The 288,358-nt window shown below is 38.5% G+C and overlaps 3 protein-coding genes, 1 non-coding gene and 1 pseudogene across 21 annotated transcripts; 2 read left to right on the top strand and 3 right to left on the bottom strand.

The window, feature by feature from the left end:
- Positions 1–15,855: 15,855 nt before the first annotated feature.
- LOC113632234 (histone-lysine N-methyltransferase SETD2 pseudogene) lies at positions 15,856–22,490 on the bottom strand (annotated as a pseudogene).
- A 125,000-nt stretch (positions 22,491–147,490) lies between these two features.
- On the bottom strand, positions 147,491–218,675 carry IPO8 (importin 8). 3 transcript variants are annotated; one of them, XM_027129322.1, is made up of 25 exons: positions 218,245–218,675; positions 212,453–212,534; positions 207,243–207,399; positions 204,119–204,277; positions 202,971–203,127; positions 197,903–197,992; positions 196,309–196,403; positions 195,782–195,866; positions 193,339–193,473; positions 191,375–191,474; positions 189,005–189,081; positions 188,597–188,713; positions 187,338–187,427; positions 185,859–186,024; positions 184,649–184,809; positions 183,702–183,827; positions 181,700–181,766; positions 178,362–178,487; positions 177,661–177,758; positions 172,727–172,822; positions 162,488–162,708; positions 159,965–160,170; positions 153,346–153,549; positions 150,583–150,699; positions 147,491–149,488 (listed from the first exon to the last, which is right to left on the bottom strand). In XM_027129322.1, the coding sequence occupies exons 1-25, from the start codon at positions 218,326–218,328 to the stop codon at positions 149,391–149,393; spliced, it is 3,114 nt and encodes a 1,037-aa protein (XP_026985123.1). In that variant the 5' UTR covers positions 218,329–218,675; the 3' UTR covers positions 147,491–149,390. The 3 variants fall into 3 exon arrangements, with proteins under 3 accessions (XP_026985123.1, XP_026985124.1, XP_026985125.1); XM_027129323.1 differs by having other exon boundaries at positions 212,453–212,505; positions 218,245–218,551; XM_027129324.1 differs by lacking the exon at positions 204,119–204,277 and having other exon boundaries at positions 218,245–218,506.
- Positions 218,676–227,791: 9,116 nt separating this feature from the next.
- Positions 227,792–269,704, bottom strand: CAPRIN2 (caprin family member 2). Of its 16 annotated transcripts, none has more exons than XM_027129311.1 (20): positions 269,532–269,699; positions 268,152–268,417; positions 266,104–266,166; positions 258,776–258,862; positions 255,167–255,241; positions 253,627–253,865; positions 252,289–252,371; positions 250,089–250,256; positions 249,029–249,072; positions 247,449–248,126; positions 244,830–244,952; positions 243,345–243,426; positions 242,242–242,297; positions 239,139–239,243; positions 237,697–237,843; positions 234,093–234,261; positions 232,549–232,731; positions 231,741–231,841; positions 229,860–229,923; positions 227,793–228,717 (listed from the first exon to the last, which is right to left on the bottom strand). In XM_027129311.1, exons 2-20 carry the CDS (start codon positions 268,401–268,403, stop codon positions 228,149–228,151), a joined length of 3,288 nt encoding a protein of 1,095 aa, XP_026985112.1. In that variant the 5' UTR covers positions 268,404–268,417; positions 269,532–269,699; the 3' UTR covers positions 227,793–228,148. The 16 variants fall into 16 exon arrangements, with proteins under 16 accessions (XP_026985107.1, XP_026985120.1, XP_026985112.1 ...); XM_027129305.1 differs by having other exon boundaries at positions 232,549–232,728; positions 269,532–269,661; XM_027129313.1 differs by having other exon boundaries at positions 228,565–228,761; positions 269,532–269,662.
- LOC113632442 (U6 spliceosomal RNA) lies at positions 240,923–241,029 on the top strand. The gene has a single exon (XR_003437811.1). It is a non-coding gene; the product is annotated as a U6 spliceosomal RNA (small nuclear RNA).
- Positions 269,705–284,082: 14,378 nt separating the features above from the next.
- LOC113632258 (40S ribosomal protein S26-like) lies at positions 284,083–284,531 on the top strand. Its single transcript, XM_027129237.1, has one exon. It carries the CDS (start codon positions 284,105–284,107, stop codon positions 284,387–284,389), a length of 285 nt encoding a protein of 94 aa, XP_026985038.1. The 5' UTR covers positions 284,083–284,104; the 3' UTR covers positions 284,390–284,531.
- Positions 284,532–288,358: the final 3,827 nt, after the last annotated feature.

Below are 288,358 nucleotides of genomic sequence, written 5' to 3'. Positions count from 1 at the left end.
AATGATTGTAATTAACTTCTTCCTATCTTCTCCCTTCTTTCTTTCCCTCATCCTTTTTTATTTAATTTAAAAATGGGAAATATACTGAGAGTAAATTTCAGGGGTACGCATCACACACAAAAATGATAACTATGTAAGGAGATATGTTAATTGGCTTGACTATAAAATCCACTTCACTATGTATATGTGTATTGAAGCATCATGTTGTACACCTTGAATTACACAATTTTTATTTTAAAATATATAAATAAATGAAATTTTTATTAATTAAAATAAAATTACAATGGGAACAGTCTCAAGAAATCTGTTCTTGAAAAAAATTGGTTTAAAAAATATAAAGGCATTCAAACATGTGAGATTACATAATGCCAATTGGCTCTGAATATTTAAACTGTACTAGAGCCTGTCTCATCTCTTGTCTTAAATGTCAGCATTCCAAGGCCACATTTCCTTTTGGATACCTGGAAATGACCCTGAATCAAGGAATAGAGTATTTGTTCCACCTATTTTCAGTCACTTGTCCTGGAGAGAGACACAAAGCTTCTTTGGGCCAGGTTTTCTCATTTGACTAAATGATCTCTGGATTTGATTAAACAGTCTCTGAAATTATGCCATTTTAGAAATGATATATAAGAATAATCATTTTCTGAAAGTCAATTATCAGTAGCCAAAGTATCAAGAAATTATTTTTTATGATTTTGAGCTAGCAATAAAACTGATCAAAATCATACATTTTTATTAGAAATGGATTTCAAAATTGTCAAGCCATTAAGAACCAAGTACTTGGTAGCTTTCTTGAGATGTCTCAAAATATTGTTTTCAGTTGACTAAAGGAGCAGTCGAGCCCATTATTTGCTTTCTAAGGCTCCAGAACAATTTGAGAAACAGTTCATTATTGCTCAGTAAAAACTATTTGGTAGTATTCTTTATTTTATAAGATAAAAATTAGTCAATAATTCTAGATATTCTATATGTGCCATCTGTTTTCCTTCCACCCTTAACTCAAAGGTGCCCCAATACTACCCTCCTCTCTGTTGCACTCTGAAATCTGGATAAAGAGAATGGGAATTGTTACTTATCATTGACCACCTACTTAGCACTGTATAGTTTTAGGGTCAGAATTTCATCATTAAAATATATGGGAATAATCTTTTATTTTGATGACAAATGCCAGTTTTATGAGTGTCCTTTCTGACTAGGCAAACATATTTATGGCTTAAATTGATCTACTACAAATTTTTTGTCCTCTTATTTTTATCTAGAATGATACATATAATTTCATGACTCTTTTTTCCATGTTCCAGTCAAATTTCAAATGACTAGAATTTCTTACAATTGAAGAAGTTGGACTAGTTGATGAGAGATATCAGAATAAGTAATAGATTCTGATCATTCACATGCCAGAAAATGATAATTTATTCACTTTAGTACTAAAGAGAAAATCCTAAACTAATAGAAAACATGAATGGATTGGAATGGGGGAAAAGTAGACAGAATTAGCAATGGTAGAAATAATATGTTGGATAGAAATTATTAGACTAACTGAGAATACAGAGAAATTGGATAGTCAGAGAAAGAAAGGAAAAATTTTAAGTGACTGTAAACTTAAAAAGAGATGCTCTCTATAAACTTATAGATGCTTGAGACATGAGGAATTTAAAGAGGGATCTTCTGTTATTTTCTATTATGAGTAAAAATTTTAAATCCTATCTATTAATATGAAATTAAAATTTTAATCAAATAAGAATCTCAATAAAAATGAAGTTCCATATTTATTTCTTGAGGAATGTTACATACAATATGTGGGATCCATTCTGATTTGTTATCTGTGAGTGTGAATCTCTCATGCTTCAGAGTCACTGGGGAAGAGAGATGGCTAACTGATCCTGAATCTAATAGTTGCTGATGTTACCATTGACAGGGAAGGCATTTATGTTATCAGAAACCTAATCTAGCAAAGTAGTAAGAAGAACATTGAAATAGCTGATAACCTTGGAAAATCATTGAAATTCGCCACATGACCACTTTCTGATCTATAAAATGAGAAGGTTGGCTTCCCTCAATGACTTCCAAATAGAGTTGGAGGAACACTGTGGACTGCTGGTCCATGACAGTTTTTACTGACCTATGGCTACATGGAAAATAAAGGAAGATAGTATAATGTTTTTCATAAAACTAAAGCTAAGTAGTTTTAAATTATGTAGGTTCTATTTTGTTGCTGTTAGGATGTCCTTTCTTTTATGAAATGATAATAAAGGCAGATGGTAATTTTATTTATTAATATTTTACTTCACAAAATTAAAGGTTCTTAATAATTATTAATAACTTTACTAGACAACCCCCTGACATTCTCCCACAGTGTTTCTTAAAATCCTAAAATTCTGGTGCCACTAAATAGGCAGTGCTGCCTTTTTTTTTTAATCTACATTTGAAAAATTTTAATAGATCTTTAAATGAGAGTTTTGATTCAGTTAACTAAAATATACGCAAGCATAATTTAGTAATCTAATATGAAGATCCATCAGAAAGGAAGGGCATTTTGAGAAATGTCAAGAAAGTGTGACTTTATTCATAATATATACACCATGAAACAGATATTTTCCATTATTTTGTTTACTTCAAAATTTAAATTCTACTTGTTTTTCAATTAATTTTTTTCATGACAGATGCTGAGTATTGACCTGTTTTTTTTTTCCTGACAATATTAATAGGCTGCCCGACTACATGATACAACTGTTTTTTGCATTTAATTTAAAAGACTTTGGCTCAGCATTTAAAAAATCAGGTTACGTGATTTCTAAGATTTCAACTACCTCTAAATTTCCATTGTTTTGTGAGTCAAACTAATGTCATAGAAAATATGTGCAAGGTTCCCAAAAAGCATTTATGCAAAAGTTTTCATGTTTTGGAGCATGACTGCCTAGGTCTGCTAAGTCAGAAGGATGGGCCCAGTAAGGAGAAGCAGATGCATCCCAGGAGTTGAGTGGGTGGGGCTGGGAAGGGAGGCAGTGCATCTGCCATGAGGACAAGCTCTCTCATGAGGGTGACAGAAAGTGGTCAGTAGGCATGGGTATGTGGCCTCCTCTGTGAGGTATGGAGGTGTCCTCATAAGCAACAGGAACATGAGAAGCTTAGGAGTTCACATGGGCAAACAACAACAAGGAATGTGGGTCAGGAGGAAATGGGGCCCTGGTCACAGGGAAGGTGACAAGACCCTCCTCATTAAGAGGTGATGGAACAGGCAGCTTACCATGAGAGTTTGCAGTCCATGAGAACAGGAGAAATCAGCTAATATTTTAATGAATATTTAGCATCTATATACCCTCCCCAGTTCTTTGCCTGGTTGTTGGGAAAGAAGAGACAGCTGAGAAACATCAACTGAAGATATTCCATGTGGAGTAGGAGAGCTGGCAGAAACTCCTTCCCTCCTCCAGGCACTCCAGACTTTCAGATGGCAGGGACTGAAAGTCAGGCAGGACAGCCAAGTACAACACCTCACAAGCATTTCCAGAAGAATGAGATCTTCCTGGGCACAGAAAACCTAGGGCAGGCCTGAAGATCAAAGCAAACTCCCCAGGTATATAGAGAGCTGACACCTAGGCTCCAAAGCTGGGAGGCATTTCCTACAGTTCGGAAAGCTGGCTGTTTAGATGTAAAGCACAAGGATAATACTGGAATTTCATGAGAGCTTACATCCAGAGTCTGCAAGAGAAAAGTCCTGAACCTATTTCAAAATCTTCCAACAAACAAAAGCCCAGGACCAGATGGCTTCACAGGCTAATTCTATCAAACTTTTAGAGAAGAGCTAACACCTATCCTTCTCAAACTCTTCCAAAATATAGCAGAGGGAGGACCACTCCCAAACTCCTTCTACGAGGCCACCATCACCTTGATACCAAAACCAGACAAGGATGTCACAAAGAAAGAAAACTACAGGCCAATATCACTGATGAACATAGATGCAAAAATCCTCAACAAAATCCTAGCAAAGAGAATCCAACAGAACATTAAAAGGATCATACACCATGATCAAGTGGGGTTTGTTCCAGGAATGCAAGGATTCTTCAATATACACAAATCAATCAATGTGATAAACCATATTAACAAATTGAAGGAGAAAAACCATATGATCATCTCAATAGATGCAGAGAAAGCTTTTGACAAAATTCAACACCCATTTATGATAAAAACGCTGCAGAAAGTAGGCATAGAGGGAACTTTCCTCAACATAATAAAGGCCATATGTGACAAACCCACAGTCAACATCATCCTCAATGGGGAAAAACTGAAAGCATTTCCACTAAGATCAGGAAGAAGACAAGGTTGCCCACTCTCACCACTCTTACTCAACATAGTTTTGAAAGTTTTAGCCACAGCAATCAGAGAAGAAAAGGAAATAAAAGGATTCCAAATCAGAAAGGAAGAAGTAAAGCTGTCACTGATGGCAGATGACAGGATACTATACATAGAGGATCCTAAAGATGCTACCAGAAAACTACTAGACGTAATCAATGAATTTGGTAAAGTAGCAGGATACAAAATTAATGCACAGAAATCTCTTGCATTCCTATACACTAATGATGAAAAATCTGAAAGTGAAATTAAGAAACACTCCCATTTACCATTGCAAGAAAAAGAATAAAATATCTAGGAATAAACCTACCTAAGGAGACAAAATACCTGTATGCAGAAAATTATAAGACATTGATGAAAGAAATTAAAGATGATACAAATAGATGGAGAGATATACTATGTTCTTAGATTGGAAGAATCAACATTGTGAAAATGACTCTACTACCCAAAGCAATCTACAGATTCAATGCAATCAAACTACCACTGGCATTTCTCACAGAACTAAAACAAAAAAATTCACAATTTGTATGGAAACACAAAAGACCCTGAATAGCCAAAGCAATCTTGAGAATGAAAAACAGAGCTGGTGGAATCAGGCTCCCTGACTTCTGACTATAATACAAAGCTACAGTAATCAAGACAGTATGGTACTGGCACAAAAACAGAAATATAGATCAATGGAACAGGATAGAAAGCCCAGAGATAGACCCACACACATATGGATACCTTATCTTTGATAAAGGAGGCAGGAATCTACAGTGGAGAAGGGACAGCCTCTTCAATAAGTGGTGCTGGGAAAACTGGACAGGTACATGTAAAAGTATGAGATTAGATCACTCCCTAACACCATACACAAAAATAAGCTCAAAATGGATTAAAGACCTAAATGTAAGGCCAGAAACTATCAAACTCTTAGAGGAAAACATAGGCAGAACACTCTATGACATAAATCACAGCAAGATCCTTTTTGACCCAGCTCCTAGAGAAATGGAACTAAAAACAAAAATAAACAAATGGGACCTAATGAAACTTCAAAGCTTTGCACAGCAAAGGAAACCATAAACAAGACCAAAAGACAATCCTCAGAATGGGAGATAATATTTGCAAATGAAGCAACTGACAAAGGATTAATCTCCAAAATTTATAAGCAGCTCATGCAGCTCAATAACAAAAAAACAAACATCCCAATCCAAAAATGGGCAGAAGACCTAAATAGACATTTTTCCAAAGAAGATATACAGACTGCCAACAAACACATGAAAGAATGCTCAACATCATTAATCATTAGAGAAATGCAAGTCAAAACTACAATGAGATATCATCTCAAACCAGTCAGAATGGCCATCATCAAAAAATCTAGAAACAATAAATGCTGGAGAGGGTGTGGAGAAAAGGGAACACTCTTGCACTGCTGGTGGGAATGTGAATTGGTACAGCCACTATGGAGAACAGTACGGAGGTTCCTTAAAAACTACAAATAGAACTACCATATGACCCAGCAATCCCACTACTGGGCATTATACCCATAATTCAAAAGGAGTCATGTACCAAAATGTTCATTGCAGCTCTATTTACAATAGCCAGGAGATGGTAACAACCTAAGTGTCCATCAACAGATGAATGGATAAAGAAGATGTGGCACATATATACAATGGAATATTATGCAGCCATAAAAAGAAATGAAATTGAGCTATTTGTAATGAGGTGGATAGACCTAGAGTCTGTCATACAGAGTGAAGTAAGTCAGAAAGAGAAAGACAAATACCGTATGCTAACACATATATATGGAATTTAAGAAAAAAAATGTCATGAAGAACCTAGGGGTAAGACAGGAATAAAGACACAGACCTACTAGAGAATGGACTTGAGGATATGGGGAGGGGGAAGGGTAAGCTGTGACAAAGCGAGAGAGAGGCATGGACGTATATACACTACCAAATGTAAGGTAGATAGCTAGTGGGAAGCAGCCGCATAGCACAGGGAGATCAGCTCGGTGCTTTGTGACTGCCTGGAGGGATGGGATAGGGAGGGTGTGAGGGAGGGAGACGCAAGAGGGAGGAGATATGGGAACATATGTATATGTATAACTGATTCACTTTGTTATAAAGCAGAAACTAACACACCATTGTAAAGCAATTATACTCTAATAAAGATGTAATAAAAAAACAAAAAACCTGGATCTGATTTAGCCTCCAGATACAACCGTTAAATTTTAGGCAATACAGGGGATAGAAGAATATGTTAATTGACATATCAGGATTATAATCAGCAAATCAGGACTATGGGAAACTTGAAAGACAATTGGGTTTCTTCAACAAAAGTACTGCAACAAAAGAGAAAAAGGAAAACATGGATTAATCGATTTAATAGATATTAACTCTTTTCAGTGTTTGGATACTTGAGGTAGTTCAGGACATTTAAACATTGATAGATATTTGAAATAAAATGATTTGGGGTTTTGGTGTGTAGTATTGTGGTTATTTTAAAATAGCACTTATATTTTAGAGATACAGAAATATTCAAGATAAAGTGATATGATGTCTGGAATTTGCTTCAGAATAACCTGGAAAGGAAAAGTGGGTGAGAGGGGGTCTAGATGAAATAATGTTGAAGATAGGTAGAAGTTAACCAAGATGGGTAAAAATTGTGACAGATGGGGACTGGAATGAAGGACATATTGAGTGGAGACCAGAACATTAGTTAAGACCTCTTTGAATTGGCACAAACTGTGAAGGTATTTGTGTCCCATGTGAATGCCCACCAAAGGCCATCAACTGCACAAGAGGCTCTTAATGATGAGGTGGACAAAACTTGCTATGGCTGTGAGTCAGCTTCTTTCCCCAGCACTCCAGTGCTAGTTCAATAGACCCCTAAGCAAAGAGGCTGAGGTGGCAAGGATGGAGGTTATGTATGGATTCGACAACGTGTCATTTCCCTTACTAAGGCTGGCCCGGCTAGTGCTTCTGCTGAGTGCCTAATGGGCCAACAGAGAGTCCAGCCTGGAGTCTCTAATATGGCATCATTCCCAGGGGGACAAGCCAGTCACCTAGTGGAAGGCTGATTACACTGGACTTCTATCATGGAGGGGCAGAGATCTGTTCTCATGGAAATAGACATATATTCTGCATACAGATTTGTCTTCCCTGCCCTTAATGCTTCTGCTAGCCCTACCATTCATGGACTCACAAGAATGCCTTATCCACCACCTTACATTCTAAACAGGACTGTTTCTTTTATATATATATATATATATATATATATATATAGTTTTGGTTTTTTTGGCTGTGCTGTTTCTTATTTGCAGCATGTGGGATCTTCATTGCTGCGTGCGGGATCTTTAGTTGTGACATGCAGGATCTAGTTCCCTGACCAGGGATTGAACCCAGGTCCCCCTGCATTGGGATCACGGAGTCTTAACTGTTGGACTACCAGGTAAGTCTCTAAACAGCATTGTTTCTGATGAAGAAACTTCATGTCACAGCGAAGAAGTGCAGCGATAGGGCTTGTCCTATGGAATTAACTCGTCTTTCCACATCCTCCATCACCTGGAAGTGACTGGCCTAAATGAGAGGGGAAATGGCTTACTGAGGACTCATTGATGGTACCAGTTGGTAGAAAACATCCTGAAAGAATGGGGTTCTGTCTTACAGGTGCAGTATATGCTTTGGATCAGAAAGCATTACATGGTGTTCTCGCTCCTATAGCCAGAATACAAGTGGCAGAAGTGGAAGTGGCTTCTCTCACATCTTATAACCCATTTGCAGATTTTTGCTTCCTGTCCTGACAACTTTGAGCTCTGCTGGTTTGGATATGTAAGTATCCAATAAGGGAATGCTTCTGCCAGGGGATGCAACAATGTTTCCACTGAATTGGAAGATGAGACTATGTGTTTAAAATAACAGAAATGTCTTTATCCCCTGGTTTCTGTGGGTCAAGGATCTAGGAGCAGGTTAGCTGAGTCCTCTGCTCAGGGTGTCACCGTGCTGAAATCAAAGTGTTGGCTGAGGCTGCAATCTCATCTGGGGCTCAGGGTCCTCTGCACAGGTCATGTGGTCGTTAGCAGAACTCGGTGCCTTGCAGCTGCATGATTAACGTCCCTGTTCTCTTGCTGTCAGCTGGGGATGGCTCTCAGCACCTGGAGGTCGTTCTCAGGGCCTTGCCTCGCGGCCCCTCCTATCTCAACATGGCTGTTTTGCTTCCAGACTAGCAAGAGAACTCTTCTGCTTTTTTATTGTTCTGAAACATGTTTTTATCTTTCATTTAACATTAAGAACATCTTTTTTGTTGTTGTTGCTGTTTTGGTGGGATTTTTTTTGTTTTCTTGTTTTGGGGGGGTTTTCTTGGCCGCTAGTGCAGCATGCAGGATCTTAGTTCCCCGACCAGGGATTGAACCCGTTACCCCCTGCAGTGGAAGCAGAGTCTTAACCACTGGATCACCAGGGAAGTCCAAGAATGTCTTTTCATGTAGACAAATGTATGTTTACCTCATCCTCATAAACAGCTGCACAGCATTCCATTGTAGTAATAGATCATCATTTATTTAGCCAGACCCTAGTGACTGACTGACTGTTAACATTGCTTTCTATTCCCGCTGTTTCAAACAATGCTGCAGTGAAATTTCCTTGCACACACAGTATGTCCTGGGGCATTTCTGCAAGAGTGCCTGTGGGGCACATTATCCCTGGGTCCAAGAGGAAGCATGTTTCAAATTTTGATATATTACTGACTTACCCTCAATTATTATGACAATTTTCACTCCTGCCAATAGTGTTGGAGAATTTCGGTTCTCCCTACCCTAGCCAGCATGGGATATTATGAAACTTTTTTTCCTTCCAGTTTCCTTGAGATATAACTGACATACAGCACTGTATAAGTTTAAGGTGCATGGCATAATGATTTGGCTTAAGTACATCTTGAAATGATTATCACAATAAGTTTAGTGAACCTCCATCATCTCATATAGATACGAAATAAAAGAAAGAGAAAGAACATTTTTTCTCCTTCTGATGAGAACTTAGAATTTACTTTCTTAACAGCCTTCACAGATAACATATAGCAGTGTTAATTACATTGATCATGTACATTACATCCCTAGTACTTATTTCTATAACTGGAAGTTTGTACCTTTTGACTATTTTCATCCACTTCCCCCTCCCCTCAATCCCCACCTCTAGTAACCACAAATCTGATCTCTTTTTCGGTAAGTTTGTCTGTTTCTTTTTGAAACCTAATTGACCTACAACACTATGTTAGTTCCTTTTGTACAATATAGTGATTCGATATTGCTATACATTTCAAAATAATCACCATGATAAGTCTGGTTGGCAACCAGCTGTTTGTTTTCTGAATCTATGACTCTGTTTCTGTTTTGTTGTGCTTGTTCATTTGTTTTGTTTTTTAGATTCCACATATAAGTGAAACCAAACAATATTTGTCTTTGTAAATATCTTCTTTCATTCAGTAGGTGGCCTTTGGTTTTTTTTCATGGATAGATGTTGAATTTTGTCAAAAGATTTTTCTTCATCTATTGAGCTGATCATATGATTTCTATTCTTCAGTTTGTTAATGTGGTGTGTCACACTGATTGGTTGGTAGATATTGAATCTCTTTCATCCCTGGAATAAATCCCACTTGATCATTGTGTATGATCCTCTTAATGTGTTGTTGAATTCAGTTTGCTAATATTTTGTTGAGGATTCTTGCAGCTGTGTTCATCAGTGATATTGGCCTGTAATTTTGTTTTCTTGTGTTCTTTTTGTCTAGTTTTGGTATCAGGGTGATGCTGGCCTCATAGAATAAGTTCAGATGAGTTCCTTCCTCTGCAATTTTTTGAACTAGTTTGAGAAGGACAGATGTTAACTCTTCTTTAAATGTTTGGTAGAATTCACCTGTGAAGCCATCTGGTCTGGGATTTTTTGTTTGTTGGGAGATTTTTTACTACAGACTCAATTTCATTCCTGGTCATTCATCTGTTCATACTTTCTACTTCTTCCTGATTCAGTCAGGCGATTGTACCTTTACTGGAATTTGTCCTATTCTTCTAGTTTGTCCACTTTATTGACATATAGTTGTTCATTGTAATCTCTTATGATCCTTTGTACTTCTGTAGTGTTTGTTGTAATTGCCCCTTTTTGTTTATGATTTTATTTGGGGGGGCCTTCTCTTTTTTTCTTGATGAGTCTGGCTAAAGGTTTATCGATTTTGTTTATCTTTTCAAAGAACCAGGTCTTAATTTCATTGATCTTTTCTATTTTTTTTTTAGTCACTATTTCATTTATTTCTGCCCTGATCTTGATATCTTTCTTTAACTAACTTTGGGTATTGTTTGTTGTTCTTTAGATGTAAGGTTAGATTGTTGATTTGATTTTTTTCTTGCTTTCTGAGGTAGACTTGTATCACTATAAAATTCTCTCTTAGAACAGCTTTTGCTGCATTCCATAGATTTTGGATTGTGTTTTCATTTTCATTTGTCTCCAGGTATTTTCTTATTTCCTCTTTGATGTCTTCAATGGCCGATTGGTTGTTTAGTAGCATATCGTTTAGCTTCCACGTGTTTGTGTTTTGGGTAGTTTTTTCCTTGTAGTTGATTTCTAGTCTCATAGCACTGTGGTCAGAAAAGATGCTTGCTATGATGTATGGTCAGGCCCTCAAGATGGCTGTTCTCTTGCTCTCTGTACCTTCCCTGATCAACCAGTCCCTGCTTTACTCACATGACTCTCTAATCCTCTTAATTATAGGGCTTAATTAGTAACTGCCTACCTACTTGCCCCCTGCCCCAGCTGCTGGTTTCCCTGGTAATTGATGAGCTAATCTGGCATCAATTCACCCTATAAATGGTAGCTGCCTTCTCCCCAGAGTGGTGAAGACTGCTGCCATGTCCTGCCTGCTGTCTGCCACGCACAGTGAGGTGTTGCTCCAGGACCTTGCTTCATGTGTAAGTTTCTCTTGTCCAATAAATCTTTGATGTCTCTGTTGCTGTCTCTGAGTGAGAAAACTCCTGGGAGCTGAGATATCAGAACATAAGGATGGGAAACAGAAAGTTGTGGAGGTGATCGGGAGGAGGCCGTCTACTAACATGTGGGGCCTTGTGGTAGCTGTGTACCATGAGAGATGTCTTTTTCTTCCATTATGTTGATGATATCCTGTTAACCTCAGTCTTTTCCCGGTTAAAAGTAGCAGCCCAGTGCTCCTCATTCATCTGACTGCACGGGGGTGGCTGGTGAATAGAGACAAAACTCAAGGACCTGGATTATCTACAAAATACAAGCATATCCCTGACCTACCACCCCTAAACAATTAGAGACACAGGCTTTAGGGATATGAATTCAGAGGCAGACTTGTGAATTAACATGGCCCATTACCCAGGAGTGTTTGGTTGAGGTCTGTGGCAACAGCAAAATAATAAGAGTGCCCTTGGGCTTCTGGTCCCAACTATGGAAGGGGGCAGAGCAATGATAGGGTGTGATGGAACAACAGCTATATGCAGGCTATGATACATTACAACAGGTGGAAGACATTACAAAAAACCTACCCAATTCTTTGAGCATGCAAAAAACCACTATTCATTTGTATGCAACATATAGGATCCCCGTGGACATCGATAGTGACCAAGGAATCTACTTCATTGGCCATGAAGTTCAGGAATGGGCCAATACAAAGGACATACAGGGGCATTTCCACCTGCCTTACAACCCCACTGCTACCGGGCTATGAAGAGACTACTTAAACAGCAGTTGAGGTGGGAAACTCACTCTTAACACGTGGACACATCCCAGGAGCAGTTATCCCAGTGCCAACGCCATGTTAACCTGGAGGTAACTAGTCAACACCGTTCAAGTTCAACTGTTGACCACCGAAGGACTGTTGCCAACTACAGGTCAGGACAGCAACTCATTTTTGGGCTTCACAGGATCTATCCCCAAGGGAACATATTATAAATAGCCCTTAGGACTGGCAGGTAAGTCCTCAGTGGTTTGGGTTTGCTGTCCCATTGGGGAATAGGATCAGAAAGGGATTTACAGATTTCACCTGTCTTCTACCCAGCCCCACCTCAGATTACTAAGGTAATGAATCCAGGCCTCTACTGTAGAAAGGCACCATTATACTAACCCTGTGTACTGTTACACCACCTCTCCAGTATTCGGCACTGGCTATGGAGACTGAGGGTGGGCAGGTGGTATGGTATTGCAGGCCAGGACAAAACGCGTAAACAGGGGTGGCATTACCTCAGAATGATGTTACTGCTTGTATTTTGCTTAATGGTCATGATCTTCCCTATACTGTGCCTGTTAGACATCTTGCAGCTTGTCCTACTCTGAGTGAAGGGAATCTGTTTGCAGACTGGGTGACAATGGTGGCCTCACTGAGAAAATGAGTTTGATTACAGCGAAATGCCATTGTCAACCTCTGAGAGTTCATGAAGAATTGACTTGATAAGCTCCTGGTTCCAAAGCTTGCCCACCTGTTGGACTGTCTGTATCGCATTTGTGGTATTTGGTTGCAGCTGCACTTCTACCTACCTGCCCTCGGGGATACAGCAGAAGAAATATGGGCCAAGATTATAGAGGTCATACAGGGTATGTAAGGGTGGAGTGTTTGACCATGCCATTCAAGACGACTGTCCTCTTGCTCTGTATATCCCCTGTTCAGCCAGTACCTGCTTCACTCACATGACTATCCAATCTCTTAATTATAGGGCTTAATTAGTAACTGCCTATGTGCTTGCTTCCTGCCCCAGCTTCTGGTCTCTCTGGTGATTTGTGAGCCAAACTGACCATTAATTCCCCCTATAAATGGTAGCCTCCTCCTCCCCTGGGTAGCAAAGACTGCCGCCATGTCCTGCTTGCTGCCTGCCACAAACAGTGAGGTGTTGCTCCAGGACCTTGCTTCAGGTGTGTAAGATCCCTTGTCCAATAAGTCACTGATGTCTCTGTTGCTGTCTCTAGGCTCTTTCTTCAGTCTTGAGGCTGGCAACTACAAGCCTTGCAGGCCTGTGGGGTGCAGCCCAACATATGATTTTAGTCTTCAATTTACTGCGACTTGTCTTGTGGCCTAGCATGTGATCTATCCTGGAGAATAGAACTTTTGCTTTTAAAAGACTTGCCTGATTAGATAGGTTGAACCCACCCAGGATAATCTCCCTTTGAATTATAGTCAACTGATTAGGGACCCTAATTCCATCTGCAAAATTCCTTTTGCCATATTGTTGTATAATCATGAAGGTGATATCCAATTGTATTTACAGGTCCGTACAATGCTCAAAGGAAATTACACTGGTGTTTACCCCAGGGGGCAGGAATTGTGGGATCCATCTTAGAATTCTGCCTACCACAGACTGCTCCCTGGCCACCTTACGCTCCTTATACCACTGAACCAGCAGGTGAAAAAGGTTAATCTACTGGTGTTATGATCTCAGTTACTGCAGGAAATTGTTTGCCTTTTTAATGGAAGCAAGGAGGATTTTTTCTGGAACCCAGGGGGTTTTCTGAGGTTCCCTTCAATACTTCCATGCCAACAGTAAAGATCAATGGAAAGCTACAGGAACTGGAAAAAGGCAGGACAATTGAGGATTCAGACCATTCAGAAGGGAAGGATTGAATCATTCTACCAGTAAAGAATCTGGATGGAGCTGTGGGTTCTGGCTGTGGGCAAGGAAAACAGGGAATAAGTGGGTGAAGTTGGAAGCTATAGACGTCAACTCTGACCTCGTGAATAACTACAGAAACCAGGACTGATAGCTTTGCATATTTTCTGTTATATGTATGTGTTTATTCTAACTTCTCCTTCCCATTTTAATTTTATATAACACTAGGTGGAGGTCAACTTTACAATGTAGTCTTTAGTGGGACCTAAGACTGAAATTGAGGCCTAATTAATATAGGCAGCAACGGATTCAATGATCATTGGGGCTTTGTGTTTTACCTGGGGGAAGGGCAAGAACTTCACTTATCAGAGGGTTAGCTGTTTCTTGCTAAAATGTAGTTTCTTTGCTGGGCAGGCGTTGAAATGTGTGTAGAATGGTGCATATGAAAGCTGAGAAGTCAAAGGGGTCGACTGAGCTGCTTATGAACTTATTGCTTCCCAGCTCCAAATTCATTCTCCAATTGCACACCCAGAGTGCTCAGTCCTTTGACTACCTTGTAGCCCCAGCCCAGAAGCCTTGGTGTTCACCTTGCTGCTGTCTTAAGAGGCACACCGCATGCTTCTGGCTTCATGCTGTAGCAACCCACAGCCCTCACCACGCACACTCCCAAGCATGACCAGGCCTGACTTTCCTGCCCCCTGCAGGGATGTTCCTGAGACCTTTCCAAGGTGGGCAATGTCCGCTCTGGCTTGGTACCTGCAGAAACATCCCAGCTTCCTCAGCAACCTGCTTACATGCCTTAGCTTTTCTGTGCCCTAGGTGATTGTTTCCTGTTTATCAGATGACCCTAACCCAGCAAACTTTCTCACCAGCCAGTGGTTGTCTGCAACCGCACCTTCTCCAAAATTCAATTAACCATCAAGTTAAGAAAAAGGGAATTCGGTTGGAGCCAAACTTAGTATTATAACCTGGGAAGCAGATTCTCAGAAAGCACTGAGAACTCTTCCACCTGTTAGAAGGTGAAGGCATAGACTTATCCTTTTTTTTCTTTAATTGATTCTATTTTTTACATAAAAAGTTCAGCAAAAATTGGATAAAGTAAAGTGATTTTTTTTTTTTTTCGGTACACGGGCCTCTCACTGTTGTGGCCTCTCCCGTTGCGGAGCACAGGCTCTGGATGCGCAGGTTCAGCGGCCATGGCTCACGGGCCCAGCCGCTCCGCGCCATGTGGGATCCTCCCGGACTGGGGCACGAACCTGCGTCCCCTGCATTGGCAGGTGGACTCTCAACCACTGCGCCACCAGGGAAGCCCAAGTAAAGTGATTTTAAGCAGTAAATCAATCTTATCAACATAGCACAAGGCTGGCCGAAACCACAAGGCAGCCTGCTCTGGAATATTTACATGATAACACATTAAACCTTGCAGGAGAACTTAAACCATCCTTACAAAGTCTTCTGTGATCCTAGCACGCAGAGGCTTAAAAGAAAAACAAAAGCCAAAAACCAGCAAAGACAAATTATTTTCAATATAGTCACATATACATTAAAATATAATACAGATCGTCAGGGTAAGGGGTCGTGGGTGGGGATGCGCATGAGTCTGTGCGCTGACAGCACCGCCAAGGAGGAGACCCAGCCTTAAGAGTGGGGTCAGGCCTAGCCGAGGTCTCAGAAGGTAAGGTCTCAAGGGCCTAAACCCTTGCCTCAGATGGCCTCTACCAACAGCTCACAACCAGGGACCGTTTGTTGTAGATGGAGCTAATTTTTGTGAGCTCATTCTGAAGGTTTGAATTCCCCAGGGTGATGTGTCATCAGTAGCACAGCCCTGACAGTGGGGTGGGGAGAGAGGGCCCACGGGATTTATTCTCCCCAGAGTCTGTCCTACCAGCTTGCCCGTCCTCCCACCCTGGCCCTGAAGGTCACTCTAATTCAGTGTCCCATTTGGGTTTGTAAACAGCCCCAAACTTCTGCATGTACTTCTTAATGTACTCCTTGGTTTTGTGTCTCACATTCTCATTGCACTCCAGGTCCTCAGGGTTCTTACAGTACTTCAGCTCCTTATTCATAACGCCGTGAGTCAGCTTGCGAGCTAGGTGTTTGAAATCTTCAGTTGTGGTAATTCTTCCCACTTTGCAGTCAGGTTTCCAGTAAGGGTTCAGGCACTGGACAATGAACTGGGACATCTCTTTTCTGAATACTTCTTTGCTTTCCTTAGCCAGCTCACTGGAGGCATCTGCTTTTGCTGTCTTAGACTTTTTTGAGGTCTTCATGGGATTTTCATCATATGTTGGGGTTCCCAGGTCCATCTCAGCTTCATGCTCAAGGCTGGCATCATCTCCTGTGCTTTCTCAAGTAGGAGGATCCCACTGAGTCTGCCTTGTGATCACATGGTAGTAGTAAATCTTCCCTTCTGGGTCTCGGGCTGTCTTCCAGTTGGGAGGTAAGACAATGGTTTTTGGGTTGGGAGGAGATGGGGGTGGTAAATCCAAGAGGTTATTTGTCACAACTATTTCAGGTGGCTGTAAGGGCTGAGGCTGCCCTGGTGCAACTATTGTAGTCACAGCTGTGGCTGGCTGTACCACCACTCCTTGTGGGTGAGCTGTGAAAATCTGTTGTCCCTGGATGTACTGAAGACTTGGCTGGGCATAACTCTGTACAATTGGTGGAGTTGTCTGTGAATAGGGTGACGTCACACCATAGACAGTTGGACCAGCCTGTCCTTGATAATATATGGTTGCTTGAGACTGTGCAGGAGAGTACTGCTGCTGTACACTCACGGACTGTTGGTTTGAATCCCAAACACCATAATTCTGTCCCTGGACTGGGCCTGGGGCTGGCACTGGCAGGACGGTGACACTGGAGTCTTGGTGTACCACACCATCACTTTGGGCCACATACTGTGAACTGGAAACTTCCACAGGGGCTGCCACATGTGGCACCACTGGCACAGGTGGAGGGGCAGCAAGAGGTTCTGTAGAGTGTCCCACCAAGGGCTGAGAATAATCATAAGGAGAAGGAGAACACACAGGATCCATGCTGGGTGTGGGGAGGAGCACCTTTCCAGCATTAGGATTGCTGGGATCCACATAGGCCTGCATGGGGTAACCTGGTGGGTAGCCAGCAAAGGGGTGACGAGGGGCATGGTAGCCAAGAGAGTCATAGGGCAGTGGAGACGTCATTCACAGGTTCTGCATCTGCTGCTGTTTTTTTTGAGCCTCCCGCTGAGCTACCTCCTGCTCAAACAACTTTCAGCGCGCCTCTGTAGAAAGTTGATTGCGATCTTTAATTCGTACTTTCTTTTTAGAAGTTGGTGTATCATATCTGCCACCTGGCCTTTTTGTTCCCCACTCATAGGCAGAAGAAGGTGGTGAGAGGGAGCCCCTTCGTTTCCTTTTCTCTTTATTTTGAGTTTGTTTGTCTGGGTCTCTTTCTCTTGACCTGTTAGGAGTCTTTGGGGGCAACTGTTTGATCTCTGAAGCCAACAGCATCCCTTCCTCATTCGGTTATTGTGCTCTCCTTTTCAGTTTACCTTTTCTTTGGAATTCGATATACCTCCTTAAGTCTTTCCAACTGTCCAGGAGCTTGGTGGCCAAATCACTTATATCTACTGTTTTATGTGGCTATTCCTGGCTCCTCTCACTCTCTACATCAGATACACCCTCCTCTTCATCTTGAGATGGTGTTTCCTCAGCAATAGGTTTGTCTAGTTTTGTGCCATTGCTCTCTTTAGGCTCTATTTCAGTGTCAGCCTCTGGTTCAGATGTGGGTAGCTTAATGGCCTCCACAGCAATTTCACTATCAACTTTAGATTCAGGCAGCTGTTGTGTGAGTAGCTGTTGTGACTGTGACTCTTCCTCTTCTTCTAGAGGGACGTTTTCTAACTGGTCAAGGTCCTTTTTGCCATCCTTGCCTTCTAGCTCGCTGGTAGCATCAGAGATCACACTGTCCATGCCATTGTCACTTATAATTTTAAGTCTGCGAAACATTAGCTCCTTGGGGGTTTCTGTGTCAGCTTCTATGCTCAGCTTGGTGGAAGGATCAGGTGTGTTGAGCAGTGTGTAAGCACGTGATGTATTCTCGCTAGAATACCCATCTCCTTCGCTCAGCTGAGGGACAGCAGTCTTGGTTTGAGACCAACGTTAAATAATAGGAAGTAATTTGCTTTCCTCCAACATATTTTTAGTAGGAATGGGTAAATGTTCCAAAGTCTTTATAATCTCTTCCTGAAGCTTCTGGTTACTTTCCTGGCCATCACGTAGTTCTGCCATCCAGATCCACAACAAAGGCAGCCCATGACGTTCCAGAAAGGACTTCAGGCAAGACTGTGAATGTGTGTTCTGTATGAGCTTGAGACAGGTAAGTTTCTGTTCCAAAGTTTCAATTCCAACCATTAGCCAGGATAAGCTGAGCACCTGGTTTTTATCAGAGAGACACTCACCATTCTCCAACAGAGCTTCTAGCTCTCCATCCACCAAATCCTTCTTCCGAGATCGTTCTTTCTTCATTTTCCCTCCTGCTGCTCTGATGCTGACTCTGTTCTCTCCTCCCAGGTAACCCCGGCAATTAGCCGACCCACAGAAACATTTCTGTCCTTCCTTCCCATATCTTTGGAACTGATAGTCAAATGTTAACTCTGAGCCTGAAGGAACCAGTTTGGTGGTAAAAATCCCAACTCTCAGTTGTCCATTCACAGTCTATTTGAGTCTCACAGTTTGGTTCACAGCTGTGATTCATGAACCGGGAGCAATTTCCTTTCTGAGTGGCATCTATTATCTCATCATTCTTCAGGGCTATGAAATAGTAGGGGATGTTTTTGTTTCATGCATACTCCTTTACCTGGGCTTTAAACTCTTTATGATCAAGTACCTCTCCACAATATTCCAGGACAAAGGTGTTCGAAGGAAGGTCTTTAGCAGCTCTCAAGCCCCAGCCTTTCTTTTCTGTGAATATGACTTCCACATCTGCATGCTGTTTTCTTTGAAACCGTCTATTGGAACAATAATTCCCATTTGGACAACGAGAAGAACATTCAATCATGAGGAGACGATTAAGACAATCTTCCCCACATGCTATTTCACCTTGAGCTCTTTCATCTTTAGAAACAGATGTACACTCACACTGCATTCGCTTAATATCCCGATGGGATTTATTCTTCTTTCTTTCTGTTAAATAAACATTTTCTTCAATCAGATCAAAGTAACAAGGCATCTTCCCTTGTTTGGCACATTCCTTCTACCGCTGTGGGTCCCTGAAGTCCTCCATGACACACAAAGGCCCAACCAATGCTGAGCCTAGAGGCACTGCTGTCTCTCCCTGCTCTACCTCCACTCTAACTTTCTTTCTGTCCTGAAGCTCACCATCACTTTCAGAATCACTCTCCAATTCCTGTCTCCTTTTTTAGAGAGGCCCTCTATCTTTCATATCATTTTTTTCTAAGTTTTTTGAAAGATCTTTCTCTTCATTCACAGCTAAAGAGTCCTTAATGGAATTGCTGCTTATTTCAGGTGTTTGCACTGACCCCTTGTCCTTCTGAAGGGACAGAAAAAAATTATTGGACTGGCCTGAAAAGTGAGATCCTCCACGTTGATCCTAATTCTCCTCTTCTTCACGGTCATCTGTTAAGGAATCTGGTACCTGCCCTTGAATTCGATCATACACAACCCCAGTTCCAGGCGGTCTACCTGCTGACCTTGGATCCCAGTAGCCATTGCCTTGCCAGTAATTACATGTCCCACTATACTGTTCTGCACTTTGCTGATACTTGTGTCCACCACAGGCTCCATAGCTGCTGTCAGGTTGCTGATATGTGGTAGTAGGCTTTTCTTGTTGAGAGAAGTCCCACCCTAGATTTCTGAGCTCTTCTGATGATGAACAGAAACCATCCACTCGGGAGATCTTACAAGAAGAAAAATTTGACTCTGTTTTATCCAGTCTACTATCTGGCCTGTTAGGGAAAGTGGTCTGTTGCCAAGACTTACTTGAGACATCTTCAAAATCATCAGAAGAATAAACTGGCAGCTCTTCTTGCTGCCTAGAAGTTATTTTGGCTTTCACTGTTTCCTCAGAATTTGGATGACCTAGAGGGTCAGATTTTATGTCTGTATGACTTGTACTATCAACCCCATCACTCTGAGGATGAGCAATTTCAGACAAGTGATTATCTATCTGTTTTTGGATGGGCTGTATAAAAGAGATTTCTGAATTCTTCTCTGTTGCTTTATGAAAGAAGAACTTCTCAGTTTGAGGACAGGCTTTACTTACTATACTCTCAAATTTTTCCTCATATGAATGCCTCCTTGGCTCCAATCGCTCATCTTCCCAGTGGTCAGAATAGTGTCTGTAACTTTGACTGCTCCAAGGACTTATTTCTTCCATGGGCAAAGTAGAATTCTTTGGCACAACCACAACAGACTGAAGACGGTTTCTTGGAATACTGCTATCATCAGAATCTGTATCTTCTGAATCTCTTTCAACACTTGAACTTTCAGAAGAACCAGAAAAATCTTCATGGACAGTGGATACAATCTCTGAGGCATGACCACTATTGTCACATTTTAAGGTATATGTTACACCATCACTCTCCTCCATGATTAAATTCAAATCACAAGAAGAAAATACAACTTCTGAGTCATCAGAAGTATGTGTATGTCCTCTTCTACCTTCTTCATCTAAAGAGATTTCTGGTCTTCCTCTTCTATCAGGCAGTATGGAATTCCCTTCTTCTTGAGCCTCTTGCACACATTTCCCAGATAGTCCATTATTATGCCTGTTTTCCCAGGAAGCAAATCCTCTTCCTGAATCAGGAAGGCCACTAGCTACTTCTATTATTTCTTTCTCTGCATGCTTTAAAAACTCTGAGCTTTTACTCTTCAGCACAGCATCCAAAACTGGAGATGTATTCTCTCCACATTGCAAGAGAGTTAAACTGTCTACTTTTGTCCCTGGTGGAAGACTCTGAAGAGATGAAGCAATACATGAGCTCCCTGTAGGTGGATATAGATCATCAAAATGATTAACAGAAGCTGAACTAGTACTACCAACACTCTGCTTATATTCTCCACATGCAAATTTTGAGTGCTGATCTGTCAGACTTCCATTATCACATATAACTGTTTTTGATTTCAAATCCACATTCATAAAGCTATTTGAAGAAATCTTGAAGAAACGAGACTTGCTCCGCCTTCGCGTTCTCTCTGATCTAAAGCAAGGAGATATGTAACGAGTATCTCTTTCAAGTTTTGAGTAGCTAAAATATTTATCATCTCTCTCTGTTTTAGATCGTGAAGATTTGAAGAGCTCTGCTTAATGTGTAATGCAGATGCACACTGGACATTAGGGAGGGAGAAGGCCCAAACAGAATTCTGTGTTTAACTTTTTTTGTCCTGCCTTTAAATTTTATTCCATCAGAGGTATGAATGCCAGAGGGGGATCCTCTTCCAAGCTTGCCTTTCCTTGGGTACTCTCACTCTGCCGTAGGGTACTGTTAAGAGTTCTCAACATGCAATCATCTCTCAGCATGAGCAAGGAATTGGTTCTAAGCCTCCCCCTGCACCCCCAGTCCCCTGCGATTGCTGAAGTCTCTTATATAAAATGGAGTAGTACAGTCTGCCCTCAGTATCCTGGGGCTCCACATTGGAGGATTCTGCATCCGAGGATTCAATCTACTGCAATTCAATTTACGGTTGGTTGAATCCGGGGTGCAGAACCCGTGGATACAGAGGGGTAATTGTATTTATTTCACTCTATTATAGATTAACAATTCTGGTTAAATTTATCGTGTTCTGTCTCCTGATTGGACCTAGATTGGTAGAGGTGTGATGACTTGCTTGAGTTTGGGACAAAGATGTGAGCATAAGTAGCACTTTCTCCCCTCTCTTTGGGAATAAGCTGCTCACAGAAAGCATGCATTGGGCCCCATTTCTCCATAAGTCTTACAAGGGCAGGCGGCAAAATAGTCTGGGTCCAGTGCTGTCTGCGGCTGGATCGTATGTCTGTATCATTATGGGGCTCAGTGTAAGGAAGCCCTCTTTTACACAGATATAAGGTTGAAATTAGAGAATGAGTGTTATTAGTAATAAAGATAATACATCATGTTCCACATACCTCTTGTCTACTTATGAATTACTTTAGAACCTGGGTGGGGAAGAGGTTAACATTCTTCACTTAAGGGAAGAAGCTTATTACTATTTCTTTTGACAAGTTGAGTGTGAATTGGTTTTATCACTTTCTAGGCTTGTTCTATTCATAATTAACATATATTGAAACTTACATTAATATAAGCAAACGATCCTGCAATATTTGCTGTCAGAAAATAGATAAGGGACAACCTTCAAATCCAACTTTTGTGTAGTTGGGCCTTCAGCTATAAGCAGATTTTATTTATTTTTCTAAGTCTCTTATGCTTTTCATGGTGAATTGAATATCTTTATTATAAAAAAAAAGCTTCTCTGTAAAACTAAACATTTTAAAGAACTTATACAACATACATAAGGGTCCCAAAATGCTCACTTTTCATAAAAATGACATCTGTTTCCATAGACAAGTTCAGCAACATCCTGACAGCTGACAGAAAAGTGACACATAGGCTTTAGTGTCTAGATCACAGATTCTGTCACCTAGGAAGCTTTCAAGTACAGCAAGTAATAGAAAAACCCAACTGAGAATGGCTCACATAGAGTGAACCAATTAACTTCCTTTGAAACTACAGAGATACATGTTGCTAGGAGTGAGACTAGAAGCTCACATAATGTGACTTAGAACCTAGTTTCTTTCAGTTTTTAACTGTCACTTCCCTGGTGTTGACTGTTTTTGGACAAACTTACTCCCTCCCCCCACACCCCAGTTCATAATCCTAAACTGACTTTGAGAAACTCTAAGAATTACATGAATCCTTTTTGTGAAACAAAGAGAATCTATATCATATATTCAGCAAAAGTATTTAAGAGTCACTGATTGGACCAGCTTAGGTAATCGTGCCAATTCCAAAACATTCAGAGATGGCACATTCAGATTGCCTCTGAATCAGGGCCTTTCTCTGGGGCAGGTGAGGCCCATTTTCCATGTAAATCACAACGGTGAGAATGGAGGGACTGGGTAGGTACTGAAAAGAAATTCAGGCTATTACTCTAAGAAGGAAGAAAAATAGATACTGGGCAGCCATAGAACAGGTATTCATTATAGGTACTTCCAGAGTCTATTTCCTATTTACTCAAAGAAATTTAAGACTTTAGGTAACCCCAAAATTCACATATTTTCTTCATGTTACCTAACACACTTTTAGAAAATAAAAAGGTAAAATAATGTGAAATGATTTAATTTCTATAAGTGATCTTATAATCAAAGAGACCTGGCTACAAAAGTGAAACTTTATCTAGAGGATTTTATATTCAGTAAAGTGCTCACATTCAAGAGCAAATTCTCATTCTGATGATTCATGAAGTCACTTGTGATATTCTTTCTTTAGTGTGGTGTTTATATAAAAACATGAGTCTCTAAAATTGCCATGGCAAAAACATATATTGAAGCTTGATAGCCTTCTTTTCACAAAGCATGGTTTCCATCATTGTCTTGGATCACGCTGTACTTTATGTTCATTCTCTGGTACAGAGCTCCAGAGGTTTTTTTTTTTTCTTTTTCTCTTGCCCTGCATCTTAATCTTCAAACATTCTCCTATAGTCATGTTCTGGTTTTCCCTTTGTCAGCCTCCGCCACTTCCACTCCCTCCTAGACTCCTAGCACCTTTTTCAAGCTAAAGTTCTTTACCTTTATCTGCTGAAATCCAAGAGCCTGTTGTGAAATGAAGACTTGCAGTTTTCCCCACCTGCTTAGTTGCTTGCAATCTGTCTTCAGCCGCTACAATTTGAATCTTCCTCAAGTTATCAGTGGCATTAATCTTCATCCTACCAAAATATTTACATGGTTGGTAACCCCTTTTTCTTTGATCCTCTTATCTGATTGGTCTTCCTCTGTCACTCCTAAGACATAGCCATGTCTTTCTGTTCTATTAATTTCTCTCACTGCTCTTTTATGCATCAAATGAGCAGGTTAAGTAAGGCTCTGAAAGTACTCATCTTTCTGGTCTCAATCTTTCAACTTCCTCTTCCATTTCTTGTTCCATTACCACATTGACTATTCACTGCTCAAGACATGTCATCTGTGCTTTTTTCCAAGGTTCCCTTGGAAATATCTTCCTTCAAGGCTCAGCTTAAATATTTTCCCTCCATGAACACTGCTCTAGTTTCCTCCAAATTTGAACTACCTCAAACTCCGTTAACCAGGTCCATGCTCTATCACCAGTTCTTGACCGAATATTTGCGAAAGCTCTCTAGCTAGTATCCCTGCTTCTTGCTTGTCTTCTACTTGATTCTCCATACTACCACTAGAACTGTCTCTCATACAATCTTAAGCCCTCATCATGGCCTATAAGATCTGGCTCCTGCTAATGTCTATTGGCCCAGGAACTGTGCTAAGAACTTTACTTGAATTAATCCATTTAATCCTATGAGCTACATACTTTTTTTAAGTTTTACATCTTATTGGAGTATAATGGCTTTACAATGTTGCTTTAGTTTCTGCTGTATAATAAAGTGAACCAGCTATATGTATACATATATCCCCATATCTCTTCCCTCTTGAGCTTCCCTCCCCTCCCTATCCCACCCCTCTAGGTTGTCACAAAGCACCGAGCTGATCTCCCTGTGCTATGTGGCTTCTTCCCACTAGCTATCTATTTAAAGTTTGGTAGGGTATATATGTCCATGCCACTCTCTCACTTTGTCACAGTTTACCCTTCCCTCTCCCCATATCCTCAAGTCCATTCTCTAGTAGGTCTGTGTCTTTATTCCAGTCTTACCCCTAGGTTCTTCATGACATTTTTCCCCCCTAGGTTCCATATATATGTGTTAGCGTTCGGTATTTGTTTTTCTCGTTCTGACTTACTTCACTCTGTATGACAGACTCTAGGTCCATCCACCTCACTACAAATAACTCAATTTCATTTCTTTTTATGGCTGTGTAATATTCCATTGTATATATGTGCCACATCTTCTTTATCCATTCATCTGTTGATGGACACTTAGGTTGCTTCCATGTCCTGGCTATTGTAAATAGAGATGCAATGAACCTTTTGGTACATGACTCTTTTTGAATTATGGTTTTCTCAGGGTATATGCCCAGTAGTGGGATTGCTGGGTCATATGGAAGTTCTATTTGTAGTTTTTTTAAGGAACCTCCATTCTGTTCTCCATAGTGGCTGTATCAATTTACATTTCCAAAAGAAGTGCAAGAGTGTTCCCTTTTCTCCACACCCTCTCCAGCATTTATTGTTTGTAGATTTTTTGATGATGGCTCTGGTGACTGGTGTGAGGTGATACCACATTGTCGTTTTGATTTGCATTTCTCTAATGATTAGTGATGTTGAGCATCCTTTCATGTGTTTGTTGGCAATCTGTATAACTTCTTCGGAGAAATGTGTATTTAGATCTTCCACCCATTTTTGGGTTGGGATGTTTGTTTTTTTGATATTGAGCTGCATGAGCTGCTTATAAATTTTGGAGATTAATCCTTTGTCAGTTGCTTCATTTGCAAATATTTTCTCCCATTCTGAGGGTTGTCTTTTGGTCTTGTTTATGGATTCCTTTGCTGTGCAAAAGCTTTTAAGTTTCATTAGGTCCCATTTGTTTATTTTTGTGTTTATTTCCATTTCTCTAGGAGGTGGGTCAAAAAGGATCTTGCTGTGATTTATGTCATAGAGTGTTCTGCCTATGTTTTCCTCTAAGAGTTTGATAGTTTCTGGCCTTACATTTAGGTCTTTCATCCATTTTCACCTTATTTTTAGGGAGAGTTCTAATCTCATACTTTTACATGTAACTGTCCAGTTTATCCAGCACCACTTATTGAAGAGGCTGTCCTGTCTCCACTGTATATTCCTGCCTCCTTTAACAAAGATAAGGTGACAATATGTGTGTGGGCTTATCTCTGGGCTTTCTATCCTGTTCCATTGATCTATATTTCTGTTTTTGTGCCAGTACCATACTCTCTTGATTACTGTAGCTTTGTAGTATAGTCTGAAGTCAGGCAGCCTGATTCCTCCAGCTCCGTTTTTCTTTCTCAAGATTGCTTTGGCTATTCGGGGTCTTTTGTGTTTTGATACAAATTGTGAAAATTTTTGTTCTAGTTCTGTGAAAAATGCCAGTGGTAGTTTGATAGGGATTGCATTGAATCTGTAGATTGCTTTGGGTAGTAGAGTCATTTTCACAATGTTGATTCTTCCAACCCAAGAACATGATATATCTCTCCATCTATTTGTATCAACTTTAATTTATTTCATCAGTGTCTTATAATTTTATGCATACAGGTATTTTTTCTCCTTAGGTAGGTTTATTCCTGGTATTTTATTCTTTTTGTTGCAATGGTAAATGGGAGTATTTCTTAATTTCACTTCCAGATTTTTCATCATTAGTGTATAGGAATGCAAGAAATTTCTGTGCATTAATTTTGTATCCTGCTATTTTACCAAAATCATTGATTAGCTCTACTAGTTTTCTGGTAGCATCTTTAGGATTCTCTATGTATAGTACCATATCATCTGCAAACAGTGACAGCTTTACTTCTTCTTTTCCGATTTGGATTCCTTTTATTTCCTTTTCTTCTCTGATTGCTGTAGCTAAAACTTCCAAAACTATGTTGAATAAGAGTGGTGAGAGTGGGCAACGTTGTCTTGTTCCTGATCTTAGTGGAAATGGTTTCAGTTTTTCACCATTGAGGACGATGTTGGCTGGGGGTTTGTCATATATGCCCTTTATTATGTTCAGGAAAGTTCCCTCTATGCCTACTTTCTGCAGGGTTTTTATCATAAATGGGTGTTGAATTTTGTCAAAAGCTTTCTCTGCATCTATTGAGATGATCATATGGTTTTTCTCCTTCAATTTGTTAATATGGTGTATCATGTTGATTGATTTGCATATTTTGAAGAATCCTTGCATTCCTGGAATAAACACCACTTGATCATGGTGTATGATCCTTTTAATGTGCTGTTGGATTCTGTTTGCTAGTATTTTGTTGAGGATTTTTGCATCTATGTTCACCAGTGATATTGTCCTTTTGTTTTCTTTCTTTGTGACATCCTTGTCTGGTTTTGGTATCAAGGTGATGGTGGCCTCCTAGAATGAATTTGGGAGTGTTCTTCCTTCTGCTATATTTTGGAAGAGTTTGAGAAGGATAGGTGTTAGCTCTTCTCTAAATGTTTGATAGATTCGCCTGTGAAGCCATCTGGTCCTGGGCTTTTGTTTTTTGGAAGATTTTTAATCGCAGTTTCAATTTCAGTGCTTGTGATTGGTCTGTTCATATTTTCTATTTCTTCCTGATTCAGTCTTGGCAGGTTGTGCATTTCTAAGAATTTGTCCATTTCTTGCAGGTTGTCCATTGTATTGGCATAGAGTTGCTTGTAGTAATCTCTCATGATCTCTTCTATTTCTGCAGTGTCAGTTGTTACCTCTCCTTTTTCATTTCTAATTCTATTGATTTGAGTCTTCTCTCTTTTTTTCTTGATGAGTCTGGCTAATGGTTTTTCAATTTTGATTATATTCTAAAAGAACCAGCTTTTAGTTTTATTGATCTTTGCAATCGTTTCCTTCATTTCTTTTTCATTTATTTCTGATCTGATTTTTATGATTTCTTTCCTTCTGCTAACTTTGGGGTTTTTTTGTTCTTGTTTCTCTAGTTGCTTTAGGTGCAAGGTTAGGTTGTTTATTCGAGATGTTTCCTGTTTCTTAAGGTGGGCTTGTATTGCTATAAACTTCCCTCTTAGAACTGCTTTTTCTGCATCCCATTGGTTTTGGGTCGTCGTGTCTACATTGTCATTTGTTTCTAGGTATTTGGTGGTGCTGAACTCTCTCAGGTTTTCCTTGTCTGTAAAGGTTTTAATTTCTCCTTCCAATCTGAATGAGATCCTTACTGGTTAGAGTAATCTTGGTTGTAGGTTTTTCTCCTTCACCACTTTAAATATGTCCTGCAACTCCCTTCTGGCTTGCAGAGTTTCTGCTGAAAGATCAGCTGTTAACCTTATGAGGATTCCCTTGCGTGTTATTTGTTGTTTTTCCCTTGCTGCTTTTAATATATTTTCTTTGTATTTAATTTTTGATAGTTTGATTAACATGTGTCTTGGCATGTTTCTCCTTGGATTTATCCTGTATGGGACTCTCTGTGCTTCTTGGACTTGATTAACTATTTCCTTTCCCATATTAGGAAAGTTTTCAACTATAATCTCTTCAAACATCTTCTCAGTCCCTTTCTTTTTCTCTTCTTCTTCTGGAACCCCTATAATTCGAATGTTGGTGCATTTAATGTTGTCCCAGAGGTCTCTGAGACTGTCCTCTGTTCTTTTCATTCTTTTTTCTTTATTCTGCTCTGCAGTAGTTATTTCCACTATTTTATCTTCCAGGTCACTTATCCGTTCTTCTGCCTCAGTTATTCTGCTATTGATCCCTTCTAGAGTATTTTTAATTTCATTTATTGTGTTGTTCATCATTGCTTCTTTCCTCTTTAGTTCTCCTAGGTCCTTGTTAAATGTTTCTTGCATTTTGTCTATTCTATTTCCAAGATTTTGGATCATCTTTACTATCATTATTCTGAATTCTTTTTCAGGTAGACTGCCTATTTCCTCTTCATTTGTTTTGTCTGGTGGGTTTTTACCTTGCTCCTTCATCTGCTGTGTGTTTCTCTGTCTTCTAATTTTGCTTATCTTACTGTGTTTGGGGTCTCCTTTTTGCAAGCTGCTGGTTCGTAGTTCCCGTTGTTTTTGGTGTCTGTCCCCAGTGGCTAAAGTTGGTTCAGTGGGTTGTGTAGGCTTCCTGGTGGAGGGGACTAGTGCCTGTGTTCTGGTGGATGAGGCTGGATATTGTCTTTCTGGTGGGCAGGTCCTCATCTGGTGGTGTGTTTTGGGGTGTCTGTGGCCTTATTATGATTTTAGGCAGCCTCTCTGGTAATGTATGGGGCTGTGTTCTTGTCTTGCTAGTAGTCTGGCATAGGCTGTCCAGCACTGTAGCTTGCTGGTCGTTGAGTGAAGCTGGGTCTTGGTGTTGAGATGGAGATCTCTGGGAGATTTTCACCATTTGATATTATGTGGAGCTGGGAGGTCTCTTGTGTACCAGTGTCCTGAAGTTGGCTTTCCACCTCAGAGGCACAGCACTGACTCCTGGCTGCAGCACCAAGAGCCTTTCATCCACATGGCTCAGAATAAAAGGGAGAAAAATTGGAAAGAAGTAATTAGTAGAAGTAGAAAGGACAGTTATTAAAATAAAAAGTAAAAAATAATTATTAAAAATTAAAAAATAATAAAAAGTAATAAAAGAAAAAAGAAAGAAAGAAAGAAGAGAGCAACCAAACCAAAAAACAAATCCACCAAGAAGAAGTGCTAAAAACTATAGTAAAAAAAAAAAAAAAAAAGACAGATCCCTAGAACAGATGGTAAAAGCAAAGCTATAGAGACAAAATCACATACAGAAGCATACACATACACACTCACAAAAAGAGAAAAAGGAAAAATATATATATATCATTGCTCCCAAAGTCCACTGCCTCAATTTGTGATGATTTGTTGTCTATTCAGGTATTCCACAGATGCAGGGTACATCATGTTCATTATGGAGATTTAATCTGCTGCTCCTGAGGCTGCTGGGAGAGATTTCTCTTTCTCTTCTTTGTTCTCACAGCTCCCAGGGTTCAGCTTTGGATTTGGACCCGCTTCTGCATGTATGTTGCCTGAGGCCGTCTGTTCCTACTCAAGACAGGACGGGGTTAAAGAAACCGCTGATTCGGGGGCTCTGGCTCACTCAGGCCGGGGAGAGGGAGGGGCACGGATTCGGGGCGAGCCTGAAGCAGCAGAGGCCAGCGTGACGTTGTACCAGTCTGAGGCACGCTGTGTGTTCTCCTGGGGAAGTTGTCCCTGCATCCCGGGACCCTGACAGTGGCGGGCTGCACAGGCTCCCAGGTGGGGAGTTGGGGATAGTGACCTGTGCTCGCACACAGGCTTCTTGGTGGCGGCAGCAGCAGCCTTAGCGTCTCATGCTCATCTCTGGGGTCCGTGCTTTTAGCCGCGGCTCACACCCGTCTCTGGAGTTCCTTTAAGCAGTGCTCTTAATCCCCTCTCCTCGCGCACCAGGCAACAAAGAGGGAAGAAAAAGTCTCTTGCCTCTTCGGCAGGTCCAGACTTTTCCCTGGACTCCCTCTTGGCTAGCCGTGGTGCACTAACCCCCTGCAGGTTGTGTTCCCTCCGCCAACCCCAGTCCTCTCCCTGCGCTCCAACCAAAGCCCGAACCTCAGCTCCCAGCCCCCGCCCATCCTGGCGGGTCAGCAGACAAGCCTCTCTTGCTGGTGAGTGCTGGTCGGCACCGATCCTCTGTGCAGGCATCTCTCTGCTTTGCCCTCCACATCCATATTGCTGCGCTCTCCTCCGCGGCTGCGAAGCTCCCCCCACTCTGCCACCGCAGTCCCCACCCATGAAGGGGCTTCCTAGTGTGTGGAAACCTTTCCTCCTTCACAGCTCCCTCCCACTGGTGCAGGTCCCGTCACTATTCTTTTGTCTCTGTTTTTCTTTTTTCTTTTGCCCTACCCAGGTACGTGGGGAGTTTCTTGCCTTTTGGGAGGTCTGAGGTCTTCTGCCAGCCTTCAGTAGGTGTTCTGTAGGAGTTGTTCCACGTGTAGATGTATTTCTGGTGTATTTGTGGGGAGGAAGGTGATCTCCACATCTTACTCTTCCGCCATCTTGAAGGTCTCTGGGAGGTATAATTTATTTGATGTCTTACTTTAGTTTTTTCAAATGATATTATATGAAATCTAACGTGGGATGGTTCTAAAGTGAATTTATGAAGAGAGGGCTCATAGGAAAGTTTCTTGTCTATGAATTCAGATGGAAACTGTATAAATGATGAGCTGGGCTGTAAAAATCAACTGTAAACAAAATAAAACCGGTAAGCCTAATGTCATCGTTCAGTCAAGCAATTTTAGAATATTACAGGATATTAAATTGTGATCTGTAGTCTTATTGTTTCATAAGGAAGTGAAAAACTCTTTCATATCCTGATAGGCTTTTATGTGGTAGAATATAACAGTGTTATTTCATAGCCCAATACTTGTAGTAAAGTATAAACACTCTTTGGGGCCATTGCTCACCATGCTGTGTGAACAGGGGTTTCTGCTCCAGCAAGGACCCTCACCTGGCTTCTGTTTATATCTCAACACCATGTTTAAATGCCCCAACTCCAACAGACTGCCAGTCTATACTCTATTTCAGTTATTTATTCCTGCTAAATTAGCTGTCTGTCCTCAATTCTGTCAGCCTGTTTCTTCTTGCTCCCCTTCTTCAGCCAGCAGTTTGTCCTATTAGACATGCACCCATCATTCCATCTGTTACCCCTTACCTCCCTCCCTTGATTTCCCTTGTGCTTAATTTACTAATCCTCCACCTTGAAAAGAATCCTCTCCCCCTTCCTTAGGTACAGGCTGTGCCTAGTGACATCCTTCTAAAGAGAACTGTACAAGGGAAAAAAAGAGTAACTTTGCAATGGAGAAACCTGACAACGACTACCTCAGCCAGGTGAGCAAGGTCAGCATTGGTATTCATAAACCATCTGCTGATAGTGTGTACTCTCTATAACACTTTACCTTTGTGGTCTTCCTCCCAAAAACCCTTAACTCAAGTCCTATCAGGAGAAAAACATAATAATGGGGCATCCTACCAAAAAAAATCCTCTAATCTATGTTCCTTCTCCTGTTAAAAAACCACAAGTTTTGCTGGTAAATGTCTTTAAAATGGGCTGCTCCCCTACATGTGTTTTCTTTGTCCTCAGCTGTGCTGCAATGGAGATTTGCTCATCTCTGGTTGATGGCTCCAGATATGTCCTTATTTCCCAGCTCTTGTTGCAAAGTTGTTCCTCATTTCCCTTCACAGCACCTGTGGGTGACCTTCATTCCTCCCACAGTTTGGTTGTGAGCTTTAAATGAAATCAAAGTACGTGAGGTGTCTGAAGTCTGTGAGGAGAGTTCACAGGTGCACCTTCGCTCTGCTGAGAGGATGGGGTCCTGTGGAGTGACTGATCTCAGACGCTCTCTAGTTCACAAACTTTCTTTTCATCTTCCTCCTTCTTATTGTCTCAGAGGAAGAGTTGTGTCTATTATGAATGGTGTAAAATGTCAGTGGATGTTTCTGAAAAGGTAACTTTTATCATTCACACACATAAATGACAAAATTAATTCATAAGTGCAAATGCTGGAGAATAAAATTTTATCAGTAATTCCCATCACAGCATCTCATTAGCTCATCCTAATCATTCCAGCCTCAGCGTCTCTCTCACCAGCTGCTTCTGAGAGAAGATTTTGATTCAACAGCTTTGTGTGTGAATTACGTTAGTTTTTTTTCTTCCAGTTTTACTAAGAAATAATTGACATACAGCACAGTAGAAGTTTAATGATAATTAAGCACAATGATTTGACTTACATACATCATAAAGTGATTATCACAATGTTTAGTGAACATCCATCATCTCATGTAAGTAAAAAAATTAAAGAAATATTTTTTAAAAGCCTTTTTCCTTGTGATGAGAACTCTTAGGACTTACCCTCTTCACACTGTCACATGTAACATACAGCAGTGTTAATGTTGCACATTACATCCCCAGTGCTTATTTATCTTATAACTCGAAGTTTGTACCTTTTGACTGCAAGATTCAACAAATTTTAGACAAAAAAAAACAAAAAAGAAGTTCCTACAGAATGACCCTTTCTATGTCAAACTGCTCCACCATGTCAGGGTTTACATAATCCCATGGGAACGTCTGTCAGTCTGCTCGACACTGGGTGTGCATTAGCGAAAGAACAAAAAGTGACTTTAGGTAACTTAAATAAGAAGACTACACAGTGAGGGTAGGGGGAGCTCACAGAATTGAAAGGAATGTGGAGGAAGCTGGCTTTTAGTAAACAAGAAATGGGAGATGTTATGGGCTGAATTTGAAATTCAAATGTTGAAGCCCTAATCCCCAGTACCTCAGAATGTGACTGTATTTTGGCCTTTAAAGAGGTGATTAAGTTAAATAAGGCCATTGGCTGGGGGTGGGGGGGGGAGGTTGTCTAATCCAATTTGACCAGTCCTTATAAGAAGAAGAGATTAGGACACAGAGACACCAGGGATGCATTCACAGAGGAAAGAGCACGTGAAAACCCAAGGAGAAGGCAGCTGTCTGCAAGCCTGGGAGAGAGACCTCAGAGAAAACCAGACCTGCCAACACCTTGATCATGGACTTCTAGCTTCCAGAACTGTGAGAAAATACATTTCTGTTGTGTAAATCACCTAGTCTGTGGTATTTTTGTTATAGCAGCCTGAGCAAATTAATATGGGGTTTTGACAGTAAGATCTGAGAATCGTCACTGGAATAAATGATAAACTTCCACTGTTTTTGTCTCACTTAACATCAAAGTCCTCAGTAGAGAGAATCCTTTTAGTGGAGTTTAGATTCAGGTCATGTACCCTCATCCCCCCTAGGTTAGTGAGATGACTGGCTTGTCCAAAGTCATCAGAGGACTGATGCAGAGAGCAGTAAATTTTGAATCTCAACAAAATTGTACATGGCAGGTAGAGAGGGACTTTCCAGTAGGAAATCCAGGTGTGGCTAAGGGTAGATACTGGGATGCCCAAAAAGTGACAAATATTCTGCTTCTGATAAACCATTTTTAAATAAATTCATCTGATTTTGAAATGACCATTTTACTTTTTTGATAGAAAATAAAAATTCAGTTTTGCATGCATGCTTTCTATTTTTTAAATGTGAAAATTTTAAATATGAAATGAAATCAACCTTTGCTTTTGAGTTTCATTCCATCTCCATCAAACCAGTCTGCCTTCAGCATCATGACTGTTGCTGGAAACTCGGCCTCTGTGTACTGGTGCTGAATCCAGTCTCAGAGACAGAGTTTTGGGTGAAGTAGGAAAGAATTGCTTTATTGCTTTGCCAGGCAAAGGGAGACAGAGTGGGCTTGTGCCCTCAAAGACTGTGTGTCCCAACCTGGGCGGGGTGGGGTGGTTATGAGGAGTTTTGTAGTCAAGGGGCATGATTGCTGATAAGGATCAGTGTGTGTGCAGGGCCTGTATTTCTTCAATCTAGAGATCTTCTGGAGTCAGGTGGTCTTGTGATCTGTGGTTCTTGAGGTTATTGAACTGTGACTTTCTCTCTGGAACATCTTCCATTTGGTGGGAGTTTTAGTTCTGTAGAAGAGCGTAAAGATATCGTTATGTGTATCCCTTGAGGCAGAACCAGGACCCTGCCCCAAGGCTGCACTATTGTTTCTTGACTGCTCCTCCCTTGTCTCTGCATCCCCTCCCTTCCCTGATTAGCAACTGTTTGAACCTGCCCTTCAGAACGCAGGGAAGGAGGACATGGTTGGCTTCATTGTCACAGATCATGCTAGACCTGTTCTCTCTAACCATCCAGGGCCAAGTCTTTCTGTAAAAACAGACTTTAACATCCAGTAATGTAATGTCCTTTTTTAAGTCTTTTTTTTCTTCAAAATATTCTTTTCACATTTCAGTTGTCAGAACTTTTATAAAGAACTTCGAGTTCTGCCCTTTATTAAACCTTTGTCTGAACAGCAGCTGTGTCTTCATCTAAATGACCTTGGGTAGTGGATCTTTGGAAAGACAGCAGTTTATTTCAAGGATAACAAGCTGGGGTTCAAACCCTCACATGGAAACCAAGTGCCCCTGAAACTGAGTTCCTCTGCTGAGTGTATGATTAACCTCTCTATCCAAAACTTTATTACTTTTCTTGCCCCACACCTGTTCCCCCGAATATTAAGGAGTATGAAAGAAAAGGGGGGATTAAAACCAAGCAGTACCCTATGGGGCCCTCCTGTTGCAGGAAGGGGGACCCCTTCCAGGTCCCAAAAGTGGGCTCCTAACACTCAGAAATGAATTTTCTGAGGAGACACACGTGCTGACAAAGCAAGAGACTTTATTGGGAAGGGGCACCTGGGTGGAGAGCAGGAAGGTAATGGAACCCAGGAGGACTGCTCTGCCACATGGCTCACAGTCTCAGGTTTTATAGTGATGGGATTAGTTTCCAGGTTGTCTCTGGACAATCATTCTGACTCAGGGTCCTTCCTGGTGGCACACACATCACTCAGCCAAGATGGATTCCAGTGAGGAGGATTCTGGGATGTTGGTAGGACATATGGACTGGCATCTCCTTTTGATCTTTCCTGAATTCTTCTGGTTGGTATGACTTGTTTTTTGTGTTCCTTACCAGGACCTCCTGTCACAAAATAACTCATGCAAATGGTTACCTTGGTGCCTGGCCATGGTGAGCAGTTTCAGTCAGTGTTTCCCCTAACACTCTCAGGTACCAAAGTCCTTCCATGTCCCCTGTTTCTTGTTTTTATAAAAAGGCTTTAGTCTCCTAGGCCTTCCCTGAGTTCCAAAGATCAGGCACAGGCAGTTACTAATTAGAGAAGTGAGGGAATGAAGAAACAAAGGAAAAACAATTAAATAAAAAAGTAATGACAAAATCACTGGATAAAACAGAGTCCTAGTTCCTTCTCGATGGATATATATAAAAATCTTATATATTTGAGTTATTCTTCAGGAACTAAGACACTCACTGCCACCCGCCCCCCAGGTGGAGGATAGTGACTACATGGTGACCACAAACACATAGACCACAGACTAGTTGGAACCAGAAGGTTGATGATTGAGATTCCCAAAGCACCACCCTGTTACCTCACCACCAACCAATCAGAAGAAAATCATGAATCCTGCAGCCCTCACTCCAAATGTTGCCTTTAAAAATGCTCCCCTGAAAACCATCAAGGAGCTCAAGTCTTTTGAGCATGAGCTGTCCATACTCCTTGCTGGGCCCTGCAATAAATGATGTACTTTCCTTCACCACAATCCAGTGTCAGTAAGTTGGCTTTGCTTTGTGGTGGGTGAGTAGACCCTAGTTCGATACGATAACAACAGCAGATGGCAGTAATTCAAAGAAAGCTCCTTCACCTTGCATCTAGAAAGATGCTCTTCTTCTGAGAGAGTGTGTAGTAAGTCAAGATTCGATTATTGAAACACAACCATCACATCTGTGTGAAGGAAGACACTATGTAATCTGAGAGGCCAAGGGAGAGCATCTGAAAGAATTTTGTTCTATGCCAAGAAAAACTATCACTACTTTTAGAAACCATGAGATCATCTTTTTTATTCTTTATACTGAAATAACATTTAAGAATCTAAGACTTTAAGTTTATACTTATTTCCTCAAGTTCAGATGTGTTTATAAATTTGTCGATGCTGAATAATGTTTGGATGAGTTTAACAGTCACTGCTATGAGTCAGCACAGTGCTTTGGCTTATGTAGGATCTGCATAAAACCACACTTCTCCAGTCCTTCTCCTGCATTTACCATTTACTAAGCAGGTGACTTTGGACAAGTTACCTGTGATATTGTGATTTATGATAAGAAATACATATATTTGGTCTTCATCCCTGGTCCAGGCACAAAGCTCCTAAAACACTTGAAATTTCCTAAGTGTTGAGAAGGATAAAGCTGTCTTTTGTTGTCAATGAGGTGACTTTCAAAAAGCCCCTAGGTAACTTAAGAATGAGAGCTAGTTGCCAGGGGAACCAACCATGTGATAGAATAGTTGCAACTTTCACTTCTACCCACTCCCCACAACCTCCCAGGTAGGAAAAGGGGCTAGAGATTGAGTTCAATCACCAATGGCCAATGATTTAATCAATTGTGCCTGTGTAATGAAGCCTACATTAAAAAAAAAAAAAAGTTGGTGTTCAGAGAGCCTCCAGGTTGGTGAACACATGGAGATTCAGGGAGAATGCACCACTGCAGAAGGCATGGAAACTCTACACAATTTCCCCATACCCTGCACTATGCATCTTTCCATCTGGCTATTCCTAAGTTATACCCTTTTATATTAAACTGGTAATCTCATAAATAAAATGTTTCCCAAGTTCTGTGAGCCATCCTAGCAAATAAATAAAACCCAAGGAGAGGGTAGTGGGAACCTCCGATTTATAGTAGGTCAGAAGCACAGATAATAACCTGGACTTGCAATTGGCATCTGAAATGGGTGAGGGAGCAATATGGTAGAACTGAGCCCTTAACCTGTGGGATCTGATAGGACATTCAGCTGGTGTCAGAGAATTGCTTGGTGGTATCAGACACATGTTGAAGTTGTGTCAGAATTATATACCTAACCATTCTGGCTTCCATTTCCTCATCTGTAAATTGGGTATGAGGATGAAATAAGACAAAACATGCAGGCTGTTAGTATCGTTACTATGACCTAAGGACTGAGGTACAGAGACAGCGAGACTGGTCCTGCCCTAGAGGGGCTGCAGAAGGAGGTACAGACCCCTGAACCCAGTGATGTCTGCATAGGGACTGTACAGTCAGAGGACAAAGCTAGGCCTCCAAAGATGCTTTTCTTTTGGACCCACATCACGCTTCAAAAAAATAAGTAAGTCCCTAATTGTCCATAATGGGCAAAATCCAGCCACATGATCACAAGGGTACACAACTGATACACCTACAACTGATCTGTACCCAGACAACCATTCTGCTTTTCACTTCCAGTACAGTATTCCATAAATTACATGAGAGATTCAACACGTTGTTATAAAATAGGCTTTGTGTCAGATGATTTTGCCAATTGTAACCTAATGTAAGTATTCTGAGCACATGTAATTGTAAGCTATGATGTTCGGTGGGTTAGGTGTCTTAAATGCATTTTCAAAGTATGATATTTTCAACTAATAATGGCTCTATTGGGATGTAACCCCATGGTAAATCAAGGAAGATCTGCGCTAAGTCAGTGATTTCATTTACTTGCATGTCAAAGGCCTAACTGCCAATTTCATCATAATCTGCTTCAGCAAATTAGAAGAAATGTCAACAGTTTGGGTGACGATAATGTTTTGACAGAGACCCTGTCCTCAGTTTGACACTATAAACCTACTCGACCATTCCTAGGACATCTGGCTTCACTGAGGCCTAATTATATGGGGTGGTTTTGCTTGGCAGTACAAAAGCAGCCTTACATAATACCTTATATAGGCCTTTGTCTTGGAGAAAATTCAAATTCTGATCAAGTTCCAGCCTTTCTCAAAAGAGCTTCTTTGCTCTAAAGAGATCCCAGTGTCCAGTGCATTTCAGGATGACAGGTTCCCCCACAGTTTCCATTGGCAAAAACCTTACACACAAGAAGTACAAATACCCAGCACCATGTTTCACAATGCAGCTGATGAGGGCTTCCATTTATTGGGATGCTTTTGACAAATTTTATGGTTGACAAATTTTAACTCAGTCTTTATAATTCTGTTTTACACTGAGAAATTCGAGGCTCAGTGAGAGTGAGTAACCTGCACAAAATGACCCAGCTAGCAAGAAGGGAGCCAGGATTTGAGCACACATCTGATTTGAAAGCCAAAGAATACATAAACACTTGTTTTTGGGCTCCCAACACCTAAACTAGACCCAGTGTAAGCAAAGAGAAATATTCATAATCCTGCTACAAGGAATTTTCTTTAATTCCTATTAACAAGAAATCATCTGATGTCTAAACCTGGGGAGGGTAATGACTACACATCTTCACCTGGTTGTAGTTACAGCCCATGCTACTGTACTCTTATTTGGATTAAAACAAGAGTTTTAATTACAGTAAGTCCCCTACATATGAACCTTCAAGTTGCGAACTTTCAAAGATGTGAACGTGCCTTAGCATGACCAATCAAGTGTTAGTTCACGTGTCTGGCATACATTGTCACATGCGTGCATCCTCTAAAATGGTTGTGCTTTTGTGTACTTTACTGTACTGTACTGTATAGAGTAAAGCAGTACAGTGTCTTTATTTCAAGCCCAGGATGTCCAGAAGCAAGCATAAAAGCAGTGATGATGTAGCTGTACTGCTAAAGAAGCACCAAGCGATAACGATGGAAACAAAAGTGAAAATAATTGAGAGAGTGGAGTCAGGCGAAAAGATGGTAGACGTCACTTGTTCTTATAACATAAGCCATTCAACCACCGGCACAATTCTAAAGAATGAGGACAAGATCATAGAACATGTGACGTCTGCTATGCCGATGATGTCAACAATAATATTGAAGAAGCATGGAAAAGTGATGGAGGAAATGGAGAAACTTCTCAGTGTGTGGGTGCAGGATCAGCACCAGCATCGAGTCTCACTCAGCTTAATGCTGATTCAAGAGAAAGCTAAAAGCCTTTATGAAGACTTGAAGAAGGAACATGGCTAAGAATCAGAGGGTGCGTCTTTTAATGCCAGTCATGGCTGGTTTCATCGGTTCAAGGCTAGAGCCAGCCTTCACAATGTAAAAGTAAGTGGTGAGGGAGCGAGTACAGATGCGGTACCTGCCTGGGAATTTCCTGAAACACTTAGAGAAATTATTGATGAAGGCATGTATTTACCTGAGCAGGTTTTTAATGTGCATGAGACAGGACTCTACTGGAAGAGGATGCCAGACCAAAGTTACATCAGTAAGGAGCAAAAGTTGGTGCCAGGCTATAAAGCAGCAAAAGATAAGGTAACTCTGTTGTTTCATGGCAATGTTTCTGGCGATATGAAGCTGAAGCCTTTCTTAGTTTATCATTCAGAGAACCCAAGATGCCTCAAAAACCTAGCCACGGGCTCTCTTCCTGTTTGAAAGAATCTTTGCCCACAGTTTGTTCGAAATTTGCATGGATTTGAGAAAGTAAATGAGGAGTCCAAAGAGGTCTTCAGCAACTTAGAGACCCTCAGTGAGAAACTGGAGCTAGATCTGCAAGAGAACGACTTCATTGAACTCCTTGCTGTGCAACATGAGGAGCTTACTAATGAAGACCTGATGGAATTGGAGGCCCAGAGAAAGGATAAAGAGAGACAAGAGGAAGAAGAAGTAACTGAAGAACCGAAGAGATTCATGACACAGAAAATGGCAAGGGGATTTTCTTTATTTGAGGAGGCACTGTTAGTTTTTGAGGCACAGGACCTGAACGTAGGATGGTACACGAAGGCTACAGCAGCCGTTCAGAATGCAATCCAATGCTACCGTGTCATCTATGATGAGAAAAAAGAGCTACTACCCAGATATCACTGGATCATTTTTTTCAAGATGGTAAATGGAGTTGAATCCAGCAAGGAACCAGGCCCTGTGCCATTAATGTGAGTGAACTTGTAGTTTGCCCTCCATCTCCTATTGCTGACGATCCTTCAGCTCTACCATCTCCCATCTCCCATCCCTCCTCCAGTCAGTAACTATTCTTGCCTGTTCACTCACTACCTGCCCCTGTATGCCAGCTGTTGTACTGTGCTACTGTACTTTTCAAGGTACTGTATTATAAGATTAAAAATGTTTTCTTTATATTTGGGGGGGGGGTTTGTTTGTTTGTTGTTTTGTTTTTATTTTTTTCGGGTTTTTTTTGTGTGTGTGGTACGCGGGCCTCTCACTGTTGTGACCTCTCCCATTGCGGAGCACAAGCTCCAGACGCGCAGGCTCAGCGGCCATGGCTCACGGGCCCAGCCACTCCATGGCATGTGGTATCTTCCCAGACCGGGGCACGAACCCGTGTCCCCTGCCTCGGCAGGCGGGCTCTCAACCACTGCGCCACCAGGGAAGCCCTTGTTTGTTTTTTATGTAGTAGTTGTGTAAAAAGAATTATAAACCTATTACAGTACAGTACTATATAGCCGATTGTGTAAGTTGGGTACCTAGGCTAACTTTGTTGGACTTACCAACAAATAAGACTTATGAGCGCACTCTCAGAATGGAACTCATTCATATGTAGGGGACTTACTATACTGAAATAACTCAAACTGATCAAATTTTCCTCCACAGTCTTCAAAATACTAAGAAAGACATAAAATAAAATATCTTTTCTCTTATATCCAGTTTGTGGACTCTCTGAAACTTGCTTATGAGTGTCCATGGACCACAGGTTAAGAACCCATGGCCTCGATCAGGAGGAGAGACTAGGACTGGGGCCATGTCTCTGCCACATTGGAGGCCTGGTTATTTTTCGTTAGGAGAAAGTTGATGGGCTTCTGAGGTAGTTGATCTCACTATAGCTTAAGGGCAACAAATAGCACTTCAAACCAGGAGTTGGCAAACTACCATCTTTGGGTCAAATCCAGTCCTCCACCTACTTTTGTAAGTGAAGTTTTATGGGAACACACCCATGCCCCTTTGTTGATATTTTCTCTATGGCGGCTTTCATGCTATAATGGCTGAGTTGAGTGACAGAGATCATATGACCTGCAGAGCCAAAAACTTTTACTCTCTGGCCCTTTATATAAAGTTTTCCAATCCCTTGCTAAATTATCCTCTCCCTCTACAGGCAGCACACTCCTCTTTGCTGTTCTCTGAATTCCTGAGCCAGGGAGAGCAGCAGACCTACCACAGTGAATATAAGCCCTGCAGAGCGAAGTCCTAATCAGCTGGTTTCCCCGGGTGCTTCCTTCACATCACGCATTGGCTCAGAAACTCAAGACTGATTTTGCTCAAGTATAGGAGATAGTTAAATGTAATGTCTTAAAACCTTGAAGCTTTGTTCAAATTCCTACTCAGCTAGCTACTTCCTAGCTTTGTGACCTTGGGAAAAAAAAGCTTTACTTCTCTGTGCTTCAGATTCTTTATCTTTAAAATGAAGATAACAATGATAGCGCCCACTTGACAGGGTCATTGATAGAACTGAACAAGTGAATCCATGGAAAAGTTATGTTTAGCCCAGAGCTTGATGTATAATTAAGTACTGTCTAAGAACTAGCTCTTTTAAGTGTAGTCATTGTCAAAACTAGAAGTCAGGTCAAAGAGGGCCCAGATTTTAGCGAGAAACAAATTAATGCATTTCAGCCCCTAGCTGAACACTACTTTGCTTTAATTTAATTTTTTTTAATTTATGTTTACTTTCTCAGGGATGTCCTCCTGCTCCACTGTCCAGTAATGTTGAAAAAATAGCTTAATATTTTTAAAACTTGAAGATACAGTTGACAGAACTTGTCTTTCTGTCATCTTTACGGTTCTACAACAAAGTGTTGTAAGAAATATGGGAATGAAGATTCTAAGTTAAAAGGAAGGCTTTAACTGTAATCTTGACTTGCTGTAATTATAATAACAATTTTGGATCTACCAAAATAATTTATGATCTTTACATTTCCTTGTGGAAAAAATATGCCGATAACTGCACATTTCAATTAAAATACTTAGAAGTACTAACTTAGGGCATCAAGAAAACAAACACAGAAGCCTGACTCTGGAGAGAGAAGCAATCTTGGAAGCTGCAGTTATATGGAATGTTTTGCATTTATCTCATTTTTATATTCTTTTTGTTCATTGTAAAACTGAAGATGGGAAAAGGGTAGCAGAAAATGTTACAGAAGGAGCTTACAGTAGAATACGATGGAAAAGCAGTGTTCTTGGGGTTAACTCCACCCACCTTTACTTGGCTATTATAAATATCACTGCCTCTTGCCATCACAGACCAATGACCCGATCTTGTCACACTTCCACAGAACCATTTGTGTATTCCTCATTTGAAACATAAATCAGAGTCACTATGCTAAATGAATGAGAAGTAAAGGATCAATTCAATAAGAAGGTATCCATATCAGTGCAGTAACCGAAATGCTTAACACATTAAGAAGAAGATGGTCTTCTAGCCTATGCTGTCTTTTCAACCTACATCTTACCAAGCACTCTTTACATTTAGATAGATAGAATTTTTCTGGATAGAAAACAACAGAAATTTTTTTCTTTCATAGTTCTGGAGGCCAGGAGTCTGAAATCAAGCAGGAGCAGGTTTGATTCCTTCTGGAGGCTCTGAGGGACCATTCATTTCATACATTTCTACTACCTTCTGGTGGCTGCTGACAGTCCTTGGGGTTTTTTTTGTTTGCAGCTGTGTAACTGCAAATCGACCTTCATCTCCACGTGGCCTTCTCCTCTGTGTCTCCTCTTCTTGTAAGGACACTTCTAATTGAATTAGGACTCACTTGGATAATCCTGGGTGATCTCATTTCAAGATGACTTAATTACATCTACAAAGACTCTTTTTTCCAAATAAGGTCATATTCACAGTTTCTGGGTAGACTTATCTTTTGGGAGACCACCATTCAATCCACTACAAATATTAAGTGAAAACATGTTATCCTGGAGAAATTACAGCTGCCCAGAAACTAGACCATCATCAGTAATTTCTTCTTCTAGCCCTTTCCAGCTTCCTATTTGATCACTCATCTCCTATCTAATCAACAGGGGGTGCAGGCAATCTTATCCCAAACAGATCTCAGGCAATCTTTTTAAATATTTTCCCCATGGTCATTCCCATAGTTAAGTGGGGAAGCAGAGACTGAACCAAAGTACTTGGGTTGAAATCCCAGCTTTGCCACTTATCAGCTGTGTGACCTTGGGCAAGTTACTCAACCTCTCTGTTTATCAGTTTCCCGTGTGTAATTTGGGGGTAATAAGGTTATAAGGATTAAAAGAATTAATATATGTAAAGTGCTTAGAACAGCCTCTGACACATAGTAGCTATTCATGAGTGCTAGCTGCTATTCTTATTTTATTGTAAAGTCAAAAAATTTAATCTCTCTAAATGAAAAACCTAGTCCTAGTCATTTTTATTTTAAAGTCACTTTATATCAACTTTAAAACCCAAACCTAAGTTTAATAAGAAAGGAAGGAAGGAAACAAGGAAGGAGGGAAGGAGGGAGGGAGGAAAGGGAGGGAGGGAAGGAGGGAGGAAGGGGAGGGAGGAAGGAAGGAAGGAAGAAAGAAAGAAAGAAAAAGGGGAAAGGGGTAGGAGAGAGCTGAGTGAACATACAGGGTTTTTCTCTAAGGAATCATCTATCAGCAAATCTTGTCACTTCTGATTCCTGAATATTTCCTGAATCCTTCCACTTCTCTCTCTAGCCGCTGCTGTAGTTCTGGCCCCTAGCCTTCTCTCTCTACTCCTCTACTGAAACAACTCCCAGAGAAATCACTCTAAAATATTAAACTGTTGGTCTCACTTCTCTGTTTAAAACATTCTGTTACCGAGCCAAACTTTGGTCCACTCATCTGCGTTCAGTAAAGGCAACCTATTGACACTGGGTTGTGGTGAAGGAAAGTGCAGCATTTACTGCAGGTGCCAAACAAGGAATTCGGCCCTTTTGAGCATTAGCCACCAGAATTCCTTGTTTGGCACCTGCAGTAAACACTACACTTGCCTTCACCACAACCTGGTGTCAGTAGATTGGTTTTACTGCACATGGGTGAGCAGACACAAATTCCATTCAGCAACAATTCCACTGACCCCCACTGCTTCAAATAAAGCCTAAATGGGACCCCCAAAGCCCCTCAGGGTCTATGCACTCCCAGACTCAGCCCTCTAAGATCCAGCCACCCTGAATTCTTGTAGTCTGTCAGAAGCCCCACATTCTCTTTTCTCTAGATCCTCTGCTTAGGACATTCTGCCCCTTCCCAGATCTCCCTTCTGCTCTGGAAACTAATTGTTATACACTCTTAAATTCTCAGCTTAGTTATCACTGCCTCTGGGAACTTTTCCCTTGTCCCCACATCTGAGATAAGCCTCCTCTTCTGTGCTCCCATGCACCTTGATCACCACTGTAACAAGCTGTTTTGTAATTACACAGATTTCCTGACCTCCTGTAAGCTCATTGAGGATGGGAGCTCTGTTCCCAGCACCTAACACAGTTCTTGGCACATAGCAGGCCCCGCATATATAGTGAACTACTCAGATTTTCAAATGCTTGAAAATTAATTTGTCCAGGACCTTCTCACTTCTGAGATATCCCCCTGTTAATGATTCTGCTCTGGTCTGCACAGACCTCGACCTTTTCCTCTCCTTCCATTCACTCGGAACTGATTGCCTTGTTGGCCAGACCAGTCATATGATAATTCTCTCAAGCAAGTGGACTTTACTACCCACCATTGTGGAGTAATTCAGGAGCTTTCCAAGTCCCCATGCACACCCCTGGGTCTGGAATGTGTCTTTCTTCCAACAGGCACCTAAGAGAACTGTGCAGAGGAAGGAGGAAGCAGTGATTTTGCAGGCTGGAAGGGGATGGGAGAGAGTCTTAGACACAAGTCGGCTGCATGGTTTCCCACATTGAAGGAAATGAGACTGGTGGGAAAGACTAAAAGGAAGAGGCAGAGAATAAATGTGCACCACACAGTGTACTTCGTCTCACACTTTGTAGAGGAGGTTGTGGTTATGGGTTATTCTCCTTTTATGAAAATCACTAATCTCTTTCTTTGGTTCTTTATCAAGCTCACAAAGATCAACTTAGGCTATTTCATCAAATCTCTGTGATCAAAAAGCCTTCCCCTTGTAGATGGATAGACATGAAAGGAAGAAAGGGTTTACTTAATGCTGGCTCCCCTAGCAGGATGAGTGCCTGTCATTGTCCTCTGCAGCATGTAGCTTTGCAGGAGCCCCAGTGTCACCTCACCTCACCTTCTGCCCACCGCACCCTAAATTAGGAAAGCCAGACTGGCCTGATAATTCAGAGCTGTATGATTCCCTGGTTGTGTGATGTGCCCTCAGGATGCATGATGGGCCCTGCTGTGCTCCCAGAGATGCCTCAGGTGAGATGACAGAGCTGTGCTCGGGCTCCAGGTGTGTCTCTGGCACATACAAACCCTTAAGTACGTGCTAAGGGCATTTTGTTCATATGCAGGTAACATGTTTGTTCAAATACACACACCTGGGGCTTCCCTGGTGGCACAGTGGTTGAGAGTCTGTCTGCTAATTCAGGGGAAAGGGGTTCGAGTCCTGGTCTGGGAGGATCCCACATGCCGCGGAGCAACTAGGCCCGTGAACCACAACTACTGAGCCTGCACGTCTGGAGTCTATGCTCCGCAACAAGAGAGGCCACAATAGTGAGAGACCCGTGCACCACAATGAAGAGTGGTCCCCGCTTGCCAAAACTAGAGATAGCCCTCACACAGAAACAAAGACCCAACACAGCAAAAATAAATAAATAAATAAAATACGCACACCTGCCTTCTTCATCATTTTCCATATGTTTAGTATCTCATATAATTCACAAATCCTAACCATTAGATAGAGAAAAACCATAAACTGATAGAAGTCTAAGTTCAAGTACATTCCAAAAGATCTACATTTTCTACTCCCTTCTTCCACATTTTGTGATTTTGATGTCATATTTTACATCTTCATGTTTATCCCTTAACTGTTTATTGTAGTTACAGTTGATTTTACAATTTTTGTTTTTTAATCTTCATACTAGCTTATTTAAGTGGTTGATCCACAGCATTTACTATATATTTGCCTTTACTAGTGGGATTTTTCATTTCCTATAAATTCTTACTTCTCATTGCAGCCTTTTCTTTTCCACTTAGAGAAGACCCTTTAAACACTGCTTATAGGGTCGGTTCAGTTTGATTAACTCTTGTAGTTTTTGCTTGTCTGAGAAGTTCTTTACCTCTCCTTCCATTCTGAATGATAACCTTGTTGAGTAGAGTATCCTAGGTTGTGGGGGTCTCCTTTTCAGCACTTTAAATATATCATTACACTCCCTTCTGGCCTGCAAAGTTTCTGCAGAAAAATCAGCTGATAGCCTTATTTGGTTTCCCTTGTATGTGACTCTGTTTTTCTCTTGCTGCCTTTAGAATTCTTTCTTTATCTTTAACTTTTGCCATTTTAATTATGATATGTCTTGGTGTGGTTCTCTTTGTGTTCATTTTCTTTGGGACTTTTTTTGTACTTCCTGTAGCTGGAAATTTGTTTCCTTCTACAGGAACAGTAAGTTTTCAGCCATAATTTCATGAATACATTTCTGACCCCTTTCTCTCTGTCTTTTCCTTCTGAGACCTCTATAATGCAAATGTTAGTACTTTTGATGTTGTCCCAGAGGTCCCTTAAACTGTCATTTTTTTATTTGTTTTTATTTTCACTGTTCTGATTGGGTGATTTCCATTATTCCACCTTCCAGATCACATATGCGTTTTTCTGTATCACCTGGTCTACGATTAATTTCTTCTAGTGTTTTTTTCATTTCAGTTATTGTATTCTTCAGCCCTCATTAGTACTTTTTGTTGTTGTTTTTTTTGTTTTTGTTTTAGTTTTGCGGTACGCAGGCCTCTCACTGTTGAGCCTCTCCCGTTGCGAAGCACAGGCTCCGTACGCGCAAGCTCAGCGTCCATGGCTCACGGGCCCAGCCGCTCCGCGGCATGTGGGATCTTCCCAGACCGGGGCACGAACCCGTGTCCCCTGCATCGGCAGGTGGACTCTCAACCACTGTGCCACCAGGGAGGCCCAGTACTTTTTATATTTTCTAGTTCCTTGTTAAAATTCTCACTGTATTCCTCTATTATTTTCCCAAGTTCAATTAGCATTCTTTTTTTTAAATAGATCTTTATTGGAGTATAATTGCTTCACATACTGTGTTAGTTTCTGTTGCACAACAAAGAATATCAGTCATATGCATACACATGTCCCCATATCCCCTCCCTCTTGAGCCTCCCTCCCATCCTCCCTACCCCACCCCTCTAGGTCATTGAAAAGCCCCAAGCCGATCTCCCTGTGCTATGCTGCTGCTTCCCACCAGCCAACTATTTTATATTCCATAGTGTATATATGTCAAGGCTACTCTCTCATTGCCCCAGCTTCGCCCTTCCACCCCATGTCCTAAAGTCCATTTTCTATGTCTACCTCTTTATTCCTGCCCTGCAGCTAGGATCATCAGTACCATTTTTTTGTTTTAGATTCCATATATATGAGTTAGCATACAGTATTTGTTTTTCTCTTTCTGACTTACTTTATTCTGTATGACAGATTCTAGTCCATCCACCTCACTGCAAATAACTCAATTTTGTTTCTTTTTATGGCTGAGTAATATTCTATTGTATATATGCGCCACATCTTCTTTATCCATTCATCTGTCAATGGACATTTACATTCCTTCCATGTCCTGGCTATTGTAAATAGTGCTGCAATGAACACTGTGGTACATGACTCTTTTTGAATTATGGTTTTCTCAGGGTATATGCCCAGTAGTGGGATTGCTGGGTCATATGGTAGTTCTATTTTTAGATTTTTAAGGAAACTTCATACTGATTTCCATAGTGGTTGTATCAATTTACATTCCCACCAACACTGCAAGAGGGTTCCCTTTTCACTATACCCTTTCCAGCATTTGTTTCTAGATTTTTTGATAATAGCCATTCTGACCGGCAAGAGGTGATACCTCATTGTAGTTTTGATTTACATTTCTCTAATAATTCGTAATGTGATGTTAAGCATCTTTTCATGTGCCTCTTGGCCATCTGTATGTACTCCTTGGTGAAATGTCTGTTTAGGTCTTCCATCCATTTTTTAACTGGATTGTTTGCTTTTTTGATATTGAACTCCATGAGCTATTTGTATATATATTTTGGAGATTAATCCTTTGTCTGTTGTTTCATTTGCAAATATATTCTCCCATTCTGAGGATTGTCTTTTTGTCTTGTTTATGGTTTCCTTTGCTGTGCAAAAGCTTTTAAGTTTCATTAAGTCCCATTTGTTTATTTTTGTTTTTATTTCTGTTACTATAGAATGTGGGTCAAAAAAGATCTTGTTGTGGTTTATGTCAAAGAGTGTTTTTCCTATGTTTTCCTCTAAGAGTTTTATAGTGTCTAGTCTTAAACTAAATTCTTTAATCCATTTGGAGTTTTTTCTATATGGTGTTAGGTAGTGTTCTAATTTCACTCTTTTACATGTAGCTGTCCAGTTTTCCCAGCATCACTTGTTGAAGAGGCTCTCTTTTCTCCATTGTATGTTCTTGCCTCCTTTGTCATAAATTAGGTCCCCATATGAGTGTGGGTTTATCTCTGGGTATTCTATCTTGTACCATTGATCTATATTTCTGTTTTTGTGCCAGTACCATAATGTATTGATTACTTTAGCTTTGTGATATAGTTTGGAAGTCAGGGAGCCTGATTCCTCCAACTCCGTTTTTCTTTCTCCAGATTGCTTTGGCTATTCGGAGTCTTTTGTGTTCCCATATGAATTATAAGATTTTTTGTTTTAATTCTGTGAAAAATGCCATTGGTAGTTTGATAGGGATTGTACTGAATCTGTAGATTGCTTTGGGTAGTTTAGTCATTTTCACAATATTTGTTCTTCCAGTCCAAGAAAATGGTATATTTCTCCATCTGTTTATGCCATCTTTCATCAGTGTTTTATAGTTTTCTGAGTACAGGTCTTTTGCCTCCTTAGGTAGGTTTATTCCTAGGTATTTTATTCTTTTTGTTGCAGTGGTAAGTGGGAGTATTTCCTTAATTTCCCTTTCTGATCTTTCATTGTTGGTGTATAGGAATGCAAGAGATTTCTGTGCATTAATTTTGTAACCTGCAACCTTACCAAATTCATTGATTAGTTCTAATAGTTTTCTGGTGGCATCTTTAGGATTTTCTATGTATAGTGTCATGTCTTTGGCAAACAGTGACAATTTTACTTCTTCTTTTCCAATTTGTATTCCTTTTATTTCTTTTTCTTCTCTGGTTGCTGTGGCTTGGACTTCCAGTACTATGTTGATTAAGAGTGGTGAGAGTGGACGTCCTTGTCTTGTTCTGATCCTAGTGGAAATGCTTTCAGTTTTTCACCACTGAGTCTGAGGCTTGCTGTGGATTTGTCATATATGGCCTTTATTATGTTGAGGTAGGTTCCCTCTACGCCCATTTTCTGGAGAGTTTTTATCATAAATTTGTGTTTAATTTTGTCAAAAGCTTTTTCTGCATCTATTGAGATGATCATATGGTTTTTATTACTTAATTTGTTAATGTGGTGTATCACATTGATTGTATTGTGTATATTGAAGAATCCTTGCATCCCTGGGATACTCCCACTTGATCATGGTTTATGATCCTTTTAATGTGCTACTGGATTCTGTTTGCTAGTATTTTGTTCAGGATTTTTGCATCTATGTTCATCAGTGATATTAGTCTTTAATTTTATTTTCTTGTGATATATTTTTCTGGTTTTAGTATCAGGGTGATAGTGGCTTCGTAGAATAAATTTGGGAGTGTTTCTCCCTCTGCAATTTTTTGGAAGAGTTTGAGAAGGATCAGTGTTAGCTCTTCTCTAAATGTTTGATAGAATTCACCTGTGAAGCCATCTGGTCCCGGACTTTTGTTTGCTGGAAGATTTTTAATTATGGTTTCAATTTCAATATTTGTTATAGGTCTGTTTATATTTTCTAATTCTTCCTGGTTCAGTCTTGAAAAGTTGTACCTTTCCAAGAATTTGTCCATTTCTTCCAGGTTGTCCATTTTATTGGCATGTAATTGTTGGTAGTAGTCTCTTATAATCCTTTGTATTTCTGCAGTGTCAGTTGTGATTTCTCCTTTTTCATTTCTAATTTTATTGATTTGCATCCTCAACCTTTTTTTCTTAATGAATCTGGCTAAGGGTTTATCAATTTAGTTTATCTTGTCAAATAATCACCTTTTAGATTTATTGATCTTCGCTATCATTTTCTTCATTTCTATTTTATTTATTTCTGCTCTGATCTTTATTATTTCTTTCCTTCTACTGATTTTGGGTTTCCTTTGTTCTTCTTTCTCTAGTTGTTTTAAGTGTAGGGTTAGATTGTTTATTTGAGATTTTTCTTGTTTTTTGAGATGAGATTGTATTGCTATAAACTTCCCTCTTAGAACTGCTTTTGCTGTGTCCCATAGGTTTTGGGTAGTTGTGTTTTCGTTGTGATTTGTTTCTATGTATTTTTTTATTTCTTCTTTGATTTCTTCAGTGATATCTTGGTTATTTAATAGCATACTGTTTAGCCTCCATTCATTTCTGTTTTTTACAGGGTTTTTTTTTTCCTGTAACTGATTTCCAATCTCATAGCATTGTGGTCAGAAAAGATGCTTGGTATGATTTCAATTTTCTTAAATTTACCAAGCCTTGATTTGTGACCCAAGATGTGATCTATCCTGGAGAATGTTCCGTGTGCACTTGAGAAGAAAGTGTATTCTGCCAATTTTGGGTGGAATGTTCTATAAATATACGTTTAGATCTATCTGGTATCTTGTGTCATTTAAAGCTTGTGTTTCCTTATTTATTTTCTGTTTGGATGATCTGTTCATTGGTGTAAGTGGGGTGTTAAAGTCTCCTACTATTATTGTGTCACTGTCAATTTCTCCTTTTCTGGTTGTTAGCATTTACCTTATGTATTGAGGTGCTCCTATGTTGTGTGCATAAACATTTATAATTGTTATATCTTCTTCTTGGATTCATCCTTTGATCATTATGTAGTTTCCCTCCTTATCTCTTGTAACAGTCTTTATTTTAAAGTCTATTTTATCTGATAGAAGTATTGCTACTCCAGCTTTCTTTTGATTTCCATTTGCATGGAATATCTTTTTCTATCCTTTCATTTTCAGTCTGTATGTGGCCCTAGGTCTGAAGTGGGTCTCTTGTAGACAGCATATGTATATGTCTTGTTTTTGTATCCATTCAGACAGTCTATGTCTTTTGGCTGGGACATTTAATCCATTTACATTCAAGATTATAATCAATATGTATGTTCCTATTATCATTTTCTTAATTGTTTTGTTTGGGTTTCTTTTGTGGGTCTTTTTCTTCTCTTGTGTTTCCCACCTAGAGAAATTTCTTTAGCATTTCTTGTAAAGCTGGTTTGGTGGTGGTGAATTCTCTTAGTTTTTGCTTGTCTGAAAAGCTTTTGACTTCTCCATCAAATCTGAAGGAGATCCTTGCTGGGTAGGGTAATCTTGGTTGTAGGTTTTACTCTTTCATTACTTTATTCTGCCATTCCCTTCTGGCCTGCAGAATTTCTGCTGAAAAATCGGCTGATAACCTTATGGGGATTCCTTTGTATGTTACTTTTTGTTTTTCACTTGCTGCTTTTAATACTTTTTCTTTGAATTTAATTTTTGTGAGTTTGATTAATTTGTGTCTCAGTGTGTTTTTCCTAGGGTTTATCCTGTATGGGACTCTCTGTGCTTCCTTGACTTGTGTGAATATTTCCTTTCCCATGTTAGGGAAGTTTTCAATTATAATCTCCTCAAATATTTTCTCAGACCCTTTCTTTTTCTCTTCTTCTTCTGAGACCCTTATAATTTGAATGTTTGTGCATTTAGTGTTGTCCCAGAGGTCTCTGAGATTGTCTTCAATTCTTTTCATTCTTTTTTCTTTATTCCACTCCTTGGCAGTTATTTCCACCATTTTGTCTTCCAGATCACTTATTTGTTCTTCTGCCTCAGTTATTCTGTTATTGATTCCTTCTAGTGTATTTTTCATTTCAGTTATTGTGTTGTTCATCTCTGCTTGTTTGTTCTTTAGTTCTTCTAGATCTTAGTTAAACATTTCTTGTATTTTCTCAATCTGTGCTTCCATTCTATTTCCGAGATTCTGGATCATCTTTACTATCATTACTCTGAATTCTTTTTCAGGTAGATTGCCTATTTCCCCTTCATTTATTTGGTCTTGGAGGTTTTTTCCATGCTCCTTCATCTGTGAAAAAGGTTTTTGCTGTCTCTTTTTTTTTTTTTTTTTTAATGAGTGGGATTGTGTTCCTGTTTTACTAGTTGTTTGGCCTGAGTCTTCCAAAAGTGGAGTTTGTAGGCTATTGGGTAGAGCTGGGCCTTGGTACTGAGATGAGGAACTCTGTAAGACCTCACTCTGCTGAATATTCCCTGGGGTCTGAGGTTCTCTGTTAGTCCAGTGGTTCAGACTTGGAGTTCCCACCACAGGAGCTTCAGCCTGACCCTGGGCTTGTGAACCAAGATCCCACAAGCCACCTGAGGTGGCGAAAAATAAAATAATAAAGTAAAAATAAAATTAGACTAGGAAACTAACAGATATGTTAGGAAGAATATAAAAACAAAAATATAGATGAATCAACAACTGGAAGGTACATCAGTACCACAATAGCAAAAAGAGGAGGAGGGAAAAGAAAAGAAAAAAGGGGGGATAAGGCCTTGGCTGTGGAGAGAGGGTCCTAAGCAGGGGCAAAGTTTGGGCGGTGGACCAATGTCCAGGATCCACAGAGCTGGAAAAGGCTCTGGAGGCTGGGGAGGTGGGGCTTAGGCTCAAGGAACAGAAAGGGCCCAGGCGTGCCCCCCACCCCTGGTCTCAGAGGGCAGGGGACCTCACCTGGGGGCCCAGCAGGCTTCCTGGGCCCGAGTGGGCAGAGTAAACTCCCTCTTCTCCTCTTCTGCTCCTCCAGTCTGGGAGGGCCCCTACCACCCGCCTCTCCTGATCTCCCTGGTTTCCCTCCTATGCCTCCAAAGACCTACGTGGCCTGGAGGGGTCTTTGGAGGGCAGAGGACCAGCCTTGAGCTCAGCAAGCTCCCCATGCCTGAGTGGGTAGGGTAATAGCCCTCTGCTCCTCTCCCGCTCCTCCTGGATGGCCCCTCCTGCCTGCCTCTCCTGATCTCCCCAGCCTCCCTCCTATGCCCTCATGGACCCACACAGCCTGGAGGGGGCCTTGGAGGGCAGGGAATCAGCCTGGGATCTCAGCAGTCTCCCCAGGCCCGAGTGGGTGGGTCAATCACCCTCCATTCCTCTCCCGCTCTTCCTGGATGGCTCCTCCTGCATGCTTCTCCTGATCTCCCCAGCGTATCTCCTATGCCCTCAAGGACCCATGCAGCCTGGAGGGGGCCTTGGAAGGCAGGGGACTGGCCTGGGAGCTCAGCAGGCTCCCCGGCCCATTGGGCCAGGCGATCGCCCTCTGCCCCTCTCCCGCTCTTCCCAGAGAGTCCCTCCCTCCTGCCTCTCCTGATCTCCCGGCCTCAGGGCTGCAGATCCTGTCTGGTGTCTGCTTCTCCTCCCTCCTCAATCCCCCTACATCCTACCAGTTCACTTTGAGGTTCCTCCTGTCTCCTTGGGTGTCAGAGTCCCCCACCAGCGGCTGGCAGGCACCCTAGTTGTGGGGAGACAATAACTCTGCATCTTCCCACACCACCATCTTAACTCTGCTCCAATTAGCATTCTTATTACTAATGCTTTGAATTCTTTATCTGGTAAATTATTTACATCTCTTTCATTAAGCATTCTTCCAGGGAGGGGGTGTGGTTCTTGTTCGTTCATATGAAACATATTCCTCTGTCTTCTCTGTTTATCTTTCTCTCTATATATGAAATTAGGTGAAACACTTACCTATCCCAGTCTTGAAGGGGTGTCCTGTGTGGGAGCATCCCTATGAAGTCTTCATGTCCCCAGTGGCTTTGTTGGGATAGCTGGATCTGAAATAACTATGGGTCACATCTTCCCCTGGGGTGTGCTGGCATCTATCACGTTGGTGGGAGGTGGAGCTGGAGAGTCAGGGGCTAGAGCCAGAGCCAGATGTGAGCCAGAGCTTCTCCTATGGTCAGTGACCATCACCGCCCTGTCAGGGGTGTGGGTTGGTCCCAAGGTTCTGGAGCAGAAGCCCTGAGGGTTGAGTCCAAGTTGGTTTTATTTCCCCTAAGTGTGTGCTCTCCCCGTACCCACCAGAGTGGGTGCTGGTGCAGTCCTGGCACACCAGTCAGAGCTCAAGATAGCTCCCAACCCACCACCTCCATGAGTGCCAGCAGTGGCTGCCCTCGCCTTGTTCAAATGCAGTGCCAGGTCCAAGCAAGCTCCATCCCCCATAGTAGTATTCTCCTCAGCAACAGCCTTCCCCTTAGTGGGGAGTTGGAGCAGGAGGGGCCAGAGCAGGCACCCAGTGAGGGCCAGGGTGTGCACAGGGACTGTCAGGGGTAACCACCAGAGCCCCAGGCAGTTTCAGTCTGCTTCCTCCATGCAATTCCCAGAAGTGTGTGCACACTTCACAAGTGGAGTCTTGGTTTCTTCAGCCCTCTTGTTACTCCCACTGATTTTCAAACACCTAAGGGGACTCGTCTTCCCAGTATCAGACCCCAGGGCTGGGGTGCCCAACATGTGGTTCGAATCCCTCACTCCACAGGAGGATCTCCAAGCCCATGTAATCACCCTCCTCTTCTGTGTCCCCTCCTAGGGGTGCAGGTCCCAACCTGATCACTTCTCGTCCCTTCTTATCAACTCCTTGTGGATCTTTCTTTACAGCCTTGGTTATGGAAGAGAGTCTTTCTGCCAGTCTGCAGCTTGTTTTCAGTGAGAACTGCTCTACATGTAGATATAGTTTTGATGTGTCCATAGGGGGAGGGAGCTCAGCCTCCTCCTACTCCGCCATCTTCATCTCCTCCCCTGGGAAAACCATTTCAAATACAGTTCATGAAACTGTGAGTAAAACATGAAGGAAATTGACAACATTCCTGAACACTACTCTTTACTGCTTCTTAAAAAAATGTATCAGGGCTTCCCTGATGGTGCAGTGGTTGAGAGTCCGCCTGCCGATGCAGGGGACACGGGTTCGTGCCCTGGTCCGGGAAGATCCCACATGCCATGGAGCGGCTGGGCCCGTGAGCCATGGCCGCTGAGCCTGCGCATCCGGAGCCTGTGCTCCGCAACGGGAGAGGCCACAACAGTGAGAGGCCCACGTACCACAAAACAAAACAAAACAAAAAGTATCAGTTTTAGGTCTGGAGTTCAAACTCTGCCCCACAATGACTTAGGTTCACTACAATTGTCTTTGGTTGGATTATGTTGACATTTATACCCTTAAATTGTTGTACTTTAACAATCAGAAAGTATTATTTAAACTTTATGGGTATATTTTTCCTTGAACAATGAATTAACATTTAACAATTTTACATAGCATACTTGTGGGGAGAAAATGAGTGCTAAGTTTACCTGAAAAAATATAGGATAAAAGGAAATGTTTTAGTAAATACTTTTTATTATTAAAATCTATTTTCTGTCAGGCTCAAAAAGAAAACCAAAGCAGACATTAAGTCACTTGGGATAAGGATATAAAATGAGTGTGATTCACTGGTGGTTGATTTTAAAGGATTATAGTAAGTAGTCAGTTGGACACTTTGAGTTTATCTCCAGTGAAACAATAAAAATAAATGCTGTTTTATTAACTTTTTTGTGAGAAACATTTCTCTTGAGAGATGAAAAACCAAATAATTAAAGCTACAAATATACCCCATAGTGATTGATGAAATATTTTATCATCTCAGACGAGGCTAAAATATCTGGCTGGTTGGAAAGTACCCTCCTCACTGTCTAGAGGGCCCTGTTGTAAATATTCAAGCAGTGTTGGTGTCTTTTCAAATAAATCATCACTCTTTATCAGCATTAGAGAAAAAGGAAAAACTACCAGCTTATTCATTATTTTGGTGATTATTTACCATAGGCGATTGGAAAATTGCCTTTATTTCAATATTACTACTTCTACACAAAAGTTGCTAAGGGAGGGATTCCTCCCCCTTCCAAGTGCCTATCCCATCTCCCATTTCAATGTATCTAATTTTGTCCCATATCTGCACACAACAAGAGAGAGAATGAAGGGAAACGCAGGGTTAAAGTATCTGAAGTCAGTTCTAACAATCTTGATTCCAGCTGTAACAATGGTGTAGATTCCAAAAGCAAGAGTGAAGTTAGTCATTTGAATTGTATTTATTACCAGCCAATCACTTTTTGGCTGGCTTATATTTCTCAAACTACCCTAATAAACTAGGAATGATATACAACATGACTATTCCACTTCTTTTAAATTTTTATTTTATTTTTACAATATTGCATAATTACCTCTGCTGCTTCCCTCTGGGCATGGCCCATTTAAATATATTTGTATAGTGTGGGAAATCTTGCCCTGGAAAAATATTGCCTTTAAAGTTACAGTTTCTATTTAAAACCTGAATCATCAGGGAAAAAAGTCAAAACTCTTCCCTTAAATCTTCAGCAAACACGAACATTAGATTTTCTTTGCTGAAGGGCAACTCTCATGTTTATATTTATTCTGCATTCTAAAAAGTTTGGGATTATGTGTAATGGAGAATCAGAAGACCGTTGAGTTGCCCTGGGGAAGGTTTCTACAATTCCAGCTCTTGTGTTGGGAGTAGAAAATCCAGACCATCCAATATCTCAGCTCTTCTTGCACAAGCACTCCAATGAAATGCATCATCTGTTAAATCCAAAAGGAGCACAGTGACACTGTCTGGATAAAATGCAGAGGATGCCCATTAGTGAACTTTTAATGGCCAATAGTTGATTGATTAATTTAAAAATTTAGTTTAAAGCCAAGAATCATAAAGAAAATAATATTTAACCTCAAACATTTTATTTTAACCTAAAACATACAAATATACAGTCACCCATATTTTAAAGACAGGTCTAGGTCTTTTAATGAGAGCCTATCGATTAGAAAACTAAATCATCATTAGCACATCCAAAATGCATCACCTATGATTAGCATCAATTTTCATATATTTAAAGTGCAACAAAAATCTAAAGGTACTTGCAAGTACATTGAGTAAAGAATCCACTATTTTCAGGGGTTTTCCCCTCTAGTCTTTTACAATTGTCTCATTCATGCTTAGTTGAACAGAAGTTTTCTATTTGTTAGCAATTTCACTTTTTTAGACTTTCCAAAGCACACACTTGGTTTTCATAAAAATGACGACTCTTTCACACTCAAATCAAATGATTTTATCCACTTACAGGATGTTTTACTAAATTATGCAATTACAATAGAAAGTGCAACTGAATAAACTTGGGAATAAACATTAAGTGACTCTTAGCAAACAAAAAACTCAACCAAGTGGGAGCAGAGGTGCACAGGTGTATTAAAGAGCAGAGCACTTCCTCAAGTGTCTGTCAGGTCATAACTCAGTGTATTTCACAAAGGGAACAGAGAATGTCTGCTAACCTGGTGATTTTTTAAAGTAGAGACTATTTAAAAGAGTTTCTATTCAATATTATAGGAGAAATATATCTACTATAGATAAAATAGTAAAAAAAAAAGCACATAGTTTCTACTATTGTTCAGACTCACTGGATGAAATTATCTGTCATTTTCAGCTGGTCATCAAGAACCTCACATCTGGGAATGCCAGTGAGTTACACTGGTCTCTCCAATATCACCAGAATATTACCCCATGTTCCACGGAACATTTGTTCACCTAGATGTCCTTCCTACCACTCCATTCCTGTAATGCCCTTATGGTACCCAGTGCTCTAAGATTTGCTGCTGTGCCCCAGGTGTTTGGATATCAACGATGTGCAGGATTTAATCTTGATAAGAGGGTTGAGATCATCACTCACTCAGACATCCATTTTCTTCTTCACATGTATGACTTCAGCACAAAATAAAAAGTAAATTAACTAAGATTGATTTTCTCCTCTAATATTTTGGTCAAACAGGAGATATATTATCCTGCCCTATGGAGGACTTAAGTGTGTCTGGACAACTGTGGGACCCTTACAATGGCCATATATGCTCCTGATATGTCTTTTATCGATGTTTTAAGCAGAACCTCTGAAAGGAAAGAAAACTGCACAAATAGGATTGAAGTTCCTTGATCATGTTGTTTTCTATCTGAGTATAACTAAAAAGGAAGGACTATGCTTTTAATGATTCTGTACAAAAGAAACCCTATCTCACTTTGGTTAAAACATGGCAAAGGAAAGGTCTGACCTTATTTTTATTAAAATTCACTTAATGCATAGAGACTTGTTATGGTAATATTGCCATTAATATAATACCTAATCACTCTTCCTGTATGGGCAACTGGAACTCCTCAAGGTAATTTCATAAGACTTAGATGTATAGTTTTCAATAAGAAAAAAATTATTTTAAAAAAATGGTGACTAGTAAAGAAATGTTATTAGAGCTGTAAGGAAATATAACAAAAGCTAACTGAAGGTGTAAATTAGCCTACTTTTTTTGGTGCTATCCTAAGAGCATTCAATAAGATTATTATATTGTATTTCTTATGTAAAGTATGTTCAATGAAACGTGCAGTTTGAACATAGTAAAAACTAAGACCCACTGAATAGGAAAAACACCACATTTTTACACAGCTTATTTTTAATGAACTTTTAAAATAGCTCTCATAATTATGGATGGCCTCATACACCAACTGGCAGGTGCTTCTGGAAGGAATTAAAATTCCAACAACACTTGTTATCCAAGTTTAACACATGGAGAAATGTCCTCTGCTGGAATGAGTTTACTACTATATTGGTGTTCACATTTAGAGTCCTGCATACTGTGTTAATTTTACTTAAAATAATAAACTAGAATTGTTTTAACATCACCTAGTAGTCACATGTGTAGATACATTTTAAAATCAAAGCACTATTATTTTCATTCAAAACGATTTTTTTTCCAAGAAAATATTGCTATCATTTATGTCAAAGAGAGTTCCACCTATGTTCTCTTCTGGGAGTTTTACTTTTTCGTATCGTCATTTAGGTCTTTAAAACACTTTGAATATACTTTTCTGTACGGTGTGAGGGAATGTTCTAATGTCATTGTTTTACATGTGGCTGTCTATTTTCCCAGCACCACTTGTTGAGGAGATTGTCTTTTCTCCATTTTACATTCTTGCCTCATTTATCATAGATTAATTTACCAAAAGTACATCGGTTTATTTCTGGGATATTTTGTTCCATTGATCTATGTGTCTGTTTTTGTGCCAATACCATCCTAGTTTGATTATTGTAGCTTTGTAGTGTAGTCTGAAGTCTGGAGGGGTTATGCTTCCAGCTTTGTTCTTTTTCTCAGGATTGCTTTGCCTATTCTGAGTCTTTTGTGATTCCTTATAAATTTTAGGATTATTTGTTCTAGTTCTGCAAAAAATGTTATGAGTATTTTGATAGGGATTGCATTAAATCTGTAGATTGCTTTGAGTAGCATGGCCATTTTAATAATATTAATGCTTCCAATCCCAGAGTACAGGATATCTTTCCATTTTTTTGAATCTTCTTCAATTTCCTTCATCAGTGTTTCATCATTTTCAAAATATAGGTCTTTCACTTCCTTGGTTAAGTTTATTCCTAGGTCCTTTTTTATGTGACTTTAAACAGGATATTTTAAAAATTTCTCTTTCTATAGTTCATTGTTAGTGTATAGAAATGCAACAGATTTCTGTATATTAATATTGTATCCTGCAAATTGCAGAATTCATGTATTAGTTCTAATAGTTTTGGGGTGGAGACTTTAGGGTTTTGTATATAGAGTATCATGTCATCTGCAAATAGTGACATTTTTACCTCTTCTTTTCTAATTTGGTTACTTTGATTTCTTTTTCTTGTCTGATTGCTGTGGCCAGGACTTCCAATACTACGTTAAACAGAAGTGGTGAGAGTGGGCATACTTGTCTTTTTCATGAATTTAGCAAGAAGGCTTTCAGCTTTTCACCATTGAGAACAAACAACTATGTATAAAATAAATAAGCTACAATGATATATTGTACAGCATAGGGAATAAAGCCAATATTTTATAATGACTTTAAATGGAGTATAATCTCTAAAAATATTGAATCACTACGTTGTACAACTGTAACTACTATAGTATTGTAAATCAACTATACCTCAGTTTTGGTTTTTTTTTAACCTCAGTTTTTTAAAAGGAATATAATGTAAGCAAAAAAAAAAATTCTTTTCTGTGTAGCTCATGAAAATATTTGTCTCTGGGGCGTCCCTGGTGGCGCAGTGGCTGAGAGCCCGCCTGCCGATGCAGGGGACACGGGTTCATGCCCCGGTCCGGGAAGATCCCACATGCTGTGGAGCGGCTGGGCCCGTGAGCCATGGCCGCTGAGCCTGCGCATCCGGAGCCTGTGCTCCACAATGGGAGAGGCCACAACAGTGAGAGGCCCATGTACTGCAAAAAAAAAAAAAAAAAATTGTCTCTGTACTTATATTTGTGTTTTAAAATGAAACAATAAGGTTTATTACTTGAGCACACTACCTATGCTTTTATTTTAAAAATTTGTGATTCATCTTATAGGATGAAATAATTTTTTTTTAATGGTGAGACCAACTAAATGCAGTGGCTGTTCACCCCAGCACTAAAAAGTAGCAGTCTTTTCCAGTTCAGTGAAGTATTTGTTTTTTATACCAATGTGAGTCTGAATTTCTTTCAATAGGGTAAGGAATAACTATGAACAAAAACTTCTGTATAACTGTACCTGTAGAAGCAAGAGTCAAGTTTATTCTGGCAATTGATGTGGAAACACAGACATCTCTTGAACTCTACATCTTTTCAGTAGAAATAAATCCCACTTGATTTTTCCAAAGATATCATGCTCCAGTATAACTCAAACACACATTTAATTAAAGAGAAAAACATAAAGTAGGTTTTATCTTTGCAAGAGTCTTTGGTAAATAGGAGAAAAGTATGTGTTTTATAAAACTGAATTTGTAAAATATCAACAGTATTTTTACTTGGTTGTTGAAGAGTGTTTTTAATAAAATTCAGCTTTGTTTCATAAACAGTCGTGCTCATGTGTGGTTAGGTGAAGCCCACAGAAATTTTCACCAGATACCTAGAGAGAAAGAGAAGATATTCCTGCAAACCTTTGTCATTACAGAAATAAAAAATGTCATTATCCAGATGGAGGACTGAGCTTGGTATTAGCAATAGAATCATTAAATTACAGTAAATGCCAACAAGCGAATGTTAGTTTGGGGCTATTTGTTAAAAGAAAGTCTCTTCTCTGCTCAAAGAGCTCATATTTTTTTCCTTTCTCCTTGTTAATGTTTGTTTCTGGTTTTGAGAGCTCAGGGGTGAATTTATTTCCTGTTTCAGATCAAAAAGAAAAAAGTTCTGCAGTCAGTGAACATGACTCTTTAAAGAACAGTGGGACCGTGAGTGAGTATGAAGTCCTAGAAGGTGGGCTGAGAGCAGCAAGAGAGGGCAGCTGCGTGACCCAGGGGACGGACATCTTACAGACACCTCAGTGCATCAAGGAAGCTCTTCTTGAATTTGGTCTGACCCTCCCTCTAGTCAGTGCTTTCACCTCAGATGCTTATTTCTAGGGCCCCCAAACCCAGAGAAATAAGAAAAAGATCAAGTTTTAAGAAATTATCTTTTCTGTGATAAAAGGGGGGAAAATATGCCAGATATGCTTTCCATTACTGTTTGTCATCTAGGAAACAATGAGCTTAAGAACTGCCCTCACCGTGCTCACTGCACTCACCCAGAATCTATCAGAGATCACAGCGCTTTACCTAAATCAGTAAATCCTGGCTGAGATATGCTCTTTGTAATCGCTTCCAGGGAGTAACAAAGTAGTTCTCATGTCTAAACCAAGGACTTTTCATGGGCTTGGAACAGGAGTACTTTTTCAGCACAACAGTGTTTTTTGCCTCCTGCTACAATAGACTCTATCTCCTTTCAGAAATATTAGCAGAGAGCCGTGCTGGCCCTGTTACTGTTCCCAGTGTGCTTTGCGGCAGGGGAGGCCCTAGAACTGTCTGCCTATTAAAGGTACACCAAGCAGCATCAGGAAAGGCCCAGCTCCACATGTTTTTTCTGTCCAGCTGCCTCTAATAACATGTCTCTCCAAACAGCTTCCCAAGCTATTGTGTGGACCTTTTAAGCTATTGCGAAGTGTCTTCCTTGGCGTTTGCATAAGAACTCCTTCTCCAAAATTAAACTGATCTTCTTAGATAGGACAGAACAGGGAGCAAGTGGGGCATTTTGTTGTCAAAGGATTTGACAAGTGCAGATCCTGTTTTTATTCCTTGGACATTTTCTAGGCTTTTCTACATTAAAGACAGCTTCACAGTTTTGTTGTTTAGATGACAGAGATGGAGAGTACATATTAAATTGTCAAATATATCCACTCTAAATGTAGCAGAAACATCTGAATTATGTACCTGTGATCATTTGGCTTCTTTATCATTTAGGAAGAAAACAGATGCCCTTGCTTCCTACATCAGAATAAATTTCCTTTATTAATGTACATCCAGACCTCCTTTGCATTTGCACTTGAACCTTAGGATTGCTAGCCTTTTTTTTTTTTTTACATAATTGTGCATTATTTAAAATTTTATTTTTATGTATCTTGCCAGGATTTTCTACATCAGATGAGGTAAGATCTCGTGACAAAGAAGGGGGAAATGAGACAACTGATGAATCCAAAAGAAGAACCATTTTAGGGATATAATTTATTTTTATGTGCATACATTTTATGTAACTTTCCTTCTTTGGAAGGCTAGGTTTACTGATTCTCTGATCTAAAGACATTTATGTAAAGCCCTCATATACAAACCAAAGAATTCCCACCACCTTGTGTAAAAGGAGGGCACTATGGAGCAGGTTGCAGCAATCCCTCCAGACCAAAAACTCAGCCAGCATCTCATGAGAATTTTTTTTTTTTGGCTGCGTTGGGTCCTCATTGCTGCACGCGGGCTTTCTCTAGTTGTGGCAAGTGGGGCTACTCTTCGTTGTGGTGCACAGCCTTCTCATTGCGGTGCCTTCTCTTGTTGCGGAGCAGGGGCTCTAGGTGCTCAGGCTTCAGTAGTTGCAGCATGTGAGCTCAGTAGTTTTGGCTCGCAGGCTGTAGAGTGCAGGCTCAGTAGTTGTGGCACACAGGCTTAGTTGCCCTGCAGCATGTGGGATCTTCCCAGACCAGGGCTCTAACCCATGTGCCCTGCATTGGCAGGTGGATTCTTAACCACTGCACCACCAGGGAAGCCCTCATGAGAATTTTTTACCAAAAGAACTTGCAAGTAACTTTATAAGCCATGAAAGGTTGGAGTTTATTTAACCATGCTAGCTGTGTATGCTATTTCTAAATTGCATTACTTAGGGGTTATATTCACTACTATGTGTCAAATCTATGCTCTCCTGCCAAATTTGTATACCTCAAGAAAAAGTTTATAAACGACTTTATATTACTTTTTTCCTTTTACAAACTAGAAATTTATCAGAAAGATTGGCACAGTTGTACTGTTTCTGATGAGAAAGTAATGGAAGATTTCAGTGTTTTATTTTGGTCATGGAATACCTGGATTAGAAAATAATAATAATTAAATTTTTTTAATTAAAAAACAAACAAGCAAACTTTGCCAAACTTAGAGGAGTTTGACAATCGTGGCCTAGCATTTACACTATTTCAGGCTGTATCCACTTACGAAAGTGCCATGAACAGCCCTGAAACACTGACCAGAGACACGGAAGAGCCAAAGGTATACTATCAGAGGGCTCTTCAGCTACATCCACAGCACATTCGGGCTGTTTTAAATCTCAGGAATCTCCTTAAGCGTTGTCTACCATTGATCAAGCAGCCTTGTGATTCCCAGAAATCCTTTCCTCCTCATTTAGTTGTGGTTAGTGGCCTCTTCTGAGACCTTATCAGGGCTTTCAAGCTTTGAAAGGACGTAACATTCATCTGAATTGATTCTATCCCTTGTTAGTCAAGATAAGTATTTACCAGAGTGTCTTCCTGGAAATACAAGTTCTGAGGGATGTTCATAGCTACTCACACATTATGGGCAGGGGAGAGTCTAATGGTCAAATAGGAAATGCTGAGCTAAGATAAGTAGGTTCCTTTGTTATGAGAGTCACTCACTCACATTAACTCATCTTGTGAATCTTTAAAAAAGGAATATGGTATTCAGAATTTCCCAAGAAACTCTTTTTTTTGCTAAAATTTTCCCAAGACAGACATTACATGGTTGTACATTTGGGGAAAGACTAGTCTAGAAAGAGAAAAATGTACTTTAAAGTGTAACCAAAGTAGCATGACTACAACTTGTGACAATTTTTACTAGATACAGGAAACAAAATGAGATTTGCCTGCAGTTGGTAGTGATAAGCGTTGCCCTTATGAAAAACTCCCAGACCTAATCAATGGTGTTTGCTTTTCACTTACTGTTCTCTTAAGGGTTGATAATACAGTCAGAGTCATTGAAGACTGGGTGAAGAGTTCTGCAGCTTGTATTTCTACTACTGGTGGCAATGGCCATGGTGGAAGTGATTTGGGGGGAAGTAGTGGTGAGAATAGGAGTTGAACTTTTGAACTTAAAAGTCGTATTGAATATAATATAAAGGGCAGAACCAACATAAAATGGTTGGAATAAGGGAAAGTAGGGATAGGTTCATCTCTACTTGTTAGTATGTTAGCAGTTAACACACATACTGAAATGGTTTTCATTTTATAAACCTCTGAAGGGGAAGGTATATACTTGTCCATTTTATATATCTATAAGTATCTTCCATGGTTCCTTGTTTAAATAAATCAAAATAACTCAGCAGAAGTTTGATCATCCCACATTATACTATGGTAACATTTCATTTTATCTACAAAGATGAAAAACCTGAAACTAACATTAAACTTTTCTTTAAAAATAATTTAAAGGGTTTTCTTTTAAAACAAAATTTAAAAAGCTATTTTGAATATGGCAATAAAGAAGCTAGGTCGGCCTTTTCATGTATAAATGTTTATGTTCAATCTCAGTTAATAACTATTCTAGAGTTCCTAATTGCCTAAGGATACATAATTTTCTTAAGTGTGTACTTAAGCTTCTTTAGGAAGCTGTTTTTCTGGTTCAGTCCATTCCTGGGAAGGTCATGGTTGCCCAGATGAGCAGACATGTATACATTGGTTGACATGGTTGCCTCTGTTTCTGTCTTTCGAAGCCTGTCTTTCAAGGGCTCTACGTATGCCTATTACCTGCCCCTTTACCATCTCCTTTAAAATTGTTTGTGTATAGGACTTCCCTGGTGGTCCAGTGGTAAAGAATCCACCTTACAATACAGAGGATGTGGGTTTGATCCCTGGTCAGGGAACTAAGATCTCACATGCTGCAGGACAACTAAGCCGGCATGCCACAACAATTGAGCTTGCACGCCTCAGCTAGAGAGCCTGCATGCTGCAAACTACAGAGCCCATGCACTCTAGAACCCACGCACCAAAACTAGAGAGAGAACCCACATGCCACAACTAGGGAGAAGCCCACGTGCCACAGCAAATAGCCACGCGCCGCATTCAAAAATCCCACATGCCTCAAGGAAGATCTCGCGTGCCGCAACTAAGACCCGATGCAGCCAAAAATAAATAAAATAAATAAATAACAAATTTTTTAAATAAAATAAAATTGTTTGTGTAGCTTATGCTCTTTTTTCTTCACCATAATAGAATGACTTAATTACTTCAATACTTCAGTGGAATGTATCTTTTTCTCTTGCCTTTTTATTCACTTTTAGGGGCATATTCACACAGAGATTTTTCCCTTCTACTAATTTGTGTCCGTGTTTGTGTGTGCATGTTTATCTTCAGCCCCACACTAAGAGAAATACTGATTTATCATGGAATAATCTTAACATAGTACAAGGTGTTAGGTTTTATCACTTATGTTTAAGAATGGCTTCATCTATCTTGTGGTAACAAAAAACCCAAGGGATATTTAACACAAAATAGATGTCAACAAAATACTGTTTTTTAAGTGAAGGAAAAAATATAATTCAGTTCAAGCTAAGTAAGTTTGAAAATTAGATGATCTATTGCTATAATTTGGTAAAACTAAGCATGATAAAATTGAACAAAGAGGTTCATGGTCTGAAAGCTGTACTGTTTTGCACTAAGAAAGTCCCTAAGAATATAAAAGGGAATCAAAGAAAGGGAGAAAAAGTGTACTCAGGTATTTTTTTTTAACTTTATTGAAGCACAATTGATCAAAAAAAGTATAACTTGTTATTGTTATATCATTTAGGTTTAGGACCATGTGCTTATTATTTTACTCTGCTACTTTTAAGTTATTATGGCCACTTATTTACTTTTTAAAAATCACTGCCATATCTCAATATGTTCTGCTTAGGGACCAAATAACAGAAAAACTGGGAAAATTCCTTTCAAATGCTTTTTTGGGCCACTGGACCATACAGTACCATTAAAATCTTGTTTCAAGACTCATGTAGATGTGTGTGGTTTTGTGTGTGTGTTATGGGGGGACAGGGGTGGGCATTTGGGCAATTCTTTCTAAAGGAACCAGCTTTAATGACCTAGCTAAAAGTGCCATTTCGTTGTAATGGAAGATTTCCTTCCATTAATGGTTATAACTGTGTCAGATGTGGCTTCAAATGAAAACAATAGCAGAGATCTCTTAAATTTCATTTTGCAAGGTCCTGGGCAAGAGAATGATATTGTGACCTTTCCTTTTAAAGTCATGTTATCTTCAGGATGTATGAATAAAATTTAGGGAAGAATTGATTTTTTTGAGCATGGAAATGGTTACTTTTTACAATAAAGATTATTTATAAGTAAGCAATAAAGGGAAAATGTTTAATTTCCTCAGCTCCTGATGTTTAGCCAAACTAGTGACGGTGGCTTACTGTTGTGTTGTATTTTGTAGTTCTCTGAGTGATGGTCATTATTTCATTAGAACCTCACAACTAGTTTGTGAAACAAAAAGAGACAGAGAAGCAATGTAGCCCTGAAATTTCAATGACTTGTTCAGGATCACACAGAAAATTAGTGTCAAGTCTGGCATTGCCAACCTGCTTTACCATCTGCCCCTCTACATACAGATTTACATAATCTGTAGATAACTCAATCCAGGAGAGTAAAAGGTCCTACTGTAGAGCATAGGGAACTATATTCAATATCCTGTGATAAACCATAATGGAAAAGAATATGAAAAAGAATGTATATATATATATATGTGTGTGTGTGTGTGTGTGTGTGTGTGTGTGTGTGTGTATGTATAAATGAATCACTTTGCTGTACAGCAGAAATTAACACAGCATTGTAGATCAACTATGCTTCAATAAAATAATTTTTTTAAAAAAAAGAAAATACAATTTCCTCAAAATAAAAAACAATAACCCAAATGATTCTTAATAATAAAATACTGAAATACTATAGCACTGTTTCCTAAAAAGTAAATAACTAAGGATTTTTCCAGCCCAGAAGCTCTCAATAAGACGTTCTTTCAGAACACTCCATTCCCATGGAACCACATTGTAGCATTGGGAATAAATTTTATTTGGAACCTTGGAACCATATGGCCAGCCATGATGTGTCTTTTCACAGCACTGGACCACACTGAGTATTATCCATACTTTAGGCTTCTCCCACAACTATTTCCCTGAACCTTGAAATGAATCTATTAAGATCCAGTACAGCACAGTTCCAATGTGAGGGGTTGATATGGAACAGCTTTCCATGCTGGCATCCTTAATTTATATTAATATTAATTACTGCTGGTTATTCTTGGAAACTAAAATGTAAAACAGTATATGTCCTGAATGTGGACAAGATTAGCATAAATGTTTTACAGATGAGCAAAAGTCCCTCAAGGATCAGAACATTGTAATAGAATGTTTAAATCTGGGGCATTATAACAGTATTCTGTAAGTGCTTAGGTAAAACATTTGTTGATATTTACTACTGAAACTGAAGATAAAAAGAATTTCTTATGTATATCATATCTACCCCATCCCTAATACTACCGTCATTCACATTATAAATGGTGGTTAAACTCTATAAGCAATATTCATTGGACTATACACAAGATTACTTTGATAATAGCACATATTTCATGGGTTTTTTTACTATGATTCTTTAGAAAATTGAATTTCAATAAAATAAAGACGCAAAAAGACATGTAACCACTTTTTTTAGTAACAATTATTTTTGAACTACATTCAAGTAATGAGAATAAATATTTTTCTTATGGCCTTTAATCAGATACAGTGCCTTTCATTTCATTCCTGTAGTATTAAGACTGCAAGCAAACTTTTCCTACTGTCTACCTGAAGCTCCATAGACTCCATAATGGCAGGCTAAAGGGGAAAGAAAAAGCCTTTCAGAGAGCCCATCATATCATGTTGTCATGCCAGCATTCCAATTAGAACTCAGGGCTTGACAGGATCTACATTCTCATCTTCGAGTACAATTCAACGGCGCCTTCACAGACACACGTTGACACCCAGCATACCTCCAACCTTCCTGTTCTCTCATCTCACTGCCCCCAATATATCCTCCTCACCCTCAACTTTGTCCAGTGTATACTGCCCCCTTTCCCAGTTCCTCTGCCTCCTTCACTCCAGAGCCCTTAATTTCTACTCTTCCTCAGCACTCCCCAGCATGGGTACCACTGACCTCTTCATCACTGAGACCTTTACTTCCAATACCAGCATCCTGAAATGTTCCCCTTTGACCTTAACCTCTTGCCTCTGCCATTTCTCCCATTCTCCCACCATTTCATTCTTACTTGCCTTGAGGTTATGATTGACAGCTGAAGACTCTCAACTTTTCTCTATACTCACTTTCCTCTTCTCAGACCAAAACACTGCATTCCCTTCCTTTGACTTAAAGTGAGTATTTCTCCCCCCTTACTCCATCATTCCTACTGGCCCTGTTCTTTACCAGTGTTAGGGCTTCTGGTGTCTCTACTGCTTGCCACCTTCACAATCCCTAAGTCCATCTCTAACTCACTCTGCCATCTCAATAATAAGAATAATCAATTTAAAATATGTGTTACATAAAATATACAAATAAACATAAATAAATAATAAAATAAACAAGTAAAAGTGCTATCCTAGACTTTTTCATATCCTGATTGTCCTTGTAACTGCCCAGCCAGGCCTCAACCCTGAGTAACTCCACTGCCTGCTTCCAGATTTCTCTAGGCCTTCACCTAGATCCCAAAGGCTGAAGGAGAAAATGACAAATTTGAGTTGAATGGGAACATTTACAAAACTCTAAAGAAAACATAGGGCAAAAAATAGAATTCAGCTTGTGTGGATTTTCTCCTAAATACGTTCTTCTTTCCTAATCATGCCTCCTCCATTCTCTTCCTCTATGTCCATACACACCCAACAGCAGACGTCACTCAAAGCTTTTATTAGGAATATTGAGTTCATCTAAAGTGGACCCCTAAGGTTCTTCTCTCAGGCCTCAGCCATCTTGATTTCTCCAAAATGAAGAGTTTGACACTGTTGTCCTAAACCTCTTACTATTCCCATTCCTCCCATTCTCTCATCTTCTCACTCCTGCTGACCCTGACCCCCACATTTCTGAAAGCCTCTCATTCTTTGATCATGCGGTCCTTCATTATTTTGTTTCTTCTGCAGCTGATACCATGCTTTTCTCACTCTTCCTCTAAATTTACAAGGTCAGAGATATTCATTGCTTACCCACTGCCTGCACAGATATTGTCCAAACTTGTTAACATTCATGACTCTCCATAATCGAGTTACTTTTCACCCCTATCTTCTATCACTGTGCAACTATGTTGTGCAGCCCTCCAGATAAAATGATCAGTTGTCAATGAATGGGAAATACCACGGGAATTTCCATCAAAGTATGTTTTATGGTGCTGACAAATAGCTAATATTTTCATGTTCTGCACAGTCAGAGTTTCTTGATCAAAAAATTAATGGCAAACTGAGTTAAAGGATGACTGGCCAGTAACCATGCCTTGGAAGTTAGAAATAATGAATTAATTATTCCTGAGAGATATACAGTTTTCTCTCCCCATAGAGCCATTTACTTGTATTTCAAAGGGTAATAAAATCCTGAGCCATACATTTATATTCCAGAGAGCTGTAACATCTAGGGACCTTCTGCTTTTTGCTTCCAATATAGGGTTTGTTTACATTAAAAGATAAAGTTTCTCTCCTTCTCTCTGGAGAGGAGGGGGCACTTGTGCAGCAGTTCCTATATAAGCTCCGAGTTTCATAATTTCAGTGGTCCTTTCCTATATTATGGACTCCTTTGTACATGCAGATTACATCTGCTCTCTTCACTTCCCTAAAGGGGAGACTGGGGCATAAGAAACCAACACTAACATGTTCTGTAAGTAATCACCCTACCTCTGATCCAGAAACCTCATATTTGCTATCAGGAGAAAATAGATAAATCTAGATATTAAAAACTTATTAAATAGATATAAAGAAATTCATTTAAGGGTTTTTGGGAAAGTGAGAGCTCTTTCAGTTCATTTAGAATGTGCTTTCATTTGCATTTTTATTTACTTATACTCTGTTTTTTATATTAAACTAAGTTACTTGTAAAATGATGATTAAAATGCTTATCTATTCTCTCAAGATTTGGGAGTTATTTATGTAAACATTTCTAATTGTTAAAATGGTTTTTGTGAGTGTTCCTATAACTTCTCACCTCACCAAAATCTGTCCATTCAAATTGTGATTTCTATTGAACTTAGCATGAAAAAGGTGTTAAGAAATTCACCACATGAAATCTCCTGACTTACAAGGGAATATCTTTTTCACCATTCTTTGTTTTGCTGTGATGGTTGTAATAGACACTGTTGAGGCCAGAAGACAATTTTGCACTGGAAGCACGGTGGATGAGAGCGAAGCTGTGAGGAACCTCCTGCTTCTGTTTTCATTCTCTAAGAGAAACTGGAATGTCATTACTTTTTTCCCTTACCTAAATATTTCTGACAGAGACCAGACTACTTTTTTAGTGGTAAGAACTGTCAGTAGTCTCCCCTATCAGGGAAACTATTTTCCCAGCTCTTTAGGCTCAGAAACTTTCCTGAAAGCATTTGAAATCCAGTCCTTTTAAGCCTCTATCCTGAGTGATGACTTGAAAGAACTCATGAATCAGGATGTGCATTGAGGAAAGAATGATTCAATTAAAAGAATCAGAGAAGTGAGGCATATTCATTGGAAATCTCCTTTTTCACACATTATCTTACTTTAGGTTACCACGGTGAAACACCGTGCCTACCTCAACTTCCTTTATTTCCTCAACTTCCTATCTTAAACCAGTCAGGGATCAATTTTACCCTACCCTACAGACTGAGTTTTTGTAGCTAAGACTTTTGGTGTGATCAAAAGACTTTCCAATCTAAAAGTGTTCTGTGTAGGCCAGGAAGAGACATATGAGTAATTTTAGATTAACAGCCACGAGGAAAAACCACCAGGAAGTACAACACTCTGATGAGTTCCCTCTGGATCACACCTGCCCTTGGGGGAGCCGCTTGCCTATAAGCCTCCCTCCTTTTGTGATGGCTTCCCCACTTTTTCAGCAGCCATGGTGGGCGGGTCCTACCGACCACCTGTTTTCATCACCCTCAAACAGGGTCCAGCCTCCCCAGCCTGGGGCCTCTGCACGGTGCCAGCTACCTGCTGGGCAGTATCACAGAGCCCTCTGTCCCTCACCCTTCCTGCTACTCTCCTCCTCCAAGTGAAAAGAGCAACAGAAATTGACATTTGAAAATCAATTTACAAGGCACTTCCTCTTCTCTCATGAGCCAAACCACTCAGAGTGTTTGGTAGGACAGGGATCATCACTCGCCCTTCTCAGAAGGGAAACAGGCTGGAGAAAGTCATCCATGTCCTCCCACTTCAGCCTTGGATGATCAACAACCTGTTGGACACTCTGTTTTCACATTTGTAAAAAAAAGTTGTTAACTGGGAGCTCTTACGGACTGCTCTAGTTCTAAGAATCTGTGTTTGGAAATATGAGTCTAAGATTCTCAACTCTTAAACCCGAGTGTCAACTAAAAAAGCCCAGAGAAGAAACTACAGGTCCCTTTCCTCTTCAGAGGCAATATTTCTATTTTAAGAGTTTCTTCTGAAGACAATTCCCCCAACTTTGTAGGAATCTGTGATCTTTTAGATGAAATTTCAGGTAGGAAGCTGGCTGGTTAGTGGGGAAAGAGCAATGGTTTATTGTGTCTTCTCATGTGTAGACCTCCTGCCAAGCACAGTACCTTGTTAGCTTCTTGAACCTTCAGGATACTCGAAAGGTAGAGATTAACACTCATTTCACAGATTAGGGCCCTGCGGTTCCCAGAGGTAAGGCAGCTAATCCAAGCTAGGTAGCTGGTGAGTGGAAGACCCAGTTGGTCTCATCCTCTAATCAGTGACACAATGAAACTGTATGCTCAAAATTGACTTTTATCAGTAGGACTCAAGGCTTCCTAATTGGCTTCAGGCACAGCAGCATGGCTTTTATTTGTCTATCTATTAGGCTTTTGTGTATGGTTCCTTTGAAGAATGGGTTCCACAGCTGAAATATTTTTGATATCACTGGCCCACACCATTCAAGCTCACCTCTGCCCTTCCAAGCCCCCCCACAGGTTCAGGTGCAGGCTCTTCCCTGAGGCCCAATGAACCTTCCCCACCCTCAACCCCCTGCCCAGGACTTGTCCTCGTATAAATGCCAAGGGATGAGAAAATTTGAAAAGGACTTCTTGTCCTCAAAACCTAGATTAATTTCTATTGTCTTCCCAAATGGTTTCCACAAATTAAATCTAGAAAAAAAATAATAAAATTCACCATATCCTAGCATGTGAATATTACTTTTAAAAAGTTTTCCGGTGTGCTAAAAATCAAGGTGTGCCATGCTTTAAAAGGTCCTAATATACAAAATTCCAAACTGAGAAAGTGATCAATTAAGGATTGACTCTTCCTTTTTTAAAGGAAATCTCCTCTGATGCACTTGAAATAGTTTCAACTTTCCCATTTACATGCAGCTCTTCAGAAGTATATCTAATAGTTTATAAAATGATTATTTGTACAATTTTCCTTTCTCAGAAAAACTCCTAGGAGAAGGGGTTATAGATTTGTGTGTGTGTGCAAAATCATTCTGGCAAGTAGTTAGTGCCATTCTGATACACTGACCTCAGTTTACCCAAGAGCATGATTTAAAACAGGCTTCTTATCTGACTACACGGGGGGAAGAACAGGCTGGCCACACTCCTAAGGCCTGGCTCCCAAATGTGGACCTGAGGGCTAAGTGGCAGGAGGGAAGGTGGGGGCACTTCTTCTCTGTGGTGTTGTGATATGAACTGGGCATTTATAGCCATGTTTGTAAATTAGAAAGGACATCATGAATGAAAAGGAAAATAACCTGTTAGATTTTTCTAAAATAGAAACAAGAAAAGAAAAAAGACAGACTGTACTTTGTCAAAATTAAACACCTCTGTTCTGTGAAAGACAATATCAAGACAATGAGAAGACAAGCCACTGTTTGGGAGACAATACTTGCAAAAGATACACCTGATAAAGGACTGTTATCCAAAATATACAAAGAACTCTTAAAACTCAACAATAAGAAATAACTCATCAAAAGACCTTAACAGGTACCTCACCAAAGAAAATATACAGATGGCAAATAAGCCTATGGAAATATGCTCCACATCACATCATCAGAGAAATGCCAATTAAAACAACAAGGAGATACCACCACACACCTATTTGAATGGCCAAAATCTGGAACACGGATCACACCAAATGCTGGTGAGAATGTGGAGCAACAGGAATGCTCAGACACTGCTGGTGGGAATGCAAAATGACACAGCCACTTTGGAAGACAGTCTGGCGGTTTCTTACAAAAACTAAACATGCTCTTACCGTATCATCTGGCAATTGCACTCTTTGGTATTTATCCAAAGGAGCTGAAAACTTCTGTCCACACAAAACCTGCACATGGATGTTTATAGGAGTTTTATTCATAATTGCCAAACTTGGAAAAAACTAAATTTCTTTCAGTAGGTGAATGGGTAAATAAACGGTGGCACATGCATACAACAGAATATTACTCAGCACTAAAAAGAAATGAGCTATCAAACCATGAAAAGACATGGAGGAATCTTAAAGGCGTATTACTGAGTGAAAGAAGTCAGTCTGAAAAGACTACATACTGTCAGATTCCAACTATAGGACATTCTGGAAAAAACCATACCATGGATCCAGTAAAAAGATCTGTGATGCCTGGGGGAGGGGGGAAGGTGATGAATTGGCAGAGCACAGGGGATTTTTAGGACAGTGAAATATATGTATGATGCTGTAATGACAGATGCATATCATTATACATTTGTCCAAACCCAGAGACTGTACAACACCAAGAGTGAACCCTAAGGTAAACTGTGGACTTTGGGTGATAATGATGTGTCAATGTAGGTCATCCTCTGTTTTAAAAAAGATGTACCATTCTGGTGAATGATATTGATAATGGGGGAGGCTATTCATGTGGGGGCAAATGGTACATGGAAAATCTTTGTACATCTCAATTTTGTTTTAAACCTATAGTTGCTCTAAAAATATAGTCTTTTTAAAAATACAAAGGAAATTCATAAAAGGGTGTTCTAATTAATCTAAAGGAGTCAGTAACACCACCCACAATTCTTGTGGCGACTACCATAGAGCAGGTATTTTGAACGCAGGGTAGAAGTTCTTTTACACAATTAGGTTCTGGGTTTGAACACAAGCCTCAACTTTTTACTGGAAAATGATTATTTTCAACATTTTAAGGCCATTTCTAATGCAAAAGAATGACTTTAAATGTGAATAGGAAAATGAGATGTAAAGTTCATCCGTGTCTGCAATTCTGCCTACAAAAGCCTGAACAATTTTCATTCAGCTCACCTTATATGTACTAAACTGAGAAATACCCAACAGACTGATGAATGCATGACTTAGTAAAAACCAAATTAAGGGAGGTTGCTCACATAGAGAAGAGTAACACAGACACTTTATGAAAAAATGAAGGATGGTTAAAATAATAATAAATATATAATTAATAACATACAGTATTATATATAATAAATAATGAATACATGTAAAATAATAAATACAACACAGGTGTCTCAATACTCCTTTTTAAAACTTTGCATTCAGTAAAAAAAATAATAATAACATTTTCTGTTGGTGTGCAGTTCTGAGTTTTAGCACATGTGTAGATTTGTGAAACTACCACAATAATCAGGGTACAGAACAATTCTATCACTGGACAAAAGATTCCTTCATGCTGCCCTTTTGTAGTTAAATTCTGCCTCTACTCCTGACCCCTAGCAACCACTAATCTATTCGCTGTCTCTCTAGTTCTGGAGGGTTTTTTTTTTTGGCGGGGGAGGGGGGGGCGGGGAATGGGATTCTGTTCCTATTTTATTTATTATAGTTTATTTTTATTTTATTTTTCCTCTCCACCCCAAGGGCACTCCTAATATGTTTAAGTGTATTCTTAGATATGTACATATCCTTGAAAGTTACATAGTATAATTGTGCATATGTGACTTTTTTAGTTTATTTTTTAAGGGTACAATTTAGTGGGTTTTAATATATTCACAAAATTGTGTGACTATCATCAACATATAATTCTCGAATATTTTAATCATCCCCCCAAAAGAAACTGTACCCCTTAAAAGTCACTCCCCATTCTTCCTTCTACCCAGCCCCTGACATCCAATAATCTACTTTCATCTCTATGCACTGGTGTATTTTGAACATTTCCTTTAAATGGAATCATACAATATGTGTCTGGCTTCTTTCACTCAGCAGGATGTTTTCTAAATTCATCCATGTTGTAGCATGTACTCATTAATACTTCATTCTTTGTATGGACGAATAGGATTCCACTATATGGATATATCACATTTTTTTATCCATTCATCTGTTAATGGGCATTGGGATGTTTCTACTTTTTGGTTATTATGAATAATGATGCTATGAACATTCATGTGCAAGTTCTTGTGTGAACATGTTTTCATTTCTCTTGGGCAAATACCTAGGAATGGAATTTCTGGGTCATAAGGTAACTTTATATTTAACTTTTTGAGAAGTTACCAAACTGTCTTCCAAAGTGACTGCACCATTTTACATTTTCCCCAATACTATGTGAGAGTTGCAATCTGTCCTTATCCTCTTCAATACTTGTTTATTGTCCATCATTTTTATTAAAGCCATCTTAGTGGGATGAAATGTTTGTGGTTTCAGTTGGCATTTCCCTAGTAAGCAATGATGTTAGCCAACTTTTCATGTGCTTATTGGCCATCCATATTTCTTCTCTGGTGAAGTATCTATTCATATCCTTCACTCCCTTTTAATTGGTTTACCTGCCTTTTTATTGATGCATTGTAGGAGTTCTTTATGTGTTCTGGGTACAATACATAATCTGACATATGATTTGCAAATATTTTCTCCCACAGCAAATATTCTGTAGGTTTTCTTTTCACTTTCTTGATGGTGTCCTTTGAAGCATGAAAGTTTTAAATTTTGATGAAATTAAATTTTTCAAATTTTTCTTTTATGGATTGCACTGTTGGTATCATATCTAAGAATTATTCACGTAACCCCTAATCAGAAAGTTTTTCCATGTGTTTTCTTCTAAACTTTTTCTAGTTTATAGTATATTTTTATATCTCTGATCCATTTTTAGTTCATTTTTATCTAAGGGGTGAGGTTTAGGTTGACATTTTTAGTCTTTTGCAAATTGATGTCCAATTGTTTCAATACCATTTGTTGAAAAGATTATCCTTACTCCACTGAATTACTTTTTCGCTTTTGTCAAAAATCAGTTGGTCATATTTGTGTGAGTCTATCTGGACTCTGTTATGTTCATTGATTTAAATATTTATCTTCATATCAATACCATACTGTTGATTACTGTAGCTTATATTAAGTCTCAAAATCAAGCAGTTAAGTCTTTCAGGATTGTTTTGGTCTTTCTGTGTACTTTTCATTTCCATATATATTTTAGAGTCAATTTGTCAATTTCTACAAAAAGTCTCCTGAGATTTTGATTGGGACTTCATTGAATCTGTAGATCAATTTGGGGATAATGACATCTTAACAGTATGAGTTTTCCAACTCATGATATTGGTCTGTCTCTCTATTTATTTAGCACTTCTTTAATTTCTTTCAGTAATGTTTTGTAGTTTCAACATAGAGATGTTATATACTGTTGTTAATTTTCTCCTAAATAGTTTAATGCTTTTGTGATGCTACTGTAAATGCTATCTTTTAAATATCATTTTCTATTTCTGTACTGCTAGTATATAAGAAGACAATCTCTGTAATATTGACCTTTTATCTGTCAAGCTTACTAAATAAACTTACTAGTTTTAGTAAGTTTTATTATTTTTGGTACAGTACTTGGGATTTTCTACCTATAGAATCATGTCATCTGTGAATAAAGACCATTTACTTTTTCTTGTCCAATCTGTGTACCTTTACTTTCTTTTCTTGCCTTATTCTATTGACTAGGACCTCTAGTACAGTGTTGAGTTGGAGTAATAAGAATAGACGTCCTTTCATCATTCCCAATTTTAGCCTTTGACCATTAAGTATAATTTTAGTGGTATGTTTCCTGTTGATGTGTTTTCTGCTGATGAACATTGTTTTTAATTCTTTCTTTCCAATCATAGAATAGTTTAGCATAAATATTTGCATACATTTGAAATAATTTAGACTTGGAACTAACGTCCCACCATGACCATGTCAGGTCACTCTTAACAGAGAACTGGCGCCCCACATGTACTATCAAGCCCGTAAGGTGGCAAGCAATTGCCTGCTGAGGTTCAGAAACAGTTGCCTCAAAGAGCTAGTGAATACCAGGTATTTCAAAGGAACAAATAAGGAGAGGCTTGGAACTAATGTTACTGAGTCCCTACTCTCTGTCAGACCCTGTGTGAGGCCTCTTTTGTGAGTCAGCTCCAGTTCTGCTCTTCTTATCTACAGAGTCAGAACTTTTAAATACAGAAGGTCCCTGACTTAACAATGGTTCAACTTACAATTTTTCAACTTTACGATGGTGCAAAAGCAAAACACACTCAGTAGAAACTGTACTTTGAATTTTGATCTTTTCCCAGGCTAGTGATGTGTAGTATGATACTCTGTCATGGTGCTGGGCAGTGGCAGCCACAGCTCCCAGCCAGCCACTCAATCACAAGGGTAAATTACTGGTACAACCCCCCTGCACCCACATAACCATTCTGTTTTTCACTTTCATACAGTATTCAATAAGTTACATGAGATGTTCAACACTTTATTATAAAATAGACTTTGTGTTAGATGATTTTGTCCAACCATAGGCTAATGTAAGTGTTCTGACGATGTTTAAGGTAGACTAGGCTAAGCTACGATATTTGGTAGGTTAGGTGTATTAAATACATTTCGATTTAGGATTTTTTCAACTTACAATGTGTTTATCAAGACGTAAGCCCCATTATAAGTGGAGGAAGATCTGTCATTCTATTCCTCCAGTCTTCAGCAGGGGAGAGTGAAATGCCCTAAGGCAACCAAAGCTTTTCTAGTCACACTGTGCAGGATGGAATACCAGGCTACCTCTCACTGTTGCTGCAATGACACAAATACAATACTGAAGACTGATCATCCAAGCAAGGAAGAAACAAATGATTTCTTCTCTTTCTGTGATTTTTGACCTGAAAAAAGTTTCATTTGTTATAACTTATGTATAGCTTCCTTATATACAGTTTACTTATGTATTACTTACGCATAAATATTTATATAGCACTTATATACTTAAGTACGTATATACTTAAATATAGTTATTACCTGTATATAGTTCTTATATATGGCTTATACATAAAGTCTATTCAGAAGAATCCCCCAAAACTAAATACTAGATGTTATATTTCCATTGTATTTCCCAAGGATGCACTTGGAAAACTTAGCTATATACATTTCTTTTTTAAGACAGGAAAAAAAAGCTCCCACGATCTTTCTGCCCAACCTAATCACTTTCAGATGAGGAACTGGGAGTCAGGGAGTTTAACTGGCCTGCCCAGGCTGCTGCACAGCTAGTTGGTGACAAACTCCAGACTGAATCTGAGTATTCTAAAGACTTACATGACTATTATTTTCACCAGGACTAGCATAAGTACTAAATCCACTTGTAATAATTAACCAGTCTACTGAGGTTTTTCATTGACCCAACTCAAGTTTCTTGGTTCCAAATATGTTGACACCTAATCTGGTTACTCTAATTATTATTAAATTACTTTTTAGGCACACCCTTCTTCCCTTAAATGGATACAAGATGAAGAAGTTTCTGTGACAAATTCTGTGGAGAAAATGGAAAGGTATTCACGTAGAACAATAGATGTTTTGGGCAAGTTGTTGTGGCTTTTGAAAATATAGGATACACAGAATAGAATCCAATTATCCTTTCTCTGTACATAAGCATTTATTTAGAATTGATGTTGGAGCCATAGAAAAATCAGTACTCTAACAAGATTTTCTCATTCAGAATTTTTACAGTTTAACTCTCAATATTCAATACTTTTAGAAGAGGTCACAACGTCCAATCTTTATGTATAATTCAGTCTGTTAGGGGAAAAATAGAAGAAACCATACCTTTTTCATTTAAGAGAGACATTTGGGGGGATCAAAAATCATAATAAAGAAAAAAGGACTCCCACAAAGAAATAGAAATTAAGAAGCCCACCCAGCAGTTCCTGTTCATACTGTTGTTAACAGGGAGTTTACTGCCACCAAGTGGTTTGCTAACTCCACTTCTGTAACTGGTGTTTCTTAAATTCTCCCCAAATATCAATACTTTTTAGAGTATTTACTTTAAAATACTTTCATTTTAAAGTATTTGCTTTAAATGAAAATATCATGAAACCTCAGACAGAGAAAGCTGAAAAATTTTCCTATATTGACAAATGAGCAAGTCCTTAATTGCCAAAAGAAACTGTGATGAATCTATTTGCTTTTGCTAAACTTCTGTCATTGAAACAGCCAGGAAAGTGAGGTGATGCCACAGCTTTTATTCAACACAGGCGAGGGCCATGTCCCTGCTGATAACCACAGGGGAAATTCCCTGCAAGATGACAGATGCGTAATGAGAAAATCTGCATCCTTTGAATAAGATCTAATTTCTAGTAAATGTTGCTCTTACAAAACATATGATGAAGTCAGTACTGGTCCGATGCCTGTGCCCTGAACCCTCCAATTTTTGGAGATTCCTGGGGAATATTTACAGAGTGGGGCTTACAAAATAGTAGGAGATTTTGTTCATGTCGTGTTGCCTATTTGGATACCACAGGCACTAGCTCAAAAGTACACATTCAGAACAGAGCTCCTATGAAAGAAAACTGCCTCTTTCCATCGCCACACCCAGTGTCAACAAATAGCTGACTTTAAGGCCCAGTACCGAAGTGGGTGTGCATTTTGCAGAGAAAACGCTAAAGGAGAATATTTCGGTAAGACATAACGCCAGCCTCCTCATGTCACCTTGGCAACCCGAGGTATCTCACTTGCACAAGTCAGCCAACCACTGTGACCTTTGGCCTTGGCTCACATTGTCCTAGGGAGGCTTCTTTAATCTCTTCTTTAGCTGTTAGCATCTTGTTCAAGTTAGCCTGATATCAAGCTAATTGATGGGGCAAATCTCACGTGCTTACCAAGGCAGTTTTTCTCAATATGACATAAGACCGCCCACCTCAAAATCACCAGGGGTGCTTGCTTATTAAGAATGCTGATTCTAAGGCCCCACCCCAGGCCTAGTGAAACTCTTCGGGATTCTGCATTTTAGAAAGTAATCCAAGGTCATAGAGCAGTGGTTCCCAAAGTTTACTACACAATAGGATAATCTAGGAATTGCTTTAAAAATATTGATGCCTGGCCTCTACCCCCAGATACTCTGATTAACTGGTATGAGGGTGACCTGGTCATGAGGATTTTTTTAAAGCTCTCCAGGTGATTCTAATATGTAAGAAAATTTGGGGACCTGTCATAGAGGATGCTAGATCATCATCTGATGACTATTTAACAAATAAGGAAATAGAGAAGATGCCAAAAGGTAGTAATATTGCCTAATCCTGGAGCTATTTTTACCCTAAACTGCTTTTGTCATTCAACCACGAACCCATAATATTTCCATCAGTGTCAGACAGAAGTTTTGAGACTTCTAGTGTGTTGCCCTCAGTCTCACATGATTTCCAAAAAAGACCCAGGACATTCTTCTCTGTGACTCGCATGGGCTAAAGTGGACCTGGGCCTCATTGAACAGGGTGTGAACTGAGGTGATATTTACTTGTACAGCTTTTCACCCATTTTGATTAGCTAAATCAATTCAGGGTTTGCTCATTAAATAGAAAAACAACCTGTGGACTTGTTAACCTATATCACATGATTGTCGACTCAGAGAAGAATGTTATTTTACTAATATTTCCTCTTTCGAATTAGCCTGTCAACTCAGCCAAAGTGTTTACCAGAATTACCCTATACATATGGGATTTAGATCCATAACTGGCTTCTGGTTTCCCCAAATTACTTATTACACAGTCAAAATAAATACACTGTGGTGTTTTAACAGTGCCTCATGCCATCCCAGGGGTGATCTGTATTGTCAGAGTAGGCAGGCTGTTTGTATTGTTAAGAAATTGCATAATACTTATCTGAAATCTCCTTCACACCTTCCCCCTTTTAACATTCAACTCTGGAAAAACTACTTTTCCAGGAAGCTTACCTAGTCTCCCTAAAGTGGAGGTTTCAAATGGATCCTGTTATTTCTTCTCTAAATATTCACCTTTAGTATTCACTCTACAAAATGCATACCCACTCCTGTCCTGGGCGTTAATGTCAGCTGAGTGGACCCTCACCTTGGCACCTGTCTTTGATTGAGGCCTCAGGGGTAATGACTCTGTTACTGGTGTCATTTTACAATTAGTATAGTGTAGCACTATTATTATGAATGTTTAATGGTGATTATTATATTAAAAATCTACTGTGGTATCAGACATGAGGAAAACTCATTCTGTTGTCTAACCTAAATTTTTTGTAGAACAGTTTGAACTAAGGAAGAATATTACCTTTTCGGGTTCTCAAAACACATTATACTCTCCTTAAATTTGGAAAATAATTAAATAAAAGAAGAGACAAGTAATTTTAAATGGTGATTTTTTTAATTAAATGAGGTAATAATAGTCAAACAAAAATAGTGCTTTCTATATGCCCAGCACTTATCTAATCACTAAAAATCATTTAATTCTCACAATAGCTATTATATTATTATAGTAGGGTCAGACTAATAAAATCCATACTCTGCCCTCAATGCACTGATCACAGTCAAGTGCATAAAAATGTAAGAGTGGCTGGAGGGAGGGAGAGCTGAGGGGAGCTTGGTGGTGGGACTGACTAGCGTCACAGCTGCAATTTCAAACCCTGCAAACAGTCCTGTACTTGCTAAGTCAGCGCATGCAGTAGATAAGAGCACGGAATTGCAACCAGACACACCAGGATCCAACCCCTACCTGATGACTGAGGAGCTGGGTGACCATGGGCAGATTCTATGGCACCCCCAAGCCCTGGTTTTTTCTTTGTTTTTGCTTTTTATTGTTAAAAAGCAAAGCTAAAGACATTGTATTCATTTCCTAGGGCTGCCATGACAAAATACCATAGACTGGGTGGCTTACATAACCGAAATTTACCTTTTCACAGTTCAGGAGGCTAGAAGTCCAAGGTCGCGGTATTTTCTGAGTTGGTTTCTTCTGAGGCCTCTCTCCTTGCAGAGGCCACCTTTTCATTGTATCCTTATGTGGTCTTTCCTCTGTGGATGTGCATCCCTGTATCTCCCTATGTGTCCAATTTCCTTTTATTATAAAGACACCAGTCAAGTTGGATTAAGGGTCATCCACTTGGGTAGCTCTCACTTTAACTTAATTACTTCTGTAAAGGTCCTAGCTCCAAATATAGTAACATTCTGAGGTATTGGGGGGAAGGGCTACAACATACTGATATGGGGGAACACAATTCAGCCCATAAAAGCTTGTTTTATAATATTTAATGAGAATTAAAAGAAATAATGCAAGTAAGTCACTTAGCAAGGTACCTGGCAATAAATAAGGAAATTTCTTTGGATGATGGAAATGTTCTATATCTTCATTTTAGTGGTGTTACACTGGTCAAAACACATTGAATTGCACAGACATAGAAAACAAACTTATGGTTACCAAAGAGGAAACGGGGTGGGGGAAGGATAAATTAGGAGTTTGGGATTAGCAGGTACAAACTACTATATATAAAATAGATAAACAAAAAGGTCCTACTGTATAGCACAGGGAATGATATTCAATATCCTGTAATAAACCATAATGGGAAAGAATATGAAAAAGAATATCTATGGATATATGTATAACTGAATCATTTTGCTGTACACCAGAAACTAACACAAAATTGTAAGTCAACTATACTTCAATTTAAAAAAAGAAAAAGAAAAACACATTGAAATGTGCACTTAAAATGTACATTTGATTGTGTTTATATAATACCTCAATAAAGCTGATTTTAAAATATTAAATCGGGTTTCTCAGGTGGTGCAGTGGTTGAGAATCCACCTGCCAGTGCAGGGGACACGGGTTCGAGCCCTGGTTCGGGAAGATCCCACATGCCGCGGAGCAACTAAGCCCACGTGCCACAACTACTGAAGCCCACAAGTCTAGAGCCCGTGCTCCGCAACAAGAAAAGCCACTGCAATGAGAAGCCGGCACACAGCAAGGAAGAGTAGCCCCCGCTCGACACAATAGAGGAAGCCCGCGCACAGCAACAAAGACCCAATGCAGCCAAAAATAAATAAATAAATTTATTAAAAAATAATAATAAATAAAATATTAAATTACTGCTTATCAACTTCACCTCAATGACTTCATTTAAAAGCATTTTTAAACATTTTTCAAGGTATAATAAGCCTTAATCCTTGATAACTAATTATCCCCAAAAAATTCCCAAGCAGAAGTAGAATTATCCTACAGTGTGGAAATAAGTCTTATGCCTGAAGGCTGCATCTTTTAGTACTCCCATATAAAAGTAAATTACCCAGAGAGGTGTTTTTCCTGGGAGTATGTCATCCCCTCAAGGGATTTTCAGAACTGTTTTTAGAACTAGTTTCCCATAAAGGAGCAGAATTCCCAGCATGTAAATCTGATGTAGATGGAAGGCCCCAAGTATTTAAATTCTTACTCTACAAGAGTTGCTGTAGTCTTAAGAAGTTCCATTTGAAATGAAAATGAAAAATATTGAAAAAAAATTTCCTCTGAAGATTTTGAATAGCATCCAAGTTAAATTATAGAGACAACAACATGTCCTGAGAGACTTAATTTTCAGCATTGGTTTCCTAAGTCTACATCCGCCTTTGGGACATTGGGAGAATTTCCAAGTTCATGTTGATGAAGAGTTATGAAACCTCAGAGGGGGAGTTCTGCTAACCATAAAAGAGTAGTAAAATTAGCATGATTTTTTAAACTCTTCCTTTAAAAAATATGTTCCCACTAAGAATTGCTCCAGGATATAAGTTTTTATGGAAACACAACTACTCTGTATAAATATAATGGACTTCATCATATGTATAAATACAATGGACTTCATCAGTGAAAGGTGTTTGTTGTCTGAATAAATATGTTATTTGACTAAATGAATGACTCAACAAGAAAGCATCATTAAGAGAAGTACAGATGCAATTTTATTATAAACATTCAACTTTAAACGAGGAATTGGCTGAATTGCCGTAAGCTGGAAGTAGAGTGGACTGCTGTGTCCCATGGGAAATCACTAAGACCTGTACCTCCCTCAGTGCCTGGCAAATAACAGACAATAGCAAATACTTGCAAAACAGAATCATTAAATATAAGATCTGTGTGGGAAATTTTTTTTTTCATGTCTGTGATAGGAAACTGCCTTCCAGGTTAAATCGCCTTGTGATAAGCTGCTCTAGCACTAAAGAACTAAAATTTATGGAGTCAAAATTAGTTTTCCCTCTGCAGAACTTCATCCTGCAGACTGGAGCCAGAGGGGTTCTGTAGCAGGAGCTTGTCTCCGCTGGGTTGATGATTCCTGGGGCAGCTCTGCTGAGGTCTCAGTGCACAGACAGAGTTTCTTGTTAAAATGCAGGGTCTGAGTCAGTAGGTCTGGATGGGGCCCGGGACTCAGCATATCTAACAAGCTCCCAGGTGATGCTGTTATCAAACACAAGTTCGTATGCCTGACGCACAGTGAAGCCAAACAACATGAAACATCGGAGTTTGGAGCAGAGAAAGGTTTGTTGCAGGGCTAAGCAAGGAGGACAAGTGGCTCGTTCCCCAAAAAATCCGAACTCCCTGAAGGGTTTCACCAAAGCATTTTTAAAGGCAAGGTGAGGGAAGGGCATCCCAAGGTATGTGATCCGCTCGTGGATGATTTTCTGATTGGTTGACGGTGAGGTAACAGGGCTGTGTCACAGAGGTTCACATTATCAATCCCTAGGCGCCAGTCTGGAGGTTCTGTGCTCATGGTCATCAAATAGTTAAGTTCTCTCATTTGGTGGCGGTTTTAAGCATCTATAAAACAACTCAGGAAATGTGCATGAGATACTATTATCTAAGTACTTCCGAGAGGAGCTAAAGCATGGGATATTAAGGGGGGGGGGTCTGTCCCGGGAAGGCCCCATAGGGTCCTGCTTTGTTACAGTGCTGAGATGGGGTCCATGGGCCACACTGAGGTAGCAAAGTCATAGAAGAAAACGGGATTCCTGAATAGCTGGGCAGAGTGAACAGCTATGGGATGAAGGGAGGCACTGAACCTGGAGTCTGAAGCCTGGTTACATGACCCCAGAAGAATCACAGCTTCTCCGTTTCCCAACTGTCTCATGGGAAGAGGACATCATAATGGTAATGGGACGATAATACCCACCTCATGGGATTCTTGTGAGAACTGATGGGTAGCTTACTATAAACATGGGGGAGCACTCCGTACACAGCCAGTGCGCAGTAAATGCTTACTGACTGGATGGTAAACACAGTTTGTTTGCCATCTGTGGTTCTGAAGGCTCCACTTCTCACCCACCCTGTGTGCCCAGGACAGTTCCCAGCACCAAGCAGGTGCGCAGGCAGCGCTTGATCAGCTCAGGTAGTAGCAGAGCGACCAACCCCTGAAAGGACATTACTACCTGGACGATGGCTCCCTGTGGCACCCACAGGAGAGCTTCTTCACTGAGAAAGCAGTAACTTTGAGGTCTTGGCTAACTTCCAGGCCCCTCTGAGCCAACAGTGGGAGACAGAACCAGATTGTTCCAGTAAAAAATATGGTGCTAGAAGAGATGATCTTCCACATTCTTCAACATAATTCGTGTATAAAATTGCCTGCCTTTGATACATTCCTTTTTTAGATTCCATATATATGTGATGTCAGACAGTATTTATCTTTCTCTGTCTGGTTTATTTCACTTCACATAATGCCCTCAAGGTCCACCCCTGTTGTCACAAATGGCAGGATGACCTTCCTTTTCATGGCTGAATAATATCCCATTGTGTGTGGGTGTGTATTTTATATATATATATACACATAGTATACCTATTGTGCCACGTCTTCTTTAACCATTCATCTATTGATGGACACTAAGGTTGTTTCCATAGTTTGCCTATTGTGAATAATGCTGCAATAAACATGGGAATACAGATATCTCTTCAAGATCCTGATTTCATTTCTGGATGTATACCCAGAAGCAGGATTGCTAGATCATATGGTAGCTCTAGCAAACAGACATTTTGATGAGTTTTTCCACGGCTGTGATGAGTGAATTTAATGCAAGTTTAAATAAACAGTTAAACTAAAATAATTTTGGCCATGCTGAAGTAGGAGATAGATGGGCCCCTGGGCCAGACAGCTAGTGTTTGTCAAATGGAGCAAAGCTGAAGTTTTGTCCTCAGCCAGACAAAAACGATGCCTGTTTCCCTTCCTCCACTGATATGGAAGGAATAAACTAGCAGTGGGGAATTTCTTGCAGCAAAAATAGAAATGAGACTTTTCTGATAAACAAGGAAAAGAAGGAAACAATGAACAGGCTGGGGAAACAACATAAACAGGCCTAAAAGAGTTAAGCAATCTTGGTTATACTTTAGCTGTTACTACTAACAAACACTTGTAACTAGACTTGTCCTTCACAAAGCTGATTAGTCTCTAACTCCTTATGAATTACCCTTTGCACCTGGCATTTCTTCTCCCCCTACACTCCCTTGTAGCACTCTTCATTTCAGAAAGAATGTCACGGCGATATATTCAGGGACACCAGACCGGGTTGCTGCGCCGCCTGATGCCAGCTCTGGCCATGAATTTGCAAAAGAAAAGAAATACAAGACTTTAATTACTTTGAGCCTTATCACCTACCCCAGACCACGAGCCCTGGGCTATATAACCTTTCCCTATTCGCCAGGGAAGTGGGGCACAGTTCTTGAGGTGCTAGCCTACTGTGTTCCCCTCTTGCCTGGCAAAAGGAGTAAAGCTACTCTTTTCTATTTCTTCCAAACTCTGTCTCCGTTTTTCTCTTCATCATCGGTGGACAGGGAGCCAAAATTTGGCAACAATGCCTTATGATATATACTGTCAGCCCTCAACCATCCATTGTGTATTGAAGCAGAAACAGGTTTTCTAAGGAAAACATGGTCCCTAGTCATGCATATTCCTTAGCCCACCTGGCCCCAGCTCCCTAATTGTCACAAGAGGATCCTCACCTGCCTCACCAGGCAGGTTGTCACGCAGGTAGAACTCCCAATACCTTGCAATCAAGCACAGACCCCTACACGTACTCACCAGCTCTGTGATCTGGAATGCTCTGCTGCTTCATTCTCACACAAGGTCAGTCTTAAGTAATAAAGGATATGAAGAATATGTCATCCAGCATTGCTGCCCATGTTCTCAGCCTGACTCTTTTCTCATGATAGATCACTAGCGAGCTGCATATAGGCACCTTTCTGCTTTGGTCCTACACAGAACTGCTTTACTGGACTCTACCTTGTTTGGATTGTTACGCTTTCAGGCTTGTCTCCCAGCTAAGACTCTGTCTCTTTAAGAAAAGGGCCAGGTTTTCTTTGGCTACCCGGTCCTGCCCTGGCATAGCACAGCACATTGTACAAACCGGGTGCTCAATACAGCATCTCAATAACTCACTTTGCGTTTCAGTTCCCTGTGGTGTGATATAAAAGAGCACTTGACTGTGAACTGGGCAGACCCTGGTTCTAAACCTTGCCCTCTAACAACCAGCAGTGCAGGCTTGGGCTCTGTCCTCTCCTGGGTCTGTCTCCAAATCTAAAAAATGAACATTATGCTAAATGATTTACAACGTCTCTTTTAGCTTAATATTTTTGAGTATCTCCAACATCAACTAACCAATCAATACTTTAATCATTTAAATCTCTGTTGTAATTAGTATTATAATTTCTCTACAAATAACAATGTTAATTTTTGAAAAAAAGTTTTTCTTAATAATTCCATGAAGTTCTAATTGTATTTGTTTTATAGAGGACAGGGGTGAATGTTAGCCTTGAAAATGATCAGTGATTTAAAAATAATAAGCTGCAACTTCATGAAAAGTTACTATTTGAAAATGACTGAGATGTGGAAATTGATCATCTTGAAATTGATTTTAGTCTAGTTCTGCTGTGTTTCTACATTCATTCTTCCTCTTGACAATTTTTTATTGCTAGAGGAACTTCAAAATGGATGAAAAAATGCGTTTTTACCTCATTTATTTTTAAGAAATGGCAACTAGCAATCAATATTCAGATAAGTTTCATCTAAATAAAACACAAGGGGCGGAGGGGAAGATGGCGGAAGAGTAAGACGCGGAGATCACCTTCCTCCCCACAGATACACCAGAAATACAGCTACACGTGGAGCAACTCCTACAGAACACCTACTGAATGCTGGCAGAAGACCTCAGACCTCCCAAAAGGCAAGAAACTCCCCACATACCTGGGTAGGGCAAAAGAAAAAACAGAGACAAAAGAATAGGGACGGGACCTGCACCAGTGGGAGGGAGCTGTGAAGGAGGAAAGGTTTCCACACACTAGGAAGCCCCTTCGCGGGCGGAGACTGCTGGAGGCGGAGTGGGGAGCTTCGGAGCCACGGAGGCGAGCACAGCAACAGGGGTGCGGGGGGCAAAGCGGGGAGATTCCCGCACAGAGGATCAGGGCCGACCGGCACTCACCAGCCCGAGAAGCTTGTCTGCTCACCTGCTGGGGCAGGTGGGGCTGGGAGCTGAGGCTCAGCCTTCGGTCAGAGCGCAGGGAGAGGACTGGGTGTTGGCTGCGTGAACACAGCCTGCAGGGGGTTAGTGCGCCACGGCTAGCCGGGAGGGAGTCCGGGAAGAGGTTTGGAGCTGCCGAAGAGGCAAGAGACTGTTTCTTCCCTCTTTGTTTCCTGGTGCGCGAGGAGAGGGGTTTAAGAGTGCTGCTTAAAGGAGCTCCAGAGACGGGCGCGAGCCGCGGCTAAAAGCGCGGACCCCAGAGACGGGCATGACACGCTAAGGCTGCTGCTGCCGCCACCAAGGGGCCTGTGTGTGAGCACAGGTCACCATCCACACCTCTCTTCCAGGAGCCTGTGCAGCCCACCACCGCCAGGGTCCCGGGATCCAGGGACAACTTCCCCGGGAGAACGCACAGCGGGCCTCAGGCTGGTGCAACGTCACGCCGGCCTCTGCCGCCACAGGCCCGCCCCGCACTCCACGCCCCTCCCTCCCCCCGGCCTGAGTGAGCCAGAGCCCCCGAATCAGCGGCTCCTTTAACCTTGTCCTGTCTGAGCGGAAAAACAGACACCCTCCGGGGACCTACATGTAGAGGCGGGGCCAAATCCAAAGCTGAGTACCTGGGAGCTGTGAGAACAAAGAAGAGAAAGGGAAATCTCTCCCAGCAGCCTCAGAAGCAGCGGATTAAAGCTCGACAATCAACTTGATGTACCTGCATCTGTGGAATACATGAATAGACAACGAATCATCCCAAATTGAGAAGGTGGACTTTGAGAGCAAGATTTATGATTTTTTCCCCTTTTCCTCTTTTTGTGAGTGTGTATGTGTATGCTTCTGTGTGAGATTTTGTCTGTATAGCTTTGCTTCCACCATTTGTCCTAGGGTTCTAGCCATCCGTTTGTTTTCTTTTTCTTAATAATTAATTTTAATTTTAATAACCTTATTTTACTTTTCCTTCTTTCTTTCTTTCTTTCCTTCCTTCCTTCCTTCCTTCCCTCCTTTAGAAAACGAATCATCCCAAATTGAGAAGGTGGACTTTGAGAGCAAGAGTTATGATTTTTTCCCCTTTTCCTCTTTTTGTGAGGGTGTATGTGTATGCTTCTGTGTGAGATTTTCTCTGTATAGCTTTGCTTCCACCATTTGTCCTAAGATTCTATCCGTCCTTTCTTTTTTTCTAAATAATTATTTTTTTAATTTAATAACTTTATTATATTTTACTTTAATTTATTTTACTGTATCTTCTTTCTTTCTTTCTTTTTTCCTTCCTTCCCTCCTTCCTTCCTTCCTTCCCTCCCTCCTTTCTTTCTTTCTTTCCTTCTTTCCTTCTTTTCTTCTTTCTTTCTTTCTTTCTTTCTTCCTTCCTTCCTTCCTTCCCTCCTTTCTTTCTTTCCTTCTTTCTTTCTTTCCTTCTTTCTTTCTTCCTACTTCTACTAATTCTTTCTCTCTACTTTTTCTCCTTTTTATTCTTAGCTGTGTGGATGAAAGGCTCTTGGTGCTGCAGCCAGGAGTCAGTGCTGTGCCTCTGAGGTGGGAGAGCCAACTTCAGGACACTGGTCCACAAGAGACCTCCCAGCTCCACATAATATCAAACGGCTAAAATCTCGCAGAGATCTCCATCTCAACACCAGTACCCAGCTTCACTAAACAACCAGCAAACTACAGTGCTGGACACCCTATGCCAAACAACTAGCAAAACAGGAACACAACCCCACCCATTAGCAGAGAGGCTGCCTAAAATCATAATAAGTCCACAGACACCCCAAAACACACCACCAGACATGGACGTGCCCACCAGAGAGACAAGATCCAGCCTCATCCACCAGAACACAGGCACTAGTCCCCTCCACCAGGAAGCCTACACAACGCACTGAACCAACCTTAGCCACTGGGGACAGACATCAAAAACAATGGGAACTACAAACCTGCAGCCTGCAAAAAGGAGACCCCAAACACAGTAAGAAAAGCAAAATGAGAAGACAGAAAAATACACAGCAGATGAAGGAGCAAGATAAAATGCACCAGACCTAACAAATGAAGAGGAAATGGGCAGTCTACCTGAAAAAGAATTCAGAATAATGATAGTAAAGATGATCCAAAATCTTGGAAATAGAATAGACAAAATGCAAGAAACATTTAACAAGGACCTAGAAGAACTAAAGATGAAACAAACAATGATGAACAACACAATAAATGAAATGAAAAATACTCTAGATGGGATCAATAGCAGAAAAACTGAGGCAGAAGAATGGATAAGTGACCTGAAAGATAAAATAGTGGAAATAACTACTGCAGAGCAGAATAAAGAAAAAAGAATGAAAAGAATTGAGGACAGTCTCAGAGACCTCTGGGACAATATTAAATGCACCAACATTCGAATTATAGGGGTTCCAGAAGAAGAAGAGAAAAAGAAAGGGACTGAGAATATATTTGAAGAGATTATAGTAGAAAACTTCCCTAATATGGGAAAGGAAATAGTTAATCAAGTCCAGGAAGCACAGAGAGTCCCATACAAGATAAATCCAAGGAGAAATACGCCAAGACACATATTAATCAAACTGTCAAAAATTAAATACAAAGAAAGCATATTAAAAGCAGCAAGGGAAAAACAACAAATAACACACAAGGGAATCCCCATAAGGTTAACAGCTGATCTTTCAGCAGAAACCCTACAAGCCAGAAGGAAGTGGCAGGACATACTGAAAGTGATGAAGGAGAAAAACCTGCAACAAAGGTTACTCTACCCAGCAAGGATCTCATTCAGATTTGATGGAGAAATTAAAACCTTTACAGACAAGCAAAAGCTGAGAGAGTTCAGCACCACCAAACCAGCTTTACAACAAATGCTAAAGGAACTTCTCTAGGCAAGAAATACAAGAGAAGGAAAAGACCTATAATAACGAACCCAAAACAATTTAGAAAATGGGAATAGGAACATTCATATCGATAATTACCTTAAATGTAAATGGACTAAATGCTCCCACCAAAAGAAACAGATTGGCTGAATGGATACAAAAACAAGACCCATATATATGCTGTCTACAAGAGACCCACTTCAGACCTAGAGACACATACAGACTGAAAGTAAGGGGATGGAGAAAGATATTCCATGCAAATGGAAACCAAAAGAAAGCTAGAGTAGCAATTCTCATATCAGACAAAATAGACTTTAAAATAAAAACTATTAGAAGAGACAAAGAAGGACACTACATAATGATCAAGGGATCCATCCAAGAAGAAGATATAACAATTGTAAATATTTATGCACCCAACATAGGAGCACCTCAATACATAAGGCAAATACTAACAGCCGTAAAAGGGGAAATTGACAGTAACACATTCATAGTAGGAGACTTTAACACCCCACTTTCACCAATGGACAGATCATCCAAAATGAAAATAAGGAAACACAAGCTTTAAATGATACATTAAACAAGATGGACTTAATTGATATTTATAGGACACTCCATCCAAAAACAGCAGAATACACATTTTTCTCAAGTGCGCATGGAATATTCTCCAAGATAGATCATATCTTGGGTCACAAATCAAGCCTTGGTAAATTTAAGAAAACTGAAACTGTATCAAATATCTTTTCCGACCACAATGCCATGAGACTAGATATCAATTACAGGAAAAGATCTGTAAAAAATACAAATACATGGAGGCTAAACAATACACTACTTAATAACGAAGTGATCACTGAAGAAATCAAAGAGGAAATAAAAAATACCTAGAAACAAATGACAATGGAGACATGACAACTCAAAATCTATGGGATGCAGCAAAAGCAGTTCTAAGAGGGAAGTTTATAGCAATGAAATCCTACCATAAGAAACAGGAAACAATTCGAATAAACAACCTAACCTTGCACCTAAAGCAATTAGAGAAAGAAGAACAGAAAAACCCCAAAGTCAGCAGAAGGAAAGAAATCATAAAAATCAGATCAGAAATAAATGAAAAAGAAATGAAGGAAACAATAGCAAAGATCAATAAAACTAAAAGCTGGTTCTTTGAGAAGATAAACAAAATAGATAAACCATTAGCCAGACTCATCAAGAAAAAACGGGAGAAGACTCAAATCGATAGAATTAGAAATGAAAAAGGAGAAGTAACAACTGACACTGCAGAAATAAAAAAGATCATGAGAGATTACTACAAGCAACTCTATGCCAATAAAATGGACAATCTGTAAGAAATGGACAAATTCTTAGAAAGGTATAACCTGCCAAGACTGAATCAGTAAGAAATAGAAAATATGAACAGACCAATCACAAGCACTGAAATTGAAACTGTGATTAAAAATCTTCCAACAAACAAAAGCCCAGGACCTGATGGCTTCACAGGCGAATTCTATCAAACATTTAGAGAAGAGCTAACACCTATCCTTCTCAAACTCCTGCAAAATAGGGCAGAGGGATGAACACTACCAAACTCCTTCTACGAGGCCACCATCACCTTGATACCAAAACCAGACAAGGATGTCACAAAGAAAGAAAACTACAGGCCAATATCACTGATGAACATACATGCAAAAATCCTCAACAAAATCCTAGCAAACAGAATCCAACAGCACATTTAAAGGATCATACACCATGATCAAGTGGAGTTTATTCCAGGAATGCAAGGATTCTTCAATATACGCAAATCTATCAATGTGATAAACCATATTAACAAATTGAAGGAGAAAAACCATATGATCATCTCAATAGATGCAGAGAAAGCTTTTGACAAAATTCAACACCTATTTATGATAAAAACCCTGCAGAAAATAGGCATAGAGGGAACTTTCCTCAACATAATAAAGGCCATATATGACAAACCCCCAGCCAACATTGTCCTCAATGGTGAAAAACTGAAAGCATTTCCACTAAGATCAGGAACAAGACAAGGTTGCCCACTCTCACCACTCTTATTCAACATAGTTTTGAAAGTTTTAGCCACAACAATCAGAGAAGAAAAGGAAATAAAAGGAATCCAAATCGGAAAAGAAGTAAAGCTGTCACTGTTTGCAGGTGACATGATGCTATACATAGAGAATCCTAAAGATGCCACCAGAAAACTACTAGAGCTAATCAATGAATTTGGTAAAGTTGCAGCATACAAAATTAATGCACAGAAATCTCTTGCATTCCTATACACTAATGATGAAAAATCTGAAAGTGAAATCAAGAAAACACTCCTATTTACCATTGCAAGAAAAAGAATAAAATATCTAGGAATAAAACTACCTAAGGAGACAAAAGACCTGTATGCAGAAAATTATAAGACACTGATGAAAGAAATTAAAGATGATACAAATAGATGGAGAGATATACCATTTTCTTGGATTGGAAGAATCAACATTGTGAAAATGACTCTACTACCCAAAGCAATCTATAGGTTCAATGCAATCCCTATCAAACTACCACTGACATTTTTCACAGAACCAGGACAAAAAATTTCACAATTTGTATGGAAACACAAAAGACCCTGAATAGCCAAAGCAATCTGGAGAACGAAAAACGGAGCTGGAGGAATCAGGCTCCCTGACTTCAGACTTTACTACAAAGCTACAGTAATCAAGACAGTATGGTACTGGCACAAAAACAGAAATATAGATCCATGGAACAGGATAGAAAGCCCAGAGATAAACCCATGCACATATGGTCACCTTATCTTTGATAAAGGAGGCAGGAATGTACAGTGGAGAAAGGACAGCCTCTTCAATAAGTGGTGCTGGGAAAACTGGACAGGTATATATAATAGTATGAGATTAGATCACTCCCTAACAGGATACACAAAAATAAGCACACAATGGATTAAAGACCTAAATGTAAGGCCAGAAACTATCAAACTCTTAGAGGAAAACATAGACAGAACACTCTATGGCATAAATCACAGCAAGGTCCTTTTTGACCCACCTCCTAGAGAAATGGAAATAAAAAAAAAATAAACAAATGGGACTTAATGAAACTTCAAAGCTTTTGCACAGCAAAGGAAACCATAAACAAGACCAAAAGACAACCCTCAGAATGGGAGAAAATATTTGCAAATGAAGCAACTGACAAAGGATTAATTTCCAAAATTTACAAGCAGCTCATGCAGCTCAATAACAAAATAACAAGCAACCCAATCCAAAAATGGGCAGAAGACCTAAATAGACATTTCTCCAAAGAACTACCATATGACCCAGCAGTCCCACTACTGGGCATATACCCTGAGAAAACCAAAATTCAAAAAGAGTCATGTACCAAAATGTTCGTTGCAGCTCTATTTACAATAGCCCGGATATGGAAACAACCTAAGTGCCCATCATTGGATGAATGGATAAAGAAGATGTGGCACATATATACAATGGAATATTACTCAGCCATAAAAAGAAACAAAATTGAGCTGTTTGTAATGAGATGGATAGACCTAGAGTCTGTCATACAGAGTGAAGTAAGTCAGAAAGAGAAAGACAAATACCGTATGCTAACACATATATATGGAATTTAAGGGGAAAAAAATGTCATGAAGGACCTAGGGGTAAGACAGGAATTAAGACACAGACCTACTGGAGAACGGACTTGAGGATATGGGGAGGGGGAAGGGTGAGCTGTGACAAAGCGAGAGAGAGGCATGGACATATATACACTACCAAACGTAAGGTAGATAGCTAGTGGGAAGCAGCCACGTAGCACAGGGATATCAGCTCAGTGCTTTGTACCGCCTGGAGGGGTGGGATAGGGAGGGTGGGAGGGAGGGAGACGCAAGAGGGAAGACATATGGGAACATATGTATATGTATAACTGATTCACTTTGTTATAAAGCAGAAACTAACACACAATTGTAAAGCAGTTATACCCTAATAAAGATGTTAATCAATCAATAAATAAATAAAACACAAGGGTAAATTGATGAGAAGTTTTGCATTTCACACAGTTATATTGTGAGCAATTTTAAAGAAAAACAGTGTATTAATAAAACTAAACCTTTAATTAACTCGAAAGGTCACACATCTTTGCCAGTCTTTCATACCTTAAATGTGACTCTAAAATGCTCTGAGATTTCTGAATACAGCCGAACGAAAAGTTCTGACTGTACCTCCACAGACAATTTATTTTAACATCAAAGACACAGAACAGTCCCCCCACCTCCAACTTTCATTTTCTCATCCTCACGTGTTGACTTCCACAGAATGCTGCAGATGCACACGCCAGGCACAGAGAAGCCATTAAAGAAAAATTGATTTGACTCATTGTCTGGCAGCAAAGAAATTCATTTCATGGTGACACCACTCTATTCAGCATCCCAGCTTCTCAGGCCCCTCAGTACATTAAAGCCTTGTTTTCAAACCTTGGTCCCTCTGTGGGGCCTTACTTTCTATTTCACCTGAGAGTCAGTTATGTATCTGAGTAGAGTTGCCTTGGCACTTCTTGTATGATCTCTTGTAAGCTCAACACCCCATTTCTTTTTACCCCTTCCTCATTTGCCCTAATTTCCTTACATTTCTCTTTCTGCTCGCAGTGTTTCTATTACCTCTGAACTGTCAGCCTTCTCCCTTAAAATAGGGCACCCTAAATTAAACTATTTTTTCAGGTTCAGTAAATTCAGGGTAAAGTTAAAATATTTTCTTCCCTTGCTCTGGACCCTATATTGTTTTTCTACCCCAAAATGGCTTTTTTGTTTGTTCGTTTTGCCTCCATACAACTTTGGCTTACGTTGGGGATGAAATCAACTGAAACCTCTGGGGATTTGTATTCACGGGAACTTTCGTTAAATCAGGTCTCACCCATCTGGCAGTTGTGTAGCCAATTTCTTAAGCCTGAATTGAAGGATTCATACTTATCTGTACTTTATTTCATCTTCCTGACATTAGTCTGAAATTTTAGACTTTTGGGGACTTGTTTTTCCTTTTTTTTTTTTTTTTCTGACATTCATTGTATAAACAATACTCTCTAGCTATTTTAATTGAGCAAATTTGCTGTGAATATTTTCTGATTATTCATTAAGTCATTGATAAAAATCCTGAAGAGATCAGAACCAGACAGCTTAGTACCCTCTTTCCAAGTTGATCTCTATCTTGATCAAGATTCTTGGTATAGTTTTTCAACTTGCTATGACTTTACCCAAGTAATTATCCTCCAGCTCACATTTCTTAGGCTTGTCCACAAGGTTGTCAAAGATACTTTGTCAAATACTGTGATGAAAGCATTCCTCTGATCGAGGCTAATGAATTCTATCAAAATGAGTCTAGAATGCCCTGTTCTTATTGCTTCTACTGACTGCCATTTCTTGTCCTCAGTGACAACAAAACCATGGGTGTCATACACCTTCCTAGTATTTTTCTGTGACTGATATTATAGTCGCCTGTCTATTATTTCTAGATCCAATTTTTCAAACATTTTTTAAATTAGAAAAAAAATTAGCCATTAACTATAATACTCTAAAGATTAGGCTATACTCTAACAACATATTACCTAATATTTGTGTACTACATTTCAAATATTTTAACACAATTGGATCTCAATAGGATACTTAGAAAGTCCATGTTTGTAAGGATTGAGAATACATGGAGTAACATACCCCCAAATGTGGAGAAGGTAGATAATATGGACTTGAGAGTGAATTTTGAAGGAAAAAGCAAAAACATTGATGGGTACAAAATATGAAAGTGGAATTCAGAGAGCCTACTGGCCATAGTAGAGAATTTCAGATGGGGGTATATAAAAACAAAGTAAGAAGTTGAACAGAGACTGTATAGAAAAGGGTAGTAAGATCAACATTGGAGTCCAATTTTGGTATTGGTAGATAATAGGGAGCAAAAGTAGGTTTGCAAGGAGAGGAACTACGTAGGGTATTGGGGGCTGTTAAATACATTCTGGCTATAGTGGCTGAGAGCTTGGATTTGGGCAGAGGGTGGTAATGGACAAAATCTGTTGTTGAAGAAGATTCCACTGCACTTGGGGATAGTTTGAGTATGAGAGGTAAAAGGAGAAGAGAATTACAAAATTAAGAACTCCAGAGCAGAGCACCCAGAGGACTTGAGAAGATACTCATAGCTGTGGGGAAGCTGGGGAGAAGCAAATTTTAGGAAGAAAAGAAATAAGATCAACATTGATTTTTTTTCAATTACAAGAGTGGTAAAAAATATAATTGCAAGCTTGGAAAAAGAGAAAACAAAATAAAAATTCACATCTGATCTGCCATCTGAACACACAATTATTATCGTTTTGGTATATCTCCTGAAGGAACTTTGTAGATGGTTCAGTTCACATGTTGTTATATTAAATTACATTATATATAATATTACACACATTTTCAAAGTGGCTATAAGGAAGTAAACCATTTTAATAGTTTCTTTTAGTATTTATCAAGTTAATGTATCATAAGTTACTTAATTCCCTTTCTATTGGTTATTCAGATTCCTTTCAATTTGGAGAAGGGAGAGCAATGAACATACTTTCCAAAAATATATCTTGATTTCTTTTTTTTTTTTTTTTTTTGCAGTACGCGGGCCTCTCACTGTTGTGGTCTCTCCCGTTGTAGAGCATAGGCTCCGGACGCGCAGGCTCAGCGGCCATGGCTCACGGGCCCAGCTGCTCCGCGGCATGTGGGGTCTTCCCGGACCGGGGCACGAACCCGTGTCCCCTGCATCGGTAAGCGGACTCTCAACCACTGCGCCACCAGGGAAGCCCTTGATTTATTTCTTATTATGGATTCCTAGAATTAGAATTCCTGGGTTAGCATATATGAATATATTTCATGACTCTTAAGACATGTTATTAATTTGCTTCCAAAAGAGGAAGTTTCACTTCCACCAGCAGAGTTCAACACTGAAGTCTTGAATGCTAATGGGACATATATATTGTAATGGCATATGAACAACCGAGAGTGAGAGAAATTGAGTTTGTGAATATAGATTTAGGACTTTTTCATATACAAATAACAAATAAAATTAAACAGAAATTCTCCAAGGAAGTGAATAAAGGTGAAGAATAATTTTGGAAGATGAACTTTAAAGGAACATTTTGTAACTTCTCATTTTATAGATGAGGTGCACAGAATTAAATGGTTTGCTCAAGGTCATATAATAACAAGTAATGAGGCTGGTGGGGTGCGGGGAAGGGAAGAGAAAGGGAGGTCATAAAAGAGACTAATGAAAGAACATTGCCTTAGAAATTAGAGACTAAAGCTTTCCCAAACAGAAAGCACCACTGTGTCAAAAAGCAGCAAAGAAATCTAAAAAACTGAGAAAGGAAGATAAACTCTTGGATTTAGAAAAGGGGTGGCCCCCCGCCGACGGATTCTTCTCTGATCCTCCTTCAGCAATGAGAACCGGCTATTACCCAGCTTCACAGATAGACTTTTAAATATTTACAAGCCCACAAACATTATAAGCTGCCTAGCTCTGCCCCAGGTGATAGTCATCAGCAGTAAAAGAAAAAAAAATCAAAAATTTTTATGACTCTGACCACGTATAAATTACTAGCCTCAGGCATGTGAACTATTAAAAAAATAATAATAACCTAGGTTAATTAACTTAATAGTATATGCAATCAAATATTTTCCTTTCATGAATTTTGGTCTATGACCCAGCACAAAAATAAAATGAAATCTGGACCGATAAAATCTAAGTCCGCAGTATAGACCTAGACTGAAGTATCCAGGGTCAATTTCTCTTCTTCTGCAAGTACAACCCCTTGGGTATTTTCAGAGGATCGTGCTGCTCTCTGAGTGGGCAAGTCAAAATAAAGTGTGTTTGGCTTTATGAATTCCAGGAACAGAAAGAGGGTCAGTGTTCCTGGAAGTATAGAAAATGAAAGCAAACCTGTCTGAGTATGGGTCTGGAAAAATAGGAAGCTGCAATTACCTGTCACATGGTTTGTTTTTCTTTTTATTCTGCCCTTTCAACGGCTCCATTTCCATGGTTTCCTGAAAGGGCTATACCTCTGTGTCTGTGGCTCATGGCTCATGTCACACTTTTTTTTTAACTTTTACAATTCTTGGCATTTCCTCTTTAAAGTGATATTTCTCTTCTGCTTAAATTGTCACTGTGTTGTGTTGACCACACTCTGCTGGGTGCTGAGAAACACTCAGATTAGGAAAAAAACATTTGTTGGGTAGGTGGATGAGGAGAATGCCAGATTAAATTATTCATTTCAACTGTACATGAAAGATGAACTAGTGAGCAAATACCAAAAAGTATTTCTCGTAAAATGTCCATATTGGTGACAGATGAGTGGGAGAACTGTTTTGTAGAGAGCATAAAAGAAGAGGTATCTCTGCTTTATTGTTTCAATTGGTAGGACTTGAATGGCATGTTTCTTAGAAAAAATAATTAGCATAAACCTAAATTTCCTGGTCCTCAACTTCCTAGCATTGTGGTACTTTGAAAATCAGTTGGTTGTTGGGGGGGCCTGACTCAGGACTCTGGGCTCACATCAGGAACCAGAGTGGAAGGATTTCCAGAAGATGGTTCAGACACATGACCATGATGTGGGGACACGAGGAAAGTTTCCAGGGGTGGTGGCCCACAAGCCCATCTCCCCTTCATTAGCTTGGAATCCCACACCCTATTGCTTCTGTACTGTAGGCATACCTTATTATACACAATCCATTAAGTAAATGCCCATTTCTCCTCCAAGCTCTTGCTACTCGAATCACAAGGAAAGTTTTCCAACTGTATCAGTTATGCCAAGAAAGAAAATAATTTTCAAGAGTCCTTTACCTTCTTCAGAAGATCTACTTTTCACTTTTTCTTCCTCAAGATAAAACCATGGTAGAGTAGGTGATTACAACATAGGTCATGTGTCCTATGTTCTGTTCCCTCCCCATGGCTCACTTTCATCTTCACGCCACTGTGAAGGTTTCTGATCCCTGGAGAGGAGCCCACGGCAGAATGCTACTCCTGGACTTTCTACCCACAAGGCTAACTCGTGTGAAGCAGTGACAGGTCGGAGACCCTGGTGAACAGCAGACAGCATGCTGTCAGGACTGTTCTGGAGATCACATGTGTTTTTTTGCTTAAGTTTTTTTTTTCATCTTTTTTTAATTGAAGTATAGTCGATTTACAATGTTGTGCCGGTTTCTGCTGTTCAGCAAAGTGACTCAGTTATACATATATATATACATTTTTAATTCAAGATGTCCCAGATGTACTTTCTTTTCCTCCTGAACTCAAAATGTCGATAGAGAACACAAATGGGCAGGCTTGGTACACAACCTTCTAACTTTATGAATTAAACGGAAGATGAACTGCTTGAAATTGACTACTTAAATATTTCTAGACTATTCAAAAAGGCTTAAAAACTAGACACTTAGACTATTAAAAATAATGCATTGCCTTCCCAGAGAATACAAAAATAAACTATAAGATGCATATCAGGTACTTTCCTTCTACAGTGGCTCCCATTCATATAGTTTATAAGTAGAGCTTTAATCACTCCTTGAAATTTAGGATCATGAAAGAAAAAGAAAGCAGGCTACGGAAAACACTTTCCGTTGAACCAGAATTTTGAGACTAAAGAGATTATTTGCTCTTGTTATGAATGATCATTTGGGATCCCTTGTTACCTTTCAGGACTTCAAAATTGGAATCCAGCTCAGAAATCCAGAAAAGAAGCAAAACATTTTAGGTGAAAAATGTGAGCTTTTTGCCTATTTAATCAGCAAAAAAAAAGTGGGGGAAAGGAAAATTAAAGCCTGAAATTGTCCTTGGAAACTGTTGTTTACTGTTATATTTACTGTTACAGTGTGAGGGAATTGATTTTAATGTAGCTTTTCAGGAAACAGAATTTGGCCTAATGATGCTTTTGAAATCTAAGGTTTCCATGGAATTTTTTTAAGTACATCTTACATTACGTGTGTTGCTAGGGTTAGTGATAACAGGTGTAGTAAGATGGGATGACATTTGGATCATCACAGAGCTTGATGCCAATTTCTAACACATTTTTATTCACAAGCTAAAGGTGTTATGTCTGTGAAATTGTTAATTTAATTATCACTCTGCTTTCCCTTTTCATTTTTCTTGTTGAATATTCAGTAGTAGCAAGTTGGCATCAAGTTATAGACAATGTCCATACTCAGAGCATCTTAAAGAAAATATTGCCTTGGGCTTTATGCTGGGTCACCAGCTTACCTGCCCTTCAGAGTTGTGCTATGAAGTCATGAAATTGTTTCATCATGGTTGAACCTCAGTAGTTTTAGTTAATTCAATTAATTAAATTCCATTAATTCAGCTCTCATGTACAGGTGAAAAAATCTGATGACATGATCTTAGTTGTGAAAAATGAGTAGTTTGAAATCTAAAAGCTTATACAGTAAGGGTTCTTATAATATATTTAACCAGTGGATATGGGTGAGGCATGGTCCATGTGAGAAGCTGCACCTCATCCACACAGGGCATAGTTTTCTTTGAAGAAAAACTAATGTAGACCTCTTCAGGACACCTGGTTCCACCCTGACCTGGGTTGCAGGTATGTGGTGTAAGTGTAAGAGGTGGTGGTCTTGAGTGGCCCCAGGACATTCATGGAGCTGTGGCTTACTGGCCCTGGTCTGTCGCCTGCACCTGACACTGTCCTGCCACAGTGAGGCTACAAGAGCAGAGCTGTGTGCATGAGATTGCCAAGCACTTGGTTAAATCAGGATTATTTAAAATGCCTCACTTTAATGGACTCAAAACTTCCCCACAAAAGTGAATGAATGAACAGAGGGAAACCCAGAGGATGTGGTTAAAAATGACTGTGAAAGTTAATAGGCTGCTGTTCATCCCAGCAGGACTGTGACTGAAACGAATTAGCAGCAGGGGACACATCCTCTGATGTGTGAGGGTCTACACAAATTGATTGAATGAGGAGGGAAAGAGATTTAGCATTGACAAATGTTTATTCAGGCTGTTCAAAAGCCCTACACCAAGGGGTAGGTACTGGAAGTGAACATGGAGCCTTGGGAAAGGAGAAGATGAGCTTGCTTTGTTGCTTGCCTAGTCCATTCAACAATGGGGTTGGGGTACCTTGTGCAAAGCTGCCTGAACAAGGACTAATGCAATCTAACACCCGCAGGCAGGTGCTTTAAGTTAAATGAAGGGCATATGCCTCATTGCTAAGTGTGTCTATTAAAGGGATGGGAATTTTGAGATGTCAGATCTTCCAGTTTTTCAAGAATAATCAAAAGGCTAGAATTTTGTGTAAAATTTCTCAATTTTTGTGACTAATGTTAAAATGTCCATTCATTCTGTGGCCCAAACCAAACATGCTATATTTATAGTTGTGTGCACTCCCTGGTCTAGGAGGTGTGGGGCATGATTCTCTCCTGGTAGAGAGAACATCAATACCTGTTATTCCGGCTATCCCCAACATTTTTTGGCACCAGGGACCAGTTTCATGGAAGACAGTTTTTCCACGGACGGGGGCAGGGATGGTTTTGGGATGATTCAAGAGTATTACATTTATTGTGCACTTTATTTCTATTATTATTACATTGTAATATATAATGAAATAATTATACACCTCACCATGATGCAGAATCAGTGGGAGCCCTGAGCCTGTCTTCCTGCAACTAGATGGTCCCATCTGGGGGTGATGGGAGACAGTGACACCCAAGTGTGTTGCTTATGTTCAATCTACTCTGTAATCTCGTTTTGGTCACCGTCACTGCAGAAAACCCTGCTTCAGAAAGACAGGATGTTGGAAATAGAAGCAGGCTTTGCAGTGCTTTTGTGGCAATCTCAGGATATTCCACTTTGACTTCAATCCAGAACGTATGGAGATTTGAAGTCTCACACATACTTTTAAGGCCACCGTCATTTGCGATCTCAAGTAGTTGATCCTCTTCTAGCATGGACAAAGTCGATTATTCACAAATGGGTCGCGGATCCATTCCTTCCCAGTTCGGGTGTCTTTTGCAGTTAAGATGTAATGCTCAAACTCTTTTGAAAGCTGAGACAGGTGATCATGCCCCAGCTGGGAGAAAGAAGGCCCTGGCTCAGTCTCTTTCAAAATCTCTGCTAATGTTTGAAACATGTCAAAAATCCTAATGTTCACTTGTCGCCCCCATAATTCCAGTTTGGCTTTGAATGCAGCCACTTTATCTGCCGACTTGAACACAGTTGTCATTTTCCCCTGAAGTGACAGATTGAGTTCGTTGAGCAGGTTGAATATGTCACACAAGTAAGCAAGTTTTGCGACCCATTCTGTGCGCAAACAGACGAGAGCTAAGGGTGTGTGGTTTAATATGGTTGATAATTTTAATCACATCCTGCAAAATGTTGTTAACTTCAGGTGACATTTTTCGGCTAGCCAGCATTTCCCTATGGATGACACAGTGTGTAGACTTACATTCAGAAGTGACCTCTTTGACCTGAGTAAGCCAGAAACCAGAAAGCCATCCAGTCATGGCAGCCGCTCTGTCTGTGCATGTACCGACACAAAATGACCAATTCAGTTTTCCTGATATGAATCATTCAAAGACTTGAATAGTTCTGCTGCTGTGGTGTTGGCTGGCAACAGAAGTGCACATAACATATCCTCATGCACGTCCTCCTGAAAAACATATCGCACAAAAGTGAGTATTGTTGCCTTGTTGTCAACATCAGTAGACTCGTCAGCCTGGATTGCATATCATGGTGACTCATTAATCCTCTCCAACAACTGCGCCTCAGTATCCTCTGGTATTTCATCAATTTGTCTAGTTATGGTGCTAGCCGAGAGAGGAACACGTGCCACCTTTTGAACTGCAGCCTCTCCTAAAAGATCACGACAAATGTCCTTAGCAGCAGGCAGGATCAACTCTTCACCAATACTAAGGGCTTCTCAGCTTTAGCAATGCAGTTAGCCACTAAGAATGATGCTCTCAGCGCAGACACATTTGATGGGGTGGTGGCCTTCAATAATTGCTTGTGTTCTTTGTGTTCATGTTTTTTTCTTTTGAAAAACTCCAAAGGCTTGTCTTTTAATGCAGGGTGCTTGGTCTCCATGTGGTGAAGCAGTTTTGAAGGTTTCATGGCTTCATTGGATAGCCGGTCGCCACATGTTATACACAGCGGGCTTGGAGGACGTGAATCACCTGTTACAATGAACCCATAATTTAAGTAGGACTCTTGGTATTTTCTTTTAAATGCAGTTTTCTTTTTGTTGGCAGTCTTAGAGCCTTCTGCTGTCTCATCATTTTGTCTTTCCTCCTTTTCAAAGAAGCTCTCCAGCGATGTCTGTTTTTTACTCGTTTTGGCTAGGATTCGCTTGTGGGCTTACCAAAACTGTGACTGAGACAAGTGCACAGTGCAGGAAAGAGGCACAGACGGAAGCGGTAAATAAAATAATGGGCGGGCCAAGCAAGGACTAAAATAAGTGTCGGATTCTGACTGAAAGCCTGCCACCAGATGCAGCCGTACAATTGAAGTACTTGCCACTATAAAGCCTGCCACCAGATGCAGCTTAATTGTCACGTGCCTCTCACGGATAGGGTTCTGATATGAGTCTGCAAGCAGTTGATTTCTTATGGTCTCTGTGCAGGCAAACCTCTCTGCTAATGATAATCTGTATTTGCAGCCGTTCTCAGCGCTAGCATCACCGCCTCAGCTCCACCTCAAGTCATCAGGCATTAGATTCTCATAAGGAGCGTGCAACCTAGAACCCTCGCATGCGCAGTTCACAGTACGGTTCGCTTTCCTATGAGAATCTAATGACGCTGCTCATCTGACAGGAGGCGGAGCTCGGGCGGTAATGTGACCCGTGGGGAGCGACTGTAAATACTGACGAAGCTTCATTCACTCGCCCACCACTCACCTCCTGCTGTGCGGCCCGGTTCCTAACAGGCCACTGACCAGTACCCATCCATGGCCCAGGGGTTGGGGCCCCCTGTGTTGCACGAACTAGAAAGTGATCAAGTGATCACACCCAGAGTGCGTAGAGGTTCCAGAGACCTTCAGTGGGGGCCACAACGAACAGTCCACCGAGGAGGAGGCATTGATCCAGGCCCTGAAGGTGGGATTGAGCAGTGGGTCAGGAGGGACGTGGGTCCTGCCCAGATCGGGAAAGCACAGGCTGGTTTTTGTGAGTGCAGTTAGTTCATGTGCCACCAGCTTCAGGCTCCGGAAATGTCCCAGTAAGGAATGTGCAGGAATCCCCATACATACACAACACCTCCCAGACGAATTGTGCCATGTAAGTTAAAAGAGAATTTGAAAATTTTAAACTCTGAAAAAGCAGCTTTAGGTACTGGTGGTCCTTAAAACTCCTAGTGGAGCTGCCGCTGTTGCAAAGGCAGGCACCCATCTGCATCCAGGAGCTACAGGGCTGCAAAGAAAAGCCTCGCACATCTTAGAGGGTAGCCCTTTCAGCCAAATACATTAAGCCCCTTCCTATCTTTTTTTTTAAAATTTCATTGATGTATAGTTGATGTAGAATGTTGTGTGTTAGTTTCAGGTATACAAGTTTCAGGTATACAGCAAAGTGATTCAGATGTGTGTGTGTGTATATATATATTCTTTTTCAGATTCTTTTCCATTATAGGTTACTACAAGATATTGAATATGCTTCCCTGTGCTATATAGTAGGTCCTGTTGTTTACCTAGTTTGTATATATTAGTGTGTATCTATTAATCCTAAACTCCTAATTTATCCCTCCTTCCCCTTTCCCCTTTGGTTACCATAAGTTCGTTGCCCCTTCCTTTTTTTTTTTTTTTTTTGCAGTACGCAGGCCTCTCGCTGTTGTGGCCTCTCCCATTGCGGAGCACAGGCTCCGGATGCGCAGGCTCAGCGGCCATGGCTCACGGGCCCAGCCACTCCGTGGCATGTGGGATCTTCCCGGACCGGGGCACGAACCCGCGTCCCCTGCATCGGCAGGCGGACTCTCAACCACTGCGCCACCAGGGAAGCCCGCCCCTTCCTTTCTTAGAGAGGTGTGCTCATTGAGGTCCAAATCTTCCAGAGAGCCAGGTGTCCTTGTGCACTAAACCGGAGCTTGTCGGCCTCACTCTCTGAGCACGACATTACTCTGACTGCTGCTCTACAGCGTGTGCACTAGGTCCTCTCCAGGACTTCAACTGTGTATTTGCGAGGCCAGGTAAATCTTCATGACACAAAGCGTGTAATGGACTTGCATTGTATAGAACTTAAGAGAAAATATGGCAGGCCTTGGGAAGGAGGGAGCTTCAATAAGCTCATAGTAGGGGAGCAAAATTTGCCACCCCAAAATATCTCTGGAAAGTGGATTATTAGGAGCTGAAAACAATCAAGGCCCAAAGGACTCAGGAAAAAACTTTGACCTCCCCACTAACTGCTTAAAAGAATGTAGATAGAGGACCCCACTAATTGCTAAAAAGAACATACAGGGGCTTCCCTGGTGGCGCAGTGGTTGAGAATCTGCCTGCTAATTCAGGGGACACGGGTTCGAGCCCTGGTCTGGGAAGATCCCACATGCCGCAGAGCAACTAGGCCCGTGAGCCACAACTACTGAGCCTGCGCTTCTGGAGCCTGTGCTCCGCAACAAGAGAGGCCACGATAGTGAGAGGCCCGCGCACTGCGATGAAGAGTGGCCCCCTCTTGCTGTAACTAGAGAAAGCCCTCGCACAGAAACGAAGACCCAACATAGCCAAAAATTAATTAATTAATTAACAAACTCTTACCCCCAATATCTTCTTTAAAAAAAAAAAGGAAAGAACATACAGGACCTATTCCAAAAAGGAAGCCATCACCATAGGTAACTAGAGTATGATCTAGGTGTGTGGGCAGGGAGGAACATAGCAAGGTCTGTTTCTTAACATTTCTCTCTGTGTCCCACTGCCTCTAGCACAGCCAAGCAAACGTTTGTTTATCAAACATTTGCTTTTCCATCTGCATGTAAATTGCCTTCCTCCCCTTTGAAGTCCCAAACCACTACCCTCCACAACCTCTTTTGTGGTATTAAAGGAGAGGGTTTTGGTCAATTTGGTGAGTTACTCAGTTTTCCTAGGTCTTTCTCATGTATACATATTATTAAACTTTTGTTTGATTTTCTTCTGCTAATCTGTCTCATGTCAATTTTTTTTTTGCATCTTTATTGGAGTATAATTGCTCTACATTGGTGTGTTAGCTTTCACTCTACAACAAAGTGAATCGCTTACACATATACACATCTTCCCATATCTCTTCGCTCTTGCATCTCCCTCCCTCCCACTCTCCCTATCCCACCCCTCCAGGCGGTCACAAAGCACCAAGCTGATCTCCCTGTGCTATGCAGCTGCTTCCCACTAGCTATCTACCTTACGTTTGGTAGTGTATATATGTCCATGCCTCTCTCTCGCTTTGTCACAGCTTACCCTTCCCCCTCCCCATATCCTCAAGTCCATTCTCTAGTAGGTCTGTGTCTTTATTCCTGTCTTACCCCTGACTGGTGTGAGGTGATATCTCATTGTAGTTTTGATTTGCATTTCTCTAACGATTAGTGATGTTGAGCATTCTTTCATGTGTTTGTTCGCAGTCTGTATATCTTCTTTGGAGAAATGTCTATTTAGGTCTTCTGCCCATTTTTGGATTGGGTTGCTTGTTTTTTTGTTATTGAGCTGCATGAGCTGCTTATAAATTTTGGAGATTAATCCTTTGTCAGTTGTTTCATTTGCAAATATTTTCTCCCATTCTGCGGGTTGTCTTTTGGTCTTCTTTATGGTTTCCTTTGCTGTGCAAAAGCTTTGAAGTTTCATTAGGTCCCATTTGTTTATTTTTGTTTTTATTTCCATTTCTCTAGGAGGTGGGTCAAAAAGGATCTTGCTGTGATTTATGCCATAGAGTGTTCTGCCTATATTTTCCTCTAAGAGTTTGATAGTTTCTGGCCTTACATTTAGGTCTTTAATCCATTTTGAGCTTATTTTTGTGTATGGTGTTAGGGAGTGATCTAATTTCATACTTTTACATGTCTCATGTCAATTTAATTCTTAGACCAGCCAGAGGAACCTAGAAGGGTAGAGGAAAATTCTTCCTCCCAGACATTGCTGAAGTGCAAGTGACAGCAACTGCTTTACTGGATGCCTTAGGTTTGGCCCAAGCCTTACTACAGTCTCTTTCCTTTTCCCTTCCTGATACTTTATAAGGTTGTCTTACAGGGATGGTCACAGCTTCTAGGGAGATGATTTTGTGCCCAGGTCTTTGAGAAATTAGCTCTGTGCTGCTCTTTTTCCTCTAGTTGTGCAGTGAAATAGATGTGTGTGTGAAAAAAAGATAACTGGTAAGCAGTTCATTTTGCATGTGCAGTACATTATCCATTCTCAAGACATTTGTTGGAAAATGACTCTAAACATTTTAATACCTGAATTTAAAGCTAGTAAACATGGATATGAACTATAGATGTTTTTATGGTTAATGTCGACATAAATGCAACCAAAGCATGTAAAGTGATTATCACAGAACCTGGTATACAGTAGGTGCTCAGTAAGGGTTAATTCTTCTCCCATTTGACCATTCCTCCCCCAGTAGAATTGATTTTATTCTTGATTTCTTTAACCCTTCCTGCATTTTCTTTGTTATTCTATTGTAAAGAACAAGTTTAGAAAGCTGAGGCAATTTATCTGGCTGGAGTAAAGAACTGTCTAGAAAGCTCAGATTTATACAACAAACACAGGGTTTTGTTAGCCAAGCCTCGTAAGTGAGAATAAGGAGTACCTGTTGCTGATTAGGTCTTTCTATCAAGAAAAGGGCAGTGACCCAAATAACGTCCCAGAAATAAACCTCACTGGCTGGGCAGTCACAATGAGCACTCTTGACCATCACATTGTACCTCTGGACTGTGACTGCTCTAAATCCTCAAGTTCAGCCCAGTAAAATGTGCCCAGCTGTTCCAATCATATCTTTAAGCAAAACTCTGCAGAATCTGGGAAGTGGTCTTGATGATTTAAGGAGTGGTCTGCTGTTAACATCGTTTCTACAAATTTTTAAATCCACAATCTTGCAATGCACCTCAACAATGCTGCCCAACCTGCATTTAAATCTAGTCCCAGTACATGGTAGACACTAGTTTTCCAAAGATGATACAAACCTTCAGTACTTTTTCTCTTTCCTTATTAATATACTTTATACAAGCAATATGATAGTTGATAGCATGCTTTTGTATGGCAGACGCTATATAAAATACACTAACTGCATCTTATTTAATGTAAAATATAATTGGGCAAGAATTCTATCTTTTATGATCTGTGCAGAGCCCCATATATTGTCGGCATGTAATGAATACTTATAAATAATGAAAAGAAAGGTGCTGAATTTAATGCAAGAACATTATTTCATTCTCATTAACTAATAGACTGGCTGCCTGCAGTAAAATTCAGCATTAATTATTTTTCTTCAACAGGACAAGTTCAAAGAAGTTTTTATTTTCTGGTACATCTGAAACTTCTCTGTTTTCTAGAACATAATTATATTATGAATTAATTTAAAACTGACCTGCCCAAGAAATCTATTTTTATTCTTGTGTATAAAATTGCTAGATATTCTTACTACTCATCTACAAGCAACATAATACAAATTAGGAGTTACACACATTAAGAAATTAAAAACCAGAATAGACCTCAAGAGAATAGTCTTTCTATTTCAACAACAGACAATCAAACTTTCAAGTCAACTCACTATCCACTCTATTTATCTTACCAAAAATATACTGACTCTTTGCTTTGTGTTTTCATGTTTATGAAATTCCTGCCCTGCTACATATGCCACCTGCTGCATATAGATTTGTCTGTGGGGTGTCTCTTGTCTCTTTCCAGTCAAATTTGCATTCTAAGGCAGCCCATCTGAAAAAATTGCTATGCAAAGAATCACCATTCCAATAGGCAAAATGTATACCAAGTTCAGTTATCCAAGTTCAGAAATCACTCTAGGAAGCTACTTTGGAGAAAGTTGCCTAGAATAGAGAGACCTGATTCTACTTCCCGCTCTGACCTCCTCTTGCCCTGGGATCTTTTTCAAGATTCTAAAACTCTTTATGCTTTAGCTTCTGTAGCTGTAAAAAGTAATTTCATCTGTCTGGGTTTATCTCTTATAACTCAAAGGGGTTTTAGGTAGCCAAATGATTTTTTTTAATTTGCTAGAATCATATGAGATCATATACACAAATGTTTTAATCTATATGCTGCTCTAGACATATGAAAAGTAACATTGTTCTAATTATATGGTTAAAAGTCTTAAGTAAATACTATTAAAATAAAATTGTAGCCTTAAAAGAAATGTTCAGGCTTTAATTGGCACATACTTACTTAAAGCAGTATCTTCAACTGCTGTGTTACAATGTAGAAATTAAGAAAGCCCCTTAGAAATTGCTTCAGGATGGTTTTCTTCATATTAATAGGATACAGATACTGTATTTGAATAAATGAGTTACTGATAATCTCAAAAATGTCATATTAGCTAAGATGTTGGCCATCAAAAAATTTTTACTAAAACACCTCGAAAAGCAAAAGAGATTAGTTTTAATTTTTCTTGATTATTATATTATTGTATATGCAATTGTATTCTACACAAAAATTATTGTCTTCATTATTGTTGTGGCTTTCTTGTTAATTTCTTTGAGGATAGAAGTAAATAGAAAAGTGGTCTAAAGTTAGGCGGTGGCAAGGAGAAAAATTTTTAAAGGAAGCTGATTTACAAATAATTGATGGTATGACTTTAATAATGAGGAGAATGATGTGTCAAAAAAGACAGTAAAGAACTCAAAAGTTTTATAAATAAGGGCTGTTTTGCTCTTACTAACCCATAAGAGGTTAGAGGGGATCCAGAGAAGGCAGTGGCCCATTATCAACAGGCCATCAAACAGCCCAAGTCATCCCCAGGTGACCATGGCAAACCTGGAGAGACTCTACAGATCACTGAGGAAGAACATAATGGCCAAAAAATGGTACAAATGATAAATTCACTTTGCAAATTGTTCAGAGACCTCAGCATTGCCCATCAACTTTTTAATTAAAAATTAATTGGATGAGATGTGTTCTTAGGGTATTAGCTAATTTCATCTATTTGGATAGTATCAATTTTCTTTATCAAGAAGAATAATATATATGCATCCCCTTGTTCACTGCAGCATTGTTTACAATAGCCAAGATATGGAAACAACCTAAGTGTCCATCAATGGATGAACAGATAAAGATGTGGTATATATACACAATGGAAGACTACTCAGCCATAAGAAAGAAAGAAATCTTGCCATTTTTCAACCATGTGGATAGACCCTGAGGGCTTTATGCTAAGAGAAATAAGTCAGACAGAGAGAGACAAACACCATATTATCTCACTTACATGTGAAATCTTAAAAAAAACAAAAACAAACAAATGAAAAAACGAGCTCATAGATATAGAGAACAGAATGGTAGTTGCCAGGGAGGGAGGGCCAGGCTGGTAAAATGGGTGAAGGAAGTCAAACTTCCAGCTATAAAATACATAAGTCATGGAGCAGTAATGTACAGCATGGTGACTATTGTTAATAATATATAATATACATTATATACAAGGTATAGTTAATAATACTATATAATACTGTATTACATATTTGAAATTGCTGAGAATAAATCTTAAAAGTTCTCATCAGGTCTTCCCTGGTGGTGCAGTGGTTGAGAGTCTGCCTGCCGATGCAGGGGACATGGGTCCGTGCCCCGGTCGGGGAAGATCCCACATGCCATGGAGAAGCTAGGCCTGTGAGCCATGGCCGCTGAGCCTGCACGTCCGGAGCCTGTGCTCCGCAACGGGAGAGGCCACAACAGTGAGAGGCCCGCGTACCGCAAAAAAAAAAAAAGAAAAAAAAAAAGAAAGAAAAAGTTCTCATCACACACAAAATAATTTGTAACTGTGTGTGGTGACGGATGTTAACTAGACTTATTGTGGTGATCGTTTCACAATATATACAAATATTGAATCATGAAAGTAATCTAATGTTATATGTCAATTATACAAAAATCTAAAAATAAATAACATACAAAATATTATAAATGATATCCTAACTACTGACTGGTTAGAACATGGGGTTAATAAACCCAAAGCTGGAATTAGTTCCATGATGGGTATTAGCAACTTTAACAATGGCGGTAGATGAGAGACTGTGCAGAGGGCAGAATCCATTCATCCTCTTTGATGGGAACAACCCCTATTTGTAGCTCAATAGAGGGAGGCGTCCTTCCCTATACACAGAGGGAGACATCATGACATTTTCCTTTACCTTTTTCTTCACATAATCTCAAAGCCTATGTTGGCACAAGACTCAATCCATGGACAGTCCTCCCTAATTCTAAATTTAGACCTTTTGGAAATGTACCTTTTAAAAAATGAAATGTGATGCAGGTGGCACACAAAGAGGCGATATTACCCATCTCGGGTGCACTATGTCACCACAGTGGCGGGTGAAGAGACCCTGCAGATTCACAGGAAGCTGCAGCTCTTCTGCTCCTCACGTGGAACCCCATTTGCCACTGGCGAGTAAAAGACCACCAAAAAAATGGAACAAAAGGAAAAAGGGACTGGGACTGGGGAAATAAGTATGACTTGTGACATCGGGAGGTTTTGGTAACCTTCAAAAAGGAACCAGAATATCTGTAGTATATCTATTTTATAAATATTAATATGCCACTCATGTTAGATCCATTTGCCAAGTCACAAAAAAATGTTTTATCTCATGAAAAATCTCTTTAAATAAGCTCTTCCTTCTCATTAGAAATGTAATCAATGAAACTTTTCTTACAAACACACTGTTGTGTGAAAAGTATAAAAATTTATTTGGTACTGTGGCTCTGGGTCATGATTTGACATATTTAGTCAACTTTTCATTTAAAAGCTCAAGCTATTTCTGTGGGTTCCTTTTGGCCATCATTGCTAGTCACTCACACACACGCACACAAGCACACAACTGTAAACTGTGGTACATACAGCCCTACGTGTCACTAAATAGATACTGAAAGTTTTTGTCAGGATAAAAAATTATATATATATATGGCATGTATATAACATATACATTGTAGTGTAATGTATTGTTCCTAAGGAATTTTTCCAATGCCGCTATTCAAGGATGCCTTATTTGATAAACTAATAACCAAGTGCCTTCTAAGCCAAGGTCAGGGTGGTTTTGCAGGCTCAGGTTTTGACAGTGATGAATCAGATGAAAGAAGCTGAAAAGACAACAATCACATTGTGTCAGAGGAGACTGGGTGCCTTGAATGCTACCGCCTGTTGTCCGCCATCCACAGCAAGTGGGAGAAAGCACTTCAAGAAAGCCACTCTTTGAAGTTGTGTTTGGACTCAGAAGTAGGAAAAGAAGTGACATAAATAATTCATAAATTTGCACATTGGAAAGACTGAGTAGTCTTGATATTGTCAATTGGTATATTATTCTCTCTTGTGGAAGCTTTTCACAGATAAACTATCTATCTTAAATTTCCCTTTGAAATGGTATGATTATTTTTTAGCTCACCTCTAAGCTAAAGATTTTTCTGTGGAATTATCTTATCCTTGGTGATCTGTATAATAACTAAAGACTAGCATTTGTGCACCATGTAGCTTGTCATCCCCGTGTGGATACGTTTAGTCTTGATAACAATCCTTCAAAGCAGGTGAATCACCTTCCGTAGAAGCTGTTATTATTTATCTCTATTTTTAAAGCCATACAACCATAAATTCATGAACAAACTCAATAAATATTTTTGAATGTCTGTTATGTACTAGACACTCTGTGGGCACCAAGAATTGAACAATGAGAAGAAAAAAGATACTGCCTTTATCCTCATGGAGCTTACAGTCCAGAGGAGGAGATAGGTATTAAACAAGTAATCACAAAACCAATGTAGGATTACAGCCGTGCTCTCTGATGTCATAAAGAGCACCCTGGTCCCTAAAGAGCATATAATCAGTGGACCTGAGTGGCCTGGAAAGTCAGATTTTCCTGTGGAGCGATGTGGAAATGAGGGCTGGGTGATGAATAGTAGCTCCAGAGAAAAGAGGGTAGCAAAATAACACACACTAAGGCCCTGTGTCGACAGTGAATGGCCTCTCTGAGGGATGGGTGTATCTGGATGTTGAATATCATGAATCCCTCGTTCTTCTTTTTTTTTTTAAAGTGTATTAATGAAGCACCATGACTTTACTGATCACAACTAGAATCATATGGGTCAGGAAGTATTACGCAGCAACTACAAACTCATTCACGTGAACCCAAGTCCTAGTGGAAAGCCTATTGGCTGGTTTTTATCATAGTTTTCTCAAATGTCAAGAGTAGAGAATTACTTTAAATACTATTTTCCTAGTTCTTATATCTATCTCTTTTTTTCTTCCTGATTTTTTACTGGTAAATAATCTTGCTTTTTCTCCCCTTTTTTTTCAAGACAAAAACTGCCTTTGATGGATCTTCCTGCCAAGAAGGGCTACAAATTATTTTGGATCCATCTAACAAAACTGAAGATTCACCATCTTTTGTCCATTTTTCTCCACTCCATACTCAACACTTGTCCACTCCTAACCCTTCCCCTTCTCCTTTTCCCCAACCGCCCCCTCCCCATTATATGGCAGGAGACTTTCATTAGGGCTTCCTCAGCAGTGAGATCCGGGGGATCCACCTGTCCCTCCACCAGCATGCCCTTCCATGGAGAAAATAGAGCAAGAGAGAGTCGGCACTTTCCCTGGTTTAGCTTCTTGCTTATACTATCACAGCAAATGTTTAAAGGTTTGACTGTTTCTTTCATGCGGGCTTGTCATCTCGGTCAGCTGCTCCCACACCTGGAAGCTCAGCTCTCTCCAGCTCAGCTGAGCTCTTGAGAATTAAACAAAACAGACAGGGCTAGAGGATTCTGGGAAGAGGGTGGAGGAGGAAGCACCGGAAATGCGTCTCCCCACCTAGACAACATTTGCACTTGCAGAACCTGTCTTGTGAGACAGCTCCGGTGCCTCTGGAAAAGAAAAAAGTGATGGAGGCCTTGCTTGCACACAGCAAGGGCACAACCAGCGAAACTTTCCTCTCACCCTGAATTCACGGTGGCATATTTGGGGACATATGCTGATAACTCTGCTGCTGAGACACTTGCATCTCTGCAGCAGAAAATATAAAGGGCGACTGGGGAGGGGGGCGCGGACAATTAATGTTTTATCCATTTATGCTTGCTTTCACTTAAACTTCTACTCATACCTTTTCCTACACTTGCAACCAGGGGATCTAATTCCATCCCTCAGCCTTTAATGTCCAAAAATACAAGAGCTTGGATACTACAAAGGCAGAGCACTTATTCTTAAAACATTCTGAGATGTTTCGAAGTGGGCAAGTCCTCTAGGGGTAAGCCAACTGGGGAATGCTACCAAGAGAAGGCTCATTTGAGTCTCAAGAGACATGCAATATTTAAGACATACGTATACTGAAAAATGATCATTCTTTATCTGAAATTCAAATTTAATGAGGTACTCTGCTTTTCATTGTTTGTTGTAAATCTGGCAATGCTCCTTCAGCTGGGAACACTCACCCATATATTTGTCATTTTTGTCCCATGCCATGGAACAACCAGATGGAGAATATTCAAGTCAACATGTGTCACCTTCCTACTGGGAATCTGGCTCCAGTGATGATATGAAAGAAGTAAGTTGCATCACCCCACCCTTGAGGAGTTGATACCCAGAAAACTTGCCCAGCACCTAGTGCAAAGCAGTCACTCCCCAAATCCTTGTAGATGGTTGAGGGAATGAATGATGCTGTGGGACTTTCATAAGATTACTGTGGGGGGTGTGTGTGTAGGAAACAACAGCTACAGATCACAGTGATTTTAGATTGTTTTTAGAGAGCCAGATGATCCTGGTAATAAAGTTTTTCTGGGAAAAAAAAGAAAAGATATTCTGCAGAGAGATAGGAATTCCATTTTGAGGGAAATAAATCTGATTGAACTAAAAAAGTCCATACTAGTTTGGTGTGTGTCCCACTGCAATTTAATGGATTACAAGCTGCAGTTGCTGGCCCATTGTTTATTTGTTTTTTTCCCCCTATTTGGATGAAATTTGCCACTTGTTCATAGGTGGTCCAAATGGAAGGGTTTGGAATTAAGGAGAAAAGTGCTGAGTATTTACCAGGCATGAGACCTGCACCAAATTTTGAGCTGAGAGCCATCAACTGAATTGGATTTCAGGCCCAGTAATGTTGGTACCATACTGCTGTTCACCAGTCTTTTTGAAAATATGTTCAACTCCAGTGAAGTCAGCTGTAGCTCATGGAGAAACAAGCACTGTGGACGATGCGGGATGGACAGTGACTCACTAGAGTCTGCCCATGAAAAGCCTGGCAAGCAGGAGCCCATGCACTCCCGCTGCTGCAGGAGATCACTCCAGCGATCCCCAGCAGCCCCGGCAGCGGCACTGTAACCAAGCAGGACCCCATGGGGCCTTCCCAGAACAGGAACCCCTCCCCATGTCCTCCACCTGCCTTTGGCCTGTAGAAGAACTTCATTCAGTCAAAGAATAAATTTAATCAGAGAAGTAAGAACATGGAGAAAGGGAAACAGTCAAGCAAGACAAAATAATGATAATTTAGCCATTAAACAAAGTCAAGGACCTCTATTTCCTCCTCAAGGGCTCTAGATAATATTCTGAGCCATGTCTTTGAGCTGTTTGGCAGATACTGAAACCCCCGCCAGGTGGAAGAAGTTAACTGTATGCTGCCCACAAGCATGTTGACCCCAGACAGTTTGGAACCAGGATGATGATGTTGAATTCCTATTACCTCACCACCAACCAATCAGAAGCATGTCCACGAGCTGATCACACACCCCACGACCACTCTTCCTCATCCTTTTTTTTTTTTACATATTTATTGGATCGTAATTGCTTTACAATGTTGTGTTAGTTTCTGCTGTACAACAAGTAAATCAGCTATACGTACACATATATCCCCTCCCTCTTGAGCCTCCTTCCCACCCTCCCCTTTCCACCCCTCTAGGTCATCACAAAGCACCAAGCTGATCTCCCTGTGCTATACAGCAGCTTCCCACTAGCTATCTATTTTACACATGGTAGTGTATATATGTTAATGCTACTCTCTCGATTAATGCCAGCTTCCCCTTCACCCACTGTGTCCACAAATCCATTCTCTACGTCTGGGTCTCCATTCCTGCCCTGCCACTAGGTTCATCAGCACCATTTTTCTAGATTCCATATATATGCATTAATATATGGTATTTGTTTTTCTCTTTCTGACTTACTTCACTCTGTATGACAGACTCTAGGTCCATCCACATCACTACAAATGACTCAATTTTGTTCCTTTTTATGGCTGAGAAATATTCCACCATGCACTGCAAGGAAGAGTAATATTCGACCCCGCTCTCCGCTTCTAGAGAAAAGCCCACATGCAGCAATGAAGACACAACGCAGCCAAAAATTAAAAAAAAATTTTAATAAAAATATTCCATTGTATAGATGTAGCACATCTTCTTTATCTATTCATCTGTTTATGGACATTTATGTTGCTTGCATGTCCTGGCTATTGTAAATAGTGCCGCAGTGAACATTTGGGGTACATGTATCTTTTTGAATTATGGTTTTCTCTGGGTATATGCCCAATAGTGGGATTGCTGGGTCATATGGTAGTTCTAATTTTACTTTTTTAAGGAACTTCCACACTGATCTCCACAGTGGCTGTTATCAATCCATTCCCACCAACAGTGCAAGAGGGTTCTCTTTTCTCCACACCCTCTCCAGCATTTATTGTTTGTAGATTTTTTCATGATGGCCATTCTGATTGGTGTGAGGTGATACCTCATTGTAGTTTTGATTTGCACTTCTCTAATGATTAGTGATGTTGAGCATCCTTTCATATGTTTGTTGGCCATCCATATGTCTTCTTTGGAGAAATGTCTATTTAGGTCTTCTGCCCATTTTTGGATTGGGTTGTTCGGGGTTTTTTTTGATATTGAGCTCCATGAGCTGTTTGTATATTTTGGAGATTAATCCTTTGTCAGTTGCTTCATTTGCAAATATTTTCTCCCATTCTGAGGGTTGTCTATTCTTCTTGTTTATGGTTTCTTTTGCTGTGCAAAAGCTTTAAAGCTTAATTAGGTCCCATTTATTTATTTTTGTTTTTATTTTCATTACTCTAGGAGGTGGGTCAAAAAGGATCTTGCTGTAATTTATGTCAAAGAGCGTTCTACCTATGTTTTCCTCTAAGAGTTTTATAGTGTCCAGCCTTATATTTGGTCTTTAATCCATTTTGAGTTTATTTCTGTGTATGGTGTTAGGAAATATTCTAATTTTATTCTTTTACATGTAGCTGTCTCACCCTGTCTTTAAAGCCCTTTCCCTGAAAGGCTTTGGGGAGCTCAGGTCTTTTGAGCACTAGCTGCCCTGGACTCCTTGCTTGGCGCCCTGAAATAAACGTTGCCCTTTCCTTCACCACAACACAGTGTCAGTAGATTGGCTTTATTGCACACGTGGGCATGTGGACCCAAATTTTGTTTGCTAAGAGCACCATCACTTCTCCTCCCGACTGCCCCCATCAACATACAAACGTGCTGCTATTTCTTCCATCTTAAATTTAAAACAAAATAAAACTTTCTTTGAACTGTACTTCTCCTGCTGTTTCTTTTCACCAAAACTCCTAACAAGATTTTTCTAAACTCACTGTCTCTCATGCCTCATCTCCCATTCTCTCTTAGACCTGCTCTAATCAGACTTTCCATCCACCCATTCCCAGGTCCCTGATACTGATCTTGTTAAGTTCATCGCTAACTCCATGTAGCTAAATTCAGTGTCCATTCCCAGCCCACAGTGTAACAGATTTAACAGCAGTATTTGAAACCATCCATTGCTACCCCTCCTTGAAGCATTTCCTTAACTTTCAAAACACATAGTATTCTCTTGGCTTTCTTTCTTATACCTCAGGTTTTGGCTGCAGTAACAATGCACAACAATCTCAAAATTTCAGTAGCTTGAAAAAAACACCATTTTATTTCTCACTTACAGATCTGACAGTGTGCTGTGGCTCAGCTGTTCTAGGTTGGGCTCAGTGGGGCCAGGCTGGACCCCAGGCTTCTGGTTTGGCTCTACAGGACTTTTTTTGAGGCTTTTTTTTTTACTGAGTGTAATGTTTTTGAAATGTATCCATGTTGTTGCATGTATGAGTAATTCTGAATTGATTATTTTAAAAAATATATACACTGTAGCTTTGTCTACTGCATGGGTCTAAAAACAAGGACACCCCTAATAACAATGACTACAAATAATGCCCAGATCTTGATTTCTAAATACTGTTCCTACTAAAAGGAACCAAAACTCTTGGGACAAATGGCTGGTTCCAAGATTGGTCCAGGGAAAATAGAAAGTGAATCTTGACTATTGTATACCAGAAAGCAAGGAAGTGCTTAAAGACTGATGGAGACAAGTGAAAAGAACACAATTGCATTTTAAAAGGGTTCTCATTTGCCCAATTAATTTATTGAATTGTTAAAAAAAAAAAAAGAATCCATGAATCTATAAAGAGAATGAGGTAGAGTGAAGAGACAACACTTCTTTACATAACAACTCCTGCTAAGAAATGTAAAAGGAATGACAGAATTCAAAAATGACCGTTTTGCAATCTCCAGTGTAATCATGTTTTAGGCAAAGATCATCAATGGATGCTAAAACCATTTTGCAGAACGAGATATCCACATGGTCTTCAAGAATGATTTCACAGGTGAGTATGTGTCCGTTTCTTAGTTCTACTAATTTCAAAGGGGAAAGAGTACCTTTACTATAAAGAGATCTGTCAGGCGCCCCCCCCCCACTTAATCAGGTAATCAAACACAGAATCACCAGTAATGGGACAAACTGACAGTAAGTGCTTCTTGATGCAATAGCATAGGAAGAACACATCACCTACATCGTATTCTTGTCAAAAATATTTAACTTGGGGCTTCCCTGGTGGCGCAGTGGTTGAGAGTCCGCCTGCCGATGCAGGGGACACGGGTTTGTGCCCCGGTCCGGGAAGATCCCACATGCCGCGGAGCGGCTGGGCCCGTGAGCCATGGCCGCTGAGCCTGCGTTTCCGGAGCCTGTGCTCTGCAACGGGAGAGGCCACAACAGTGAGAGGTCCGCATACCGCAAAAAAAAAAAAAAAAATTTAACCTGAATCTTAAACGTGAGGAAACAATCAGAAAATCCAAATTGTAGGACATTTTATAAAAGAATTGACTTGAATTTTCCAAAATGTCAATCTCACAAAGATTATTTTTAGGAAAAGATTGAGAGACTGTTCTAGAACAGCAATTCTCAAAGTGTGGTCTGTGGATTCCTGGGGAGTCCACAAGATCAAAACTATTTTCATAATAATAATAATAAATAATTTGCCTTTCTCACTGTGTTGAGATTTGCATGGATAGTGCAAAAGTACTGGTGGCTAAAACTTCTGGCACCTTAGCATGAATCAAAGACACGATGCCAAACTACAAGTTGTCATATTCTTCTCCAAGAGGTCCCACAATTTTTTAAAATGTCAGTTTCACTTAACAATGCACTTGAACCCACCAAAATTGTTAATTTTATGAAATTTCAATCCATGAGTAAACATCTTTTTAATATTCTGTGTGGCAAAATAGGAACTACACTTCTAAAACACTTCTGTGAGCCAAAGAGCAATGGTTGTTTCAAGGAAAATCCCTTGTGCACATGTTCGAACTGCATTTGAACTAGTCACTTTTTTTCATGTAACACAATTTTATATGACAGAACTACTGACAGATACATGGTTTTTCAGGCTTGGGTATTTGGCAGGCAGTTTCTCCAAAATATACGAAGTGAGCCCATCATTTCAAGGAAATCACTGATAGTATTTGTTGCCAATAATAAAATTCCAGCTTTTCAAGCAAAAAAATCGAGTTTTGGAAAAATTGTATTAATCGTATTTATTTGTATTTATCATCAGTTTTTCCATGCTCAAAGACTTTTTTTGTAAGATTGGTGATATCAGTGTATGTGATTTCTTGATTAGTATCAAAGGAAACAAGGAACTAACATTTGAGTACTCACTACCTACTAGACACTGTGCAAGGTAGCTTACATACTGTGCTATAACAATTTAGATTTTCAACAAGCCTGTGGCAGGTTTCCACCTCAAAAACAACTGGAAAGAACAGTAATAATGGCATGGTGGGGGGAGCTTTGTTATGGTTTGGGAAATGCTTTAGATGCAAAACAGATAAAGGGAAAGCTAATAAGTATAATAAGATGTTAAATTAGAAGTTTCAACTGAGGCACCAAAATACAATGAATGCTAACAGAGTGTCAGACCATCCTAATGTGGTAATTTCAAAGAGCGGAGAGTGTGTTGGTGCTGAAAGGACCCTCAACATATTTCTTTGGAGAAAACAATTGATGCCCTGTGACTCTTACTCTTATGGGAAGGGATGGGTACTCTTCCCTCAGCTCAAGCCTAGGGTTAAAAGCTTCAGCAGGATGCCTGGAGAATGTTTATGTGTCCCTGCAGTTATGGGGGCACAAAGGACTGTGCCTGATTCATGAGAGGGACAGCAAAAGTGGGCCACAGAACAGAGGGCCACATCAGGAGCAAGCCAATGCCTCAGAATTTATCAGAGCAAGGGATGCATGAGTGTTTCCCATGGACCATGAGGGAGAGGGGTGAGTGGAGTCACTTTGACCACTGCTTAAGAGGGTAATGGGAATCCAAACAGTGAAAACCTACGCAGAATAGACTATCAGAAAAACAGGGGCTGAGGGAGAGAATTGTAGAAGAGAAAGGGAATAGACCACCCATGTCAAGAAGGCTGTAATCCGAGTTTTTAACCAAGTAAACCAGGAAGGCACCCACAGGAGTCAGTTTTAGACTTCTTCCGAGGCCCAGGAGTACGAAGCCATCATCTGATGGTACTGTTCAAGTAAGAGCTTTCTGCTCCCTTTTCCCTGCTTCTTCTCATGTTCTGGAATGAAATTACCAGGAAAGAGACAGGGACCGACTGCCTCACGCTCCCAGGAGCACAGGCTACAGGCTGTGAGGAGGGGAGGGGGGAGAAGTCATCTTTAAATCAAGATTAAAGTATTGCATAATACACTGAACTCCACATTTTAATTTATGAATCTTCAGGATTCACAAATCCATTCAGGATATGAGCTTCAGGAAGAAATGCGCAATGAAGTCTTCAACGTTTCCAAATGACACCAAACTTTGCCAAGTAGTGAAGAGCTGGACTAAAAGATAAGGACAGACCATGGCACAAGTCTGTAGAAAGGCAGTAAGTTATGCTCGAGGAGGAATAAATACTCACTGGTCTGTAATTCCCTCTGGGGTTTTCCCTGTGAACTAGTGTTTCCTGGAGTGCCTACATATGGCCTAATTTTGAGGAATGTTGTAATATCCACAGTCCACTGTTCAGAGGTGGTTTTATCACGTGACACTGATAATGTGGACACAACTCATCCAAAAATACTGGTTCTTGACCAAAGGCTCCGTCTAAAGGCTGGCCGACCAGAGGCCTGCCTCGCATGCTCTGCCCAGCAAGTGCTTTCTAAACTAATTTTATCCTCCCTCTTGGGGTACTTAAAAGGCAGAAATACAGAGAGGGTGGCCTGTGAACAGAGTGAAGATGAAGAAAAGCACAGAGTAAAGAGGTAAATAGAGGCCATGACAATTCCTCAAAAAATTAAACATAGTTTTACCAGATGATCCCGCAACTCTACTTCTAGGAATATATTCAAAAGGATTAAAGTCAGTATCTTGCAGAGATATCTGCACTCCCATATCCATATTCATCGCAGTATGATTCACAACAGCCAAGGTTCACAAATAACCTAACTTTCCAACTACAGATGAATGGATAAAGAAAGTGTGGTATATACATACAATGGACTATTATTCAGCCTTAAAATGGAATGAATTCTGACACATGCTACAACATGGAAGAACCTTGAAAACATCATGCTAAGTGAAATAAGCCAGATACAAAAAGACAAGTATTGTATGATCTCCCTTTTATGAGGTGCCTAGAAGAGGCAAATTCACAGAGGCGGAGAGGAGACTATGGGTTACCAGGGCTTGGTGGGGAGGTAATGAGAGTGCAGAGTTGGTGTTTTGAGTGTCGGCTGGGGAAGGTGAAGAGGCTCTGGAGATGGGTGGTGGGGATGGCCGCACTACGTTGTGAATGGAGTTAATGCCATTGAACTGTATACTTAAAAAATCGCCAAAATGGTAAGTTTTATGTCATGTGTATTTTACCACAATAAAAACATTTTTAAAAATTGTTCCAAGTTTCTCTCTAACAATTTCTGCCTCACTATAGTCTTTCATTTGACAAGTCGGGCAACGTGGGTAATTTCTTTTTTTTTTGTAAGTAAAAGAAGAGATGCGATCTCCTTTTATTGATGCCTACTGTGGACAAGGTGGTCCTTTTACCTCCAGACCCTGCCTTCCTTGGTATTTTCAGATAGAAGTCAACAAATGAACACCAATAACAGCGAGGACTCTATAAAAGGGCCCCGAACTTGCAGATGAAACATCGCAGGCTTAGTGAAACAAAACAGGGGCTCCATCGAGTCCTCGCGGATTGGCGGCCCCGGAGCACAGCCGGTGGATCCCGGGCAGCAGCAGGGAGTAACCAGTGGATCGAGACGCATACGTGGGGGCACCACGGGGGCCCTAGGGGAGGAGGGGGCGACAGGAGGTCAGCAGTTGGTTGGATCCAGATCCTGACGGGGTCTTATGGCCTCAGGGGTGGGCACGAGGCACCCCTGAAGACTCCAAGAAGGGACAGCACAGATGCCTGCAGGTGGGGAAGGGGAGTGGGCGGAGCGTCAGGCTCCAGGTTGGGGAAAAGCAGAAGGAGAAGGAAGGATGGAGATGCTGTCTATTGGGAGCTCTGGTCTGAAATGAGCTTATGTTGGGATAAAGAATTTCAGGCTAATTTCTAAGCATAAGGAAATTCTCGTGTACACTCCAACTTCTGCCTGGGGAGGGATACCAAGCGGGAATTTTTATGTTAAGACTGTGATTATGGAAAAATTCCGTAAGACAGACAATCATGTCAACGTATTTTTCTAGTTTGTATTTTAAATTGTGCAAGTGTTCTCGGAGGCCTTGTGACAGACACAACTTTTATTAATATAAAAAGTCAGTCTGCCCCAACTGCCACTCTGCTAAAGATTCCCACCCCCTTCCAGGTTTATCCCGTCACTGCAAAGGAGGATTTCCCCCAACTCTTCTTTCTTCAGCATTAAAGCCCTCTCCTTGACATCAGTGTTGGCAGAGCTGTTCACATCATCAAGGCTGTGGAGGAAAACACAGCGCACAGGCAGGCGCAAGCAGGCACGGTGCACAGTAATGAAGGGAGTGCGGGGTCTCCAGAGAGGCCCAGATTCAAGGCCCAATCTTTTCCCTTCTAAGAGGCATGCCCTTGGCCAAGTTACTTAACCTGCTGCAGTCCCAAGCAGCAGCTGAGTGTGGCAGGTGGACTTTCCTAGGCTCAGATCCCCCTGTGTCACCTCCTTGCTGGGACTCCTGGCAGTGCGACAGTTATGGCACTGGTGATGGTAATAATGCCGTCACCTCATGGCATTATTATGAGGTTATAAATGAGTTAGCTCATGTGAAATACTTGAGAGTACCTGTCATGTAGAGAACAGTATATAAATGCTTGCTATTTTATTATCAGTTTTTTTTGAAAAAGCATATACTCTCTCACAGGGCACTTGTGACAATTAGCTGAGATGGGGAGTAGGGCGATATAAGTGGATTCAAATCCTAAAATCCTAGCTCTACCACTTATCAGCTGTATGTCCTAAGACGATTTCCTCTATCTGCCTGTACTTCAGTTTTGAGATTGAAAGAGACAATTCACTTACAGAACTTAGCATAAGACCTTGCACATAGTGACTGGACGGACAGTAGGTATGGGCTGCTGTCATGTCATATCCACAACAAGTGTTACTTTCTCCTGTCTTGATCTTTCTTATTACAAGATTTTTTCTCCTGAGAGGAAAAGATCCTCTGGTCTGTTAAAGTGAACAGGGTAGTCTACAGATGAGGGTTCTTATGGGCTGTACTGTGTCCCCCCAAATTCATGTGTTGAAGTCCTAACACCTACTACCTCAAATTGTAACCATATTTGGAGATAAATACTTTAAAGAGGTAATTCAGTTAAAATGAGGCCATTAGGGTGGGCCCTAATTCAATATGACTGGTGTCCTTATAGAAAGAATAGATTTGGACACAGAGAGACACCAGACACTTGCATATACAGTGGAAAGATCATGTGAGGACACAGCAAGAAGGCGGCCATCTGCAAGCCAAGGAGAGCGGCCTCAGAAGAAAACCTGCTAACACCTTGATCTTGGACTTCTAGCCTCCAAAACTGAGAAAATTAATTTTTGTTGTTTAAGCCACCCAGTCTGTGGTGTTTTGTTATGGCAGCCCTACTTGATTAATACGAGGGTTTAAATCTATTCTGCATATTTTTAAGAAAAAGATATTCCATTTTCCAAAGTTCAAAGTGGGTGTCAATTTATTCAGCAAACATTTGTTGACCACCTGGTATGGACAAGGCCCTGTTCTAGTGCTGGAGGTGCCACAGTGAAGCGCTATGTGTCCTCACGGAGCTCACGGTCCAGAGCCACCCTGGACGTGTGGCCTCCAAAGCTGTCACAGCAGGAAAAGAGGAAAAAGGAGGCAAGTCACAGGCCTCACATCAATGCCACTCAGTAGATTATCTCATGGTCCCAACCCAATCTCAAGAAAGGCTGGAAAACATCAGAGAGTATGTAGAAAAATTGGTGAGTAACTGCCTCAAGTAGATACCTTTATTATATCTCCATTCTGTTAGCAAGGTTAAAGGTATTGCCCAAGGCCACACCACTAATAAGCAGAGGAGCCAGGGATCTTTCCAGCTGCCTGGTTCTAAAACCCACATCTTGGCCACTGCACTGATTCTGATTATGAAGAGCTTTTTATTGGCATCATCCTGTAGAAAATGAGGGCTACTGAAGAGTTTTAAGGAGAAGAATGGCATAATCAGATTTTCTTTTTAGGTAGATCATATACACTGTGGTTTGGATGTTGAATTTGAGAAAGCACGGCTGGAAGCAAGGAGACCACTTAGGAAGCTATTGCAATTGCTCAGACAAGAGCTGATGAGGGTCTCAAGGGGGGCAATGACAGAAGGAATAGAGTGGAGGGACACAGTGGAGAAGTTTGGGGACAAGGAGAAAATTAGACAGGCTTATTTAATGTGGGGGTGAGGAAGAGGAACTATTAAAGAAAAACACCTTTGTGTTTGAATGGTGGCCTGGAAGGATGGTATCACCAATGAAAGCAAATTACAGAAGGAAGGGCAGGTTTGCTGGAGAAAATGATGATTTCCATTTTGGAAATGCTGAGTTTGAGGAACTTGGAGAAAACAAGTAGCAACTCATGTTCAACTGTTTGTGGAACAATTATTCCAAAGCTTGGGGAAGAAGTTGGGATAGGGAGTCACGAATATGCAGGAGATAGTTGAACAAGAAAGGGAGAGTTGGAATCTTGTGGAAAACAATCGTCAGAAGACCAAGTTCACAAGTGATGATAAAATCAAATGCAGTAGAGTCCAGTATAAACAATATCTGTTGGGTTCTGTCATTAAAAGTCATTGATGACCATAGTGGTAAGAGCGTCCATGGAGTGGGAAAGGGTGGGGCAGAAGGCAGATCGCCACACTGCAGTGAAAAATGAATGTGAAATGCTACCACTTTTAACCCTCTCAATAAGACAGGCATTATCGTCCCCACTTTATAATGAAACTCCAAGAAGATACCTTGCAATACTGTCTAGAGACTCAGACTCTGGAATGCAGCTATCTCAGGTTGGGTTGCTTGAATTTGATTCTGAGATGGTTATTTGTATGCAGGCTTGTTAGGGAGCATTTTAGAAACCAACTCCTGTAAGGAAATGAGGGAAGCAGGATTGAGCAGAGATGATGAAGTAGCTTCAAAGGACTAGTCTGATCTGCAGAGAGCTCCTGAGTTGGAAGGGACTTCAAGTTGTCCCTAATGTAGACAAAGAAGTTTTGACCAGGCTTTTGGTCACATATTGACCAGACATTGGATGTGCTATCCCCAAGAAAGGATGTAACTTGAGTGAGGCAGCTCCCTTTGGTCAAGGACAACTCCCAGAGAGGGACTCAGCTGACAAATATCAGGTGCCAACTCTCCCAGCATCTGGGAAAACGAGTGCCTCCGTTGTGACCAGGCACCCGGGTGGCGCACGACGGCATGCATTACACTGCCTGTCAAGGTGCCAATCTCAGTCCAGCCACTTACTAGCTGTGAGACCTCAGGTGGCTTCTTAATCTCTCTATGCCTCAGTCTCCTCATCTCTAAGGTAGGAATATCAATAAATGTACCTCATAAGGTTGTTATTAGGATTAAATGAGTTAATAAAACTGCTAGAAAAATGCCTGGCACCTGGTGAGCATTTCATAAGATAAGCTACTATCATTAAAGGTAGAAAAACCACTGTAACCCGGGTCTTCTGATTTCCAGTCCTCTGCCGGTTCTTCAGACCATTCAGCCTCCATTCTTACTATTTCCAGTCTATGCGGTACATAAGCACAGTGGGCTACATTGTGCTACCTATAACCATTTTGCGCTTTGCAAAAGTATGTATTAATGTAGTATTACGCAAACAAAGATACTTAACAAACAACCTGGAAACTTCAGCATGCTGCCACTTCACACATCTGTGGGCTGGCTTAGCTGGGCCTGACTCCCAGCTGTCAGCCGGGTCCAGGTCGGCTCCATATCTCTCATCCTCCTTAGATGAGCAGTGTCCACATCATGTTCCTCTCATGGTGAAAGTCAAGAGTTTGAGAGAGCAAACCCACCTGTGCAAGCACATTTCAAGCCTTTGCTCACATCTGTTGACATCCCATTACCTAAATCAATTCAGGTGGCCGAGTCCAGAGTCAAGCACAGCAGGATGGGAAGGGTAGGCGCAGCACCCACGGAGGTTGGGGGAAGAGAGGGATTGGAAGTTTGTGGAGCAGTAATCTTCCATACATTCCTGATGAACCAAGATTTTGTAATAGTAAAGAAGATACTTGTGACCAGAATAATACTTTAAAAAAAAAACCTTTAATTGAAAACCTTGTCTAGATATCGCTGGTATATCTGAATATGTCCTTCTAGCCTGTCTCTAATTCAGTCTCCTCATTTGTAAAACATGATTATAATATCCCTTTCTATTTAACTCACAGAAATGAGATATCATCATCCTCATCCACGTATCGTGTGTTTTCTTTGAATGCTGCAGCACTTCTTTTTATAATAAATTGGTATCTTCTGCCATCTAGCACTCTTCTAATTCTTTACTGAGGGTCCCAACATGGGCACTGATCCCCCAAGACTACCTTAAAAAGCCAGGAGAATGCAGGAGTGGTGTCCTTAATAAACACAGTGGCTGGAATCCAGTGCACTGAATATTTCTGAAGCACTGGGTCTTCAACTCATAGGTTTCTACTTATCCTGACAATGCTGAGTATACTGTGAGCCGTCCATAATTTCTAGTTGAATTTCTTCAATTCCCTATGTTTGTAAGAAGATAGATTAAATAGAGGTTGGTAACCAAACACTGCTGAGACCTGAGACACAATTCAGCGAGTGGCCTCTGCGAAAAATCTAACACAAGCTCATTGCCTATCAGAGCTACTAAATACCCGACTTAGCACTTTGCTCCTTAATTCCAAAACCTTGGATTTGGACACTGCCTATGAAGAAGCAATGAATTTCCTCAGAATGGAACAAAAGAATAATGGTTTGGCAAACTGCAGCTTCTGGTCCAAAATATATATATTTCCAATTCATTAAATCATAGTGAAACAGTGCCCAACTTTTATGGCTTCTTAGTTCAGTGAAATTTGTTTTCACAAAGATGAAATCTTCTTCTCTGCTTGCCAAAACCAAGGCAGAGTTTCTTTATTCCTATAAAAACTTTATTGCTACAAGCATCATCCAGCTCCTTAAACTCGTTCTGAAATCATTTTGAACTCAGGAACTCTCTCATATCTCTGCCAGATTAATCTTACAAAAGTGCTACAGGACCTCTAGAAAAAAAGTGGGAGAAAATCTTAGTGACTATATTAGTTTACTAGGACTGCTGTAACAAAGTACCACAAACTGAATAGCTGAAACAAGAGAAATTGTTTATCTCACAACTCTAGAGGTTGACAGTCCAAGGTCAAGGTGTCAGCAAGACTAGTTACTTCTGAGGGCTGCGAGGAAGAATCTGTTCAATGCCTTTCTCTTCTTCTAATGCTTTGCTAGCATCTTTGGCATCCTTTGGTTTATGGATGCATCACCCCAATCTCTGGCTTATGGTTACAGGGCATTCTCCCTGTGTGTGTGCATGTGTGTGTGTGTGTGTGTGTGTGTGTGTGTGTGTGTGTCTATCTGTCTGTCCGTCTCCAAATTTCTTCTTTTTCTTATAGGACACCAGTCATATTGGATAGGACCCACCTTAATAACCTCATTTTAACTTGATTCCCTCTACAGGGACCCTATCTCCATATAAGTTTACATTCCGAGGTAGTCGGGGTTAAGACTTGAACATATTAATTTGGGGCCGGGGGAGTGGGAGGGGGAGGACACAATTCAACCAATAACAGTGACCTTGTGTTAGTTAAGCAAAGATTTCTCACAAACTATAAAAGAAGAAAATTGATAAGCTGGATGCCATCAAAATTAAATACTTCTGCTCTTTAAAAACCACTATTAAGGGCTTCCCTGGTGGCGCAGTGGTTGAGAGTCCGCCTGCCGATGCAGGGGACGCGGGTTCGTGCCCCGGTCCGGGAAGATCCCACATGCCGCAGAGCGGCTGGGCCCGTGAGCCATGGCCGCTAAGCCTGCGCGTCCGGAGCCTGTGCTCCACAGCGGGTGAGGTCAAAATGGTGAGAGACCCGCGTACCGCAAAAAAAAAAAAAAAAAAAAATACACTATTAAGAAAGTGAAAAGACAAATGAGCCACAGAGTGGATGAAAATATTTGCAAAACATACATTCAATAAAGCACTTGTGTCTAGAATACGTACAGAAATTTTACTCAATAAGGAGAATAGGAAAAATACAACTCATAATAAGAAGACAACCCAATTAGAAATGGGCTAAAGATTTGGACAGATATATTATCAAAGAAGATACATAAATGGCCAATAAGCATGTGAAAAGATGCTCAAAGTCACTAATGATCAGTGAAATGAAAATTAAATCCACAAAATACCTCTGCATACCAATACAATGACCACAATCAAAACAATTGACAGTATCAAGTGTCAGCAAGAATGTGGAGCAACTGAAACCCTCATGCAGTCACTTTGGAAACCAGCAGGGCAGTTTCTTGTAAAAGTAATCATACACCTACCATGTAACACATCAATCCAAATCCTAGGTATTTACACACGAGAAACAAAAATCTACGTTCACACAGAGGCCTCTATATGAATGTTCATAACAGCTTTATTCTTGGTAGCCAAAACCTGGAAACACACAAATGCCCATCAACTGGAGAATGGATAAACACATTTGATATACATGTACAATGGGATACTACTAAGCAATAAAAAGAAAGAATTATTAATACATGTATAAAAAGACTACATATTCTATCTATATTTCCATTTACATAGCATTCTAGAAAAGGCAGTATTGTAGGGATGATGGTTAGATGACTATAGATTTGCCAAAAATTCACTGAACTAGACACTTAAGAAAGTGGACTTATTTTATGTAAATTACGCTTGAATATCTTTTGAGTGCTGCAGTATTTTTCACTTTCTCAAGCATCCATAAAGTTTTCTGGAGAAACACCCCTCCCATTCTCCCCCACCCAGTCATCAATGACTAGGGAGTGTAGCTTTCTCCTTTTGGCTCATCCCTGGAGCCAGCTTCCTAGCAGGAACGTAATAGATACTTGCTGACTTTGTTATTCTCCATCTATGGAATGGGATAAAAACAGTGTTTCCAATCCTTCTTCCTGCCAAATAAATTAGGTTCTGTTTCCATCTGCTGCTTAGTTCCTTCCCCCCTCTTCCCCTGAGCAGGATTAAGCAAGATTTGGGTTCTTGGAGGCAGAATTAGGAAAAGGAGTTGAGAATGAAAGGTCTATTCTAGTGAAAACAGGAGTGACAGTAAAAAGGAGCCTCACTTCCCAGGGGAGTCTCACATGTGGAGGTGTGGAGGGCCCAGGGCAATGCTGGGAGGGGTGGGCTAGGGGTGGGTTAGAGAGACTACTGGGTGGGTCAGGGAGGGTGAGGGAGAGGGTCCTTCTGTGGGGGAACAGTGACGGGCCTGGGAGTTGCAAAGTGCTAGACAGCAGGAGGGAAAGGGGATTTTAGTAAGAGCTGCCTTAGAGTTCTGCATTTGATTTGAATTCCTGTTTGTTCTGTTCCTTGAACATGGTTCCAGTCCTGAATGAACCACAAGGGTCAGCATTTTAGGATGGTCATACATGCAACAAGCATTTATTAAACACCTTCTGGGGATCCCACATCTTACTGTGGAGCCCTGGGGAGGTAAAGTATATAAAAGGCAATATCGAGGATATTTGATGAGCTAAGAGATGAAATATAATCAATAAGATTTTACAACCATTTACAACGTTCAAAAATCTTCAGGGCTTCCCTGGTGGCGCAGTCGTTGGGAATCCGCCTGCCAATGCAGGGGACGCGGGTTCGTGCCCTGGTCCGGGAAGATCCCACATGCCGCGGAGCGGCTGGGCCCGTGGGCCACGGCTGCTGAAACTGCGCGTCTGGAGCCTGTCCTCCGCAACGGGAGAGGCCGCGACGGTGAGAGGCCCGCGCAAAAATAATAATAATAATCTTCATATGTTTGATATGTTATGACTTTATTGAAGTCATATTTGGATTATCTGAAATAAATGATCTGACGGTGACTGATATTCAGCTCAGTGGCAAGAATCTGAACCCAGGGACTCCAAAGCATGTCCTCTTTTTTCTTCCTGCAACCTCTTGCCCTCTCTGGTCTGGGGAGAAACATGGAATACAGACAGAGACCCTAAAGCAGAAACTTAGTTTCTGGCTTTTCAGGATTACAAGAGACATGCCTGGCCACCTTCGGTGACAAGGGTCTCTCACAAAGATTCAGGAGCATGCTAGGTCTCACAGGTTATCATCTTCCCCTTGGCTGTTCAGTCACTCTTGATCCCAAAGACTCGGCTAAACAGCAGGCCCCACGGAGCACCAGCCCACATCTCAGGAAACATTGGGATACAGTTTCTGTTTCTGCATGTCTTGTGGAATCCATATTTATCATAAAGAAAGAATCAAATTGATCTGCTTGTCACCATCCCCTACGGAGTTCCCCTATAGAATATGGTTTTGCCCAAAACCCCACAGAGGCATCTGGGCTCCCTCATTTTCATCAGAAAAGGACTATGGGTGTGGTGGGGAAATGAGGGGGAGAGGCTGTGACTTCAAAGTCGATGATACAAGTAACCCTGCTATCGTGCTATAAGTATACAGGCTTGTGTTTTGTGTTGGGGAGGGGCCGAGGGGTGAGGTGGGAGGGGAGGGTGTGGCACAGTGTAAACCTACTCCTCCGGTGCTCTTACATTTTTGTTTTAAATCCTTTCAGGCATCACAGGACTTCAGAGCACTTATATGAATTACCCCTGTTCCTCACCCACTCACTATTTCTCCACTATGTTCTCTCAGCTTTGCCACTCAGAGGGTGTTGATCCAGAATTTAGCCAGTGAGGGAAGAGAAACACTCATACTATTATTTTTTTAAATGACTCTGAGCCCATTTCAAGAGCAGCATGCATATGTAGGCATCACTTATCACTAAGGGATTATAAAAGTCCTTGAAATAATCATTTTTAATACTGATACAAATCATCTGTGGATTATATTATTTATTATATTTTAAAGTTTCATAAAAAGTCATGAAATAATCTGGTCTGTAACACAAAGTTTGAGTGTTTTCAAAATAAAAACTACATGATTTTTAAATACGAATATATTTTAATATAGTACAGACAAATGAAGAGTCATGCCTGTTGTATTCAGAGTAACTTAATATCATTCCACTCTGTTACACTATCATAAAGAAGGGTTATCAGCTCAGCAGCTGCACTGTAAGTATATCAGTTGCTGTTGTTGGAATTCAGGGGTCTACAAACTAGTCCATCATACTTAACTGAACCAAAGCATATACACAGCAGCTGTTGAATCAATATAGGATTAAGAAAGGATTGTTGACACTACCTCACTTTAATCATAGATTTTAATCCCTATAATAAAGTCAACCATTGCAATGTTTGCAAAAAAGAAAGAATGAGATCGTAGGACTGAACTTTTTACCTGAGATGAAAGAATCCATCTGGAGAGATCACATTACAGCAGCAGCCCTTGCTGCCGCTCTCTTGTATCCCATCCCAGCATTTCACGGTAGGGCCTCCCCATCTTGTCTGGGTGCCTTTATCAGGAGTTATTAGGACTAGCCTCAGCGGCCGAGAGTTAGTAAACAGCCTGTGACTTGGAGGCCTATGCAAAGGATCCCCTTCTACAAACAGATGCCCTCTACCTTCTATTAGGATATCTGAAACCAAGCTCTTGAAGACGTCCTGATATTTTTGCTGCTAAATAGGTTTGTTTGTTCTTTTTCCAAAGCACAAGACTTGCAGAGCTGACCCTGTCATCTGGTGGATGGAGATGCATACAGCACTAGAAATGCCATGCGTTTGGAATGGATAACTGACACACGATGAGGTTCATAATCCAGTCACTTATGCCTTTTCTGTTAAAATGTGTATTAGCTAAATGCACAGTATAACGTATATAACAAGACTTAGCATTACATGATGCCGCTTCACCAACTGAAACTTGACTTGCTCTTGGTTTACAAACTTAAAATGAAAACTTTCTGAGACTATCACAGGCTCTCAAACTACGTTTTACATCAAAAACCCATCTGTCCACTTTTATGTGATTGCTTATCTAATCAGAGAAAGAAATCTTTCTTTTTCTATCCTACTCATTAGTCCAAAGCATCATCTCCACTTGCATCTTCTATTGTGTTTGCAAAATTCCATTGCCTTCTCTCTTTCTTTGCATCTCGTTTTTTTCCCAAGATTAATTGAAGAAAATCACCAAGAAACTATAATACTTTCATGTTTGATGTAGGTCCTATTAAGGGGTTTTCCCAAACTTGCTCAAAATTCAACTTAGACATGTGACCAACCTCCTGTAACATCACACTGATCCCCAACCCCTTGAATGTTGTGCACTGAAGTGAACGAAACAACAGACATAACATCTGACTGAAACTCTGGGCCAACTTTGTTTTTGTCTTGTCTTTCTTCTGAACACTGTAAATAGATTTTGAAAATACGCTAAAATTTTTTTAACATACTTGGAGGCTATTTGGTATAAATATGGTGGTCGCTTAATGAATCTTCCCATGACTTCTCTTGAAAACCACAGGAAAAAAACACAGTTTTTGGTTTTTTGGTTTTTTTGCGGTACGCAGGCCTCTCACTGCTGTGGCCTCTCCCGTTGCCGAGCACAGGCTCCGGACGCGCAGGCTCAGCGGCCATGGCTCACAGGCCCAGCCGCTCCGCGGCATGTGGGATCTTCCCGGACCGGGGCACGAACGCGCATTCCCTGCATCGGCAGACGGACTCTCAACCACTGTGCCACCAGGGAAGCCAAAAAAAAACACAGAGTTTTTAAAGCCACAAACTCAGTTTTCATGAAACTGGGAAACAGAAAACCCACTAAGTCTAAATTGAAATGGAAGTGTTTTAAAAAGCTGCTGAGCAGAAGGCAGAAATGAGAGAGCACAGGAGAGCACAGAGGGATATAGCAGCAATAGACCTCAGAAATCACCAGTGAAAGGGGAGGACCTCACCTGAATGAGACCTGCTGTGGACAGGACTGACTTTGAATAGTTTTCAAGTGCTGGGGAAGAGAGAGAGGGAAAGAGGGAAGGTGCCCAGAGGTATCAAGAGTAGCAGATATCAAAAGCAGCAGCCAAAATGAAGGGATCACCTTCTCAGGTAGGTACAGCATTGGGTGAAGCAACCAGGGGAGCACAAAAACAGGCTGAAGACACCATACTGAACCAGGTGAAGTTCAGAGGGGCATACACAGAGGTGCCGTTTTTAAAGAGAAAAAGGCAGGGGGAGGGGGGCAGAAAAAAAGATTTGAAATAGAAATGACTGATAATTTCCCACATTTGATGAAAAACATTAATCTACACAGCCAAGAAGCTCAACAAACCCTAAGTAGGATAAATTCAAACAGATCCATACCTAAACACATCATAATCAAACTAAGGACATAAAGAAATTTTTCAACGTAGCAAGAGAAAAGCAATCCACCACAAAGGATCCTCAATAAGATTAACAGCTGACTTCATCAGAAACAATGGAGGCCAGAAGAGAGTGGGATGATAAAGTGCTCAAAGAAAAGAAAAAGCCAACTAAAAAGTATATATCCAGCAAAACTATCCAAAAATGAAGGTGAAATAAAGACATACCGAGATTTTTAAAAGACTGAGAAAAATTGTTGCTAGCAGATCTGCCCCTACAATAAATTCTAAAAGAAATCCTTCTGGCTGGAAAAAAAAAAAAAAAAAAAAAATGAAACTAGACCTTGAATTCACATGAATAAATTAAGAACACAGTAAAGATAATTACATAGTGGGTTAGTTTCACATAGTGGGTTAGTTTCCTATGGCTGCAGTAACAGATTACCAAAGACTTAGTGGCCTAAAACAAGGCATATATACTATCTCATGAAGTTTAGAAGTCCATAACATATCTCACTGAGCTGAAATCAAGGTGTCAGCAGGTCTGCATTCTTTTCTGGTAGTTCTAGGGGAAAATCCACTGAATTCCCTCTTTCAGCTTCTATGATTTCCCTGCATTCCTTGACTTGTGGTCCTCTTCCTACATCTTCAAAGTCAGAAATGGTGGGTTGAGTCCTTCCCCTATCACTCTGATCTTCTCTTCTGCTTCCCTCTTCCACTTTTAAAAACATTGTGATTACATTGTATCCACCTGGCTAATCCAAGATAGCCTCCCCTGTCTTAAAGCCAGCTGCTGAGCAGTCTTAATGCTATCTGGAAACTTAATTCTCCTTTGTCATGTAAACATAATCACAGGTTTTGAAGATTAGGACATGAACATCTTTGGGGAACCATTATTCTGTCTACCACACATAGGTAAATGTATAACACAACATAAATGTATTTTTTACTTATTTCTTCTCTTAACTGATTTAAAAGACAACTGTATAAAATAATAATGATACTGTTATATTGATGTACTTCTAATAAAGATGTAATCACTATGACGATAGTAAAATAATACACAATTAATAAAATGCAAGGGAGGAGGGAGCAAAGGGAGCTATATTGAAGCAAAATGTATATATGTATGTATGTGTGTGTGTATATGTAGACATACATATATGTATATATACCATTGGAATTAAGTTAGTATTATTCTAAATGGTACACCAGAATATCTATTTAACATAAGAGAAGGTGATAAAGGAGGACTGAAAAAAGACATGAGACGTGGAGAAAAGAGTCTTTCACTATACCAACAAAGGAGATAACCCTTGCGCCTGCTTACCTACACTTCCCCGATCACCTGCCAGTAGCTAGTTCAGGAAAATATAAACTACAAAAATAACTGATATAGTGTCTATAAAAATTCTGTACAATAAGAAAATGTGGGAAAGCACAGCAAAACTTTCCTATAAATAAGAAAATCCACCAGAAAGACTTGTCACAGACCAGATAAGAACTGTTTTCAAATAAAATCACAACTATGAAGGAAGAGAGCAAAGCAGAAATAGAAGAACTAAGAGAAGAAAGGAAGAGACAACAGATGTTGATGGCATGATCAATAACAGGAAGAAGAGAAAGAGGAGCTGTCAGGACTCAGGAAAGAAAACCAAAATCAAATATAAAGAATAAATTATTAAAAAGCACAAAGGAAAATAGATATTATGGAAAGCACAGTAAGAGATAGGCAGGAAAGAAGTGGAGAAAGCAAGCAAAATTAAACCAAAATAGAGAAAGAAATCAAAGGGATTCGAGACAAAATTATAGATATAGAAGACAAGTAAATTATATCCCACACATGCACAGAGTTCAAAAGAAGAAAGACAAAACAGTGGAATAGAATACGTATTTGAAAATATAATTATAGAAAATAGTCCTGAAATACATGATCTAAGCCTACCTATTGAAAAGGCACACTGTATATCAGGGAAATTTGATCCAGCTCCAACAAAACAGACATGTATTAGTAAAGCCATTGTCTTTAAACAGGCAGAAAATCATTTGGAAATCCAAGCAAAATGATTATATCATTTGAAAAAGAAATCAGGATGATGGCAGACGTCAGATTACTCAAAAGCAACATTCAATGTCAGAAGATAGTTTCAACACTTATACTCAAGGACAGTATGAACCAGCCAAGTTTTACTTCTAATATAAAGTTTCAATCTAAGATGTATAAAATTAGTCAGAATTCTTGGTTTATGACATATCTGCATTCTTAGTCCATACATGTCCTCATTTATGTATCAATATTATATGTATATGTATTTTATTTATGGTAATTTTATGTTAATTATTGATTATTAAAATAAGCCATTATGTTAAATAATAACATAAATACCCATGAAACCAACATGAGAACTCAAACAATAACCTTCATCTACCTTTCCTATCCCATCCATTTAACTTCCCCCACCAGAAGGAATCACCATCCTGACACTTTTTTATTATTCCCTTGAACACATATAGTATTGTCATATATGTGTTCATAAATAAAAACTGCTTAGTTTTCGTTGTTTCAGCCTTACACAGAGGGCATCATATTTATGTAATCTTCTGACACTTCATTTTGTCACACATTATTAGCATATGTCATTGAATATAAGGTCCCATCAAATGTAAGATACAGCATTATTTTATGTAATAAAATAAGAAAAAATAATATCTTCTAATTAAATGATGACATGCCATCAATTGTAAGATATATCACAATTTTACAAATATTAAAATGACAAAGATGAGAATTAGTAAAATACAGCACATTGCTAAGATTTTGTCTATACTATTGAGTGTGACTATAGATTATTAATTTTGACTGGTGTATAAAGTTTAATTTGAGGAATATACCTTGATTTACTTATCTATCTGTTTTTTGGTGGTCATTCAGTTTTTACTATTATAAACAGTGCTGTTATGAACAGCCCTCTATGTGACTCCTGGTATACCTGTGCATGAGTTGTCCCTGAATAGACATGAAATTTCTGAGTCCTAGAGTAGTGAATGTTTATGAGTTGTGGCAAACCTGCTTTCCAGTGGTTGTACCAATTTATACTCTTGCCAGAAATAGAGCTTTTAGTCACATTCCTTCCAACAGTTAATACTACCAAATTGCTTTGAACATTCCAGAATTCAGGGAATAATGTTTGTGTGAGCTCTTCTCAAGGAAACTACTAGAGGAAAAACTGTAACCAGTCAAGGGATGACTGAGGAAGCCTCAGTAAAAAGACTTCTCATGGGCAGCAAATATATCTACCCATAGATATAAGATAAAAAAAAGAGAAAAATAAGGGTGACAGAATAGAATACATGTGGTATGTGATCTGACAACTTAAAAAAGATAACCTAAAAAAATGGAAAGATAAGAAGGAAAGTTGAAAAAAGAATAAGCTCACTGACTGCTTCATCTATAATACTGAGAAACCAAGAGACATTTTAAGTTGAAAAATTAAGTTTTAGAAGTAAAACATACTTGACAGTACAAAAGTCAGCACTAAGAAAGATAACATTATTTACCAAAATTGTGGGATGGAGGGCAAGGTATGAAGGGAAAGAAGAGAATACAAGCAATTTTAATGCTGCTTATATCAGGAAAATTCTAGATATTATTCTAAAGAAAAAAGAGAATAAAGGTATTAAAGATATAATTATGTAGTCACTATCAGAAAGAAAGAGACTACATAGAACAGACTTTGAAAATGTTACACAGGGACTTCCCTGGTGGTCCAGTGGCTAAGACTCTGTGCTCCCAATGCCAGGGGCCCGGGTTCGATCCCTGGTCAGGTAACTAGATCCCACATGCCACAACAAAGACCCGGCTCAGCCAAATAAATAAATAAATATAAAAAATAAAAAAGGAGGAGCTATGCATTTAAAAACAATAATAAAATGTTACACATATCATAGATCTAAAATTAACCAATAAATGTAGGTTTAGTTTACCTAATAAAAGAAAAAGATTGATTTTCAGATTGACTCACAAATCTAGGTCACAAACCCAATTCCTAGGCTATATATGAGTAACACTGAAAACAAAATTATTCAGAAAAGTGAAAAATAAAAAGATGAACAAAGACATACCAGGAAAAAGCAAAACAAAAAGAAAGTGGCTGTTGTAATAAAATATTAGAGAAGGTAGAAATCAGGCCAAAAAGCAATAATAAAGGCACTTTTATAGTGTCAAAGCATAAAAACCAAAATGAAGACGTAACAGCTCTGAATACCTCTGTACTAAACAATGGAGCAACAATATTGATAAAAGCAGAAATTATAGAGGCACAAGGAGAAACAGGTGCAAACAGTAGTGGAAGACTTTACTTCATTTCTCTCAGTCCAGGTCAGATCAAATGGACAAAAAAAAAAGGTATATTTCTGCTTCTGGATATGATGGAATTCATGGCAGGAAAATGCTCCCACTGAGAGCTACAAAATCCAGATAAACTTTTTAAATCATGTTTAGTAAGGTATCAGAGAGCTGCAAAAGCAAACTACTGGAGGGACTAAAATTCCAGAGGTTGAGAGACAGAACATTTGTAAAGTTGCCGAGAATTGGCAGTTGACTATTCCAAGAGGTATTTGCCAGTTCTGAGCATGGGCTGAAGGATCTAGGCTAGGTCCAGACAGAAGGTCTCTGCTGGGGAGACAGAAACAGCTTTGGGTGGGCATTCAGGATTGGAATGCCAAAGTTGGAGACCTAAGATCTGGTCTCCCCCATCAAGGCACTCAGCTAATTCTAAAGATGTGCATGGTGGGAGATGAGAGAGCTAAGCTGAAAACCACTGAAAAGCAGGGCAGAAATTCCCATAGTTCTTGGCACTAAGGAGACCCAGACCTACTGATCTCTTAACTGAAACTCTGAAGGGCCAAGCCCTAGGTACAGGGCAAACAAGCAGTAGACTGAATCTTACCCAAACTGCAATCTAACCTCAACCCAGACCAGTCTCTGATTGTATTACAATGAGTTCCCCCTTCTTCCACTCTGTTATCTTAAAGAAAATTTTGAACTTTCTCCATTGAAAGTCATCATCATATGGAGGCTCTTTTTCATTTTTCTTTTTTTTTTTTTTTGGCCTTGCAGGATCTTAGTTCCCTGACCAGGGATCAAACTGTGCCCCTTGCAGTGGAAGCATGGAGTCCTAACCACTGGACCGCCAGGGAATTCCCGGGCCTCTATTTTTTTTTTTTTTTTTTACACAATTTCCGGTATTAAATAAGAATTACTCAGCATGCAAAGATAAGAACCATATGACTAATTATCAAGAGAAACAAACAAATACACAGAGGGGCTAGGGAAGGAAAAGATCTATACAGAGTTTTCCCTAAGTGCATCTTAGAACTAGGAGCAGAGGAAACAGCCAAGCTCCCCCATCCCGACCTCCCAGCTGCCATTCTGCAACCATATGAATTTCCTGGAGTTCTCGCAACTTTTAGCTTCCCCCCCTCTGTCAGGGGCAAGGACCACTTGCCCTTCAAAACTCCTTTTTCTCTTCATAGCCTAGCAGAAGGGGGGAAAAATTATATTCACAACAAGAGACGATAGAGGTTTAAGAATATAAAAACCTAATCAAAAATCACAGTTATGGCCACCTCCACCCCCAGAACCAGTCAGCAGTTTCTCAGTTAACTACTTTCAAAATTTCAACTTGTTTTTGCTCCTTAAAGAGGCATTTACTAAGTGTCTTGTCTTTTAGCTCCTCTATGATTGTAGTTTCCTAAAATTTTTATAGCGTGATATGAGGCACAGCTGTACTATTTTTCAAGAACCATATTACCTTTGAAGAATATAGCATTTTTGCAAATAGAAAACAACATAACTTGGTTTTTAAAATGAAGTATAAAATAATTTCTACATAGTTCCCTCTTTTTCCTTTCTGTTTCTAATTCTGAATTACAAGGTAAAAAAAAATTTTTTTTAACTAAGAATAGAGACAATTCTCCTTTTATAAAATATCAGACTCATGTTATGAGGACAAAATTTCCCAAGGCAGCCAGGCCTCCCTCTACCCTGTTCTACAGATAAAGAAACTCCTAACAGGCCAGTGTGAAAATCAGGAGCTAAATGCAGAGACTCAGATTTTCTAAACTTACGTTGTGTAAAAAATTACCCTTCTCCTGCCTGAGCAACTTTGGCTATCTATTAATTAGTAATATCTAATAATAATAATAATACTTACAACAATAAATATTCTGTAAAACAGAAATTCTTGTGTTAATGGCTAAGTCCATTAACAAATGGGGAATGTGAAACTGTTCTTTGATGAGATATTACTATGACACTTTGGCATAATTTCTAAAACCAAAAATACCGTCATTTACTGTTCCTCCTTTTACTTTGATTTTCAAAAAAATCAAAACAGAAATTGGCAGTTTTCTGAGAGTCCCAGGCCACAAAGTTCATCTGCAATTTTGGAAACAAAAATAAAGATAACCAAACGATTGGTATTTCCAAGTTGTTCTTGAACTGCTATCAAGCTTTCAGCTTCCAAAGGAAGAAACACTTCTAATACTTTTGTTCCCTAAAATATTAAAAATTTTAAAATCCAAGTCATCCTGCAGCAGTTCTTCTAGCAGGCTCATTTCATGAGCTCGGTAGGGCTGACCCACTGAGTCAGTGTAACTCAAGATAATGCCTGAATATGTCAAAAAATAATTCAGCCATGGTTTCAAATAGTGCTTTATGACAATTAAAATATAGCCTATAAATTACACCGTGCCTTTTCTTTTATAGAAAGTTTTGCATGTTAAAAAATAAAGCTGACTAAAAATTAAGATAAATGGTAATACTTGAGAACAAATGCCTAACGTCTATAAACACGATGTAAACTGAATCTGAGCTACAGATTTTGTCATATCTGTTTTTAAATATAGCTTAGTTTGAAAGTAGAAAATCTAGACTATTTTAGGGAAATTTGGGTATCATAGGCAGTCTTCAGTTTCAACCTATTGTAGAATCTTGGGGTGGGGAGAAATCTTGGAGATTACCTAGTTCTGCCTCATATCAGATGTCAGCATTCTATTTCCTGCCAATCCAGGGTATATTATTTATTCATAGTACAAAGTATAGGAGAGTTTTTGTAAAGTGTGTTAGTTATCTACAGCACCATAACAAACTGTCACTAGACTTAGCAGCTAAAAACAACAACTGTTTATTGTCTCACGGTTTCTGAGAGTCAGGAATCCAGGAGTAGCTTACTTGGATGATTATGATTTAGGGTCCCTCATGAGGTTATAGTCAAGCTGCCAGCTAGGCCTGTGGCCTCGGAAAACTTGACAAATTTGAAGCATCTGCTTCCTAATTAACGCATGTGTCTCCTGGCAGGAGGCTTCAGTTCCTCACCATGTGGTCCTCACCGTTGGGCTGCTCATGACATGGTTCCCACCAGAGCACATGGAGAGAGGAGGAGAGAGAGAGAAAACACACCCAAGATGTAAGTCACAGATTTTCATAACTTAATCTTGGAAGTGACGTACCGTAACTCCTACATGCCATTGTTCTCACAGTCCCACCATGGGACAGTGTGAGAAAGAACAACCCAAGGGATATCAAAGTTCATTGGGGGTCATCATGCAGGCTGGCTACCACAAGCAAAGAAGAATCCAACTGGAGTCACACAACTCTAGATCCAAAGTTTAGGCTGTACCATATTCTTCAAATCTTGGTTGAAAAGAGAGGCTGAAGGCCTGTCAGAAGCAGGCACAATGAGAAAGTAAACAATCTGCTTATTTAACTTGTCTCTACCTTCAGAGAATCTCTGGCAATAGTGCCCAACCACAACCCCATGAAAGGGCTGGCCAGAGGGAGTGGCCTGGAGCACCCGCTGTAAGGAGGGCTGAAACCTCACTGGGACACACGGGAAACATGGTACCAGGCAATGAACCTTTCCAAATACAACTCCTCCTTTAACTAGGAAATGAACACTAGTCTTGTTCCCACCAAAGTAGACAACAGCCTCATGAAAAAATAAATACTTCTTGCTGGCATCTACCAATGTCGAACATTCTAATTTATGTGAAAATGCCCCCAATCCTGGCACCACCTAGCTGAGGGTTGTCCGACATCAGCAGCTGCGGGGAGCTAAAAATTAGGAAATTGAATTTGTAGTTTTGGTTTTTGGGAATGACCAATATTAGGTTATCTGGCTTGGAAAACTGTAATAAATGCATAAAGTTTCTTATTTTGAAAATAGAAGTATATGATTTTTATTAATAAAAAATCAGTTTCTCCCCAACTCCACCAAATAAATAGAGCAAATACTTAAAGTATTTAAATAAAGTACTTAAATACTTAAAGGGGAGATCAAATTATTGGCCTCCTTTAAATATTTGTTCGGAACTTCCCTGGTGGCGCAGTGGTTGAGAGTCCGCCTGCCAATGCAGGGGACACGGGTTCGTGCACCGGTCCGGGAAGATCCCACATGCCGCGGAGCAGCTGGGCCCGTGAGCCATGGCCGCTGAGCCTGTGCATCCAGAGCCTGTGCTCCGCAACGGGAGAGGCCACAGCAGTGAGAGGCCCGTGTACAGCAAAAAAAAATTTTAAAAAAAATATTTGTTTGACTGTAGCCAGGAAAGTAAATAATTAGATTTAGGTGGGATATATTGAGTCCTCCTGAATTCTCCAATGTAGTTATTACCAGAGTCTTCTTTGGGGGGCCCTGGTACCAATGATAAACCCACTGTAAGCAAAACACTCTGCTAGGTGCTGGGGTTTCAGGAGTGAGGAAGACACAGATTTGGCTCTAACAGCTTATATCGCACATTATTTGATTATAAGTGGGATACATGATTCAAAGTTGACTTAGGGGCCCTTGGACCAGAAAGGCTTCCATAAGGAAGTAATATTTATGTTCCAAAGTGAAGATGAAGAGGAATTTATCAGGTAAAGGACAGAAGGGAAGAGGAGAAAAGAGCATCAGTGAGCCTGGAGGGAGAAGAACCCAGTGAATTGGAGGAAGAAGGCAGTGAGAAAAGGATGAGAGAGTTGAGGTAGAGCCAATCACTCAGGGGCTTTGGGGCCACGTTAATGATTTTATCTGCATCCTAAGAGCCGCTGCGAGGTCTTAATCTCTCAGGTTAGTGATACAACCAAGATCTGCATTTTGAAAAATCATTCTATCTTGTGACTAGGTAAGGGCAGGGAGGTGGGCATAAGAGCGGAGTTAAGGGGTGAGGGTCAAGCTGCAGCAGGAGAGAATGACTGCAAAGGGGGAGAAGTGAGGGGACTGTCCTCACTCACTAGGCAGTGAGAATGGTGTGTCACTCTTAACTAAGAGCTCTGTGGGGGACACAGGTGCCCAGGAGGCCTTGCTGGGTAGTTCTCATCCTCCCCAGGGTTTCCCTTCATGCCCAAGGAAGCCTTTTGGAAAAAAAGTCTCCATGAGGTCACTCCTGCCTGAGTTGCTCTCAGCTCCAGGCATATTCCGAACACTCTGGGAAGCCGCCAACTCCTAGCTCTTGAGAGGCCCCCGTGTACTTGTGAAATCTTTTTTGCACATTAGGTGATCTCCAAGGTGAACTTCCTCTCAGGTACCCTGCAGGGAGCATGTGCATTCGCTCACCTCTCCACTTGATGTCAGAGCCTTGTACACCTCTCCTCCCTCTGCCAGCACTGCCCCAGACTCTCCTGCTGCCCAGCCACTCAAAGTCCTGTTGCATACACACCTCTACAGGATTAGCCATTTATGCTTGCGCCGTTTATGCTTCTTCCTAAAAACATAGTCCAACCTTTTTTTCATTGATTTTGTGGCCTTACTCACAAGTGGGCTGTCTGAGAAGTTTCCAACCCACGTACACTGATATCGACGGAGAGAGTGAAACGGGGACAGGAAGGCTTACCATTTAAGGCTTATCTGAAATGATTTTTTTTTATAGATAAAACACATGCATACACACATGTATACATACATACAAATGCTGGTGGTCTCTGATCACATGGCCAAGTTTTCCTTGATTTCCTCCATAAATTTATTACAATTTTCAGTCTCCCCTGCTGAATAGAAAACTGGACTGTAATTCACTCTATTAAATAAATGACATCATTTCATTGTTTTCTTTCTTTAGAATTTTCACTGATTAACAATTACTGGTTCAGTGTGGTCTTAACATAAATTAGAGGTGGGAAGGAGGAGCTTACTGTCATGCTGGGTAAACATTTGAGAATCAAAAGGCCAGCACTTACCATTCCACTCCTAATTTTTTTTTTTTTTTTTTTTTTTCCCGGTACGTGGGCCTCTCACTGTTGTGGCCTCTCCCATTGCAGAGCACAGCCTCCGGACGCGCGGGCCCAGCAGCCATGGCTCACGGGCCCAGCCGCTCCGCGGCATGCGGGATCTTCCCGGACCAGGGCACGAACCTGCGTCCCCTGCATCGGCAGGCGGACTCTCAACCACTGCGCCACCAGGGAAGCCCTCCACTCCTAATTTGATGGCAGCCCATCAGAAAATGGCTCCACCTCAGGCATTTTTTCCTTTCCTTCAAGGTCCTGATGTGGTTGAATGACCTTGCTTTTTCAGAGCTTCTGCAGCTCTTATTTGGACACCTTGGTTGGGGGCTCTAGCCCCCACCACTCCCCAGTCTTCAGCTGTTCCTGATGAGCCCTTGTTACCCTCCCAGACCTATGGTCACCTTGCTCCAGGTCCCCAGGAGTCAGGAAAACACACACTGATGGGTTTTTATCACCTGCTTTAGCACCTCCACATTTCAGAAAACATTTCACACAGAGGAGTTCAAGATCCTGGGAATCAGTCCGCATTTTATTTTACAGTACATTCATATGAGTTCCTGCCTTTCCAAGGTAATCATATCACATTCAGGTTAGCACTGCTGGTAACAAAACTGTACAACTACCCTGGCTTCAAAAACAAGATAGGATGATACACATTAACACTTCTTTCCCTTTAATACTGCAGAAGACAATACATCACAAAAATAAAATCACATGCCTTTTACAGTCCAGTGTGAAGGCATGTTACTTATGTTAAAATTAAACCATTTGGGACATGAGGAGAAAAAGAAGAGCTTCAAAGCTTACAATGTCTACAGTCTCCCCCATGCCATCTTTCTCTTCTAACCGCCAGCTGGCACATTCAGCATCAATGCCTTGGGAAGAGGGGGCAGAAGAAAGCAGGGGATCATTTAACTCTGAAACTCATGGCTTCTTGGGCTACTTCTGTAAAAAACTACTTAAATAACCTAAAATTCTAAAAAGAATTCATATTAACAAGGGATGGTAATATAGAAAGCACCTGGAGAAAATTCCTCCAGTGACTGATGGAAAATATAAGCCGCAAACATTTCACAAAAACGGACAACTGTATCATATCCAGAAATATACTAAATTCTGAAAATTCACTTTTGCTTTACTGAATGAAAACACTGTGACCCATGTTCTGGTGTTGAATCAGTTCAGAAAAACAGCTGTAGCCTCCATCTGCAATATTTATCATGGGCTATCTTGCATCATTACCATGTCAGAGTGCAGCTGACTGATATCCCCAACCCTTGAAAAATATAAGAAGCCAAACTGAGCTATAATAAAAACTAGGACAGATTAGATAGGAGAAAATTCAGATGTGTGAGAAAGCAAGAAGTAAGATTTACTTGGGTCTTTTTCCTAGATAAAAAATATTGTTACAAAATGTTTTGGACCCGGGTCCAACACAGCTGGAATGATAAGTTACTGAAAATGCAAGCCCCCATCCAGAAAGACAGTGTGCTTATGTAGCACCTTTCTCATAGAAGTCCAATGTGCTTTAGTATAACTGTCAATTAATTGCATAATTAAGTGAATGATTCAGAATATACTTGGACTGATTGTTAATTCCAGTGATGAAAAGAGTCCCTGCCACTCGCTGCCAAGAAATTTTTGAGTCCTGAACTTATTAGGTTATGAATGAAATCGATATTCATATAGGCTGACTCAAAAGAAATACCACCCCTTTCAGGGCTGAAAAATATGATGGAAGAGAGAATAAGACACTTCTTAGGAAAGCCACATCTTTAGGAAAAAACACCTTATGAAAAACCAGAGCCAGTGCATATTGTACAACCCCTGAAGAAAACCCCCAGCAGCAGTGGAGAGCAAGGGGAGCAGTGATGATTTTGAAACCAGAGTGACTTGTAGCTAACGTCCTAACAGTAAATTCACATAGTGAAATGCAGAATAAGTCAACATATAGCCAAGGTTTACATTTATCTAGAAATATGTTTTATGCCTTAAAAAAAATTGCAATGCACTCCAAAAAAATTTTTTCAGATAATTCATGTACAACAGAAGGCACTGTTATTAGCATAAATCCATTGATTCTGCATGGCAAAACCTGAGACGTGCAATTCCATCCAATCCTCTAAAACCACCTTGGTCATTCATCCTTTGGAGCATATGCTTTGTCCTTTGCAGTCCAATGATTTTGTTGTTCTTTAATTTCATACATTACAGTAGCTGCTTAAAATATATATTTCAGGGTGAGAAAGGTCAAAGGGGATGCAGGGGTGGAGAAAGGTGATGCCGGACGCCAGGCAGTAACTGGCACAGCAGGTGGCACAAAGAGTAGCCCCGGCTCCCCTTGACCCTCTCCTTCTGGCTGACGTACCACGTAGCGATGACATTTGGTCAGTTGATCTTCCTTCTTTCAGTTGTTGGTGGGCATAGTCCCAAAGTTAAATGCAGAGAGGACTCCTTTGTTTTCAAAGGTGAAGCCTCCCTGTTGTTCAATCTTCTTCTTTGCCTCTAGCATTTGCCAAGAGAAAGGGGAGAAAAGAGAGGAGTATTTAAGGTGACAAAGTTGGAAATAACCTCAAAGGGGCCAGATTCTTTAGAGTTAGTACTGTGAAGGAATGTGAATCGTGGTATTAATTATTCTGCCCAATTGAACATTAGCCTTTAATAAACCCGTGTCAGTAAGTACCATCGTCTTGGTGTCTGGGGATGCGGAACCAGCAGATATGGAACACACGGATACAGAGGGCCCACTGCACCACACCATCTTAACAGGGGACACAAGCATCCTCAGATTTTGGTATCCAAGGCAGGTCAGGGAAACAATCCCCCCCACACAGATACCGAAGGAAGACTGTAGTTATATTTTCTATCTTGGAAAGACTATTTGCTAAAACTGAGCAAAATAAAAACAAGGCTCAAAGCTAGTGTCTATTGCTGAAAGGGCACACTGCCTTCTCACATCAGGAGGGCCGATACAGAATCTGTACAGGACTTAAAGCCTAAATCCAAGCAGAAGAAGCTGGGTTCTAAACTCTAGATTCCTATTCCATGATGTTCCCCACTAAAATACTTTTGTAATTACAAAATCTTCCACTAATTTTCTAGGAGTGACCATAACAACGTCTGTGTAAAACAATTTCTCCAGCTCAAAAACTGAAAATCAACGAGAATCACCAACACATAAAGCCCAACAAATAGAAATGGAGGGTATTTCAATTTCTAGGAATACAAGCGCCCTGCAAGAATTCATAAAATGCTTTTGACCCATCTGTTGTTTAGATGTTTAGATGGGTGACCCAGCTGATTAACTCTCCCTCAGCAAGATTCATCCCAACCTTTACATCTTACCTTTGGCTCCAAAATAGGATAAGGGTGTGAATAAGAACACCACTAAAGACACATTAACACATGGTGTTTCACAGAGCTAATATATCATGGATGATTAAAAAGATCATACAATAATGGTAATTCCTTATTATCTTGAAAGGTTGGCCTCTAACAATTTTTAGAACAGTATTTAGGTGCCACCAGGCTCGTAAAATAAAAGCTGAATACGGGCACTCTGACACATGCACTCCGATCTAGAAATCATGCTGGCTGACCTGCTACCGTCCTTCGGTGCTCAGCCAGTGTGTACACCTCCTGTAGCGCCCTCCTCTGATCCTCACTGAGCGGTGCCATCAGCAGTTGGTACCAGGCAGCATCCCGATTCTGCACAGCTGTTGTATTTTGGGGGTGTGTTGAGGGAGAAGGAAAAATAAAGGAGTCCAATGACAATTATTATTTCAGAGGATAACTAATAACACAATCAGATTACAATGAAATGATCACAGACAATAGGTGATAAAACTTATTCCAACAAAGGACTACTGAGTACTCACTTTAGTACTCGACCTACGTGGGGCTATAAAGGAAGGTTGGGACATCACAAATCTCTGTTTTGCCTAGTTCTCTGCTCCCTCCCCATCTCCTCTTCTTCCTGGGTTTTTACGAACTATGAATGCTGCCTAAAATCCAGATCTTGGGAAACACCTTACTCACTTGTTACCATTTTCCTCAGGAATTCTCATGCTACCTGCTCCTTCAGCATCACTTCTATGCCAAAAACTCAAATTTGTACCTTTAGGCAAAACTGTTCCCTAAGCTTCCTGGTCTCAAACTCAGTACAACTGTAACCAAATTTAACATTTTACCTCCCAAACCCTCCTTATCTCCCATTTCCATCACTAGTTCTATCAGTCTCCTAGTCAACCACTGTAAATGCCTAACATCTTTAATCATGCTCTCTCCACATCCAATTCTGTGCTGCTTTCTTGATGTCTTTCACTGATACGCTTTGTCCCATCAAATGCCATCCTCCCACTCCAGGGCCCTATTACTCCTAAATCAATAAAGTAATTTCCTAACACTTGGTTCCCGAGTCTAGCCTCCTTCAGTTCTTTTTGGACATCATCATCAGATAATATACCCCTGAAGGAAATTATCATATCCCCAAGGTCACCTCTTTACAGAAAAACATTCAAAAACACTCTAATGGGAAATGGGATAAAGACAATCTCAGTCCAGAATTCAAGATTGGGGGACTTCCCTGGCGGTCCAATGGTTAAGACCCCTGCTTCCATTGCAGGGGGCACAGGTTCGATTCCTGGTCAGGGAAATAAGATCCCGCATGCTGCACGGCCAAAAAGAAAAAGGAAAAAAAAAACCCACCAGATTTCAAGGCTGGTACAATTTTACTACTTCACAGAGACTTTAAGCAGTGGTCCCTATATGCTGACTGAGCCAAAGCTGGCTGCCTATCTTTTTTTTTTTTTTTTTGGCTGTACGCGGGCCTCTCACTGCTGTGGCCTCTCCCGTCGCGGAGCACAGGCTCCAGACGCACAGGCTCAGAGGCCATGGCTCACGGGCCCAGCTGCTCCGCGGCATGTGGGCTCTTCCCAGACTGGGACACGAACCCGTGTCCCCTGCATCGGCAGGCGGACTCTCAACCACTGCGCCACCAGGGAAGCCCCTGGCTGCCTATCTCTTGAGGAGCACTTTCAAACCACTCAAGACCTAAGAGCTTCTTTGTTGCCTATGATGCACACCCAGGTCTGGAAGTAACTGCCTTAGAGCGTACCCTCCACATTCCAGTCTCCACATTTACACTCTTATCTTCCTCATGCTTTGGAATATCATTCCCTGTACTCTCTACCTCTTGTTCCAGCTGAATTTCAATAAATCATAGAGGTGGTTCATTAATGGTATTTGTAACAACCAATACATTGGCATACTAAATAATGCCAATATATTACACTACCATTGCCTTGTTAGTAGCAATATTTTATACACAAGGATGTTCAATTTAATATTGCTTGTAAAAAAGAAAAACCCTGGAAATATCTTATATGTCCATCAGTGGAAATAAGCTAAATTATGGTATTACCAGAGAAATATGATGTAACTATAAAACAACCTATTTAGTGGGATTTTTTCATTATAATTTGTTTATAATAATTTTCTAAGTGCTTTCATTGGCTTATTATTTATTTTTAATTCTATAAGTTTTCCATTTATATCTTTCATTCTTCTACTGGGTTATTGGTCTTATTCATTTATAGAAGGCCTTTGTAATCTGTGGGTCTTAAGCCTATGACATGTACATGACAAATATTTTCTCCCAATCTTTGAGTTTCTAGTGTCCTTTGCTGTACAAATTGGTAAACTGCTTATGTAGTAAAAATTTACTCTCTATTGGACTCTGTTCATTCACATGGGGATTCTGAATTGCTAATAAGTTTATGCCCACAATTTTTAATTTTTTTTTTTTTTTTTTTTTTTGCAGTACGCGGGCTTCTCACTGTTGTGGCCTCTCCCGTTGCGAAGCACAGGCTCCGGACGTGCAGGCCCAGAGGCCATGGCCCACGGGCCCAGCCGCTCCGCGACATGTGGGATCCTCCCAGACCGGGGCACGAACCCGTGTCCCCTGCATCGGCAGGCGGACTCCCAACCACTGCGCCACCAGGGAAGCCCCAATATGGCCACAGTTTTTAAGCAACATATGTGAGATACTTCATTCTGCAAAAATCCTTATCCATTCATATCTAGAGGATGAACAATATATGCAGATACTCTTGCCTGTAATTACTTTTGTGAGGATACCCTGCAGCCTCACCCTGCCACTTTACAACAATTAAGGTTGCTGGGATTGGGTGATGGATGTTATACTATTTGCTCTCATTTTGTGTATGTTTGGGGATTTCTATAATTAAAAATAAATTAAAAATTTAAAGGGAATCTAAACCAATTTGGGGGAAGATCCCAAAACAACTTCTAACAGATGGAAATGAAAAACATATCTGAAGATTCAGGGAGTAACAACATACTCAGCAGGGCTTGTGTAAAAAATTGATATTCATCCACACTATTGTCAAGGTCCAGTGGAGTGCTGAATCCCTCAAGGGCAGTTTCTTCCAATACTTCTTCATCCCAGTCATCATCATCTTCCTCCTCATCTTCACCTCTTCCATTATTTGACTGCATTGCTTGAGCAGTTACATTCGTCTCCTCTTCATCACTTGAAATCTCTTCTGTGAATCCATTATTTATTTAAAAGGAATCAAACACATAAGGACAAAATATAAATTCCATAAAGAAAATAAAAATAATAAATGACATTCCAGAAATGGAAAAATGACCAAATAATTTTATGTAAAATTATAAAAATAAACCTTATCTTTACTGTAGTTGCTAAACTGAAAATGACTTTATCCTCCTCACTCAAAACAATTTCTATCTCTAAAGATGAACATTATTACTGTTTCACTATGGCTGCTCCACATCCATTAATATATACTATTTAGCCACAGATTCCCAAATTAACTTTTTTGTCAAAAAAGACATAAAATGATTATGTATTCAGTGCATGTGTTTTAAATAACAATGACCTACCACTGAGAATTTGAGTCTCTTAGCAATTAACTAAGTTGATTATGAACTGCTCGGAAATGCTCAAATGAAGAGGTCATTTCTGCTAATAGAAACAGAAAAATATAGAAATACAGAGGAAAAATAATTAGCTATATGTGGGTTAAAAAAATTGAAAGCTGAATTGTATATCCCCATAGATTCAGTTTCTATTTTCAGGGCTGGTCTGTTCCAAGCAGTTAGTCCAGTATTATAAATAACCGGAAGACAGTAAATGCAGAACGAAATCAACCTAAGAGGAGAAACCTGGAGTAAACCCAAAACAGGCAATATTAATCTAAACCTAGTTCTATAAAACGCACCATACTGAAGCACCTGGATTCAACTGCAAGGTAGTTTTAGGGATAATGCAAGAAACCATAGTTTTGACCACATATATGGAAAAAATATATATATATACATATACATATATATATATATATATTATATGTAGAATAACAAAGACAGCAAGAGAAACCTTCACTGGTTAATCATCCTACACCTCAGTAGGAAATTCAACAAGAAAGTCTGGGAAATTACTAGAAAATTTCCCTCAAGTCATAATAATTATAACCCATTAGAGAGCAAAGCGAGAAATTATAAAGAATGCAACATACTGAAAAAAATTCTGTGATTGTCTGCATATATTTAGCAAAATAAACAATTACAAGAGACTCACTTCAGAGCTAAAGACACACACAGACTGAAAGTGAGGGGATGGAAAAATATATTTCATGCAATGGAAACAACAAGAAAGAAGGGGTAGCAATATGCATATCAGATAAAGTAGACTTTAAAACAAAGGCTATAACAAAAGACAAAAAAGGGCATTATATAATGATAAAAGGATCGATACAAGAAGAGAATATAACATTTGTTAACATATATGCATCTAAATATATAAAACAAATATTAACAGACATAAAGGGAGAAATTGACAATAATACAATAATAGGAGGAAACTTTAACCCACTTACATCACTGGACAGAAAAATCACATGGACCATCCAGACAGAAAAATCAATAAGGAAAGAGTAATCTTAAATAACACATCAGACCAGTTGGACTTAACAGGTATCTACAGGACATTACATCCCAAAATGGCAGAATACACATTCTTTCATGAATGTGTATTCCATGTGAACATGGAACATTCTTCCATGTGAACATGGAACATTCTCCAGGAGACAACACATGCTAGGCCACAAAACAAGTCTCAACAAATTTAAGGGGAAAGAAATTATATTAAGCATTTTTTCCGACCACAGCAGTATGAAACTAGAAATCAATTACAGGTAGAAAAATGGGAAAAACATAAACATATGGAGACTAAACAACATGCTACTAAAACACCAATGGATGAATGAAGAAATTAAAGAGGAAATCAGAAAATACCTTGAGACAAATGAAAATAAAAACAGAACTTTCTGAAATCTGCAGGACACAGCAAAAGCAGTTCTAATAGGGAAGTTTATAGCAATTCAGGCCTACCTCAAGAAACAAGAGAATCAAAAACAAACAACCCAGTCTGAAAATGGGCAGAAGACCTAAATAGACATTCCTCCAAAAAAGATATACAGATTGCCAACAAACACATGAAAGAATGTTCAACATAAATAATCATTAGAGAAATGCAAATCAAAACTACAATGAGGTATCTCACACCGGTCAGAAAGGCCATCATCAAAAAATCTACAAACAATAAATGCTAGAGAGGGTGTGGAGAAAAGGGATCGCTCTTGCACTGTTGGTGGGAATGTAAATTAATACAGCCACTGTGGAGAACAGTATGAAAGTTGCTTAAAAAACTACAAATAGAACTACCATATGACCCAGCAATCCCACTACTGGGCATATACCCTGAGAAAACCATAATTCAAAAAGAGTCATGTACCAAAATGTTCATTGCAGCTCTATTTACAATAGCCAGGCCATGGAAGCAACCTAAGTGTCCATCATCGGATGAATGGATAAAGAAGATGTGGCACATATATACAGTGGAATATTACTCAGCCATAAAAAGGAACAAAACTGAGTTATCTGTAATGAGGTGGATGCACCTAGAGACTGTCATTCAGCGTGAAGTAAGTCAGAAAGAGAAAAACAAATACCATATGCTAACACACATATATATGGAATCTAAAAAAAAAAAAAATGGTCATGAAGAACCTAGGGGCAAGACGGGAATAAAGATGCAGACCTACTAGAGAATGGACTTGAGGATACAGGGAGGGGGAAGGGTAAGCTGGGACAAAGTGAGAGAGTGGCATGGACATATATACAATACCAAATGTAAAATAGCTAGTGGGAAGCAGTCGCATAGCACAGGGAGATCAGCTCGGTGCTTTGTGACCACGTAGAGGGGTGAGATAGGGAGGGTGGGAGGGAGGGAGATGCAAGAGGGAAGAGATATGGGGACATATATATATGTATAACTAATTAACTTCGTTATAAAGCAGAAACTAACACACCATTGTTAAGCAATTATACTCCAATAAAGATGTTTAAAAACAAATGCAAAAAAAGGGCTTCCCTGGTGGTGCAGTGGTTGAGAGTCTGCCTGCTGATGCAGGGGACACGGGTTCGTGCCCCAGTCTGGGAAGATCCCACATGCTGTGGAGCGGCTGGGCCCATGGGCCATGGCCGCTGAGCCTGCGTGTCCAGAGCCTGTGCTCTGCGGCAGGAGAGCCTGCAGCAGTGAGAGGCCTGCGTACCGCCAATAAATAAATAAATAAATAAAACAAGAAATGAAAGAGGAGAAATTACAACTGATATCACAGAGATACCAAAAAATCATAAGTGAATACTACAAATATTTTTATGCCAACAAATTAGACATCCTAGAAGGAATGGAAACATTTTTAGAAACATACAATCTTCCAAGACCCAATCAGGAAGATACAGACAATCTGAATAAAGAGATCACTAGCAGTGAAACTGAATTCATAATAAAAAGACTCCCAGCAAACAAAAGTCCAGGACTGGACAGTTTAACATGAGAACTCTATGAAATGTATAAAGAAAAGCTAATACCTATTCTTCTCAAACTATTCCAAAAAACTGAAGAGAACACACCCAAGTTCATCCTATGAGGCCACCAAAAGCAGACAAAGACACTACAAAAAAAGAAAGATACAGACCAATATCTCTGATGAATATAGATGCAAAAATCCTGAACAGAATATTAGCAAGCCAAACTCAACAATTTATAGAAACGGATGGTACACCACGATCCAGTGAGATTTATTCCAGGGATGCAAAGATGATTCAATATTCACAAATCAATCAATGTGATACACCACATTAAAAAAAAAAAAAGAAAGGATAAAAATCACATGATCATCACAAGAGCTACAGAAAAAGCAGCTGACCAAATTCAACATCCATTCATGACAAAAACTCTCATAGAAGTGGGTATAGAGGGAACATATCTCAACATAATAAGGGCCATTTATGACAAACCTACAGCTAACATCATACGCAACAGTGAAAGCTAAAAGATTTTCCTCTAAAGATAAGGATACGCACTCTCGCCACTTCTATTTAACATACTATTGGAAATTCCAGCCACAGCCATCAGACAAGAAAAAGAAATCAAAGGCATCCAAGTTGGAAGGGAAGTAAAACTGTCACTATTTTCAGATGACAAAATACTATATACAGAAAACCCTAAAGTCTCCAATGAAAAGCTTTTAGAACTAATAAATGAATTCAGTAAAGTTGCAGAAAGAGAAAGCAAGAAAACAATCCTGTTTAAAATTGCATCAAAAAGAATTAAAAACCTAGGAATAAACTTAACCAAGGAGGTGAAAGACCTCTACTCTGAAAATTATAAAACAATGATGAAAGAAACGAAAGATGATACAAAGATATCCCATGTTCATGGATTGGAAGAATATCACTAAAAAAATCCATACTACCCAAAGCAATCCATAGATTTAATGCCTATCAAAATACCCATGATATCTTTCACAGAACTAGAACAAATTCTTCCTAAAATTTATATGGAACCAAAAAAGACCCTGAATTGCCAAAGCAATCTTGACAAAAGAGAACAGAGCTGGAGGTATCATGCTCCTTGATTTCAGACTATGCTACAAAGCTACAGTAATCAAAACGGTATAGTACTGGCACAAAAACAGACACACAGATCAATGGAACAGAATAGACAGCCCAGAAATAAACTCCTGCGTTTAGGGTTGATTCATCTATGACAAAGGAGGCAAGAATATACAATGGGGAATATCAGTTTCTTCAATAATAAGTGGTGCTGGGAAAACTGGACAGCTACATGCAAAAGAATGAGATTAGAACATTTTCTCATGCCATGTACAAAAATAAACTCAAAATGGATTAAAGACCTAAATGTATAACCAGAAACCATAAAACTCCTAGAAGAAAAGCAGAACACTCTTTTTTTTTTTTTTTTTTTGCGATATGCGGGCCTCTCACTGTTGTGGCCTCTCCCGTTGCAGAGCACAGGCTCCGGACGTGCAAGCTCAGTGGCCATGGCTCATGGGCCCAGCCACTCTGCGGCATGTGGGATCTTCCCAGACCAGGGCACAAACCCGTGTCCCCTGCATTGGCAGGCGGACTCTCAACCACTGCACCATCAGGGAAGCCCCAGAACACACTTTGACATAAATTGTAGCAGTATTTTGGGGGGGTCTCCTAAGGCAAAGGACACTAAAGCAAAAATAAACAAATGGGACCTAATTAAATTTAAACGCTTTTGCACAGCAAAGGAAACCATCAACAAAATGAAAAGACAACCTATAAATGGGAGAAAATATTTGCAAATGATATGCTACAATAAGGGGTTAATATCCAAAATATATAAACAGCTCATACAACTCAATGTCAAAAAACTAAATGACCCAATTAAAAAATGCGCAGAAGACCTGAATAGTCATTTTTCCAAAGAAGACATACAGGTGGCCAACAGGCACATGAAAGACGTTCAACATTGCTGATCATTAGAGATATGCAAATCAAAACCACAATGAGATATCATCTCACCCCTCTTAGTAAGAATGGCCATCAACAAATAACAAATGTTGGCAAGAATATGGAGAAAAGGGAACCCTTGCACACTGTTGGTAGGGATGTAAATTGGTGCAGCCACTACGGAAAACGACATGAAGATTTCTCAAAAAACTAAAAGTATGATCCAGCAATTTCACTGCTAGATATATATTCAAAGAAAACAAAAACACTAATTCAAAATGATACACACATGCCAAAGTTCACAGCAGCACTATTTACAAAAACCAAGATAAGGAAGCAACCCAAATATCCATCAACAAATGAATGGATAATGAAGATGTGGTGAGATATGTGATGGAATATTACTCAGCCATAAAAAAGAATGAAATCTTGCCATTTGCAACAACATGGATAGACCTGGAGGATATTATGCTTAATGAAGTACGTCAGAGAAAGACAAATACTGTATGTCACACTTATATGTGGAATATAAGAAATAAAAGAAACAAATGAATATAACAAAACAGAAACAGACTCACAGATACGGAGAAAAAACTAGTAGTTACCATTGGGGAGAGGGAAGTGGGAGGGGTAAAACAGTAGAATATTAAGAGGTACAAACTACTAAGTATAAAATAAATAAGCACAAGGATATATTGTACAGCACACAGAATACAGCCAACATTTTATAATAACTTTAAACAGAGTATAATCTATAAAAACAGTGAATCACTATGTATGTTGTACACCTGAAACTAACATAATATTGTAAATCAACTATACTTCAATAATAAATAGATAAATAAAGTTATGAATTGTTTATTCCTAGAATTTTCCACTTAGTATTTTTAGACAAATGAAACGATGAAACCAAAATTGTGGTAAGAAGGGACTACTATAATTAAGTCAAACAAACCCAAAATATTTGTTAAACGTGTTAACAGGCCAAGAAATGTACACCTGTTTAATGTTTCCAAATAGACTAAAACTCAAAGAAAACACATACTCAAATCACAATCAATTCTAGCATTCATTTCAATTAGAACACTTTACCATTTTCTTCCATATCAGCTTTCTCTGCTTTTGAGCGATCTTCCCGGTTTACCAGTTGTTTGGTAGCACAGACCTGCTTTAGGCCAAGGAAAAGGAAAAGAATTGAGGGCACAATCTGTCCCACCACAGCATCTACTCCAGGAGGTCGATTTTGCAGTTCCAAAAGAATACTCAGTCCTATTATACACATCTTCCGGTCATGATGCCTACAAATTATAAAGGCGAAAAAAAATGTGCACATGAGAAATGAGAACAAATTCCAAAGAAATTACAAAAAGAAATGTCCAAGGTGTATTCTAAGGTTCATTCACTGGAGTTACACAGAGGTATCTCCATTTTGTACTATATGAAATCCTATGTAAATCAACTTTTGTAAACCAATTATCATCATCAAAGAGCTATGGGAGTCTGCAATTAATATGGGGAATCTTGTGTAATATCAATTTATGATAATACAAATGCTGTATCTGGGCCTTAGCGTAACAACTTTTATTTATTAAATAAAACAAATAAATTATTTATTAACAACTTTTTATTTATTAAACAAGAATACCTGTATACGATAGCATAAAATTCCTATCCAATGGAAAAAATGAGAAGTCCCTTAGACTTTGTCTTCATTGGATTGGTCTACAAGGTATCTTGGCACTGTATACTAACCCAGGTGCCAAAAGTTCCTCCACAAACTCAGCATCTAGTAAGCTGAATGTAATAGCTATAAGTAAATCATTAAATGTCCTGTTCTGTAAAACAGGATAAGGAAAATTTAATTCTGAAGGAAAAATGTTTGACCAATATACATTACACACATTTTTGTATGAATGTTTCTTCTAAATTGTTTAAAACTAAAAATACTAAGAATTAAAAGATTTTCTATATTAGTATAACACTTAAAATTGCAGGCATGAACAAAAAATTCACTGGCAGGGATTCAAAATGAGAGTAATATCCAATGACAAATATATTACTAGCTTCTATTATTCTTCATTATTTCCATTGCTTGACTGATTCAAGTTACTAATGTCAAAGTATAGTATACTGTAACAGGGACTGTGCTTGACCTGGTGACTTTCTCATCCATGTAGCCTCTAACTAGCAGTGCACACCAGGTGTCAAATGGATCATAGTACAGGAGATGATTATCAAGTGGGGCTCTGAAGAATCCAAGGGAGCACAATTCAAGCATGCCCAATCTATACAATAGCTGAGATGGATTTTCTATTTTTGGAAAATTGCTTATAGATGCTACTAACTATAACTGTGAATGACTAAATCTCTACTCTCTAAATCTTTGTCAGAGATAACTTTAAGCACAATTTCTTTTTAAAGTATGCTCTTCCTTTCAAAGCTTTAGTAAGAAATCTAAATCAGGGACAAATTCCAGTCTCCTACAAGTAGAAAAATTAGAATACACATAGCAACTTATAAATATGCTCCCCCATTCCTTTTCTACCATCCTAATTCAAGCCCCTCCATCATCTCCCCACCACTTGGCAATGTCCTGACTACTCCTGTTGAAATTATTTTCCCCTCAGTAAATTTTTCTAAATGATATCTTACAAAACTTAAAAAGAACACTAGTTATTTCTAATGTTTTGAACAAATTAATCAGCATTTAGCGCAAATTCTAGCACAACAGGGTCACTTATATGTGTTGGGTCACTTGAGGTGGGCCTATAACTACTACTTAGGATCTCACTTTTCCTATGCTGGGAAGCTAGGAGAGTGCTTCACAGAAAGCCAAACTCTCCTACCAGGGTAGGACCAGGACTACAACTAACAATCTTCTGACCTCACATTTGAAAACGGGCTCCATTGAAGTCTTTATATCTTTACCAGACCAGTACTTTCCTTAGAAACATGACTCTATTTAGAATGTTGTTACCCATAGACACTTAGTAGTCATGGAACCCAAGTGGACACTTAATTCTTGTTGCCTAGAGATATAGCAATACACGTAAGTCAAAAACAAGCGGGGAATGGCTATACCTAATTTTCAGAGCCTGCGTTCTTTCCACTAGATTATACTGCTGAAACACATTCTTAATTCTCTAAGAATTTAATATTATGTTAACAATGCACTAAAAATAATTCTTAAAGGGCTTCCCTGGTGGCCCAGTGGTTGGGAATCCACCTGCCAGTGGAGGGGACGTGGGTTCGAGCCCTGGTCCAGGATGATCCCATGTGCCGCGGAGCAGCTGGACCCGTGCGCCACAACTACTGAGCCTGTGCTCTGGAGCCCGCGAGCCATGGCTGGTGAGGCCCACGAGCCTGGAGCCCATGTTCTGCAAGGAGAGAGGCCACTGCAACGAGAAGCCCGTGCACTGCCATGAAGAGTAGCCCCCACTTGCAGCAACTAGAGAAAGCCTGTGTGCAGCAGCGAAGCAGCCAAAAATAAATAAAAAATAATAATAATTCTTAAGATATAAAAATTATTTCTTTATATGCTATTATATGTACATATTAAAAAGTCAACTTTCCAAAATAGAAATGTAGTGTAAAATCGAAAAGACACATACATACCCAAGAAAACAATCTGTATCATTCATCCACTGATTTATAAACTGTACAGTTACAGGTCCAGGGTTGTGAGGCAACTGAATTCGTTCTAAAGTATGTAGCAGCAAATCAGGGTTGTAGTACAAGGCAGCAATTGCAACCTGAAGACACATAGTACGAAGCTCACTAGTTTTGACTCCTCGGGTTAATCTCTCCAAAACAAGTTGAACAAAGAGTGGAATGCACTAGAGGAAAAAAGAAAAAGAGAAATCAAGTAACTTTTATAGAAAGCTGAATGTTGGTAAAGTGTTATCAATAAATCAGATACTCTTAATGACAGTGAAACGTTTGCTTGTTTAAATCATTTTTAGAATTATTAAACCTAGAGAGCTTAAATGGCCAAAAAGAGGTCCTACAGTAGTGCCAAAACGTCTCCTTCCATTTTATGTGAAGATTACATTTAGTTGAAGATTGTTCTACAAGAGTCCACACTCAAATGATGGCAATAATCCAAATGTAGACTTAGTCACTTCCATGTTTGAGTTAAAATGACCAGGGTGGAATTTTTCTTTGATAAATCATATTGGAAATACAGTTGACCCTTGAACAACGCAGGTTTGAACTATATGGATCCAGTTAAATGCAGGGTTTCTTCAATAGTGAATACTGCAGTACTACACCATCCACAGTTGGTTGAATCTGCGGATAGGGAGCAAACGTGTATACACAGGGCCAACTGTAAGTTATACGTGGATTTCTGACTGTGCAGAGGGTCAATGCCTCTAACTCCTGCATTGTTCAAGGGTCAAGTGTAAAAAAAAAATGAGACTAAAAATAAGCATGATGTGATCAGAATTTCTCTTGAGAAAAAAAATTCCTAAAAAAGTCATAGGGATGTAATGAACGACATGGTGGCTAAACTTAAGAATACTGTATTGTACATTTGAAAGTTGCTAAGAACGAGTAGACATTAAAAGCTCTCATCACAAGAAAAAAATTTTTTTAACTATGTATGGTGATGGATGTTAACTATACTTATTGTCATGATCATTTCACTGTATATACAAATACTGAATCATGTTGTATACCTGAAATTAAGATAATTTTATATGTCAAATATATCTCAATAAAATTTTTGAAAAAGAAAATTCCTGTTGGTACAAGTAAGAGACCGAAGAAAAATAGTGGATTTCATACATTAAAATCCTATGACTCCAATTCCAAAGTGCAATATTGTTTAATTTTATTAGAAATATTTCCTAACAGTTACTTTCAATTAAAAGGGATGGGCTAACTGTGGAAAACAGATGGAGATTTCTCAAAAAAACTAAAAATACTACTACCATATGACCCAGCAATTCCACACTTGGGTATATATCCAAAAAAACAAAAACAAAAACACTAATTCAAAAAGATACATGTACCCCAATGTTCATAGCAGCATTATTTACAATTGCCAAGATATGAAAGCAACCTAAGTGTCCATCAACAGATGAATGGATAAAGATGTGGTTCTCACACCAGTCAGAATGGCCATCATCAAAAAATCTAGAAACAATAAATGCTGGAGAGGGTGTGGAAAAAAGGGAACACTCTTGCACTGCTGGTGGGAATGTGAATTGGTACAGCCACTATGGAGAACAGTATGGAGGTTCCTTAAAAAACTACAAATAGAACTACCATATGACCCAGCAATCCCACTACTGGGCATATACCCTGAGAAAACCATAATTCAAAAAGAGTCATGTACCAAAATGTTCATTGCAGCTCTATCTACAATAGTCCGGAGATGGAAAAAACCTAAGTGTCCATCATCGGATGAATGGATAAAGATGTGGCACATATATACAATGGAATATTACTCAGCCATAAAAAGAAACGAAATTGAGCTATTTGTAATGAGTCTGTCTAGAGTCTGTCATACAGAGTGAAGTAAGTCAGAAAGAGAAAGAAAAATACCATATGCTAACACATATATATGGAATTTAAGAAAAAAAAATGTCATGAAGAACCTAGGGGTAAGACAGGAATAAAGACACAGACCTACTAGAGAATGGACTTGAGGATATGGGGAGGGGGAAGGGTAAACTGTGACAAAGCGAGAGAGAGGCATGGACATATATACACTACCAAACGTAAGGTAGATAGCTAGTGGGAAGCAGCCGAATAGCACAGGGAAATCAGCTCGGTGCTTTGTGACCGCCTGGAGGGGTGGGATAGGGAGGGTGTGAGGGAGGGAAACGCAAGAGGGAAGAGATATGGGAACATATGTATATGTATAACTGATTCACTTTGTTACAAAGCAGAAACTAACACACCATTGTAAAGCAATTATACTCCAATAAAGATGTAAAAAAAGAAGATGTGGTATATATACACAATGAAATACTACTCAACTATAATAAAGAATGAAATTTTGCCATTTGCAGCAACATGGATGGACTTGGAGGGCATTATGCTAAGTGAAATCAGTCAGACAGAGAAAGATAAAAACTGTATGATATCACTTACATGTGGAATCTAAAAAATACAACAAACTAGTGAATATCACAAAAAAGAAGTAGACTCACAGATACAGAGAACAAACTAGGGGTTACCAGCGGGGAGAGGGAGGGGGAGGTGCAATATAGGGGTAGAGGAGTAAGAGGTACAAATTATTAGGTATAAAATAAGCTACAAGGATATACTGTACAACATGGGAAATATAACCAATATTTTATAGTAACTACAAATGGAGTATAACCTTTAAAAATTGTGAATCACTATATTGCACACCTGTGACTTATACAATATTGTACAGTAACTATAGTTCAATTTTTAAAAAGGGATGGGCTAAAATGATTTGTGTAAAATAAAATTCTGAGGTCTTAATATAAGTTCATTTTTAAATTAAACTTTAAAAATCAAAGTTTCAGGGGAGAATGGGATGAATAGGTGGAATACAGAGGGTTTTTAGGGCAGTGTAGTGAAACTAGTCTGCATGATACTATAATGGTAGATACATGTCATTATACATTTGTCCAAACGTATAAAGTGTGTACACCAAGAGTACACCCTAGTGTAAACTGCAGTCTCTGGGTGATAATGATGTGTCAGTATGTTCATCAGTTATAACCAATGCACCACCCTGGCAGAGATGTTGATAATGGGGAAGGCTATGCATGTGTGGGGTAAGGGGTACAAGAGAAATCTCTATATCTTCTGCTCAATTTCTCTGAGAGTCTATAACTACTCTGGAAAATAAAATCTATTAAAAAATAATCAGAGTTTCATGTAAAAATTTAAGACAAATTCAATATGTTTCCTTTAGTAAGCCAAACTGTAAGTACATTAGTATCAGAAGAATACTAGACTTGTTTAGGATAATATATAATATCAAAACACATGACTACATGTGGAACTTTTAAGATTGAGAATTTATAAAGAAATGACTAGTCTGATTAACTCTATTGATTTTGTCTCATATTCTGATATAGAGCATATATAGGACATAGGCTCTATTAAAAATTATTACTACAGTTAAATAATTATTGTGAATCAATGAAGCCAAAAGAAAATGTAAACTAAGTTTGAAAAACTTTTTGATATGTTTTAATAACAAAACTTCATTTTAACAAATATCTACTATTACATGCAAAGCCATTAAGAATACAAAGAAACTTTGAGGTTTCAAAATTAGTAAAACTAAAATTATCCGTTTATATTAAAATAAAGTCAATTATGGGGATTGATTATGCAGAATACCTCCATATACCACTATGGAGTGATCTGCAAGATACATTATTAAGTGAAGAAGGCAAGATGGAAAAAAAATATGTTTAGTATGCTACTGTTTAAGAAGGTGAGGAGAGAACGGATATAACTATTTGCTTTTTGTTTTTAAATGAAAGGATGAACTAAAAACTGGGGGGTGGGGGGAGTGTAGAAATGGGGAAAGAAAGAAATGGTAGAGGGGACAGGAATGGAAGCTAGATTCCCCTGAATATACCTTGTTTTGTAAATTAAACTTTAGACTTTGCATATGTTATATTCACAAAAAATTTAAGCAATCCCTAAAAGTTAAAATAAAATGAAATAAATAATCAAACAAACAGGGATTATGTTAAATTACTTTAAAATTTATGATTTGACTTGTTTGGCTATAAATATCCCTAGCATATGAATATACCCTTGAGATAGAAGGAGCTACTAAAAAATCTTAAACTGTTAATAGTGATCGTATGTTGGTGATAATATATACATATTAGTGGGGTAAAGTAAGTGAGTAATTATGATGAGAACCAGGATTTTGGGTGTGGGAGATACTGATTAGGATCAATTAGGTTAAGTAAAAATAATGTAGTCCGAAACTGGAAATATCTGTGTCTACTAATGATGGATTAATCTTAAGATAATATAATATGTATTTCCTGGTTCTCTTTTGTGGAAATAAAGACCTACTCAATAGCAAGGAATATCCCTTGTGCAGTCTTGGAATACCATTTCCCAGGGTAGGGCAGGAAATGTACAAGATGAAACTGGAACATCTAATCACACCAGATAGCAGAAAACTTCCAAAGGCTATGAGAATCAGGTCAAAAGCACTCATATGGCAAACTCAAGAGGCTCCCACTGGCCTAAGTTGAAAGAACTTTGTACACCTTAAATATACTGAATATATTTGATGTGTATCAAATAAATTTGAATCTATAAGGTCAAATAATACTAAAAAGCCAAAAAATAAAAACCATAAAAAACTCCTCACTGGTCATCTTTGGAGGATGCTCCAAAGATGGAGCATAAGGAAACAACATATTGTCTCAATCATGACAAATAATGGCAAATACTCAAACTATTCCTCAGAGTAATCTAATAATTGATGAGAAAACATTTCTCTTCATAGAAGTAATTCCACTCATAAATGAAGAAGGAATGACAGAATTAGAATATCATCACCAACAGCACTAAGATCATAAGACGAGAGACAACCATTCTGTCCCTAGTAGAAATACACACCACCACCTATGAAGTATTCTTGCCAAAAAATCACAATTGAATCCAACCAAATCTCTAGATCTAACTACCAATTTACAGGAAATATTGAGGAATTTAATTCTAAGGCATTACAATCCTTCAGCACAGTAATGGTAACTTCACTAACATTAGACAGTGAGTTAACTCACTTAACTTTCTGACATAGAAATGCTTGGGTACCAACTTTCCAATCCCTCTAACAACCCAGTTTTAGGAGTAAAAACCCACTGTACATACATTACATATGAAATTCTTACTTGCTAACTTCAAATGAGTCTATCCAGCTAAAAGCAATTCTTTTATTCAATTTTTCTTTACTACTTACTAGACTCCTCCAAACTGAAATTTCAACTTTTTTCATTTTCTACAACTCTTCCTATTTAACTGCAAAAATAAAGCCATTGGACTTAAGCTTCCACATCCCTTATTTCTACCTCAAGACAGATCTCTATATCAGCATTATCTAAACGGCACTGTCACAACAGTTAATAGATGTTCCTTGGGTTTGGAAAACAAAAAGATTCCACTGTTAATTAATTTGGAAAACACAGAATACTAACCACTCCCTTAGGCACATTTCCAGATAAAGGCACTAAGAATTCAAGCAATAATGAAATGAATTTTGTTTTATCCAGTTTTCCCCAGACCATTGAATACACTTTTTTATGAACACCTACTGACACCATTAGATGGTCACCATTTGAGTAATATCACTCTATTCCCATCTCCTGGTATCTACACTTTCTGTTTCTGTGAAAAAGATCATCTATTTTCCAAGGTAAACCTGTGCTCACAGGCTTCTCCCTGTCCTCATCTTATGTCTTATTTTTTCTGGTGTTTTCTATGCAATGTCTGCAATGACTCCCACTATGAATCTTGTTCTAATCTTCCACTCCCAATGCTACTTGCCTAGAACAGAACTAATACCTTCAGACCTCAACCTCACTGAAGATGAAATAAAGAAATTCTCAGAAAAAAAAAACAAAAAAAAAAAAGCAGAACTCATTGCTAGCAGACCTACCTACAAGAAATACTAAAGGAAGTTCTTCGGGCTGAAAGCAAGTGACCCAGAGGGTAATTCAAAGACAAAGAAAGACACACACACACACACACACACACACACACACACACACACACACTCCAGTAAAGGTAATTATGTAATTATAAAAAATAGTAAAAATAGTATTTCTTTCACTTTCTTAACTGTTTTAAAAAACAATCACATAAAATAACATGTTATAATTGTACTGTTGAAACTATAAAATGTAATATATTCAACATTAACAATACAAAGGATGTAGAAGCAAGATTCTACTGGAATAAGGAAATGACACCAGATGGTAACTTCAACCCACAGCAAACAAATAAAGAGAACTGAGAAATGGTAAATAAGAAGGCTAACATAACAAGTATATACCTGTAGATATATACTTGGTTGCCTTTTTTCTTAGCTTCTTTGAAATAAAATTACAAATAGAAATAATTACAAACAGTGTATTGTTGGATTTATAACATATATAGATGCAATATATATGACAGCAGTAGTACAAAAAGGGGAAAGAGGGAATAGAGCTATATAAGAGTAATGCATCTATATCTCACTAAAAATTAGGTTAATCTCAATCTGAAGTATATTGTGATAAGGTAAGGTATATATGGTAAGCCCTAGAGCAACCACTAAGAAAAATGTTTAAAATAGTGGGAAAAAAATTAAAAGAATTAAAATGTGACATTAGAAAATATGTACTTAAATCAAAAGAAAGCAGTAAAGAAAGAATAGGGGAACAACAACAAAACATGAGACATATAAATAAAAAATAAAATGACAGATTGAATCTATGTGTAAAAGTAACAACAGTAAATATGAATGGGTCAATTCAAAGATACAAATAGGTTGAAAGTAAAAGAATGGAAAAAGATATATCATGCAAACAGCAACCATAAGAAAGCTGAAATGGATATACTAATATTAGACAAAAACAACATCAAAACAAACAAAAAGTGTTACTAGAGATAAAGAGAGACAATTTTAATGATAAAAGGGTCAATTCATCAGGAAGATAAAACCATTATAAACATATATACACATAACAGAGCCCTAAAATACATGAAACAACAACTGACAGAAATAAAGGGAGAACTAGATAATTCAATAACATTTGGAGAATTTAATACTTCACTTTTGATAATGAATAGAACAAATAGGTAGAAGATCAGCAAAAAATAAAAGACTTAATCAACATTATAAACCAACTAGATCTAACAAACATCTACAGAACACTCAGCCCAATAACAGCAAAGTACATATTATTCTCAAGTGCACATGGAACAATCTCCAGGACAGACTATATGCAGGGCCATAAAATAAGCCTCAATAAATTTAAAAGGAATGAAATCACATAAAGTATGTTCTCCAATTACAATGGAGTAAAATTAGAAATCATTAACAGAAAGAATTCTGGTAAATTCACAAACATATGGAAATTAAACAACACACTCCTAAATAACCAGTGGGTCCAGAATAAAGCACAAGGGAAATAAGGACATATTTTGAGATGAATGAATATGAACACATGCCAAAACTTATGAATGTAGCTAAAGCAGTGGTTAGAGGGAAATTTATAGCTATCAATCTCTATATTAAAAAAGAAGAAATATCTCAATCTAATAACCTAAACTTCCACCTCAAGACTCTGGAAAAAGAAGAGCAAGCTAAACTCAAAGCAAGTAGAAGGGAATAAATTATGAGGATTAGAGCAAAAACTAATGAAATAGCAAACAAAAAAACAGACAACAAAATCATAAATTGGTTCCTTGAAAAGATGAACAAAATTGACAAACCTCTACCTCAACTAACAAAAGGGGGAAATAAGAGAGCGAGAGAAAGAGAAGATAATAATTACTAAAATCAGGAACAAAACGGGGTCATTATTACCAACCTACAAAAACAAAAAGAAATATAATGAAATATTATGAATTGCATGCCAACTAATTAGTTAATTTACATGAAATGGACAACTTCCTAGAAAGATGCAAACTCCTACATTAACTTAAAAAGAAATAGAGGGCTTGGGCTTCCCTGGTGGCGCAGTGGTTGAGAGTCCGCCTGCCAATGCAGGGGATGCGGGCTCGTGCCCCGGTCCGGTAAGATCCCACATGCCGCAGAGCGGCAAGGCCCATGAGCCATGGCCGCTGAGCCAGCGTGTCCGGAGCCTGTGCTCCACAACGGGAGAGGCCACAACAGTGAGAGGCCCGCGTAACCGCTAAAAAAAAAAAAAGAAATAGAGGGCTTCCCTGGTGGCACAGTGGTTGAGAGTCCACCTGCCGACGCAGGGCACATGGGTTCGTGCCCCGGTCTGGGAAGATCCCACATGCCGCGGAGCGGCTAGGCCCGTGAGCCATGGCCGCTGAGCCTGCGTGTCCGGAGCCTGTGCTCCGCAACGGGAGAGGCCACAACAGTGAGAGGCCCACGTACCACAAAAAAAGAAAAAAAAAATACAAGTAGACCTATAACAAATAATGAGATTGAATTGGTAATTTTAAAACTACCCACAAAAAAAGCTCAGGCAAAGATGGCTTCACTGCTAAATTCTAACATTTAAAAAACACCAACCTTCAGAAACTCTTCCAAAAAATAGAAGAGGAGGGAGCACTTCCCAACTCATTCCCAACAAGGCCAGCATAACTCTGATTCCAAAGCCAGACAAAGATACCACAAGAAAAAAAAAATTACAGATCAATATCTCTTATAAATACAGGTACAAAAATAGTTTTAAAAAAATACCACCTAACTGAATCTAGAAATATATAAAAAGGATCATACTCCATGATCAAGAAGGATTTACACCAGGAATTCAAGGTTGATTTAACATCTGAAAATCAATTAAAGCAAAACACCATATCAACAGAATAAAGGACAAAACCCACATGATCATCTCAATAGATGCAGAAAAAGCATTTGATAAAATTCAACACGACTTCATGATCAAAAGACTCAACAGACCACGAATAAACAGGAACACACTCAATCTGATAAAAGACATCTATGAAAAACCTACAGCTTACATCAGACTTAATGGTGAAAGGAATACTTCGCCCCCTAAGATCAGGGACAAGACAAAATGTCTCCTCTTGCCACATCCATTCAACATTGCACTGAAGGTTCTAGCCAAGGCAGTTAGGCAAGAAAAATAAAATAAAAAGCACCCAAGTTGGAAAGGTAAAACTCTATCTGCAGATGAGATGACCTTGTGTACAGAAAATCCTAAGAAATTCTCTGAAACTCTATTAAAACTAATAAAGCAATTCGGCAAGGTTGCAAGAAACAACATAAATACAGAAAAAGTGTATTTCTAAACACAGGCAATAAACAACTTGAAAATAAAATTAAGAAAACAATACCATTTATAATAGCATTAAAAAGGATGAAATATTTTATGAAGATTTTAATGAAAGAAACTTGTACTTGAAAACTACAAAACATTTTTGAAAAAAATTAAAGATGACCTAAATAAAAGGAAAGACATCTCATGTTCAGGGATTGAAAGACTAAATATTCTCAAAGTGACAATACTTCCCAAAGTGATCTACAGATTTAGCACAATGCCTATCACAATCCCAGTTGGCTTCTTTGCTCAAATGGACAAGCTGATCCTAAAATTCATATGGAAATTCAAGGGACCATAATAGCCAAAACAATCTTACATAGGAACAAAATTGGAGGACACAAACTTCCTAATTTCAAAACTTACTACAAAGCTACAGTAATAAAGATACTGCAGTCCTGGATTAAGGACAAAAAAACTAATTAAATCTGAATGAGAATCCAGAAATATATCCTCACATTTACAGTCAACTGATTTCACAAAGTGTGCCAAGATAATTCAATGGGGAAAGAATAGGTTTTTTCCAACAAATGGTGCTGAGACAATTTGATATCCATGTGGAAAATAATGAATTTGTACCCCTTCCACAAACCATATTCAAAAATTAACTCAAAATGAATTAAAGACCTAAATGTTAGAGCTAAAACCATAAAACTCTTAGAGGAAAATCTCTGTGAACTTGAATTTAGCAATGATTTCTTAAATATGATGCCAAATTGCATTGGGTATTTTTGTCATAGGATTTCTACCAGTAAACACAAACTATAGGCTATCTTTATAATTTTCCATCACAATATAAACATCAATCAGACATGCACATTTTAAATGTAAACATCAAGTAGGATGTTTTCTATACATATATTACCTGATCAATTCCCCTTCCTTTGCACTGAAGAATGATGACTTCAAGAAGTTTGGCTGCATGACATTCTGCATCTTCTCCTGCATCTCCACATAGTACCTGCAGTAATTAAAATTTCACTCAGCAGTAAATAGCAATTGCAAAAAATTTAATCAAGTCTACATGAAGTAAATATCACATAAAAATTCAGCCATTAGAATCTCAGCGTTGCTTGAGTCATAAGTTTACCTTGCCAACCCAAAGAAGGAAGTTCAAAACGAAGTTCATCTATCTTCTTCATCTACTCTGATACCTTATAAGGTGTAATAATTCACTTATTTAACTTTGGATTAATAAAATAGGCTATATGAGTTAACTATCTAGACAAATGAAGCTTCCCTTTATGTAATGCATCAAAACAATAAAATACAATGAAATCAAAAGAAAACAAAATAACCTTCTTCTTAAACAATTAAATAAACCCTGTGTTTTTCTGTTCCTTTTGAATTCTTGTCTATATGCACCCATTTTTTCATAATGAAACCATAAATTTAATATTACACACCTTTTAATTTCCTCATTTGGACTTCATAATTTGAACTACTTTCCATAGACATTATAACCATTTAGGACTATACAGTATTACAGAAGATGAGTATAACAAAGCTTACCAGCCTGTTCCCCTAATGTCAATTCTGTATTTTCACTGATATGAACAATTATACAGTGCACATGTTCATACACCTAATACGGCAGCCTTATAATAAGGTTCCCAGAAGAGAGATTTATAGAGTAGAGGCATGCTTATATTAGAAATAAAGAAATATGGAAAAATTAATAAGGGTTCAAACACAAGACATAAGAAAAAGAACAGACTTAACCCAGAGAATAAAAGTAAGATAGAAATTAGGAATATAAACAAAAAGAGGTAAAACAAACAGAAATCAAAAATAGATTCATTAAAAAAAGACTTAAGTAGACTTTTGCCAAAATTATTTTTAAAAAGCAAGCAAAATTTTAAAATATTATGAAAGACATAAATACAGATAAAGGAAAGATTAAAAATGAAAATACTATGAACAATATTATATTCCTTATATATTTGAAAACTTAGATGACCTGGATAATTTCCTAGACAAATACAATTTAAGAAAACTGAATTTAAAAGATATTCCAGATAAAGATGACAGATTGAACATCGCCATTCAATTTTATCCCTTCCCAAAGGCCATTAAAATAAAGGTAAAGATATTTTAGAAGCATATATCCACAAAGACAGAGATAAAGGAAAAAACAGACAGCTATAAAATTGTAGAAGCTGGAAAACAGATGGATCAGTGAGCTGAAACATAAGCAGGTAGCTAGCAAAACCAAGAACCAACCCTATTTACATAAACTTAAAATTCTACCTCAAGAGCAGTGTTTCTAGATCTAGATTCTAAACATGTGGGCTCTAGAACCAGAATGCTTTGGTCTAAATCCTAGTTCTACCATTTACGAGCTGTGTTTTTAGAAACGCTACTGGGTGGGCCAAAAAGTGTCTTCAGTTTTTTAAGTAAAAATAAAAGACACATTTTTCATCAAGAACTTTACTGAATAACGTATTCACCCTTTTGTTCCACTACCTTCTGCCATTTTTCAGGCAACTTCATAATTCCATCTTCCCAAAACTTTTTATCTTTTTGAGCCAAGAACTATTCCAGGTGCCTTTTACAGCCTTTACAGTCCAGGGAATTGAAATTTTTTCCATTAAGAGATTTTGTAAATACCAAAATAAATGGAAATCCAAAGGTGCAAAGTCTGGTGAATACAGCAGATGAATCAGAACTTCTCAGGCAAGCTGTAAGTTTTTGCCGGGTCATCAAAGAAACATGTGCTCTTGCGTTATCCTGATGAAAGATTATGTGTTTTCTGTTGACTAATTCTGGATGCTTTTCGTTGAGGGCTGCTTTCAGTTGGTCTAACTGGGAGCAGTACTTGTTGCAATTAATGGTTTGGTTTTCTGGAAGGAGCAGGGGTCCCCAACCCCCAGGCCACGGACCAGTAGCGGTCCACTGGTCCCATCACTCCCCATCGCTCGCATTACCGCCTAAACTCCGCCTCCTGTCAGATCAGCGGTGGCATTAGATTCTCATAGGAGCGTGAACCCTACTGGGAACTGCGCATGCAAGGAATCTAGGTTGCACGCTCCTTGTGAGAATCTAATGCCTGATGATCTGAGGTGGAGCTGAGGCAGTGATGCTAGCGCTGGGGAGCGGCTGCAAATACAGATCATCATTAGCAGACAGGTTTGTCCGCACAGAGACCATAATAAATCAATTGCTTGCAGACTCATATCAAAACCTTATCAGTGAGTGGCACGTGAAAACAAGCTCAGGGCTCCCACTGATTCTGCATTATGGTAAGTTGTATAATTATTTCATTACCTATTACAATGTAATAATAATAGAAATAAAGTGCACAATAAATATAATGTGCTTGAATCATCCCAAAACCATTCCCCCACCCCGCCCCCGGTCCGTGGAAAAACAGTCTTCCACGAAACCAGTCCCCTGGTGCCAAAAGTGTTCGGGACATTTGTAATAGAGGACTCCCTTCCAATCCCACCATATGCACATCACCTCCTTTGGATGAAGACCAGCCTTTGGTGCCGTTGGTGGTGGTTCATTTTGCTTGCCCCACAATCTCTTCCGTTCCACATTGTTGTACAGTATACACTTTTCATTGCCCATCACAATTTGTTTTAAAAACAGAACGTTTCATTACGTTTCAGTAGAGAATCGCATGCAGAAATATGGTCAAGAAGGTTTTTTCACTTAACTTACGTGGAACCCAAACATCAAAGCAATTCACATAACCAAGCTAGTGCAAATGATTTTCAACGCTTGATTTGCATATTTTGAGTATGTCGGCTATTTCCCACATGGTATAACGTTGATTGTTCTCAATTATTGTTTTGAATTGATCGCTATCAACTTCAACTGGTCTACCTGACCGTGGTGCATCGGCCAGCAAGAAATCTCCTGCACGGAACTTCGCAAACCACTTTTGACACGTTTGATCAATCACAGCACCTTCTCCAAACACTGCACAAATCTTTTTGTGCATTTCAGTTGCGTTTTTACCTTTCCTGAAATAATAAAGTTTAATATGCCAAAAATGTTGCTTTTTTTCTTCCATCCTCAATATTAAAATGGCTACACAAAAATTCACCAATTTTGATAAGTCTTGTTTTAAACTCATGGTGATATGACAGCTGTCACATACAATCTAACAAAATTGTTTCAAATGAAGTTAAAGACAACTAAATGCTACTAGAGCCATCTTACGGAAAAAACCAAACGCACCTTTTGGCCCACCCAATATTTATTCTCTGTACCTTAGTCCCCAGCTGTAAAAAGAAATATAGTAATATACTTATGTCATAGGATTATATGATACAGAAAGAAAACACTCAGCCCCTTTTCCCAAAACTGCATTGACTTGGTTTCTTTGTTTGCTGGTTTTGTTGGTTTGAGGTTTTGTCCCCCCACAAAAGGAAGAGAAACAAAATACAGTACAGTAGCTTACAAAATGGGCTCTGGAGCCAGATTACCAGGATTCAAATCTAGCTCCAACACATAACAGCTATGTGACTAGGTCAGTTTTCTAAACCTCAGGCACAATGCAAAATGCCTGTCTCCTCTTTAACAAAAGGTGATATAATGTTGCAAAGATTAAATAAATTCATGTGTATAAAGTGCTTAGGAAATACCAGTGTACAGTAAGAGTTCAATAATAAGACCAGAAATAAGAAATATATTTAACTACTTGACAAGTAGAAGGCCATCACTGTGAACGTCACTTTTACTATATCTGCTATAATACAGAGCAACTGTGAGTTATAAAGGACCATGTAGGATTGTTATGTTTTCTGCCTTTGCTTTCTCTTCCCCTTTCCCTCACTAGCAGCTGTCTCTATAACTTAGGAAAAAACTGAAGACAGCCAGGTGATTATGACTTAACAAGCTGGGTTATTACAGAGCAATATGAGTCTTCAAAAATCGTGATTCTCCTCCTGCTGTTTACATGTGATGAAACTTAGTGACTTCCCAAAATCTCCCAGGCTCTTTATAACCGAACTGAGACCTCCATCAGATAAACTGATTATCAGTTCAGCGCTTTTAACAGAGTCTGGTACACATCTCTTCTAGGGAGGAAAATAGGTTGTACACTAGCTATCTTACTCCCAACTCCAAGGCCAAACTTAGGTTTCTGGCTATTTGAGCTTTCTAAAATCTGCCATCTCTATGCAATACAGTTTTATATTTATGTATATATTGATACATATATTCACCTAAAAGAGGAGGAAAGCATTAGTCAACAATGATTCCCAGATATAACCAAGAGGGCCAAATCTAACTTGTGACAAAGATAACATAGTAGACAATCACGTTTGTGCATAAATACAACAGTAGCCACTATGTGGCTTACCAATTATCCTGTATTGAGCTAAATGATGCTGTTTTTCCAACTATTCCAATTTTTTGTCTTATGTTATTTATGTTCAAATTACCTATATCTAGTGTCTTCTAATATATACATTCAATTAAAAGAAAAATCAATAATTGACAAACTGTGTGGTATTTTCCTAGCACTCTTTTTTAATCAAGGAGCAAGTCTGCATTTTTGAAAGAAAAAACACGAAGAAAATTATTTACCTAAGCATTATAAAGTACACAGCTATAAAAGTAGCAAACATTCTTAAGTATAACACACAATATGAAATTTTCAGATAATTCCAAACTCCATTTGAAAATACAAAATGACAAATATATGTTGATGAAAGCAATACAGAACTAAATGTATAAGAAACAAATTGAGAGAGTACCTGAAGTAAAATACAACATTAGTAAGTAAACGTTAGTAAGTAAACCATTAGTAAGAATCACTATGACAAATGTTTAGGACATGCTTACCTTTCTACACATTGTAAAAAGTATTTCTAAATGCTTTGGATTTGATAGTAAAGTATTTGTATCTATTGTCACATAATTATGCAGAAGAGGCATCATGTCTGGAAAAAAATTCAAAATCCCAGTGAGACTTGAGTAACAGAAGTAGAAATAAATTATTACCACTGAAAGCTTATTTCTGTAGCACCCACACATTACTATCTTCCCTTGCAACCACAAAATGCTAGAAATGAAAGTGTTAAATCCACCTTTTCTATAAATGAGAAAAATGTGGATCAGAAAGACTAAAATGCTCATCATTTATTATAGTGATTGTTATTAATTTTATTCTTTTTTTCCATAGCACTCATCACCATCTGACATACTGTATATTTACTTACTTGGCTGTGTGTTTCCTACCGTCTCCCTCCCCCCACTAGAATGGAAGTGTCAAAAGGGCAAGGGCTGTCTATTTTTTTCACTGATGTATTGCTGAGCTTAGAACAATACTTGGAATATAGTCGATATTCAGAAGATATTAATAAATATATGGATATATACTCTGACTGCAAAGTAATTTAAGATACAGTAGGCAATACGGTTTCCCTCCTACTACCTCTATTCCTAGGGCTGAAAAACACTCCTATGGTAGCACCACCCTTTACTCGAAAATAATATCTATTTAGACACAGAAAAGCAAAACTGTTACATGGTCAAAGTCATACCTGTAAAATATTCAAAACAATCCTGCTGAAAAATCTCATATAATATACCTAGAAGTTGCCACATTTGAGGAGAAATACCATGGCAGGTTAAACTATATGCCAGTGAAAGAATTTCTTCATAGAATTCTAGAAAGAAGAAAATCTCTAGTTAGAATCCCAGGAAATAGCAAAAATTAAACACAAAGACCACTCAGAAGAGGATTTAGGCTATACACTCACACATGTTTTACATCTAATGTACTTTTGAGCATCTGTTTCTCAGCATTCACATCTTCAGCTACATCTATTTGCCACCTTCCATTTCTTACCAAGATCTGCCCCCTACTCAATAAGACAAGCCAAAGATTTGTTTTTACTAAACTTACTTATAATACTGAAAAATTATATTTTTTATATAGAAAGTATAGTTTATATATATATATATATATATAAAACTATATTAGAAATGAATACAAGAAGGAATAGATTATTGTAAGTGGCTCCTACACAGGATTTTAAATTTACAAATAATGTTCTTCAGAGAGCTTAATTAATCTAGGTGAAAATATCTGTCTGTCTCACATATTTTTACAAACTATATACTGGACAGTATTTCGTCAATTTACAAAGCTTGTAAAATTTGTACAGTATTTCTTAATTTACCTCAAGACAATTATACTCAAAGTAGAAGAGTCCAAAGGGAATGTGCTTGCATTTGTACATATATTTATTATTATTACCCTCACTCAAAAGCAAATTATATCTAAACATACAATCAGAAAACACAAACCTCAATACAAAAATTTCAAATAATTCCTACCATGTCACTGAACAAAAAAGTTTAATTTCAAAGTTAATTATTTTTTTTCCCTTCTTATTAAAAGGAACTAATATTCACCCTGGAAGTTTGAATAAAGTTTTTTTCTGTAACATTATTTAAAACTTAATACATTCAAAAGCTAGTAATACAGATATATGCCTTACCAAAAGCAAAATAAGACGGAAATCATAGATACTGGGAAATAATTTGTTATGTAAGACAATCACTTGAAATACAACCAATTGTCTGAATATAAAATTTCTGAGAGTTCTGTTCAGGAAAGCAAATGCCTCTTCCCTAAAGTGAAGCCTAAAAGGTAGAAATATTTCCTTTCACATTCGTGACAGCTACGGCATGTGTGCATTACCTGGCTACTCAGATGCTCAAGACCAGGACTCTGAATCTTGAGGGAGAAACTAGAAGGCACAAAGCTGTTCCAGTTTTGGGGGGCGGGGGTGGGGGGGACAGGGTCTGTGTTGGAGTCTGGACTATGGTAGGCGGCAGCCTAGGACCCAGTGTTGACAAAGGCAGCACTGGCCTTCTAAGCAGACCACTATTACGGCAGAATCCTGGCTGGCTCTGGCCAACTCCAGCCTTCCCACTGCTTTGGTGTGCTACGACTATCCTTCCGCTAAATTCCATTTCTGCTTAAATTGACCAGAAGTTTTTTCATTTATTCTCAACCAAGAAGACTGACTATTAGGGTAGGATGGTTTTACTAACTTTGACTTACTGCATAAGATAGAACAGTTAAATCGGTAACAGCTAAGCCTAGCTTCTAATAATAAATCAACTTCATGAGTAAATTAGCAATGAAAACAGGCAAAGGAGGGAGGGAGAAGTGGGACAATGGAAAGAGATTGGACCCACGGACATAACATGGTCAGACTACTGTGGCGGGGGTCCTGGATTAACAGATTCAGCCCATGACATCTTCCAGAACAAGTTTGGTTGTTGCTGTTTTTTAATCTGAGATCTTGCATAGCCAAATATTGATTCAAAAAAGGGCCACTAACATTATGTGCATCACAGCTGAAAACATAAGAGAGATCAGTTATCACCCTGGGACTAGGGATGAGATTAGAGACGACAGGCAGCTGAAACCATGGCTTTCTCCTCTGCCCACCACACCCAAGAAATAGGCCCCTTTCCTTTTTTTAACATCCTGATGTTGTAATTGCTCAAATTAAATATTTGGTGTAGGCAGATTACAGAAGGTTGGTATAAACTACTTCCCTTTGCTTTACTTTACAGTTTTTTCCTCAAGATTACTTTACTTTAAATTTAAATGGAGATTACATCCTTGTAACTTATTTATTTTATACCTAGTAATCTGTATCTCTTAATCCCCTTCACCTGAAATAAATAAGTTACAAGCATGTAATGCACAGCACAGGGAATACAGTCAATATTTTATAACTTTGTATGTAGCATATTCTATAAAAATATCAAATTACTACATTGTAATCCTGAAACTATTATAATACTGTAAATCAATTTAAAAATTCACGTTTGAAGTCCTTAAAAAAATTTTTTTTAATGGAGAATTTTCAGTTACAATCTCTCCCATGAATAAGGACATAAGTGAATATACTCTTTTTGAGTGTATCAGAATCTCTGGAATTATGGTCCAGGAATCTTCATTTTAACTAGATCCTCAGTGATTCTTATGCACACCAAAGTCTTAGAACTACTGCTTTACAGCAACTATTTCAAAAGTAAGGAGTACCCTTGGCAGGGTGCAGGATAATCCACTGAGATGGGAGAAGAATGTTATTAGAACACGTAGTGAATATATACATATATATTTATATTTAATCTCATGTTTTTACATTTCTATTTTTATGTATGTAAATGTAGTACAGTAACATGTATATTGCCTATAAATAGGTATTCAAATATTATTCACATACATTAGAAGTACATGCTCAATTTTTTACTAATGGTGTGAATGATAAAAAGTTTGGAAACAACTGCTCTTAGGCAGTAGCATGCTTTTGTTCCATCTTTCTATCTATACACTATACAGGTTGCATTTCCCTCATGCCCACAAGATTTGGGGCTGGCATCTTCAAAATGCTTGGATACTATGAAAAAGTTGTCTCCTCTACAAATTCCAATCAGTGTATAACATCCAGCATTAGCTACTGATTCTACTCAGCAGTCAGGCACCATAACAGACAAGAGAACAATTAATTCACACTTCTGATAGGATATATGTCTATCATTTCACATTTTTCAATCCCAGATTAAAGTAACCTCACCTGAACCTCATCCCAGTTCCTCCTTTCTAAAAAACTTTAAATACTCTGTTCTTTAAAAACTCCAAGACCAAAAATTCTTAACTGGATATGTTAAGCCTACCTCTAAATGAAAATCTGGATGCCTATAATCAGAAAGTATATCTACAAATTGAACAGAATGCAAGTCTCTCTTTCTCAAAACTGTCCATCTTGTTGAATTTGAAGGGCTAAAATGCATTTTTCATCAAATTTAAAAAGAGTCCCAATTTACCTTTTTATTCTATGTTTGAACTTACCAATTACATGTTTCTGTAAAACAAGATCAATGATCCGTAGACAGATATTCTCTAACTGCTGAGTAACCTAAAGACAAATTTTAAACATTTAGTTTAAAATTCATAACTCTTAATTTAATCTATAACTTTAATATTATCCCAATAAAAATACCAACAGAACTTTTCTAAGAGAAATTGAGAATTCTAAACTTCACGTGAAAAATTAAACATGCAAGAATAACCAGGAAATTCTGAAAAGTAGACTCATGATAGAAGTGGCAGTTAAATTCATAATAAAATTACAAATTAAATTACTTCCTTATCTCATATTTTATACCAAAATTAATTCCTAATATATCTAGGATTTCAATGTGAAGGCTTAAGCCATAAAAATACTAAGCATCTGTTCCAGATTTATAATTCTGCTCTTCATACATTAAGTATTTGTACACGTGTAAGTATTTCTTTTAAGGAAATCTTGTTTTCAAAGTTTGCTTTTAGTAAGTTAAAGTTCAAAATCATAAGACTGGTAGTCAGGAGACCAAGATTCCAGTCCTTGTTTTGCCTCTAGTTACCTATGACCTTGGTAAAGCCATTTAGCTGAAGGCTTTAAGTTTTTTCATCTGCAGGTTAAGGAAGCTGGATTTGATTAGTGCATCTCAATTTTAACCCATGCCTCCCTTGATAATCACAATAAGGTCACATGCTCCTTTAACTTTACGTGAAATTCAAAATAAAATTAATATCAAGAATTTAAAAATTAAAACAAAAAGATAAAATGCTGTTTTGTCTTCAAACTAACCCTGCTGCTCATTCTACTACTGCCCATCCTCCACACACACATATTTGGGAAAACTTGACAAGGCGATGTCTAAGTTCTCTTCAAATTTAAAATATAAGTTCTACATATAAAGTGAAAGAATAATCCTTAAGTATACATGTAACTTAACTTGGAAATCTCACTTTTACTGATAGGCCCATACTGTTTCAACAAGGACACAACAATACAATAATGAATATGGACAAAAAAATTCACACTAAGCCTTTTAGGCAAAGGAAGCCCTGCCCAGGAGAAGAAAACTGAACCATTTTTAAGAACCTGGTAAGTGTCCATTGGTATGTGATAAACACAGGATAAGTCAACAGCCACAGGGTTTAACAATGCTATTTAAAGAACCAGCACCTGCTTCCTAAGTCCCACTGTACAAAATGAGAGCTGCCATCATTGCCAAACGAGTCAACCGTGCTCACAGAAGTAATGAACACAAATCTAATCCCAGTCAAGTACAGGCTATATAATATATAATACTTGGGGAAGAGAGCAGCAGGTTTTAGGTAGGGATTAACTGACATATTATCAGGATATATCAACTGACTGCAACCCCAAATCTACAACTTACTAGCTCTATGAACATGATTCAGACTCTTGATACTACCTGAACCTTGTTTTCTGCTTCTGCAAAAGGACACTACCATTACGCACTGTATGGCAGGGTGACATAGTAACATTCTATCAGCTAACGGATATGAGAGCACTTAACAAATGTTTGCACAAATTCTTATCCCAATATTGTTCTGGAACTCAGTTTAGGAAAGATGATGTTTTAAGCTCTTCTTCCCTTCCATTCTCAGATATTTGTCACATCAGCATTTTGTTCCATTATTTAAAATTTGCCACCGTGATTGAATGGCAGTCTCTCTCTGCCAAGAAGACCAGACTATGGATTCCAAAAAGCAGGGCTCATGTCTTATTCAATTTGATATCCCCCTAAACCTAGCCCGGCACATAGAAGATGTGATGAACTGAACTAAGCTTAGCACAAAGAGATATACTACATACTTTAAAACCACATGTAATATTTCCCTTCAATCATTTTAATACTTTTCTTTAAAATTTGAGGGTAATTTTTAAAATCCAGCAACATAAATAGCAATTTAAAGGTTAAGACTTTAAAATTCATCACCAGTGATCATATAAATTTCAGTTACTATAATGACATAATAAAACACAAAGAAATCCTACCTCTTTATGATCTTCTACAACTGTCAAGATAGTATCAATGGTATGTAAAATTCCCATAGCCATTACGGTTTTGTCTTCGACTTCTTCGTATTCATCACTTTGAAGAACTTTGCCAAATATCTCAGCCTATGAAAATAGCAAACACATTCAACAATTAGTACTGCTATACCCACCCTTCTCTATAAGTTAGCAAAAGGGCAGTGTCGGGCTTCCCTGGTGGTGTAGTGGTTAAGAATCCACCTGACAATGCAGGGGACACGGGTTCGAGCCCTGGTCCAGGAAGACCCCACCTGCCGCGGAGCAACTAAGCCCATGCGCCACAACTACTGAGCCTGCACTCTAGAGCCCCCTAGCCACAACTACTGAGTCCCCTGTGCCACAACTACTGAAGCCCGCGCACCTAGAGCCCATGGTCTGCAACAAGAGAAGCCACCGCAATGAGAAGCCTGCGCACCACAACAAAGAGTAGCCCCCACTCGCCGCAGCTAGAGAAAGCCCATGTGCAGCAATGAAGACCCAACACAGCCAAAAATAAATAATAAATACATAAATTCTTTAAAAAAAATAAAAAAGGGGGAGTGTCACACATCCAAATGTCAGCATTGCTCAAACTTTAAGATATGCACTTTGTGAATCAATGATAGAATCTGTCATGTTTTAAACATGGGCATTTTTCCCTTATCTAGTCACTAAAGTGGAATATATATTAGCTATTATAATCAGATAGCAAATAATTAACTTCTGGTTGTCATTAAATAAATAAATCCAAAATCTAGGAAAACTTAAAAGTATATATAGAAATTATTAACTGTCAGAATTATCAGAGCAAATATTTTTATATTAGCATTTCAATTACATGTAAACTGAACTCCAGATTTTGGAGTTTAATTTATTTAGATTATTCAAAGCCTTTATACCAACTAACATAAAACTTTGCCCAGTCTTACCAAGTGTTGAGTCATATCAACAGCAATTGAGGCTACCTCTTGACTGTATTCACATATCATCTTCTGGATAACATTAGTAACATCATCATTTTCTGTCTCTCTAACAATGTGCAACAGCTCCTGCATAATAGGCCTCACGTGTGGCTTCATATATTCCTTAGCTAATGCAATAAAAAACAAACTCAGTAAAAAAATTAGCCATTGACAAGTGGTGAAGGAAAGTAACTTGGTCACAAGGTAAATAACACAGAGTAATAGCTTCTAGATAACATATTTGCTTCACAGTGAGTAAGTTACAAAGCTGTACCAAAATAATATTCACCAATGTATCAATTTTCCCATGAGTAACATAGGGATAATCAGTTCAGCACAGTAAAGAACTGTCCTGCCCAAAATGCCAATAGCACCCACTGAGAAATTCTAATTACACATGTGCTCTGTCATCAGCATGACTTATCAAACACGAATATGTTATCATGATACAGTATAAAAAATCATGTACATAAAGACTATGCCCAACACTGATGTGCCTGTTCCCTCCCCCACCCCATCTCTAATCACCCTTCTCCCCACATGTGCTTATGCAATACTGTCCTTCCACTGGAACACTGTTGAATAGAGGTAAAAGTTCATGTTCTTCATAAAGCCAAATTTACTTTCAAAGGTTTATTTGAATTTTGAACAGAACATTCTTCTAAACAAACAAATGAGATATGTGTTATCACTCACTAGAAATACTACTTGCTACTTTCAGAACTAGCGGAATCATAGAATCCTAGAGTTGAAAGGAATCTTAAAGCCATCTAGTCCAATCCCCCTAAATTTAAACATACAGCATCTAAGTCTTAACATATCATGGGCCTTGCCCAGGTCTACATAGCAAGGTAGTAGCACAATCAAAACTAGACCCCCAGGTCTCTTGATTCCCCATCTACCAATCATCAACTTCTTTTCTAATCTAAAATTTTTCTGGAAACCACAGTCAACAGACACTCCTAAAAGTGGCAAGAATAAACTCCTATAAAATTCTGAGGGGGCAAAAGCTCAAAAATCCAAACCCTGAATCTTAAGACTTAGGGACTCATCTTTGTTAGGGTAGGAAGTGAACAAAACTACTTGAGAAGACCATGTCAAAAGGATAAATTAAATACACCCTCTAAAAGGTGTGTTTTTATTTTAAATTTTTTAAATTTAAAAATTTTGTCTTTACCTTGTGTCTGGTTAGAAATTAATGACTGAAGAGCAAGGGCAGCTTCAACCTTGACAGGCATCTCCTTATCTTCAATCAGGCTCTTCTTTGCTAGATCAACTGCATTTCTTAGGTTGAGCTCATTATGAAATTTCAAAGAACTGAATGCATGAAGTACCCAACAGGACTATGTTACAAGAAAAAAGTTAGTAGGAAACTATTAGGATTATGGCATTATGTAATAATGTCACACATATAAGAACTTCTCACTAAGTAAAATATCATTAATTCTACCAAGTGCTATTTGTTTATTTATTTGTTTTTGGAGAGAAGCATATTAGCCTTAGTTGCTAACTTCTGGATTTCCCAGACTTCTTATAATAAAGGCAGTTTTATTACTTCTAAATTACCTTTATGCAATATCATTATTCACAGGAAAAAGAAAACAGAGCCAAATTTAAGTGTCTCTGAAAAAAGAAATCATGTCAATGCTTTTAATAAATATTATGATTCATAACTTATTTATTATTTATATGCAAAAGCACTATGAACCAACCAATGCTGATATTCATTTACTGGTCTTAACAACAAATGAATGAAATATTATTTTCCCTTACACTAACTGGCTTAACAAACTTGATTTTTTCACTCACACAAGACACGAAGAAATTTAACTTTGCATAAATTACCAAAGTTTAAACTATTAGACCACAGAACCATATTATTTTTTTAAATTCTCTATGTGCATAAAACACAACTGACAGTAATTACTTTGAATGACTAAAGACTTAACAAGAGAAATACAATTCACAGAGTCTGCAGAAATAACAGTCTACTTATAAAAATACTTGTGTGCCGTCCACATCGCTAAGCTACATTCACACAAGTATTTCCCTAGTGACTATTATCTTCTGTTTATAAAATGCTTTAGAGTGTACAAGGCATTTTAACATATATTGGTTTTAGCAAGACATTTTGTTGGGTTGATACAGTTATAAAAATAAGTACTAGGCTCTTAAATTAAAGTTCTATTTTTATTTCTCCATAAAATATATTATTTCTATAAATAATATACACTTAGAACACAAATAAATTTACATGGATTATTATTTTCTCCATTTTATTAAGGCATATCTAACTATTATACTGGAAATCATAATCAAGTTTTTAGCCAAAATATAATTTCCATTAGTGTTTGGACACTAATCAGCTTATGAATTTACATTGTACCATTGCTGTAACATCATCCCTCTCACTGAATGTTTTGCATATGCAGCAAGTGAGGCTAGGGGAAACAAACAGCTGGAATTAAAATCTATGAATTCCTTTATTCACTAGTTTGCTCTTTACTCAGCTTATGTGACCATAAAAGACATTCTAATTGCCTTCATTTCGCCTCAGTATGTGGTAAAAGGTCAACTTATTCAAAAATATTTAGTTCAATAATTAACTTACAAATGAAGATTTCGAGATACTATAATGGAAATATGGAAAACTTACTCTGGCTCGAAGGTATCCCAGGTTAGACAATAATAATGGAAATACGTGATTCTGCAACAATAATTCCATTTGGTCCTTGAATAAACTCTTCTGTTAGGAAACAGAAATTAAGTTTAGCTTACCAATGTCTTTTTCATATGTAAAAATCACTTCCTAATAAAATACGTTTGTTATGACTTACACAATATACTTCTATTTACAATTTTGTAAAATTTTACCTACATATTGCATGTTTTAAAACAAGACAGAAATAGTACTTTAGATATAATTTGATATTGAGTGATCTTTCTAGAAATAAATAACACAAGTCATTTTGTATCATTTTTTTTTATACAGCAACATTTTCATATTTAAAAAGTGATGATTAAAAAGTCATTTTTTTTTAGAACTACCATATGACCCAGCAATCCCACTACTGGGCATATAGCCTGAGAAAACCATAATTCAAAAAGAAACATGTACCACAATGTTCACTGCAGCACTATTTACAATAACCAGGATATGGAAGCAACCTAAGTGTCCATCGACAGATGAATGGATAAAGAAGATGTGGCACATATACACAATGGAATATTACTCAGCCATAAAAAGAAATGAAATTGAGTTATTTGTAGTGAGGTGGATGGACCTAGATTCTGTCATACAGAGTGACGTAAGTCAGAAAGAGAAAAACAAATACCACATGCTAACACATATATATGGAATCTAAAAAAAAAAAAAAATGGTTCTGAAGAATCTAGGACCAGGACAGGAATAAAGACGCAGACATAGAGAATGGACTTGAGGACACAGGGAGGGGGAAGGGTAAGCTGAGACAAAGTGAGAGAGTAGCACTGACATATATACACTACCAAATATAAAACAGATAGCTAGTGGGAAGCAGCCGCATAGCACAGGGAGATCAGCTCAGTGGCTCTGTGACCTCCTAGAGGGGTGGGATAAGGAGGGTGGGAGGGAGATGCAAGAGGGAGGGGATATGGGGATATATGTATACATATAGCTGATTCACTTTGTTATACAGCAGAAACTAACACAGCATTGTAAAGCAATTATACATCAATAAAGATGTTAAAAATAAATAAATAAAAAAAAATGGAACTATCAAAAAAAAGTCATTTTTTTAATTAAGGAAAGAAAAATATTTAGTCAATTCAATTATGCAGAAAGTCACCAGTTTTAAATTATCCATAACTTTCATATTCTCTCATTTGCCTCTGCTACACAGTGTTATTAAGTAAATTAAATTTGAGTAGCTTAACCTTCAATAAAATATCAGCTAGGGAACCAATCACATGCAGGGCTCCATCTTTCTTCCTAGGGTCAAAGTTCGGATCTGTTAGGATTTGATAACAGAATGCCATCATTTTTGGCAACACCTAAAGAAACAGAAGAAACCATTTTAGTCTATATGAACTTTTACTGCCTTACTATTGTATTAAATATGATGTACAAATTTTCAAAAATAAAGCCATTTTATTGTATGCTATCAAGCAATTATAAGTAAGAAAACAAAATATTCCTTTTCCCTTACAAGGATAGAAAAATATTTTTAAAGTAACAGATTATAACTACTAACATAATTTTTCAAATACTAGGGGCATTCATTAGAGTGTCAAATGAACACAGGCCACCCTTCAGTTTTGTATTTAAAAAGAATAACTATATACCTCTTTTCTTTTCTTTGCAGCAGTATATAAGAGAGTCTGGGCTGCTGTGGTGGGAGAAGCATAATCTTCGAAAATATCTAAGATTTTAAAAGTTTAAACCATGTTAGCAAAAATACAACTACTTATTATAGATTTTAAACCTTATTGACCACTATTCCAAAACCAAGAAATAAAACAGTCAACATATAACACTGGTTTATAGCACAAAAAAGCTAAAGATATATCATCACTGCTCTCATGCACAATATTTATTTTAAATGTTTTTAAAATATTTTAAATAGTTATTAAATATTTAAATTAAATGTTATTTATTAAATATTTAAATTTTATTTGATATTTATTAAAATAAACACATATTTAAATGTGTTTATTTTAATAAATATCAAATGTTTATTAAAATACTTAGTTATTTAAAAGGTTGTCCTTTTAAATAATCACATTAAAACAAACAATACATATTAGGCATATCTGTTTCACTGAGGATAGGAAAAATGCTTTACCTCTATCAAAAAACAATAAAAATTTATTTAGTGATTACTATGTGCCAGGCACTGTTCTAAGCTCTGGGGATACAAATATCAAACAAAAATGGTTCTCATGGAGCTTACGTAGTAAGAGAAACAAACAAACTGATAATACACATATAGACACCCATACACACACAAGATATTATAGCTGAAAACACTCCATCTCAGATAGGTTAAGTAATTTGCCCACAGTCACACAGTGAGTAAGCAACCAGGCCAGCATTCACATCCAGGCTGTCTTAACATCAAAGCCTGAGCTCCTTCAGTTTTTACCAAATCTAAAAACACCATTATTAATATCAGTCAATACATTTAGACAAGGGTATTCTGTTAATATAAATAACTGCACATGACAAAAATAATAAAAGAAAACTAATAACGTAATTGTTCTCCCCAGTAGTTATCTAAAAGTAAAATACACATATTAAGTAATACCCACTGCATTCTACAGAAGGAAATGATTAAGGAAAAAAGGCACTTTAGCTAGTCTTGAATTATCCATATGCTCTTTTAATCAATAAAATGTAAATTCTATCAATCAACACACACAGCTCTTAACTATTATATTTTCTAAAAACTGAGATACTTTCTTATTTGATATGAAGAATAAGTAAAATAATGGTAGCCTTCTGAAAGTTAAACAAATACACTGCACATTATAAAACAGGTATCATAGAAAAGCTAGACACTAAAAAAATGCCTTAAAAAAGACAGAAGAAAGACCAGTTAATCATTCTGCTCTGTCAAAGAAAACTAGGAAAACAAAAGCATTAGGAAGGGGAATTAATAAATCATGCATATGTACAATGATTTTCAAATAGAAATGATAGAATGGAAGGATAAAGCAGTGGTAAATATTGTTTCTCATTCACTTGCTTTTCCTGTACTTTGTCTCCAAAGGAAAGAGGCGCTTCCTCACTTACTGAATCAAAGAATCTAAACACAAAGCACTGTGAAAACAACATAGCCCAATAATCTAGCATCTATATTAGTAGGCTTAACTCAAGTAACTAGAGACATATGGCCCAACAAGGGGAAAGCACTGTGGTCACAGTACCTTCAGCATGCCTTGGGCAGTGCGAGTCTTATCAATTATTTGTTTCAACATTCACTGAAGACAGACTAGGGCCAAGAACTTGCAGAGGAATGTAGGGGTGTAGAAGGGATGGAGAATACAAAATAAAGCAAGTAAGATAAAGTCCCTGCCCTCAGATAGCTTCTTCACCATGGGAGGAACAGAGGTACACAAATAACATCTTCCTATGCTAAGTGCCTGAGTACTCCGGGAAGTGCTTAATTCAAACTGGTGACAAAAGGGAATGAACTGAGGCAACCTACACAATTCAACAGCTTCCTGGAAGATCCAAGGCTAAAAGGACCCACAGAGAACTGGGCCACACAGTGGGGTCATCAGAAGTAATCTCATTCCCCTGTGGAATACTCAGTCCCTAGGTTAAGGATGCAAACTAAATTGGGGTGCTCCTAAAATATGCAGAAATGCAAAGGATCTCCCAGACTGAGAACAACCCAATCTACAAATAGGTATCCCAAAAGGCACAGAAAGGAATGGTCCCTGCAGATCAGCATCACAACAGAAAGAGTTATACATAGATGGTTCCATGACTGCTTCAGCACCCATGAGAGGGATGGACAAATAAAGCAGCTTTTCATCTCAAGTCCATCGGTTCAACAGAACATCAAACTCTCACGAGTTTCAGAGTTTATCGTGAAAAGCAGAACTCTGGGAATTTAACAAAGTAGTAAAATCTGCTTAAAAGTATAAATTTAGTTCTATTACTTTACGGAGCCAGGAACTGATGAGGACTAAAATCATCTCCATTACCAAATTTCATCCTTATATACTCATATGGATCTTCCTGCCACAGCTCTTCATCTTCATCTTTATAACACATCACAGAAAAAATCACATCTTCAGAGATATTCTAACAAGAGAAAAAAACAAAACAACAAATGGGTACAGACTATTCACATTTGGGGAACACAAATAATGAAAGCCTTCCTGAAGTTAGTTTTCCAAACTGTTATATTAATCTTTCTGTCAAGTTTGCATTGGCTAAAGTGAAAGAAGGAAAGCAAAAGCCTTGGGGGTAAGGGGTAGAGGTGGGGGCAGAAGAAGTTAAACATAAGATTGTTTTTTGTTTTTGTTTTTTGCGGTACGCGGGCCTCTCCCGCTGCGGAGCACAGGCTCCGGACGCGCAGGCTCAGCTGCCATGGCTCACGGGCCCGGCCGCTCCGCGGCATGTGGGATCTTCCCAGACCAGGGCACGAACCCATGTCCCCTGCATCGGCAGGCGGACTCTCAACCACTGCGCCACCAGGGAAGCCCATAAGATTGTTTTTAAACAACAACTGATTAAAGGTACAGAGAAAGAGATGAATGCTATTCTTTGAGGCAAGAGCGGGGATAAAAGTTTTACTATCAATATTAAACATACCTAAACATACCTTGATTCTTTAAGAGAAATAAATATCAAACCAAGGTTATATTTACTATTATATTACTTATTGTGAACATTTTTACATTTCCATTTTGATCCTAAATGTCAATATTTCAACAACATTAACATTTTCTTCTTTTTCCATTTTCAACAACTTAACTTCCTACCCTACAAGTGCAGGCTTCAGTGGGGGGAAAAAAAAAAATCACATCTAACAGCCTCTATGTTCACTGCCGCTAATGCTCTACCAAGCCCTTCCGTGCTCTAACAATCACATATGTAAGAACAAAATTATCTCTTATCACTCCTTCCAAATTAAGTAATTCTAAGAGAAAAAAATTCAGCCTAATAATCAGAGTTTTCTTACTCCTACATTACAGCCATGTAAAAATAAGGCCAAAGGCATCAAGTAGAAAAAAATGCTATCACAGTTCACCCTTACTTTACAGGCACACAGTAAAATAAAATGAAATCTGTATCTTTATTAATTGCAAAGAACCAATCACTATTTGATCAAGGGAATTAGGCAAACATTATTAAAATGTCCACAGAAAACAATGCAAAAGATCTAATATCTGTAAGACCTATAATAAGATAACACTAAACAAATTCTATCCTAGACACCAAAGACAAAGTAAAAGAATTGCTTTACTTTTTAGATACCATCTTAGAGATTACAGAATTTAAGAATTCATAGTTTGAGAGGAAAAAATCCCGTTCCTAACATCTTTGAATTACCCAAAATTATCTGTATGTAAATATTAATTTATTTATTAATGGTCCATAATTTTTCATTCTGATTTATTCTTTAATAAAATGCTGATTCTACCTTTAAGTACACAATTGATATAAAAACTGAAAACTTTAACTCTTTTATAGTATTTAACAATCCAAAAAGAGAAATAAAAACCTTGTTTGCTCATACCCACAAAAGAAAATGGTCATGTATCAGGCTGCATTTCCTGCAAAATAACACTAACTTAGTAGAGCCCTGGGGACTGTTTTCAAAATGCTATCATACAAAATACCTCATTTGATCCTAGCAACCTTTAGGTAAGAAGGGGAGAAAAATATTATCTGACCTAACAGAGGAGAAACAGAGGCTAAATAAGATTCCAAGCAAGATTAACTAAATCCAAGTCTTCCAATTCATACAACTTGAAAACTTCACTCTTCTCAAATACTTAAATTTCCAGGTCCTTCATATCAGATATAAGACTGCATTCATTCGAAATTATTAATGGAAACAAAAACATATTAAATATAAAATATGGAATTAGTTAACACTTACCCTGTCCAGAAAATTTAACCAGAGAATGATTTCCGAGAGCTGCTCCCTGACACTAACCTGTATGTGCGGCTTCATCTGCTTCCAGGTTACAGAATGAACAACGCCTTGGTTGAGATAGTTGAATGCTTGCTGAAGAACACGGGGAGCTATATACTCTTTCTGCCTATACTGGTCTAAAATTTTTAGTAGTACCTACAGGAAAATAGGAAGAGAAAACATAGGAAAACATAAACAATTTTAAAGTTAACAGGATGCGCATTTTAGGCATGACATAAAACCAACGCAGAAGTCAAGAAATAAAAATTAACAGATTTTTAGAGAAGTAAATATTTTGTGAGACAGCACACAAGCTGTTTTAATTCTTAGATAGGTCCTTGCGATATTGAACTGAAGGGTGTCTCACTGTGATTTTCAGCCATTTATCCTGCTTCTAACCTGTGGAACTACTCAAAATAAGTCTATACGCTCTTCCACATACTAGCTCTTCAAATAAATTAAGACTCCTGTCAAATAGTAACAGATTTGACTAAGTGAACACTGAAAACATCCATATAGCAAGAGACACCATAAACATATTTTAATATTTGATAAAGGTGCATTTCAACTGGAAGAGAAACGGTAAGTTATCCAAAAAACAGTATTGGGAGAGCTGACTAGCCCTCTGAAAAAAATTAAGGTGGCTCCCTAACTAAACTTCACACCTAAATAAATTCCAGATAGGGAAATATTTCAACAGCAACAAAAAATGAAACCACATAGTAACTAAAAAAGAGTGTGGAAAATTTTTATTTTATAATCTCAGACCACGGAAAGTCTTTGTAGAAATACCACAAAACTGAGAAGTTATTTTTTTTAATATTGATTTTTAAAAAAAGATTGTTTCTAAGGAAAGAACCATGCCCAAAGCAGCTGTGAGGACCCAAGGACACGCAGTCAGAGGCTGCACTACAACACAGTCCAAGTCTTCCAATTCCTGATCTCCAGAGCCCTTCACTACAGCAAGCTTATCACTGAACTGCTGAATAAGTAAAAGGGGTTCTTTTAAAACATGTACAGAATTTATAAATTCAGAACATGAATTCAGTTCAAGTTATATAAAGTTCAGGTTTATAAAATTTGTCAGAAGTCCTACTATCACCTAGAAACTCCTTCTGCAATGCAGGCTAAAAATGGATGCTACTAAACACACTTCTTCCTAATACTGTTGCTGTTCACACAAAGTGGAGGTGGTCGCAGATGAGACACAATAGTAAAGAAGAGAACAGTTTTTGATTAAAAAAAAAAAAGTTTTAAAATATCAGGAATATATACTTTAAATGACCAAGGTTCAAACAGTTTATGACATGGATGCAACAGCATGAAATTTAAATGTGTGTGTACATACATGTTTATGTGACACTGGAAAACCTCTACTGAACACACCAGAAGAGGGCATCAACTTTAGGATGCTTACTGGGGTTTAACAGCAGTGGAAAGAGCAGAAGACAGAGCTAACCAGCTCCCTGATTATCCTAGTATCCAAAATGAATGGCTGAATATATAATTTTATTCATCACTCACCAATTTTCCCCACAGACTTTCTCATGGGCCAACAAAATAATCTGTGAGAAAATTATAGCCATAGCTTTCCTGAATTGTTGCAAGGTAATTTTTAGAAATGATAATCCAAAAAATGATACTAGTCAAAATGATAATCCATAAAAGGAAGTATTCCATCTAAGATGACAGGCTTGAACTTTCTATCACTGATAGTAAAGAAGACTAATCTGCATAGATTTATAAAAATCTAGAAACACCCTTTGTATCATGAAAGCCTTTTACTATGTCTGATTAATCTTTGCTTCCTTAATATAGCCCTGACACAGCCAATGCTCAATCACTACTGAATTTCACTTGTTGAAATAGAAACAAAAATTTCATGATTCAAATGGCAATACAGATAGTCTTCACGCCCATCTATCCTTTGTAGTTTGTAAATATTAATATCAACTTGGATTATTTCTCAAGAACTCCTAATTTTCACTGTACAGAATGGTTCCCAAACTTCCACAAATATGTGTAACTTCTCAACTGAAAGTCTTAACTTCTGAGCTCAACTCCTCTTGAAATACATCAATTCCTATTACCTAAATCTTCTGATATAAAAGCTTAGAACAAAGAGGTGGGGCTCCAACAAATAGAGGGTAAGAAACTCATGTGAGATCAGGAAGTTAACTGAAGAACCTGATCTAATACTGGCAACTGCTACACAAGTATCAATCAACAGACTTGAAAGGTTTCAGTCCAGCATCTAGGAGTCTAGAAGGGACATTCTTGCAGTAGCTACCCTAGGACACTTGGTTCTAAAACTGACTGCACTGTATTAGATTCCCAGAGCTGCCATTTCATCCCCCTATAAATATGTATTAACATGTTTGTAAACTACTATTAAATGGATAGAAGTGACTTAACTACTTTCAGTAGTAACCACCCTTCTATTTAAAAAATGTAAGTTTATTACCTGCTGAATTCCCACTGCATAAGTTTTCAAAAAGAATTCGGAAAATTCAAAGTATTCTTTTGTGACATTTCCTGGGCTTCCATATCTTAAAATACAAAGAGAAATGTTTAAATACTGCAAATTTTAGAAACAAAGCATGCTCACCAGTTTAAATACTTGTTGAAAGATGTATTCTATTGGGACAGAAACTAACATTTTACCTTTTTTTCACAAGCCCCAAAATGAAATTATGACAAGCTGTACTTAGACTCCAGGCCATACTTAAAATTTCAGACAGAAATATCATTTCTCGATCCTTTTTACAGAGAATAGAAAGATCCAGAGAAGACTGTTCACCTTACTATGATCTCAAAGCCAGTGATCACAGTTAAGCCTGCTTTAAAACAAAGCAGAGGGTGACTTTTTGCCCTCTGCTGCTCTAAAGAAAAATAATCATATACTGTAGAGCATCAAGGGACCTATTCAATTTTATTATATCCAATACTGAAATACCAACCATAGATTGTAAATCTAATAACCAGAATTACCGTTCAAAGAGACGAGCTACAATGTGTAATGCCCACTTCTTACACTTCCACCAGACTAATTCTGGTCTATCATCCTCGTCAATCTGCAGAGTCTCCTAGGAGGACAAAAACACCCAGATAAAATTCCCACATAATGAAAAGGTTTGTGTGACTAACAAAGGCAGAATAAATATTGATACAAATTAAGTAAAATTAAATGTGAATTCAGACTGCCAAACAAATGCAAATTCTTACTTTATAGATTGCTAGGTAGGAATTAAACAAGCAAAGCAAATTTCAACCAACCAGTGCTGTTGTTTTATCTTCTACCTTTAAAAGGCCCAAATAAGTAGAAAACAAAACACAAAATACCATATCCCTCAAGGAAACTCTCTGAGATGCCAGAAAATTTCTATATCTTGATCTGGGTGATAGTAACACAAGCGTATGTTTGTCAGAATTCACTGAACTGTTCACTAAGTTCTGTGCATTTATGTGTATAAACTAAACCTCAACATCATTTGTCCCAAGATATGGGCAAAGGAAGGAATACTGCACATTTGGAGACAAGCTCAAAATTTTAAATATTTGATATATTTTAATTTAGTTAATTTGATTATTTGAGTTAATCTGATAGATGAAATATAGTATCACTGTAACTACAGATAAAAATGAGACACCATCTTTTACCTATCAAACCGGCAAACTTAGAATTTAACAAAACAGACATTCTCAGTCACTGCTTATTAAAGTATAAGCCAGTGCAGCGTTTCTGGAAAGCCATTTGCAAGGTCTGTCAAAGTCTTGCACAGGGAATTATAGCTATTACATTCTAATAACTTTTAATGGAGTATAACCTATAAAAATACTGAATCACTACGCTGTATACCTGAAACTAATATTATATATCTATACCTCAATTAATTGATTAACTAATTAATTAAAGATCTGTCAAAGCCTTAAACACTGCTAAGAGGTTATCCAAACAAAATAATCATGTATGTGCATAAAAATTTAACTACATCCTTATAGTTAAAACACTAAAAAACTAAAACAACCTAAATATCTAGCAAATGAAGCATTCAACAAAAATGACACAATGTAAAAAACTTCATAATCATACAAAATATTTACAATAGATTTTAAGTGAAAAATGAACTTCAAAACAGTACCTATCTATACCATTTTTACAAATATAAAATATGATTGCTCCTCCTAACAAATTTCATTAATGCTCCTTCTTCTGTATACCCTTTTAAATTACTTTTTTAATAAGATTTTGTCAGCATACCCTTTTTAATCACTTCTTCCTATAAAGATTCTGTAATATTTTTTGTAGAAAGAAAAAAAATATGGTTGTATATAAATGTAGAGAAAAAAAGACAAAAGGAATAAATACCAAGTTTTAAAAATGGTTATTTTTAGTAGGATTAGTTATTATTTTATTAATTTTATCTGAACTTTCTAAAAATGAGTATGTATCATTAATTACTTTTATTACAGTAGTAATTTTTTTTTTTTCTAAATAGCAGGCTGGTATAATAAATCAATCTACCACAAATAACCCAAACCCAAGTTTTCCCCATTCTTCTTAGGAACAGAAGCCCTTTCTTACAGGTGGAACAGTCCTGTCAATAATAGTTCGGAAGATCTCCATCCACGCTGTCATGGTTTGGTTATTCACCAGCTGAAGAGGCAATGCATACTGAAAACAAAGGACAACAACATCAGACAATAATTCCTCCCCTCTAAAAAATCAGCAATTTATCTATATTGAAAGGTTGAAATATATGAAATGGTTAACACCTGACTGTGAAATTAGTAATTTCAGGTGGTTCAACCTAAAATTTAATTTAAAACAGCTCTATAAACATATGTATGTAAATTAAATTTTTTAAATCTAGAAAATATACATGCCATGAATTATTTCTCTAGGCTTTTTTTTTTTTGGCCGCACTGTGCAGCACAAGGGGTCTTAGTTCCTTGACCAGGGATCGAACCTGTGCCCCCTGTATTCAGAGTGTGGAGCCTTAACCACTGGACTGCCATGGAAGTCCCTAAGCTACTTTTTTAAGTAAAAAATTATAATAATACAGTAAGGCATCATTTGTTCAACATGAGATTCTAGATAAGTGATTTTTTACCATTTACCCCTTTGTGTGTCAAACTTTTCATTTTTCCAGCTTTATTGAGATATAATTGACATATAATACTATGTATGTTTAAGATATAGAACAAGACGATTTGATACACATATACATTATGAAATTACTATCACAATAAGGTTAGTCAATACTTCCATTACCTAATAAAATTATCTTTTTATTTTTGAAGTATAGCTCATTTAAAATATTATATTAGTTTCGGGCATATGAGTGATTCAGCATTTTTATAGACTATACTCCATTCAAAGTTATTACAAAATAATGGCTATATTTCCCTGTGCTGTACAATACATACTTGTGACTTATTTATTTTATACATAGTAGTTAGTGTCTCCTAATCCCATATCCCTATCTCAACCCTCCCCACCTCCCTATCCTCACTGTTAACCATTAGTTTGTTCTCTATAACTGTAAATCTGTTTCTGTTTTGTTATATACATTCGTTTGTTTTATTTTTTTAGATTGCACATATAAGTGATAAGAGTATTTGTCTTTCTTTGTCTGACTTATTTCACTAAGTCCATCCACATTGTTGCAAATGGCAGAATTTCATTCTTTTTTATGGGTGAGTAATATTCCATTGTGTATATGTAGATACACACACCACCTCTTTATCTATTCATCTATCAATGGACACTTAGGTTGCTCCCTTATTTAGTCTACTGTAAATAATACCACTATGAACACTGGGGTGCATGTATCTTTTCAAATTAGTGTTTTCATTTTTTTCCAGATATACACCCAGCAGGAGAATTGCTGGATCATGTGGTGGTTCTGTTTTTAGTTTTTTCAGGAACCTCCATATTGCTTTCCATAATGGCTGTACCAATTTACATTCCCACCAACATGTACAAGCATTCCCTTTTCTCCACATCCTTGCCAACATTTGTTATTTGTAGACTTTTTGATGATAGCTATTCTGACCAGTATGAGGTGGTATCCAGTGGTTTTGGTTTGCATTTCTCTGATAATTAGTGATGTTCAGCATCTTTTCATGTGTCTGTTGGCCATCTGTATGTCTTCTTTGGATAAATGTCTATTCAGGTCTCCTGCCCATTTTTTAATTGGGTTGTTTTTTTGATATTGAGTTGTATGAGCTGTTTATATATTTTGGATATTAACCCCTTATTAGTCATATCCTTTGCAAATATTTTCTCCCATTTAGTAGGTTGTCTTTTTCGTTTTGTCAATGATTTCCTCTGCTGTGCAAAAGCTTTTAAGTTTAATTAGGTCCCACTTGTTTATTTCTGCTTTTATTTCCCTGCATTACGAGACAGATCAAAAAACAATTGCTATGATTTATGTCAAAGAGTTTTCTCCCTATTTTCTCTTCTAGGAGTTTTATGGTTTCCAAGTCTTAATCCATTTTCAGTTTATTTTTGTATATGGTGTGAGGAAATGTTCTAATCTCATTCATTTACATGTAGCTGTCCAGTTTTCCCAGCACCACTTACTGAAGAGCCTGTCTTTTCTCCATTGTATATTCTTGCCTCCTTTGTCATGGATTAATTGACCATAGGTGTGTGGGTGTATTTCTGAGCTCTCTGTTCCGTTCCATTGATCTATATGCTTGTTTTTGTGCCAGTACCATGCTGTTTTGATTACTGTGTCTCTGTAGTATAGTCTGAAGTCAGGGAGCATGATACCTCCAGGTTTGTTCTTTTTTCTCAAGATTGCTTTGGCAAATCAGGGTCTTTTGTAAATTATCTGTTCTAGTTCTATGAAAAATGTCATCAGTATTTTGATAGAGATTGCATTAAATCTATAGATTGCTTTAGGTAGTATGAACATTTTTACAATATTAATTATTCCAATCCAAGAACACAGAATATCTTTCCATTTCTTTGTATTGTTTTTAAATTCCTTCATCAATGTTTTATAGTTTTCAGAGTATAGGTTTTTTACCTCCTTGGTTAAGTTTATTCCTAGGTATTTTACTCTTTTTGATGCAATTGTAAATAGGGGTGTTTCCTTAATTTCTCCTCCCATAATTATCTTTTTTTGTGGTGGAAACTCATTTTAATGACTTTAATGAAAATCTTTACATCATGAAACATTCAAGAAACATTTTTTCAATTACTTTCCTCTACACTGTGGCATGAAATCACAGTCCACTGTATTACAGTGTGCAATCCCACCCCTACTACACCTTGAGCTACAGGAGATGAGGCATAGCACCTCTGCATGCATGCAGTCCAAAACCTACTACACACTAAGGACATAATGTTAAGTAAAGCTCACAGTCTAGTTGCGGGGGGTGAGGGGGAACACATTTAAACAAGGAATTATAATATGGTATGATAAATAGTACAGATAAAAGCAGTATAATGTTGATAAGGGCACCCGTGAGGACCACCTAATGCAGCCTGCTACTATCAGAGACAACTTCCTGGAAGAAGTGATATGCAAGCCAAGACCTGGAGGAGCACAAATTGACCAGGGCATAAAGGGAAAGGAGAATGCTCCAGGCAGAAACACAGTGCCTTAAAGGCTCAGAAGTGACAGAGGACATGACCTGCTCATGAAGCTGAAAGAATTTCCATATGGCTGGAGTGCAAAGAACAAAGCTAAAGCTAAGTATGGTATAAGATGAGGCAAGAGATGAAGGGTTTTATAGGTCATGGGAAAAAGTTAACACTTTGTTCTAAATGCAGTGGGGAGTCAGTTGGCTTTACGATGGGGAACATAGGAGGAGCAGGCCAAGGGCTGGGGGAAAGTAACAATGAGTTCACTTCCGGACAAACGAGTTCTGAAATATGTATGGAATATTTAACAGTCCTGTACACAATATTTAATAAATGCTTAGACAAAATCAATTTCATTGCGTCATACTTTCTAAAACATAAATTTTTCTGCCTCATCCCAATTTGTTAGACAATCACTTTTTACTTCCATAAACACTGTAACTGTGCCTCCTAAAGCCTTCTAAATTTTTGCTTCCAGGATTTCCCACTAAAGAATATTACTGTATTAGCATATAATAGATTACTAAAATGGTTTAAAATGATGAGGGTTTTTTTCTGGTTTTTTAGGTTTTTAGCACATACATGTTGAGAAAAAAATTTTTAGATTTTTGTTCTCTTAGCAAACCAAGTAGAAGTAGAGGTTTAAGAAAACTATTTCGTCAGCTTCTGTCTCACTTACTGATTCCTGGCTATGCTTCTCCCAATGGGGAAAGGGAAGTCTGGCTCCGAATAAATGGGATATTACTATATCTAATGGCAAAACATCTCACTGAATAAAAAATATTTGCCAAAAAGTGATTCTCCTGAGGAAGATTTCTGAACAGAAAAACAAAAACAAAAGCACCATACATCTTCCTACCTTATTACTTTTAAAAAAAGAAAAAAGAGGATGAAGGAATGTTTTCCTAGTAGTCTAGTTTCTTCTCTTTTCTCAGATGTGCCTCCTTTCCCTTTCTCTCTCCCCCAAAAAAGGCTAAGCTGAAAAACAAGGAAAATCTGCCTTGGACTATCTCTATTAAAAGTTTAAAAGATGAGGCTAAAAATATAAATCTTTATTCAAGTGAAATATTCTAGAACAGTATGAAAATACTTAAGTCAGAGAGAAGCCAAGAACAAAACCAAACTATCTTGGCTCTCCAGCCTGATGAAACTACCCTCTTGCCGTGACTAATTTAACTAGAAAGCATGAAATAAAGCCTTAATCCATTCAACATCAAACAGTTTAAACTGACAACAATTATTCTTCTCCACCCAGATCGAAATAACTTACCCAAGTCTTTTGAGGATTAAATTTTAAATATTTTTATATTTAAAACATTCCATATTAATGTTCTTTATAGCTTTCAGGTAAGAAAAAGGAAGTATTTTAAATGAAGGTAAATGAGGCACTCAATCTTGTTTGTTAGCTTTAAATGGGTCAAATGCAAAGAAACTACCATCAATATGATTTCCCAATTAAAAAAAGGAACTCTCAGGGCTTCCCTGGTGGCGCAGTGGTTGAGAGTCCGCCTGCCGATGCAGGAGACACTGGTTCGTACCCCGGTCCGGGAAGATCCCACATGCCGTGGAGCGGCTGTGCCCGTGAGCCATGGCTGCTGAGCCTGCACGTCCGGAGCCTGTGCTCCGCAACGGGAGTGGCCACAACAGTGAGAGGCCCACGTACCGCCAAAAAAAAAAAAAAAAAAAGGAACTCTCTTCTTTTCCTTCCTCTTCTCCTATAATCATAACTAATTTACAGGCAGAATGCTATGGACAGATTAGTCAAATTATCAGGTTTCAGGGAAGTTAACTACCTTGTTTCTTCCATACCCAGACTTCAGACACTGGGGGTGAAAGGCATATGGACACTGAATCTCAGCTCTGCCACTCAGATAACCTTGGACAATTAAGTTGACCTCTCAAAGTCTGTTCTCTCATAAGGATTTTTTTAAAGAAATACATGTGAGAATATACAATATGTAATTTTTAACAATAACTGACACTTACTGAGCACTTTCTATGTATCAGGCAGAAATACAAGGCACCGTATTTGTCTTCTGCTATAGAAACTTACCTGCACAAGTGCATAAAAGATTTTCAGGATCTGCTTCTGTATTAATACAGAATAATGTGAGGAATCAGAAAGGAGCTGCATGATTTGTTGCTGAATACGAGGCAGAAATATTTGCATTGCTGCTATAAGAGGTTCTCTTTCCTCTGCTTTCTTATATCTACATGAGCAAAGACAAAAAGAGAGAACAATAATTTCTCCCCCCCCCACAAAAGAGCTATAAACAATGAATGAAAAATAATATTTTTTAACTATATAAAGCTATAACATTCCAAACACTAGCTTACATTTTCTGTTTGGATTGCTAGAATAAACTTGAAAGGAACTTTGAAAAAGTATATCCCTGTTTTAGGCAGAATACCTAAAATCTTTCTAGAAAGATTTAGACTAGTTCAAAAAAATCCAAGACAGTTTTGCAACTTTCCTACATGAATTTTTCTAGTACTTAAATTAATTTTCACATACCACAATTCTTGCTATAAAATACAAGTTGATAAACAGTTCAAATAGACATTCCTATTATGTAACAAATGATGTGGTGGAAAAAACATTTGTCCATCTACCACCCTACTTTGAGAAGTTAAAACAGTTTACAAATTTAGGTGCTCTTAGGTCATTTTAACAGGTATAAATCTAAAATATACTCTAAAAATCATTTTAGAAGGAAGACTACAGGACTTTGCATGCAGAAGCAGCAATCCCCTTAGAAGCTAGAAAGCAATGCTATTAAATGTGACACTAGTCCCACACCTCCCAAGCAACTTTTATAGAAAAGAAAGTCACTAGCAAAGAAACTTGAACATTTTCTACCTTGCATCCAAAAAGGTAAATGTTTGGTTTACTTAATGATGTGCTTACTTAAATATAAATGTTAAGGTACCTCTCCATCAAAATTTCCAAGGAAAACTGTTAATAAATGGTCCTCTGAAACTAACAAATAAGTTTGAGAAGCACTAACTTAGAGATTAGTACATTAGCAGATTAAAGATTCTTTGAAAAACTGTAGTAAATAAACATGTTTAACTGTGTTTAATCCAACATTTCCCAATCTAACCTGATTCTGTAGAACACCCATAGCAGACCCCTCTATGCAATGTAATTCTTCTAAGTAACAGGAGGCTGGTATCTTCAGCCAATAGAAATCAACTTACTCATATGTCTTCACCAGTTGATACAGACATAATAAACTGCCAAGCCAGCTTCCACTGCTCTGTGATTGCAAGTAATAGTCTATCTTGTCGACTACCGCTGGCCAGTGACCAGGGAAATCGTATTTAATGATGGCACGGAGACACATTGTTAACTGGACTCTATAAAGTGGGGGGAAAAAGTCCAAAATCTAAGTAGTTATAAATAACAGGCTTCAAAGACCTCTAATATTGTACATAAAAACACTCTGATTCCTATTTACTTACATTATATAGATATTTATCTGGGGTGGAGGGAAAAAGAGCAGTCCTATAAAGAAAAACCTATAAAGTCCTATAAAGAATTTAAAAATAAATTCAGGGACTTCCCTGGTGGTCCAGTGGTTAAGACTTCACCTTCCAATGCAGGGGTTGTGGGTTTGATCCCTGGTCAGGGAGCTAAGATCCCACATGCCCTGTGGCCAAAACACCAAAACGTAAAACAGAGGCCATATTGTAACAAATTCAGTAAAGCCTTTAAAAATGGTCCACACCATAAAAAAAAAAAAAAACTTAAAATAAATTCATAAAAAATTTTCCAAGAAAAAGACAATGAATCCAGCCCAGCTCTGTAAAATTTCCCAGCTTGTTATATTTTGTATTTTGGTTATTATATCCTAACAGGGAGACAAAACCAAAAAAGTATTTTATCATTTCAACTGGACAAACTTAGCCTAAAAATGGTCAAAGTAAGTAAAATGGAGGCCTACATAACAGTGGGAAACATCTCTGTGAGCCAAAGCCTGGAACCATTCATCATCAGTTCCCAGTCACACAGTATTTTGCACCTATCACAGCTTCCTGAGATCCTGATTTTTGTATGAAGTAACAAGCATTAGCTGGTAATTCCTGAAGAGGAATGCTAAGAACTAATTCCAAAGAAATAAAGAAAAAAGTAACAGGAAAGACATTTAAAAAAGAAGAAAAAAAACTCTTTAATGAAACTGCAAAGTGAAGCTATGAAAGATGTGATCTCATAACACTTAGGTCAGTAATCATTTCCTCAATTGGATACAACTATAATTGGGATTGAAAAGAAAGTGAGGGGAAAAAAATTTCTCTTCTACCAACTATTAGTATGTCCTTACATGGTCACTTGCAAATGGATGGAGAGTGAATCTAGCTAAATTAGGATTCCACAGTGCCAAGAAAAAGATACGTGTTCAGTTCAACAGCCAATAACTTGATTTCACTGAAATGAAACAAACAAATAATGCCTTTTCCTTGCAAAGGATCTTTTCCAAATATAATTGCAAAAGATCCTTTGCAATACTCTTAAATAAACTTTGAGAATATTTCTTTAAGAGTAGTTACAGGGCTTCCCTGGTGGCGCAGTGGTTAAGAGTCTGCCTGCCGATGCAGGCGACGCAGGTTCGTGCCCCGGTCCGGGAAGATCCCACATGCCGCGGAGCGGCTGGGCCCGTGAGCCATGGCCGCTGAGCCTGCGCGTCCGGAGCCTGTGCTCCGCAACGGGAGAGGCCACAACAGTGAGAGGCCCGCGTACCAAAAAGAAAAAAAGAGTAGTTACAGTTAAGCCTTCAGGACATAAAAGAAGCAAAGCCACAAAGAACTGTCTCATAATAAAGATAAAGATAACCTCTTGTGCCACCAGCAGCTGTTCTAAACAACAAATAGGTCATATTTGTATTCAATAAAACTGAAACTTTTCATTTTTTTAATTTCATCTTCAGGTTGACCTTCTTTTTTATTGCGGAGCACAGGCTCTGGACGCGCAGGCTCAGCAGCCATGGCTCACGGGCCCAGCCACTCCGCGGCATGTGGGATCTTCCCGGACCGGGGCACGAACCCGTGTCCCCTGCATCGGCAGGCGGACTCTCAACCACTGCGCCACCAGGGAAGCCCCTAGGTTGACCCTCTTAATCCTTTCTCAATTCCAAGCCAAGCAAAGGATGTTTATGAACAGCCATCCTTTCATATATTAAAGTGTAGAAGCATTGCTTGCAAGATTCAGAGAGATTTGAAAATGTAAAGATTTTGACAAGAAATGGACACATGATGGTACCACAGGGAAGCCAGTGCCAGATGGCATTTGGGCAACCAATGAGAATGATGATTTTCTTTCATCAATACCCCTATTTTCTCTTCTTACCCAAACAACTGCACAAAGAGGTGTTCAATGTTTGTCCACCTTCCTCACTGTTATCCTCACACTTTCTTCTCTGTCTTCTGCTTATGCCAATGTACATTATACACTCAGGGATAGGTTACATCTAATCTCTTGAAGTTAAATGATTTCATTCCCCTATCTCAATTTCATCTATTTCCCTCCCACATTTTCAAAAGCAACCTAATCACTTGCTCATGGTGAAAAGAATTTGTTTCTCCTCTTTTAAGATTGCATAATTTTTTTGACCTACACCTCTGCTATCCACTAAGGGCAGGTACCAGCTACATGCACACACCATAATTTAATCAAAATTAAATTAAAAATTCGGTTCCTCAGTTACACTAGCCACATTTCAAGTACTCAGTTGGCTTCTATGCCACATGGCTAAATATCAGACAGTGTGGATATAAAACATTTCCATCACTGCAGAAAGTTCTATTGGACAGTGCTGCTTTATAGCATCTAATCTAAATTTGAAAAACCAGAGACAATTCTTCTAGTTTATATTTGCTCTATCCTGTCTTCTTCAAAGGAAAAGAAGCTCAGTTCATAAAAACAAACAAAAAGATAGGTAAAGTGTTACAAAAACTGGTAGGTTAAAACCCCCAGAAGTCAATTTCCCTGTATAAGGGAAAAGAAAAGCAGATAGTAAAAAGTCAAGGGCTCATAACTAAGAACATAGGTTATTCACATAGCAAGGATCTATACAACAATTTTCGTTAGATTTTTGCCTCCACTCTTTTTGTGGCAACTTATAGAAACTAAATTTTTTTTCCAAAATATTTTGAGGCAAAGAATTACAAATGCAAAAACAAATAACTAAAACTGTATTCTTTGAGTGCCCATCTTCATTACTTTATCTCTTTTAAAAAACAAACTTGAGGCTGATGATTAAATCCAACCTCCCCCATTCATATATTTTGGGCTTCCTACTAAGCATATAGAAACAGTATAATGTACCTCACTAAATCTGGAGACCGAATTATTCCTTCCACAATATTATCACGTATTTGCTGGCGATCGTTTTCATGAATGTTAAATGGAAATATTGCTTCTCCTGGTGGAGGTTCTCGGTCCGGCCAGTACTGGGTCACCATGTTCTTCAAGTAAATGGCAGCTAAGTCAGAGAAAAAAAAATGCTGAAGTAGCAGTATCAAAAAGATGGCTTTCATTCAGCTTTACAGAGCATGAAAGGCTAAACCCTTCAATGCTAAACATGATACCCAGCAAAAATGGAAAATCTTACAGTTATAAATAGCCAAGTGGGGAAGGGAAAATGGATAAGAATTGAAAGCTTCTCTTTAGCTAGTAAAGCAAGTCTAAGCAGAAAACATCTCATTAAATCAAGCTTCCAGAGTTTACATGACAGAAAAATGATCCAGGAACTCAAGTATGCATCCTTAGACTAAACACAAGATGGTCTAAATGAAACTCTACTAAGTACTTTGAGACCGTAAGAGTCATACTGTTCATAATGCCTAATACTGAACTGACAACACATGAAATTCTACAGTCCTTCATGGAGATTGCTTTTTTTCTTGTTTTTTTTTCCACTGGCTATTATCCCACACTACTATTTTGAAATACCTATAGTATTGGTAATTTTTATCTAACCCTTTTGAAATATTTGCCACTTGTAAATATAACAATAAAGAAAAGGACATCAGCTTTCAAATATTTTTGAAAAATCTCAGGAAATTTCTTACCTGTTTATTTCTATCAAAACACATAATCAATGATTCTGTTCCTATTCTTTTTAATCATCAACATTTAACAAAAGACTTCTAAAAGAAGCTAACATACTGCTACAGAATTTTGATAGGGGGTGTTAAGTTTTCTAACCATCCCAGCTGAGCACTGAATGTAAATTAATACTTACTTATAGTGTCATATTCTTACATATACATAATATATATGAATAAAGAAAGGTGATCTGCAAAGCATTATAACTTTCTTCCCTTAAGTTTCTCCTCTCCCTTCTCCCCTCCACCCAATCCTCCCTTCATCTCAATTTTAACATAAACTAAATTGGCTCGTAAAAGCATTATACCACAGAGAATAAACCAATATGTTCTACATTGGCTGTAATACAACAGAAACCCAATGAAATTATAAACCTGACATCCTACAAGGTCTTCTTTCATTAGTTTTGATTCAACACAGGTCTGAAAAAGACAATTTCACCTAGGATTTCCATTTTTTAGGATAAAAACAAAAATTATTTGAGAGAGTGAAAGGGAGGAAGAGAGGAGGGAGGGAGGGAGGGAGGGAGGGAGAGAGAAAATGTGTCTATATGTGAGACAGTTTGGGTTTTTGTCTTTTTTTAATTCAGACCACACAGTCTCTGGACTAAGTACCATCGTTTATCCCAGTATATTTATTTTTTAATATTATTGTCATCAGCAATAAAAATACATAAACTGTTGAAAAAAATGAATAAATGATCTAAGAATATGGTCCAACCTGTCAGCAGTTCAGACTGATTTCATGAGATTAATCTTTGCAAAAAGAAAAATCAAAAAATCAATATATTATACACACCGTTTTAATCCCTATAGAACTAGTCTTGAAAATGAAAAACAACTTTCAGACAGCAAAGATACAGACATGGTAAAATCATGGACTTACTCATAATTCAGTCATTAAATGCTATTAATTTTATAACTAAAAAATATTTTTATTATGGGACACCACAAGAGATGGCCTATATAAAAGGCACGCTGACAAATTTGTATACGTTGGAATAAATCTGCAATTAGTTAAAATAAAATTGAACTTAATTAATAATTTGAAAAGAGAATATTAATTACTCTCATGGATAATCATGGATTACTAAAGATAATGAAGGAAATATACCAAAAATAACTGAAACTGTACCAATAATCTAAAAATCTCCCTTTAATCATTTAATTCAAGTATCTAACATTTGCCAGAGCTAAGAAAATACAAATATCTTAATTCATTCATGAAGAAATTAAGTATTAAAATTTGCTTTTCTGCAGAATCCACTCATAATTTCAAGCATCTTAAGTTTGAAATTAGTTTTAAAACATACAAACGCTTCTCCCCTTCTCAAACACAATAAATCATCACACACACTCTATCCTCTGGACCCAGAGCCACCACTACACAGATCAACTGGGTTCCATAACCTCAAAGGGGAAAGGATGCCGTTAAACTCTGTGAAGCAGAATGCTGTGCTTTTCTAAGTTGATGTTTTTAAGCTTTTCCATTTTTCATAGTAATTTGGTAGCCCCTCTCTCCTTCTCTCCCTTGTTATTACTTTAACCTGTTAAAGGCTAGGAAATAAGGTAACAAAGTGTATATATTATATATCTAAAACAAGATTAAATAGATTCTGAGTATCCTACAAATAAGACACATTAGTTTTAACAGAAGAGCTTCTTGAAGTGCTTCTGGACTGATCAGAGGCAACCTTCTGCTTATTTCTAGGTTTTGTATTCTGGAACACTGAGGTTAACCTTAATAATGCTATTAAGCTTACCAATCAAAAGGAAAACAGTGGAGCAAACATCCAAATTTATTTTGTTTGGCTTGCCAATATCAAAATATTACATTTATTTCCTATTTCTTCACAGTAAGGTAATAAAGGACATTCACTAATGAGCTTGCTTGATAATAGCAAGAATATTTTAGAATTTCCCACAAACAAAATAATCAAGCACTGAATATTTTGCAGAACTAAGTATTTCCACTTAATATGAGCATAATTTTTTATACAGGCTGATATTTTTTAATCAAAGATCATATCATTCTTCTTTAAATGTCATGCTAAAATGATAAATTATCTGTCTGGGTGTCACCATCAGATTCCTGGAGCTTTTGTATTTTAATAATAGATTAAATAGAACAGAAAATTTATTAATGGCACTTAAATTTAGATGATAATGTAGAAGTCTACACAGTATATTTCAGACTGTCTAATAAAATGGAGGCTCTAAAGTAGAAAGTTGTCCTAATAAATTAGGACATGATCACCCACCAAGACAAACCCTGTCATGTGGCTAACAGATTTGAAATCTACATAAACTATGAAGAAAAAATTGCCTTTAAATGCTACTTACATTTTATATCAAAACTTAATTACCTAAGTTATTAAGATTTAAAGTTGTATACAGTTGGTGAGGACATGGGGAACCCAGCATTCTAATGCACTGTTGATAGAAAAAGCAAGTAAATGCAACTTGGTGATAAGATTCAAAATTCTAAATGTTAATATTGTTAATATCATTGACCTAGTACTTCCATTTGTTAAAATTTATCCTGTGAAACTATCCACATGAGCATCCAGAGATATGTGTCCAAGGATGTTCATTTCAGCATTGCCTCTATCAAAAACCACAAAAAAGGGGCTTCCCTGGTGGCGCAGTGGTTGAGAGTCCGCCTGCCGATGTAGGGGACACGGGTTCGTGCCCCGGTCCGGGAAGATCCCACATGCCGCGGAGTGACTGGGCCCGTGAGCCATGGCCGCTGAGTCTGCGCATCCGGAGCCTGTGCTCCACAACAGGAGAGACCACAACAGTGAGAGGCCCGCGTACCAAAAAAAAAAAAAAACCCACAAAAAGGGACAATAAAGGAAATGTCCACTAATATCAGATTGCTTAAATAAACTATGGCAGTTCTAATTCAAAGAAATATTGAATAACTGTTACAAAGAATGAAGTATATGTACTGACATGGAATGATGCCCCAAGGGTATTAGGTTAAATGAAAACAAAGGGAATTATAAAATAGCATGTGTAATACAAACAGATTTTTGTTACTTTTTAAAACCAACCTATCTACAGAAAAAAAAGAATTAGAGAACCATGCACCAAAGTTGACGGTAGGTATCTTTGGGGGTGGGATTAAGAGGAATCTAATAATATAAACTGTATTTTTGTAATGTTTATATGTCATATAAAGAAGACATATTAATTTAATAAATTGCTTTAAGATCTTTAAAAATGTTTCTACAAAGCTTTATGGGAAATTCACAATGGCCCTATAAACACTTAGGTTATTAAAATAGGTTTCACTTAGCAAAATGTGGTTTCAAAACATCCCTATTTTATAAAACAAAGATTAAATTGAGAATTGTGGTTTCAAAAAACTTACATAGAAGCCTTATAAATCTTATTAAAATAAAAAATAATTCCACCGTGAATGTTTTTCCATAGGTTTTTTCTTAACCACAAATGGATCATTTAGAAAATCATATTTTTCCAAAACTTAATGATTCCCTACATTTTTATTCTGTTATGTTCAAGTAGAACTAAATACTTTTATCAGTATGTATAGTATAATCCCATTTCTATATTATTCATCTATCCTTCTACCTGAACACATGCAAAGACTAACGTTCACCCAATGTTAATGATGGTTATTTCTGAGTGATGAATGTCAGGTAATTTTTTTCTACATTTTTGTTTCTATTTTTCTATATTGCCTAAATTATTTATTAGTACATATCACTTACATAATTCTTTAAGTCTCTTCAATTACATATTTTTAAATTAGGTATTATCATTTTACCCCTTTTATCATGAAATTATTCTCTTTCCAGGACTCATTACACTCTAAGACTTTCTCCATTTTTTAACCTTCTGGGTTCTAACTACCAGTTCATTAAAAAAGCAAAAAGAAGAATAATACACATCAGGGAACTACCCTAAGATCCCACAGACTCAAAAGTAAGTTTCATGTTTATAACAAAAGTCCTGCTCCCCAATCATGTGGTTAAGAACACCTGTGCAAACCTTATCTCCATGATCTAATGCATGAATGGAACCAAATTAATATATACAAATTCACGGTCTTAATCTATGGGCCCAAAGGCAAGGCCACCAGGAATCATTAAAAATTAGGGAGATAAAGCTATTAAAACTGGGAAAGCTAAGAGGGAAAAATGGCAAGGTTACAGAGAAAAGGAACTGTAGCTAGAAGCTAGAAGGGAGAAGAGGAAAGAAAAAGCTATGGTAGATTTAAGAGCTCAGTATGGACCTCTAAATTTCCAGGGAAAAAGAGAGTGAGATTTTAAACCATTAGAAATACTTCATGTGTGTTTCCTATGTTTTCAAAGAAAGCAGATATTTAGAAATGAAATAAAACACTAGTCCTACTTTTACGCATAAATAAACTTATAAAGGATTAAAAAAAAACCAACTCACCTGCCTGGCGTACTGGGAATTCCACATGGTCAGAGACTATAATCCGAAGTAAACTGGGGGCAAAATTGATAATCTTGTAAGACTGAAATTACAAAGAAATATTTTATAAAAAAATAGGGCAATATAAATGAATAACTGTTAGCACCTGTTTCTGAATACATTACTGTCCAAATAAAAGAAAAACTTTTACAGTGAGAGAAACTCTCCAAAGCCAAATGAAGATTACTAAAATACTCCAAGTCAGAAAAATTTACTTAGAATAAATTGATGAATAAATGAGTAAGAACAATTTTATGCTTTTTGGACATATATTGTCAAAATGCTCTCCGGAAAGAGTGTAGGAATTTACACTCCCAAGAGTAGAATATGTGTGTTTATATATCTAATATAGGGATTAGCATTATCATTCCTTCAAAACTTTTAAACCTTATTCATATTTTAAATTACATTTATTCTAGCTTGAATTTTTTTTCCTGTTTGTTGGCTATTTGTTTTCTTCTACAAATTCCTTTATCCCCTCACCCTTTTGTAAATGGAATATTTGTTTTATTCTTAATAAATTCTAGGAGCTATTTTATGAATTTAATCTCAAATTTTTATTTGACTTATACATTGCAAGTGTTTGTTTCCAGCTTATTTGTGCTTCAATTTTGTTTACGGTATTTTTGACAAACAGGAAAACATGGGCTACATAAAACAAGAGATCCAACACAGAAAACGGACAATGGCTGTGCATGAGCTATAGAGAGGAACCAGTCCAGACTGGAACAGTGTGCTTCACAAGACAGTGTTGAGAGCTGTCGTCACCAGCTGCTCTCTGTTGCCAGAGCATCTTTTTTTTTTTTTTTTATCTGTTCAACAAATTTTATTGAGTACTGATTATGTTCTAGCCATCTTTTTTGTTTGTTTTTACATCTTTATTGGAGTATAATTGCTTTACAATGATGTGTTAGTTTCTGCTTTATAACAAAGTGAATCAGTTATACATATATATATGTTCCCATATCTCTTCCCTGCCAGAGCAGCTTTTAAATTTAACAATGCCCAAGTGAGCCTGTGCTGATGAACTGCCTGCTGCCTGGGCCATTTCTCCCCATAGACATGTTCTACTTTGACCTATTCCTGAGTTTGGCCATGGTAACTTTAGAAGCAAAAAAAAAAAAAAAAAGAGAGCAGCCTATTCCTTCTGATCATATACCCTCCAGATGTCTAGTACCTGGACCTAGTACCTGTCTAGTACAGGCCTGCCACATCCCAGAGCTTACACTTGGCCTTGCCGAGTGACATTCCCAGAAAAGACTCATACTCAGTGAGGCTAAAGCCAGACCATGATGCAGAGTCTTTTCTGCTTACCTCCTCCCAGGAGCCTGGATCTATGGTGCATCCCTTTCAGTACACCACTAGGTTTATGCATACCACTCCATTTTTTAAATTTATCACCTTTCCTATTATATGTAATAGCATTTATTAAGATAAATGTTCAGGGACTTCCCTGGTGGCACAGTGGTTAAGACTCCACGCTCCCAATGCAGGGGGCCGGGGTTCGATCCCTGGTCAGAGAATTAGATCCCACATGCATGTCGCAACTAAGAGTTCACATGCCACAACTAAGGAGTCTGTGTGCCGCAACTAAGGAGCCCGCCTGCCACACCTAAGACCCGGTGCAACCAAATAAATACATATGAAAAAAAAAAAAGATAAATGTTTGACCAAAAATTTGGAGAAAACTGGCATCTTTAAAACATTGCTTCTTTCCATCCAGGAACATTATGCTTTCCAAGCCTTTCCATATCCTTCAGTAAAATTTTAAATTATCTTATAATTGCTCTTCCTTTCATCCTGTATAAACCTCAAAATCTTAAATCTGTTGTATATAAAGTAAATTGAAACCACCAGAAATTTAAAGTAGTTTTTAAGAAAACAGATTTCTTTTAATAGCAGTTTACAGGAGTCAAAATTAAAACAGATTTAGCTCAGTCTCACCTTCTACATTTATATTCTTGTAAAATAACTCACATTTATAACTTTTGAGATACTGTAAGATCCTGTAGTGAATCAATGATTGAAACATATATATTGTTTAGTTCTACTTATTATACATAAGTTTAGTTTAGTTTTAGTTCTACTTATTATACATAAGTTTAGTTCTACTTATTACTTATTACTTATTATTATTATTTAGTTCTACTTATTACTTATTATACATAAGTTTAGTTCTACTTATTATACGTAAGTTTTAGTTTACTTATTATACATAAGTACAAAATAACCTTTACACTTAGATTAATACTACTTATTTGGAAGTAGTTATAGTGGAGACTTTATTTCAACACTGTTGCCACTGTACACATTTTGGAACTCCTCTTTTCACAACTGTTTGACATTTCAGAGAACTTCTGCAACTTTTTGTCTTCTTTCAGCCTTGATTCAATCAACATTAATTTGACCAGCTAAAACATTCAGTGGTAAATTCAGATATATTCTCATACTACTTTCCTTACAAATATTTATCCAATTTTCTACCCTGGGCTTCAAGTTTCTAAAAGATAATAATAATACTATCTCTCAATGATTTCTTGAGGATTTTGGTTCATACCTGTGAAGTTTTCTGAAAATAAAGTTTCTGAAAATAAAGCTTTCTTGCTTAGCTAAATTCTGCATTTTATGAGAATTCATTTAAAGCAAAACCTGATGTTTTCCCACTCTGCCTCGTTGCTCCCTCAACATTAACTTTTCCAGTCCTCCAACACACCAAGTTGAAGGCCTTTACTGAATTTGCTCTTCCCTTTCTTCCTCTCCCAGTTCATCTGGTTCACTTCTTCACAATATCTAGGTCTCTGCTCAATGCCATTCTTCAGAGACTGATCACCCTACTTATACATTCCAACACTCTCTCTAGGGCTTTACTCTCTATAGCACTTATAACCTAAAATTGTATTATTTACTTTTCTGTATCCCCCACTAGAAGGTAAGGTCCATGAGAGCAGAGTCTTGTAGTAGTGCCTGCAAATAACCCGATAAATATGTTATTCACAGAAGCAAACTCTCTTAAAGGGCAATAAAAATGATACATACAGATGCATGGAAAAGGAGAGATTCCAAAGTGTGGCAATGAAAGTAAATATCTTGATTTCCCTTTTGAGGCCATGATTTATTAAAAGAAGACATCTTTCTGGATGAGTTACTGGAAAAAGATATCTACCCATTCCTACTTCCCTATGCTGCTGCTAAAGGGACTGCTGGGTTTAAAGACAATGATGAATGTGTACAGGATCCATTCTTAATATCCTTCAATAAAACTGAAAACACATTTTTCCAGAGAAACAATATTGGATATAGCAGTCAAGGAGCCAGTCACTGGTAACAGAAAGATGTTGGCTACAGAAAAATATAGTTCCAAATAAGAATTTATCCTTTGGGGCTTCCCTGGTGGCGCAGTGGTTGAGAGTCCGCCTGCTGATGCAGCGGACATGGGTTAGTGCCCCGGTCCGGGAAGATCCCACATGCCGCGGAGCACCTGGGCCCGTGAGCCATGGCCGCTGAGCCTGCGCGTCCGGAGCCTGTGCTCCCGCAACGGTAGAGGCCACAGCAGTGAGAGGCCCGCGTACCGAAAAAAAAAAAAAAATCTAGGTGCAAAAGAATTTATCCTTTGGAACACAGGCCATTATGTTTTGAAACTGCTTACTCTTCTAAATGGCAACTGACAAATCAATCAGTACACTATAGAAACTGCCCCTATTTCCTATGCAGAGAATATTTATCGTGGGGGGACCTAGACTAAAATATTAAATGAGCTGGACCGTAATCATTTATGGTAGATTACCCACCTGTTTATTCAACAAAAAAGGAGGTTACAGTGGTGGTAAAGGATAAACATACAAAATCCGACATTAAAACCATGTTTTATTAAAAGGTTATATGACATTATACTTTGGTCTTCTACTTACAATTCAAAAAAATACTTAGAGCATATTACAATCCAAAGCATTATACTAAATATAAATGCTAAATGAGTGACATAGCAATAAGCTACTTTTAGAAGTTGCAGAGGAAATTGTGGTCTGTGATTAGTTGGGTGGATATGGGGCAGGGCAGAGTGAGGTTGGAATGGATTTGGATTGAAATACCACGAAGAAAAGGGTAGAATTGGATCCTAAATGTCTCTTGCAGTTCTGTAGGCTTTCCTACCTACCTTTTCCACTTCTATAAATTCAACTGCACTTATATACTGATGACTCAGAAACAAAGCAAGGGTAGGCTAACAGAGGCAGGGTAGTACAACATGATAGCAAAGACATAATCCCTGTCAACACTATCAGTATAACATCTGGCCTCATTGTGAAGAGAAAGAGGCTAACTCGCCTGTTCATACTGGTAGATTGCAAGTTCAGCTCTTGCTTTGTTCCTCCTAACCAATGCCTGGATTACTACTCTTCTAGCCAAGCAACATATAGTACTTTTACCCTGCAAAGCCTGGGACAGGTACTGACTTTAATTTTCCCCTATTCTGAGTGAGAATCCTTTTCTCTTTGAAGCACCAATGCATTCCCTTTGGGCTTCAGTTCAACTCAACCTTCCCTCCAGAGTCAGTGTTTTCACTCTCCCTCTTATCTCTTGGAAATCCTGGATTCACACTTACTCCACCCAGATTTCCCATTAAAATAATCCCTGTCAGAGATTCACAATGGATATTTGCACTTTAAAGTCAACTCCAACCAGGGAAAACCTAAGTGAACTCCTACAGAAACATTTACTTAGGACAGTCGTTCTCACACTTTAGGAAGCACAGAATCACCTAGCTAGCTAATTAAAACATAACTGGGCCCCATCCCCAGAGTTTCTAATTCTTTAAGTCTAGAGTGAAGCCCCATAATTTGCATTTCTAACAAGTTCCCAAACGATGTTGATGTTGCTCATCCTGAGCAACACTTTGAGAACCACTAATTTAGGTATATTCTTTACATTTTAAGGATTACTGCAACCTCAGACAGCTGTCAATCTATCCCGGAGGTGGACCTCGTACTTTTTAGTGAGAGGTCTCTGATTCATTCTTACAGGTGAGAAGTAAAATACAAGCTAGAGTTTGGGATCATTAAATTTGGAAATGTCGGTAGTATCGCTGTAACATGGTCAAGGCTAGTTAGTAAGAATAGAGAATGGGGAATGAAAGAAAGTCTCACACATTTTACCGTTTATAAGAAGTCCCTACACTTACTACTCGGCGAGTCTTTCGCAAAGCACTAACACCATAAAAATTGCTTGTTCTTCCCAGAGCACTCTCCCGACAGCATTTCTCCAACGCTCCAACAAAACTCTGCCAATCAGTGTCTAAACGGTCCTGCCAACCCCACAGAAGCAGGCGATGGGCAGGGTTTCCCACAGCAACACCTAAAAAGAGCTGGGTGTGCAGAAAAGCTGAACTCAGATTTGAATTTTAAGTGAATTTTCCCACCAAGTCAGCGTACTTAAGGAAAAGAAATCACATCCCGAAAACACTAGCAAAGCTTGCTAAAGCTTCTTTTTGCGGACCAGGCAGGCTGAACAAACTGCACTGGGGAAGGAAAACGACATGAAAAGATGCAAAGGTGGCCAACAGGTGCGTGAGCCGTTGAGAAAAGATCCGGAGAGTGCGGCGCCACTGGACCCCGGGGCGGGGGCTGGGGCGAGGGTGGAACCGGCCGAGAGACGCGTCGGGGTCTGGGGCCCGGGGCCCTGGTGGGGGTGGAGATCAGGGGCGCCGAGGAGGGAGAGTCCGGCGAGCCGGCGGGGGGCGCCGCAGGCCTGCTCCTTACCTGGTTGAGTTCATTCTCAGCTGCAATCCGCAGCTTCGGGTCGATGGTGCCTTTCAGCGCCTGGATGATCCGGTTGAGGTCCATCTCCCCGGGCGGGGGCTCGGGGGCCCCCGGGCCAGTAGGCCAGACTGCAGCTTTAGTTTTTCTTTTGACCCTCTCAGCCTCCTCCTCCGCGACCCTTGCACTACCTCACTCCCCACCCCCCGCCACCGTCGCCACCTGCAGCCACTTGCTGCGCCACTCTGACTCCGCACCCCCTGTCCTCCCTTTCTACCCCCAACAACTCACTCTCCATTCACCCTTTTACGACAGCCGGTGGGAGGCGGGAGAAGTAAGAAGAGGAAGCGGCGCCTCCTTTACGGCGGCCTCTTCCCCCCGGGCGTGATGCTATGGCCGCCCCCGCTGGCGGCCACCATGCTGCTGTACGGAAAGTAGTCTCGGCTTCTTTCCCGGAGGGAAACCGGTTTCACTGGCTCCGGTAGGCGACAGTCTTGCTACCATACGGAAAAGAGCCTACCGCCTCTTCGGAGATCCGGAAACGAGCTAGCTAGGTCTCTTTACAGCTACATCCAAATTAAGCATATATGGATGGCGTGGCACTTTTTGTTAGTCTGAGCACTCTTTGGGCATTACAACTGAGCCTGTTTCAGGGCAGACTTGTTGGGACCTTGAGATCATCTAGCCCACAGAAGAACAAGGCTCCCTCAGTCTGTGGGAGCCATCATTCATTCATTCACTCATTCATTCACTGAACGGGTTTTTTTTTTTTGTTTTTTCTTATTTATTTTTGGCTGCGTTGGGTGGGCTCTAGGCACGCGGGCTCTAGAGCTCAGGCTCATTAGTTGTGGTGCTGGGGGCTTAGTTGCTCCATGGCCTGTGGGATCCTCCCGGACCAGGGCTCGAACCTGTGTCCCCTGCATTGGCAGGCGGATTCTTAACCACTGCACCGCCAGGGAAGTCCCTCACTGAACGTTTTTTAAACATGTATTTTTGGGCCAGAGTACTACGATACTTAGGCACCACATTATAACAAAATGAATTCAATGCAGGTTACTATGAAGGAACTTACAATGTGATAGAAGAGACAAATGTAAACAGAAAAAATATACTTAGAAAGTAACTGTTCCAGATCAGAGAAACTAACTCTATGCCTGAGGGTTTCTGAAATACTTCCAGATCTTCTCAGAAAAGTAGTGAAATGCAAGAAAAGGTATACTGTCTCCACCCACTGTGGCCGTATATGGCCCCAAAGTTTCAATGGCATAAAAATATTAAGGAACTAGTTGTTCCTGAAGTTAACCCAGAAAAAGAGAGTTTAATTACATTTGTAAAGAAGATGACTGTGGGCAAAATACATCTGAAGGCGTGTGATCTTTCCTGGAGCACGTAATTAAGACAGATTGGTTCAGCTAACTGGGTTCAATCAAGAGGGCAGAAACTTTGTGGTGGAAAACTTAGCTGCCTGAAAGCTCTCCCCTCTACAGGGGCTGTAAATGGGACCACGCCCTTCAGCTGGGTGCAAAAGTGCCTAGCAATATGTATCTGGTTGCTTCCAGTTTTTCCCATTCTCTACATTTCCATCAGAGTAGTGTTTCTTAAAGGTTAGTACTGTCATGTCCCTTCCTTGATGATTTCCCATCAACTTCAAGATAAAATACAAACTCCTTAGCACTCCAAATTTTTATGAATCATAGTGCCTTTCATCTTCACACTATTTCCTTATCCCACTCTTTTGGACCACATGAATCTAAAATGCCTTGACCTCTAAAATCTTCACTCCAATATCCTCTTTTCAATTTAGGACCTTCTCTTCCATCTCTGTCTCCCTCAATAACTCTATAACGGTTTTCCAACTCAGTCACTTTTCAGCCCTTCCTTAGTCTATCCATTCATGACTACACATCCTTCTCTGCTAATAAACTCCCAATTTAACTTCTCAAGTCTACCCTTGACCCACCGTGCAAACCGACACCGCTACAAATGTGTTCTTTCCTTAGGCTCAACAATCCTATTCCTTTCCTTTGCTCAGCACCACCTTCAGCATCTCAGCAACTGTTCCCACCCTCAATACTCTTCTCAAACTCCCTACCTCTTTCCACAGAGCTCTGCAAAGATGAACAAAACCACTAGGCTCAAATCACTCAAACACAAATTAATCTGTTTACCCCCCTTTACTTCCTTGCCTCCAATCTGAACCCAATCTTCTCCCATTTCCTCTGGGACCTTGCTCCATAAATCTCTATTCTATATATTATTCATTAAAATAAATTTTGAGTCTTATTACACACTTATGGTTGACAATTTGTAAAACTCTTTCCTATATTTTCAACCTTTCTCTCCACTGATTCAACCTCAGTCTAAAAATATTTCCCTCAGTTAAAAAACAATCTTTTTCAGTAATGCTCTCTAACTAACGTTCATTCTTTTCCAAGGAAGGGTCTTCATTCCTTGTCTCTACTTCCTTACTTCCTATTTGTGCTTCAGTCAGCTATTCCTAGGCTTCTGCCTTCATTTCCCCCACTGAAACTGCCAACAAAAAATGAACACGAATCCCTTAGTTGGTATCTAAGGTATATACATTTGATCTATGCAAGAGACAGTTTTAGTTATCTTAAAACCTCTCTCTGGTATCTGACACTGTAATATAGATATAGATATAGATATAGATATATAGATATATATAGTTTTGCAAGATGTTACCATTGAAGGAAATTGGATATGGGTACACAAGACCCATCTGTATTATTTCTTACAACTACATGAGAATCTACAATTATCTCAAAAAATTAACTTACAAAATATATAATTTAAGAAAGAGATGATGTTCCCATGAAAACTTTGTATGCTTTGAAAAGATTCAGTGAAGACAAGTTACTCAAAAATAATGCTGTCAAATTAGTGATGTCTGAGACAACCGGAAAACAAAAAAAACCAAGCATCTGATTCTGCTCTCAGATTTCTTTGCAAGTGTTTTAAAGTTGCTTTCCCTAAACTATATCTTTAACTTAGAAACGGCTCGTTGTTTATGAGTCCCTTTTTTTTACTACTATGCACAATGTGAGAGGATGTCTATATTTATTAACACATTCACCTTGTTTAAGGTAGAATTTGAGCAAGCTGTATTGTCTTGTTGTAGTATCATGGTTTGCATACGGCTTACCTCTCTGTGCCTGTTTCCTCATCTGCTTCCAAAAGACACTGTGAAGACTAAATGATATAAGTACATTGCCCATGGTACATGCTCAATATTAACTATTATGATTGTATTCTATTAAGGAGAGAGGAGAGACCTTATTCAACCTTTGATAAATGAGACATAGTGAGACAGTCTCACACTATGCCTGACACATAATAAGCAATTAATAAGTAGTGAATAAATGAATGAATGTGAGAGAGATAAGGGGTCTGAAACAGGATATGCACAGTAGGAATAAAGAAGGTAGGACAGATATGAGACATTTCGCAGGCTGAAGCATCAGAAATTTGTGACTGATACACAAAGTAGCAAAGGGAAGTCAAAAATGATTCTAGAGTATCAGGCTTTGATGACCTATGGGAAAACGGAAGGAGTATTATATTTTGGAGGGAAGATGAGTTTGTCTTTGGACATGTTGAACTCGAAGTGCTTATGGGTTATACAAGTGGAGATTTCCAGTGACAATCAGAAACTGACTTCTGGCTCTCACAGAAGAGCTAGGTGAGAAGGAGGAAGCTATGGCAGGGGGTTAGACGAAGGAGAAAGGGATGGAGTTAGAGAACTGTGAGTCACCTGTGTATATAGGTTAGTTGACACCATAGAAATGGATGACATTATCCTAGAAATATAGCACAGAGGATAACTGGCATGATTACAGCTCAAATTACAGAAAGCAATTTTCACTCCAAGCACTGCCACTGTGGCCTTTTTTGAGATTTAACATTTCAGTCATCTAAATGGAATATCACACAGTTGTCCTCCCCATCTGTTGGCAGCAGCTCAACTGCTGGTCTGTGTTAGCAGGCTTGAATCTAGTCCATACGGTAAAGACAAAATGGGAGTTAAAACCCAATGCACAAAAGTCTCTACCTGTAAGTTTAATAATGTATCTCTTAAACCATTTAAATGATCTGTAAGTGAATACAGTACGTTAATTTTGATTAAATGCCTCTACTTCAAAAGGGTCTATATTGGCAGAACTCTACATCATAGCACCTGAAAAACAGGCAAGAGTACGTACATACATCTAATAATGTAAGGTCTCCAGTATTTTGTTAGTATAATAAAGTCAATGGTATGGTAATCTCCTTTAAACTGTCACAGGTAACCAAAAGCCCTGAGTAGAATTTTCTAGAAGAATGACAGACCTCTCAGTTAAAGAAGAATTTTTTAAAAACAAAATATCAGTATATATAAGCTAAAGTAATAGGGGGTTAGGAAGTTTCTGATCAGAAGCCAGAAACTTCCATCTCCAAGAAACTAAAATGGTAGTAGTGGGCGGGAGGCATAGAAGCTAAAGAGAGTGGTATTAACTAAGACTGAAAATGAAATATGTACTTTCAAATCAGTTTTTTCCTCAAAATGTTCTGTTCCTTCATTTCCTCAGGCTTCTCACATTTCACATTGGAAAAGGAGTCATCCTGTTCAAATTCAGGACATACAAGAAATGATAACTTATGACAGCCTTAACTGGGTCCAGTTTATCCAGTTCACAGTGTTTATTCTGCTCTAGTAAAGCTGAGTAGTACATCTAAAACATCAGTGTGCAAAACAGCAATGGAAAATACGGTGAAAGCAACCACACCTGAGAACTAAGGAAGAGCAACGAGTACGGTAAGAAAGGCCGCGCTTGTATTTGGACTCAAAGCCTGGCTCAGGCACTACTGCTAGTGGTCTTAGAAAGTCAATCTCCAAGAGTCCCAATTTTCTTATCCCCTAGAAGAGCATCTACCTCACCAGGACCACTGTGAAGATCAAATAAGATTACACAAATGAGAGTACTCTGTATGAAGTGAAATGCCAATATTAGTGAAAGGTGAAAGGTTTTTACGGTAACTCTTCCATGCGTTATCCCAGGCGTGATGATAATTAAAGCAGACCCTCAAGCTCTAGCCAAGGAAAGACAAAGCAGGGTAAGTACCATAGCAATCTACCATTTTATCTTTAAAGTTTTTAACAAAAAGTGATATGTACATTTAAAGTTCTATAGTAATATGCAGAATGAAAAATACCTACTACAACCCCTTTTCCTTAAAGCCAACACTATCAAGTTTTGTACATACTACCAGAAAAAAAAAATAATTCAAGTAATCACATATATGTGCTTTTAGGAATTTTTACATAAATGACATTTTGCACACACTGATCTATATTCTTCTCTTCTGACTTAACCAATTTCCTACTGACAGGCATCTAGGTTGTTTCTCCAGTTCTTGCTGTTATAATTAATGCTATACACAGTATCTCTATGCATGTACCTTGGCATAATTCCAAAACTACTTGTAAATTCCTAGCAGTGGAATTTCTGGGTTAGAAAGCATATACTTTCTCTCTCCAAAAAGTACCAATTTTATTACCATCTACACTATGAGTGCCCCTTTTCCCACATGCTTGCCAAAATACGCACTTTACATATGCTTACTGTTTTTTTTTTTTGTTTTTTTTTTTTTGTAAGCGCATATGAACTGTCTCTTCACTTCTGTGGCTCCTTTTTTGGGCCATCTTTTTCGATTTTCTCCCACTGCAGGCAGTATTTGTCTTTTGACATTGTTTCCCCTAACAAGTTTTAGGGGAATAAATTCTATGTGTCAAATTTATCCATCTTTTACGGCTTCTGGGTTTTGTGCCCCACTTAGAAAGCTCCTCCCTACTTCCACATTGGTGTTCTCCCCCACAAAAATCATGCTACTACAAACCCCAAGACCAACAAGCCCCACCTCTGCACTCAAAGCTTCCAATCACATTCTTAAATATCAACAGTCAACAAATAATCACAAGATTCTGAGCAAATGTAACAATACAGATATAAGACTAGCACAAACGAAGTGCAGAAATAGACTACGGAGGGAAGAAAACTTTAAGAAAACCAACTATCCTTAGACAATAGTGCAATCACAAAACAAGAATGGAATACACATGTAAGGAACAAGATAACAGATGTGTACTTATAAATTTTAAACGCAGCAGAAATTTAAAACTCTGTAAAAAGGTCAGAAGACAAAATCAAGGAAATCTTCCAGAAAGTGAAACTTAGAAACAATAGAAAAGATGAGATTAAATAACTTGTCCAAGGAGGTTTAGCTTCTGAATAGTAAGATTTCCAGATATAGAACAGAAAAAAAAAAACAGAAGTGTGATAGAAATCAGAGAAATAATTCAAGAGATTTGCTCTCAGCAGATGAAATGGATAAAATGGATAAAACTGATATACTTGATGTGTCTGAACATTGATCTTTGTAGTCCCTGAGCCAGGTACAAATCAGATAACCCACCTATTTGGGTTTTATGGTAAATTAAAACCCACCTAAATTAATAATTTATTTCAACATATAAGGCCCTTGAAATAAAATGAATAAAAGAATAATGCTTAAGAAACTTACAATTAGTGAGCCTAAGGCCTCTTGATATTGATAATGGGTAACAATATTTTATCATCTGGCATTCAGAGTCTTGCACTGGTAGCAAGTGAGCTGTACCTATCAGTTTGTCAACACTTGCCCAAAAGCTGAAAAATGAGGACAAAGATATCAGCCTAATCATTAAAGTGGCAATTAAGAATACCCCTGAGGGCTTCCCTGGTGGCGCAGTGGTTGGGAGTCCGCCTGCCGGTGCAGGGGACACGGGTTTGAGTCCTGGTCTGGGAGGATCCCACATGCCGCAGAGCAGCTGGGCCCGTGGGCCACAGCTCCTGAGCCTGTGCTCTAGAGCAAAAAGAGAGGCCGCGGCAGTGAGAAGCCTACGCACGGCAACGTAGACCCAATGCAACCCAATGCAACTGTCTCCGCAACTAGAGAAGGCCCGTGCACAGCGGCGGGGACCCAATGCAGCCAAAAATAAATAAATAAATAAATAAATAAATAAAAAGAATACCCCTGAGATAACATTAGCATTATCTGGAGGACTTGGAGAGACAACTCAAAATTTTTTCATCAAAATAAAGTGTTTGGCGTGGGAGCAGAGTGGAATTCATATGGAAAAACTTTAACGTCTATATGCCAAAAATTATCTGGCATATAAAATACTTTATGCCTTGTAAAATACATAAAATATCATCCTAGTTATCACAAGGATCACAACAGAACATCAGTCAATAAAGGAATAAAACTTTGCAAACAGGGAAGACTGAAGTATAAAAACACAGTATGTGATGTCAAAGCACTGTAAAATTGTAGCTACTATGGAGTTTAGAAAGTTTCAATTTAAAAATGGAATGGTTGACAAGATACTTGGTATGGGAGGCAAGTGAGCAAACCTCTCAAAAATATTTCCTGCTTTAAATACCTGCATTTACTCACTAAATAACTTTAGAGGAGGTAAGAGTCAGTAGCTCACAATTCTTAAGGGAGAATTCATTTAACAAAAGACTAAAAGATTTAAAGTGAAAGGAAACTCAGAGGTGAATTTATAGAAAATCTATCTATAGAAAATAGAAAAACTTACTTTATCTCCCCTATCTCCACCTCCCGTAAGACAACTAAGAATCTATATATTCAGAGATACATAGTAATTTTATGGAATGCCTTTCCACTTCAGTCATACCTACAACAAGATCCTCTCAGTAAAATATAAGTTCCTTATACAAGGTCCCTAAATGTGCTTTACTTATCTATGGATCCCCATTACATCTCCTGCAAAGGTATCTAAAATCTGCATGTGTACATCTTTCTGTAAAGACATCTGGACTTTTACTAAAAGCTTCCAGAAGAACTGTGTCTTCAAAAGTTACACTGCTTCAGAATGAAAGATCTTGTCCATTCATTCCTTAAGTCTAAGAATAATTTTCTAGTTTATTGTCTTTACACTTAGGGAAATAGTATTTCATTTAAAATACTCTCCTAAAACATGAGTATTATCATGAAGGGATACCCTAGTTAATCAATCTCTTCCTGTTGGACACTTACCTTAAAAAATACAAAGAGTCATTCACAATATTTTTTCAATAAATGTCGATCATGTGCAGGACAAAAGACTAAGCTGAAGACCCTAATGCAGCAGAAAACAGTGGCTAAAAAAGACTGAGAAAGGCCTCATTGAACTTGATCAACAACTGTTCTTAAACATCAAGTTTTCCCCTCAAGCATCCAATCATATTTCTGCTTTCCTGCATACTTTTCATTTTGTGTTCTGGACATAAAAGCCATGAACTAATTTATTTAACTGGAACACTAATATCCCTAACTCACGAAGTACTTACCATGAATTGAGAAAGTTCTGTTAAATAGTGAATCACATTACATCCTCTATCTTGAGAGCACTGTACTAACACTTAACACCACAGAATTAAACATGACTTAAGGATTTAATTGCTGAACCCACACCTAGCTCAAAAATATTAACCATAATAATTTAATGCTCTTACATCTTCCTGAGATTATTTAACAACACAGAGTGAGCGGGGGATCAAAACAAGAACTTTCTGCCTCAGCAAGTGACCTGCTTGGTTGCAGGCTAAGAATGCCCTTTCTCCAACCCTTAATAAACTCTGGAATATTCGATCAAAATGTTTATTTTGAATTACTATTCTTTAAAGTAATTGAGAAACATATTATTAAGTTCTTAGTAGTAAGAAACATATACAAACTTAAATTGAGACGTGAGGATGTATGTCTAGAATGGATACTAAACTCTGGCATTGCCTGCTACACTGCATACGAGACAGTATATACACACAGCACCCTAAAGTTTTCCGAATGAGAAAAACACAATTACAGCATCTAACATTTATTAAATGCTTATGTGCCAGGCACTGTGTAAAGTCTTTTGGATAAATTCTTAGTTGAACTTCACAACTGCCCTGAGGCTGATCTATCATGCCCATTTTGCATTTCGGGAAATGGTCTTTAAAAAAATCTTTGAGGTATAATAACTTGCCCAAGATCAGTTACTAAGTGGCAAAATCCGCACTCAAATACAGCATTGCCCGACCACAGACCTTTGCTTTTTGATGACTAAATATTTTACCTACTCAAATTAAGAATCCACTAGAAAGCATAAGCCTTACTGATGGCGGACCAGCAGTATTACCCATGTATCGCGTACTGTACCTTGTATTGTTATTCATATAGTAGGTACTTGAAGATAGCTAACTAAAGGATAAAACACCCTACTGCAAAACAGCTTCAAGGAGAGTATGTGATTTGGCCAGTGGAAAACATGAAATCTTTTGATGAATGATATGTATAATAACAGAGAAAAGTAACTCTAAAAGGAGCTGTTATATATAAAAGGCTTATTTTAAAATAATAGTATGAACCCATGAATAGATTCCCCTTCAAGAGTTACCAGTGTGAACACTAAAAATTAAACATTTTACTTCTTAACAAAATGTTTAATCAAGTAAGAACACTGAAGGTGCATGTAACTTTTTTATTGAGGCACAACAAGGCATTATAACTTGCCTGAACTTGAGGCAGTTAGTTTAGTAAGCTGAACGTTAATACAGTTAAGGATTAAGTGCAAACAATATACATTCACAGCTTGACTAGCGAGGCTACATCACAATTTATAAAGTGCCAGATTAGTGCTAATTGTCATTCAGCTTGAAATTTTTCACCATGGGGAGGAAAACAAAAAAGTAAGGACCTCCTCCTTCCTCTAGGAATGAAAACATTTTCCTAAACCAATCTGTCAGAAGGGCAAGGACTACTTTTCCTTTATTCCCACTAATCAGAACACCATATCCTTTTATTTTCAATTCTGTACTGACTTTCAATCTTGGTAAAGAAGATAGCCTGAAAACGTAGAATATTTCCAACTACTTCCATAAATTGCTCCTCTGTGCAAACGTAACCATATCTGGTCTCCCTGGAACAGCTGAAGAATTGCATGATTGCTAGCAGTTTCATGGTCTGGAGCACCATCATTGGCATAGGCAGATACCAAGACCTCTTCATTCTTCATGAGGTTGACATACAGTGGCACATTCACTGCCAGCTTTAGCATGTGAAAAATGAAAACATAAGTGCCATTCACTGGGCAATTAAATCTACCAAGCTGAAGATCAAAAGTTTCTCCCAAGTTGTTCAGAAGAAGATCAAACACAATAGGTTGGTCTAAAGTTCCAGGGGCAAGATTGGAGGTTCTGGCTGCTGAGAAGGCAACTCGCATCTGCTGAGGCAGGGGATACACGTGTACTGGCAGTATGGTGGCTGCTGGGTTTGTCACTGGCACATCCACAGGGGTCATGCTACGGGAGTCTCCTTGTCCAGAGTCACCACTGTTAAAGGTTTCGTTGTCTCTTTCTGGGCTGCTCACCTGAGAAGAATCACTCCACCCTGCTGTTTTATTAGCAACAGTGAGTTTCTCATAATGAAGCAGTTAGCTTTGAACACAATATTTAACATTAGTCGGCTACTGAAATACAGATAAAAATACATTTTATAGTAAATCTTTTTTAAAAAGCAATAAAGTATAGCTACAGTATACTCTTCTAGATTTCTCTGACAAGAGGCTTTTCTACTACTATTCTAAAGCCAGAAAGGACCTGGATGATGATTTTGTCCAGTAGCCTCATTTTTTTTTAATATTAAAAAAATGAGGCCCCCAAAGGTTGGATAACTTAACAGTAGTTATGGTTAGCAGAGTCTAAAACCCAGGTGTGAACACTCTTTAATTCTTTACCTTTCTCCCATAATTCTGAGTTCTTAATTCCTCAGTGATAAATCTACTCTAAGTATCTAATGGAGAAGGACTCAAGAAAACTGAGATCACATAAAAGTAGCAACTTCTGGAACTACTAGCCTACTAGACATTCAAACATATTTTGTTATGGTACTAAGCCCCATAATAAATGCTTGTTCTTTATTTCTAAGTTAATGTGGTATCATAAAATTTTAATGTTTTCAGTATTGTACAAAAACACTGCTCAGATAGAGGGCAAAGATAATGTGAATAGTGGCTACTTTCTTAAAAGGAAAAGCTTCTCTTTTCTTGTGACAAAGTTAATCTTCAGTAATTCTTGATCTTCTCAGTTACACTGAACCTTTTAATAGTACCTTCACATTTTAAGAAGTATTAAAAGTATCCTGCTTTTGTTCAAGTCATTGTGTCTTAATTGTTGTTTATTCCTATCTATCAATGTACTAAGGGGCACTAGAGTATCTAGAAGTGCCCATTATTCCAAAACCACCATCCTGATATATCACCTGAAACTATATCAAGTTAGCACAGTGAATATGTATCTAAGGTTAAATTATGGTGTCAAGCAAATTTAAAACACATACACACGTAAATTGACAAATGATTTCCACAGCCTTTCTAGTAGTCTAATATCTCCCTCAGATCTTCAGTACAACATTTAAGCAAACTGAAAACCTCAAAAGGTAAATGCTAATATACTTTGGGGAGAATTTGACAAAGGATGAAGAAAGATCTAGAGGTATGTTTTGGGTAAATAAACTCCTCAATTAATTATCCTTACCTCTAGAATTTGCCCGAGGACCACCAGATGTTCCTCCTCGCTTGTAACACTGCTGGAAATTATCCTAAAATGAACACATAATATTTACCTTAGCACCAAAAATGCAAAACAGTAATTAGTTATTATTGGCAGATAAATTTGTAAGACTAAGTCCTCCTAGCCCTTGGTCTAGCCTTCTCCAGCAACCAAAAGGGCTCAGATGACACCAAGAAAAACAAATAAAGCAAGAGTCACAGTAGCAATATTTGCTTCATCTGTTAATTAACCTGACAAATTAGATATGTTAATACGTGCAAAAACAAGAAAGCATTTAGAGAACACTACGTAAAAGACACAATGCTAGGTAATGAGGGAAATTCAGAAATATGTCCTGGTGCTCTGTGCCTCATCTCAATATAAAAGGAGATGATAAATCAAAAATACAGACAATTTCAATCTTGCTCTATTTATAAACCAAAGTGTGAAGACAATTACAAACTATGTTAGGGTTTGGTTTTGTTTTGACAGGGAAATTGATAAGAATTTAACGTATGAACATATTATTGCCTGGAATCTTTAAGAAAAAATGTTCAAGAGGCAACATTTCAAACTGACTCCCAAGTATGGTGAAAGTCAGCCCCCATGCAAGTCATGAAAAGAATAATTAATGATGCAATCAGATTAATATCAATACATGTAATAAAAAATTTGAACAGGACAAGAATGTATACAGTAAAAATAATAATTAATTTTCCTACTCCAAACTCCTAACCCTCTTCCCAACAGCACTACTATCATTGATATCTTATGTTTCCTCAGGAGGAAATTTAAAGCAGCACACAAAAATACTAGAATACTGGTATTAAGAACAGATAGCTCCATTACTGAAAGATCGCATTAATCAAAGTTTTCCCTGCACACACAGTACGTGACAATCAAGTAATAACATTTAATATTTGCATCCTTGATATATGCAAAGCACTTATGTATATGACTTCATTTAATCCTCAGAATCCCTCACAGAGTAATCCTCAACACTCCAGAGTAAGATAAGTAACTCAAACAGATGAGTCTTCACCTAACAGATAAGGAACTAAAGCTCAGAAAGTTTATGTAACAGGCCCAAGGTCACACAAAGAGGTAACTGGTGAGATCAGGGGTCAAACCCAAGTCATTTAGGTGACCTGGTGTGTTTTCCAAGGTGTGTTCTTCAATACTGCCTCTGTATAGACATCTATCTTACCTCATGTAACCATAAGCTCCTTTGTATATTAACAACAGAGCTCAGTAAAATACCACATACATACTTAAAGGCTTGTAAAACTTCAAAACTGAAAATGCTAATGTAGTATAAATTCATATCCATATATGACCAATGACGGGGAGTTCCCAAGGGCTGTTAAGTGGAATGTCTACCATCCTCCTGTCAGTCTTTTATCATATATAGTAAAGAAAATCTGCTGAACTAGTCAATCAAGAATAAACCAAAAAAATCAAACTTACAAAAAAGGACTTTCCTATACTTGATATCTAAAAAAGTTAAACTGAAGGCAATATAGTAAAGACCATGGGCTCTGGAGTTGAGAAACTTGCATCTAATCTTAGTTCTATCATTTACTTGCTGAGTGACCTTAGATAAGTTACTTGTTTCTGAACTCCAGTTTCTCTTATAGGATGGTGGAGGAAATGAGTTAATGCAAACTTAATAAAGTCCTTAAGACCTCCTAAGTTCCATGTAACAGGCAGTTCTCATGTACCCTACTTGAGTTATTAGAAAAGCTTCCAGATCCACTCTCCATAGTTACAAGCGTGTCTTTACAAAACAAATTACGACTCTGCTATAGTTTAGTCACCAGGTCCACATCAATTGTACTATTGTTCAGTTATAACAATTATTCTTACCCTTTGGGAATAAGGTGTTCCAGGATACTCTCTAGCTTGGAACTGTAGCTGGCTATAATTTCCATTGGAAATTGAAGGAGGTCCTCTATAGGTATCAAAACCTAATAAACAAACAACTTACATAAAATTATGGGCAAAATTACACTAAACTCTTACATAGTCTGTTCTATATCACTTGGAAAGTTAAATTGATCCTATAAAGCCATCATTACATTTATGCCTTCTTTAAGCAAACTCCATAATACTGTTTCCACAATAAAACACACATTTATAAAAATATCACAGACCTCAAACAAGCCAACTGTAGAAATTTACTATTGCTGGGATGCAGGTGGGGTTGGGAAAGGATGGTGGTTAAGGCCTTGGTCTAGAGTACTTCTGCTAATACCAGCAGTGACTAGAATACTTGGAACCATATCTAACTTAAAAGCATATCACTATTATTGTCTCAAAGTTTTCATCTGTGGTATACTCTGATAACTAGGAAATGTGCACTGTCTTAAATATGACATGTTTTGAGCCAGCCAAGTCAATTAACAGAAGAAAGAAATTATTCAAATATGAAAACCAAAATTCATCCCTGGAAGAAAACCAAAATGCTCAACCTTTCACTTCAGTAAGTCACAGGATCGATCTGTTTTTCATTCAAAGAGTTCCTCTGTTATAGACAATAGACATATTAGAAATACCATATTTTGTAGGAATAGGGAATTCTCTACTACATTATAAATGGAAACCACAAAAAGGAACAAGGTAAAGTAAAAACAGTTTGAGTCAAGTAAACATACAAATTGTATTCAGAGCATACCTTTATAACCACCAGGGGACCGATACGAATTGGTTAGTAATCTCCCACCACGAGTACATCCTCTAACAGATCCCCGGCTATTGACAAATGGTTGAGAGGGTCTGGGAAATACATTCGTCTGTGCTGGGTAAAAGGCAAGGCTACCATTGCTTACTTGAATAGTTCCATCAGGATAACTTGCTGCTTAAGGAAACAGTTTTAGAGTCCAAGAGTTAAATGGTAATAAAAGTTTAATATTCTTTATACTTAGAAGTCAGTGTATATCAAAACCTTTAATACAACTTTCTCCCTTTTTTAAAAAAACAGATGCTATAGATATGTATGTGTATATATAGAGAGAGACACAGATATCTCTCTCTATATATATATATCTAAGTAATAAAATATTATTCAGTCTTAGAAAGGAAGAAAATTCTGACACATTCTACAATACAACATGGATGAACCTTGAAGACATTATGGTGTTACAAAAGGACAAATACTCTATGATTCCACTTATATAAGTTACGTATTTAGAGCAGTCAAATTCACAGAGTAGAATGCTGGTTGCCAGGGATTACAGGGAAAGGGAAATGGGGAGTTAGTGTTAAATGGGGAAGATGAAAAATTCCTAGAGATGAATGGTGGTGGTGGCTGCACAACAACCTGGATGTACTTAATGCCATAAAACCTGTACACTTAAAAATGTTTAAAATGATGAATTTTATGTTACGTATATTTTACCACAATTAAAGGAAAAAAACAGGCTAAATATGCCAGATCGAGGAGTAAAAGAAAATGAACTCTTATTAATACTGTAATTGAAAAGGATTATGACAAAAAAGTATCCTTTATGTAAATCACCTGCCCTATGTTTTCAAGTACAGGTGAGAAGAGAATGAGGTCACCTGTGGCTAGGTCCAGGGATTTACATTTACTACCTCTTGTGATTAACCAAGCAATTCGTTTGCTCCAGCTTAAGTTTTAGAAAACCCAATAGGGGCCTGAAATACCAACAGTAAACATCTACAAGTGCTTCTTAAATTGGGAAATAACTACAAAGTTGCTATTCTTTCATGTACGTATTAGAATAGCATGAACAATCAAAAGTGTCTCCCATCTCTAATCAGAGAGTAGAATAAGCATACTAAATTATACCTTCACATTAATCAATGCTTTATTACAAGAGGGAAGAAAAAAGGCCAGATAGCCATCTGTGCTAACACGGAGTTAACAGAATGGTTTCAAAACCTTCATAGAAGCAGCTGGATAGTGCCTTATGCACCTCTACCACTGCTGATGGTAATCAAAGCAATCAGGTTTAAAAATAAAAGCCTACTTCAAGGTTAAATCAACCATCTAAGTTCTACCTCTACAAAAGTTAAAAGTAATAAGTGAACTTAACTAAAGAGACGAAAAAGCATTAAGTGTTTCTCAATACTTGAACATGTGAAAAGATAAGGCTTACTAGTCAAGAAAGAACATCTCAAGTGTCATTACAGACTTGCTTTCCGTTTAATTAGCTCTCATCTAAGTCTTCAAAATATGATACACAAAGATCTTACCAGTCTCTTGAGAAAGGACAGTTTGTTCTACGTGTATAGCTGGCAGTTGGCACTGGGGTGGTGTCTGTGTACTTGCTGTAGTAAAACTCTGATTGTAGCCAGGTGAATAAGGGGATTCTTTTATTTCTTGTTCTTTACGTGGAGGCAGAGGTGCATTAACATTAAATACCTTAAAAGACAGGGTACACTGAGTCATTTGTGAAGTTTTATAGAAAACAATTAAAGGTGACATTCAGCAAAACTCTGCAACATTCAAAAACTTCTATTTGATGGGCAAAGGACTTCAATAGACATTTCTTCAAAGAAGATAAATGGCCAATAAGCACATGCAAAGATGCACAACATCATTAGTCATTAGACAAATATAAATCAAAACCACAATGAGATTCCACTTCATACCCATTAGGATGGCTATTACTTTAAAAAAAAAAAAAACAAACCCAGAAAATCTAAGTATTGCTGAGGGTGTGGTACAGTTGCCACCCTCCGTGGCAGTGCAGTGCTGGTGGGAACGTAAAATGGTGCAGCCACTGCAGAAAACAGTACAGCGGTTCTTCAAAAAGCTAAATGCGGAATTCCCATTTACCAAGTAGAATTACCAAGTAGAATATGATCCAGCAATTCCACTTCTAGGCATATACCCAAAAGAACTGAAAGCAGAGACTCAAATATTTGTACACCAATGTTCGTGGCATTATTCATAATAGCCAAAAGATGGAAACAACCCCAGTGTCCATCAGCAGATGAATGGATAAACAGAATGTGGTACATACATACAATGGAATGTTATATCACCATAAAAAAGAATGAAATTCTGATCCATGCTACAACATGGATGAACCTTGAAAATTCTACCCTAACTGAAATAAGCCAGATACAAAAGGACAAATACCGTGATTCCACTTATATGAGGTACCTAAGAATAGGTAAATTCATAGAGACAAAGTAGAATAGAAGTTACCAGGGGCTAGGACGGGGGAGGGGACGATGAAAAAGTTTTGGAAGTAGATAGTGGTGATGGCTGTACAACACTGTGGATGTACTTAATACCGTTGAATTATACGTTTAAATACAGTTAAAACAGTAAACTTTATGTTTATGCATATTTTACCATAGTAAAAACACCAAATTTCTATTTGATTTCTGACAGAAGTTAAACCAAGCACAAAAATTAACTCTCCTGCTATTACGTTGTAATAATGCTTACTGAGAATGAAAGCTATATAGGGGAAAAGGGTACTTTTTCAGAAACTGAAAACAAATGAAAAAATCTGCCATTTACTGTATTTCTACCATGTAGCAGGCAATGATCTGTCCAGACTCTGGTCATCATCTATAATATAGCACTTCTGTTACTCTCTAGCCCCCTTATCCTGCTCCATTTTTCCTCACAACACATAGCATCTGATATAATATATATATGAATATTTTTCTCTCTAGCCCTCCCACCTCCATAATAAAGTATAAGCTTCTTAAGCACAAAGACCTGTCTATTCTCCATTGTTACAACCCCTAAGAACAGTGCCTGGCTTCATAACTACCTGTTTATTGAATAAATGAGTAAGCAAACAAATAAGAACCAATTTATACTGGATAGAATCCAAACAGGTAGAGAAGACAGAGTGGCATGAGCAAAAAGGTATTGTGATGCAATGTGGCACCCTGCAAGGGATCCTGGAAAAGAAAAAGAACACTGGTGGAAAAACTAGGGAAATCCAGATAAAGTCTGAAGTTTCACTTAAAAAGCACAAAAATAAAGTAGGGTAAGTGCTATTAAAAATTTCCAAAATACAATGAGAAGACACACCAGGAGCAACTAATCAGGACACAAAGATTTCAAAGCAGAATAAAAATCTGGATGTAATTTTTTCACTGAAAAACCCAAGGTACCTGCCTCTAGAAACAGGCAATTATTCTAACGGTTAACGGACTTGTTTTATTGTTGCTGTTGTTATCATTATTATCATTTATCATTTTTGTCTCTCCCTTGCTACACACACACACACACACACACACACACACACACACATATAGAATGTAAGCTTCATGATAAAGGGGACAAATCTGTATTATTCACTTCCTTACCCCCAGTATCTAGAACAATGCCTGGCATACAGTAAAACAATGCCTGCCTCGAAAAATATATACCGTGAGTGAATGAATGAGCCATAGAATTGGAAATACCATAATTTAGTCAATCATTTCCCAGTTAACAGACGTTCAGATGGTCTCCAATTCAGATTGGTTTTGTTGCGATTGCTTTCTAGTGCCGTTATATACAACATATCTTCAGCTACTGAAGCATATCCTTAGCTACTAATCCCCTTGTTCCTGTAGTATGGATTCCTCAAGATGAAACTTCTGTCACGGCTTTATGCACCCTTTTTAAAAAATTTTAACAGGAAGTGCCTTTCCTAAAAGGTTGTGATGATTTACTGTCACATCAGCAGTGTATAAAACTTTCTTACTTCTTTCCCCACTCTAGATAATGTCAACTGTTTTAATATTTTCCAATTTGTTGAATGAATAATTGTATTTCATTCCAAATTAAAATTAAAAATCTTAAAACACACACCACACAAAAAAAGGTATTGTGACAAGAGTGTACAAGGCAAGCCCAGGGGACTAGTCTGGCAAGTTATACCAGACTTCAAAAGTTACTGAGTGTCAGGCAAAGGACTTTCAATTTCATTCTATAATGGACCAATATTTGCTTTTCATTAGGAATAAGAAAAAGTTAGTAAAACTAATGTGGCAATACTGTGTAGGATGGATTGACAGGGATAGTGGGAAAGCAAGGACACAAAGCTGTGCTACGTGGTCAAGCAGGAATTAATAAGATTAGTGAATTCAGGGGTGTGAATTCACCAGACCATCTCCCTGCATTGTGCCTGCTTTCCACTACCACTCCACTGGCCCCCTCCCACCACCATCACACGAAAGTACCTGGAGTGGGACATTAAGCACCATCAGGAAAGGTACTTATTGGCTAACACTTTTTGCTTTTTTCTAAAGAAAAGTTTTATACTTATTCTATGTTTACAGAATAAACATACAAACCTAGTTGAAATATCACCTTAAAAAGTTTTAAACTACAATTTGTAGCGGAATATGTAATTCAAAATACCATAGAAATCTGAACAATTCTCCAAAACCCAGATGAGATGAAGATGAAATCAAATGAAAGTTTCAACAGTGATAGAACACACAAGTATGTGCCCTGTATTTCAGGTTATTGATGCCATGGAACATTACTACTGTGATATTAGTAATGGTTAGTATTATTAAGCTATTTACAGAAAATTATGTTTCTCACTCACATTTCATTTATTTAATATGGGTCCTCAGCTTTGCCTGCCACTAATTTTCAGAGGGGAAAATGCCCTGATAAAATTTCCATTCAAAATTATTGAGGCTTTGGATTTAATACTCTTCCCACACAAACAATATTCCCATTGGACAAATGCAAATTCTACCAGCCCAAAAAAGAGTAATAGAAAAGGCAAATTTTTTCATATAGTACCTAATGTAAGAGATGTAAGAGAAACAATAGCTTTTTAACAGGAATAATGAACTGCAATCATCATTCACGTTTCATACTCACTGTCTGCATGGCTTGAAAGGGTGCTGTGTTAATGGTTACTGAACTACTACTTGCTGGAGGTGACTGGAAGCCCTGTTCAGAGCCCTTTGACATGGGAGGATTTGGAGAAGCTAGTGAAGACGGTTTCTTGCTTGGGGGTACTGCTGCCTAGGGAGGAGAAATGCAATATCAGCCAATCACCTGCCATACAATAAACAGTTAACTTACACTAAACCCCAGACTGGCATAAGTCAGCAAGTCCTATAGGACGACATTTGGACACAGGCATGCAGAAGAATAGCTTTTGCTTACAATTTCAAATCTCAATTGCTGAGGATGCACACTAGCATTTGCTTTGCACGGCTTGCTGACTAAGTGAGAATCTTACTATTAATCAGTCTAACAGACGAGGGGCTGAACTTTTTATGAGTACCTAGTCCTTTTCAAACCCTGTAATGGTATTTTCCAGTTCGGAATCTAGTATTATTCCAAATTTATACAGAAGAATTAGGCTTAAGAAAAACCTTGGGTTAGTTACTTAGTCAGTGTTAATTTTTCTCTATTTTAAAGTCTTATTAGTGGATTCCTCGGTCAGCTGCCTAAAAAAAGAAAACCAAACCTGAGCTAATCTTAACTAAGGGAATAAGCAAGTCCTTAATATAATAGATTATAAAGCCAAATGCTTTAAAAGATATGAAAAAACCAATACGAATGAGATTTTGAAGCAGACAGCTGTGACTCACTAGGTGGTAAACACTTCCTCTTCTTAAAATAAGGAACCAAGTAATTTTAATTTAGACCAAGTCAACACCATAAAAACTAATGCTTACCTTTACTTTCTTATACAATGAACACAAATTCTCATATAATAGTTAACCAAAAAATAATAATAAAACCTAAGAATTGCTAAATTAATCCAAAAAATCATCCTATCTTGCTATATCTATCTCAAGGATTTGCTCAAACACAGCAAAAACTTTCACTTGAAAATTGAGAGGAAAAACGTAATACTGTCAAAATGCTTTGACAAAATTGGGCAAAAAGAGAATGTAACTCATTCCAATTGAGTCAGTGCTAATATTAAAACTATAAAGTTATTGAGTCTTCTGTTACATGGATAAAACGATTTTTCTCCTAAGGAGTCCTTCAATATGAATATAGTGAGAAATTTGAACTAACCCTACCCTTACCTAGAAATTTTCATTTTTTTTTGACACTAGCAATTTGGACATATTTATTGTATCTGGAAAGGCAATACACTATTAAGTCCATTACACGGTAAGGTCACAATAAAGTTAGAGTTACCTGTATAAGTTCCAGGACTACAACATCTATAGAAAGCAAACATTAGTAAGGTATAAATGTTAAATCATTAAACTGATTATGCCTGTAATTCATACAATAAACTGGTTCTACTATTCTTTAAGACAGAAAAGAAATTAAGACAATGGGTCTCTTATTACCTCAGGAGTCTCTGAGGTCATAAACTCTGTTTCAGATCCTGAAGAGGCCTGATCGGTAGTAACCAAGCAAGCATTTGAGCTACAAGTAACTGGAGAAGAAGCAGCCTAAATACAGGAAGATATAAAACATTGTAAAAGGCACATTTTGTTCACTTTATATTTCTTGGGTCCTGGGCTTCCTAACACATTACTCTCGTTGAGCAATCACTAGTGCCAAATGGTATGCTAAACACTTTTAACACATATTAATATATTTAATCCTAACAATAACCCTGTGCAATAGGTACAACTATTCCCATTTTATTCATGATCAGGCAGAAGCAAAGAAAGTTAACTAATTTACCCAAGGTCACACTAAAATTAAGCAGAAGAGCTAAGATTCAAACCCAAGCAGTCAGCTACATTGCCTTTCCAAGCCTAGTCACCAGAGCTACACATCTAATCCCATCCTCATTTACCAAGACTCTTGGCCCTGGAAATCTGGGGTCAGATTTTCTATCAGGCTCTCAATAGCAGTTCCATGGGATGAGCCCAGGGTACATTAATGCTCTAGGCACGGGCCTGCCAGGGATCATGACAACTATGCTTTTACTCTAAGTGCTCTCAGTGTCTTAAAGAAGTCGGCAGAAGTATAAATAGTAAGGATAAGCTCTATATAAATCACAATAGCACCAATATTCTAAGAAAAATTAAAACTAATATGTATAAAATACAAATTGGGAGAAAGCACAGTAGGAACTAATGCTGTGACAACTGTAACCAATTAAAAACTAAGAGGAGCTAGGAAGGAATGCTACGGCACAACAGGTACTACAACATAACAGAGATCCATAAAATTCTAGCAATGGCAAGGTCTGAAGTGTCGGTGAATCCACTCCTTTTATCTAAATGTTTCAGTGTGGTTCTCAGAAGCCCAAGTAATAAAATGGGTTAAATAGAAACTAATTAATGGTAACCAAATATCAGAACAGTTATGTTTCAGTGACCTTCTAGAAGGGTTCATCATGATATGCCACTTCTTGATAAGGAGATGGGGACCAAGTTCTAAAAAGCCTCATGGAAGACCTTTAAAAGGTCTTATGGAGAAAATTTTGAAATCCTTTAGAGCATTTAGTGTACCTAAATAAATAGATATAATTTAGATCTGACCAAACTATTAGAATTATTATAAAATGGTAGTGTTTCTAAAAGTAGGCCTTTCTTCTGGTCATCTCATTAAAACAATGAGACAACCACCCAAAATAAGTGAGACTGGCTATTGTGGGGACGTAACTAACTCTATTGCCAAAGAAAAATTCAATGATACTAAGTTAAGGCAACTTTGCCCACTTGATAGTTAAGCTTTAAAAGACTTTGAATTTTAGTTAAAACGTTAACAAAAAAGATGAAGAAACATTCTTTACATTAGTATTTATTTAGAAGTTACAGCAGTTCTTCCTTCCAAATTGTTGCTCTTTAAGAAGACTGGCTGGAGTTCGTTTTAAGTACTGCTGAGTAAGCATGATGTTTGAGGCCAGTGGTTCCAAAAAAATGTGCAGATTCACCCAGGGAGCAGATTAAAAATACAGATGACTAGACGACACCCCTGGAAATTCTGACCCTATAGGTCTATGGTGGTATCTAACAACACAGTCATCCCTCAGTATCCACAGGGAATTGGTTCCAAGACCCACTATGGATACCAAAATTCGCAGATGCTCAGGTCCCATAGTTGACCCTTCATACCCGTGGTTCCGCAACTTCGGATTAAACCAACCTCAGATCCGTAGTACTCTATGTATTTAGTGCTCACTTCGGCAGCACATATACTAAAATTGGAACGATACAGAGAAGATTAGCATGGCCCCTGCGCAAGGATGACACGCAAATTCGTGAGGCGTAGTACTCTACGAATTTGGTGGAAAAAACCCATGTGTAAGTGGACCCGAGCAGTTCAAATGCATACTGTTCAAGGGTCAACTGTATGTACTTTTATTAAAGTGACCAAGTGATTCTGATGTAGCCATCCCACAGGCATGCCCTGAGAGCTACCAGACTATTGGTTTATCAAAAAAAATCTTAGGGCTTCCCTGGTGGCGCAGTGGTTGAGAGTCCACCTGCCGATGCAGAGGACACAGATTCGTGCCCCGGTCCGGGAAGATCCCACATGCCGCGGAGCGACTGGGCCCGTGAGCCACGGCCGCTGAGCCTGCGCGTCTGGAGCCTGTGCCCCGCAACGGGAGAGGCCACAACAGTGAGAGGCCCGCGTACCGCCAAAAAAAAAAAAAAATCTTAACTTGTCACTTGAAAGCCTCATAAAGAACCTAATAGCTAGACCAGATAACATGGAATTCTTTAGTTAAAGCAGTGACTGGGGTGAGGGACCCTGCTTCACAAACACATTTTGAAAACCGAGCTACATCTTAAACTAAATATAAACCACTGTAAACAAATGGTATTTACTCATAAGTTTTTGGAAGGGAAGGCAACAACTGCTGAACCACCTGATCAAAATATTTAACCTACTGTCAAAGCAGTTGCTGTCTAGAAAATTGCCGTAAGGTTTTCAGAGGGATCCTGAGAAAAAAAATTTTTTTAAAGTAATGACCAGAAAACTAGCAAATCTTGAGCTTACTATTGATGGAAATGCAATGTGGCATTTACAGATCTCAATGATCTGGTCCCTTTATAACTCTAAGTGTGTTCTGTGAAAATTAGTTCATCAGAATGTTAGATATATGTAAGCGGGTGGGACTGGCTAACCACGAGTTAAGCAAAATTAGTTTCTTTCTTTACACCCTTTACTCTGCCAATATACTAAGTGACTTAGGTAGCTCAACAGCAAAGTAAGATTCCCAAAGTACCTCCGAATTCTTCAGGCTTACTCTTTCCTTACTAACATCAGCTAACCTCCTCTATTATAACAGATAACTTCCCCATGTTTATTAGGGAATCTTTTGAGAACCAGCTGTACTTAATCTAAAAAACTAGATACCCTTAGAACATTTTCAATAATTTCATTAGGTATATTAGAATCAGCGAGTCTGATCATTCTTGCCAAAGCAAGAGTTTCCTCCCTGAATAGCAAAGAAGAGTAAATGAAAGATCAGTCTGGAAAAGTTACCTGTAATGGCTCTTGAAGAAAATCACTTTGATTGGATAGATTTTGTTCTGTAGATGCTGCAGAGAGTGAAATCAACAGTAAACTATTGAGGGAGGAGAAAAGTTTATGCATACCAACTGGGTGGAAACTAAAGTTTATACTTCATAAAACAAAGCAGTATCTGGCAGAACTAGCTCTCAAGTCCCTTCTATTGTAGTAGAGCTCTAAAAAGAGTCAGAGAGGATTACAGAAGAAAAGGATACTAGTTCCATCAATGGACAAAAGCAGCATTTCAAGGCTTCCAAAAGAAAAGAACTATGACTTTTAGAAAACTGGTAATTGTAATCTGGATGATAAAACCTGAGCTCTCATGAGCAGTAATTAGCTGATACACTTTAAGTTACAAGTGCAGGGGTCATCTGGCTCTTCAGTTTTTTTTTTCTCTTTGATCATGTAAAATTAAATATACTTTTCAATTACATAGTTTCAGTTTGGTTTCTTCTTATTAATCTCTATCACTTTTGTTAAGTACTTTCTCTTCCTTCTCCTTACCCTACCCAGGAATTACTGGACCAGTCTTCTGGTTGGTGTCTACTACTACTGCTCACTGCAGCTGAACTATGGCTTTGATTATGTCATTCCACCTGAGATAAACTAGTGTAGAACAAAAAGCCTAAAGTCTGAAGCATCAGACCAGATTCAGATCTGGGCTGCATCATTAGTTACTGTGTTAACCTGTGCACTAAATACCACTGATGTAATTTCATTCATAGTTAGGATGCAAAAGCCTCCACACCAGACATACAGAGTTGAAAGAAGTCAAGCAGTTCTAGTCAGAATTCACTCCAAGAAGAATCTAAAAAGTAGCAAAGACAACTAATATTGTGTACTTCCATTCACCTATCTGGAGACCTTCTCTAAAATGCAAACTGGTCAGTTAAGTACACTAACATCCTCATGGTAATTTACCTGTATGTAACTCTGATAACATATGTACACATTTAGAAAAAAATAAACACACAGACATAGTTTAACCTTAAGATAATCTAGAGTAAAATTATATGTAAAAGAAGTAATTGGAAAAACAGCTATAGGTCTAACAAGTCTTAAGAATGAGGACATACCTACTGGGCTACCTGGAGTAGCTGAAGGCGGCTGTGATGATGGAATTGCACTTGGAGGTTTGTCAAAATCCAGAATAGATTCCTAAAGACAAGAGTTTAAATAATAAGTGAAAACAAAGATTATCATTTGTTGGTAAAGCTATTACCATTAAATTATTTATGATGTCAGCTACTTATTAGCTATAGGAATCTAGCTAATAACCATCTCAAGATGTTAATAACTTAGTCTTTATAGGAGAAGAAACAGAATTAAAAGCGAAATCTAAAGTAACTGTCAAACCTTAAAACTGTGTCAGGGGCTTCCCTGGTCGTGCAGTCATTAGGAATCTGCCAGTCAACACAGGGGACACGGGTTCAAGCCCTGGTCCAGGAAGATCCCACATGCCATGGGGCAACTAAGCCTGTGCACCACAACTACTGAGCCTGTGCTCTAGAGCCCGCGAGCCACAACTACTGAGCCCACATGCTGCAACTACTGAAGCCCACATGCCTAGAGTCCATGCTCCACAACAAGAGAAGCCACTGAAATGAGAAGCCTGCGCACCACAACAAAGAGTAGCCCCTGCTCGCCACAACTAGAAAGCCCATGTGCAGCAACGAAGACTCAATGCAGCCAAAAATTAATTAATTAATTAAAAAAAAAAGACTGTGTCAAGTGTTAAAGGCCAAATGAGGAAAAGAAAACTCCTGACTTCAAGTCTTAAACGTTAATCCTAGTGTAGACTGAGCCCTCATTTTTATTATAACCAATGAGAGGGTCTAATTATTTTATCTCAACCACTAAACTAACTCATGCTCTTAGAGACTTTCATGACAAGAAGGCATTCTCTTCTCCCATAGGCCTATCCTGGTTATCCTAAAAATATTTCCAATGTTTTGAGTACTTAACTTATATACTTACAGTGATCGTTTTAGGTCTTTTATTTGTCAAATAATCTGAAGAGGCATGCAATTCCCTCACTTTACAAATAAGCAGAAGGTTGGAGGTTAAATAACTTGCCACAGATTACACAACTGGTAACTGGTAGAAGTGGATTTAAATGCAGGTCTAATTCCAAAGCTCAAAATCTTTTTACTATACAAAAATCTCTTATTTGCCTACTTCATCCCTCAGTAATACCATACTATTCTGAAATTCTGTAAGAGTCTGTATGACACAATTGAGCATGTGTCATAATGAATGTCTTATGATTATCTACACACAACAGCAGCAATATCATTTGAGCACTTTACGCTTCTTACATGTTTAATTCATTTTATTACTCACAACAAACAGGAGTAGGAACTATTATCATTTTTTCAAAAAAGAAACTGAGGCAGAGAGTTAAGTAACTTGCCTAAATTCTCAGAGCTATGGCAGAACCGAGATTTGTACTCATTCTGGACACCAGAATCTATGCTCTTAACAACTTCATTTAATGCTTCACATCAGAAGCTAGCAGCCCCATGACTATCATTTAAGATTCACTTAATAATGACTCATACTTGCATAAAGTTACAAGTTCCTTGAATCTGGGTCATCAGATCCTGCAGTTTTTCTTTCCTCAATACTGGATCCTTTGGAAGGGTAGAGGAAGAACCTACAGGCTGATGCATAGGCTTAGGCACCTATAAGATAAACCCATAATGTATAAGAGTGAAATTCAAATTCAAAAGCCTAATTCAGGAAACTAAGCTTATCACTACATCTTAATGTAATCAAAACACATAGCAGTGTTCATTTATAGATTTATCTCAGGTAAAGAATTTCCACATAAATGCATTTTCTAAGTAATTTAAGCAAACTTTTCATGTTTCCTCCTTCAGAACAACTTTAATGGGAAATGTTTCTAAACATCATCTTTTTAAAGGGAAGGCCCAGAGCAACAGAACTTCCTTTGTAGAAGTTCTCTCATTATGGACATCAGTTACCCTGTGTGCTCTATGATAAGATGCCACTGACTATAATATAAAACACATCAATGATTTTTTTCCCCAGGGAAAAAAATTACTACCTCCACATTAAATATACATCCCATTTTTAACACATATCTGATTTCAGAAACAGTAAGATGTAAAAAGCACATACATATATAACCTAGAGTTGAGGAAATATACTATTATATTCTGTTATACAGTGGGTATACTTTGTGGGGGAGGGGGCTACTGATGTTTAGAAGGTGGTTCGCCCTCCTGCTAAATTTCTTAAGATTGCTGAATACCCTGAAATACACCTCATGTTTATGGTTATTTCTTACAGGTATCAGCAAGCCTGTCCCTACCAGCTCCTCTTCTCCACCTTCTAATTCACTGGGGAGTCACATAGCTAAACTTGTCAACAGTGTCATAAAATAACTGTTAATAGACCCTAAGGGAATATATGAAAGGCTCTTTTAAGAGAAAAGTATGAACTTTAGTGATTTATTTCATGTTACCTAGTCTTTTGGCTTTGAACTCTATTTTGCCCTTGACAGTACTTGGTCATGTTCCAAACAGCTGAGATTTCAATACAGATAGAGGAAAATACTCTACTATACAGAGAAGCGTCCTCTCAGTCACTGAGAGACCCTGTAACTTCAATATAATGATGTCTGTGCCATAAAGCACATTAAATGAGTTTTGACCTTTCCAATTAAACACCCTTAATTTTAAATACTATTCAGCAAACAGCATGGTATCAATATTCTAGTACGGTAAAGGTTCAGCACTGCTATACCTAGTGGAATTTTTAATTGCGGTTTTTTAAACAGCTTTATTGAGGTATTAAATTGGGTTTTTAGATATAAATCTCTCAAAATAGTTGCTATATTACAATTACTGTCATATGATATCTAGTTTATGAAAAAGGCTATCAATCTTCTGCAGGGTCAGGAAGAAGCTAAAATTATATTACCACTTAAAGAGGAAGAAAGGAAAATAAAAGGAGACAAATAATTCTAAAATTCTCTTCCCATAAGGTAGAATTGAGGCGGGGGTAACTTATAAAATGCAATGCTTTGAATTCCCTAAGCAAAATGTTTTTCTGCCCCCACCTTTTTTAATTAAAGTATAGTTGATTTACAATATCGTGTTAATTTCAGGTGTACATCACGGTGATTCAGTTTTATGTGTGTGTGTGTGTGTGTATTCTTTTTCAGAGTCTTTTCCCTTATAGGTTATTACAAAATATTTAGTATAGTTCCCTGTGCAATAAAGTAGGTCCTTAGCAAAATGTTTTTCAAACTGTTAGAGGACCAAAGATTTCCGGGCATGCCTTTGGCTAAAATGGTGTGGAAGTACAGCAACACTACTAGATGTATATGGAGAACACTGGGAGGGTAGCAAGTTCACATTTCTTAGCAAACAAGGTGGTAACAAGTCTTCAACAAGTCTGCAATGAAACAGTGGTAAATAACTTATGCTTTAATAAAAGACAACACTAACTAGCATCGTATCCAAGATTATTCATTATAAGGCTTCTTATCTTACTGACATGCGTTATTTATCATTAGCAGAATGAGGCCTTATATTTGAACTAAATCTCATACTCCAAAACCTAATTACAGAATATTTAATGGCTATACTTTTCATCTGCAGAAAATTCTTCTGAAACAGAAATAGATAACTAATTCAGATCCTTCCCCAACTACTGCTTCTTCTGAAACAGGACATGAAAGATTCCTGTTTCTTCTCCTGACCATCTGTACCTTCTTCAAAGAGGACAGCCTAATTTGAGTGACTATAAATGAAAGAGAAGGAAGAGAATACAGAAAAATGTAATTTGTCAGAGAAAGGTCTCCTGCCTTTTGACATGCATTTACATTTCTCACTTCTTCAACATTATGGTTTTTTCTGAACTATCCACTATTTTGATGTTATATCATGTCATTAAAATTTGAGCACTAAAACAATATTTTCTAGTTGTGGAAATTTCACTTCAGGTTAGGCGCAAATGACAGATTAAATCTGCTTCCAATTTTCTAGGGAAAACAAATTATGCTTTAAAGAGCTAAGTGAAATACTTAATACATTAATTAAACATGGGTTTTACTGATCTTTTCCTAAAGAGAACTTTTAAATTATCACTACCACAAATCTCTATTTATGCCTACATTGATAGGAACAAACTGATACAAATCAACTCACATCTTTGGGTTCTGTATTAAACTTCCTGGGCAGCAGCTGGTCATTTGGTATGAGGCTTGCTGTAGCTACCCCCCAGGACTTTGGAGAAATCTGTGATTGTGTTGTTAAAGGGTGTTTTTGACTCTCAACATTGTTTTCCCAGGATTTTGGAGTCTCTGGCGGTCTTGAATCCTGTTCTTCACACGTGGGAGTGGTCCATGACTTGGTGATGTCCTGTTCACTCTGCACAGAAGGTGTCCAAGACTTTGGAGTTTGCTTCTTTGGATCCTGTTCTTTCTGCAGTTGAACTGGCCAAGGCTTTGGTGTCTCCTGCTTCTTCTGTTCCTCTTGAATGTATCCCACTTTGGATTTAAGAGCTTCTTGCTTCCACTGGCTAGGAGTTGCCTTGGTTTTCGAGACATCCTGCTTCTTCTGCTCTTCCTGCAGAGTGGACCTGAGTTTTGGAATCTCTTGTTTCCTCTGTTCTAAGGAAACTGCAGGCTTTGATACCTCCTGGTGCTTCACGGAAGACTCCCAGGACTTGAAGGATTCCTGTTTCTTCTCCTGACCATCTGGTTCGGTAAGCACATCCCAACATTTGGGGAGATTTGGTTTTCTAGCATAATCTGCTTCCCAAGATTGCTCTTCATCTTGTTTACTTGAATTATCTACTTCCGTCATGTAGCGTCTGTTAAGAAACTAAACCACAGGGAAAATGTGCTCAAGTCACAGTCTGTAGAAGACCTTGAAGGGAATACTGAACTCCTATGCCCACTGGTCTGAGCCACTGTGCTAACAGGAAACTTCTAACCTTATCCTACTTGAAAAGAGTATTCTACTTTTATGTCCATTCCTTTCCCCTCAATTAACAGAAAGACAAACTTCAAAAGTATACTTCAAAAGTAGCAACCTATATTTGATTCACCTGAGACTGGTAAGCAGTGCACACCGTGGTGCCACATTTACTTGACTCAGGCTCTTTTACCAAGGTTACTCTGCCTCTGCCAGGCTTAGGACCACCTGACCCCCTTCAAGTTAAGGCAGAGGGTAGTTCAACTACACAAAGTCCTACTCTTTACACTGAAGGCTTATGTTTCCTGAATTACCAGCCTTTTCTTTATTCCCATTATATATCAATCATACTGTGATTTTGCTTCTTCCATTCTTTTCGGCTTCCATGAATTCCGATGTCACTTCAGAAAGAGAACAAATGCCCTCTTCTATTACCAATATGAGTAAATTCTGGAAAGAGCAAAATCCCACCCATCTTCAAATTCCAATACAGGGACCAAAACCACCATCACCACCAGCTAACACTTGAGCCGTTCTGCGTGCCAGGCCAAATTGTAAGTAATTCAGATTTAACCTTCAAACCTCACAATAACCATATGAGGCAGGCATTGTTATTATCCCCATTTTATGTAGGAGGATAACAGACACAGCTGGGCTATATATCTTGCCCAAAGTCATTAAGCTAATAAGCTGCAGAGCCAGGATTCAAGCTTAAGCAGTCTAGCTCCAAAGCCTCAGCTCCTAACCACAACAATATACAAAAGTCTCAAAAAACAAAATTGACTGAAAATTACCTTTCGGTACCTTACCTCTTGTGGTTGTATCTCTGGCTGTGCAAGTTCCATAAGAGACTCTGAGAAGATAAAAGGAATATTAAATAAGTACTAGGTAAACTACAAGTTTTTAGACTGATTACACTGTAATTCATTCCGGGCATATTTCAGAATAGTAACAGAAAAAGGATATTCAGAATAGTAACAAATTTCAGAATAGTAACAGAAAAAGGATAGTGCAATTAAGTACAAATTAAGGCAAATTTCAGAATAGTAACAGAAAAAGGATAGTGCAATTAAGCACATTCAGGGCAGGAGTAATTCTCACTATTGGGTGCTGGTCAAAAGCATGTGGTCTGAGGCTAGTTGAAGCTAGTAGCTCTGCTTATATAAGACACTTTTCTGAAGTCACGTTGTAGTTAAAAACTGATTTCTGACTGAAAATAGGACTATCTCCTCTTACCCACAAACACAGCTTCTTTCAAGTTGGATTTATAGCTCTGGTGCCATGGGGTAAACGAGAAATATTCGAATCTTGCTAGTGGCTACCAAAAGGCTGCTTGGACTACCTCCTTAGAAGTAGTATTTCTTAAATAACTCCAGCCTCAACAATAAATAGCCAAGGTGCCATTTATTCAAAGTATTTCTTCCCCAAGAAAAGTGGAATTTTGAAAAACATTATTTCTTTTACTGATTTTGGCAATTTTTTTCCTAAATCAATATGTTAACCTTAGATTATTTACATTCTTGTTCTATACAGTATTGGAATGTACTATAACTCACATTTTAAACAATGGTTTTAAATGGAATGATCCTAATAGTTTAACAAAGAATTCAAATTCCATAAATGCCTCATTTTAACAGTGTACTCTCTTGTAACAAAGTATAACCTAATGTTTCTATTAAGGTTGACTCTGCAAATCATGGTAGTAAAGCCTAGAGATGTGTCCTAAACCTAGGCTTATCCTGGGGCAAGTAAAGATTTCTATGCATGTAGAAAATAAAATTAAAATAATCATTTTACAATGATTTGACTCATTTTGGTTAAGTGTTAAAAATGCAACCACTATAAACAATTTCAGAGATCACAACAAACCTGACTCTTTGACAGATTCAGTCTTCGATAATTGTTTTTTCTTCTCTGATTTTATTAGCATTTCTTCCTCCAATGATACCTCTTTTTCCTTAGCATTTTTTGGAACTGGGATACTTTCAAAATAGCCTGAGTTCAACAATTTAGATAGTAGATCTTTCATGTGTTTGTCTAAGAAAGAGTGATTAAGACTTCGTTATCACATAGCCTAATAGTTCATGGAAAATTATTTGGAATAGAAATCGTAATTTTATCCTAGTTGTAGTATGTCATTATAACAGTCTACACTGAGGGTATTCAAAGAACTGGTCGTACCATGAAAAGGAAATATGCAGTCCATCGTTACGTCATGCTGAATCAATATAAATTTTAAAAATCAGAATCCCAAAGTTTAGCAAGTCACTTAAGTTTCCCTGGGCCTCCATTTACACCATTTGAAAAATGGCTAAAAATCAGAGACTCCAATCAAGGACTTTATCTAGTATGTTATAAAAGCACACATCTATTCCCTGAGCTGGGAGAAAAGTGATTCCTCCCATCTGCCCCCAAGACATCACAAAAAGCAATTACTCTACCTTCCCCAAGTAGTTAGGCTTTAAGAGAAATAAACAACACAGTTCCTCAAACATAAACTTTAGAAAAACCTATTTTGGACAACCTCTAAAGAATTTTTAAAGTATAAAATTCCATGATTAAGATTTTACTCTTGAGTTATGCTATATTTCACTCCTAGCACATCACCATTTGATGATCAAGAAAAATCTTAAAATGATGTTATTAAAGTCACTGTACCATAAATAGGTCTAAAGTCTATTTTATTTTTAATATCCACTAAAAACATAATTCCCAAATTAAGCAGAGTTCTCATACTTGATTTGGGTCTACTATTCCTTTCACAGAAATACTGTGACACACAGATGACCTTTTTTTTTTTAAATCAAATTCGAGGTATAATTTACAAAATTCACATTTTAAGTGTACATTTTTAACAGATGTTAACAGTCATGTTACTTCCACCATAACCACGATACAGAACATTTTAAACAACTCAAAAAGTTCCCTTATGCCCCTTTTATAATCAATCTCCTCCCTCTACTCCCTGGCAACCACTGACCTGCTATCGTTCCAGTTATGTCTTTTCTAGAATTTCATATAAATGGAATCATACAATATGTTCTCATTTTTTGTCTGGCTTCTTTCACTCAGCATAATTATTTTGAGATTCATACATGCTGTTTCAGTATCAATAATTCATTCCTTTTTTCATTGCTGAGTAGATTCCATTGCATGAATATATCACATTTTGTTTATTAATTATCAGTTGGTGTACATCCGGGATGTGTTCAATTTGGGACTATTAGGATAAGCTGGTATGAACATTCATGTACAAGTACTCATGTGAATGTATGTTTTCAATTCTCTCCGGTACCAGAAGTGTAACTGCTCGGTTATATAGTAAGTGCATGCTTAATTTTATAAGAAACTAACAAACTAGTTTCCAAAGTTTTTGTATCATTTTGCATTCCAGCCAAGCAATAAATTTCTGTGGTTTAAACTTTAAAGGACTTAGAAATTGAGATAGTTATTCATACTTAAATATTTTTAAAAAGGAAGCAATCACTAGTAACAAAAATGTTTACCAGCTTCCAATGAGTTTTCATTATCCTAAACTAGTACACAAAACTGTGTACTTCATGTCCAAACATTTGTACTTGGTCATTTGGCCAAAGCCTATCTAGGAAGCCAAAAGGACTCTTTCTCCCCAGATCATTTCCAGACCAATAGACAACAATATTTCAATAGACTATGTAGCCAAATCATTCTTATTTTCTTAAGCAGGTCTGATAGATAAGCCTTGATATTAACAATATGTGGATTTAAGATTTGTAAATAGAACAGGTACTACCACGCACAATAGAGAACTGAACCCCAAAATGTTCAAGCACTAGTCCCTAGCTCTTGTTCCCAAATGACAGTGACTCGTCACCTCAAAACTCTCCCTAGGCTCCATTTTAGCGAGTACAATTATACAATAGCTGCTTTTAACAGAACTAAACAAAGATATCATTCTGCCGATGAATCTAGTATTGTCAGACATGTAAGTTCTGATGGACTGACACAGTTTTGGCCCTCAATATCATACTAAACTCCTAGATGTAAAGTTTAGTATTTACTGCATAAGTCCAGAGTAGAGAAAACTCACATGTCGTTCCTACCACTGCTTTCTCACTACCTTCCAAAAGGTCCCAAAAGTACAAGGATGACTGCTCCATCTGGTCTTCAACACTGACAAGGAAAAGCAGCAGCAGAACAAAGTGGCTTTAGAGGCACATATATTTATATATGGAGCAGTACAATTTATACAATATAACCCATCAACAATTAAGACATTCAATGTTAATTTTGTGTTTTTTTACTCTTTGGAAATGAAAAATTGAAATTTTATAAAAGATGACTAAATACCCATTTATGGATTTCAAACGTTCAGCATTTTTCCTTAAAACAACTAAAATAAAGATTTTACCAAATACAGCTATTAAGGAATAGAACAAAAAGAGTTTAAAGCAATCAGTGTGGTATCCTTCATTATCAAGTATATGCCCTAGATAAAAAAAAAAAAAAAACAGTGGAATGGAAATATTAAGAGCTACATTTGTCTTTAAAGAGAGCAGCTCATTTTTCAAATTGTTTCACTTACATTTCACATATTAAAGTAAGCCACATTCCTTGGATCTACCAAACTGAAGCAAGAGAAGGAAGCATCCAAATAGGTAATGATGATGGAACAGACTATTGGGATGGGAATAAATATATATATATGGCTATATATAAGTAATTAAGAGTTTTATCAGGTTTCTTCCTGCACTGATAGGGCTAATTTCTAAAGCAGTTGAAATCTAACTGCTTTTGCATGGCTAACAGACACAGCATTGAAACAACCTGTATCTAACAAACCAAAAGCATACAGCTTCTGCTCATTAGCTGATTTACTCCATCTAAGCAAAAACAGTAAATAGATACTGTAGGAGAAAAAAATTGGGTTGCCTCAATTTGCTGGTTTTATATTTTAAATTATCAGATTTGTTTCTCAGTATTTACTCACAGCCTAAGAAGAACACTCAATAATTCTTACTTTGACAGTTTAGTGATACTAATCAAGTTAAATTTTATTCACCTCCACTTAAGTACAGCAGTAGTAAGGAGGCAAAGACTCTCAGGTAACACAACAGCCTGATATAATTACAAAAAATTTTTAAGAATATACATAATTAGTATTATGGTTAATATCTATACAAGGTTAAAACTTGATCAGACATTTTAAAAATCAGTGTTACAATAAAGAAGCAGGTTAATGAGATCATTCAAATTCACTTTCTTAGTAGACAGGCTATCAACCTCGTGAGAGTCTGGGCAGACCAACGTTTCCAAAGCTGAATATATATATATACACATACACACATACATATATATATATACATGCTGAAAAGCTAGACTAAAGTGTTATGTGTCCTGTTTCAGGAAAATATTTTCATTAACTTACCTCAGACTTTCATTTCTTTCAGGACAGGTCAATTTTGAAAATTTAATGAGGTAGTCAAGTTCTTTTAAAGGCAAATACACTGCACCATTCAAGCCCCCTTTGAAGTCTTTCTGTACATGTTCCTGCATCAAGTTCTGTAATACATACTGAACTTGAAGTATAGTGCGAAGCTTTTTCTTCTCAGCCTCAAGTTTTAGCATGTGCTCCCTTCTCTGGGCTTTCTTCTGCGCTTTAAGCAGCTGTTAAAACAAACGCTAATTAAGACTGACAACTCTCCACAACCCATACTAGCAATCCATTCGTCTACAAAAGTCCAATCCCAAAGAGTTGAGATTAGATGATAAATCTCAAATATATAACACTGACTGTGAAACTGACAAGGTCATTTAACCGCCTGCTTGCTTTTTGAGCTAAAGAAGTCACCGAGTACTTAGCTGGTTTGTCTCAGCTAACCAAAGCTAAAGAAGTCTAATATGTGACTCCCAACCCCAGGCTGAACCTAGTACCTCTACTATCACCATGATGAGAAGCAAAGTACCTATCGTTAATGTCTATATTAATCATAAGGTTTTACTTTTCCATATTATGTATACCAAGCCTTTTTAGGCTAAGTATTTTAAGAAAATGCTTCAGTTTAGTTTGGGGTTTTTTTTAAATCTTATGTTCCAGGGGAAGAGTATTTAAAATGGCTGATTTTCAACCAACCAAAGAAGACTGCTTAAAGCGTAAGGAACTGAAAACCAAACAGAAATAAAATGTCTTACAAATGTAATGCCAAAAAAACAGCCACAGCAAACAGGGGTTTTTTTAAGCAAAACTGAGAGAGTTTTCATAATAGTTTGTCATGGAAACACACATGGAAAATTAGTGGAATGTAAGTTTTCCCTCAAATGCGTGTGTGTGTGTGTGTGTGTGTGTGTGTGTGTGTGTGTGTGTGTGTGTGTAGACTGAGCAGCTCCGAGTCTACTCTAAAGCTTACAACTGTAATACCTTAAAGTCTGATATAATATGTGGGTTCCAAAAGTGGCTTCTCATTTATAAAATACCAATAACAAAAAGTACCATCTATTTCCACTGAGAAACCCAAAAGGTCTTTTCTCCCCATAGGTGTTTTTCTGTTTGTAATGTTTCCAACGTACTGGATATTTTCCAAGGTATGAAAATTAAGATAACAAAAAAAAAAACTTTTATATTTTTCCTATAGATGAGTTAAAGTACTTTGATTCAGCATCAACATTTAAAACTCTACAAAAGAGACATTCATAAATCCTAATCAAGATGGGGCCTTAAAAAAAAAAAACCTCAGGAAAAAGATTCATTATGGCATTATTAATTCCTTTCTACAGGGTATGAAAGCAACTTAATAAATATGACTTGTGCTACTACCAGGGACAAGAGACAATGGCTGAAGATAAAATTTTAAGAGTGAGAAATGGACTGGTTGGGGGTTACGTGGGCAAGGGTATTTTCTTCAGGACGGCAAAGGCTCAGAAAAGCTTTTTCCAAGACCTTAATATGGATTTACACCAATAACACTTACCAAACTCAGCTTCTGCTTGAGAGGAGGAAAGACGATAGAGGTGGCAATTCTAGCTCTCCAAGACAGTGGGATTCCCTTGGACACAGATTCATGATGGTATAAGAAAAGGCAGTTGGTGCTGAGGACATCTTCAGGACTATATCACATGATTACCTCAGATCTCTCTTTGGCCACCTCCCAGGGTTGGATTAGGTGTTCTTATGGGCTCAGGTCATCCTGAACTTCCCCTATCAAAGTATCTATTATATGAAATGCTTATCTTTTTCTTTAGCTGCATCCCCCTTACGCTTCAGCTCCATGATGGCAGGGACCATACCTCTGTTGTTCACCAGTATATCACTAGTACCCAGCACAGAGTCTGACACATGACAGAACCTCAAATATTTATCGATTCTATCAGGTATCAAGTAAGAAACATGCTGTCTCCTACGTCATAATCAGATGTCATGAAAACCACTGACAGCAGCCTATTCTTATTTGTGTGGAAACTAAGAAATCAGGTGACTTCTCTTCTTTCAGTTGAAAACTGATTTAGAAAGAAGATATGAAGTAAACTGCTGTCAACCAATAGCACCGAACCATAAAATTTATTTTCTGAACCATGACTTAGAATGATAAATCCCCAAAGGACAAAGCTCATATCATGAAGATAAAGAGAGATGTGGTGGGCTGAAGGCTTCCAACTTTAGTTTGAAGGGAAAGAAGAAAATGCTACACAAACTGCAAAACAGGCTACCATAGAAGAGGTCTGACGAAAGAGTTAAAACAGAAAGCCCCCAAATTCCTAGGCTGGAAGGTACTTCGCTATAAAAATAGTGAACCTTGGACTTCCCTGGTGATGCAGTGGTTAAGAATCCGCCTGCCAATGCAGGGGACATGGGTACCAACCCTGGTCCAGGAAGATCTCATATGCCACAGAGCAACTAAGCCCGTGCACCACAACTACTGAACCTCTGCTCTATAGCCCACACGCCACAACTACTGAAGCCCAGGCACCTACAGCCCGTGCTCTGCCACAAGAGAAGGCACAATGAGTAGCCCCCCCCCCACTCACCGCAACTAGAGAAAGCCCACGCACAGCAATGAAGACCCAACGCAGCCAAAAATAAATAAATTAATTTTTTAAAAAAAGTGAACCTCCATAGGTGCCTGGCACATGGATGGTGTTTAAAAAAAGATTTAAATCTAAATATTTGCAAATGAAGCAACTGACAAAGGATTAATCTCCAAAATTTACAAGCAGCTTATGCAGCTCAATAACAAAAAAACAAACAACCCAATCCAAAAATGGGCAGAAGACCTACATAGACATTTCTCCAAAGAAGATATACAGACTGCCAACAAACACATGAAAGAATGTTCAACTTCATTAATCATTAGAGAAATGCAAATCAAAACTACAATGAGATATCATCTCACACCAGTCAGAATGGCCATCATCAAAAAATCTAGAAACAATAAATGCTGGAGAGGGTGTGGAGAAAAGGGAACCCTCTTGCACTGTTGGTGGGAATGTAAATTGATACAGCCACTGGGGAGAACAGTATGGAGGTCCCTTAAAAAACTACAAATAGAACTACCATATGACCCAGCAATCCCACTACTGGGCATATACCCTGAGAAAACCATAATTCAAAAAGAGTCATGTACCAAAATGTTCATTGCAGCTCTATTTACAATAGCCCAGAAATGGAAACAACCTAAGTGTCCATCATCAGATGAATGGATAAGGAAGATGTGGCACATATATAAGATGGAATATTACTCAGCCATAAAAAGAAACGAAATTGGGCTATTTGTAATGAGGTGGCTAGACCTAGAGTCTGTCATACAGAGTGAAGTAAGTCAGAAAGAGAAAGACAAATACCGTACGCTAACACATATATATGGAATTTAAGAAAAAAAAATGTCATGAAGAACCTAGAGTAAGACAGGAATAAAGACACAGACCTACTAGAGAATGGACTTGAGGATATGGGGAGGGAGAAGGGTAAGCTGTGACAAAGCGAGAGAGAGGCATGGACATATATACACTACCAAACGTAAAATAGATAGCTAGTGGGAAGCAGTTGCATAGCACAGGGAGATCAGCTCGGTGCTTTGTGACCGCCTGGAGGGGTGGGATAGGGAGGGTGGGAGGGAGGGAGACGCAAGAGGGAAGAGATATGGGAACATATGTATATGTATAGCTGATTCACTTTGTTATAAAGCAGAAACTAACACACCATTGTAAAGCAATTATACTCCAATTAAAGATGTAAAAAATAAATAAATAAATAAATAAAAAGAACATGATACATTGAAAAAAAAACACCTGAGTGGAAAATGAAAATTTGACAGGGTAACTCAGAAAAGAGAGTTAACAGAAATTTTTAAGTATTATAAAAATATACTTCAAACCTCCAACCAGAAGGCAGATATAAAAGATCTTTTTTTTAGCACAATGGACCAAAACTAAATAAACTTAACATATGGGGGGTGGGGGGACGGGGAATCAATCACACAAGAAAAAAAATGACTTAGAAGTATTGTATCTAAAACAGCCTAGAAGTATTTAACAACTGTGAAACTAACAGAAAGTATTATAATTAAGTGATGAATAAGTAAACACGAGTTAAAGTGTGCTATGGATAACAAAGCTAATATCATCTTAGACTTGCATTAACAGAATTATCCAGAAAACAGAAGGAAGTGTCTCTATACTACACTATTTTAGGTTTCACAATACCTTTCAAAAGTTAATTAAGTCAGACATCCAGAAGAGAGCAACTCAGAACTATATTTTACAAGGATTAAGATGGTAGCTGTCTTCAGCTTCAGAATGATGTTTTGGGGTTTTTATTTTTTTATTGGTTCTTTTTTGATGCCACAGGAATGGAGAAGAGAATTTTAATTCGCCAAACAAGAAAATATCCCAAAAGTAGAAAAGACTATCTTATGAGGCATGCTCCCCATCTCAGAAATGAATTTACCAAATTATTTCCTCAATTGGTAGAACATGATCTTTCAAGGGCCATCTAACACTAAGATTCTAAAACAATGAAGAATACTTCATTAATGAATGCTTAAGACTTCACTATTAATTACTGATTAAATCTGTGGAAGAGAAAAGTTTGAGTTGCCAACACAGAGCAATTGAAACAAGCAGTGGGACCAGACTTAACGCTATTTAAATGTAAGATGAACCATAAATTTTCCTGGTAATGACTACCACGCTCTCAAGAAGAGTCTACCAGTAACGCTAAACTTACAAGCCTATGTAATATAAATTTTCAAGCCTATATTCTAAAACGTCTTTAATAAATGTTATCTGTCAAAATAGTTTTCATGCCCCTTCTCAATGATTTCCGTAATTCCACAGTGAAATAATACACATTAGATAACTAACACTTTATTCACAATGCCTCATATTCAGATAACATTTGTGCTGAGACTCTAGAAATCTGAAAACACTAGTTCTTCAGAAACTATACTCCTCCCCACCTCCCCCGATAAAATATCAGCAGGAATGAGATGAACAATAACCAAACACCATTATCAGACACTTGATATTTTCTTCAAGATCAGTGGTTAAGTTCGTTTTTGGAAAAGCAAAGAAAACATACTCACATCTTGGCTCAGTCCAGAAAAGGTTTTCTGAAGCTCCTTGGCAAATTCTAAGTTATGTAGCACTTCTTCATATTTCTCAACCGCTTCCTACCGAACAGGATAAAAAAAATCAATTCTGTGAACTTCTAAGTACAAATATCTCAAAATAAGTTCCTTAATAACAGCAGAGGAGATTTAAGACTTTAGGAACTAGCCATTTACTATACATACTCAAAAAAAGTATGGAGAAAGTATTTAATAGAAGTTACATAAAGTTAAATTTAAAAATTCAATTGTTTATGCTAGAAATCTGAACCATAATAATAATAAAGCTGACTATCTATAAAGTCTAAGGTCAGAGAGGCCTGTGGGTTTTAAGAGCACTGAGCCAATAGGATTCCTCTGTCAATATTCATTCACTACACAAATATATTACACAAATAGCACAGTGAGAATCACACAGATGAAAGCAACCTCAAGAAACTTATACTATGGTAGGAAAGACTTGTAAATAATTACCTATAACAGACAAATTAAGTATTGTGACAGAAATATTGTGTGTATATATATATATATATATATATATATTTTTTTTTTTTTTTTTGGCCACACCGTGCAGCTTGTGGGATCATAGTTCCCCAACCAGGGATTGAACCCGGGCCCTCAGCAGTGAAAGTGCAGAGTCCTAACCACTGGACTTCCAGGGAATTCCCTGTAAATTTAAAGAGGAAAATTTTCTTTGAGATTTCACAGATGAACGAAGTTGATAATTAGAGAAGGGGTAGGTTGTTTTGTTTTGTTTTTTAATTGGGGTATAGTTGTTTTCCAATGTTGTGTTAGTTTCTACTGTACAGTGAAGTAGAATTCCCTGTGCTATACAGCACGTTCTCATTAGTTATCTATTTTTTTGGTGGGACTTTACCTCAAAGGGCCATTATGAAACAGAACAAGATGGGGAACTTGTCCAATCAGACAAAGGCATATTACAAAGCCTCCATGGTTAAAATAATGTAATATTCCACTTCTGGGTATCTACCCAAAAGAAATTAAAACATATGCCCACTTAAAGACCTGTAAGTAAATTTATATAGTACATTATTCATTATAGCCCAAAATAAAAACAATCCGAATATTCAGCAACTGGTAAATGGATAAGCAAAATGTGTTATAACCATACAAAGGAATTCTAGTTAGCAATGAAAATAAATGAATTACTGATACATGCTATAACATGGATGAACCTCAAAAACGTAATGGTAAGTCAAAAAAGCCGGATGCAAGACTTTATTTTATATGAAATATCCAGAAAAGCCAAATTTATAGAGATAGAAAGCAAATAAGGGCACAAAAGAGAACTTGAAGGGGTTATAGAAATGTTCTAAAACTCGATTGTTGTGATAGCTGCATAACTCTACAAATTTACTATAAATTATTGAATTGTACGTTTACAATGGGTTAATGTTATATTTATGATACCTCAATAAAGCTGTTTTTAAAATAATCTGATAGTACTACGTCTTTATAAAGGTACAGAACAATAGGAACTCCTGTGTACTCCTTGTCTTAGCATAAATTGGTACAATAATTTTGGAAAATAGTTTAACATTTTTACTATGAAGTTAACTATGGGTATACCCTACAACCCAATGATAGGTATACACCCTGAAGAAATCTTACACCTGTACCTCAGTAACACATATAAGACCAATCAAAGTAGAATGCCAAAAAATAAACAACTCAAACATCCATCTATTTACAGACTACTAAGTAGAGAAAAACAGATGAAATATAGCTACTTGCATCAATATAAAAATCCTAAACATAATGAATAAAAATGATAAACTGAAGAATATACAGTATAACATTTATCATAAGTTTCAAAAAAGCAACCCTAACAGATTTAAGGACAACAAATTAGTCCTGTTAAAACAAAAGAAAGGGAATGAGGGGGAAAAAGTTCAAGGTCAGGTTACAGGAAAGAGAGTTCTGCAAAGGAGCTTCAGTGTTGTTGGTAATATACTACTTGGGTTGAGCAGTGGGTTCTGACACTTGCTTTATTATGCATTGTAACTTACGTGCAATACTTTGTTTGGACTACATATTTCTTAATAAAACAGGTAGAGAGGCCTTCCAAATATAGAACCAAGAATGCACAGATAACATAACCATATCATACAGTCCTCAAAGGGATGTAAAACTAAAAAGGAATACCGCTTCATATCTACTCCCAAATGGTATTAACTTTGACTCAAGAAAAGCAAAATCAAATGGGAACTACCTCGACTTCCCATCATCAAATGTGGATCCATCCTTTCTTTCTCTCTTTCTTTATATACTGGAGGAGATGTCCTTCCACCTGTGCCCTGGATCCTATTCAATTCTGCCTTCATGGGAGATCTTACTCTGATTCTCTCTTTAATGTCTTGAGCCTCTCCCTCTCTGTTGATGCTGAAACCAGCATTTAACAAGTTCAAGTCTCCCCCAACCTAAATAAGAAAAATAAAAAGTGCCTTTCTGGCAACCACATCCTTCCAGTCTCAGACATATATCAAAAATGCCTACACAGTTTCCATTTCCTCCTCAGCCCTTATCAACCTGAATTGTTTCCACCATTCCACCAGAACTGTCCTGGCTAAAGTCAGCGATGTCAGTCCCATCCTTTAAACCTATGCATCTTGTATAGCTCTCATTTTGGTTAACTTCTCAGAAGACTTCAACATAAAGGCATCCTCCTGCTCTACTAAGATCCCTTGTTTTTTTGTAACACTAACTTCCCATTTCTCCAGCTTTTTATTTACCGGCAATTTTTCCATTAACTATTCTCACCTCAGTTTTTAAGCACTTATAAAGATAATAGGACCTACATCACAGAGATGTGCAATTTAAATGATTTCACGTTTATAAATCACTGAGAATGATGCCTGGCCCGAAAGTAAGTTCACTATCAATATTTTTAGCCACTATCAATATTATTATCCAAACATGAAATGTCAGATTTCTTTAGCATTCTGTCTTACGCTTCTTTTCTGCTTTCTATACTCTCACCCATGATAGTCTCATCTTTTCTCATGGCTTCAATTAGCAGCCATACAGGTGATAGATCTGTAGACTAAACTTCTCTATGCTCCAGACCTTCTCATAAATACTTACTAGATATCTCACCCTTTAATGTTTCACAGGCACATTAAAATCAATGGTCCAAAATTGAGCTCTTTATCCCATCCTCCCAAAACATTCTTCTCTCCCGGTGTTTCCAAGCCCAATAAATGGTTTTGCCATCCACCCAACTGGTCAAGCCAGAAACCTGGAAACCACTCTTGGTTCTTCTCTCTATTCCTACACAGTACCAAGCTATGTTGATTTTACCTCTCAAATCCAACTACTTTATTCAAACCCCTCTGCCACTATCTTGGTACCAGCTCCCAAAAGCTCTGACCTAGACTACAGGTATAGCAGCTGAAAGCATCAAGTACCCTTGCCTTTTGCTCAAGCACTCACTTGAGTCTCGGTTTTCCGTTTCAAATCCAGACCTGAATCAAAATAGACATTAAAGTTACAAATGGGACTCTAAAAAACTTCATTAAGACACTTTTCTTACTATTTTAAAGGAGAAATCTAAGTTTATGTTAGCAATAGTGAAATCTCAGAAGTCTATAGCTTAGTCTCAACAGGTTACTTAAGAGTTACTACCAAAAGAGGTTATATTAGCTAGGCACATATAATCACGCAGATCATAGAAAGCTTTATTTACAGTATTACAAATAACTGTTGGGTTGAAGAAGAAATACAAACTGAATTACAAAACTTCTAGCCAACAATACTGAAAACAGTATCAAATCAAATCTATAGTATCAGCCAAAGCAGTGCTTGAAGTAATAGTCACAGCTTTAAATACATATAGGTTGGTGGCGGGGGGGGGGAGGACAAATTAAGCACTCAGCTTAAAGATAGAAAATGAAGCAAATAAACCAAAGGAAAGCAAAAAGATAAAAGGCATAGGAGAGAAAAAATAAAAGCTGGCTTTAAAAAAGAATTTTTTTAAGCTACTCACTAACTTAATTGAGTAAATGAGGAAATACAACCACACAAAGTTAGAAATAAAGTAATACAGAAATAGGCTTTTATAAATAATTACTTTGTCCCAATCTTTGCAAATAATTTTTTAAAACTGGATGAAATATTAGTGATTTTCAAGGAAAAGTTTTAAAAAGTTGACTCCAAAAACAATAAAAATCTAAACAGATCAATTTTCAAAGAAAAAATGGAGAATATTTTCAAAGCACTCCCACCCAAAAAAGAACCAGGCTGACAGTTTGAGAGCATTTCAACCAAACTTTAAAGTATTATGGAAACACTGACACCACATTAATAAAGAATGAACAGGCAGAGCACAGATGTTTAGAGCAGTGAAACTATTCTGTATGTTACTATAACAGTGGATACATGCCATTACGTATTTGTCAAAACCCACAGAATGAGTTGAACCCTAATGTAAGCTATGGACTTTGATGATGATGTGTCAATGTAGGTTCAATTGTAACAAATGTACTACTCTGGTATGGAATGGTGACAGCTGAGAAGGCTGTGCGTGTGTGGTGGGGTCAAGGGGTATACAGGAATTCTCTCTACTGTCGGCTCAATTTCTAAAGCTGCCCAAAAAATAAAGTACACTAAGAAAAAAAGAAGCAAAAATAAAGGCCCCAGAAGTATCTATATTAAGCTAAACTGTATACAGGCTTCAAGAAACTATGGACAAATACAAAGTAACCTATTAGAATCATTATTTTGTAAGATGAGAAATGAACAGAGGAAGGACAGGGTGAAAGAAAAACTATCTTTTTTAATATTTCCTGATTTCTAAACTATGTGAATTACTTGCAACTTTAAAAACTAAACTTAGAGCTTTTAAATTAAGTACTATACTACTGACAACAGTTCTCTGAGGGGTCAGATTATAGATTTTTTTTCTTCTGACTCATCTGCATTTTCTAAATTTCTACCTTAAGTATATATTCCTTGTATGAGATGTTATTTCTCAAAAGTACCACTAACTATATAATTAATCACACCTAAAAACCTAACATTCAATCACTTTGTATTTAGTAAATCTATATGTAATACATATTTAAATGCCTACCATATACTATAAACCATTCTAAGTACTAGGAAAACAACAGTGACAGACAAAATCTCTACTTTAATGGAACTTACAGTGTAAGAGAAGGAGAGATAAAACTTTACAGTTTGTCACAGAAGCACTTTTATTAAGAAAATTAAAGCAAGGAAAGGAGCAAAAGAGTGTGAATGGGGGAATGGAGGTATGGTATTGTCAGGACATGCGTTACTAAGATGACCTTCAAATAAAAAGCTGAAGGAGATTGGGAATGGAGCCATTTAGACATCTGGGAAAAAAGCATCCCAGGCAGTAAGAACAGCACATGCAAAAGCCCTGAAGTAGAAGTGTGGCTGCGATGTTTGAGGACCAGCAAGAAGGCCAGTGTTGCTGGGATGAAGCCAGCAAGAGAGAGGAGTGCAGGAAATGCAATAAAGATGTAAAAGGAAGTGGGGAGCACATTCCGTAGGGCCTTATAGGACATTTTGCCACCATGATGGGAACCAATAGGGAGGGACTTTTGAGCAGAGGAATGACCATCTGACTTGTATTTGAAAAGAATTACTGAGGCTACTATGTTAAGAATAGACTTGGAGAGAGAGCAGAAATAGAAAAACCTGTGAGGAAGCTGTTACAGTAATGCAGATGAAAGGTGATGTGGTGTGGAACAGGAAGGCAGAAGCAGAATTTATGAGAAATGGTCTGTTTCTGGATTTATTTTGAAGGCAGAATTGACCAGACTTGCTGATGGGCTAGATATGAGGTATGAAGAGAAAAACGAGAAATTCTCCAAGGTTTTGGGCAACTCCATCCTTCTAATTCATCAAGCCATTAACTGACATAGTGAAGGTTAAAGGAGGAACAGGTTCTGGGAAGCAAAATGAAGTCAAAGATGTCAAAGACAACTGGACATAAGAATCTAGAGTTGAGAGGACTCATCTATTGGCAATATAAATTTGGCATTTGTCAGGATATTACTCAAGAAATCTAAATTAATACTATAGAAGCAACATGTAGTTGTGAAGGCAGTAATGAAATGCTGAGATTAAAGTTTACCTGGCTGGAGCTCTGAAATATAGCATATCCTCGACATTTCTTACAGAGCTATCATGAGAACCACCAACCTCCCCACTCCCATCCCCTATGTTTCCCCAAAGTCAAAAACACTACTGTAACAGAACATTTCCTCCAAGGGTATTTACACAAAGGGAAGTTTCATCACTTTAAAAGTTATCGAATATACCATGACTACTTAAAAACAAAGCCATGTTGAAACGCTGAAATGTCCAGCTAAGTCCTTTCACCAGCTATCTAAGCCCATCATTCTCGGAGCTCAGACAATTCAAATCTGTGCCTCAGCAAAACTGTAATTTACTACATCACAAAAATTCGAGGTCAGTGAAGAACAGCCAATATGGCAAGGGAAAAGCCCTTGAATACCAGGACCTATGATTCACAACCAAAAATTTTAGTTAAAAAAGATAAAAGACAATAGATCTACAAGCTAGATCTAATAAGTTTTAGATTAATTTTGTCCCCATCTTAGCCAGGAGATGTGATCAGGTCAAAATGGCAAACATCAATAAAGCATCTTTTAAATTTTCCATATAGCAAAAACTCTCCTTCACCATATTAGATAAAATTTGCAATTACCAGGTATATCATGGGAAGGTAAACAATATTTTTAAATGTGGTAAATAGTTATAGTAAGATTTAAAAAAAAAAAAAAGGCCCAACATCTATCTATCAGATAAACATGCCTCCTGCGAAGGAACATGGCAATTCAGGATAGAAAAGCAGGGAGAAACCATCAAAGGAATTAGAGGGAAGCAACTAGAGAAAACCAAGGTAAGCTGTAGTAAATATTCTTTTATATTTCAGAGCAGAGAGATGTTAGGTTTAGAAAAATAGAAAGCTAGATGATTCCCTGCTCTTCTCCTTTAGTCCACTCTAGTGAAAGGTTAATTTAAATCCATACGTTAACTCTTAGCGATAGTCTACATTTTCCCTCTTATTTGACAACACACACACCCATCCGTACACCATCTACTAGTGCAAAAGAAGTAAAGTCAAAACTATGAGATCTAATAGGTGAAGACAAAGTCTTTGAAAAATCCAGTGGATACTCACTCTTCTTTTTTAGCCTATCAAATCTTTGGTCTCCCCCAAATTCATCTAGAGTTTTACTAAGAAAAGAAAATCAGTAGGTCTGGCCAAAGGATCATAAACCACTTACCAACTGGTCTGGATTAAGTTGCTCTCCATTTTTCAGGCGATCCTTGTAATCTTCCAGTTTGAGCTACAAAAGAGAAACTTGTATCTACTACAACCTGATATAAAATTCTGAAACAAACTAAATACCAGACTGTTCCTTATGAAAACAAAGTTCTTGAAGTTAGCTATCAATCTGTAAGAATAACATTTTACTACGAGGCAAGCAGAAATTGTAGGTGAGTTCCAGTCAGGGAAAAAAATATTACACACAATCAACATTAGTCTGGAATTACAAAAGTTAAGCAGTAATAAAACCTTTTTCTCTTAATGGCCTCTATAATTAGACTACGTGACACACAGGGATTTAATCAATCATATGCTCCTAACCCAGTGGTGCTCAATCAGGGGCAATTTTGTCCCCCAAGGTTATACGACAATGTCTGGAGACATTTTTGGTTATCACAACTTGGGGGATGGGAGGGAGGAAGAAGGTGCTACTGGCGTCTTGTGGGTAGAGGCCAGGGATGCTGCTGAACATCCTACAGTGCAAAGGACAGCCCCCCCAACAACCAAGAATTATCCAGCCCAAAATGTCAATAGTGTTGAGACTGAGAAGTCCTACTCTAACCTCATACTGAAACTGTTACCTGTTGAATTATGTAGGCATTTGTTCCATAGGAAACTTCCTAATGGAAGTACAGAAATGTAAAATACTTCTTTTCTAGAATTATAGTAGCCTCAACTTGCAGCTATTTTTCATATAAAATTTGATATTTAAGTAAATAGATGACAAATTAATTGCATTTATTGTCCACATAATAATGACATGACCCTTTATGGTATTCTAAAAGCAATGTTTAGGCTCCTTCCATATTGGCTGGATAGCTTTAAAATGCTCTTCCAGAAGCTTGAAACAAATGTATAAGTACTGACCAGATTGGTATTCACAATTAAAGAGGCACTATAGTTAAACTGAAGAGCATTATTATACATATATATGTAGTTCCTCCACCTGGGGTAAGACATTAATGAGTCTCTATCAATAGATCCTGCTTTGACTAATTTCCCACAGTGGCAGGGGATTTGTGCTGACCCAGGCACACTCACCTTATCACACTTGTGATCAACTGCATGCATTCAAAAGACAACTGGTGAGAGCTGGGGCTACAGAGAAGCTACTAGTAACTGGCTCTTCTTCACTACCTTCCTAGTGTGTGTGTTGGTGGGGGGGGGGGCGCCAAGGGAGGGGAGAAGGGGGAGGAAAAAAGAGTCAACCAGACTCTTAAAAATCTCTTCACCCTCCTCCATTAAAAGCAACTTTCCTAGGGTTTAACTAGGTCTTGGCATAAAAATATTTAAGAGTTCCTAGGTCCAGATAGTTATTAACTCACCTTACTATCCCAAGCAAAAGAGAATCATGACACAACAAAGCTACGTGCAGTACTGTTTCACAGGCTACATGACTCAGGAAATGAAGAATGATTTGGATCTTTACATCAGCATTTACTGTAACGTTAGGCTGATTATAACCCTGAGTAACTTCACAAGGCTCTCTACAATGCTTTCACCTACCAATCTTAAACGATAACCTAGCAACACAAAAATTAGTGCTAAAACATTTTCTGGCTCTACCATCATTAAAGCTTCCAAAGACTGCAGCAGCTATACTGCAATATCAACTGCTGCAGAAACTCACAAGGAAAACAAGCTAAAAAATTCAGACTATTACTCATTTATGAAAAGAAACATTAATACTACACTCAAGGAATTAATCTGACGTAAAGTAGCCAGCTCTTCAAGTATTTCAACAGTAGCATGCATAATAATTTTACCATGAAGAATATTTTTATTCAATTATTCTGACAAATCAAACAGAAAGTGTTTAATATAGCCAATATTTAGCCCACTTGTACATTTTAGCCAGCTAAATCTCAAGGTTACTTAAATCTTTAGGAAAAAAATCTTTAGGAAGAATACCTATGAGCCCTGATAGAAAGCAAAAATGCCAGTTCCTTAACCCTTATTTAAGATGGTGCATATACAGGGCTGGGAGGAAAAAAAAAAAGTTACCTTCTTTTTCTCGATGTTTCTGATTTTGTGTTTAAGGCATATGAGTCCATTATCAATATATGTCTCATATGCTTGGGAAGGAGAGGCAGCAGAACCGAGAGCAGGCTGCAAGGGGCTCATGGCCCGCTGGCTTTCCCCATGCTGACTGTGGTTCACTTGGGGCTTGGCTGACTTCATATTCCCCTCCTTTCCCTCCTCCGAATGGCCTGAAGGTGACTGGTAACCAAATGGAGATGAAGAGAGTTGCACCATTGAAACAGATGAGTCTGAAAGAGGGAAGAAAAAAACAAAGTATAAAAGTCAATTACGACTAGAGGCTTTAAATTCCCTGAAAAGTCTAGACCCACGCCCTCAAAATTCTCTTCCACAGAAGTGAGCTCAAAACCTAATGATGCTTTAAATACCACACTTCCATTTCACTACCTTGAAGGCAATTAGTGCCACGCACTGGCGCCTTTACGTAGGCAAAAATCTACAATATGGGGGACGTTTCCAGAAATTCAATTTCCCACACAGGGAGGAAGAGCCGCTAAACAAGCAGTGGCTTCAGAGCTGAGGGCAATCCACATATTGAATAATTTCTATGGTCAAGTGATGACACACAAAAAATAAGCCTTCCCCATCGGGACAAGGCAGCCATTCGAAACTCTCTACATTATCCCTCACCAGCAGCCCCGACCCCAATCACTAACAACGACTTTTAAAAGAAAATCCCGAGCACACACAATTCTTTTAGAGCTCTCATTCACTAAGTGAAGAGAAACTTCTTGAACAAGAATGCTAACTTCCCTTTGATTGCTCTGGGGCCTATAAGGCAAGTCCGTCACTACTGGACATTTAGAGCGAGGTACTCTGTGAAGCTGAGACCGCCCCGAGTTGGTGTTCAGTTTTGTTTAGACTAACCACTCACATCCAACCGGTTTAAGGGCTCATCCTGGCGAGTCTTACACCGTCCCGACCGTGACCCTAGCTCCCCCTCCCCCCCCGCGCATCAGCGCTATTCCCCCCACTCCCCTTGAGGAGCATCCCCAAAGCAAGGGCACAACAGGCCCCAGGCAGCCGGCGCGGATCCCAAGCCCCTGCAGGGCCCGGGCGAGAGGCGCTTCTACGCGACGGGCCCTCGGCACCCCGAAGGCAGCGACCCCCGCCCTCCCCACAGTCCTCCGGACGCCGAAGCACACGGCCGGGGCCACTTCTGCAGGTGCCTCTAGGAGACCGACCTGCAGTAAGACGCACGGGCCACCTGCCCTCCAGGGCCCCGCCCCGAGGATGCCAAGCCGCCCCTGCACTCACGGCGGCGGCCGCCCAACCCTGCCCACCCACGCGGGCCGGCCACCTGACCCCGCGCCGCCGACCCAGGCCGCGGCAGCCAGGCTTCACCTCCGCAGGCCGCCGAGGCCGCTGCCGCCGCCACTGCCGCAGCACGGGCCCGCCTTCGAAAGCCGGCGGGAGCCAGGAGAGCTGCGGAGGTGGACCAGCGCCACCCCGCACTCGCGTCTCCTCCTCCAGTCTCCTCCCTCTCCCCTCGCTGGCCGGGTCTGCGGCGCCGGACGCTCCGCCGACTTAGCCGCTCTCACCTAGGCCCGCCCTCAACCCCGCACGGGGCTTATATGGGCGCGCCCCGCCCCCAACCGCTCTCCCAGCCTCGGGCCGCCGCCGCCTCCTCCTTCCGGTTCCCAGGTCCTGCAGCCGCCGGCCTCCGCCCGGGGGGCGTTTGCGCCAGGCCCAGCTGCGGCGCGAAGTCGGTCGCGAGAGGGCGCGTTCTCCCAGCGATTGCGCAGATTGCGGGGCACCAGGTGGGCCTGCTGAGTCGCCGCCGGGAGCTGGCGGGCCGCAGACCCGGCAGCCCTACCCGACCTTGATGATTGCATCCAGTAACAATTGGATGTGCGACCTTGAACAGGTGATTTCGATCACTCGAAAAGCGCAGCGAGCCCTTTGTGGAATTGCCAGTTAAACCGAGCTTGAGCCTCTGGTGGTTGAGGTGGGCACTGTTGAAATGCAGGGATGCCTTTGACCCCCAGATTCCATCCTTCACAGTAGGACGGGGAAAAAATCAGTTTCCTCAGAAAGGACAGCATGTATGAGCAAAATGCTCCAAACCAGCGTTGCCATAAAAACGGAGTGGGTGACTCCGCAACCTTCAGTAACAAGATTTTATTTAGGCTGTGTCATTTGTTGCTTTGAAACAGATTAATTCGTTGTCACTCAGAGAAAAAGCTGATAAAAATCTTGGTAAGGTTGCATCAAATTAAGAGAAAAGGCTGGAAATACATCAGTGTTTCTGAAGGAAGTTATGGTGTTTCTCATACCAAAAGAATAAGAGGGGAAAAAAAGAAAAGAAAAACAGGAATACCTACCATGTGTCCAGCTATTACACCAAATAGAATTGTTTTAGGTCCTGTCCTTGGGGCTCTGATAAAAGTTATTTAGACTAGCAAGAGAAGAACAGAGAAAAATCAGAAGTATAGTCAAGGAAACCAAAGTCCAGTTTAAAAAGTGTTGGGGAAACCTACACAAAAATTATCATGTTTTTTAACATTTCTTGATACAGTATTTTGCCAGTTTTTATCTGTGTTCTTTTCCGTCTCTGGAAACCTATTGTACCTTAATGTTTCATTTTAGCTTTGAATCTCTGAATCCCATATGTGACCTTGAGGGTCAGACAAATACTACACTGTCCATTTGTTTCGTTGTTTACAACCAGAGATAGAGCAGAAGCTGCTAAACGTGAGGGGAGGAAGCAAAAAAGTGGACAAAGTTAAAAAAAAATGTGAAGGACACACTTGGATCAACGATCAGGCTCAAAGTTACAGCACAGATTATGCCTGTTGTAGCCTGAACTAATAGTGAACCTCAGAATGGTATTTCAGACATATTAATCATTAAATGTTTGCCTTCTAATTGACCAATAATAAACTATCCCTTGGGTCATATAGATCTAGCCATAGATCCTAAATATTCCACTAAATGAAATAATTCTGAATAAATCTATACAGTTTTATTTCCCAACATATTTCAGAAAATGAATCAAGGATGCAAAAGCAAACATAATTAAATTTCAAGTCTGGTAAGGTACCATCTGTATAAGCACGGCATAACATTTGTAGGAGATTGTACCTTATAGATAATGTTGCAGTAATGTTTTCTGAAAAAAATGAAAAAGGTGATTCAGAAAAAAGCTTTCCTGCTAGAAAAGATCTTTAAAGCCAATGAATTCAGTTTATTTTGAAAGCACGTGCCCCCTCAATTTTTACTTGTTAGGGCTTGTCTATATTTTCCCCTCCCCCACTCCCTATTTTCTACACCTTGATTTGCCTTGCCAACAGTGAGGCAGTATTTGTGAATAGCCACCTCTAAGCTTAGCAACAAATTACTATATTTAAATGTGATTTTAAAAGTCGTTTCAAATCAATGGGGAAAGAATACATTCATTCAACAAATATGTTTTGTTATGTTAGTTATATCTCAGTAAAGCTGGGGAGAAAACCAAATATTTATTGGGCACCAGATATGTGTTGGGTACAATGTTGAGTGAGACAAATATAGCCCCTGCCCTCATGGAGCTGAGTGGGAATTCAATAAAAGCTGCAGGAATAAATAGCAAAAACAACAAACTCAAAATAGAAAAACAAAAATACTGAAGACTTATAATGGATCATCTCATTTCTGTAAAAACAGCCGAACTTTGCATACCTTGAAAATGTGAAGGTTTTAAATATGCATTGTCTAGCAAATGCATGGTTCCTATAGGAATGGTTATGCTGTAGTCACTTAAAATTAATGTAGCTACGTATTGTTGAAGCTGGAAAGATTAATTCACCAAAGGATGTTGAAGCTGGTAGCATATGAGTGGAGATATGAGAAATTATCTTGTATATTTTGTTACCAGTGATAGAAATCTGCTTCTCTTTGGTTCTACAAGGCTTTCTGGAGCGTTGCCACAAAAAGGTGGGGAGAGGAGAAAGAAAGAGAGAGAGAGAGGGAGGGAAGGAGGAAGGAAGAGAAGGAAGGAAGGAAGAAAAGGCTAAGAAAGATTCTCAGGGAACAGATAACATAGTAAAATTATTTAAAATATTGCACTTTCACATATTTTCAGTTTCATTGAGTGTCTCTTCAAATACTTGAGGAGAGAAAGTTATGTAAGTGAAGGACTGACCAATACAGCCTTCAGTCAGAAAAAAAAATTTTGCCATAATTCTTTGAAGCATTATAACAGAATTCTTATAGTTTCTAAGGTTAATATTTTTGTGGGCTTATTATTTCATGAAATTATAGCACCACATTCCCAGAGGTTTTGTTTAAACTATTTTTATGGTATTGGAATTAATACATTAACAGTGTTTCACCGGTAAGTCCCTTTGAAATAAAAGTTCTTTGAAGAGAAACGATCAGTTTAGAACTTGTGGATGTGTGTGTGGTTAATAATATCAAGAGCGGGCCTCCCTGGTGGCGCAGTGGTTGAGAGTCCACCTGCCGATGCAGAGCACACGGGTTCATGCCCCGGTCCGGGAAGATCCCACGTGCCGCGGAGCGGCTGGGCCCGTGGGCCATGGCCGCTGAGCCTGAGCGTCCGGAGCCTGTGCTCCGCAACGGAAGAGGCCACAACAGTGAGAGGCCCGCGTACCGCAAAAATAATAATAATAATAATAATAATATCAAGAGCATAAAAATACTATTTGTGTCCAACTTTGAAATCATTGTAAAGGGTCAACAGCACAGACTTTGGAACCACACACACCTGGATTTGATTCTTACTAGTTCACAGTGATCTTAGGCAAGTTACCTAAATTCTCTGGGCTTCAGTTCCTTCAGCTCTAAGAGAAAGACAATAATAGCTGCTTAATGGTGTCATTAAGGACTTCATTTCATTTATGAAAAGTCATATCCTCTGCTGAGGTATTTCATGTGCTTCTTTTCCAACAGTGTGAAGCCCAGCATTTCTCCTGGTATCCTGAGGAGAACTAGAGAATCTTAGGGCTGTGAAACCTCTCCCCTTATTTTAAAGATAAGGTAAATAAAGCTTCTGGACATTTGGGAGTTTTCTGAGGACCTAAAGAATCAAGGTCTCCTGCCCACTAGTGCAAAGTGCATTCCAAGCAGCTTCAACCCTTTTCCTTGCTGCTTCCATAGTGAATAAAGGGTAGAAACAGAATTACACTGACAAAACTAGAAGCACAAAGAATAAGCAATTAGTGTTACTGTATCGTCAAAGGAATTTTTTTTTTATGTTCTGGCCGCACAGAGTGGCATGCAGGATTTATTTCCCCAACCAGGGATTGAACCAGTGCCCCCTTCAGTGGAAGCGCTGGGTATTAGCCACTGGACTGCCAGGGAAGTCCCCTTCAAAGGAATTTATTGAATAAGACATTGTAAAATAGTCATATCTTTTGATCCAATAGCCCTTATATTAGGAATCTCCCCTATGGAAATAATGAGAGATGCAGACAATAATTTATTTATAAAAATGCTAATCACAGCCTTTGTTAAGTGACAAAAAATTGTAAACAAAAACATAGGCAAAGTAGGGAAATAGCTAAATAAGGAGACTCTAACCCATGAATTATAATTCAAGCAGTACAAATCTTTTAAAATAATATTCAATGGCATGATATTATACAAAGTAAACAAAGGCAGGATAATAACATAAGACATTGAATACAGTTGTGATTTTGTAAAATATTTCATTTTAAATATGCATGGAAAGGCTAGAAGATATTTTCCTCTTTATTTTTATAGTATATGTTTATTTTATTTATTTTTTAAATATTTTATTTTATTTTATTTTATTTTTGGCTGCACCACGTGGCTTGTGGGATCTTAGTTCCCCAACCAGGGATCAAACCTGGGCCCTCAAGCCATGAAAGTGTGGAGTCCTAACCACTGGACCACCGGGGAATTCCCACATATGTTTATTTTAGATAGCAAAGTAGACCCAAGAAATTTCCCCAAAACATGGAAAATACTACTCTTAATTTTTTGTTTACATCCTTCCAGACTTTATTTCCAAGCAAATATCTATATAATCTTTTTACAAAAATAGGAATGTACTAAACACATTTGGCAATTCAGTCATTTTCACTTAAAATGTGGTACACATCTTTTTATTAAAACAAATTTTAACTTTGAGTTAGGTTTGAGTGCTAGAATTTTGTATGATGTTACTTATCTTCTTTTTACTTTCCTGTGAACAAGTTAGAAATTAGAAAAACAATAAATAACACTTTACTTGAAGTATCACTTAGATACCTCATTATTTAACAGAAATGTTAATTGTCCAAATGGAACCACAAAAATAATATATAATAATAAATATTTGAATAAATGGTAATCTCTATAATTCTTCCCCCCATAAAAGGACAAGAATCCTAAATGAAACATGAAAAAGTTACCCTAAAAGAAAGCCTAAAATAGTACAAGTTATTTTGTCACTTGAAAAACTACTTTTTATCCACCATCATATTGTTACCTCAGAATTTCTCACATAAATTAATTACTCATCTTTAATAAGCAATACATCTTAAAAGAGTTCTATTTTTTTACATGTGACACTGAGCACAGCAAAAAAAGAAAAACATAAATAAATTAGACTTCATCAAAACTGAAAAGTTTTTGTGTTTTAAAGGACACCATCAAAAAAATGAAAAGACAGTTCACAGAACTGGAGAAAATATTTTCAAATCACATACCTGATAAGGTACTTATATCACCAATATATATTATATATATACAATGTTATAGTTTTTTTCTGGTTATCTCTTTTTTTTTTCCTTCATCTTTATTGGAGTTTAATTGCTTTACAATGTTGTGTTAGTTTCTGCTGTACAACAAAGTGAATCACCTGCATGTATACATATATCCCCATATCCCCTCCCTCTTGAGCCTCCCTCCCACCCTCCCTATCCCATCCCTATAGGTCGTCACAAAGCGTCGAGCTGATCTCCCTGTGCTATGCAGCTGCTTCCCACTAGCCATCCATTATACATTTGGTAGTGTATATATATCAATGCTACTCTCTCACTTTGTCCCAGCTTCCCCTTCCCCTCCATGTCCTCAAGTCCATTCTCTACGTCTGCATCTTTATTCCTTATATAAGAATATACAAAGAACTCTACAACTAAATAATTTTTTAAAAACCAATTTAAAAATGGGTAAAGAATCTGATTTGGCATTTCTGCAAAAAAGATATACAAATAGCCAATAAGTACCTGAAAAGCTGCTCAACATCACTAGTCATCAAGGAAATGCAAATCAAAACACAGTGAGATACCACTTCACACCTACTAGAATCAAAAAGACAGATAATAACAAATGTTGTTGAGGATGTGGAGAAATTGGTTGGAATTCTCGTGCACTGCTGGCGGAAATGTAAAATAGTGTACCCTCTTTGGAAAACAGTTTGGCAGTTCCTCAAACAGTTAAACATACAGCTTCCATATGACCCAGCAATTCCAAGTATATAGTCATATATATATATATATATATATACACACACTCAGGACAAATGAAAACATATCCCCACTCAAAAATTTGAACACAAATTTTCACAGCAGCATTATTCAAATAACTACAAATTAGAAACAACCCAAATGTCCATCAACTGATGAGTGGATAAATAAAATGTGGTATACCCATACAAAGGAATATTATTCAAGCATAAAAAGGGATGAAGTGCTGATACATGCAAAAGCATGGATGAACCTTGAAAACATGCTACAAGAAAAGAGCCAGACATAAAAGGCCACATACTGTATTATTCCACTTATATGAAATGTCCAGGGTAGGCAGATCTATAAAGACAGAAAGTAGATTAGTTGGTCATCTAGGGCTTGGGGGAATTTCTAGGGGGAAATGGGGAGTGACTGCTAATACATAGTTTCTTTGTGGGGATTAAAGTGCTGTAAAGTTGATAATAATGATGGTTGCACAATTCTGTGAATATACTAAAAATCATTGAATTGTACACTTTAAATGGGTGAGTGGTTTGATGCTATGGGTTGATTTATGTCCATCAAAAAGTTATGCTGGGGCTTCCCTGGTGGCGCAGTGGTTGAGAGTCCGCCTGCCGATGCAGGGGACATGGGTTCGTGCCCCGGTCCGGGAAGATCCCACATGCCGCGGAGCGGCTGGGTCCATGAGCCATGGCCACTGAGCCTGCACGTCCAGAGCCGCCTGTGCTCCGCAACGGAAGAGGCCATAGCAGTGAGAGGCCCACTTACCGCAAAAAAAAAAAAAAAAAGATATGCTGAAGTCCTAACCCTCAAAACCCATGAATGTAACCTTCGTTGGAAATAGGGTTTTTGCAGATATAATCAAGTTAAGATGAGGTCATACTGGATGAGGGTGAGCCCTAAATCCAATGACTGGGGTCTTTATAAGAGGAGAGAGATTTGAAGACACAGAGGAGAAATAAGAAAGAAGGCCAGACCATGGAAGAAGAGAGAATTGGCTACCGGAGATCATGGAATCGCCTGAGCCTGCTGCAGTCAAAAAGCTGATTAAAGCCGAAGGTTTTCAGAGCCATCAGGCCATTAGGGTGATATAAGCGTTGGAGCATCTGGTCCATTACTTTTAATAAGCCACTAGAGGGAGGAAGACCAAGACGGCTGACAGGAGGACATGGAGCTCACCTCCCCCCACAACACATCAAAAATACATCTACAGGGCTTCCCTGGTGGCGCAGTGGTTGGGAGTCCGCCTGCCAATGAAGGGGACGCGGGTTCGTGCCCCAGTCCGGGAAGATCCCACATGCCGCGGAGCCGCTGGGCCCGTGAGCCACGGCCGCTGAGCCTGCGCGTCCGGACCCTGTGCTCTGCAACGGGAGAGGCCGCAACAGTGAGAGGCCTGCGTACCGCAAAAAAAACATATACATGTGGACCACTTCTCACAGAAAGCCAACTGAAAGTTGGCAGAAGTGCTCCTATACAATCAAAGCTACAAGAAAGATCTCCACATAAAGAGGTAGAACAAGGGGAAAAGAGGCATCAGGACGGACTGGTGCCCCTGGGAGGATCTGTAAGAAAGAGAAGTTCCACATGGGCAGGCTCATACCCTGGGGAGCTGCCTTGCCTGCTGGGAAATCTACTTGGACAGATAGAGGGGCTGGAGAAGACTAGATTCTGCTCACAAGGAGTGCTTGCATGCAGACAATCAGGGCTGAGAGAGACTTGTGCTGGTGGCTACTGCCTCGCTGCTCTTCCCAGTCTGAAGGGCTGAATGCCCAGCCCCACTCGCTCAACACCATAGCCTAGCATGAGATCATGGCAGAGATTCAGTCTAGCTGTGCAGAGACAGGCAGGGACGCCTGGGGTGTGATCCAGGCCAAACCACAGAGACCACTGTCAGCACATGCACTGGGCAGTGCCACAAGAATGTGCAGTGGCCTGGCACTGAATCTCAGAAGAGGACTGGATGCAGCTGGGGTGTGGTCCAGGGAGAAGAGCAGAGGGAGCCCATTGTTAATGCATGCACAGCAGCAGTGGGTCCAGAATGTGCAGAGGCTGGGCACTGAGTCTTGGGCAGACAGGGCCTGGCAGGAGTACACATTGGTTTGTTTCTGTGAACTACGAGCACTCCAGCTCCTCCACTCCACACCTCAGCTTGGAGCTGAATCTGGGGTGAACAGATCCTGGGAGAAGTTTGCCACAGTGGCAGCCCAGGACCTCAGTGGCAGCACAGCCACCTCGACCTGCAGCCACAACACGCTGGTCCCCACCCCAGCATACTCCACACCACAGCCTTGCACTAGGTCTGAGAAAAACATAACAGACAAAGGGATGCCACCTTGGGCTACTTTTGGGCAGAACTGCAGACACCTGCATGGGTAACACATAGGTTTGCTGTGACCACGCAGGCCTCACATGCTTCAATGGCACCTCCTTTGGGGCAGGGCATGCACTCAAAGGCAAAAGAGCCTGATCGAACCCAATCCTCAGGGCTTCTACTCCAACAACTGGGGAGAAGATCCCACCCCAGACAGGGCAGTGACAGCTGCAAAGAGGAAGCCCTGCCGCACATCCAGCACAGGCTCTGGATACCACAACACAAATCACATCCCCTATCAAGGGGATAACAACTGGCACACTATAAAGAAAGATATGGCTGGCATCCATACCAAAGCCAGCTCTTGCACCAAAAGAGTTGGAGTCACAGACGTCTAGACAGGGACACTCCCACATAAAAACACGGGTTCAAGACCACAGTAGCTAACTGTTTCTCCTAAGTTCATAGAAACAGAGAAAGTTAAGTAAAATGAAAAAGCAGAGGAACTACTCCCAATTAAAAGAACAAGAGGAATCCCCTGAAGGAACAAATAATGAAACAGACCTCACCAGTCTACTAGACCCAGAGTTCAAAAAAGGGACAATAAAAATGCTAAAGGAATTAAGAAAGATTATCAAAAGAAATGCAGATCACAGTAACAAGGAAATAGAAACAATGAAGATGAACCAATCAAAATTAGACAATTAAATTGCTGAGATAAAAACCAACCTGGAAGCAATGAGTAGCAGACTAAATGACATAGAAGAAGGAATAAGTGATCTAGAAGACGGAATAATGGAAATCACCCAATCAGAACCGCAGTCAGAGAGATGAATGGAAAAAAAAAATGAAAGCAGCATACAAGATGTATGGGATAATGTAAAGCATGCCAACCTACACATAATAGGGGATCTAGAAGAAGAAGAAAGAGAAAAGGGGATCAAAAGTGTATTTGAAGGGCTTCCCTGGTGGCACAGTGGTTGAGAGTCCGCCTGCCGATGCAGGGGACATGGGTTCGTGCCCCAGTCTGGGAAGATCCCACATGCCACGGAGCAGCTGGGCCCGTAAGCCATGGCCACTGAGCTTGCTCATCCGGAGCCTGTGCTCCGCAACAGGAGAGGCCACAACAATGAGAGGCCCGTGTACCACAAAAAAAAAAAAAAAAAAAATGTATTTGAAGAAATTATGGCTGAACACATGTAAATCAATGAAGTTAGAACATACCCTCACATCATACACAAAGATAAACTCAAAATGGCTTAAAGACTTATATAAGACATGACACCACAAAACTCCTAGAAGAGAACATAGGCAAAACATTCTCTGACATAAATTGTACCAATGTTTTCTTAAGAATGATAGTACTAGATACTGTCAGTATCCCAAGACAATAGAAATAAAAGCAAAAATAAACAAATGAGACCTAATCAAACTTACAAGCTTTGTACAGCAAAGGAAACCATAAATGAAAGAAAAAAAACAACTTATGGACCGGGAGAAAATATTTGCAAAAGATGTAACCAGCAAGGGCTTAATTTCCAAAATATACAAAACAACTCATACAACTCAGTAACAAAAAAGCAAACAACCCAATTGAAAAATGAGCAGAAGACCTAAATTGACATTTCTCCAAAAAGACATACAGATGGCCAATGGGCACATGAAAAGATGCTCAACATCTCCAATAAGTAAAGAAATGCAAATCAAAACTACAGTGAGGTACCAACTCACACTGATCAGAATGGCCATTATTAAAAAGTCTAAAAATAACAAATGCTGCAGAGGGTGTGGAGAAAAGGGAACCCTCCTACACAGTTGATGGGAATGTAAATTGGTGCAGCCACTGTGGAAAACCACATGGAGGTTCCTGAAAAAACTAAAAATAGAGTTGCCATATGATCCAGCAATCCCACTCCTGGGCAAGTATTCAGACAAAACTCTAACTCAAAAAGATACATGCACTCCAATGTTCATAGCAGCACTATTCACAATTGCCAAGACATGGAAGCAACCTAAATGTCCATCAACAGATGAATGGATAAAGAAGATGTGGTACATATATACAGTGGAATGCTACTCAGCCATAAAAAAGACTGAAATAATGCCATTTGCAGCAACATGGATGGACCTAGAGATTATCATACTAAGTGAAGAAGGTCAGAAATAGAAAGACAAATACCATATTATATAATTTATACATGCAATCTAAAATATAACGCAAATGAATTTATCTACAAGACAGACTTACAGACATAGAGAACAGACTGTGGTTGCCAAGTGGGGGGGGGGGGGGGGGGGGAGGGTGGGATTGGGAGTTTGGTATTAGCAGATGCAAACTATTATATACAGAATGAATAAACAACAAGGACCTACAGTATAGCACAGGGAACTATATTCAATATCCTGTGATAAATCATAATGGAAAAGAATATGAAAAAGAATGTGTATATATATATATATATATAATACATATATATATGTGTATATATATATGTATAACCAATCACTTTGCTATACAGCAGAAATTAAAACAACATTGTATATCAACTATACTTGAATAAAATAAATTTTTAAAAAAATTATGGGGGCTTCCCTGGTGGCGCGGTGGTTGAGAATCTGCATGCCGATGCAGGGGACATGGGTTCGAGCCCTGGTCTGGGAAGATCCCACATGCCGCGGAGCAACTAGGCCCGTGAGCCACAACTACTGAGCCTGCGCATCTGGAACCTGTGCTCCGCAACAAGAAAGGCTGCGATAGTGAGAGGCCCGTGCATCACGATGAAGAGTGGCCCCCCCTCACCACAACTGGAGAAAGCCCTTGCACGGAAACGAAGGCCCAACACAGCCAAAAATAAATAAATAAATAATTAAAAATGAATATCTGCTTATAAAAAAAATTATGGCTGAAAACATCCTAAAATTAAAAAGAAAACAGATATCCAAGTATGGGAAGCATAGAGTGGCCCAGACAAGATGAACACAAACAGACCTATACCAAGACATCTCATAATTAAAATGGCAAAAGTTAAAGAGAGGATTCTAAAGGCAGCAAGACAAAAAAAATGAGTCAGTTACAAAGGAACCCCTATAAGGCTTTCAGCTGACTTCTCTGCAGAAATTTTGCAGGCCAGAAGTGGAGTGGCAACAAGATATTTGAAGTCCTGAAAGGAAAAATGTGCAGCCTAGCATACTCTACCCAGCAAAATTATCATTTAGAATAGAATGAGAGATAAAGTATTTCTCAGACAAACAAAAATTAAAGAATTCAGCAATACTAAACCTACCCTAAAAGAAGTATTGAAAGGAGGGAAGAGATATGGGGATATATTTATAAGTATAGCTGATTTACTTTGTTATAAAGCAGAAACTAACACACCATTGTAAAGCAATTATACTCCAAAAAAGATGTTTAAAAATATATGTATTGAAAGGTCTTCTCTAAATAGCAAAGAAGCAAGAATTTATAGGAAAGGAAAAGTCACAATAGGAAAGGCAGATATATAAAAGGATTGAAGATCACTTAAATAAGCCAGTACCTAGATTAAAAAACAATCAAAACATTTTGTAAAAGCGATTATAACTACAAGCAATTACAACAGCAAAAGGATAAGCATGAAGATGTAAAATAGGACATCAAAATCACAAAATGTGCAGAAGGGGAATATAAAAATGTAGATCTTCTAGAATGTGTTTGAACTTGTATGGCTATTGATTTAAAGCAAGTAGATAGGGACTTCCCTGGTGGAGCAGTAGTTAGGAATCCACCTGCCAATGCAGGGGACATGGGTTCGAGCCCTGGTCCAGGAAGATCCCATATTCCGAGGAGCAACTAGGCCTGTGCATCACAACTACTGAGCCTGTGCTCTAGAGCCAGCGAGCCACAACTACTGAGCCCACATGCCTAGAGCCCGTGCTCCACAACAAGAGAAGCCACCACAATGAGAAGCCTGTGCACCACAATGAAAAGTAGCCCCTGCTCGCTGCAACTAAGGAAAGCCCATGCACAACAATGAAGACCCAATGCAGCCAAAAATAAATAAATAAATTTTAAAAGGACTATTAAAAAAATAAAGCAAGTGGATATAGTTATGGATCAACATACTTGAAATCCAGAATAACCATAAATCAAAAACATACAATAGATTCAAAAAAACCAAAGAGAAAGGAAGTCAAGAATACTATAAAAGAAAATCATCAAACCACAAAAGGAAGAACAAAAAGAAGAAGAAAGAAACTAAGAATAACTACAAAAACAACTGGAAAACAAGGCTTAAAATGGGAAAAAGTACATACCTATCAATAATTACTTAATGTTCTGATTAAAAGACATAGAGTGGCAGATTGGATTTAAAAAAAAAACCAACAATATGCTGCTTATAGGAGACTCACTTTAGGGCAAAAGACACACATAGATTGAAGGTGAGGGGATGGAAAAAGATATTTCATGCAAATAGAAATGACAAGAAAGCAAAGGTAGCAATATTCATATCAAAAAAATAGACTCTAAAACAAAGTCCATAAAGAAAGAAAAGAAGGGCATTATATAAAGGGACAAATACAAGAAGGGGATATTATACTCATTAACATATATGCACCCAATGTAGAAGGACCTAAATAGAAAAAACTGATACTAACAGACATAAAGGGAGAAATTGACAGGAATACAATAATAGTAGGAGACTTTAATACCCCACTGACATAATAGACAGATAATCCAGATAATCAATAAGGCAACAGAGGTCCTAAATGACACAGTAGACCAGTTGGACTAAATTAATATCTACAGGATACTATATTCAAAAATAAAAATAAAAACCAGAACACACATTCTTTTCAAGCACGCAGAGAACATTCTCTAGGATAGACCACATACTAGGTCACAAAACAAGCCTTAACAAATTTAAGAGGATAGAAATTATTTCACGCATATTTCTGACCTCAATGGTATGAAACTAGAAATCAACACAGAAAGAAAATGGGAAAAGAATGAACACAGGGAGACTAAACAACATGCTACTAAAAAACAATGGGTCAACAATGAAATCAAAGAAGAAATCAGAAAATACCTTGAGACAAATGAAAATGAAAGCACAGTCTCACAAAATCTATAGGATGCAGCAAAAGCAGTTCTACAAAGGAAGTTCATAATGATACAGGCCTCCCTCAAGAAACAAGAAAATCTCAAACAAACAACCTAACCTACCCTCCATAAGAAACAGAAAAAGAAGACAAAACAAAGCCCAAAGTCAGCAGAAGGAAGGAAATAATAAAAATCAGAGAGGAAATAAATAAAATAGAGATTAAAAAAAAACCAACAATAGAAAACATCAGAAAAACCAAGAGCTGGTTTTTTGAAAGGATAAACAAGATAGATAAACAACTAGACAGACTCACCAAGAAAAGAGAGAGGACCCAAATAAACAGAATAAGAAATGAAGGAGGAGAAATAACAACTGATACTGCAGAAATACAAAAACAACAACAACAAAAACTCATAAAAGAATACTATGAACAGTTAGTTATATGTCAATGAATTGGACAACTTAGAAGAAATGGACAAGTTTCTAGAAACATACAGCCTGACAAAACTAAGTCAAGAAGAAACAGATAATTTGAAAAGACTTATCACTACAAGTGAAATAGAATCTGTAATAAAACTCCCTGCAAACAAAAGTCCAGGACCAGATGGTTTCACAGGGGAATTCTACCAAACATACAAAGAAAAATTTATACCCATACTTCTCAAACTATTCCAAAATATTGAAGAGGAGGGAACAGTCCCAAATTCATTCTATGAAGCCACCATCTACCCTAAACCAAAACCAAAGAAACTGCTAATAAAAGAAAATTATGGTCCAATATCTTTGATAAATATAGATGCAAAAATCCACAACAAAATATCAGCAAACTGAATCCAACAATATATTAAAAGGATTGTACACCATGATCAAGTTGGATTCATTCCAGTTGCACAAGGATGGTTCAACATAAGCAAAGCAATCAATGTGCTACACCACATTGACAAAAGGAAAGATAAGAAAAACATGATCATCTCAATAGATGCAGAAAAAGTCATTTGACAAAATTCGGCATCCATTAATGATTAAACAAAAAAAAAACCTCTCACCAAAGTGGATATAGAGGGAACATATTAAAAGCCATTTATGCTCTTTCACCTCCTTGCTTCCAAGATGACCAAGAAAAGAAGGAACAATGGTCATGCCAAAAAGGGACGTGGCCACGTGCAGCCTATTCGCTGTACCAACAGTGCCCGTTGTGTGCCCAACGATAAGGCCATTAAGAAGTTCATCATTCGGAACATCGTAGAGGCTGCAGCTGTCAGGGACATTTCCGAAGTGAGTGTTTTCGACACCTATGTGCTTCCTAAGCTGTATATGAAACTGCATTACTGCATGAGTTGTGCCATTCACAGCAAGGTAGTCAGGAATCGTTCTCGGGAAGCCCGGAAGGACTGAAAAACTCCACCCTGATTTAGACCTGCTGGTGCTGCCCCACGACCTCCACCAAAGCCCATGTAAGGAGCTAAGTCCTTAAAGACTAAAGAAATACTGTTCCCTGGAAAGACAATAAAGTGGAAATTATACTTTAAAAAAAAAAGAAAAGCCATTTACAACAAACCCACAGCCACATAATACTCAATGGTGGAAAGCTGAAAGCCTTCCTGCTAAATTCAGGAACATGGCAAGGATCCCACTTACACCACTTCTATTTCACATAGTATTGGAAGTCCTAGCCACAGCAATCAAACAAGAAAACGAAATAAATGGTATCCAAATTGGAAGGGAAAGGTAAAACTGCCCCTATTTGCAGATAACATAATACTTTATGTAGAGAACCCTAAAGTCTTCATACAAAAACTATTAGAATAAATGAATCTAGCAAGATACAAGATTAATATACAGAAATCTGTTGCATTTCTTTACACTAACAATGAAATATCAGAAAGAGAAAGTAAAAAAAAATACTGTTTAAAATCATATAAAAAAAATACTTAGGAATAAACTTAACCAAGGAGATGAAATACATATATACTGAAAACTGTAAAACACTGATAAAAGAAATTGAAGATGATTTAAAGAAATGGAGAGATATACCATGCTCTTCAATTGGAAGAATAAATATCATTAAAATGGCCACACTACCCAAAGCATAATGCAATCCCTATCAAAATACCCATGACATTTGTCACAGAACTAGAACAAATAATACTAAAATTTTTATGACATAGAAGACACAGGATTGAGCCCTGAACCAAGATGATGGAGTAGAAGGATGTGCTCTCACTCCCTCTTGTGAGAACACCAGAATCACAACTAACTGCTGAACAATCATCAACAGGAAGACACTGGAACTCACCAAAAAATGTACTCCACATCCAAAGACAAAGGAGAAGCCACAATGAGACGGGAGGAGGGGCACAATCACAATAAAATCAAATCCCATAACTGCTGGGTGGGTGACTCACAAACTGGAGAACACTCATACCACAGAAGTCCACCCACTGGAATGAAGAGTCTGAGCCCCACGTCAGGCTTCCAACCTGGGGGTCCGGCAACAGCAGGAGGAACTCCTAGAGAATCAGACTTTGAAGGCTAGCGGGATTTGATTGCAAGACACTGACAGAACTGGGGGAAACAGAGACTCCACTCTTGGAGGGCACACACAAAGTAGTGTGCGCATCGGGACCCAGGGGAAGGAGCAGTGACCCCAGGGGGGAACTAAACCAGATCAACCTGCTAGTGTCAGAGGGTCTCCTGCAGAGGCAGGGGGGGTGGCTGTGGCTTACCGTGAGGACAAGGACACTGGCAGCAGAGGTTCTGGGAAGTACTTCTTGGAGTGAGCCCTCCCAGAGTCTGCCATTAGCCTCACCAAAGAGCCCAGGTAGGCTCCAGTGTGGGGTCACCTCAGGCCAAACAACCAACAGGGAGGGAACCCAGCCCCACCCATCAGCCATCAAGTGGATTAAAGTTTTACTGAGCTCTGCCCAGCAGAGCAACAGCCAGCTCTACCCACCACCAGTCCCTCCCATCAGGAAGCTTGCACAAGCCTCTTAGATAGCCTCATCCACCAGAGGGCAGGCAGCAGAAGCAAGAATAATGACAATCCTGCAACCTGTGGAAGAAAAACCACTTTCACAGAAAGATAGACAAGATGAAAAGGCAGAGGGCTATGTATCAGATGAAGGAACAAGATAAAAGGCCAGAAAAACAACTAAATGAAGTGGAGATGGCAACCTTCCAGAAAAAGAATTCAGAATAATGATAGTGAAGATGATCCAGACCTCGGAAAAAGAATGAAGGCAAAGATCGAGAAGATGCAATATATGTTTAACAAAGACCTAGAAGAATTAAAGAACAAACAAACAGAGATGAACAATACAATAACTGAAATGAAAACTCCACTACAAGGAACCAATAGCAGAATAACTGAGGCAGAAGAATGAATAAGTGACTGGAAGACAGAATGGTGGAATTCACTGCTGCGTAACAGAATAAAGAAAAAAGAATGAAAAGAAATGAAGACAGCCTAAGAGACCTCTGGGACAACATTAAACGCAACAACATTCGCATTATAGGGGTCCCAGAAGGAGAAGAGAGAGAGAAAGGACCCAAGAAAATATTTGAAGAGATTATAGTCAAAAACTTCCCTAACATGGGAAAGGAAATAGCCACACAAGTGCAGGAAGCACAGAGAGTCCCATACAGGATAAACGCAAGGAGAAACATGACGAGACACATAGTAATAAATTGGCAAAAATTAAAGACAAAGAAAAATGATTGAAAGCAGCAAGGGAAAAATGACAAATAACATACAAGGGAACTCCCATAAGGTTAACAGCTGATTTCTCAGCAGAAACTCTACAAGCCAGAAGAGAGTGGCATGATATCCTTAAAGTGATGAAAGGGAAGAACCTACAACCAAGATTACTCTACCCGGCAAGGATCTCATTCAGATTCAATGGAGAAGGAGGCAAGGATATACAATGGAGAAAAGACAGTCTATTTAATAAGTGGTGCTGGGAAAACTGGACAGCTACATGTAAACGAATGAAATTAGAACACTCCCTAACACCATACACAAAAATAAACTCAAAATGGATTAGGGACCTAAATGTAAGACTGGACGCTATAAAACTCTCAGTGGAAAACATAGGAAGAACACTCTTTGACATAAATCAGAGCAAGATCTTTTTTGATCCACCTCCTAGAGTAATGGAAATAAAAACAAAAATAAACAAATAGGACCTAATAAAACTTAAAAGCTTTTGCACAGCAAAGGAAACAATAAACAAGACAAAACGACAACCCTCAGAATGGGAGAAAATATTTGCAAATGAATCAACAGACAAAAGATTAATCTCCAAAATATATAAACAGCTCATGCAGCTCAATATTAAGAAAACAAACAACCCAATCCAAAAATGGGCAGAAGACCTAAATAGACATTTCTCCAAAGAGGACATACAAATGGCCAAGAAGCACATGAAAAGCTGCTCAACATCACTAATTATTAGAGAAATGCAAATCAAAACTACAATGAGATATCACCTCACATCAGTCAGAATAGGCATTATCAGAAAATCTACAAAGAACAAATGCTGGAGAGGGTATGGAGAAAAGGGAACCCTCTTGCACTGTTGGTGGGAATGTAAATTGATAGAGTCACTATGGAGAACAGTATGGAGGTTCCTTAGAAAACTAAAAATAAAATTACCATATGATACAGCAATCCCACTACTGGGCATATACCCAGAGAAAACCATAATTCAAAAAGACACATGCACCCCAATGTTAATTGCAGCACTATTTACAATATCCAGGTCATGGAAGCAACCTAAATGCCCATCGCCAGACAAATGGAAGAAGAAGAAGTGGTACATATATACAGTGGAATATTACTCAGCCATAAAAAGGACCAAAATTGGGTCATTTGTTGAGACGTGGATGGATCTAGAGTCTGTCATACAGAGTGATTAAGTCAGAAAGCAAAAAACAAACATCATATACTAACGCATATATGTGGAACCTAGAAAATGGTACAGAAGAACGGGTTTGCAAGGCAGAAATTGAGAAACAGAAGTAGAGAAAAAAACGTATGGACACCAAGCAAGGAAAGTGGAGGGGGGGTGGGGGTGGGGGGGTGATGAATTGGGCGATTGGGATTGACATGTATACACTGATGTGTATAAAATTGATGACTAATAAGAACCTGCTGTATTAAAAAAAAGAAAATAGGGCTTCCCGGGTGGCGCAGTGGTTGAGAATCTGCCTGCTAATGCAGGGGACACGGGTTCGAGCCCTGGTCTGGGAGGATCCCACATGCCGCAGCGCGACTAGGCCCGTGAGCCACAACTACTGGGCCTGCGCGTCTGGAGTCTGTGCTCCGCAACAAGAGAGGCCGTGATAGTGAGAGGCCCGCGCACC

Source organism: Aethalodelphis obliquidens, unplaced genomic scaffold (assembly GCF_003676395.1).
Source record: "Aethalodelphis obliquidens isolate GAN/ISIS:26980383/991018 unplaced genomic scaffold, ASM367639v1 scaffold36, whole genome shotgun sequence".
NCBI lineage: Eukaryota > Metazoa > Chordata > Mammalia > Artiodactyla > Delphinidae > Aethalodelphis > Aethalodelphis obliquidens.
The sequence above is the reverse complement of the archived record's forward strand: the minus strand, read 5'-3'. Positions and strand labels throughout refer to the sequence as shown.

Bases quoted from the DNA above. Each gene is read 5' to 3' on its own strand.
- LOC113632258 (XM_027129237.1), top strand. From the start codon at position 284,105: ATGACCAAGAAAAGAAGGAACAATGGTCATGCCAAAAAGGGACGTGGC.
- CAPRIN2 (XM_027129311.1), bottom strand. From the start codon at position 268,403: ATGGTGCAACTCTCTTCATCTCCATTTGGTTACCAGTCACCTTCAGGC. The intron at 266,167-268,151 runs GTAACTTTTTTT...TCTCTTTTGTAG, and splicing joins GAAACATCGAGAAAAAGAAG to CTCAAACTGGAAGATTACAA. The intron at 244,953-247,448 runs GTGAGTTGATTT...TTTATCTTATAG, and splicing joins TTAATACAGAACCCAAAGAT to GTGCCTAAGCCTATGCATCA.
- IPO8 (XM_027129322.1), bottom strand. From the start codon at position 218,328: ATGGACCTCAACCGGATCATCCAGGCGCTGAAAGGCACCATCGACCCG. The intron at 196,404-197,902 runs GTAAGAAAGGGC...TTGTCCTCCTAG, and splicing joins TTGACAGGACTGTTCCACCT to GAGACTCTGCAGATTGACGA. The intron at 150,700-153,345 runs GTATGTTGTTAC...AAAATACAACAG, and splicing joins TTTTACACAAGCCCTGCTGA to CTGTGCAGAATCGGGATGCT.